Source organism: Pipra filicauda, unplaced genomic scaffold (genome assembly GCF_003945595.2).
Source record: "Pipra filicauda isolate LSUMZ 115617 unplaced genomic scaffold, ASM394559v2 scaffold418_size605597_pilon, whole genome shotgun sequence".
Taxonomy (NCBI): Eukaryota; Metazoa; Chordata; class Aves; order Passeriformes; family Pipridae; genus Pipra; species Pipra filicauda.
In genome coordinates, this window is record NW_024104552.1 from 88,588 (window position 1) to 353,280 (window position 264,693).

The following is a 264,693-nucleotide window of genomic DNA, read 5'->3' on the forward strand; positions in this document are numbered from 1 at the left end:
GATAATCTTTCGTTGTGGAGATTTCATTGTTGGTCCTGTTAAATTTTTCTGGAACGTTTTACAGTCTCCATTTCTTAATAATATCAGTTAGAACAACTGTAACCAGGTTTAATTCAGTCTCTTAGGTAGCTGCGATTTACAAGCAGCTATTTTGCACTCTTGTTGACATTATGTATGTTGTTTTGTGACAGCAAAATGTTTTGAGAATGTTTGAATGTAACAAATATGGGGATGTTTAAGATTCTATACTTATTATTTGAATAACATTATAGTGATAATTGCATGTCTGTGGATGTATTTGAGAATTTAATAACTTCTAATAACTTTTATTTTTAAAGCTATTGGGAAATGAATGAAAAATAGGGAAAATTTTTGAAGCTGTAGTGTTCTGGTTTTGTGGAGATAAACTTAAATGTTCTTGGTTAAAATGACACTAATTTACATAGTGAAAAATAATTACAAAGGCTTTCAGGCAATAAGGAGAATTTTTCTCTTTTTTTTATACTATGAAGCAGAAGGTTTCAAATCCTTTTCTGCCGCGGTCTGAAAGGGGAGGATAGGACCATGGCACAGCACAGGTCCGGGACACGAGGGAGGGATGCAGATAGAGGGTTTATTCCAGCACGCACGCAGTTTTTATCACCTCCAGAGGGAAAGAGCCAGAATATAGGGCGGAGCAGGAGACAGACAGGCAGGGGGGACAAACCAGGATAGGGGCACAGGTGAAAGAGGGAGGAATGTGGGAGGAACCGGGAAGAGAAGGGGCCAACGGAGGCTGTCTCCTCCCTGCAGCCTCTCCAGCCAATCCGCAGGAAAGAAGGGAAGCGGACAAGCCTGAACATGCCTGGGAAATACAAATTCTGGGGAAGCATACAATGTGTATATACATAATAACTGTAAAGTCTTGTGATAAACTGAGAAAATAATTCGAGCTGATTAAGAGGAAACAGTGTAAGCTCAATATGACCTGGAGAGAAAAGAAAAACAAGTCGTAAAACTTAATTGGGCCCCTATAAAGAGATAAAACAAGTTACCTCCCTTTTACCTTGTGTAGGATTTATAGTGAGACAATTTTGTTTAGTTAGATAGATAATAGGACCTTTCTTGAAATTTATAACTTTGTATAGATAGCAAGCATCTGCTGAATGTCTGATTTGACAATATATTATGGATGCTTATAGATAACATTCTTGTTAAGAAAGCATCTGTTGAATATCTGACTTAACAATGTGTAATGTTTATGCTTAGGTATAATGAATATGCATGAAGTAGCGGGAATAAATGTAGAACAACTGTACTTTTTGGGTGTGACAGGCGTTGGGAGTTGTTGAACCCCTTCCCTGATCACCCAGCGCTGAATTTGCTTTTATCATATAATAAAATTCTGATTGGAAATTGCCCGATTGGGTTTCTATTTCTCACAGTTTCCATAAGTTTCTTTCAACTTTCCGTGGGAACTAATGTCTCAGTCCATGTAACATCAGGGCTTTCATCAGTACTTCTGTTGATACAGTGAAATCAGTCCTGACCCAGTGAAATGAATCCTGACACAATGTTTATATTTTCATCTTCTACGGAGACAATAGCATGCAAATACATGAGGGAAAGGAAGAAATATGTATGCCATATCTGTAAAGCAGGAGCTCAGAACAAACCAAACGTTGGCTTCTCCAATTGTTTTTCTACTGGAAAAGGGTAGCACTTTCTCTGTGCTGTCTATACTTTGTGTGCACTGTTTACTTGAGACCCATTTGTGAAAGATTCCTGATCTACCCATTGTGATGAGCTCATGCGCTTCTGTTTTCTGCTAGACAAAGTGCAGGATCCTCAGGCAGACATCAAAATAAAAAGGTTGACAACAGCTGGGGCTGCCAGGAACCTGTTTATAGCTGGTAGAATCATAGAATGGTTTGGGTTGGAAGGGACCTTTAAAGATCACCTAATCCAACTCCTGCTGCATTCAGCAGGAACATCTTCAACGAGATCAGGTTGCTCAGTCACATCCAACCTGACCTTGAATGTTTTCAGGGATGAGGCATCTACCACATCTCTGGGCAACCTGTTTGCATGTTTTTCACCACCCTCATTGTAAAAAACTTCTTCCTTATATCTTAACTGAATCGAATTCTCTAATTTAAAATGCTTATCCTGTCACAAGAGACTCTGATAAGAAGTCTGTGCCCAGGAAGGGAACAGACTGATGTGGCCAGGGAGGAAACAAGGCAGCAGAAGAATGGGGATAGACACTGGCCAAAAGTGAATGTTGTTTCTCTCTCACTTTATATTTAGCAGTTTGATCACCCAGACACTTGCTGATTCCTGAATTGCCTTTGAAGGTTCCTCTTAAAGTTGTTTTACAAGCTATAGAAGCTTATTTTAACTTCGCATTCCAACCTCTCCTCTTTATTCACTCAATAGATCCCCAAGTAATAGCAAAACAATGGAACAACCACCCCCCCACCCCCCCTCCCGGGGTGTTTGAGAGAGAATACACTGAAAGCAGAGCTGTTTGACTGTAAAAATCTATTTTAGTGATCACAGCAAACACTGCACTCAGAAAAAAGTTGGCCATAACAGAAAACAAAAGTAAAACACAAAAGTGAAGGTTCAGAATCACGGAGGACTGAGGATGCGCAACAAAATTGTGGAATTTACTGGAATAATTTGAGTATAAATTCTGGGCTACCAGTGATGGTGAACATGATCTGCTGCAGTAGGATCAAACTTCCTGTTATCCTTGAAGAAGATGTGGTGCTTAGGGACATGGTGTAATGGTGGACCTGGCAGTGCTGGGCTAATGGTTGGACTCAATGATCTGAGAGGTCTTTTCCAACCTTAATGATTCTATGGTTCTGAGTAGGGAGAGGGTGGCTTTGAATTGTTGTTGCATTAAGGGGAAATGTTGTCGTGATTACATACTGTGGATATGGTCCTGGACCTGTGACTCACACCCATGGTCCATAAATCCCAGCTGCAGGGATTGCCTAGTGCCTTCCTTGGGACACTTGCTGAGCAGGTGTCTCTGACTGAACCTGTCCTGCTGTATTGCAGGGGAGAGCAAAAAGAATGTTTCTTCAAAATTCTGTGAAGCCAAAATTGGATTCCACCAACTCTGTCTGCTTGTAGAGGACCACTTAATGAGCAGTGACTCACCTGCTCCGCGTTGCCTCCCACCTATAGTGGCAAGCAAGAAAATAAGGAGAAAATCATGCGGCTTGGAGTTCTGTGGTCCTCCACGCCTCCACCCTGGAACCTGCGTTATTTCAGAGATAACTGTTGGTGGGTCTCAATTGTCTGGCTGTATTCCAGCACAGAGAGGAGGCTTGTCTCCCTTTCTTGCACTCCCTAGGTGATCTGAAGGGCAGAGAATCACCTACCACCAGTGGCCCCTGAAGTCTTTTGAGCTAATTTACAGGTTGATCTCATGTTGGGAAGGCTGGTTATCACCTCTTTAGAGGAACTGGACAGAAAATAAACATTGATGAAACATGGGGGGAGCAGGTTGCCAAACAATGTCTTTGGGGCGTTCTTACAAATTATGTCTCTAAATAAGAGCGAACAAATAAGATACCTGCTTATATATGCACATTATCTCTGTAGTCCTGGGCACCAGGACAAGGAAGGAAAATGTAGTTTCTGAAAGGAACATGAGTTAATATTTTTAGATGCTATGACAAAGTGATTTTAGGAAACTAAATGAGATTATTCTGTGAAACACAAAGAACCATGGCTGTGTCAATGGTCGGGTCTCCAGAGTAACGTTTAAGGCACTGCTATTATGACATATACCTTTTTCTGGGTTTACCCACTTCTATCTCTTAGTCCTTTCTTAAGGGATACTATATATAAAAATCCAGCTGTGCCTTATCTTGCTGTTTCAAGGATGTCTTCATGGGCTTTTTCTTGCTCTCTGTTGCTAAATGGCATTTTGTAGTTCTCAGAAGTTTCCTAAGAAGGGTATCAGAATATTAGAGACATACTTGAATAAGAAAATGGAAAAAGAGTGATTTCAGCCATTCAGTCCCATGCCGTCTTTTAAATACCTTTGTAATTATGTTCTCTGCACTAGTGAATTGTGAAAACTTTCTCAGGAGCAGTATGAGTCTCTTTCTACTTCTTTGCTCACTTTCTCACTTTATCAGATAAATTTTAACCTTGTGCATAAAGTGCAGGGTCTAATTCCTGTCTTAGGAAAAGGAAGAAAAAATAATGTTGCTAATAAGTATAATTCATTAAGCTAGACAGTGATTTATTGAACAAAATTATATGAACAAAAGCAATTTAGATTCTTACTGTCAGAAAGCCTGGCTGTTTGGGTGCAGGTTGAATAAAAGTTTTGCTTTTTTAGTATGTTACAGGCCCAATTCATCCCTGATACTGGAGTTGAGGAAGTTTGGCCCACTAGCTGTCTAACTTTGAGCTCGAACTGTGTGTCAAAGCTACGAATACTTCAGAGATGAGAGCTGTTTAAATGGCACTGCAAGTATCAAAAGCTATAACCTAATGGGTTTTTTTCCTAATAACATGTATCTACATAGTAAATCTGACAGAGGGGTTTACCTACCAGAAAGAACCTGAAACTGAATAATACTGAAATGAGGCAATGTGTTACATTGCCCGAAAGCAGTAACGTGTTTCAGTTGACTGATCAGAGAGGCAAACAAACCAAATAATTGATGGCATTTCCTTAATGAGAAGCAAGTCAAGGATCAAACATATCATTTTTGAATCCAAACCTTCAGTTGCTTTGCTTTCTTCTTCAAAACAAAAGAATTTGCTTCCTTTGGGATTTTTATTCTTTAAAAGTACAAATAGCTTCTCAAAGTCCACCCAGAATAATGGTGACAGAGCTCAATTTAGATAGCTATACTTCTCCTTTTAGATAAAAATATTTATACCATTCTGAAGTAAGTTAAAGAAAATGAGTTCAGAGCATAGATAAAGCAACTAGGTTGGCTTTCTTGTGCCTGTTGGTATTATTCTTTTTGGTCTAGGAAAGCATTCTGGCAGAGGATATAGAAATCAAGTGATGAAAAATTGTCCACTGTTTCTTTTTGTCATTAATTTGCTTTTAATTGTCATTTTGTAAGCAAGTGACCTCTGCAAATTAGCTATGTTCCTAATAATTTGGGTGAATAAGGGAAATATCTGTAAAACCTGAGAAAAAGATGTTCTTCCCCTTCCTCTCCAAACAGCTGATGTCAGTGGATGCACACTTACTTATGCCATAGTACACTTAAAATGCTTTGATTTCGGAGTGAAGATGAGCTAAAGTACATAAAGCTTCCATTTTGATGCTGTAGCACATACTGGAAATCCATCCAAGCATGGTTTCAAAGTTTCTGAGTGTGGTTTCCTAACAGGTTTAGAAGCCAGGATTGGAAAGCTTTGTACCCCTTGCCTTGCTTTTGTTTCTGAGAATTTGCACTTTAGGAGATACAAGCCTTACCTGTCCCGTTCTGAAATAGGGATTGTTTAGTGTGATTTGATATGATAAGTCCACTGTAATCCAAACCCAGCAGTCCACATACTGGTTGGGAAAAGACTTTCCCTAGGAGAGGCTGTTCGGTGAAATATGTGGGTGTCTTCTGTCTACCTATGACATTCAAAATGCCGATACTTACTGGGTGCCTGTCTGTAACTGGGAGTTTTTGACACTGGATGTTCTGTGGGCTTTGGGAAGGGGTTACTGCCTCTTGAACTAAGGGGATTTCAAAGGAGCAGCACCGTAAATGGCTCCACAGAGAATGAGGGAGGAATGGACAGAGTGGTTCTTATGGGATGGACAGAGCAGCTTTAATGTGCTAATGAGGGGAAGGCCAGATGCCAGCAGCGATCAGAAGGGCTCTTTGTGGCTCTGTCTCTTTGGAGATGGCTGGAGTCTCTGTCCTTATCGGGGTTGTTTCTGCAGGGAGAGGGAAACACTGGGGCTATTAGTGAGGTGTTCCCTTCCTTTAAGTCAGCAGATAGCCTTACAGATCAGCACTTGAATACTGATTAGGGCTAATTACCAAGAAAGCTTAGGAAAAAGAAGTGGTTGAAGAAGCTTGACTTTATAAACTACAAAAAATCACCCCCCAAACCCAACAACAAGAGAAATCTCATGCTCAGAGTCTTGTGAGCTGAGCTCAAACTCAGCTGAAATCACCTGTTACAAGAACAGCTACATAGGGACTCATAAATTGCTATGACTGTAAAGTGTGTAAGTATTGGTGGTTCTGAAATTCATGTTGTGAACTGTCTAATCTACCTGTCTGTGTTATTTATGTCTGTCATCTGTCTCGCTGAGTTTTTTGCTGAAAACACACCAGTTTTGAAGCTTGTCTTTCAGCTTTCTCTAACTTGGTTTTTCTCATGACTTAAGAAAACATTTCAATACATATTCTCTCTCAGCCATTTTTCTCAGAGACACCAAATGATTGAGGTAGCAGGTTTAACTCCCATGCATCGTGTTCTCCTCAGTACGGCTGGAGCTAAAGAGCCAGAGATGCAGGAGGGAGTGTCCCCACAGCCTGGCCGTGCTCGCTTAGAGTACCTGTACAGCAACACTGTGCCGTACATCTGCAAGGAGTGTGACAGCTTTTTGGATGTGCCATGGTACACGGGGATAACCAAATAATTTCCTAGATGAGGTGGATGACCCTTGATCTCACCAGAAAGGTCTGTCCACAAATGACGCTATGTAGGTGCCACAGTATAAAATAGGGACACTTATTAAGACAACCTTCTGTTTGTAGCCGATACAGTAATTTCAGTCATAGAATCATAGAATCAGCTGGGTTGGAAAGGACCTCCGAGAGCATGAAGTCCAACCTTTGATCCACTACCACCGTGGTTACTAGACCACGACACTAAGTGCCACATCCAGTCTCATCTTAAAAACCTCCAGGGATGGTGAATCCACCACCTCCCTGGGCAGCCCATTCCAATGCCTGATTACCCCCTCTTTAAAGAATTTCTTCCTAATATCCAACTTAAACCTCCCCTGGCAGAGCTTAAGACCATGCCCTCTTGTCTTACTGATATGTGCCTGGGAGAAGAGACCAACTCCCACCTGGCTACAGCCTCCTTTCAGGGAGCTGTAGGGAGTGATGAGGTCTCCCCTGAGCCTCCTCTTCTCCAGACTAAACAACCCCAGCTCTCTCAGCCTCTCCTCATAGGACTTGTGTTCAAGTCCCTTCACCAGCATTGTTTCTCTTCTCTGGACCTGCTCCAGCACCTCAATATCCTTCCTGAACTGAGGGGCCCAGAACTGGACACAGCCCTCCAGGTGTGGCCTCACCAACGCTGAGTACAGGGGAAGAATCACTTCCCTGGTCCTGCTGGCCACACTGTTCCTGATACAGGCCAGGATGCTACTGGCCTTCTTGGCCACCTGGGCACACTGCTGGGTCATGTTCAGCTTCCTGTCAATCCAAACTCCTAAGTCCCTCTCTACCTGGCTGGTCTCCAGCCACTCTGTGCCCAGCCTGTAGCGCTGCAGGGGGTTGCTGTGGCCAAAGTGCAGGACCCAGCACTTGGCCTTTTTGAACCTCATCCCGCTGGAATCAGCCCAACTCTCCAGTCTGTCCAGGTTCCTCTGCAGAGCCCTCCTGCCTTCCAGCTGATCGACACTCCTTAATTTCAGTTTCCTCTTGGTGTGGTGGTCGGTTGCTTCCTTGCAGTGCCTGTTCCCCATGTGATGTGAGAGTCTACACTCTGCCTTCAGATAGATCTGATCTGTGGCAGTGTGTAGGAACTTAAGAGCTGGATAGTGAATCTTCTCTTTTGCTATAACTTTTTTTTCTGTCAGAAAATGTAGATGAGTCAAAACCTTGTTAAGAAGGATTGAACTTTCTCAAGAATGCATGTCCAGACTGGATTTTTTTGGATGGACAACGAGTAAGACTTCATGGTAACATGGTGAAAGGAGTACTTAAGTAGGAGACCAGGTTTAACTCTGCTTTGCTGCATCCCTGAGGGCTGCTGTGAACACACAAATTTTGAGGTTCTCTTGGGATAAAGAGCTTCAACAGATTGTGGCATTGTCTTAATGCAAAATATGAGAAGTTTTGAAAATTAAAAGTTTGGAAATACAAGATGATTTTTTGCCCAACTCATCTCCCAAGACATTTCAGGCTTCAAAGTGTTAATTTACAAAAGCACATTATGCTTGAAACAGATTTCTGCATCTCTAATACAGATAAATTAAGTCCAGTAGCAAGACCATAATTATTACCTCCCAAACCCTCATGTTAATTGCAACCTGTAAGCCAGTATTAGCTGATGATGGAATGAAAACAAAATTTGAAACATTTATAGTGATGGCCATTAGTTTACTTAGTCCTCTCTGGTGTTCATTTCTCAAAGAAGCTGTTGTGCATGTGTCCAGAAGCCTGCTTCACTGCATGGAGTTGAGCTGCACTGATTTTAAAAGGGTGCTGTCTTCTGTGCCACATTCATTTTCATTACTTTTCTCATCGGGCAAGTGTTTTGATGGGACTTGGCTTTTTCTGCTTTCCATGTGGTAGAAATGGAAACTGAGTTAAGAGGAGACTAAATGTTTCCCCCTGTTTAGTGAAATAGAGAGGAAGCCGTTGGCAGCATGGGAGAGAGATAGCAGAATCTGTTCCTGCTCTGATACCTCTTCATCAACCTCTTCAAAGAGGGAGAGAGCTCCACAGCTCCACTCCCGGATCTCTCAAGGCTATGAAAATTCTGATCCTTAATGTAGCCTTGGGGTGTCTAGCTGAGAGCTTTTCACAGTAAGAGGGAGTTTGAGGGAATTGGGATGGGCTGAATGAGAATGGTGGCTACAAAGTAGAAGTGGGGGAGTTCTCTCTGCCTTCTTTTGAAAAGAGGAGGTAGATGTCTAACTCTTTAAGAGGAGGCCTGAGGTGAGTCACTGAAAGGTAGGGCCCAAATGCTCCAAGGAGGGGTAAGGCACAAGCTGTACTCTACCCTGTGCTTTCTGTTTTTTACCAAGATTTTGGTCTTTGTCTACCCAGGTGCCCCTGTGACTTTCCCAAGATGCAATATTTTTCTGCATGGATCTTTGTGGGTTTTTTGACCCTATGATGGTGAGACAAATGCTAGAAAATACTTACTAAAATTAAATAAATTACCTTGTGATTATTTTGAGGCCAGGTATTTTATGGAGTTTAAATAGCTCTGTATTTTCAGTGGCCTCTGCAGCCTGATTTGGGCCATTTGCCTCCTGAAATCTCTTCTTACGATAAGCTGAGCACCATAATGAAACTAAATGTTTCTTTCCTGTCGCTCTTTTTCCTTTTATTTCTCTGCTGCTACAGACATGAAATTCTTTTGATTATGTTTTTTTTAACTCCCTGCTGCCAGTATATTGAGGTCTGTAGGGACTGTCCTGGGTAGACTGAAAGTGAGGAAGGACAGCAAATAGCGAGTAGGCTGGGAAGAGTTGAGCAGGGAGCTGGGAAATATTTTAATGGGTATGGGATTTGATACTTGAAGAAAATAAAACTTTAATGTTGTAGATATAATTTTCTTTGGACTGGGTAGGAGGATTAAGTACTGTCAGGCAGAAAAAGTTTCCAAGCTTCGTATACTGTAGTGGGGAAAAAGCCAGCACCCTAATATATGTAGTGATCAACCACCTGATATGCACACATAACTTCCAGTCAGATTTTGGGTACTTGACCCCCACTGTTGGGTGCCTGATGTGCTGAGGGGGATGCTTTCTAGAAAAATGACTTTTTTTCCTGGGATTGAGAGATTACCATTTGCAGAAGTGCTATCCAGCTTGTCCCAGAGCAGACAACCACCTGTGGGTAGCCCTGAAGACCCTGTTCCACTGCCTCCTCTTCACATCCTACTACCAAAGATGCTTTGCTTTGATTTAGTGCTTGCAAGAATTATTTTGATGGTATACTTCAGTGGGTTTTTTTGGGTCCAGCTTGTGGGGGAATCATGTATTTGAAGACGTTCAGTAGATTCCAGGATATTTGGAGGACTTAATCCAGTAGCACAGGGGCAAGCTGGTGTGATGATTGTCATACATGTATGAAGTCACTCTTACCGGCATTGAAAAGGAAAATTTCAGGTTTTCTCTCATTTAAACAAAAAGATGACAGCAGAACTAGTGTTCAGTAGCAGAAATGCGCTTAGGGAGTGAGGCAGAGCCATGTGATGGTGGTTGAAGGGTTTGCCAGAAATGGAAGTTACATTGGATTTGTATTAACCAAGTGAAATCTCTGGCATTCAGAGTTGCTCCTGCTCTAAAGAGGTTAATTGAGTTTAAAACACCAAATAATTTCCTAGTAATTCACTTGGAAAAAAGGTCTCTGTGTCTGTGCCTCTGTATAAATATGTGAGATCTTTTAGGATGAACTACAAGTTACCCAAATTCAACATGCCATTATAAATAATGAAATTCTAGCACATTCTAACTTGTAGAAAAATGTCTGTTAAATTTGATGTCTAAAATTGTTCATACGTATTCAATTTGGTATATATTAGTGTGTTAATGGAACTTATTATTACTCAGCTAGATTAATTTATTAGATTTATCTTCACATTACAACCTATAGATGTATTGAGACATGAGCCCACAGAATCAATACCAATTTCTTTTCTCATTTATGAATGTTCTTACTAACATCCAAATACTGTTACATTCGAGAGTATTTAACTGCCATTTATTTTGAACCATACACTCTGACAATTTTAAATTTGTCTTTTTTCCTTGTCCTTTAATGATTATTTTTTTCCATGTATGTGGGCTCTGTTTGAGCAAAATGCCGTGCATCAAGCATGAAATTAGTCATGATCATACTCTGGTCGCTGCAACTAGTCAGCAATTTAGGTGCTTGCAAGATGAGGGCTCTGAGACCAGACCTAATCTTTAAGATGCTTTTTGGCTTCTGTTCTGTGTGACAGGCCCGAAGCAGGATAGGGAACAAAGGTGCTAATGTAACTTGCAACTAAGTTGCCTGCCAAATGTAGCCTGTTTTTCCTTTGAGCAGCAGCCATGTGTGCATTTATCTTTCAGAAACAGCTCTCTTTGACTGAGAAGCAGTAGCAAAGACCCGCTGAAATGGATAACTGATGTGGGATATGTGGATAACTTGTTCACTTGCTTCCAGAGCTTGGGCATTAGACAGGAGCTGTTGAAAGCTTGTGGTCAGAAGTGAGGGAGGTGGGGGCCAGAACAAGCATGGAGAGAGAAAGCTATATGATCACCTCTGCCCATGCTGCCAGTTCAAGACTGGTAGACAGCATTGATGGTAGGGAGAGACAAGTTTTCAGGCAGTTCTGGCACTGGCATTTCTGTTCCAATCACAGCACCAGTGGTGCTTGGGGATAATGTCCTTTCTTCCTCTAGATGGACCAGAAATGTTCTGTAAGTCTTGGGAAGAGAATCGCTGAGACTGGTTGATCAGCCCATCCAAAGCAGATCACCAGATGTTTATGTGGAGAAATCTCCAGCAGCTGCATACACACAGAGATAATGTTTCATCCAGTGGTCTGTAAGGTGAAACTCTATATAACTAACTCTTCTCCATACAGCCCGTCTTTTTTTCCAATAAAAGTTACTGTGTCCACTGAGTATACTGCTTATCTCACCACTTTTTGGCCTTAACTGTTGCTGCTGTAGCTGCCACATTTTCATCGCTGTAGTTACCGGGTATTAAAAGCTCAAGCCTGATAAACAAAATACAGCATGCACAAAAAGACCAGTCAGGTCACAAAGGGAAACTGAGGGAAAAAATCACCCTCAGAACCATCATATGCATATTATCAGAGTTAGAAAAATGGGGAGATGCCCTATGAATACTGGCTACCTGATCCATTCGTGGGCTTTGGGACCAAAGTCAGAGCCTGATGATTTGTGTTATCCTGACTGTGCTTGACTAAAAGTTGCAGCAGAGCTGATGGACAAAATGCAGCTCAACCAACCTGTTGCAGGGCAGGGCAGGGAGGGGTGGGCTTTTGCCTGTTTTGTTCTCAGCTGTATTGCAGCAACAGATGAGAGGAAATACTGTATTCTAAAGAACTCGGGGAGAAGTTACATACAGTAGCTCCTGATTTACAGTCCAAGATTGGACACCAATTGGTTTTTTGGCCCTCTGCAAATCTCTCAACCTCCTTGGGTCTGGTTCAGCACCTGTAAAATGAGGATAATTAAACTTAACTATCTAGAAGAGTTGTTCATTAGTTAATGCTTGTAAAATGCTATACACTGCTATAAAATACAGCATAGTACTCAGAAGCATCTGGTCTATAATTACTGTAGTGCTTCTTTGAAACTTTATGGGCAAACTTTGCCAAGAAATAAAATAAGTAATGTGTAGTACATGTAGGCTTCAGGAGATGAGGGAGAGACATCTAACTTTCACAGGCATCTAACTTTCCTGTGGTACCTCCTGTCAGAATACAAAGGGAGATTTCCCAAGAGCACCTGAAGTGACCTGGCACTGCAACTGATGTCAGATGAAGCTGGCACTGCAGAATGAGGCTCTGGCAGGTGGTAGAAGAGATCCTTGCTCTAATCCTAACTTCTCATTTCTATTCTTGACTCTATCCCCAGCTTCTCCCCCCTTTATTGTGCCAGTGGATCTGTTTGCAGAGTGGCATGGAGAAACGGGTTGATGGTTTGATTCAGATGGGAAAAAAATGGGAAAAAGTTTCTGTTGTTGGTTTGTATTTCCAGATGCATATTTTCTCTAGTGTATTTTATCGTGTGGTTATAAACATATAGACTAACGCAGTGGAGAGGCTGGTGCAGGGATGAGAACGAAAGTCTGGAGAGAAAACAAGTCTGGGGCTGCTGAAACTCTCCTGACACTGGAGATGATCCCACAAATCATGTTACCCAGACACAGAAGATGTTGCCGTCACAGAGGTTTGAAAGTGTGTTAGTGAGCTAAACTTTTTAGCTGACTCCAAAGACAAGTTTTGCTGACTTTACTGGAGATGTGTATGGCAGCATAGATAGATCATTTGGTGAAGAGCTGATCCTGGCTGAAGCTCATCATGTTGTGTGAAACTCTGCTAACAAAAAAAGGGAGGAGCTGAGGATATGCTAGAGATAAGCCTGTAATAATTTCTGAGATTTGCATCTGGACACTATTCCTTGGGCTACTTATGACGTGAATATGTGCACCATATGAACGATGCACGTGCATACACACATATTGATTTGGTTTAATAGGAGACTGTTAAAAAAAATAATTAAGCAGTGGTGGAGGGAAGAAACCATTTCCAAATCCACCACTCCTTCCTTGATGCCTAGAAATTGTTTAGGAGAGGGTCATGAGTTACCTGATGTGAAGATTCAACCTCTCAGTCATTTCACAGAGCTGGGTAAGATAGACATGAGCTAAGGCTGAGTAATGAGTTTGTTCTCAAATCAGTTTCGTGAACTGCCAAAAGGAGATCTCACTTCTGTCCCCTCCGTGCTCCTGGCCAAATTGCTCCTTCTGCTTTTGCTAAGACGAATCTGGTTTCTGTCACATCTCACAGTCAGCTCACTAAAATCACAGATAATTAACCTGGCTGAAAAGGGTTGCTGTTGTAGCTGGGTTTTTAGTTAACTTTCGATTGGACAAATGCCTGGACTGATGAAAGAAAGGAGGCTGTGAGCAGGGAACGGGGAGGAGCAAGGGCAGAGGAGGTGGGGAAAACAGGGTTTGGAGGTAAAAGAAACTGGAAAGAAGGAAGAGAAAGTAAATCTTTCTGTGGTCTCAAGCTTTTGTTTTTCATCTGTATTATAATACCATGTCTGGCTTGTTGCCAAAGTCCTTAGCTTCCTCCTGCCCATGCTGTCCTGCCTTCTCCAGTGTTACAAACCCTAGTGCTCATGTTCCTGAGAAGAGTGGTGATGAACACATGTGAGACCTGTTGAGTATTGACAGCTGTTAAACAATCAGCTGTAGCCAATTCCTCCCTCAGATGGGGTGAAGTGATATGATTATACCCAGAGAGAAAGGTGGCCAGGCATGGGTTAGCACGGGTCTGAATAAAGCTAGTGGAAGCATTTGTGCTGTTAGACCTGCGTGTACTTGCTGTGTGCTGCTGGAGGAGTAATGCAGCCCTAAATTGACAATAGTCTTCTGTGTTACACATTAAATTCACTTATTTTTAGGCAGGCCTGAGTTCAGTGAGGATGGGCATTTATGAAAAACCTTTGTATAAGCATGCTCTGTGTTTCCCTTATCCCTGATAGAGGTTTTTCATAGTAACTAGAAGAAAGATGTATGTTCAGCGGGTCTAAAATCATTCTATCTAGTGTGCAGCATTGCTCCTGTGGGATTTGTGACTCACTTCTGCCTCTCTACCAACACGTGCAGTAACTTCTTTTCTGCAGTTGATTAGAAAAATAGGCAAGTCAGTGGCCACTGAACTGGTTTGTCTCCCTTTCTGTGATGGCATGTGATGTATTATAGTATTCTCGTATTTGTTACATGGTGAATACATCCAAGGAGTCTTTCTGCTGTGCCTTTTGTAGTCGGACATGTCTATCTTGTATTGGCCTTATTAGTCACCAGCGTGCTTGTAATAAATGTGGATAGAGCCTTTCCCAAATCTTCATTTGCAAAGCCTAGCCATGATGATGAGCTGTTTTTATTTGGCTGATGTGACCTTGGAAGCTTACTGGTATTCCTTGGTCCCTTTCTTTCTAGAGCCAGCAGCCATGCACTTGCTTTCCCAAAAGCTGTGCCTTTGAGGGAGTCCTCTTATCTGCGATCCTATAGTTTCAGTTGCCAAAATAATTTCTTAAGAGCAAAATATCCACCAATTTGATCACCTCGGGAATGATCAAGAGATTGCACTGACATAGACACTTTTCTGGAAGCATTTTTCTGTTAGTCCTGCTTCCCAAATCAATTCTGTATCCTCCTAGCTGTTACATTTTCACTTGCAGTACTGCTGTGGAGAGGTGCTGCACAGTTCCGATGTATCGCTTCACAACAACATCTCTCCAGCAGCAGGTAAAGCTGTTGTATTTGGAGCACCAAAACCATAGGCAGAGGTAAGGAGGAACATAGGTGTTGTAGAAGATAATAAGCATAAAAGGGTATGGCTGTGAACTGTGCCAGGAGAGAAATAAAGGATTAATAAATCCAGACAGAGACCATCTCCCATTGTTCCATTCTTCATTGTGATTCTATTGAAAAAAGATGGAAGTGATAATAGAAATTCCAGATCAGGGCCCAAAGCTTCTATAGGTTGTGACTTTCTCTTAACAAGAAAAAAAAAATTAAAAAAAAGGGAAGGGGACAGTGTGCTTCATCCAGCTTTTAGCAAATATGAGATTATGCTTAAATTTCTTGGAAAATTAGTTTTATGAGCAGATTACCACTTTCCAATCCCTGAAACGTAGTTTTAGGACACTGTACTTTTGTGACTTGGGTCAGAGGGTTGTAATTTTGTCTGTATGAACTGAATGTGTCATTGTTTATAGGTCTGGGTGTTAACATCAGTATTTTTTTGTGAAAGCTTGTTTGGTCATGGGACATTTGTGATACTTGCTTTTTGGCTTATGCTTTAATGCAGGAATTTCTCTGGTTCAAGGTTCCCCTCTCTTCCTTGGGGTACTGTACAGTCAGATGTACAGATACTGGGACCAGTCTTGTTTTAGGAAGCTTAAACCATTAATGTTGCCACAATCCTACTCTCAGCTAAAGTTTTAAGATCTTGTAAATAAATACAATCCAGGTTGGTATCTAATTGGTTAACAAAAACCCTAAAAAAACACAGAAATAGTCCCACACATTGCATGGGCTAGTGGGGTGACCATGTTCAGACTGGGAATGGGTCTGTTAGTAGGAGTATCTGTTTATTTTAAAAGAAAACAAAATAACAATACACCTCTCCTCAACCCCCCTCCCGAACACCCCTTCCCTCTGGGGAAAAAAAAAACAAACCCACACCAAAAACTCCTACCAAAAGCAGCAACTTTACTAGAGGGCAATATACAGCAGTTTGTGTTTTGATCCCAAAATGAATGACCAGGAAGCTAGGGAAGAAGCTTTCAGGTAAATTCTGCCAGTGTTTGAATCCCAATTGTTGCGAGTGGAGAAATGCAACACAACAAAAATCTCCATCTCATTCTGCCTGTCTGTCTCAGTATGCTTCTGTGGCATAGAAATGAATTATCATGGAGGGAAGGACCTGTTTCTGTGCTGCTTTAGTGTTTACTAATGGCTCTGCTCTGATTCATGTAGGCAGAGATTGCCAATGAACTAGCTTGCGGGTGTGGTTATGGTATAACCACACTGGCTGTTTTTATAAACTCAGTGATGGTGATGTACTGAAAGAGGTGGGGAATCGGTTTTGTATGAAAGACTTATGGCGAAGAAAATATATGATCAGTGCAGGAAAAAGTGGTACATCAGCTCTTAGGATGAATTCCTACCTGGAATCAAAATACACAGTACTCACAGTTTTGTTTTCCTATCTGCCGTTTCCCCCTTCCTCCTTCTCCCCCTAAATGCAGTTTCCCTCTGCAGCCACAGCAGCACCATGGTTTCAAGACTTCCTATAAAGGAAGGGGGAGTACGGGGAGAGTCCCCCATGCCTAGTTAAGAGGGTCTATTATAGAGGATTAACTGCGTCCAAACAATGAAGCCCCTCGAGGAGCCCGTTACCCTTTTGAGATTCGTGTGTGGGTAAGAGGGCACACTGATGTCCCTGTATCCCAGCCCAAGTGCGTGTAATGTGATGCCCTGGTTGCCATGACAATTAATCGCGGCTTTTAAGGGTTGGTGTCGACTACAGATCCCTGTAAATTGCCTGGAAGACTAGTTAAAGCTGCTCCGGAGGCACCTTTATCTGATTTTACCCCAGAAGAAGAGATGGAGAGGTTTTTTTCTTCCTACTTGTAAAAAAAGGCAGAATAACTTGGTATATGCTGTTGGACTGGCTTTCACTTTCCTGGGCTTGATGAGACACAGAGAACTTTTGTGAAGAACATTTGCAAAATAGACAGGATTGTGCTGTGTCCAGCTCTGTGCATGTAGTCTTCATGTGACCAGCAGATTGTGCATACATGGGAGGTATAAGAAGTATAGTCTTCAAGAGGTGTGCATGGCTATTTTTTTTTTTTTTTGCTGGAAGGTTTGCACTGGGCAATTATTATGTATGTCTTTGGCTTTTCTTTGTGTCTTAAAAAAAGAACAACAGGGAATTACTCTCTGCTATATCAAGCAGAGCAAGACTAATTCTGCATTTGCCTGTTTGCATAGATAATGCGAGAGAAATAGGAGATGTTTCCCATGTCATTAGTCCAGAAACCTGAAGAGTAGTGAATGCAAATACTTCTTAAAAGTCTTCCTGTAGATTAGAGCCCCATTCATTGGAAAGGCAGTCTTAATTTCCTCAATACGTTATTAAAATAGTTGGAAAAACCTGTCCAGGAGTTTGAGAAGGTTTTTTTCTTCCTTGAAGGCATTAAAGTCTCTGTTACCTTTAATGTTGCTTCTCAAGGAAAAAAAAAACCAACAAAACCAAACCACTAGAACCAAACTCCATGAAGGGAAAAAAGTTTAAAGGGATAAGTTATCAAATGCACAATATTCTCTCTTAACCTTAAACAAAATGAGAACTATGATTCAGTCTCTCTTTTTTTTTTAAATCAATGTCACCTTGATACATACACATTTGTATATGCAACATATGTCTGTGGAAACTTACAATTACTTTTACTGGAGATAGTGGGTAAGATGTTGGCATTCTTTGGTATGTCAGATCAGAGTCAAATATGCTAAAATAGATTAGGTAACTTTGATTATCAAAGTGTTAATAGCTGTGTGCACTCAGTGCATGCAATATATCCTAGTTTTAGGTGTTTAGTTTAGTCGTGTTGGTCACAGAGACAGGAATATACCATTTACATGACCATAGGTGCAAAATACTGGCTTACTGTATTTTTGGAATTTCAGTACACCACGAGCATTGGGTACTACTATTGATAATTAAACCGTGGCTAAAGAAATAGTTCTGTTTCATTTTGCATATCACTGTAATCTTCCAGAATTGGGCAAACCGGGGCAGCTTCAGGACAAGTAATCGAAATGAATGGACCCAACCCACAGTGTATGTCTCTGCAGCCATTGCCTCTATCCCTTATCAAAGAGTTTTAAACTGAAAGTGTCTAGCATTGCTGTTCAAGGCCTGCAGGCTAAGGTCGTGTTTATTTAGTTTGTATCCTCCAGGATCAGCTTTCCTGTGTGAAACAAAAACCAGTTAAATAAAAAGCAGTCTCCTCCCTTCCTTCCTTTTCACAGTGCCTGTGAAAATCCCTTTCTCAGGTCGGTGTTCTTCCTGGTCAGCAGAGAATAGTGAAAAGCCCCGAGGCAGGTGGTGTCTTCGAGAGTACCTGTTCTCCTTACTTCTAGCCCTGGAAGTAGTAGTCTGAGAGGTTAACATCCTCTGGCCTTGTCTTGCCTTTGACAGTCAGAACCCCCTCTTGACATCCAGAATGAAGGCTTGCAGTGGAGGTGAGATAGAGCAGGTTTCAGTTCCTGCTGTACTTTTAGAAGTTCTGCATCCAGGATGATTCTGATGATTCAGAAAAACAAAGATTTGAACTTCAGTATGCCCACACCCGTGCTACTGCCAGAACTACCAAACTGTAGCCTCTTGCACTGTTTTTCCCATGAAACTGTGTTGAAGCCAGTATTTTTTTTTTCCAATACAATGTGTTTGGGTTCTTTTCCCCCCTTTAATGTGATGTAATACAACGATGGTATTTTTGCTTCAGGCAGCCCTGCGTATGTAAGCAGTGCTTGCCTTGAATATGTCAGTGGATTACACAGGTTCTGGTTGTTGTGCACTGCATTGTATTTAGCCATCATCCTGTATTTTACAGAAGTCCTGAAAACTTCTTTTCGTCCTTCTTCATCCACTGTAGTGCCAGGACTCCCCTCTGTGAAAATGGTGAGACAGGTTCTCCGGGCTTTTCTTAAGTGACACTCCCCCAGGTCCCAGTGGGATTGTACGGGAGGCTGATGGAGGCTGGGCGGAGATAGCCTACCGCACTTGCAGAAAGCTGAGACTGCTCTCCAGTTACAGTATCTTGAAGCCCAGCCGAATAAGATATAACAGTTTCTTTACATCTGCTGGCAATGCAAGAAACTAGCTCTTGTTTGATACTACCCTGAGTTTTCACTACTAAAACCCCTGGGTTCCTGCCACCTCAGGGCCACTAGTCATCTGTCAGGAGCCACTGCGGTGCATGGTGGAAGCTGCTGCTGCCATTTGTGTCACTGCCACCAGTCATGGCCCTGCTCTGCTCTCATGGGCTGGCTTTTGTACTGAGCCCTGCAGCATTGTGCCCGTTCCACCTGCCCTGGGAAACAATTTTATTTTATTTTTGTCCTTTTAATTCCTTGATTTTGTGAAGCACTAGTTATTGTCCCTTTTCCCCTGCTCCCTATGTGGCTGCTGTTCCCTTCACCCCCTCACCTTCAGCTTTCCCTTCTTTCTTGTCCCCGGCTTGGCTGCCTCTTCTTCTTACCCTTCCCCACAGAATAAGATATTCTTAGGCAAGGGTCAGATGCTCAGGTCTCTCGGGAAAAGTAGTTCAGTGTTCTGAGACTGAAATAGCACAGTGGCTTTTTGGTGCCTGCTGGGAGGAGTCACTAGCCTGTATCATTTCCCCTGACTTCTCTGGGCTCTCATGGAGTTATTCAGCCCTACTTAAACATGCAGGCTTGAAGGGGCTCAGAGGAGCAGAAGTGAGCTTGGTCTGTTTTCCCATGGCTTTAATTTGTATAGAATGTCTTACAAAAGCAACATGTCTAATTAAAATTAAATACAAACTTACATTAAGAGTTGGGTTTTGCGATTGAAATTGTTCAATGTGGCAACCATTGGGTTGTAAATGATGTCTTTGTGGCAGCAGCCTCGAGCAGGGCTTTGCACTGCTGCTGTTCCGGTATCGTGCGCTCAGGGCTGTGGATCTTCCAGCTGCAGAGGAAACCATGTGAGGCACAGTATCTCCTCTAGTGAAGAGCAGTTTTAACTTAGCAAGGATATACTGAAATCTGTTATTTGTAGCTGGCAAGATTAATGCTGTAGTGGGATAATTACAAGGTAGTGGTATGAACACAGAACAAAGCTTCTTCAGTTTTAACCCATGTTCTGACATGCAGTCCCTGCCTCTTGAGCAAGGCATTTCCCAGGTTTGCTTCGGATTTTCCCCCTTGGATGCAAAAAACAGCCCTATATCAGGAGACTTGGACTGTTTAATGAAAAAAACTGAAAAGATATTTATCGATGCTTCTAATTTGTATTGTAAACACAGACTGGCAAGGAGAGTTAGAGGCTAGAAAACCATGACACAGATATAGAAGAGTCTCTTCCATCTCTTGCTGAAAGCTCAAGAAAACATAAAAGGGCAGTGTAATTGGGACACTGTTGAATTATGTATAATATTGGCATCAAGTTCTCTATTAGTTTAATTTTGGTAATGCTTTCTCTCTTGCCAACAGAATAGTCTCTGTAAATAAGCTACCTCCTTGTTTGCTTGCATTCCCTGATTATATGCAATTATCCCTTGACTGTTATGACTTTTTAAATTAATACCGAGCTCAGATGGGTAGGTATTCTAGGATTGCATCTGAAATATTCATTGCTTTAACTGACCACATAAATGCACATGCTTCAACCCCAAAACTGGGAAAAGCCATTCTGCTGACAGCTACACTACCTTTCTTCAATTTTTGTACCATTGGAATCACTTGCCACAATAAGAATGGTCTCTGATATAGTTTTAAATAGACTGTACCCTTTTAAAGGAGGTAAAATTGAGAGTTAATTTTTCTATGAACATAGTATTTCTAGAGTTTTTACATTTTAAAGTTGAGCTGGTAAGGTAATAACAAACCTGGACAGAAGGTTTTTGTCCAGCTTCAGATCCAGACATGCCTGCAAGTACATTTTTTGCCTACTTTGCAGATCACATCCTTTGCAGCACATCCACATCCTCCTTAACTTGTGGAAATGTCTGTTCTATGTCTCAGTTCCATGTCTCTGGGGCACTGGTATATTTACCGCCTAAGAGATGGAACACAAATTTCTCCCTTGTCAGAGTCAAATAGCTATCTATAAATGCAGTGGTCTGGCCTTGATATGATAGACTAATATATGCATTCATAAACCCAGATAAATAAGACTGGGATTCAGATTTCAGGGTACAGAAATCTGCAGCAGACTGTTATTTGGACAAAGAGACAATAATTGACAAACTAATGTTCACTGCAGTTAATGAACCTGAAATTTCAGTCTTAAATATTTGAAAAAGATTAACTTCAGCATATAGAAAATAAAGATCAATGTGGAGCATTATGGAAAAATGTGTGTTTTGTTGTGAAACTTGTAGAGTTTGGCACTACAGAGGTAGGAAGAATCAACAATCACATCTTATGTGGTGTCTGAAGATGGTAAAAAACCAGAACGTAATTCTCAAGTGTTTTGGTATCTGTGTACAGTGACATGGCATACTCATGAAAACTAGCTTCAACATAAAACCTCTTTGTTCATCATGGGCTATAGTAATATGCTTAGCATAAGTTTTATTAACTTCCTAAATAAAATATTACTTTCCAATATTTTGAGTTGAATTTTGCTGATTTAGGATAAAAATTAGCCTCAAAATGCATTGAAAGAGATCTCTGCCCTCCAGTATGTCAAAGATAGATTTATCCCCCAAAAGCTCGCTATTTTTTATTTAGCTTTTCTTCTTCCTGCCTTTACAAGAAGCTTTTGTGATATTATCTTTTCTGCAAAGTTCCTAACTCTGTGTTGTCTTGCAATATGCTCTTAGAAAAGAGGTTATATTTATTTTGGGGTAGGAACACTGAAAGATGTGAAAGAACATGTACCAACTAACCTGTGTGTCCTACTCATTTTTATTTTTAAGGGACAAAACCTGAAAGTCTTACTTTCCTGTGCTGTAGCAGAAGGCATTTGAGATATCTCAAAAAAGACATAATTAGAACTAATAGGATAGATACAAAAGCTGGGTAAAATAAAGAACAGGGCTTGATGGTAATACCCATTTGAATGTAGACTGATCTTTCACAGAAGAAGAGATACCATCCAAACTAAATCACAGAAAGCCCTTCCAAACCCACGTAGAGGAGATTGTTCTCTGATGATGGGGAGGAAAAGGGAGGCACAGATGATCTAAAACATCCTTTGTCTCTCTAATATCTGTGATTTTTTTTTTTTTTTTTTTTTTTTTTTTTTAGCTTTTTGTCAAAACCAAAATGTCAGAGTTAATAAAGAAAGGGATGGAGGATTTCTATCTCAGGTCTAAATGTCACTATAGATTACTATTTTCTGTTTCTCTTGGTGCAGGGTATGTTTTGCACAGGCATCGTTCCTGTGCACGGGCAGGTACAAGACCCTGAGCAGTGGGGTTGAAGCAGAGTCCCCCATGCCCTTGCCCTCTGAGCAGTGATGGGGATTAGAGCATCGTCCCAGACCATGGCTGGCCTACCCCCCCAGGGGTTTCCCGTGAGCAGAGCAGCACTGTCCTTGGCGGCTGTTGCCGGGTGTGACCGCGTACAGGAGACGGGGCACTGTTGTAGCTCCCCCATCTTTGATGTGCTGCTGGGCTGCTTTGTGCAGCGTGGTCTTCTGGTTCCCTCCTTTGTGGCACCTAAACTGTGATTAAAGCCTCAGTGAGTGTCCCTCCGCTAGGCAACGGGGGAACAGCGCCTGGAATCCACTCAGTTCATTGATAAAACTCGAGCCTGAAAGAATGATGATGCTTTTGTGTAAGTGCATCCAGGCTTCTGCAACAGCCTGGCTGCCGCCAAATTCTGCCGCCCTGGCCCTCTGTTGCTTAATCTAAGCTGCTGGGAAATTGCCTCTTGGGACCCGCTCTGAGCTTTTAAATATCTTGTGTTAAAATAAGGTATTGTCACAAAATACTACGTGAACTCAGGGGTCCTGAGGACTTTTTCATAGGATTGTGAGCATTTGGAAGCAGAAATGTAGCAAAGACCTGCTGCATGAGGAAGCGAAGCAGTATTTTGTAGCTGCTTTGAAAGATAAAAGAAAACACCGGACAGAAAGTAGTGTGTTGCTTGTTTGGTTTCCCTCCCCCCCACAAATGTGAAACAATGGCAATGTCCTAATAGCCAAACAATAAATGAACTGGGTGTGAGGTATGTATTTCTTTGCCTACCAGCCTGAGAGCAGATATTGCATCTAAAACAAATGGGTGAAATTCGACTAAATTAGCAGAGTAGCACTGGCTTGAAGTCTCAGTCTCCCCACTCTAATTATTGTTTCTTATGGAAGCCCCAGTTACTCTCCAAGGCTGTGAATGAGTGGAATTTTTCATCTAAAGCAGATAATCCAACTGCTTGGCTATGAATGGAGAATGGCATGTCTTTCAAATTACCACACAAACTCTCAACACATGATGAATTTCTGAGATTTACAAGTGGAACTGTTAAATTAGTTTGCAATTTAAAATGAATTTTAAATTTTGCTTTTTGAGAATTCTCTGGTTGCTTCTTTTTCATGTGCTAAGCAGAAAAATAATGCAGAGCTTGCACCTTTTCTTTTTTCCTCCCTTTTCTTTTTTCCTTTTTTTTTTTTTTTGTGCTGTTAAATGGCCTCAATGCATGATGCTTTTGACCGTCAGCCTCCCAGTGCTGATGGAGAGAGGCTTGAGAGGTTTTCTTTGTAGCCATATTTTTATTGTTGTGTAGAACTGCAGCTTAAAGTATACATCTTCATGCTGGAAGAGAGGAAGAAAACTTCAGTTCCCCAAAGGTTAGCCAAAATAAAAAAAAGTGAAGAAGGAATAAGATGAAGGTAAAGTCCATTCTTTTTGGCTATCTCAAAATGCCAACCACGGTGCAGCAATCAGTTGATAGCCCTTTCTTCTTGATGTAAATATTGTGTTTATCATATAAGCAAGCTAAGCTATCTGAAGCAGACCTGCCACAAGCGGGAGCATGAGTTATTCCTGGAAGCTGGAAAGTGCTAAAAAGTAAAAAAAATTCATTGACAAATTGCAAGTGTGAATTTTCTGTTTTAAATTTATTTAGTCTAAGCTCTGAGTTTGGGTACATGTTTAATAAATATATGTGCCTTTCCCTTTTCTTCGTGGAAGAGTGAGAAGTGACCTGACAGGTAGTTTTTGATGGCTTAAGTTAGGTGGGATGCATTCCAGTCTTAAGTTAATAGTAATAGCCTGCTTTCTTTGTCTTTATGAGGGAATCAAAAATCCTTGACAAATGCTACCTGATGAGACTCAATCCACTTCCTCCCCAACACAAACACAAGGTAAATGTATGTTATACAAGAGAGCTCTAAAGTTAAATGAAAGCACACACATGCACACATGCACATACCCCTAGCCCTATCTGGGAATGTTTGAGTAGTACCTAGAACACGGTTTTGTTGTAATAGCTAGAATATCGTTTCTTCTGTGCTATTTGAATTGCGGAAAAACACTGTTGGCTTTAGCAGGAGTATGAAAGGGTGCAATGATGCTGGCAAGAGCATAGGAAATGAGAGAGAAGATGGATGTTTTTATAAAACCTTTTAATTGATTTTAATGTGTTGTTTTTAATGACAGCATTTAGAAGCCTTTTAGTAAAAAATCTCTTCCAATGCAGACATTTATTTGGAGAAGAGACATCTCCAAGAGAAATTTTTAAATGACAGTGCTTCATGCCATAGGTAAATCAACTAAATGGTGTTTTAAATACCCCTTGATTTCCTTCTTTGAGCCCCTATACTTCTACTATATTTCATGCTGCCTTGCTGTGTGGTAATACTGGGCTGTTTTACAGCTAATGCAACTGTTCAGAGCAGTAAGATTGCAAAAATAATCCCATGTTTTACCTCATACTTAGAGACAGATGAGGATCTTTCCAATGATGAGTAACACTAAGGCAGTTCTGCAACATTCACGTTGATGAATGAATGTTGTGGAAAGCTGTCAGACCTAATCCTTGTTGCTAACAGGTAATGTGTTCCTTCAGATTTAATTTCTATCAATTTTGGGTAAGTTCAGGTGAGTGTCTGTGTTATGGAGAAGCAGCAGTGAGTACTAGACTTATCTCATTTAATAATTCTTGTAGCTTTAATGGTAGTCTTGTAACTGCAGAGCCCTTTAGAGCTTTCAGTGAGACACCAGCACTCCGCTGGTGTGGAGGCTGAGCGACTCCATCTACTTTTATAATGAAAACTTGCTCCAATTTGGCCAAGAGTCACACATCCAAAAAAACAAATCACAGTGAGATGTCCTACAATCCAGCTGATGTCTGGCAACATGCCAGACTTAAGTGTGTATCTAGTAACACACAGATCTATTTTGTACTTAAATAATGTATCTCTACCATGGAGCCACCCAACTGAGCACGAGGGAAGTGTCATCTGCTTGCTTTTGCCTTTCACTGTTAAAGTAATTGTTGCCATTGGGAGCACTGATAGCCTATCCTAACCCACAGATACTATATCCCAAATTGTCATTGTTGTCAATATTGTATTCATATATCTTCACTTTTTGATACCATCACATGAATATCAATATGTGTTATTAGATAGATGCCTAGCATCTAACCATTGAAATACAATCATCTTCTGAGGAAATGTTTCATATTCTCAAATGCCATTTAGGTCAGGAAGAGCATGGGGCACTTTTAAGGATCAAGCCTTTAAAATAATGTGTTTTTGCAAGTATTGCCTCAAAGCCTCAGAAATATGTCTCCTACCAAGAGTTTCAGAGGTCTGTAAATATGCTTCTTTCTTCAGGAACTAGACTGAATTTGGGAAATCTAACTTGGAATTGTGATACCATAAATGACAGTATGAGAGTCCAAAAAGGAAAATACATTAAGATTTCCCACAGATAAATAAAAAGTGGGGGTTTTTAATAACAAATATGATAAAATTTCCCATAACGTGGAAGTACCATCCTCCATCGTAGTCTAGTATCTTGCAAATAAGCAACAAAGTTGCATAAAGAACATAGATGCTGTACAAAATGTCTAGATAAAATTAACTCAGCTTCTAGATAACTAAGGCACGTATCTTTACCTCAACGACTTTGCAGTAATTACCCTCAGCTACTGCCCGCTAAATCTTGGTTAAATCTTAATTGACATATGCAATTGTAAAACTATAAATCTGAGAAAGGAAAGATCTCCCTTGTCTTTAGCTGCAGTATTGTAGCTAATTCTAATAAGGGTTTGTTATCTCGCCAAATACACTTAGCAAAAGATTTTTCTAATAATTTAATGTCCCTACAAGAAAAAAAGAACATGCGCAATCTCTGAAGAATATAAAACATAAATCGATAAGTTAATCAAATTAATTCTGCCAGTCAGTAGAGAGAAGGTGGGTTCTCCTGCTCTCTGACACTGTAGTGGCTGCAAATGTTGATAGTTAAAGAAAAAACTTTTGAGACCGTCTGTGCAAAACCTGAGCTATGGGTTGGCAATGATGCTCCTTTTAGATCTTGAGAAATCTTGAGCTCTGTGGACTTTTCTTATGTCCCAGTACAAGTTTTCCAGTTTTACAAATCACAGAACATGCAGTTGGAAGGGACCCACAAGGATCAATGAGTCCAGCTCCTGGCCCTGCACATGACCATCCCCAAGAGTCACACCATGTGCCTGAGAGTATCATCCAAATGCTTCTTGAACTCTGTCAGGCTTGGTGCTGTGACCACTTCCCTGGGGAGCCTGTTCCAGTGCCCAACCACCCTCTGGGTGAAGATGCTTTTTCTAATGTCCAACCTAAACCTCCCCTGACACAACTTCAGGCCATTCCCTCAGGTCCTGTTGCTGGTCACCACAGAGAAGAGATCAGTGTCTGCTTCTCCTCTCCCCCTCCTGAGGAAATTGTAGACTGTAGTAAGGTCTCCCCTCAATCTCCCCTTCTCCAGGCTGAACAGACCAATGACCTCAGACACCTCTCATATGGTTTCCCCTCAAGGCCCTTCACCATCTTTGTTGTCCTCCTCTCTAAGAGCTTAATCTCTCTTCTATTGTGGTGACCAAAACTGCACACAATATTCATATTCAAGGTGAGGATTTTCTTTTTTTTCTTTATTTCAAAATAAAACCAAAAACCAACCAGCCACAAAAACAACAATGATAAAAAATCAAACATGAAATTTAGTGAGCAGGTTTAAAACCTCATTTAAAAATTTCCACAGTGGTCCTATAAAATTTGGTTGTTACCCACCAGAATATTTAAATCAGCAGCTTCTATCTTTATCAAAATTGAATACTATTTAGTCTTAAGAGAGCCATGCTGCTACTGACAACTTTGGAACATTCCCTTGGTTTGGCTACTTCTCTGATAGGGGGTCCTTGTTGTGTGTTTTGAGGAAAGAGGCATAACAGATCAGACAAGTTTCTGCATTGTTGAAGTATTCTAAGTAAAAAGTTGTGATTTTTTTTTCCCCTTCCCCAAGAAGGGGAACTGTAACTCAGACCACTTGTTGGTTGTTGTCAGCTGAATACAGATCATATGATGTAAAGCTTACTGAAAAGGAATTTGTCATTTCTTATAAAGACATTTCTCTGAAGGAAATAACTAGTGAACTATAGACACCTGGATGCATTCAGTGCCTGACTAAACATGTCCTGTGTACCTGCATACAAGTTTTGGGTACTGTAAAGATCACAAAGCAAGCCTAAATAATCCATTGTATCATTCTGGGGATCAGCATTTGCCAGAGGAGGTTTTACAAGACCAAACTGGTTGCTGCTTCTATCTGCGCTCCATATGCACGTCTTTTGGAGTGCCTTCTCCAGGCTCATCTGTCCAGGTGGCAGCCAGATGTGGCTTTGAACTTCCCCTCTGCTCTTTCTGTCTTTTGGTTTTGGCTCTTGTGAATCAACATCTGGGTCAAATTTTGGGAGTCATGTGCTGCCAGGCTTCAGTGCTGGTGTTGGGGGTCCAATTCCTGCAAAAAAAACCCCACCTCAAACACTGCTCAACAGAGCCCTCAGTGCCAGAGTACCTATAGTGGGAGCCAGAGGTTGATGCTGTGATATGAGCAGGCCTGCACTGGTAGTGACAGAGCAAACCAGTGGGTGAGAACGTGTGAAACTGCTGTGGCAGCATCCCTAGCAAAAGTAGTAAAATAACAGAGTGGCCAGAGCCTCTGATGTTAGACACAGATGGGCTATGGGTTATATTGGATTCTGAATCTGATTTGTGCTTGCAATTTAAAATAACTTTCCTACAGCTGCTTTTTTTGCCTTTTTTTTTTCCCGAGATCTCGAAGGGCTACATAGGAGAACAGAGATTCTTTTTACTGAAGTTGGCATCACCCTTTTTTTTCTTCTTTCTACGTGATTTTACACAACAACCATCGTGCTAGTTTCCAGCTGACTTTCACGTGAACTCAACAGAAGCAGGAAGAAATTCTGTCTCTGGCATTATTAGCTGATTTCTTGGCATGGGAAAATAAGATAGTGTGCAGACCACTAACACAGGCAGTATTTCTTGAGATGAGTTTGAACAGCAGCAGCATCTGATGAAGTGGAAAAATGAGCTTTTCTGTTCCAAAGGTTTCATATTTTCTATGGCAAGGCAGGAAGTGTTCTCTTCCAGAGGGAAAGGAAATAGGAGGGAGACTGGTGAAGTGGTATGCATGCTGAGAGAGGAATAAAAGACAAATAATACTTCTAAGAAATATTATATACCTGAAAGTATATATTTGTGGATTTTTTTGTAGTAGAAGTGATTTACTGTCTTTGATGCTATTGAAATGCAATAGATGACCATGTCAAAACTAGTTGAAATCTGAAAGAACAATTGCCTTCCCCTCATTGTTTCTTCCGATTTTTTTTTTTTTTTTGTTTTGCATAAGAGAAGATAGACTTTGAGCTTTGTAAGCAAGGATCACGTGTGCAGGAAGCATTTGCCATATTGCAATAGTTGTCAGTAATAAATACAGTATTGTTAGAAACTTTTATCAACTGGATATTTCTCTACCTATCCAGTATCATTCCACTACTTTTTTGTCCAGTGAGTTCTCCAAAGCCATGCTTTGCTGTGGCTGAAGTAATGCTAAATGCTGTTACTTAGCATTAAGGCTGCTGGGCACTGAGTTTGCTTGGTCTGTAGCTAGTGCAGGTCTTCAGGCTGCTGCAAGTCCTGGGGCATCAAGATAATCAGCCTGCACCAATGGGAAACAGTGATTTATTCTAGTTGATACTTTTCCCAAATAGTTGGCCATATTATAAAAGTATCTGTTTGTCTAGATATACAGCAGCATTGGCTCCCTGGGTTAGTAGCTAATTATAAAATGCCCTGCAGTTCCCTTTCAAAGCAAGATGAATTCAAAGTATATATGTTTTATTTTTTGTGCAAGGTAAGAGTTTAAAGTGCTCTGAGCTTCAGGAGCACCTGAAGAGACTTGCAGAGGCAGTGCAACCAGTGCTGTGGGGCAGGCAGCTGTGGAGGGGTGCAGGTCCCATCACCCGGATAGTAGCCCAAGGCCGAGTCTGAGCCAATATCTTGTTTTCCTTGTGCTTTTTGATACATACATTCACTGTAATTTGTAGCAGCAACCTTTTCCTTCGCTTCAGAGGGGTTTGAATCAGGTGAAATGTGATTTCCGCTTTCAGTGATGACTGCAGTGTAGGAAGAAGTGATTCTGTGCCCAGGGTCCAGCCAGAACAAACTGGAAATGCTGCATGTCCCATTGTCAGGGTGTTAATAAATAAGACTGGATCCATCCCTTAGGCTCTTATTTTGTCAGAGAGAAACCCACCTGCTGAGAGAAAAGATTATTTAGTGATCGGTGAGGAGAACCTTTCCTGGGGTTCCTCCCTGCTCGGCAGTAGGGTGAAGATTATATGGGTCATCATGTTCAGTCTCTGATTTTCTTTCAAATGTTGTACTTTTTGCTGTCTTGTGAACTCCTGGTGTTGACCTACTCTCTGTGTATTCTTGTTCTACCTCTGTGCCTGGCTCTCTATCTCTCTCTAGGTTCTCTGGTCCTTTCTAGCATGCTTCTTGATCACCTTGTTATCTTCATGCTTGCTTTCACTCTTCTCTCCTTTTAATTAATGAGTTTGTCATATCTTATTGCTCTCATACTTCTACAAGTGTCTCTTTGATTTCCCAAAACCAAGCTGTTTTAAGAAGATAATTTCTAAACAAAACCCAAGGAACAATCAGTCCCTCTTGCAGATTTCCCATAACTTTAGTTAAATGCCCACGGAGGTATTCTAAACTACACGTTCTGCTTCTAAAGGTTGTGGCTTCTATCGCTGCAGTTGAGAGAAATAAATATTTTTTTCATTTATCTGGATGATAAATATAATCCCTGTCCGTTTAGGATTATTCAGAGGCCACCAGCAGCAGCTACAGCTGTCTCCCAGCCTGTGTTCCTCTGTCATGTAGAGAAAGACTGATTGTATTTTTAATCACTGAGGTGAAGTGGGGTTACTCAAGATTTTATTGTTTGTAATGTATGGATTTGATGGAAAGGTTTCTGGAGGCAGGTCTCTCTATACATCTAGAACTTCACTGTAGAACTTCACTAAAGTTCTCTTAAGAGTGCTCACACATACACAACAATCACATTTTCTCTGTAAACGTAGGAAGGAAAATGAAAGCAAGTTAATATTGCTGAATGTAGCTTAAAGGTAACAGGATGCATCTCAAAATAATGACTGATGCTAGATTCTGGCCAGGACTCCAAGCCAATAAACTACCAAAATCTAAAATTATAGGTTTCTTTAACAATCGTAAGTAATCAGAGATGTTGTATTTGCATTTTATCTTGGAGGTTAGTGTTAGAAATAGGTTTAACCAACTGTTACACAATCCAGGTTAGAAGAATGCTTGCCTTTCCAGCTGCCTGGGTACCTTGATGTCTGAAGGGTTTTCCCATACGTTAAAAAAACCCAAACCAAAACCAAAACACCACCTGTCAATAGCATATGAAAAGACTTCAGCTTCTTTAATCTCAGAACTGTCTTAAATTGTGTTTTACGGAATATCTGATAGAAATAATTGGATTTCCTCCCCTAAATACACACTAAAGTGTTGCATGAATCACAATGCAAAGCTGATTTATACAGATACAAGTTGGCTTTGAACCTCTTGTGTTACTTCTAACCAGAGGTGAAAATCATATTTCAGCATGTGTTCCAATAGTGTTTCCTTTGGTTTGACTTTTCCTTTTACTGCCAAAATGTTTAATCGATACATACTTCAAATGCACATCAACTTTCTGTCAAAGGCTGTGGTGAGAAGGAGAAGCAATAGATTTTGCTGAGGTGCAGGTTTATACATCTTCTATCTTGCAATTATGGCAATTTATTGTATATCCCATATTTTATTTTTTCCTCTTGCCTTTTTAGTCTTATTTGTATGAAAAGAGCTAGAGAAATGCAGTGTGTGTAAAAATGAGAGAGACAAAAGCCATTATTCAATGGAGATACAATTTAGCTTCTTTTCTCTGCAGTAGAGTCATCTTTGTACCTTTGCATTGCCCTGGCTATAATACAGTAAGAACAGCCCTTAGGTCAAGCCTGAAGTCTTCAAATAAAGTTTTTCAAGTCATCAATATTTATTTTTTAATTTTTTTTCGTAGTAGAGGTACAGTTTATTCTTCATAAAGCAGCTAGTTCTCAGTCTAAAGAATTGGCTTGTCTTTTCTTTCATAAGGTCTTGCTGACTTGGAATGATAATGTATTTGTAATTTATTTTCATCTGCAAGGTAAAATTCTTCCATAACGTAACTGCGAATTAACTTATCTGTGACATATATTTGCCTTGTTATGTGGTTATCTCTTTACAAATTTTAGGGCTGGCTATGACTAAACTAAGTTGATACATCAAAAGCCTTGATTTGGTGGGAAATGGGATATTTCCCAGCTGCTTCTTGTAACCTGAGAAATGACATTATTAACTAATTCAAGAATAAGTACTACATATGTAGTAGTAGTATACTAGCATATATGTATTTTGGTTTTGTCTACATTTTATTGCTTGTTTTTAATAAGCTGTAGTACTAATGGTTAATTCTCTAACTGCTGATAAGAAAAATAACAAAGGGATGAATTTGCTTTTCTATAGCGAGGCAAAATCCTACATGTCTGGTTTTGACAGGTACATAGCACCCTATGGGTTTCCCTTTCCCCATCCTCGACGTGGGGGAGCCCAGCTCTAGCTCCTTCTCCGTCTGAAGAACCATTTCCGACGTCTTGTGGGACGGGGAAGGGGGACTCCAGACACAGGGTTTTTCAGGCCCCGAGCCTGGAGGGGAGAGGTGCCCTCCCCTCCCCCCAGCACCCACGTGGCTCCATGGCAGGCACAGAGACAGCACACCGGGCGTGGAGAGGAGGCAAGAGAGAGTTTATTGTTGGGAAGGGGTTTATAAGGCTTTTAGGAGGGTCAAAGGGGAACCAATCACAAGTTCAGGGTCACACAAAAGAAACCATCAGGTAAAGGGTCAACAGCCAATAGGAAGGGGTTAAACAAAGGACCAATGGGACACCTCGGGACACCTTTCCCAGGACACTCCTGCATGGGAGATAACAGTTGCTGTGGGGGGGGTGCTGGGAAGAAGAAACACGTGTTTGCAAAGGGACCACAAAGAGCCATTTTAAGACATGTTTAAACAAGTTTCTCATCAGATTCACCGCTACAGCACCCCCCTCGTAATAAGGTACTATCCATTTACTTTAAGAAATGCAGATAAATCTACTTTATGTTGTCATCAGGTATGCATAAGAATCCTCTGCATAAGAGTCCCAGACCTTCAGGCTGTCCATCAGCTCCCCACCATGCTCTTCCAGTGGATGACCATACTATTTGAACTTGTTCCATTCCTTCATCTCAAGCTCTGTTTGCTGTAAGTAGCACAGAGTATGAAAAGGAAAACATGGGAAGATATGGGTGGTTTTTAGCAGGCACCCACCAAGCTGGGTCTCTGTAATAGGGGGAGGCTGCAGGTACGCTGGACTGACTGTGAAGGTGAGTAGGTTGGGCTGACGCCTCTGTCTGTGATGGGGGCCTGGCACTCTCCCCTGTGACATGATGCTTGTTGCTGCCCTGGGTTGACATATTTCGTGCCCCCCCCCCTCCCCCCCAGCTCTGTTTTGGTTTTGTTTAAAACCAGTTTTGCCTCCAGAGTTTGAATATAAAACCTGAACTGCAAGGGTAGAAGTGCAGTACGTGTCACCTGTCGCTCTCCCACAACCAGCAATTTGGTGTAATTATGTGGCGTTGAGAAATTGCAGTTAACATGTTCTCAGCAGAGTCTTTTTGGATTATGTTTATAGTGGATGTGCTCCAGTTGCAGAATGACCAGGAATTTAGGCAGTTACAGCCCTGGCTTACATGGGCTGTATTAGGGCTAGATTTATCCATTGGAATGGAGGACCTGTCTTTCATCTATAATTTCTGTTAGGACTCAGCTGTGTACTTAGACTGGGTAGAGGCAGAGGTTTCCTAGCTTACATGTAGAGAGGATGTAGTATAGAAGACCAGAAGAAACTGGATTTCTGGAGGATGAGGGCAAGACTTGAGACAGACTATGCTGCTTAGGGGTGATAATCTCTTGGGGAGGTTGTATGAAAATGAGAAATTGGAAAACGTGTGGGCATGGGAAAGGACAGAGATCCAAAAACAGGTAGGAGGAGATGGGGATTGGGTGTTTTCCCGCTGTGGGCAGAAGTATACATTGCTATGGCAGTACTGTTGTCCAGGTCTGGAAGAGGACATGATTTTTCTGGATCTTATTACTGCTGTGCTTCCAAGTAACTTGAAATCTCATGGCAGAAAGCATTTTATCTTTCCAGTGCTGATCCACTGTGAGAATGACAACAGTTTCAGTTACTTCATTAGCCCAAATGGCAGATCAGTAAATTCCCACTGTGCCAGTGAATCTTAGCAGGATAGCAGGACAGTCAGTGAGGACATTTTGGGTGTGCAATTTGTTATTGGAAATGTAAATGATTAATTGCAGACATTCACATGGGGAGGGCACTGCTAGGGTTACAGTTGCCAGAATGCATGACCTGTAATGTAGAGTTTGCTTCCCCTTTCTACTACAGTAGAGCTTCTGGTAATACAGTCATGTGCTGCAAATTCCCTGCCCTGGAAGGACTTGCTCAGGATCATGTTCAGTACTGTACTACACCTTTGCTGTGACTGCTGCCTTTTTGACCCAGTCCCAGGATCAGAAACTGGGGAACATGCAGCAAAGGAGGGATTTGCAGGATGGCAGAGGAGCACTTCGGCAGTTTGGAGTGTCACAGGCTGCCTTGAAGGATGTGTCATGCAGGATTCAAAGTGGCAAACATTCAAGTACTTATGAATTTAGTGTTTTAGCCTGTTGTGCTAAATACAGAGTCAGGGTGGACATCTTAGGCTATTAAAACTTCCTGTGCACAGGTAAAGCTGCTGCTTAAGAATCTGACCAGAGTGAACATAAAAAAAAAAAAAGGCCTTTAAGAGATGGAATGTTAGCTTAGGCAATCAATAATGATGCATCTTTGAAGTTTCTAAAACCATGGAGATGAATTTCCTAACAGAAGAGAATTTCTGTGCTGTTTGTGACGTTAACTGGTATTGAAAGATAACGAAAACTTTTGATCCTTTGGTCATATTTTAATAATACAGTGAGTGGACACGTAAGCATATTGTACTGTCAGGTCTCCAAAACCTTTCCAGGCAACCTATTCCAGTGTTTGACCTCTCTTGCAGTAAAGAAGTTGTCTGAAGATGTTTCAGTAGGTGCCCACCGCCACTTGTCCTGCTGTTGGGCACCAGGGAGAAAAGTTGGTACCACCAGCTGGGCTGTAGCTGCTTGCCAGTGGGATTGTACCATGCACACTGCAGGTTTCAGCACACTGAATTAAACAGATGTTTTCTTTTTTAGTGGTGGTTCAAATTCAGTCTTGTCACCCTTTAACTCCCCTCCATCTCATGTATTGCCAGTGCATGCTTACACCATTTTGGAAGGTTTCCATATTGTCAAACAGGTTGCAAGATTTCAGTGGTAGGTACAGAATTTTTGGACTCTGTGAAGAATTTTTAAAAACTGGTCTGATACTAATTTAATCTTTTTGATGAAAAGTTGCATAATTCCTTTGATAAAAATTATATATATTTGGAATTATTATTTGAAAGGAGTCTTGTCTCTCACGGTGTTGTAATTTTCTATTGAAACGGTGGCTTTTTGAGTTGCTTTTTGGAGTTGAATATTGATGGCAGATGAAGGCAAAATAATTTCGTACTGACACAGGTTAACACACCCTGTGTAAGATATCCCTTGGTTTTTTTAGAGGATCTGATTAGTTTTAAGCCAACTACTACTCAAATTAATAAAAAAAATTTCCAAGCAAAATCACATATCATGCAGTCTATCAGGGTCATGACATGAAGGCAGTGGGCTCCATCCTGTGGGGTGCTGGCACTTTTGGTCTTTTCTCAGCAGAGGACTTTATTTTGTACCAGTTTGTGATTACTAAGTAGCACATACTACCATGCTTTGCTAGAGAGGGGCCACCACACTCAGCACCCTGCTGTATCAAGCCCAAAGAATGTGCTGCCTGTTAGAGGGGGAAAAAATAAATTGTACTCTGAAAGTACTACTTTTTTGCAGGACATACTTCCTCTCTCTATTCCCTTTCAGGTCTCTCTGGTACCTGATATTATTCAGCAGTGGTAGATAGAGGAGTTTGCTGGACAAGTGCAAAGCTTTCATAGAAGGAGTCATTCTATGATTTCAGATTGCTCAAAGCTTTTTCACTTCACTGCACTTATTGGGGGGAAGGGAGTCTAAATGTATGAGGGCAGAAATAATTTCCCTTTTCTTTAACAATTGCACCCGTGATGTCAGCTGCTGCTAGTAATGTAGAGTGATAAATTGACATTGAACTTGAACAGAATTCATGGCGTGCTGGAGACAATAAGAACCTCTGAGGAAATAATTATTTTGCTGCCAGGAGCTCATGCATCTCAAATTGGTTGGTGCGGGGACTTTAGAGCAGCCTGCCTGCCTATTGACTGGAGTTGAGAGCTGGCGCTGCCAGCTCTGTGTTAGTGCAAGAACTTAGGCTTTGTGGTTTGCTCATAGCATGTCAGGAAAAAGAAAAGAGAGTGACAAAGGTCTGATGTTGACCACTTTTGCTTGCTTGCTTGCAGGGAGAGGCAATGAGTGTTGAAAACCAAGTTCAGTAATGTGTTTTTTACCATGAATATAGGACTTTGGTATTCCCACAGCAGTACTTGACTGCAGACACTTGGGCGTAGCACGATTTCTAGTGAGTGGGAAGTTACTTGCATGTTGCAGCCGCTAGAATTTAATTTAGTGTTCATGTGCTCAATCAGTTTGGGGAAGACAGAGTCCCTCTGATCAGCTTACCATTGTTACTGATTGGGATCACAGTAATTAATTTTCCCATACAAGTAATTAGTTTGCATTGTACACAACATTTCTGCTATTTATTTTTCTTGGGGGGGGGAGGATGGCAATAATAACTAAAAAGCCTGACCAGGCTGTTCTCCTCCTACCCTCATTGAAGTAAGTTTGAATGTTGAGAATGCTCCATGATGACCTATAATTAAGCTCTTTCTTTAGAATAGAACATAAATGACAATCTGGCACTGAGTCCCAGTTGACTTGCGCTGAGCATGGAAATTTGACACTGTATTCAGAAGTCATGTTGTTGCAGGGAAACAATCTTTCAGCATGTATTTTAGTTTTCCTAAAAGTATTACTACCTGCAAGGGACAAGAAAATAAAACTTCCCAAAGTTTTTCTTATATCTCAAAGAGATTTTTATCTGAATTTTGACATCTTAATTCAGGATATGTTCATTTGTGTGGGTCATAAAGTTTTGGACGGTTGTAAATTAGTGTATTTAATCCCTAGCTAAATAACAAAACTAACCATGTATGAGTTTTCATTTTCATAAAATAGTTTGGGTCAGAAGGGACCTTTAAAGGGACTGTCTGGACCAGGTCCCCCTGCAATGAGCAGAAACATCTTCAACTAGGTCACTTTAATCTGAGCTGCTCTTGTAATGTGCATCACAGAGCATGGATCCTTGGAGTCACCTTTCATTCTTTTAGTAGCTGTGCCTCCTAGCTCCTGATTTGGGCTTGGCTCTCTCTAACAAACCTCCAAAACATGGGACATGCAAAGTAAAATTTTCATACATGAAAATCATCATGCTTTCAATAATAATAACTTTTAATAACAGTAGTTCTACCGTTCTGTGTTTTTCATGTGTACAGTTTTCAACAGTGAAATAGTCAGGCATCCTGTGTAGTGTGAAACAGCAGCTTGGATGATAAACTTCATGTCATCTACTGAAATAAGGTTGAAAACTATGTCTGAACCATCAAAACATTGTCTCCTCTGATATTTGTTTCTTTGATACTCATAGTTTTTCAGTGATGCATCTCTGGCTATTTATGGTTTATTTTGTCTCATCAGTTATAGTGTTATGCTCTTTAGGACTAACTTTTTGAGGGTCTTATTTAAGCATGTAACAGTATAGAATCAAGTGTTATCAATATGTTCTGTGGTGATGCTCCTGTGACAGTTGAGAGAAGTCTCTGGTGTGTTGATGACAAAACAAGCCTCCCAAGTAAGATCTGGACCAGGAGAGTACCATATATTTCATCTCTTACCTATCTGAGGAGTTCCTTGCTTTGTTAGGTGCTTTCAGAGAGGAATCCTGTGTTCAGGATTTTTTGCCTTCCTTCATGATACTGAGATCTTTAAAAACAGAGATGTTTCACATTTAACTATACCACAGTAAATGGTATCGCTAAATTAAACAGTTAAGTCTAAAAGAAAAAAAAATTAAAAAAGTTACTAGCACCTTGTGCGTAGTGAATTGGTTTGGCAATTTGACCTGGCTTGTCTTGCCTGATATAATCTCGAATCTGATGTTGAGACATGGAGGCATAAAGGAAAAGGCTAAAAATCTGAAATGCTTTCACCCAAGAGAAGTGGCTCATAATACTCTCTTCAGGAGAGTTTTGTCCAATCACTGTGGGAAGTAGGTTTTGATGCCGCTTGTGCTGCAGGGCAGCACTTCTGTTGCTAGAAAGGTTTGGTACCCTTTGTGTCCTATCCATTCTTTCAGCTGAAGCTACGCTTCATTTAAAAACTTTAATTGCTGAAAAACTAAATGTTGAGTGCAAAAACATAAATAAATAAATCTTTCCCAGGCAGGACAAGTCATTGAAGACAGCCTTTTTTCTGCAACGATCAGAAATGTACTGAAATAATTATTTCATATTCTGCTACAGTTATTTCAGAAAAACACTCTTTGTAGAGTCTTTACCCTGTAATGAAAGCACAGTTAGAGTTTCGGGTATTAATTAATTATGGGGGGGATTAATTTCAGAAAAATTACAGTATTTCAAAATAATTGTTTTGATCGGATACTCTACTAAATTGCCAAGCAAGTTGTGAAGTACTATACTAAGGCTTTTTACTGCTGTTACAAATAAAGTAATCTCTTAATATTGCTTGCAAGTCTGTACAGTATGTAGTGGCTTGATTTTTTTTTATAAAGCTCCATGCAAACACCCTGGTGGGAATTCAGAATAGGAGAGGTTTAGTCACTAGAGGATAATAAGCAGAGAGAAAATAAGAGCTTAAGTATTGTGTACATAACTTAGGTTAATGCAGTAGTTATAACCACTTCTTTTTTCCTTTTAGCAGTATCCCATGTAATGTCACAGTCATAAAATGGGCTATAAAATGGAAAGGTGAAAGAGTTCCTTGTCCTAAATAATTACCAGACCTTAGCTCCTGTTCACTTACTCCCACTGTAGGAATGCTTTGGCTCTGGTTCCCTGCACATGTTCTTTAATGAATCGCTGGCATTTATACTGGAAACAAAAAAAGGAGAACACTATCCTTTAAAACTTTTCTTCTATTTTCATTCAACTAGTGCTATTTACAGAAGTTAAAAAAAAAAAATTCCAAATCTGTTAGTTTTTTTTTCTTTTCTACCCTGGCAATAAATGTGTGAGATGCAAGGCACTAACTTCAGTGATTCTGTTAGGAAATTGTTAGTTGACTATCTCTGGTTATCTGTTCTTCAGACTGTCTGAGATTAAATTTCTCAGGAGTCTCACTGGTGACAGGATTATAAAGAGTTTTTGCACGCTCCATTGTACTGACCCATAATTGTGCCTGTGGCTGCTGGGTTTCTGAGGAAGTGGGATTGGGCTGCGTTCTTGCCTGTGTAGGGGAGAGAGAGCATGTGCTAATATTCAGTTCTTTTATTTTGGTATCAATCAACAACTGACAGTGACACAGATGAATAAATAAATTCATCTAGTTAGTCCATAGCTAGTCTACAAGATCTGGATATGAGAAGGAAAAGCCTACTGGTCCTGTGTTGCAATTAAATTCCAATTGATCAGAATTTTTTTTTTTTTTTTTAATAACAAGAAGCCAAGTGCTGTGATCATTACTCAGGCCACCTAGTTACCTGAGAGATGCCTCTTTTTGACTTCTCAAAATCTCCTTAAGCAGTACCTCCTTACCCACAGGAAGCTGACCTTATGCCTTTACTGACTGGAGCCAGCCTCATCTTTTCCCTTGCATTTGCTCTCTTTCTACTGGGATGGTTTTGATCAGCTGGAGACTGCTCATGAGCAACAGTTCTCAGTCTCTGCTTCAGGGTTTCATTTCTGTAGGCCTGAAACTTAAGTGTATTTTGGAAATGTAGCACGCATTGGATGGTGCCACCAGGCAAAACTACCCCTTCTGCTGGTACTGCTCCATACTGCATTTGAATATCAGTGTTGGTTCTGCAAAGATTTGTTTGTTTATGATGCACAAAATGTCACCACCATAAATACCATTTGAGTACTTTTTTCACTGAGGAATGCAGGTGAAATTTAACGCTAAGGTTGTTCTCTATTACCAGCTAGTGATTTTGAAGCCTCCTTCATACTTTTCTTCACTTTTGGGCAGAAATTTCAGTTTGAGTAACCAGTTGAGATTGCTATTCGTCTGGGAAAGAGAAAGATAGCCAGAGACAAACCAAGTGCTATGGAGCTAAAAGTTTCATGTTGACCCTTAATGCCACAGCCTTCAGTGTCAAGACTCCAGGAGAAACGGCAACACAAGGTAAGAGTAAGGAAAGAGGAGGCTGCCACGGAACTAACATGCAGAATTAGCTCTAGGCAGTTCAGAATGTTGAATGAGGGAAACTGAATCATTATAACAAAGCAAAAAGTCAGTGTATTGTTTTGATCACAGAAAATAAATCACCTAGCCAGCTGTGCTTTACAAACAGGTAATATGGGTTGTTTTTACTCCTGGAACTGTGGGCCTCTAATTTGTATTATGATTGGCAAACATTAATCATACTTCTTTGTACACGCAGACTTTGTTATCCCTGAACTGATTCCTGCCAATTAAATTTTGCCCCATTACCTCTTTAAGTAATGAGTGCACTACATTTATGCTTCATTAGAGGAAGAGTGCTATAATAGTTGAAGTTTTCTGTGGTTTTGGATAAGCTAGAGTGACCTGAAGGCTTCTTGGGTATTTGACTGTGATTTACAATGTGGAAATGTGGAAATAGCAAGTGGCTTGTGCTGCCAATTCAGAAGATGCTACAAGTGGATTTTGGTAGCAGTACCCTGATCATGTAATTTATGTGGGTTACAATACTATAAACTAATCTTTAGTTTTCATATATATCTAGTGGCATAGGGAGTCTTATCTTAAGTATAATGCAACTCAAATCTAAAACAGTGTTAAGCTATCAGACAGCATAGATGAATATTCTCTCTGAGTCACTGTTCAGGGATAATGACAGTTTTACCTGCATTTAAGATGGAACAGGCCAGCAGGTGGTATATCCATATCTGCTGCTTCATTGCCAGGTCAGTGGTTAACAGCTGCTCTTGGTGGCTCAGACACCATATCATCTGTAGTATATTAAGTGCTGTAGTTAATGCTGACAATCAGGGCTACAGTAGACAGATGTCTATGTCATTAAGTTGTCCACTGATTAATGTATATTGTTATAAGTGGTTTATCACATAGGGAAGTAGGGTACCTAATGCCTATTGAGATGCATGTAAATGATTGTCTGAATCCCTTATGCTGTTCTGAGTGTCCTGTGATGTGTGTTTTGGCTGACACGCAGGAAATGCATTTCGTATTTTGTATAGGAGGCTAATCAATATGCACGTAGGGTGTGTGCCACATGCAGGCAATTAATGTCTCAAACTTCACTACAACCTGTATTTCCTCTCAGGTCAGTAGATATCTTCAGACAGCATACTTTTTTTACATTTATGTGATCATTTTGTTAAGCAAAGTTTGTCTAGTGTTAATCAGTAACAATATTTTATCAGTGAGTTTTTCCTGACCTGAGGATTTATTTACTTGGAGTTTAAATAATTTTCAGTTTTCATTCTATTTCCACAACCTTAGCCTCTTCACTGCCTCTTCAGTCAAGCCTGAGTTAGTATTTTTACTTAATTTTCTCTTGTTGTATAGATACATTTTTATTTTGTAGAGACATATTTTGTAGAGACCTGTTAAATGAATTTGGGTATCACACATGGACACATATACGTATATGCTCATGCACACAGTTTCTGTTAACATATGTTCCTGTAGACAGTGACAATTACTTAATTAGTCATCACAACCTGCAAAAATCTGAGTAGATTAGGTTGTGGATATGGAAAAGTGAGTGTCTTCAGTTTTCTGTCTTTTCCGGTTATTGTAGTCTAGCTAAAAATTCATCTGAGAATATACACCTACGTAAAACCCTGGTTCCAATGAAACAGTATGATTGCATAGGTTGTGATTCGTGTCTGTTTCGATATTCAGAGGTTTTAAAAATTTAATTATATGTATGAGCATATTATCTGCAGTTTCTTATTAATATAGAGTGTTACTAGACATTAAATGCTTCAAGTATATACCAAAGTCTCAAGTTGCTACAAAGAGCCTGTTTGCTGCTTGTGGACTTAGAACTGGAATCATCTGTCAAAGTCATGCTATTAGTTGGCATCCCAGCTCCAATGTAAAGATAGGCTGTATTGCTGTAGAGCAGCCTCACATTCTCCCTAGTTCTTTTTCCTGTGGTCTTTCTTCTCAACCCCTTCCGGTTCTTGCACAGTCTGTTCGATCATGGCACTGTTGGGGCTGTGGTGCCCCAATAGTAATGTTGTGGTACAAATTCAATATCATATGGTTTGTCTGTCTTTTACTCTCAGTGGAATGACAATATTGAAGGCAAAAGCTCATCCTATTGATTATTCTTCAGTTTTTCTTCCTTATATATAGGGCAGACTTGTAAGACTTTAAATACCTCTAAACTTAGAACGAAAGTGTGTGGGCTGGCCAGAATGTACTGTCTGAGGCACAAATGGATTGGAATCTCAAAAAGATCCTGACTGCACATAAAGAGCTAAGTGCTGAGGTCTGGTTCCTGCTCACTTTACCCCATCCTTGCATAGGAAATGTCTCCATTGTTGCAGTGTTGAGTTTTTTTAATAAGAGCATTGGCTAATTAAAAACTCGGCAGATCCTCAGGATTTGAGAAATCTTGACCTGGACGTTTTCTTTCTTCTACCCTGTTTCATGTAGTCTGTAAAGGGAAATTTTGGGGGGTTTGGTTGTTATTGAAATTATCGGTTTGAGTTTAAAAGATTTTTTTTAGCAATTCAGTATGTTGTAGACTGACACTTGTCAGGGCAGACCCAAAAGGAGAGACAAAATTCTGGGATCTGAGGGCTGTAGCAGATAATAGATGGAACAGGTTGAGCTTTGCCTGCTAGCCAGTTTTATTGGCTCCCTTGATAACACAAGGGCAGCTAAAGACATAACATTTATGAAACATCACCTCCTTTGAATGGATACCTGTGTAAGCCCCACAGCACTAACTTAAAGTTCACCAACTTGTTGAGAAAAGATGGACAGAGGTCTGAAATGTATTGTAATTGAACAAGCACTTTTAAGTGCCAACCTAGTTAAATTACAGAAATTTGCGCTAATTAATGCAGCTGTAATTAATACAGCTGCACTAGTGCCATAATTAGTATCTTTTTCAGCCATGACTTGTGTTATGAAAACAAAACACTGTGTAGTAGAATCATGTTCACATTAGATGCTTTGATTTAGCAGTTGTTGGAGGTTTGGGGTTTTTTTGGCTGATGATAGGAACCTCTAATAGGAAGGAATCCAAAAGCCTTTTAATTTTAACCGATGTTACTGGTTCTACTGCATTCAGTAGAACTACTGTTTTGGTGCTTTCCTAGATTGAACATGGATTAGCTGGAGTATTTGGGTAGATAGGCAGTGTACCTGTTACATGTAACTGGGAGGTAATCATTAGAGTGAACATGTGCTGCAAATCTTGTACAACACCAGCGTGGCCAGAGAGTAGGTAGGGCTAATTCACCATGTACAGTGTGCGTGGATTTGGGCATAAATTTGCTGGCTCTTTGCCCTGTGCTGTAGTTGAAGGATGTCTCTTTAGCATCTTCCCTTACCTTGTTCTGCAGTATCATTAAACCTGCATTTTGTTACTCTATAGAGAGTCCTACAGTGAATCACATGCCAAAATAAGCAAAGAAATAGAAGAAGTTGCAAACCAAAATGCTCTATTGCAAACTCTGAGGATTTCAAGTTTGGACATCTGTAATGGAGTATTTCATCTATTTACATTCTTTGTCTTTTGCTGAGACACCTAAGCATCTAGGATGTACACACACTAACTCTGTACTGTTGGATTAACATGGCATTATACTATTACTAATGTTTAAAAAAATTACTTTGTATATGCCGTTTATTGACTGGAGTTTTTAGTTTTGCCTGGTTCAGTCTGATTGTTAGCAGAAATAGTATTTCCTACTTGCTCTCACTCAGAAATGGTGTATTTTAACAGGGTTAGTATCTTAGACTAATTGAGGAAAGTTTGAAGAGGTAGCCCACTCTTCCTGGCCGTGGTGGAGACCTGGCCCCCAGTGTGCCGTGACAGTGGGGAGAATGTGCTGCTGTGTTCCCTGAGTTATGACCCTCTAACAAAAATCTTACTGATTAATTAGCCTTTTAGACTGTGCTTTAACTTTGTCCATCAGCTACCTTGCCCTAGCACCACTTTTGCAGCGTTTGAGGTATTTTTTGCCCCAGATAATGTTCTTCTATTTAGACCATGTCTGTTGTTGAAGAAATTAAAAAATTTATGGTAGTGGTGGTAGTCTGATTCCTTGTGAGTAAATGGAGATGCCTCTGAGTTACTGTTTTTTTCTAACTTACATGGATGTCAGCAGTATCTGAAAGATGATTTTTGTACTCTGCTGCCATCAGATTTGAAAATAAGGAGCTCTTTGTCATCTAACTTGACAAAAGTATTGAGATACAATTTATAATTAGCCTTTTTCCTGTAGTTGCCAATGTAAGTACTCGCATGAGTCACATTTTAATCCAAGACATAAATGAAATTAGAAAATTGCCATGGGTGCTTAGTTTCCTTGCTTGCTGTAATGAAATAGTTTGTGCTTGGGTTTTTTCTTTGTCTTGGAGAAGATCTATTAAAGTACAGTTTAAAGAGATTTTCTGGATGTTGTAGTAAAATTGTCAAAGCAGATTAAAGGACATTAGACAGCAATGTGATGAAAAATTCAATTTCTTATTTTCTGATGAATTGTTATTCATCTCAGGAGTCATCTAGCATCTCCAGGTTTTGCTCATTTTACATGTATCTTTTAGATTCTCCTGAGGTTCTAAGTCAAAAATACAGGAAACTTTTAATTAATTTATTTATTTCCTTGATTACATTAGTCCATTCTTCATTTCTGGTCAGATAACACAATAATGATGTGAGTTTTTCTTCCATAAAAACTTGTAGAAGTACACTGAACATCTGCACATAATCAATCCATTCATGCAAAGAAAGCTAAGGGACTTATTTATCATGCTGGATTTGCAAGAATTTCTCTTTTTCTACAGGCAGCTTCAGAAGTTTGCCTCCACTGAGGTCAAAATCCCACATCCTGTTCATCTAACAAGCAAGGTACAGGATGGATACTCATCTATCTTGATTAAAGATTAGAAGGTAAATGTTTGTATAGTGAGATGAAAGAAAGGCAAGTGTTTTCTGCTATTGTTACTTGGTGAATTACTTTGACAGCCACAAAGCACTAAGCGCTGCCAGTGGCTGCCAGTGCGTCCTGGAGGATGCAGCAGGTGTGACTTGGGTTGAGGTGAAGACACCTACATTGAGCGTTATAGTGTGTACTGGGCTGGAGCTTAAGAGTCAGTATGGTCAGTAAAGCCTTGAGAACAGTGGTTCAGCTGTTTACCAGTATGGGCTCAATTCAATTATCTAAGCATATAGTGTCATTTGAGACGTGCTGTCTGGGACATCTTCGTGGGCAGGGAGGTGCCACACAGGCTGGCAGGAGACCTGTTCCATGCCCTTTTGCACAGGCAGCTAGGAGATAGGATGGGTATTCTAGGTGACACTAGACAATTATGTCTAATGACTTGTCTATGTGTGATGTTTTTGATCAGTGGGTTGTAACTTAGATATTGACCTGAACATTAATTGAATCACTGTCCACTGATTGTATTGACTAGATCTGCATCATAATGGTAGTGTACACAACTGGTGCATCCATGGACACCTATGCGTAGAGACCTAAATGGAAGTGTGTTTATCCCTGTACACCTTCAGTTCTACAGAGCAATATAGAGAGTGGGAAGGATCAAGGTGGGTATGCGTACATTGTCACAGATGTAATATTTTAATTTATTCATGGCAGAAGAGGGTCTGAATTGGTTTGAAGTTGAAGAGGGAGAGTAGTGTTCACTGAAATTAGTGGAAGAGGGACTTGATGGATAGAATTAATCTTCCAGAGAGCAAGAGGGCAATGTCTGGATACAGCCTTCATGTCATGGACCCTGGAAAGTGAGAACATGGAGAAGGTTTCCTGAATACCAACTGAGGGATGTTAGAAGTGACCAGGACACAGTTAACTCTGTTAACACAAACTTCTGAATAGGAACAGATTAAAATACATAATCTATTCTGTTCTAAGGATGTGTGTGAGGGTGGTGAGGTATTGGAACAGATTGCCAAGAGAAGCTGTGGATGCTCCATCCCTGGAAGTTTTTTAAGGCCAGATTGGATGGAGCTTTGAGACCACCTGGTTTAGTGGAAGGTGCCCCTGCCCACGGCAGGGGGATTGGAACTGGATGATCTTCAAGATCCCTTCCAACCCAAACCATCCTGTGATTCTATGATAAGAAAACAAATCCTGCTTACTCTTGCAGGCTCAGTATTTTTCATTTTGGTGACTTTCTGGTTTGAATAGCTTCCACAGGGTTCCTTGCTGTTTTAGTACGCTCACCTGCCTTCCTCCTTCCTTACCGTGTGTCTTACTTTTGCTTTCCTGTGGCCTGGAAGGTTTTTCCCCAGTTAGCACAGCCTTCCCCACTGCTTTTGGGGAAGGAAGAGTTTTCTGCTCCCACAAGTGACTTCCACCCCCTGCAGTGTGCTGCAAGTGGGAGCAGGCAGGCAGAGACCCTCCCTTCTTTCATCCCACTTGCACAGAACAGAACAGCCTTATAATGTACTCCCATGGGAAACCAAATAAATAAAACAGACACAATTAATCCCAGACTTAATGGGGATAGAGAAGGAAATGGAGGAAGCAATGGAGAAGTCATGGTGCTTTACAGAAAAGTGTTCCAAGAATCATTATACAAGACCCTGTCACTGAAGTAGCAGGAGGAGAGTAGATGGTGTGAATCAAGATGTTGTGTTGAATGGGAACTGCTGAAAGTCATAAATGGGTCAAGGGGGATGGAGACTAAGCCAAAGCCTCAAATTTGAAGGAACTGCTGGAGACTTCAATGACAGCAAAACCACTAAATGAGACAGCTCTGAAATTGCTGGGAACAGCAGATAGAATGCACGGAGTGAAACGTAGCTTTTTCACTGTTGAATTTACCTTAAAACGATGGGAAGGAGGAATCTGAGAAGCAGCTAAGAAGGTTGATTAGGAACAAATGTGGGGTTTTGAAGAAGGTAGGAGGTCCCAGCAGACTGACATTGTAAATGCAGGTCACCTGGATATATTGGATCAGTCTGCTAATGCCTTCACTTAGTTGTCAGTAAAGTTGCTAGTTTTAGGATTGTATTTCTCCACCACTTGTTAACAAAAGTCCATTCTTGATGAGTATCAATAGCTCTTATGGAAGTCAGTGTCTCGGGGGACTGGGCCCAGAAAGGGCAAGGGAAAGCCATCTCTCTGCTCTGGCAGAGATCACTTTGAGGCAGGGATGAGTAGTAACTACCTTGGCACTGTGATAGAACTATGACAGGTGGAAATTATTTTCTTGCTTTGTTGTTTGTTTTATCCTTAGTGGCACTAGGCTGTTAAATCTGGTATGGAAGAGGAGAATTTCTGTGTTATAGAGAGTTTTGCTCTTGTAGGATTTTAAACATATTATTTGTGTGTTCAGTTTATGTTTGTGTGCTGCACTGAAAGTGGCTGTAGCTTTTTCCAGACTTCATGGATGGATTTTGAGCAAACCCACAATGAGCGGTAGTGTTATGAGACCAAGTGTTTGGCCAGAGGAAGCAGCGAGAGTCACTTTTTGACTATAGTGGTCCCATTAGCTGTGCTGCATGCTATGGCACAGCATACAAATGGGAAAGGGAGTGCAATGACGCAGGAATGAAATCAAGATAACTTTTATTTTGGTACAATAAAGAGCATGTGATGTGCAAATGTGTCAATAAGATAAGCTGGCTGTGGCCTAATATTTCAGAAAAGAGCAGTGATTTCAGACACCTCAGTTTTTATGGTTCATTAAAATCTGTCCCTGTTCCCATATGTCAAGACGGACACCCAGAGGCACCAGTTCTTTGGGAACATTGAGGCATTATCCCTTTATTCTGAGTCCAGGGTCACAAAGGTTGTCTGCAGCCTGGTAATTCACAACAGAAATAGGAAAACTGGGTCAGAGAAATGCTTAAGGGATTCCCATTTCATGAGATTGAGGCATTGGCGTTGTCAAAGATTTCAAGTTATTCTTTCTTTTCCTTCTGTGTGGCAGATGATTTCTAAAAAGTACAATCAATTGCAAGTTCAGGCAGCATGGGAATAAGTATCAATAACTATAGGGAACTGTACTCTTATATGCCAGCGTACTGCAAAATCAGCCCAAACTTCTCTGTTTCAGCTACCTTTGGAAGGTTTTATTTCACTACCTTTCTGAGCTGAGAAACAATTGTTATATTAGAAAAGTCTGATGAGAGTGGTAACACATGGTTTAAGACTAGCAGAAGTATTGGGGAATCATCAGCATGGAGGTAGACATCTATACCTGAGCTCATGTCTGGACTATTCCATATAGTCAGTGTAGAAAAGGCACCTGTAGAATTAATGCATTTCATGCAAAATAGGAAGGAAAAAAATAAGATTTAATGAATTGTTCCTTTAAAGGAACTTCTTTATCACCACTGAATTTCAAGGGTGTCTTAAAATAGCTCAGGTGTAATTGTCTGTCCCTTGTTGAAATTTAGCAGGAAAACATCCCAGAATCTGGGAGCCCAAAAGGGATGTTGAATTTTGGTTACTTAAAAAGCAGGGGAGGAAGCTTGAACTGCTCAGACCCACTGACTTATTCTATGTTATAGAGCATGTATGTGCATATGCATTTTATCTTGATTGCAGAAAAAGAGCATGGAAAGGTGAAATCATGTACAACTCTGAACAGACTTATTACAAATCAGAAATCTTGAAGCCTTCCGCAATCCTTGCTGAAGACTGTCAGCTTCAGTGTGACCAGAATGGAACATGTGGAATATTATTTAACTGTTGTGTTACAATAAAACCTCCAGAAGAATCAGGGCTTCATAGCACAAACACAGACAAAACAGACCGATCTCAAAAAATTTGCAGTATACATATATTTATAGTGATGAAGATGTATATTTACTTATTTAAGCTTTCTATCCTTGAGTTAAATGTTAAACAGAAAAGCTCAAAGAAACAAATTTTGTTGCATATTTATGAAGTTCTGTGGGTTAAACCCAAAATTAATGCTTCCAATTCTCATATATTGAAAGGTCTATCTATATACCACCCCCCCGCCCCCGGCAGCAATGAAAGATTTTAAATGTAAATAGAGGTGAAGGCGAGGCAGTTAACTTAACAAAGTACTTATATATTTCACACTGGCTGCTTCATCCACCAGTGACAAACTCAATTTGGAGAATGTGTGTCAAAAAATACAACTGCATTTTGGAAGACCCTAGAGGACCATTGAAATACTATGTTGAAAGGGACCTCTGACAGTCTCTAGTCCAGTCTCCTGCTCAAAGTCAGACTAACTTCAAAGCCATTGTAACAGGTAGCTCATGGCTTGGTGCAGTTCAGATCAAAAGATCTGCAAGAATCCATACCCTCTTTCGGCAACCTGTTCTAAGGCTTACCATCTACAGATATCCACTGATTAACACAGAAGTTGCATATTCTTTGGTTTTCTTTGAAACTAGTCCATTACCATCAAGAGAAAGTTGCTAAGAACTTGCTTCCAAATTCTCCAACTTCCTAGCCAGTAAATGACTCAAGGAACATTTGGGTCAGCAGTGCAGAATAACCTGTATGTGTATTAATCCACAGGTTGGGAATTGTAGCAGACCACTTTGCAAAGAGGTTGCTGCTGCTTTTTGAGCAAGGTTTCTTTGTTTGGGATCAGAAAATATCAGCAATGGATGCAGGCTTGTGGTTGAAATGTGTACCTAGAGGGAATTGTCTCTAAACTGCTAATAGCTTTTTAAAATTGTTTTACTTGAAAAATCTGTTTGTAGAGATTTGGTGATTTAGTTTCTTGGTGAGAAAGGCCTAAGTGCAGGGGACTGGTTTTATGTTTTCACAAACTACTTTTTCTTTCAAAAGCACCGATTCAACAGAATCAGAGCATCTTGGGGAACACACCAGTTCCAGTAGTGCTTTCCCCATGACAGGCTTTTGAAGTGCCAGATTGACTTGACCAGATAGTCTATGAGATCCATGGGGAACCAGGATGTTCCTCTCCAGTGGTGGATACAGCTGTGCAAGACAAATAAGATTAATAACCCTCTGGAGGAGCCTGTCTTATCCAGGAACTATAGAGTGTGCACAGATCCAAATCTTAGGTAAGACACAACTTCTGCAGAGCTGAAGTCAGAGAGGTGAAATTCTTTTTTTGTCATATTTTAAGACAGTATCTAGTCCTTTAATTTTTTTGTGGACGTAAAGTGCTTTGGAAAGTTACATGGCAGATATAATGACCCTCTTAAAAATCATGTGTTGTGAGTGTTCCCTTCCCTATGGAGGGCATAGCTAGACTTGGTTGCACTTTTGTGATATTCACCTGGCAGATGATCATTAAGGACCCTGTTGAGCAGATCTGATCTCTGTCACATCATACGGCAATGGAACCACTTCGGTTGTTTTGAGCAAATCTTTCATGTAGCACTGTCTTTCCTATTAGCTTCTTTGTTAAGTTTAGCCCAGCCCATGGTTAGAAGCACAGAGGTCTTTGCTCCCTCAAGTTAAACTTAAAAACTTTTCAGTAATCTAAGAGTTTTTACATATGTGTGTTCTCAAGAGGGAGAGTGGCTTTTCACATAGACGACTGAAGTGGATTCCCACCTAGTATTGTTCAGATGCAACCCACAGCAATGAGATTGAGCATGATTTCTTAAGGATGAGGAACTGCATTATGTAACCATGCTTTTATGAAGAAAGCAAGTTGGATGCTTGTTTCATGTAAAACAAGGGTCTTGGAGCCTGTATGAGGTCAAGTGCTATTTTAAGTTCATTCATAGACGTCCATGATCTTGCTGACCTTTGAGTCCTGCCACCCCTGGTGCCAAAAGGCAGCTTCTTAATGAAAATGAGATTTTTGTCTATGACTTAAGCTTTCTTTAGTGAAACAGACACAGCACTGAAGACATAGTCATACGGAAAGGAAATGTTTTATGTTAATATGGACTTCTTTTGTCACTCTCTACAGCCAGGGTAGAGCTGGACATGTGGACAATATATGTGTTTTCAGATCTTCACCCTTTCATCTGCTCCAAACCTAAGATGCTGCTAGAATAGCTTCAGAGCCAAGAGGATTTAGAGCTAAAACACAGGGTCAATACAAAACTATTTGTTTGTGGATGTGTACACAAATAGCTATTTTGCTGTTCAATACAGAATTAAATCAACAAATTTTTTGGACTTATGTCTTTTGTCTAACCCACCCTTTTCTGGGGAGTGTCCATCTTTCTCCAGACTTTTGTGGTATGGTTATATCCTTTTAGAAACCATTTGTTCATTAGTGCAGCAGTAATCATGGAAATAGGTCACAGCCCCTTTGGAGTTAAGCTGTTATGTCCCCACTGAGAATGGCACTTAAATATCAATAGCGTAACCGGGAAAACTCGGCAGTTATTTCCCTGTTTTCTGCAATTCAATGAGGAGTTGTTCGATGCAGACCCCATTGCACTCCAGATGAATGGTGGTGATTGTGAGAAAATGATCTCCTATTAATGCAAGATGTCACACTGAGAACAAAGACTAGTTCTTACCATGATGGGATGAGCTCACTCAAATCCCCAATTTGGGAGACTTTGATGCTTGTCCAGGTGCCAGTTTTTCCATATATGACATACTAGAAAGAACTTAAAAAAAATGCAGAACAGGGCAGTGTTAAACTGATTCATGGCTTCTGAATCTCAAGGTCATATTGGGTGAAATGTCATGTAATTACCCTTTCACATACTATTTCCCAGAGAACCAAGTTTCCTATCAACAGTTTGAGCTTTCAAGGAGCTAAGAAAATCATTCATATTAAATTTACCACCACAAGTAAAGAAGTACAGGGCTCCTTTTGAAACCCCCTAACTGTTTTAATGTATGCTTGCATAAATGTCTAAAATGTGTCAGTTTAATTAAAACCAGCTTTGCCTCCAGGTTTTTTGAACTGTAGAACTTCACATCCCCATCATGGGATTTTGGTGTGTGGTCAGTGAAATCCTGGGAGGACTCGTGCCTTCCTGGCGCATTGTTCCTCTGCAGTGCCCACTCATCCATCAGAATGAGAAGGACCAGAACAGAATGACTGCTCTGTTTGATGAGCTATTATGAATCCAATGATAACTGGAGATTTTATATACATTTATTTAGTTATAAAATAATAATAATAATAATAGTAATAATAATTATGTCATTGTAGCTTGGAGATTTAGAAATAGTGAGATAGCTAGTAGGATTTCAAACCAGATAATCCTGTAAGATACTCTTTTCTCTCTCTGATTCAGTAGTGTTTTATGTTGGATGTTTTATGTTCCCTATTCCACTAAGACACCCATTCTCTTGGTCCGTTATCTCTTTGAGACATAACTGTCTTTTGTCCAAGATCCTTAAGAAGGTATTCAGAAAGTCAAGCAGCAAGGTCTAATTAAAAAAGGCATACCTTGCTCATTGCTCTAAACTTAAACTTTTTTTCCCTCATGATCTGATATAGATGGCAAACAGAAGAAGGTCTGGTGGGTGCTGTCCTGGTGTCCTGCTGTTCTCCCCTTTGTATGTACAGAATTCTTTCTTTGGGGAAAGCAGGGGGAGTACAGAAATATTTCTTACACTATATATCCCACCAGAGTAAAATGTGAACATTGCATAAGCAATAGATCGAAGGTTGTTAAAAACCTCAAAGAAATAGCATAATTTCTTCTAATTTTGAAGGTTATAGGGAAGACTTTTTTGGGAGGTGTGTACAAGGTCTCAAGAGAATAGAAAATAAACTCCCTGAAGAAAAAAGAAATAAAATATTCAAAATAGTGTTGGAACTACCAGACTCATTTTCCTCAGAGAATAGAAGTTTTCATTCTGTATGCTGCTTCGTAAGGACTAAACCCTCAAAATTTCTGTTTTCAGTTAGAGTTTATTTTAATGTATGCTGTGATGTAAAGTGTAAGCAGATCAGTTTATTAAAGTAAGAGAACTCGGCTGATGTGCCAGAAAGATATAACCATTAAGATAAAAAACAAAGTAACATTCCTTCAAGTAAAGGCCTGCAAAATTCCAGCCTAGATTTGGGTAAAAAAAATAAAAATCAATGGCAGAGTAATTGGCAGTTCAGAAGCACTGTATTGAAAAGATGGGGTACATTTTGAATATGACAATATAGATTCAGAAGCAGAGAAATTGCAAAAAGACATAAAAGAAATCTAGTATTTACCTCAGTTTTAATGGCAACTTAAAGTTATGATTTGTATCTGGGTTACCAAAGGTGTGTGTTTAATGAAATGCTAGAATGAGTTTGGCTGCATCACTAATTTCTGAAATATGCCTTTGCTTACCCTGGAGACTGTTCTTTGTTTTTCCTACCTTTCATTAACTCTGGATGCAGAATCTTTGTGGGTTATCATCAGGTTTTATCTCAGGAACTTTTCTCAAGATTTTGTAATTATCACCTTTAATTACTCCTATCGGAAAAATTGTCAACATCTGTGGCTATCATCACAATAAACAGAAAACCAGGAAACTGTACAGTATTTCTGTTCTTTGTATCTCTTCCGGAGATGCATGTGCGTTTTCCTCAGGTGACACAGAAGGAATTTGACAACTGCGTGGTACCTGCCCGTACTAGTAATGCCTGGCAGTGTAGCAATACCTCTTCAACAGCCTTGTGAACTAGGAACAAAAATTGTAGCACTCCTTGAGAGCACAAGTCCTCACGCCCCCTTCTCCCTTCCCAGCATGCTACAAAGCTTCAGGTCATAAACACAGCTTGCTAGCTGCCAGATCTAGCGGCAGTAAGGCCTGGTGTGTTATCAACTAATGAAATCCCTCTGATTTCATGATGCTTGTGAGCTCCTCTGGGACACTGCTGCTTTGGTTACTACCAATTCTCAAATTCAGAGCATGTCAAAAGCCCAACTGCAGGTATAGAGGACTCTTCTAAATAATAGTGATTTAAGCAGTGCTGTGAACTCCTACTAATTACATTTCTATCATTCATGAACAGTAGGCTTTTTGTATTAGTCCTAATGTGGAAGTGGTGTTATTCTAGCCCAGTAGTGTTATTTTAGCACTCTTCTGTAGAAGGTACTCATTGACTGAAGTGCTTGAAATCAACCCTTTTAATGTTGTTTTGCTGGAGCTGTTGTAGTCTAAGAAGAAATGAGATATGTGAGCCACAGCAAGGAACAAGTGGCTACTTGCACTACAAAATTGAAGGCCAAGCACAATTGAAACACACAAGTAGGCAAGTTACTGAGCTGGATTCAGAGTTGATGAATGAAGTGCCGTAAGTTATGTGCAATTAAGTGGATGTAAGTGGATCTGGCTGAGTCTGAAGGAGCAGAAATGATATCCTGAAAAAGAAGTTCTAATTACAGTAGTGTAAGTGATACTACGACAGTTTTAAGCACCAATCACAGAGAAGATTAGCTTAGACAACAACATGTAAAAGTTACCTAGAGCTGCTGGGAGAAAGCTACTTAACAGACATATTTATCTTAGTTGCTTTTATTGCTGAAATCCTCTTTCTGTTTCTTTTCAAGTTTGGAGTGCTGCATATGTGGTACATAGAAGATGCCAAGTTCTGTGCATTCTCTGAGCCTCATCAGCCTTGTCTGATGGCTAACTTTTCCTCTATGTTCATGCAGGATGCGTTTAGTGAATGGGGAGGGCTGCTGCTCTGCTTTCAGACGTTCCTGGGGCAGCAGAGGAGCTTCTCTCCTGCATTTTCCTTATATCTCATTAGCTGTCAAGTTGACTTGCTGAGCCTTGCCATTTCTGTATTATGTACTACTGTTACAGAACATCTCAGCCAAGGTAATGTGTAAGATAGTAGATAGTACCTAGGATTTTTAAAATATAAGCAAGTGTTTTCAGATACAAAATCTTAAGTACTAAAGAGCCAGTGATGGAAAAGGTAACTTAGACTGTGGTCTCATTCAGCGAGAGCCTAAAGAGCATAAAACTGCCAAGACTGCTGTCAATAATTGTACATTGATTGTGTGACCTTAGTCGAAGTTTTCAAGGCTTTGCACAAAAAAGGTCATATGAGACACTGGTATTCTCCCTAATGCTTTTGTTTTTGCTTGCTTTTCTCTACTTGCTTAATGCAATAATAATAGTGTATGGGGATCAGTAAAGTAATTCTCTTTGTTTAAATATGCCATGTCAGACATCAACATTGTTGTTTCTGCTCCAGTGCCCTTTCAGTTCTAGTTTGTTCAGGATTATGTGAAACTCATGTGTACATTAGTTGTTAATACAACTAATTTTCTCCACTTCATTGCTTGGCTAAGTTCTGCTGCCTCATGACACCAGCACTTGATTAAAATTAGATTTGTTCATACGGGGGCAAGGAGCACTGAAGAGATGGTTCTATACCAGAGAAGCATGTGCCTGTCTATGGATCACTGATGCATTTAATTTATTTGGCAATATTTGTTTTGGATGGGTTTGGGGGACAGAGAGAGTACTTCAACTGCTCTTCAGTTCTGGCAACAAAGACAACAGTAACCTTGGCAACTAAGGATGCTGAAACACCACTTAATCCTTACTCGTAAGTCAATAGGGTTTACCTATTAATAAATTATCAAACCTCTCAGCATGTGACTGAAGAAACTATGAAACAAATCAGGTGCTGTGACTCAGATAAAGTATTAGTGCAGCAGTTAACTGCGTGACTGCACAATTAAAATAAATTTGGTCAGGAATTTTCCAGCCAAAGTTTTTTCTGTTTGAAACTGCTGATTCATAGAAAGCAAAACTATGGGAGAAGATTCATTTTCAAGTCTTCCATTTCAAAACAAAACCAAGTAATTGCTTAAATATCTTTCTTTGACATTTTCTTAATAAAAATGTTAACTTCTTCACAGAAAAATATTTTATTAGGTAAAAGACTGTGAATCTAGCAGCTGCGTATCTGCGTTTCAGAGCAAGCAGCTGCCCAAGAAAAAGCCCTGCTTCCTGTCTTGGTGCATAGGGCTCAGCTTGGTGAGCTGATGGGTCTGAGTTGTTTCACAGCTGCATGAGTGCCAGGCCCAGGCAGAGGGAGGAGGGTGAGAGAAAGGAGTGGAATCACCCCTTTCAGCTGCAGCCTCCACTTGGGCTGGGTGGAAGGTGAAATCATGTCTTAAGATTTTTCTCTGAATCACCTTGGAAGATCTTTTCTCTCTCTTCTCTTTCTCATGTGGATTTTTGTGTTTGAGGTTGTCTTTTTTTTTTTTCTTTTTTCTTGTAATTTCGACTTTTTGTCTCTACAGCAGAAGCCCTTATATCCTCCTGGGCTTGGAACAGTTTCCTACCCATTCTACATTTACACCCACAGTAAATAGTAAGGATATTTCTAGCAGGGATTTTTCTTTACTATCCTGAGAGTCATTCAACATGATCGAAAGGCAGTAATTTGTAGCCCAAACCTCTCCAGAGTGTGTGGAGTATAGCTGCCTGTAATAGGACCACGAGCATGCATAGCCCTTCTTTTACTGTCAGACATCTTAGTGTGGGGAAAGTTGTTGAAGTTAAGCTGCTGTGGACATTGTTATGGTAGGGTGAAGTAAATAAACTACTCATCAATATACATCAGTTGGTTTGGGAGGGAAGGGAAGACATGGCAGTAGGGTCAGGCCAGGAGGATAAGCCAACTAGACTGAAGCTGGGGTGGGCAGAAGGTTAGCCAGAGTCTGCTGCCACCACCTTGGCTTATAGCACTGCTTGCCAAGCCAAGCCTGGGCACCGGGAGTGCGGAGATACAGGTGCAGCAACTGCTGGGGGAGCACCGTTTGCTGAGTTTTTTGATTGCCAGTTTTGTAACTGCCTTGTTAATTTTGCAGCCAGTTTTAGTAAACCAAGCCCTGTTTGGTGACTTGGCATATGTGTACGTGGGGATGATGTATTAAAACTAAATAGTTTTTGATACAAAACACGTAATTTTGAAATAAATGCAGATATGTTAGAAGGCTTGAGAAAAGCCATGTTTTTTTAAGGCTGAAAGAAGCAGGAGCAACTTTTACTTTGTTTTTCCTTGTCTTTCCCATATTGCTGATCAGTTATTCCCTAGTTTCCCATTTCTTGCTTTGTTTTTAAGCTGGTTTCCTGCACAACATTTGGAAATGTTTTCAGGTCATCTATAAAGCCTTGTTCCTCTGGCTTTTTCTGTGTTTATATATACACATATATAAAAGAGAAGTTACCATTACCGTTCCTATCGTGTCATCTTGAAAGGTATTTTCAAGGCTGGAGAACAAGGTGTTTCATCTTTGTCACTGTTGTACAGTAGTCCCACCTTGTGAAGCCAATCCATCTGCTGACTCCTGTTAGAATTGTTAGTACATGTTCTCATTTTATTCCCTTAGTTTTTCTCTTTTAAGTATCTGTCTAATAGGAATTCAGCTCAGCCATGCAGGGCATATTTAGCCTTGCAATGCCTTGCTGTATTAGTTTGGCAAGTTCAGTGGGGATATAAGCAGTCCAATATTCATATGAAAGATTTGCCTCCTGTAGGAAAATCCTTAAAAAACTTAGGCAATGTTCTCAGAACCCAGGGAAATAAAGCTGGGATCTTAAAGCAGCTAATTGGATCTTGTGCTACCCCTGTGGTTTTCCAACAACTGAAAAGCATCGGTAGTGGTTTTGTATGTTGTGGGTTTCCCTGTCGTTCCCCCTCAGATCCCTTTCTTGGCATGACTTCTTTTCTTAAGAAACAGGATCCAAATGCTTTAGGAAAGAGTAATAGCTACTACCTAAGTCTGACTTTGTCTTTTCCATTTATTGCGTATTGAAGACCTGTCAAGAAAGCATTTATCACTTTAAAAGGATATGCAAATAGACATTAAGGAATCATTTTACTTCTGTAGATAATAAGTGTTAAAAATAATTTGTGGAGTTCATAAGGCTGAAGATTCTCAAGGATGATTGTATTGTTGTGACAGATTAAAAAAAATTAAAAAAAGGCTGGAAATGGAAATATTTAGAACTTGTTAGGTGAACCTTTTTGGTTATGCTATCAATATCTTGCATGCCCTTTGCTCTCACTTCTAAGATTAGTTTAGTGGTGAAAGGAAGGATGGAAAGTGGTCCCTGATACCCTGTCCAATGTCCAGGCAGGTGTTCCTTGCTCCCAGGCTGGTTTGGCTGGTGCCCACGCTGCTGCCAGCACCTTACTGGACACCTGGAGGCTGCTGCTTATGTTTTAAGGAGAGCAGCCAAGGTCGCAGTTGTGCTCCACCACTCCCTTTAAGTTTTGGGGGGCAGGAAAGTTTAGTTTAGTTTGCTGGCCCAAACCCAGACTGGTCTGGTTGCTCTGTGTGCTGTTGCTTTGGCTTGGTACTACTGTGACTGTCAGGTTTGCAGCTGTGCAAGTCCTGCAAGTCCACCATTCAAGGGAGACATTTCTTTCTCCCTAGCCTGTGCCTGTTACACTTGTGTTTGCATGGACAGCTTCGAAACTGTGAGAGCATTTTAGATCCCTGCTGAACCGACTTCTGTTCTGTTTGATTATTACATGAGCTATAATTTTACTTTGTGCAGTCAAGACTAGTTTAAACAAGTCCCCGAATCTTTAGGGTTGCCTACAGCAGTACCTCAAGCAAGATGCTGTAGCAAAGGGCACCTAGGACTTTGTAACATCCCTCATCCAAGTGTATTACTAGATTGGATATATTTGCACTTGCAGCAGGAACCACAACTTGTAAAGAGAAATTTAAGGAAAGGCAACTAACAAAAAGGCAGAGGTGGGCAAGAAACTATTCTGGGGGTGTCTTATTTAGAGAAAAAAGTTTTGTACTTAACCTATGTCTAAAGTTGCCCTTAAGGCTGAGTCAGATTTGGTGAGCTTTCACATAAGCAACAGCACTGACCTGGAGCATGGCGGTTCGTGGTTGCTCTCCTTTGAATGTGACAGCAGCGCTGGTTGTCGTCTCCCCTTTTCTTACAGGTCTCGGTAGTGGAAAGGGACGCTGAATAACATGCTGAAACACCCTTGATAATATATCCCAGAGGAAGAAGGAAGCCCACCAGACACTGTTTAAATACGGGCCTTTGACGTTCAGCTGTATGTGCTTAAATAGCAGTACTTGTCCTCCTTTGCCTGGAGTGATACATCAGTTTGGTGCATGTGATTACTGTGGCAGTTAGGTTCACTGCAGATCTTTAATCTTATGGTGCAGATCTAAAACATTTTTCTCAACATTTGCTCCTCTTACATGGAGTTGGCTTTTTTGTTTAGGGGTTTTTATGTGTGTGTGTGTTTAGTGGTGCTTTTTGTTTTTCGTTTTTTTTTCTTGCCATTAAAATAGCCTTATTTTATTGCAATATGCTAAGGTACAGGTTTTGAAGTTTTGTAATTTTTAACAAAGATTTGGTTTGTTTTATTCAGTTACCTGCAGAAAGATGCCTGTTTTGTCACTAAATCAAAGGGCTGAAATGAAAATGGAAACCAGTGACTTCCACAAATCAAAACTACACTTAATTTCCTTGATGATTGCTTGGAATTCCAATTAGTGGAATATTTAAAATGAACATTGATGATCACGAATAACAGAATTCAACATGCTAGAATTAGGCAAAAGGAGTATTTGTAAAATTGTGGTGAATTTTGGAGCTGCTTGGGAGTGTATTAAATTTCTGTCTAATCACTTTCTTTAAATGAAAAGTGACAAGTAGGTATTGTGTCACAGCAATGTCACTCTGCTTCTAACAGTCCTCCAGTAGGCAGCAATCCTACATTAGGCAAACCTAACCATCCAGGATACAGTCTTATTTTCATGCAGCTACAAGAAAGGCTTATTGGCTTTCCTTAGTCAAGAAGGATGTGATGTGGAACAGCAGCTGCAACTGTTGCAACTGTCTCAGACTTGACCTCCTTGTAGTTAGAATTTTCCCATTCTACATAAAAGCTGAAGTGTCCTGTTTATTTATGATGAAACTGAAAAAAGAAGTGGAATTATTGAAGTTGGTACAATCTTTTCTGCCTTCTGATTGCACTTTAAAATTTTGAAGGTATTTCAGGTACCTGGATAAAACTGAATGTCAGTGAAATTCAGAAGGTCACTTTATAGCTGAACTCAAAAACTTTGGGGACATCCTTGTGTCTTTTTGCTTCCAAAACAAAATACACTAGTGGCAAATCAACCTTCTAAGATATCCTCTCTATTGTGTTTTCATTACTTAGTTCTGAATATCACCAAATCTGGGCTAAGCAAATGTAAAACCATTTTCTCCTTTCTATCAGATTTGGAAGTATTTTTGCCAGGTGGGAGCTTTGCAGTTGACACAGTGAGGTTTCTCCCACGTACCATGTAATGTGCAAGGATGGGAGGGCGACCCAATACCTTGGAAGGAGTCACTGTGTTGTCACTGGGTAGACTCACCTGTGCTCCCTAAATGCAGTTCCACCTAGCTCAGCTCTCCTCCCTTTCTTTTGTGTCCCTAAGTTTCAAAGCCATCTCTTAGTCTCTCTCTCTGGAGTAGTTCAGTAAATGCAGCTACTCAGGGTTTTTCTTCAGATTGATTTTAGTTTGTGCTTATAGACTCGTGAAGTAGTGAACGTGAGAAATCTGGAAAGTGAGAGCCAGCATATGGAGCTAGCAAATGAAGATGGGAACGATGAACTAAATGTCACTTTAGGGAGACATGATACTAAGCATTTGGCTTTTCAGTTTTACAACTTAGACTGTGTAAAGCTAATTTATACTCTTTGACCCAGTGATGTCTGTCTTCTATCTGTTTATTGGAAATATGATTGCAGTTTATGTAGATGTTTTCATACAATAACTGTGATGGCAAAAAAAGGGGATGGCACATCACTCCTCCAAAGAATCCCGTGGCTCACAATCACTTTCCATTTTCCTGAGAGTACATTAAATGATTTGTTTAATTTCTGTGTATTGGAGTACCTTACTTGTGTGCGAGATTCATGGAATCCATCATAAGGCATTATTACTCTTAATCATACAGATACCATAAAGTAGTGGGCAGAGGAAAAAGAAAATATATTTTTTTGTTGTTTTGTTCTAATGTTAAGGCCTCCTTCATACCTTTTGGTCTATCATTCCTCAGATTTTCTCAGAGTATTACTGATGTTGATGTTGTTCTCTGTCTATAATTTTTGTGGAAGGTTGTTTGATTTTTTTTTCCTACTTTCACTGAAGGAACAAATAGTCTCCCTTTTTAATAAAGGTGTTCTTACTCCAACTTTTCCATATACAGAAAGCTAGCAACATACTTTTGCATCAGTAGTTATGAGGGGAGACACCAGTGAAAGAATTAAAGCAACAGTTGATCAGATTGTGGTTTTGTCAGAAACAAAAAAGAGGACAAGTATAAACTTAAAAAAAAAAAAGTACTTTGCTTTCAAGCACTTTACTGTGCTACTGGTAAAATTGTTCAAATTAATGCTACTGAAATGTATGATACAACAGCACTTCTGAGTAGTCTTTCAAAATTATTTAGAGCTTATAGTGTCAAGTACTTTCCCAGTACTGGAAAGAATAAAAAGACAGCAGCAGATTTTGAAAATAAAATAAATCTGTTTCCAGTAATGGGACTTAAAGCAACATGCAGGTTTCCAGACTCTTTATTAACCGGTAATTTTATCAGCATAGTGAAGAAGAATACATAGTTGAAGGGTAGGCTTACGAGTAGTTACGTGCCCCTGCCTCTATGTTTAGGGGATAATTGGGTCTCACACAATGCTTAGATCTGTGGCTGTGTGCCTCCTTGGTTTTCATTAATGTTGATAATATCTTAGCAAGTATTCAGTGAGTCACATCATATATGGATCTGCAAACTGTAATTTAGAAATAGGTATCAATTTAAATCACAGGAGTTTGATTCCAGCTGCCACCCCTGCTGATAGCACCAAACAGCCATGAATGCGATGCTTCACAGGGCTGGCTGCTTATTAGGAAGCACTGTGATGTGGCTGGCTGCAAGCCTATCAGGCTGAAACATTTTGTCATGTGAAAAGAAAGAAAAGTCTTGTTTTAAACACGGTGACTTGAGCCTGGTCCCTGTTCATGGGGATGGGTTATCTGCTTGAGACCGTAGGAAACTTTCCTTGAGAAAAGAGAAGGGATTGAGTCATAGGTGAGAATGGCTGCACTTTTTATAGCTATCCACAGGTTGTGTTGAAGTTTAGAGTTGGTTTTCATTAACCTCTGCTCAATGCTGGATGATTTCTATCCAGTGAAAATATTAAATATATTTCCAAAAAAATATAATTTTCTCTAGTAAATTACCTGGAACCACTGAGGGTAAAGTTGATCGGCTTGGCACAAACTCCTCTGAGAAGGTTTGCCCATGGATATTGTGGGCAAGACGGATTTCTCCCGAGGGAGGCTCTCCTTACAAAAAGTAAACAATTTAAATCCACTGGAAGAGAGCCCAGATTGTTTATTCTTAGGCTTAAAATGATGGCCGCTCATAAAAATCTGAACACACTCAATCTGTGTATTCAATGAAGATTCACAATACGAATGAACAAATGCAAGTCCATGTTTGTTGCAAATCATCAATAACAAGAAGGCTTTTGGTTTTGTTGTTCTGCTAGCAGCAATAGCTTTCCTAGGAGTCAGACTCCTATATACAGGACTTGTTTCCACAAAGGGTTTGCTGCCCTTTTAGCAGTGGTAAGGCTCATTTTAACTGCCAGACTGCCAGTGCAAAATACTAAGCACTTTTCTTGAACTTTTATACCTTTTTGGTCTTACTGTCACTCTCCTCACTTCATTCTCAGGATACGGACTGCTGCTCTAGGGTGTCTATGGATACTGAGGACGACTTGCTCTTTTTACACTATCTAATTGGCAGCATTGCCAATTTTAAGGTTTTTTTCCGGACTCTTCAACTTTTATGATGTTTCTTTTGTTCTCTGTATTTTGGTGACTATTCCTGCTTTTCCCCCCTTCAAAATGGGATACATGTTATTTCCAAAATTGCTTGCAGGTATCAGAAAATCAAACATCTCATTATAAAGCTTGTAACTATATGCCTGGGTGTATAACTGTACCAGAGAGAATGCTAAGCCATTTTACTTGACTTCATTTTTACTTGACTTCATTTTGTCCAGATCCTTCTGCGAGAGACAGTATCAAAAGATTTGCTGAAGTCCAAAAAGGTTACATCTACTGGCTTTCCTAGATCAGCTAGGCGGGTTACCCTCTTGTAGAAGGAAATCAGGTTCAACAAGAAGGACTTTCCCCTCATGAAGCCCTGTTGGTTGTGACCCGTGACTGCGTTGTCCTCCAGGTGCTTTTCAATACCTCCCAGAATAATGCTTTCCATGAAAAGATATTCAAGCTTTGAAATAAAATAACACATCTGCAGTAGGCTGGGCACTCAGATTACAATAAAAATTGAATCCATTATCTGAAATAAGCTTTATTTTGTTCTTTGCATTAGCCACTTATATGTAGTAAATAGATTTTTCTTTCTTTTTATCTCAGAAAAATGGTTTATATCCTATATTTTCAATATAAACCATTTTCATTTCATGCTGTTGTAATACTACTGTATTCTCCTTTACTTTATCCATGCTGTTCTTCTAAATTTGATGCATCTGCTTCATATGACCCTCATTTAATGCCTGACATACTCTTTGATTGCAAACTATTGCTGTGGCATGTTCACAAAAGTTTAGTTTTTAACTGTATTCTTAAATCAATTTTATAAATATATTGGAAATAATAAGCAAATCATAGCTCACATGACTCTGTTAAGGATTTTGTGAAAACACTGCTTACTTTGTCATTCACTGGAAGAAATCTTAACCAAAATGGTTAATGCTGATGTCAGATCTTGATTTTCCTCAAAACCAAGGTTACGTTGGTCTTGATCTCGTATGTTTACCTCTCTGAGAATAGTGCCAGTGCAAGAAGATATACAGTTTAATTTAAATGCATAAATTTTCACACAGACTAGGCTGAAGCCCTCTCGTGTGGATGGCTAAGCACTCGCTCTAAAGGCTTGTGAAGGCTCAGAGTCAGTTAGTGATCAGAAATCAGGATGTTTGTACAAGAAACAGCTGCTGGAGCTGGACCTGCCCAGCCTTAAAGCACTACTGATATTAAATTGTGAATGTAACGCTGAGGCAAAAGGCAAATCACTAAACACCAGAAAGTCAGAGTCCAGCAACAATATTAATGTTGTCTCACTTCACAGTATTTTTAAATAGTGTAAATTGTAGTAGGATGTTAAGTTGTATAATTAATGAGAAAAGCCAGATTAAAAATATTAATATACATAATAAGGCTGAATTAATATCAGTAGTGGAATAATTATTTAAAAGTTTACTGAAGCTTCTGACTTCTAATTAGAGTCTTTTAAGACTTCCTTTTCTATTTAACTCCTAATCAGTAGAAGAACCCAAACCCCCAAGTGTTGTTAATACTGTATTTGATAAGTAGAATATTGGGAAAAAAATAGCATACAACCTCTGTCCTTTTAATTAACTTATATTAGAGATAAAAATGAATAGTTAGGGGAGTAATCAGATCATTTCAAGTGGTTTGACTATTTGAACTACCCTGTGCTGTTGCTGGTTTTTGATGCAGTTATTTGGTTTTTTCCCTACTGGGGCCAGAAGATGGATCCATGACCCTGTGCTGTAGAGCAGGTGCTGGCAGTGGTGTGTGGAGGCAATGCAAGCCTCATGGCATAGTGACAGGGGGGTATGTCTGGAAGCTTCCATAAGACTCTACCAAGATTAACAGCTTCGGTTTTGAGGAGAAAGCCTCAGTATGCTAAGCTTCAGAAGTCAGAAGATTGATAGTTTGAAAATATGGTTATAGTTTGTTCAGCAAGTATTAAAGGCTTAAAAAAACCCTCCACCCTCTTAATTGTACATTTTCTCTCTCCAAATTTTCAAATAAGGCATACAACTCTGAGAAGAAATAGACCATGGAAATTTTAAATCTGAAATGGATTTATTTTAGAAATTGCCAGTACATAACTCGAAGCCCCTAATGGAAATTGCTTTGTAAATGCCACGCCTACTGAAAGTAGTAGTGAAAGTCTGACTTGCATTTTTATTCCAGTCATTCTGATGAAATTGAAAAAGATGAGCAGTTGATCCATTGCAGTGCAAAACTTCCATTCTCATGCTATGCCAGAAGAGATAATTTTGAGTTCACACTTTCATTTGAGTGGACATAGATGATGGAACTGTTGCCTGTTCAGTTATAGGACACTTCCATTCCTCAAACTTTTAACTGGTACACAGTGAGAAATCACTTCACATAAAATTGTGTATAAATGAAGTCTCTGTCAGATGTCTGACAAAATCAGCCAAGCTGCTGGAATGCGCAGGAAAGCCGTGATGGAAATAGAGATTATCTGCTAAACCTGATGGATCATGATGGTGGAACTCCAATGACAACTTAGAAGTGTCCTCTTGACTACTTGCATATAAAATATTCTTTTTGCCTATGAAATAGGGAAAGTGGTGTAGTGATTTAAAAAAAAAAAAAGTAGAAATCAAGGTTCTGATCCTGCTAAGACTTTCTCAGAACACTTATAGTATATATTTCTGTTACTATCTTAAAGGATTAAAAGAAAGTCCAGTGAAAATCTTTCCTATATCAAGAAAATGTTAAATTTCCATAGTGAAATGTTTGAGAACAGTCGGCATCCACTGTTAAGGTTGCATAGGATTGGTATCTAACTCATAAAGTCTCTCCTTCCTAAGTTTTGAGGTTATTTTCATTTTAATTTATCATCTTATTAAGGGTGTTTCCTGTGGACTGAGCTAGAAGTAAATAAACATGTAAAAGACTTGAATAATGTCTTTGCAAGGTATTCTTTCTGTTAGTGAACCTGATACAAAATTGGTTTTCATGTTAAGAATAGTACAGTGCTAAAGCAAATGATGGCGCTCATCCTTGTTGTGAGATTTGTCATTCTCTCTCTAAGCAGCAGAGCATTTCTAGTTTTTGCTCCCTCCAGGCAAAAAATTTCTTGCTCTGCCTTCTCATTCTCAGGGCCCATACATCACCAAGTAATTTTCCCATATATTGCATTCTAAGGCTGTATCAATTTTTCTTTGTGTAAAAGCATTACTCTGCTGGTGGCAGATTCTGCATGGCCTTATAAGCTCCTGACTCCCACTGGCTAGGCACTTAAAATAACTTTTTTTGAGAAGGTGCATCTTCCTGAAGGCCACAAGTGCAACTTACCTGAATTTTTTTTTGCTCCTGATTACTGTATTGAGAATCCTTACCTATTAATCAACTTTTTTTGACTGATTACTTTCCGAGGAGCATCCCTAAAATGCCAAGTGTGATGGAAGTTGGCAAAGACAACTGGTGCTGTGTTGGAACCTGTGCTAAGCTGTTCAGCATGAAGTGTCACAGAAATAGATTATGCAGCTTTTAGGGGGGTGGTTCGGGCAAACAGTTGTGTGATGGATGGCTGACTCCTCAGAAATCAAATTACTGATACATGCAGAGCCTTGCTACTGTTTTTGCCACTCATGTTGTCAACTAGAGGTAAAAATACTTCAGTATGGTGCTTTGATGGAAAACCTACACAGGGATCGTGGTTCAGGTTGCTACCCAGGAAGGTAACTAAAAGTCAGGGCAAATTTTCATGAAAGTGTGATATGTGGGCATTGAAGCAAGAATTTTTATGTGATGTGAGGATACTTGAAAACATGTTCTCTGTAAGATTTAAAATGTTCATTTGTTTGTTTGCCTACCTTCCTTCTTGGGTCACCTTCCTCCCTCTCTCACTCCCCAGTCTTGCTTGAATTTAAAATTGGTGAGGCTGGGAGTTATGTTTCCATGAAAAGTAGTAGATTATACATTCATCTCTATCTCCACTGGAATCTGCCAGCAGGCTCTGCAGAGTGCCAAACTGAATTAGGTCCCAGGATCTCAATACATCTGGCTCTTTTGACTAAACGAGAATTTAGGTGCTTTTTAACTGAAATTTCAGAGACTAAAAAAAGGTTGATTAGTAAACTAATCAGGAGCGGGAGTAATACTGTCTGCACAGCACTTCTACCACAACTGTTTGTCCACATGGTGCAAGACTCAAACCAGTAAAGCCCTACTGGCTCAAGAGTTCAAAGTTGCTTGAGGGGGATAGGAAAGAATACGGAAGATGGTGTTAGTGAGCCTTGTGGGTGGGGGTACCTTTCTTGGGCATAGAATGATAGGTTTTCATTATGTTCTGTTAAAAGGATTCACAAGAGAGTCAATAAGACACTTGTTAGTTTACTGATAAACTAGATCTTTTAGTTTAGTAGATTTTCACTACTGGCATGTTTCCCATTTTTTATTGTGTCATAAATTTCTGCCTGCTATGCAAGACAATGCCTGCTCTGTGATGCTTCAGACTAGTTTCTCCAGAGCTCTTTGAGCTCTCATGTTAAAATCTCAAGTGACTAATGTTACTTCATAGTTCAGAAGCAGATTTCTGGGTCCCTCTTGCAAAGAGCAGTGATACTGGATAAGTTGAGTGCTATCACTTGAAAACTCCTGTATTCAGTGGTCCAAAAATACCAAAATTAGGTACATGTTTATGTTTATTCTACACTTGGTTTCTCTTGGTTGCAGAAGACTAATTCTGTCTGTCTTCTGTTTAGAGGCTGGGGCTGTAAAAGATTGACTAAAGTTCTTGAATGTTGCATCTTTCTTTTTTTTCCTTTGTATTATCTGTATTCAGTGTTTTCATTTTCGAATTTCGTGCTCTCTGTTTTGTCTCTATGAAGCTCAGTTCTGCAGCCAGCCTTGTACACTGCAGAAATGTAGGAGAAAGTGTGTGGTGGTCTTCTCAGGAAGCAGCCAGAAGCCCCCTCATACACCATATTTGGAGCATAGCCAGACTCTGTGTGTGTGTTGCTTTCTGCCTTCTCGTTCCCTTTTCTGTGTTTGTTAGAAGGTGCTATTAAGCAACTGCTTTGCTAAAGATTGAATTACTGGCCCTGAAGAGTTGCATTGAAGTAGGTGTGATAATGCTTGTTGATCTGCAGCAATAAACTGTTTTCTTTAATAGTTTTTCTGATGTAGGTGATTTCTTTTAAACTAGGTGTTCTTTGCTTAAATTTACCCTTTACTATTTGCACTGCTGCGTGTGCAGGACAGGTTCTGCGCTGCTTGTTCCTGACTGGAATGCAGTAATTACAGACAGCAGAGGATGAAAAGGGCTCTTTATCGGCTAACCTGGCTGCCCTAAACACTGTGAACCAGCAGCATTTTATTGGTGGATCAAATGTCAGGTACCTGGCTTTGGAACTGACTCCTGCTGTGTTTTGATGAATACTAGTACTTTCCCAGCACACAGTAAAAGAGTGCCTGGAGTACACCTGTGCTTTAAAACCTAATATTTGAAACAGTCTGCAGTATCATGAGACTTCTGTCATCTTTTCCTATATAGCCCACCTGAAAGCATTCCTGCCTTAAAGCAGACTCTTAACATGTACAAAAAATTGGCTTGAGCTCTACAAAAACAAACCATGTGTTCTCTGCACAGAAGAAGAACATTTGTAGTAAAAACAAGTTACGAGAATAAATAACTTTACCTGTCTCTTGAACACAGTGTCCTTATAGTAACTTTCATATAAGCAACAACAAAGGAAGTTTTGTTTCAAAGTACAGTCTTTTGAGATGCGCACATAAGCCACGGAGGATAAATCCAAGGTGTAGGATTGAGATTCTGATTTTTTAAAATTGTGTTCCAGATACTACTACTCAAATTGATCAGGAAATTTGTTTCTCATCTAGTAGGAGAAGGGCTCTGGTGATGGATGTGAACTTCTGCCCCAAAGACCCCTTGTTTTCCCTACTCTTGCCCCCGATGTGTGTTTCTCCAATACAGAGAAATAGCTACATGCTTGTATAGTTTCTGGTACTCAGATGAGAACATAAATCACAAGGTTCACTGTAGTTCCACGCTTGGATGTTGTAACTTTTATCAGTCTGCAGTACAGATGCTGTAATTGCAAAGACATAAAATTACATCAGCTTTCCAAGTGCCGCCTTGAGAAAAATGTGCCTCCTGAACTCTTCTTCATACCGTATTTCCATTAGATTGATTAGAAGAACCGCAGGGAGAGGGTTTAATGCCCCAGTGACCTTTTCACTCTCTTCACTAGTGCCTTTTTTGGACAATTAACATCAGTGACTGATCTTGCTCTGCTCTGTGCCTTGCTTTGTTGTGGATGTGTGGTGAGGTTTTAGGTCTCTTTCAGCCTGACAATATAGGAAGGAGGGTTTTCGAAGGTAGGCAGGCATCTAAACTGGCTTATAGGCATAACCTGTAACTCCATTACTGATACAGATACTTTACGCTTGATGTATAAATTGTAGGCTCAAATCAGCCCAGCTGAGCATCACCATGTTCTTCGCAGGTCTGTATAGCTGCTTTGGCACCACTTTACACTTGCAGCTTACTAATGGTCCGGAGTGGTGGTGAAAAATGCGCCTGAGAGACCACGCTTTTCAAAATGAGATTTTTCAGTCATCTTAGGAGGTTGGTGAGGAAGATATTTGGTAGGTTTTTCTAATGGCATGAATAGATATCACTTCATTGCTTCAATTAAATAAAACTGTGGCCAAATATATACTCCTAGGAACACAAAGATTCAGGTTTGAGGGTTTTTTTTGTTTGGAAGGTTTTAAAGGAGTTTGAGTGCATTAGTTTAAAGTGCTGTGAAGCAGCTAATTATTTTACAGCATACTATCTAATGGATTAGTATGCTTATTTTTTTCCTGTGATTGCATCATTAATGACTGCATACTATTAGCAAATTATGGAGTCCAGTTAACAAATGCATTTACATAATAGACACCTGACCATGTACATTTGCATTTGCTCATCATTTGATTTTACTGAACTATTGTGTATCTAGACGAACACATCATGTTGCTAAAATCAATCAGGCATTACACACACTCAGTTCATGGCTAGGCTTCGCGAACGAAGATTTGGGAAACCTGCTATGACACATGTCTTAGAGGTCAGCATTATCCTCTGGAGTCTTATAAAAGAACAAATGTAGGAAGAATAAATTTGACCATCTTTAAAAGCTATGAATATAAAGCAAATGAGAAGTTAACTGTATTAATTTGTTCATTCTTCTTTGCGTAGCCTTTATAATTTCCATCTGTGAATGTGCCCTGAAAGAATAATGTTTGTCTATTGATTTAGATTCTTTGGGATTTTTAGAATAAAAGAACTATTAACTTGATACCTTTAAGAAGACCTGCTTTCAGAAATATTTTTCCCATACTCTTATAATAACCTTTGGATGACTGTCTAGTATGCCAGTCTCCAATGGCTGCAGAAATACTGTTGTGACAGGTATGTCAAGTGATAGATCCCATACAATTGCTCAGTTCACTGGGGCAGATTGTGGGTTCGTGTAATTCAGTACCACTCCACTAAACCACTGCTTTCATATGAACTGGTGGGGGTTTCTTATATATCACAGGTCATGACAATTGTAATTGATATTACTTAATGTTTTCAATTTTAAGATTTATTTTACGTTGGTTTTTCTCTACTAGGCTGTAACGTTTGCCCAGGTGGGCTGAAGTGTTTCCATCTGATGGCCTCTGTCTGTGGAACCTAATTCTGGGGATAAGAGGAAGTTCTCGGGAGAGGAATACCTGTTTGCTTTACTTCTACAAAGGACATTCAGCTATATATTAGAATAGATTTAGAAAAAAAAAATTATTTTAAAGTTATTAAAATGTCTTTTAATTCTAGGGTCCGGACTAGAGACTTGAAACTTGGCAAGGATATCACCCACACAAATTTTTTAAAGTAATACTCTTTGAATAATTTCTTTTTTTGTGAGTTAGCTTGCCCAACTGGAAAAAAAATATTTTTCAGGTCAGCTACAGAATAATATTTTATTTTCTCACCAAACTAGAAAAGAAAATGGCTTTGGATAAATGTTTAGTTTAACCTACCATGCTTTATCTGTCCTCGTCCTTTTTTTTAATGTTGAAAAGAATAGTAACTTTTTTTTTGTTTGGAAGATGCCTTTAACTTTCTTGACAAGCCCTTACAAACTCTTCAAGTATTTCTTGCTCAGACACATTGGCCGAGTTGCCTTTTGCAGGCAGTGCTGACCAGATGCCATGGTGTGGTATCTGGTGGGTTTACTTGTGAGTGATAGGCAACTCTACTTTCTGTAGATCTCCAAATCAACAATACACATGGCTTATTTTTAGAAGCTTCTAAAAGGGCAAGCAGTATAGGAGTTTTCCACCTACATTTTTATAAGATGCTAAAGGTTCCATGACCTGAGTGGCAGCACCACTGCCCAAAGACTTCTGCATAGTTATGTGTGGCTCATACTCCTTGCTCTGTTTTAAAGAATAGTGCATTATGAAACATGATAGCAACAACTCCTTGAACTCTCTGGATCACAGCGAGCAGCATCCCAAAATGGTAACCCAGCTAACACTCGTGGGCTTGTGTACAGCACAGTGCAGTCAACTGCAGGCAGGTGCCAGGCAGCGCAATAGTATCGGCGGTGCTGCGCACCCAAGGCAGTTATGCTCTGTTGCCAGTGCTCTAGCCTCTGTTTTGGGTATTCTGTCAGGTCCAGCCTTGATTTCTTTGTGCTGTCTTTCTGCACTGTGGCCACAGCTATTGATGTACTGCTTACTACAGACACACAGAGCAGCAGCAGCCTCTCCTCTGCACCGAATCTGGCAAAGTACACCCTGGAGAATATTCCTGCTGACTAGTAAAATTGTGTCATTCCTGATTAAAACAACATGTATTGGAGCACTGGCAAAGAGCACACTGGTGTTTGTATTTTTTAGAGACACTGAAGGCGATACAGGGTATTATAAACCAGTATGCCCTGTCTCAGTACCTGGCAAACTGATTACACTGAAAAATAAAAAAAAAAATACTGCTGTGAAGCTGCTGGAAAATCATAATAAGATGAGGTCAGAATAGCATGGCTTCTGCAAAGACAGCTTTGATAGTTAATCTTTTTGAATTGTTTTAATGTTGCAATAGAGGAGCAAATAAAGGCAAATGGTTGGTACAGTTTATGAAAATAAGGGAAGGTCAATGAAGTGTAGAGCTATTATAGTAGAGAGCAGAACAGACAGTAGTGAAGGCAATTATATCAGCAGTATAAGACTGTAATGTCTTTGATACAAAACAGCAACTACCTTGCCTAAAACCTAGTTAAGACTGTCAGCTTCTTCCTTATCCATAGAAATTATTACAGTTATTAATAATGGCCAGAGTATAAAAAAAAAATCAAAAATTGTAAGAGGAAGGCTATGTAAAGAAAAATTTTGAACAATCTTGAAAAAAAGTGTGCAAATGTTGAGAGTGAAATTTGCGTTAGTATTTTTAAAAAGTTGCATGGAAATGTTTTCTATATTATGACTAGCTTTGATAATATATACCTATGAAAGAATAAATGAAACCTGCCTGTAATTGGGATAAATTTTCAATCTGTGAATTTGTTAAAAAATGGGATTTAGATGCTGTAGGTCTGGTTGTTATAAGGAATTTGTGTTGTGAACTGTTATCCTTTCTCTTTTAACCCTTAAAGATGATGTACCACAGCCACTGAAAAGTGAGATTTTCATTTTAAAGGCCGTTGAAAAGTTACACAGCTGCAATTTTTTGTTTGGTTTCTCTTAATCTGATTAATTCATTTAACTTGATCTTGGCTGCTCTATGTTTTTGCTGATGAGAAGTGTGAGAGCCAAGGAGGCTGCTCTGTTGCCAGTGTCAGTACCGGCTAGTGTTCAGGGAGGCTCTCCTTATAGCCCACAAGGGCTATAAGGTGTAAACTCATGACAAATTATTACATTTTGCTCGGTTTTCTCTTTGTGATTGCCTAAATTTAATTTGGAGTCAGGTGTGCCTTCCAGAAGAATGCCCAGCTTTAGCTTGAAGACAGTACAGATGGAAAATGTAGCATCTTCCTCAGCCGTTCACCTCAGCAGCTAGTATCAATTTATCTGGCTTTCCTCTGCGTTTTCTCAACTTAATTAAAGAATACTTTGCCAGACAAGACTCTATCTTTATAAAAGCATTTATAGACTGTAATCAGTTTTTTTTTTTATCATAAAGTAATTACACTTTCACAATGAGGTGTTTTCCAGGATCTGTAGCCTTTTTACTGGCTTTTTATTAGACAGCCTTTTCTGCATGTTCTGAGTCTTTGGAGAAGACAACTGTATCCTGGGCTATGTCAAGACAAACATGGCCTTTAGATCGACGGAAGTGATTCTGCCCCTCTACTTTGCTATTGTGGGAACCCGCCTGGAGCACTGCGACAATGTAAGAAGGATGTGGACCTGCTGGAGCAAGTCCAGAAAAGGCCACAAAGATGATCAGAAGACTAAAACACTTCTCCTATGAAGACAGTCTCAGAGAGTCGGGGTTGTTTAGCCTGGAATAGCGAAGGCTCCAGGGAGACCTTTTAGTAGCCTTCTAATACCTTTAGAGACCTCCAAGAGAGCTGGAGAGGGACTTTTTGCAAGGGCATTGAGTGACAGGACAAGAGGAATGGCTTTAAACTGAAAGAGGGTGGGTTTGGATGAGATAATAGGAAGAAATTCTTGACTGTGAGGGCAGTGAGAAACTGGAAGAGGTTGCCTGGAGAAGCTATAGATGCTGCATCTCTGGAAGTGTTCAAGGCCACGTTGGATGGGGCTTTGAGCAGCCTGGTCTAGTGGATGGTGTCCCTGCCCATGGCAGGGGGTTTGGAAGTAGATGATCTTTAAGGTCACTTCCAACCCAAACCATTCTGTGATTCTAGGATATGTAGCAAAAGGAGGCACAGCGTTCTAACACTGGTCACAGAAATGAAATCACCTTTTCCCTCCCGTGTTTAGCCCTGGCTCTGGCTTCTTTCTTCTTATATCCTGTTCGTTTGGGGTTTTCTTTTAAATTTATTTAGCACTTGGGTAGCTACTATTTCTACATTTATACTTGCCAACCTTTTCTTTTGTCCCAGAGGATCCACTAATTAAAAGATTACAATTACATTGTTGTAATTCTGGATTAGATTTGGAAAGGATTATTACTTTATGTAAGTATGTGCGCGAGAGTACTGTATTACAACATATCTTATTAAATAGATGATACCTTTACAAAGGTTATCAATTTAGCTTTTTTCATGCTGAATATTATTTTAACATATCAAAAATTCTTAGTCTAAAAAGACTTTGCCACAGCTCTAAAGCCGCTATCTAAGCACTGTAAGATCATATTCTTTCTACAGCTCAGCTAAATTACTAATTACAAAGCTAAACTGTAATCCAAAGTCATATTTTGGTTTGTAAAAAGAGGGGTAAAATTGTCCAGTGAAACTTTGCTTCTATGCCATGCGTATCACGTGATCTATTTCCATCTAAAGGAAGATACATTGGTCATACTGTTATTGTTGGAAATTTAGAATTTTTGTATACCCAAGGAAAATGATCTTGAAATACTCTAGGATTCCCTTTGCCCTTATCCTTGCTGTCAACCTGGGTATTTGTCTAATGCTTTGGATTTGGAACATCTCTTTACAACTTACTTGGTTAAACTTACATCCCGGTGCTGAGGTAGTTTTTCCCCCCAGTAACTTCAGCTGCAGTACCATGATGCAAATCATGTCAGAGCATTGTTGCTATGCCAAAGTAGCCTAGTGTCTTGTTTGATCCCTTCAGGATGAAGCAGATTCTGCACCCCGCTCTCTGGGACTTATGCATGGAGTTGATTCATTTTCATCTACAGCCAAGATTCCTACCCCCTTTCTCACTTGCTAGAGCTAGCAGCTATTGAAATGAAGTTTTGGCTTTTATTCAGGAATAGTTAGGTACAAATGTGACATACAGGTGTGTTATGCTGTTTTCCCTTTTGGTTTGCCTACCTGCCACCCCTTGAGAATTTTTGTGCGCTCATTAGAGGCAGAACATGATGATGGAGGAGTACTCCCTGGTGAACAAAGCCCTTCCTGGTAAGCTTTCACTCTAAAGAACATTTTAAAATGTGACAAATTCATTTCAACATCTCATCATCTGGGATTGTTACTCTTTAAGGAGCACGATCTTGCTGTAGAAGTATATAGACATATTTTGATTGCCGCTACAATCAAATGTTACAATTTAAATTTACAAATTAAACAGGTTGCCCAGAGCAGCTGTAGATGCCCCATCCCTGGAAGTGTTTAAGTCCAGGTTGGGTGGGGCTTTGAGCAACCTGGGATAGTGCAAGGTGTCCCTGCCCATGGCAGGGGAATTGGAACTAGAGTATTAAAGTAATTTCCAACTCAAATCGTTCTATTAAATTTAAAAAAAAAAACTTGCTTAAATGCTCTCAGTTAAAACCCCATTTCTGATCTAAAATTGCTGTGTTCTGATGAGGGCTGTATCTGATCACAATAATATTTGGTTCATTATCTTCTAATCTGCAGCCTGCAAACTGGCTGGTTTTTTTGTGACAGTGATGTACGGTCCATGGCATGTAACTGAAGTTAACATTTATATTGAGCTTAGTGATTTAAGTACAGTTAATCTCTTTATTAATGCTGATTAGTAGTCTGCATGATCATGTTTTCATTTCTAGTTGACAGAGAAAGAACATTTGGTTAACTCCTTGGTGAAAGCAAGAATGCATCTTTTTACCCTAATTACAACTATTTCTAACAGTTACTAGTGTATTTTTTAATTTATAACAAAAAAATAGTGGAGAAAAAAAGCTATATGCCACATTTTAAACAATTAGCATATAACTTAATATTAGCTTAATGCATGGAACTCTTGTGCAACTTAATAAGATGATATCACTGAAAAAGAAGCCAAATTGCCCTACTCTGCTCTGGCCAATATATCTGTATGCAAACAAAACAGCACCAGATCTTTAAATCTTTGCTCTGTCCTCAGCTGATCATGAGGACCTTGGAATTTCTCCCTGGCCTTTTCAGTGCAGACTGGACTTTCAAAGTCTGCCGGGCACAACTCCTTCTGTTTCAAGCAGGTTCCTCCGCTCTGCCCCCACTCTGTGTTAAGTGGTGTGGAGTGTTTTGGCAAAGCTGCTGACTCAATTAAGAAATGCTGTCGCTCTTACCTTTCTTTTTGAAGAGACAAATAGGTACTTACACATCTGGGAGCAAAACCAAGATAACATGTTACTGAATGTTAAATTTTCCATCTGAAGATTTATTAAGTGTTCAGAAGCATTTTACTTTAGTTCTGAATATTAAAAGGATAATTGTATTTCTGGAGTTGTCTGCGTTTGAGGTACAAATCACCAAGTGTTTTAATTCAGGGCATGTAATTGTGTCGCTTTGATTGATTGCATATTTAAGGCAAAAGAGCATTTTTTAAATCCAGGCTGAACATTTTAGTTGTTTGCTCTTGATTAAAAGCGCCTCGTGGTGGCATATTATCAGAAAGAGGTTTGGCTAGTAAGGTATCACAAAGTAACAACACTTCAATGTTTTTGCTACTTCTCTCTGCGGGAAATGTATTGTGAAAATTCCATACTCTTCTAAAATGGCCCAAATGGAAAGCTAGGGATGCATACACACACACACACGTGTATGTATGACGCATATGTGTATGTATGCATATATATAGATAGATAGATAGATGTGTGTGTCTGTTCCTTTTCATAGGAGTATATCTGCATACACTTTGAATAGAAATGTCAGTGCCAGCGCTTGCAGGCTATGACAAAGCCCCACTGCCATGCAGCAAATAATAATCCTATGCTATGCCAGCAGAGGCTATTGCTATCTCTGGATTCACTGAGTCTTTTTTTCAGCACAGGTTTTCCGAGTCTTGTTTTCAGCACCGGTTTTCTCTTTCTTGAATTACCTGGATGTATGCACTCCCTTTCCCAGCTTCCATGTAATGTACAGTCATAATTAGACACTGGCTTTGGATGGGGAAGTTGCATCATTAGGAGAAAGGGTAGGGTGTCTCTAAGTCCCTTTCTTAAACCTGTGGAGACAGAGCAAAACAAATCCTCCTGTTAGCATGGGAAGGCCCAGGTGCTAATCTTGTTTTCAGAGCTTGAGGCCTCAGTGTTTCACATCACGGGCAGTTGTTAAACAGACGTGAGGCCGTAATGGGTGTATGAGATTACAGTGAAGGTGAGAGATATTGTGGATACAGGACAGACCGAATGAATGAGTAAGCCCAGCTGGATCCAGGCTCAGCAGGGTGTAGACGAGAAGATTAGAGGACACCTGGGTGAAAAACCACTATGTCAAAAATACCACATTTGGGAAAAGGGAGCAGTGTGAACAAATGCTGATGTTAAAGAAAAAAGATGGAGGGGAGATAAGGTAGGCACTCCTGGGGAGATATCAATGACCCCAGCAAAGGATGGAGGGACTGAACCCCTCTGCTCTGTGAATAATATGTTGTGCTGTTGTAAGTGGTAGAGCCAATGTGCCAGGTGGCAATGGAAATGAGTTTTCTTGAGCCAGCAGTTGCCAGAAATGGAAACTGAGTCATGAATTTCAGTGGCCAGTCACCTCATGTTTTCAAATTACATTTTTTGACCAATGATCTGTGCATGACTCCTATTCCCGACTTCAACAGAGTCATCATCCAGAACCATTTTCATACCAGTATCAGTACAGGATGGTGGTGGATTTTTCAACTCCACTGTTGTAGTTCAGATGACGGGCCCACAAGCATAGAAGAGATGAAAGCAACTGACAGGCACAGCTGGCCAGTGACACAGTAGTTAGCCTTCAGGCTTTGAACATGGTGTTGACCAGCAGAAAGCAAGCAGTGTTATGTGGAAGAAAGGTGAAAGAAGAACAGGGCCCAAGATCTCATGAGAGAACTCAGGAGAAAGGATTTCATATATCTTCCTCAGCCTCTCCATACTTTGAGCGTAGATGTGAAAAATATTTCGTGCAATAAGGTAGAGTGTGAGAAAACTTCCTGCAGAAAGGAGTTCTATGCCAGTATTTGTTCTTGGCAAGGACATTTTGAAATTTTGAGGCAGTCACAGCAAATGTTCACCTGGATACTTCTCTGAGATGTGGAGATGAGTGGTAGACTTCTAATAAATATATTAAATATTAGTTTGGCCGTAAAGATGCTCCTCTTGTGCAGTAAGCCTTACCTACTAACCAAGATTTCGGTGTTTAGAGGAGATTAAATAGCAGTTCTTGCCATTATTCAAATTGGATATTTCATATCTTCCTTTTGCTGGAGTTAATTTTATTTCATACAGATGGATTTAGCAATAATGAGGTAATTGCATTTTCTGGTGATTAACATTGCCCCAGTGTAAAGTATAAGAGCCACAGCTCCAAGAGCACTGTCTTCCAAAGTCATCCTATCACACTGCCCATTGGCAGAGGCAAATGAAGTTAAGTAATTTAGTTAGCTATGATTAGCATTTAAAGCTGTCTACCCAGGTCCACAATTCATTCTGTATTATTTCACATAAGCTGTTAACAGTATTAGTTGAAGGCAGTCTAATTCAGGGAGGTAGTAATTCAGTCTGTCCTCCTCCTCTGAATTCCTGGTTTAAACCAGTAATGAGCAAAGATGGTTCTTATTAGGCACCTGTTAAGTGTCTGGTGACGAGAGAGTAGGTGACAGCAGCTTGGTTGCTCCAGGACAGCTGTAGATGTGACAAAAAGCGTCATCATGTCTGGTGCTGAGCAACCTGGGTTGGCAGAAACAGTATTTGCCCTGGCTGGCCTGATGCCTCTGGATGTCATCAAATGGTGCTGGGAGAAGGTGTGGGAAAGGCTGCTTTCCTCCCACTTCCCTTGTCCAGGCTGCAGCTAAACACAAGTCTGGTTCTCAGAATTGCAAATTTAGCTTCTTCAGAACCAATTAATTCACTTATGAAAGCCAACACCCCCCATCCCACCCCCTATCGCAACTTTAAAGGATGTGCCAGTTGGGCATGCTGCAAAAGCCGTTTACAGTTGGAATAAAGCAGGACCTGGGGTGGTGGTGCCAGGCCCAGCTTCTTTTGAAACCTCAGGAAAGGCTGTTGCAGTGTGGGTGCCTGTCTGTACTCTTTTGTATATTAACATACGTGCCAACTGGGCGAGTGTGGGCAAAGGCAGAGTCTGGCTTAATGGCACACAAAGCAAGTGTCAGCTAAATAGGTTTTCTTTATCTTAATAAGTGATGCGATGTTGGCTTCAGTACAACTGTGCTGGGTTGTGGTGCAGCAGTTTCCAGCTCTGCTCTCTGCCATCTGTCCCAGCTGGTTGCTGAGTTGTCACTGCCTGCCTGGGTGTCCTCCTCAGGGGCAGGCTGGCAGTGCCACACGTGCACACCCCATCAGAAACACTCTGGGTTCACTCAGCAAAATTGCCTCCTGAAAGCCTAGCTTCACAGTTTTCGACCAGGCCTATTGCCTGACCCAAATGGCACCCTGATTTTCAGGTTTAAATGTACCAACAACCAGAAAAAAAGACAAGGTCAAATCATACTTCGTTGGTGTTAGGATTTGTCACCTAAAGAAAATACCATGAGCAGAATTGTTAGTCAAGGTGTTAATGAACTTTTTTAGCATTAATGGAAAATCCTATATTCTTTTTAACACGTTTTTTAACTCTCACAGCCCTTCAAAAAAGCAGGGAAATAAAACAATCTGCCTCTGCTTGTTACCTTTTGCTCTGCGAGAGGTTTCTAGCCCTTTGGGCCAGCTCTGGCTTTTTTTCACCTCCCACCCAGTACGGGGGAAACTAGAGATGGTGCGTGTGTAACACAGATGGAGACTCAGCATATGGGTCATGCCAGTGAGAATTAAGAGGGGGAGTGAAGCATGAAGACGTGTTGCCCCTGACGCCTTGGTGAGAGCTGTTGTTTGGGATGGTTTCTCTCTCTACCCTGATGGATTGGCAGCAGTGCATGGTACAAAGCCTTTCTCTAATTTCCCTTGCCTAGTGGAGAAGGGCTTTCCCACTTTAACAGCCCCAGTGCCTTTTTGTAATCTCATACGCCTGCAAAAACCCACCATTTTGGTAGCTCAGTGTATTATTTTTATAATATCTGTAAGTGTCTTTAATCACCAACGTGCAAAAAGTGCCATTTGTCTTTGTAATAGTGCTTTCCTTTTTAATCATGTTCCATCTTTACTGTTTTTCTGCCAGCCCTCGACAATGTTTCATTTTAGCTCAAAGTGAAAGAACATAGACTGTATGTTAAGTTAAAATAGACTGTAATCCTCAGCTATTGTTTGATCAGTTTTAATTTAATTTTGCTGCAATGAAAATATAATGAGAGGATGAACTCCAGAACATACAATTCGAGTAAAGTTGCTGTCAACATTACTGAACCAACTTTTGCAACAGCAGTGGAGATCTAAGCCTAGCAGCTCTTTACAGTGCGGTCTGAAGCTCTATGGTTTATCTGCTCAAGTGTGAGGCATATTTTTCAAAAATTTTCCAAAGTACTCTCTAAATTTTGAGTAGATGCCTTTTGGGATGTTTATATGAAATGCCTTGGGAGTGCCTCTCTGATAGGCTCGATTGCCCTTTATGTGACAGCACCGTTCTTTGTCCTCAAGCCTCTTTATCAGCAGGCTTTGAGGACGTCATCAAAAAAGTTAGCATTTGTTTGGTGTGCTTTTGGTGCAGATATAATGCAGAAATCTCTAATTATCAAGACTCCTTTGCTATTTTCTTCTCTTTTTTAGCTCTGTGTAGGAAAGGAAAAAAAAGCCTCCTCCCCCAGACTGCAGATATTCTACCTTGTCTAGGTCCTCTGATTTTCAATAGTATTGTCGTGACTGCTCTGTCTCTGATCTACTTGTCCTCCATCCAGCTTCAGCCTGTCTGTTGCTCTTTCGGGATTCAAACACAATTTCCCACTCCTCACAGGAATTATTTTTGGAACTTTAAAAATACTCCATCCGTAACGTGGTGTTCCTATGCGAGCTGCCTGTGTTGGGAGTATGACTTGGAGGAGGAAAGCGAGGCTACAGCCTCCCCAGCAAAGCTGATACAGTGCTGCCTTTTTATCTGGTCCGTATTTATGCGTGACTGTGGCATATGAAAAGAGCAGCCCTAAACTAGTCCTGCTCTTGGGACTGGTCCAAGACCTGCTTGGAGATGAGAAGGTGTTTGCCTGGGGAAGGATTCTTCACCAGTAACCTGTGCTCTGCTTCCATTTTATCAGTGGTTAAAAGCTTTTGCTGGAAGATGCAGAAGCTAATGTTTGGAGGGGATGTTTCTTATTAGTTAAGCCTAATAGCTGCTCCTGAGTAAGATGAATGGTGGCAGGGCACATTCTTTGCTAATCTTGCTTTGTTTTCTTTGCTTTTTAAATTGCTTCAGCTAAAGAAGTAAAGATTAGGTCATATGCTCAAGAAAAGTATTTGTTCTTGTGAACCCACCAGTGGTCAGTATGCTATCCTGGGAAAGCATTCCTGTTCCTGCTGGCCTGAAAGCTGTACAGTGCTTGGGAATCCTGCTGCCTCCAATCTGAATAACAGTGGAACATATCTAGGTGGCCCCTGGGTAGACCTAGAAACATCCCTACATTCTTCTCAGCTGGCCACAGCTGCAAGCCAGGTTCAAGGACAGCATGTGTGGTTTCCTCTCTTCATATACAGAGTTTCTTTGTTAAGCAGACAGTTGCCTTGATTCCACAAATAGAAAAATTAATCATCTCTCTGTGCAAAAGGCAGATACAAAAATACTATTGATTCATTTGAGTGGCATCTTTTGTTTCTTGTTTGATTTTCTTTAGGGTTACATATATATGGGGGGGTGGATACATACATTACACACTTATACAGGTCTTGCAGGATACTGTTGTTCTGAGCAAGATCATTGAATCTGACATGTTAAGAGGGTGGGGTGAAAGAGAATGGAAATCAGCTTTCTAAAACAGAGGCCAGAAGAGATATGTGCTGTTGGTGAGGTAGCAGTGATCAAAAACTAATGTGAAAAAAGAGTAGATTGCAGGCATTCACAGGCCCTGGGAAGAAGTGCTGGTCTCAAATGAGCTGTTGCAGCTGGATCCAGTCAACATTTCCCTTGGGAGTAGGGTACCCACAGGTCTTTTGACAGCAGAATTTCCCAGTTCAGAGGGGCTGATACATGGGTCTTGGAACCCTGTTTGTAAAACTGTGATAGTTCAGGGAGTACAAGCCAAAGTGGGCTATGTGTGCAACCAACCTGCAGTAACACTTTAATTTTCATTAATTTATAGAAGAACCTGCAAGTAAAATTTACTGTGGAATGAGATTACTTTCATGAGTTATACTTGACTCCAGCCAAAGAGTGCATGCAATAGAGGTGCTTATCAGCCTGTAAGAAATGTCATAATAATGGAGGAATATAGGATCATATAGTTAAAGATTGTGGCCCCACTTGCACTCCCTTGTCCAGGAAGGCTGCATAAGTGTCTACTTAACTTTAGGCTTACACATATTCTTTTTCCTTCAGAGGGATTTAGGCATATGCTGGAATAATTTCCTGAACTAATACTCTCCAGATGCACAATGGAGCAGAATCAAAATTTTAAGAGTAGCTGTTCTTTGCTCTATGTTCACTAGTGCTGGTTCTCGACAAATATTTTTAACTTAAGCCCGTTAATACTATTTCAAAGGTAAATTTATTGTCTGTACATGAGTGTGCTTAGTCTAAAAACCCACTCTATACTAGCAAACTCAGAAAGAAGTGTTATCTCATCTACTTACCCTATCAGTTTGTGAACTGTCAACCAGCAGCTATGAAAACATCTCCAGTTGCTCCATTGGCCAAGCATTGGTGAAGGGTGTTTGCCTCTTAAAATTCAAAGAACACACAGAAATCGTATTTATTTGCCACCAGTATGGGTTGACCTGGCTTCTATGGGGTAAGGCTGATGAATCAAAAGGGAGTTTAAGTAGGTGCCTGGAATCCAGCTTTGCTCCGGCATGACTGGAGGCTCCATCATCTGTGCATCAGCTGGAACCACTAATGCATAACAATTAGATTTAATGAAGGAAAGCTGCTGATATTTGAATCGTGATATCATGTTCACTCAAAATTTGTTACGGGTTTCCTCAAGGTATTTTGTCCTGGGTTTTGTCTACGTGGGTTCACAAAAATGGATTTGTCCATCTTGTTTTAGGAAAAAGGAGTTGCTCATCCGCAGCAACTATCACACATACCCTTCCTGACAAAGCTGCTGGCTCCTCCGTCCTTCCCACTTGGTGTTTGTCCTTTACGTCGGTGGCTTATTCTGAGTGAACGTCACTTCCTTGCTTGTGTGCTTGCTGTTGGGGTGGCACCCACCACTGGGAGTCAGTGGGAGAGCCTCTCCTGAGATTATCCAGCAGCTGAGATTCACTGCCAGGGTTATGGGCTCCTCCTGGGAGAAGAGCATTTGGGGGCTGCACAAAGAATCGCTTCTTAAACGTGCGTTTTATATCTTATTTGGTATTTAAGAAACCCTTCCCCATCCTATTGTCTACTGCTCAATCGGATGCCCAGTTCTTATGGGCTACACAAATTGCTCGCATCAGCTGTTAAGTTGTGCCACTTAACCTTGTGCTTCCTCTCTAGGATAAAGGTAGTTATATTGGACATCTCCAGATGTTCTCACTTTAAAAAAAAAATGATGTCTTTGTTTTCTTCACAACTGGTGACTGAGACTGCTGTGGTCTTCCCAGACACTGGAGTAGGTTAAAGCAAACTTCTCTGCCATATGTTCTGTCGACTTTTTCTGCAGACCCAAAAAGCTTTGTTAGTGTTAATAGCTTAGGAAGTCATAGAACCCCCATGTGTGCTTTCAGGTTCCACAACTGCTACAGTAGGTGTGACTGCATGTTTGTAGAGGCACTGCTGTCATTATCATCTATGGTGCCAACAGGGAGGAAGTTAATTATGAACTCTGGGATCTTGTCAAGCTGTCAAGCAACTTGTGGGTGTTATCCTGAAAACTCCAGAAACTATCACAGCATCAGCTTCATCAAAGCCACAGCCCCAAATCGTAAAGCCTAAATCTTCCAGTATGTATTGTAGGATTAAAAAGGCCCTGTGCAGCAGGTGTTAAACACCTTAGTCTGCTTGTTTCTTCCAAGCATCCATCTCTGAGGTTCTCTCTATAGGTCTCTTAAAGGTCATAGGCAACACAGCAAGCAGTTATTTTGTCATAAGAGGTGGATATTTATCATCAACCTTGGCATTCCATTTCTCCATCTGTCTTTTGGGGTATGAAAAGCACGTTTACTCAGCGTTCTTTAGCTGCTGTGGCGGTTTTTTATGGAACTTCAAGGCATTGCTAACATTTCTATGTAAAGAAAGCCTGGATTGTCAGAAAGTGAGAAGTTTGGTTATGAGTTGTTGCAATCAAATGGACTAGCAAGAAAATATTCCAAACTCTGAATAAGTCATTCCTCTAAGACATTATTGGCTAAAATGGGCAACATGTTTATAGGCTACAAAAGAATGTAAATCTTAAACAGCCTGGAGAGCTGTATGATTTGATTGTCAAGTGACTACAGTAAATGAAATATGAGGGGAAAATGTGCAGTCTCTTGTTAGGAAGACTAATTGGGCTTGAAATGGATGTTTTACCAATAGTTTGCGTGTTTTAAATATATCCTCAGATCATTGCATATAAAAGCATATAAGTAACTGCATAAGGCTAGAATTAGTAGGAAACTTAAAAACAAAACATTTGGGAGTACAGATGCTACAGGAGTAAATTAATCCAAACAAGGTATTAAATATATCTGCATTCTGGTGAACTTCAGTGTAAACATAGAGATTTCTGTATTTTTACTTTACAAGTCACTGGAAGTAATCCTTATTTAATCAAAGTGAGCATCAGAGTCTTGAGATACAAGGAAACCATCATATGCAAAGCTGAGTAAATACCTGTTCTTTGAAAATCCTTTTCTGTTTGGTTTGTGATACATCTCATCAACTACTTTCCATGGACAGGGACATACATGTCTATATAAAGAGAAGGCACTTAAACAGCAGTCTTAAACTAGCTACTGAAGTTTTAAATTACTACATTCAGGTGTTATAAAGATAAGACAGATTCCACCCACGTAGGGAAGTCAGAGTTAACTCTAACTATTCTGACTAGTTACTGTGTTCAAGAAGGCAGTTATTCTTCTCAGCTTGAAAAAAGCTACTTTATATATTAGGTAGAGTTGAAGAGGTAGACTTTTGATTTAAAAAAGAAAACAAAAATTGGTATGAACCCTTTTAGATTACTTTCTCGACAAAAGAATCTGTTCATGTTAGGAGAGAGAAAGAATTCCTTGCCGTTCTAGTGTGTAACTTGAGAAAAGTTAATTACTGTAGTATACATGATGCCTCCCTCCAATCAAGTAAATAAGCATATATGTAGATATATAATTGCTAACTGATGAATCAAGAGATTGTGTATCTGTTCATGCTTTGACATTATTAAATTGTAGAGAGTATTGGAATGGGGGGTTCAAAATCAATTACTACAGGTTGCATATGATCAAGTAACACAAATTACAAAATACTTCTGTGGTTGTTTTATGTACATGATGTATTCTGGTTTATGGGTACTCCTAAAATTACTGCCTGTATCTTACACTACTCAGGTGCACAGTGTTTTTTATTTGAGTATTTAAGATCCTCAGAATCATCTTTGAGTAGTTACGGGATCTATAATAGTTAAATTCCAGCACTTTGTAAATGAAAAATCTATGTAGAGGAAGCTATGTAGGTGTAGACCCAGAGCTGAAACTTCAGAACTTGTTACTGGTGTTTTTACAAAAAACCCCCACAGTATAAAAAGCCAAAGGGCAAACAAACTTGATGCTTAGCTTTTCCAGAAAGTGGAAAACCTGTCTGTCAACCATGAATTAGTGCAATCTTAAAATGTACACTACAAACATTTCTAGTTTACCTTAGGGATCAGATTAAGCCAGACTACAAATATTTGTAGTCCATTACAAATATTTGCAGAGAGTTCTGGCTTGTTTTTTTTTTTAAAGATGCTAAATAGCTTCAGTCAATTAACTTGAGATTTTTTTAAAAAATCACCATGGAGTGAGCAGGCATCGTTCTACAGGAAAACAACTTCAACAGGAAGACATGCACTAATAAAATCTCAAAGATTACTTGCAGAAAAGGAAAATTTTGGAGAAACTTTCCTAGGATAGTAAGTTGTGTTTGGTACCCTATAAGTGCTCTAGCATTGCATCAGGATATATGCTTTACAAATGTAAGCATAAAGCCTGTGTTCTCGGTGGGGTCTGGCTGAGGGGCTGCAAAGAAGAGGTGCTAGGAGTGTTGATCCATGCTGTCCCCATGTGTGTGTGTGGGGATGCAGGTGCAGAGGAGGTGGCAGTCGTTCCCGGGAAGTCAGACAGTTGGCTGTGAGTGGAAATGTGTCAGAGCCCAGCAGACTTTACCCCTGAGAGGAGATTTGACTTTATTTGGCCCTTAGAAACAGGAAGCCTAAGGATGGTTTTCTTCCAGGTCACTTCTCTGAAGCTCATTTTTTCCTCGACTGTGCTGCATAGGAGACTAACCACATTCAGAAATGGTGTCAGCCCACTTCTCCCTTTCCCATCTCTCTAGGTAGGGGAGAGAAGTTACTGTACACAATAGTTTTGTTCGGAAGTATGTTTTGCAAGCTAATAATCCAGTTCTTTCCCGTACAGTTAACTGCTTTGAGAGGTTTTTGTCTGACCACATAAGTGGTTCTGGTTTAAAAAAGAAAGGTTGCAATTTATTTCTTTACATTGTGACTACAAAATTAAGTTTGTGGCAGTAATATATAGTATGGATATGATTAAAATTTTTTATTGCCTTGTGAGTTCAGCTGCACCACTACAAAAGTGGTTTATATGCTTTACCATAAAAGAAAGGGGATAACCTGTATTGGTGTAATTGTATCCACAATAGAGAAATTTTGCAAGTTGAACCCAGCACAAAGAATATATATAGACCACATTGCACTTGACCTTGAAATTCCAAGACACATTCTTATAAGAAATTAAGCTAAAGAAAAAGGTCTAAATGTCAGCAGGCAAAAGGACTTTAACAAATGAAACCATACATAAAATTTGTTACTGTGTTATTTCATGGATGGGACATTACTCTTTCTTCATGCTTTGCTGTCAACTGGCCTGATATACTTCTGTTCTGATTAATTGTGGTACCCTTTCAGATCAGACAGGCATTGCTAGTGAAGGCTTGCTAGTATGTGTGGCAAAGAAAATTTGCAGTTGCTGTCTGAACTTTTAGGAGCAGAGATCGTAAGGTATATGACGGAGAAAAAGTCATCTCACCAGGGCTCCTGATGACTGATATGGCAGAAAATATTTTGTGATCTGTCAGGGGATATAGCTGTGCTGGCTTCCTATTGCACTGCTCTGAGGACTGGATGGGAAGTGTCTACAAGGAGTGATGGGAAACATAGGAAAGTTTTGGATTGTAACCAATATCCTGAACATATATGGAACTCTTGAAAGTTGCGGTTTGGGGGGATTTTTTAAAAAATATGTATATATTTTTTTATAAATTCAGAACTGCTTCAATCTTTGTTTCATACTGTTAGTAGACACCCTTGAGTCTTCTGATTGCTTCCCACAGAAGACAGTCTTGCCATGGATGGAGTGACATGCCTGCAGAAGAGATGTCGTCTCTGGTTTTCCTTGTTTTGTTTGAATTAAGGTCCATAGCTAAGCTGTTTCCACAAGTCTGTGCAAGTTTAGGGCTGGCTTCCCACCAAGTCTAAGGAACTTGACAACAAAGGCCTGCTTCTCAGAGAGGGAAGAAAAAAACGAACAAAGCAGCCAAAGCTATATAAAAAAAATATATATTTTACATATAAGACAGATATATACAATGAGAATATTATATACTATAGCCCCAGAAACCCTAAATAGCTTCCTAAAAGGGAAGAGGGGGAGGGAGAAGGGAAAAAAGGGCAAAATAGGATGAAAAGGGACAAAACCAAAACAAGTCTACACAATCTAAAAACCCGGTAACCAGCAAACTGAAGAACTGACAAAATCTCACCACTTCCCTTGAGAGAAGCAGGATGGCTGGACACGGCCCAGCACTCTCCCCTCACACATGGCAGACAACAGCAGTCACTGCAGGCCTCAGCTCCAGGTAAGCAAGACCGAGACAAGGACCCACCGTTCTTGAACCTCGCCGGAAAGGAAGAGAGAGAGGTCCCTCCTGGTGACTTTATTTATACCTCAGGTTACGTAAAGGAATAGCATGGAATACTTCCATGTTCACCTTCCTAGTTCCTTCCTGGTTACAAACTGGTCTCCAGGAAGGCCTAGAGTGAAACCATCACATTCTGTCAGAAGTCCAGAAGCTTTTTTATTCCACTTTACCTAAGTCCTTACACCCTCAGCACTTCAGTTGCATTGCGGTAGGTTGTGTGGGAGCATCAGTCACTGTAGAGTTTGTTCTTCTGTCTCAATGGGAGAACTGTGTTGTGATCCTAAACCATTCCCAAAAACCTGACCCTTAGGTCAGAACTCAGACCAGGCTGGCAGTGTGTATATCTGATTTACAGAGGAAATCCTTATCCTTATTTCTTATAGATATTGTAGCTATCATGTTACAGTTGCTGTTTTTCCCGTGGGCACTGTAAAGTTTGCGGACAGTCTTGCACAGTTTGCCACCTTAGTTTGCGGACAGTTCTGCACAGCTTGCCACCTTTCCAAGTGCTCTGATGGGACTTAAAAGTCGTTGATTTTGTTAAAGGAATGCGTGCTTATGGTGAGTGGCAGAGGGACATTTGGAGGGTGGGTTGTAACTTGACATCTACACCAGTAACTAAGCTGCTAGATAATTATCACTTGTTTTCTGCGATGATTTATACTTCCAATGGCTCTGTCATGGAGCAAGGGCTGACTCAGGATTAAGGCAAGAAGAAGTAAAGGGGTCTGGGCTGCATACTCCCTGCTGTGAAGAAGAATCCTACACAAAGCAAGTGGTCCATTAGACAAAGGAGTAGCTCAGGGCCCCCTTTGCTTTACAGTCTGGCTGAAACATCCTGAATTGACCACAGAGATATTTTTATTTGTTTTTTATAATTTAATAATAATTAAAAAAACCCCAATGGCTAATTTCTCTAGTGCTTCAGGGATTCTCTGATATATTCTGATATAAAAATGTTAATTTTGAAAAGTGAAAAATATGAAGCAAGACTTTAATAAGCCACCTGTTGAGTGGGGCTGTACACGCAGTGTCACTGCCCATTCTCCCACTCTGCTTTCTACCTGTACATGTGAGACATCATAGACACCTTCTTTCTTCAGTCTTCTCCAGCCTCCAGGGAGCTGTACAGTCCAGCCCAGTACAGTCAAGTCAATGGAAAGAGTCCAACTTAAATGGAAGAGAAAGGATTTTTTTCACTTCTTAAGTCAGCTTTCCTAGAGCATGGTGATGGTGTGTGTCTCTTTGCCAATTTAAGGGCACTGATGTTAACTTCAGCACTTCGAAAAAATAAATCAGCTCATTTTATTCAGTTGAAAACATTCTGATTTGTTCCTAATGGTGCAAGTATATAAACCCTTCTGTGAATGGGTAGCTATTAACGGGTACAGTTCTGCTGATTTGAAAAAAAAAAAAAGAGCATTATGGGTAAAGGCTTCCTGTATTCTTGCAAGACTAGATCACCAACAATGTTAGGTTAGACCAAACCATTGAAATAGATTATTGTGACTACAGTGATGGAAAAAGTGTAAATATCATTAAAATTAATCACATAAAAGTAAATATTTAACAAAAAGAGTGGGAAGTTCAAAAACATCTCTAAGTCATCATACACAATGTAGATTTGGAGGAAATATTTGTCATGTTGTCATGAAAAAACATTTGGGCTTTTTGCAAATATAAGTGGGGTACTATAGTCTTTGTATGTGGTAAACTAGATAGTAAATCTTTGTAAATTCATGTTTAGGAATAGCTTCTTCCTGCATTTTTTCCCCTTTTACTAAGCCTTTGTAAGTGCCTGCGCAAGACAAGAAATCATTTTCCATAGGCTCTCTGTCCATTTTTTTAACTTTATGTCATGGCTGATAGATTGTCAAACATTTACTACCCTGAGTCAATATTTTAGCTTACCAAATGCAGTCTCCATATCAGGTTAGTTTTCCACATCCTTCTAAGTTTAATTTGTGAATACTTACATTTTACCAAGTTCAAATTTAGGTGTAAATGGCATTAACTAAAATATTGTCCGTAAAGAAGTGACATCCAAGCTTAGATTTGTGCTGTTCTTTGGTCGTGGCTTGCTGGGATGAATCACTGTATTCAGTTTAGAAAAGGAAAGGGACATTCTCAAATCAAAATTAGTTCAGATTTTTGGTGAGCTTTGGCAGCTATAGTTATTTGGCATGATCTGGTTTCACTTGCTTTGCTTTACAACACTGGCTTCATGGGCGAACACCAGTATTATACAGTATCAGAAATGACATGGAAAACTGAGTGGGTGACTTAGACGACAATTCCCTCTTCTGATTTTTTTTGGGATGCAACCAGTTTGAGAAGCTCCTATTCATTGGCTTTCCCTTTTCCCTGAGGACGTGTGCCTGCTGTGCCTCAACCCTGGCTGCAGGTATCTGACCCTTACCTATAGTGGTTGCATAATTTCTTACTTGTGTTCCCAGCCAGAACACTAAATCAAACCCAAACCCGGTTTGATATGCACTGTGGGTCAACCATGGAGGCAAGGAGAAGATACGGATACGGAAGCGTTAGTGCCAGAGACTATTATCCCAGTTAACGAAAGGAAACACTTTTTCTTCTGAAGGATGTGTGTGCAAGTGATAAGCTAGAACAGGATGATTGATCTGCCAGTCACCTAAGGCTTTGTGATCGCTAGGGAAGTGGAGGTTGGGCAGTTCTAGGAGAAAACAGGTACTGTCTTAAAGTAACTTGTGCAGCACCAAAGGCACTAATTGCAGAAGGGGAAACGTGCAGAACAAAGTTATAAGACAGCATCGCTCTCCCAGTGGCAGGGAGCAAAACAACCTTGGTGGAAAAAGGCGTGTTTAGAATATATATTTAATATTTTAGGGAAAGTATTTTAAAATAAAGAGTGTGATCAGTGAAGAAAGAGGACGTAATGTGAGTAAAGCAAAAGGCAAGTAAGATGTCTGTGAAGAAAATCTATTTTTATGAATAATGTAGGTAAGAAGAAAATCTATTTTTATGAATAATGTAGGTAAGATGTAGGAACTAGAAAGGCAACAAGGTCACAGAAATGACATCTGGAAAGAAGAAGAACTGAATGGGAACAGGTGCTATGTGAGTGGTGGGGTGGGAAGGAAAAGGGTAGAATTTAAACATAAAGGAATGAGCAGTAAAGATAAGATATAGGTAGGGGATGTGTGGAGCAACTGAAACTGCAGTGGCTAAGGAGGTTAGGACCTGCTTTCATGGGAAAGGATGAGGAAGTAAAAAGGGAGCATCTGCATCCCTCTGGAGCAGAAGTACCCTGGACTAATTGTGTGGGGAAGCTTGTGCACATGTTCTCCAAACTGTGCCTCCTCTTGAGAGAGGCAAGACTTGTTTCCTCAGGCTATTGGGCCAGCTCTTATGCTGTATGGAAGGAAATGGAAGGGACGAGAAAGAAAAGAAAAATATTTTCTCCCTTATATAATAAAGACTGGATTATGCATGTTAGATATGGATATATCCATAATGTGGGTACCTGAAATGCCTTCCAATTAATTAGATTAAACACAGAAGAAATGTGAAACATTTGCCATGTGCATTTCAGAAGTCATCAAAACGCTGTTTTCTTGATTAGATATTCTGGCTTTTCTGTACTGTGCTGAGAATTGACTTCTCTGTCCTTTAGTGGGAAGGAGTACTGCAGCAAAACCAGCCATGGTTCATCACAGCACATTGCTCTTGACTGCTTGTGCAGTTGCATCAGGATAAATGTGCTGGGTTTTTGATGCCAGGTGTGTTGACATTGAAGCCCAGCACCAGTTAGAAGTTTCCACTTTGTGGTGAGTTGAAGTTAACAGAGCCTGAAAATATTCCCTTTGACAAAGAAAAGTAACTGAAGTCTTATTTAATCCTTTTCTTTCAAACACCACCAGAAAAGATTTCATTACACTGTCTGGAATAGAATCAGTCAGATTAGAACTGGCACAGAGTTCAGAAGATATTTACTCTCTAAGGATATTTGTCATTAGCACCAACAGTCATTTGGATTCTCCATCGGATCACACAGTGGGCTACTGAACATTAGTTTCAGCAATATAGTAATAATAGAGAAATAACTGCTTAAACCGCAATTAAGTGGAAATGTAATACTCCCTTCATGAAAAATTTAGTCATTAATTTTATGTTGGTATCTTTTTAACATTATTAAACTGTACACCGGAGACAGTGGTCCCATAAAACACATTTTTCCTATAGGAGCTGTATGACTTAGATGACTGCAGCCCAGTATGCATTAAAAAGAGTAATGAAAATGTTAAGATGACTAATGCCATAATTAGGCGTGCAAATAGCACCGACAGGCAAACATCGACTAATAGAGCATGTGTGTTTGTGTGTGTGTATGTACATTTATAATACATATTAATTTGCATGTTTGCTGGGTTACATGAAGCCTCTGAAGTCTAATTAGGAGATTTTCTAATGTAATATTATAATCTATTCAGGTATGTACTTGAATGTTGTGGTAGACTGAGGTCTATACACAGACATGCATTTCTTCTTTACATAACAACATATTTAGCCAGAAGAAAACAGCTGCATTGCATTTCACAGGGCAGAAGCAGAAAGAACTTTGTTCTACAATGTATATAACTTTGATTGAATTGAATTAATATTTTTTTTTGTCTGACTGAATGTTCTCCTATATTAGTCTTGGTAGATTATCTGAAAAGATGATTTCTAGTTCACTCTTGGCCCATGTGAATAAAACAGGCAGAGATACATGTCTGCATTGCCCGAGTTCAAAAGAACACTGACAGATGACACCTAGGATTTTTAAAGCTCTCAGCTGGATTTGACTGATGTCATCAGGTATCAGGTCTTCTGTTTGGTTTGTTGGGGGTTTTTTTAGGTTGTCAGTCCTTCTCTTTCCTTTCTTATAAGCGAAAGTTGTGCAAAACCTCTCTTCAAGGTCAGCAGCCTAGAAGGCTTGTTCTTCAGGTGTGTTCGGTTAAATAGTGACAGGGAAAAAAAAGCAAGAGACATCTATAGGGATATTAAAAAAAGGCAGAACCCAGTACAACCAGTCCTTAGAGAAGTAACTCTAGGCTCTAAATGGATCAATCAGCGAATAAAATTACACTGAGTGATAGAATTGTCCAAAATGTTCTTACAGTACCTCTGAAGTCTTGTTGAAATTGTAGGCATTGAAGGCTGTAGCTTGGAAAATTGGTCTATTTCTAGGAAGTGTTTTTAAGTAGTAGTAGTACATTGCCCTGTGACCTGGACACCATAAATGTCTCACCTGAGAGGACTGTGCTTCTGAGTCTCACTCATAATTGAGCTGGTATTTATGTTGCAGATTTGTTGTGGTTTAGGAATGATACTCCCCAATCTAGTAGTCCCACTGAGACTCCAAACCATGCATTGTTTGCTTGCTCCCCCATTTTCCCCTCCCCTCCCCCTGTGGCAGGATGGAGTGTTGGAGGCACAAAAGGTAAAGATCATGGTTGAGATAAGAACAGTTTACTGGATGCAGCAATGAGATAAGAAAACAAACAATAACAGCAACAATAATGATGACAGAGGGTATAAGAAACAAACTGTTTACATGGAACCCCCCCTACAATAGACAATACTGGATGGGTCCCTCTGCAACACTTACTCAACTGGAAGGAACCCTTTCTCGCCTGAAGATATTCCCTTTCCCCTGGCCTGGCAATGGCATGAGGTGGAATAGAATAACCTCTGGGTCCTAGCCATTCTTCCTGGCAACTGCAAAGATTAACCCTGTCCTGGCCAGAAGCAGGACAAGAATTTAAATGCAAATATTAGAGGGTGATCCCAAACCTGCATGTCCATATGCATCATGCATGGTAATTTCCATGCCCTTGCTGGACTACAGGATGTGAAGAAACCAAAGTACAATAAACCAGAGACCTGCTGGAGGGAACTATCAAAGTCTGTGCTGGTATTTCTAATGATTGATTTGATACTGGCTTTTCTGGTCCCAATTGAACTGTTAGAAGCTGAGCCAGGTTTGAAATAGTACAAAAGTGCTTGCAGCACTTGATGGTGCTTGTTCTGTGGTTGAAATGGTGATAGAGAAGAAGGTGGAGGCTCTTTAGTTTTGCCTGGGCTCCAAATCATTTCCATGCCTAAAATGCATTACAGCCTGTAACCAAAGGTTTGTGCTAAGTCTTCCAGTTGGTCTTTGCATCATCTTTTTCAAGTGTGGCTGGTATGCTGTTGCCAGCACTTGTGGATAAGAGACATTGACTGAAAGCACTGCGGTACAGTAAAACATGGAGTAAAACTTCTGTAAGAGCTGGTTACATTAAAAAAGGCACTCTGAATCATGTTAGATACTTAGAGTAGCACTGATATACTGCCATTGGATTAAATTGGTTTTGAGCTCTGGAATATAAAATGGGAGTGGTTTTTGTTTGGACTTATAAATTTCACAAGAGGACTCAAAGCAAGGACCCACCAAATGTGTCACTGTTTTTGAGTGGTAAAAATCATAATTTGGATGCTTGGTGTTAGAAATACTGTTGAATAAGAGAAGCCATACTGTTCTAGTAACTATTCTTTCTCTCTCTCACTCTGTTTTATTTAAGAATACTTGCCTACAGGCATTTCGACTTTTCTTTGCGTTCTTTCTTCTACAGATGTGCAAAGTACTACATACATTCCTGCAGGCTGCTTTGTATTTTTTCCACAATCCCTGTTCAGCAGCAAGGCCTGTTTATGGCCTGAATGTCAGATGGGTGTGCACACATGGTTTACCTACAAGCAAAGAGCAAGAGATGGCTTTCATGGAGTGACATTTGTGTGCCATAGACTTAAAACTTGGAAGGGTTTATATAAATTTAATTTACAGAATTATTTAGCTGACAGCAAGCAGTAGGTGGTAAACCTGTGACAGAAATTCTTGACACGAGCTATGCATAATATCCTAATTCATAAAATAAACAAATAACACCCAGGTAAAAGCTTTAATTATCAGAAAAAATAATTACACGGTAGTTATTCCAGAGTGCAAATGTAAATCTTGTTGTGACAACATGGAGACCTTGGCCCCTCACTACAAGGAAGACACTGAGAGTGTCCAAAGGAGGGCAACAAAGCTGGTAAGGGGTCTGAAGCCCAGGTGTTAGGAACAGCTGAGGGAGCCAGGGTGGTTCAGCCTGGAGAAAAGGAGACTTGGGGGGACCTTATCACTCTCTACAGCTACCTGAAAGGAGATTCAAATTGCACCAGTGAAGATTTAGATTGGATATTAGGAAAGTTTTCTTCACAGAAAGAGTTGTCAAGCGTTGGAACAGGCTGCCCAGCGAAGTTACCTCCCTGAAGGTATTTTAAAAAAAAGTAGATGTGGAGCTTAGGGACATGGTTTAGTGGTGGACTTTGTAGTGCTGGGTTAAATTTGGATTCAATGATCTGAAAGGTCTTTTCCAACCTAAATGGTTCTATGATTCTATATAGCACTAATGGAAGTTGTTGTGCAACCCAGGCTGGTGAGGGCTGAAAGGGACGACATAGTGGTGCCCGCAGCTGTGCCTGTTGTTTCTCTTCTCACTGCTGGGCTGGATCGGTGTATGCTCTGACACAGCCAGCTTCGTGGCTCCGACACATGACTGCTGGCTCCAGTGGGCTCAGGAGGCAAGGGGGAAGCTCAGCAGGGCTCCATGGGTAGAAGCTATGTTCATGCTCTGTGGGGAAATGCAGTGGTGAGGGCAGTGCAGTGGGGGGAGCGACCGATTACACCAGATTGAAGAAGCACTATGGGCAGTGTGAGGAGGGGTACGTACTGGGTCCGGTTAGCAGCGAGGCTCGTTCACCCACGTGCAGCACAGTCCTGGGTCGTGTGGCTGCCCAGGTCTAGGCTAACGTGGATGGCTGCATTATGCTGTTCCATCAGCCTTTGGCAACCTCTGGGACCAGCCTTCTTTCCACTATGGAGACCTACCCAAGCGAGGGTAAACTTTAAAATTCACACAGCAAAGAAAATCAAGACTTCATCTAGCAAGAAGAAATAAAAAAGAACAAAAACAGAAATGCAAATTACCATGGCCACAAAGGTACATCTTAAAAACTCACTGTTTGGGAAAGAAAAGGCTGACACAAGTATTTATCATGGCTGAATATTTTGTAACATAACTTTAATTCTGATAGACCCTGTGGTTAATTGATTTAGACCTTGAGGAACACCTCAATATAGACTCGGTGGTTGTTTCCTATTAGACTCTGTGGTTGTTTCCTATTTCATACAGTTTAGCCTAGAGATGAAACCTGCTTCTCTCGGAGTTCTTAATTTCATTTGCTCGGCTCCTGAAAGACAGTAAAATGTGCTGTAGAAACAGAATTTGTGAATGAGCTCAGTTGGCAGAGAAAGCATAAAAACATGTGCAGGTGTGCACATGGTCACAGCTGATGCTGGAGTACTGCTGTGTTTCTTGGCACTGAGGTAACGCACAGCTGTGTTTTCTGACCTGTCCCCACACCAAGAGCTTAGATTGTGTTGGTGGGGATGGTGGTTGGGGAAAGTAGAAGGCGGGGTTTAGCATTTGCAAAGCTGTGCCTCCTTCAGCCAAGACTCACCCCTCTTGCTGCAGCAGCTGAAGGGAATGGTACCAGCTCTCAAAGTACTGGTGGCACCGTATCATCACAGCTGTAAACAGCTGTTTCCACTGGGTACATGACAGTTTATAAATTAGATGTTGCCCAAACTTTAATGAGTGGTGAACATGCTCCATCGCTGTGTCAAACATAGGACAAGGAGATGCACGAGGCTTAATATGTCTTTCCAGAGTAGGTTCACGTAAAAGTCCAATGTGGCAGATGGGAGGGAGAGTATACTAGAAGGCATCTGGGATTGCTGTATGGCATCTGTGAGAATCTGCCATGCCTGGGTCAGACAGTGTCAGGAAATCTGTGATGAGGAAGAACAACTGATGTTCCTCCATGATCTGTATGTCACTTCCCAGAATCAAAGGGAAGTAAGGCTGTAAGAGATCTTGTATTGCAGAGGTTCCCAACACCTCATCTGCCTTGTGGAGCCATTGGCGTTTGTAGTAGCTTCTCCTTATTCCATTACAGCTTTGAAATGGGCAGAGAGTGGGGAGGTGGGGTTGTGGGGTGTGTTACAGTCTGGTGACACCATCTACTTGTGCCTTTAACCCCCTCTTAGAAACCTTGAGTGATGAAGATTCTCTAGCCTTCCTAGGAAATCTCTCCTGATGCCTCTCCTTCATCACCAGAAAGTTTTGCTGTAGAAGGAACATGGAGATGTGCCCAGAGGCAAGAGAATGCCTGGCTGTGAGACCTCTAGAGGTGGTTCCTGGGAAGATGCCTACGAGTTGGAGCAGGCAATAGGAAGTTGAGAAACTGAGATTGGCTGTGGGAACCTCTATGCAGTGTCGAATTTATTTGCTGTTAGCTGGTTGCATCACTGTTGTTGCCACTACTGTGACTATTATGCTCCATCTGCTCCACTCTGACTCTGGGTTGATCTCTTATCTGCATCTGTTTTCAATAGTGGCAGAGGGAGAGAGGTAGAAATCTGCTCACTGGGACTTCAGTCTGGGGATGAATGCAGGTGACTGCTGCTGAAGTCCAGGGACTGTCAGGCTTGCATACCCAACCCATGTCAAAATCATGCTGTAGTCTCTGTACCCCAGTTTGCCATCTGTAAAAAAAAGATAACCCTGTCCTAAGTGATGAGAGTTTTGCTAGACTGAGTGTGTAGAACTTCCAAGCCGGTGGTAACGGGTGGCCTCTTAATAGGTAGAATGTGGCTGCCAGAGAAAAGGCAATGGCTGTTTGGCTGCTAAAAACAATCAGTGCAGTGGCATCTAGTGCACGGTGGACAGAATTACAGATGTGCAGTGACCCTCTGGCTGAGCTGGGTGTCACTGAGGAAGAACTGCAGGCAGCCTTTCAGGGAATCTCTGGGCCTGGGAACCTATTTATTCCTCTCCTTCTCTGCTTTCCTGAGGGGAGCAGGGGACCTCAAGTTTTAGCGCCGCTGGTGTAAGCTGCCTGTGGGCCAAAGAAGTTATAGGTGTTTTAACTGACAGGGGGTAAATGTCCAGGCACCAACAATCTCAGTCACACTAGCAGCACATGCTAATCTCTGTCCCTTCTTGAACCAAAATGCACTGGGTGCTAAACTGGCATGACCCAGATTCTGGCCTGAATCTGAATGCAAAATCCAGTGCAATGCCACACTGCTCTTTTTTTCACATACAAGAAAGAAAATCAGCCATTGGCAAAGAAGAGTAACTGAGCAATCCTGGGTCAGCACTCTTGACCTAGGGGTGACCAAAAAGAACAGTGGTGCACATAAGAAATTTGAAGAGTCACTGTTAGATACAAGTGAAAGTCTGTTTCCATGTGATGTTTTGCTTCTTGCATGGTGAAGTAATAGTGATGGATGTCACAATATGCTAATTTGTGTAGGGACCTTGTGTAGGGACATTTTGAGCAGCAAAAATGTACATGCATACATGTGCACATATGTATGCTATGTTGTGTGTAAGCTATGTTGCATTTTCATAGAAAATCAAATACAGGTAATATCTTATTAATATCAAGAACTTTTCTGTCATTGGAAGGGTTTTTTTTACTATAAAATTCATCTGTTTGTTCTAGATAAACATAGAAATCTGAAAGAAACAGTTTACCATAGAATAAATGTGTTTATATCAACAGAAGACTTAATTCTACTTTCACTGAAGTTGATGATAATCCTTCCTTTGTAGTGGTCTGAGCAGGATTGACCCTAGAAAGCTTCAGTTTCCAAATGATCTCTCATTAATGACAATGGGTCAAGAAAATCCTCTTATGGAAGTACTGGAAACTCTTGGATTTTGCCCTAAAGAAGTGGGAGTCAAAGTTCCCTCCTAGCAGCATGGATTATCAGCCACATCCTTATTCCTTTTCCTTTCCTATGTATTAGCACAAATGCACAGCTTGTAGGTGTTGGATGAAGCCTTCAAATCCCATTGATTATGGATCTGGAGATTCAAGATTCTTAAGCATGCAAATCAGAGCTGCCTAACACTGAAGAGGAAGGGAATAATAAGTTTGTCAAAAATGTGTCACAAAATGGTTCATTAATTTTACTGGAATAATCCACTAGATAGTTTTATTTTAGAAATTAAATGCATTCTTTACACTCCGTGATGAGACCAAATGTCTCTTATTTTTCAAAATACTGCTTTATCTGTCAAGCTATGAAACATTTCTGTCCCGTTCAGACTGTTCCTGCAAGCCCATTTTTCAACCACCCTGATGTCCATGGCCTTCCTTCCTTCTTTTCTGACATGAGTAAAAAAATGGAACCCAAACTGAATACTACTTTGAAAGTGTTATTTCCCTCAGCTGCAATATCTAGCTAAGAATCTATTGTCTCAACATCAAGAATTCTGTAAAGAAGATTGCCCACATCTGTTTCTCTTGTCTGTATACATCTCATTCATCTGATCACAGATGATCCATGGGACAGTTTCTTCTAGATGAAAGGGGGATATGGTCGCTGCTTTGGGGAAGTGTCTCTTCATCCAGGCTGGGTAAGATGTACTTGAAAGCATACTTTGCTTCTGGAAGCAGAGGAGATAAGACCCACTTTATTTTCTTTCTTTGTCTTTGTATTAAAGGGTTATTAAAAAAAAAAAAAGGATTTTATAGTAAATGATGGATTTCATTTGAGTTCTTTATAATCCCTTTGGCTATCATCAGATTGGGTATTGCAAAAACAATGCTTTAAGTGTTTATTTATAAAATGGAAAGATATTTGATGATACTAACTGCACAGTTGAAATGAGTATCTGATAGAAACAAATTTTAAAAGTCACAGTGGTTGTGAATTGAATTTTTTTAAAGCTCTGCTTGAGATCAAAGGTAAAATCCTTTAATGTCTTAGGTAGAAAAAATAGCCACAGTGCTGCATGAAGAACTCAGTTATCAGTAGCTATTGGACAAATTGTTTTCACTGTCTGCACTCCTCCACTTCATAGTTATCTTTACTATCTGAAGCCTGTACTTGGAGCATCTGCAGCTGCCTGTACATTGGTTTTGACTGCAGTTAGCCTAGATGAAAAAATTAAACGGTGCTGGATGCTAAATTTGTTATGTGCAAGACTTCTTCTGCTACCTCCAGCTGTAAGCACCAGTCACTTATCACATTCTGCACCTCCTTCCCAGTTCTTCTGTCTACTACAGGCATGTTCTCTGTTACTGAGTAAGATTAAGTAAGTTTTCGTCATTAAAAAAACCAAAACAAAACACTGTTCTTAATAATAACCCATTCGTCATTTCAACAAGGAAGCAGTGAAATCACGGTCATTTTTCATTCTGTTTGTCTCAGCCATTAGTGAATCTGAGAAGAGCAGATGTAAGATAGTGCTGCAGTGTGCACTGCACCAGCAGGGTAAAGGCCAGAGAAAGCACAAGTGGAAGGTGCTTGCTGAGCTGTGAAAATGGTCCCTAACAGGAGAGGCCACATGGCAGATGAGTCTGTGAGGGGTGGGAAAAGACCCCCCTCTTGAGTAGTAAAAATGCAATTGTTTTATGATTATCTTCCCAAATGTACATTGCCTGATGACTTATAGATTTGCTTTATAATGCCTTCTTACTTGGCTATTTCAATCCCTTTTCCTAGTTCTCCTCTTCCTTTTGTAAAGGCATTGTGGATATTAGGGTGGATGAAATTGCTGTTTGAATAGCCCCTGCAAAAAAAAAAAGAAAGAAAGAAAAAGTGTGAGACAGAAATGCTCAGAAAGAACATTTCTCTGACTTCTGTGAAATTAATCTTCTGTGTCTGGAAAATTAGGATTTGAACTCAAGGAGCTTTCAGATTGCTGTGCTGTCTATTTATACAATCCAATGAGAGTCCAAATCAAAGCCTACTAAAATACAGACAGGTACTTTGTTACAGTTACAAGATAATTTCATATGGAGAACCAGATTCTCTGTTAGCATAATCTGATGCTTCTCCATTATTGTTGGATGAATAATGCCATCTATGCTCTGTGTTATTTGGTGCATAACTAATATGATTATCCCCTGGCTTTTGTTTATGAAAACTTGGATGAAGTCTATCACCATCCATGAAGTTACAGGTATGTGAAAATAATATAAAGGAGTGGAGAGCCAGTGGTTTTGAACAGACTGTATTGACACTGATGGGGGCAGAGGAAGAGGTCAAGAGCCAGTATTAGCAGTACTAGGCAGAGAGATACTCTGTTCTTTAGGAGTGCTCCAACAGAGGTGTGCAGCTGAGGTGATTCCTGGTCACCATAAGAGCAACAGAAAGATCACCATGAGAGCAACAGAAAGACACTAGAAACAAAGCGAAGAGTCTAGTCACAAATTTGCTGTAGCTGTTATATGGATTGGATTGAATTAAGAACAGAGAAGGGATCACCAGCATGACCTTAGCTGACCCATGAAACGCTGTGAGAGCAAAGAGTGTGGCAGCTTGACTCAGCAGTTGTTTAAGTAGGATAGTATGGCAGGGCAGAAGCACAGTTCATGCAGTTCTCCTGTTCATTATACCAGCAATGTGTATTGTTCACAGTATGGTCTCAAAAGCAAGGTTCAGCTGGTGTACCACAGCAAGGAAATCACAGAGTCCTAACATGTGGTGGCACAACAGGAGTTCTGCTAAGGATGTGCCAGTGTCTGATAGCTGTGCTGTCACCTGTGGTTTCTTTGCCTTTGTTGTTGTTTACTTGACTGATGGTACCTGCCAAGGGCAGTACACTTACAAATATTAGGGGTGTTTGTGTGCCTGGTGACAGCCTGCTGTGATTCTAAGGACCAATGTGTCCAGACGGTTAGGACTAACCCTCCTTCAGAAGTGCAGGGCATACCCTTTCTGGGTCATCTTGACTTCATTGTTCTCGTGCTAGACATTGTATCCCTGCTGTTTTCTGTAAGTCAATGACTGCTGAATTTTTTACACTGTACATGATATCCAGTCTTCTGTTGGGTGCTATTATAGTGCAATCAGCTAACCTGTAACTTGTAGCTCCATGGCTCGTAGGTAGGGATGTGCTACTGCTCTAAGCAGAACTGTTTGCATCCTTGCTAAAATAGTGGAAGGGCATCATGACATCTTTGTAAGTTTTTTTCCGATTCTTCTTTTCCCCCAATTTTCCCTTTTTTTTTCTCTCCTGTTAACCCAGTTGAGGCTGTTGGATGACTGAAAACAACTGGGACTGCCTTTTTTCCTTTTACTTTCTTTTCACTTATTAGCTCTCTTTTATGTACTTGAAGAAGCCCAAATTGCCAAATAAAAAATATAATGCATTGCATGTATTTTGGCATGTATATTGTCAACTCATATGTAATATGGAAGGATGGGAAGTGTTTTTTTCAGGATTCATCTGAAACAAACCTTCATTTGCCTAAGCTGCTCAGGGTTTCCTTCAGTCTATGCTAGACTGTTTTTAGTCCACATGTTGCAAGTGACCAGCTTGGTGATCCATATTCAAGTATATTTGCAAACTCTGGTTGTATTTGAAAAAATGAGTTTGCTTTCTAAATTCAAATGAACAGGAAATGTTTTTCCCGTACTCTGAAAATTGTGCTTCTCATGTTAAGTGGCATTTATTGTTTGTTTTTTTTTAATTTCAAGAGAAGTAAGGACCCTCCCCTATGCCTGCCTACACACCAGCTCACCAGAGCAGGCATTTCTGCAATGTTGACTACTGTATGTTACTGTGGCTGTGAGATCCTGAAAAGCAATGTCTTTTGAGTGTTTGGGGTTTTTTTTCCATTTATTTTCTTGTGGCTTGTCTGAATGCCTGAGCAGTATCTGACTTATCATCAGGATATTTTATCTTGGTGTTGACAAATACCATCTTCTGTGCTATTGCAAGATTTTTCTTTTGGGCATGCGGTAAGAAAATTCAGCTGTCTTGGTGAATAGATGAGGCTGTCAAGTTGGAAGTGTCAAAGCTGCTGTAGATGCAGAGGAGACTACCAGGTGATTGAAAGAAAGTGCGTCCCTTTTTGTTGCGCAACTGTATAACACAACCATGGAAATAAATAGAGTGGGCTTTTTTTAAAGCTCTTTCTGAATAGTGGCAGTGTGTATTGTCCTTGAATCTCAGGACTTTGGAGAGTTTGGGCTTTATAAACACATGTATTGTTAATACATGCGTTTAAAATGCAATAAAACCTGATGTAATGCTAAACTAGAAGTAGGGAAGTATTTCTGAAAAGTAACTACTTCCAGGAGAAGCTGAAGCAAAGGAGAGGAGTCAGGGTTTTATATGAGAATAAAAGTGATAAAATTTTGGTATGAGTAGATTTAGTGTGCTTTTCTGCTGTTGCTGTTTTTCAGTTAGTCAGAAAATAAATGGCGAGGGACAAGTGTCTTCTCTCCTTGGTTACTTGTGTGGTGGTGTGTTTTAGGGTTGCTCAGTGGTTGTGCTCTGAAAATGACAATAGGTCGTGGACTGAGACTGATAATCTACTCTCCTTCAAATAAGAGAGGTCAGTCACTCCAGGGCCCTCCTGCCCACCTCTTCCCTTTTTTAAGCAACATCACTCTGAGCTTGCTATCACTGTGAGTTGGCCAAAAGGAAGTTTTCTCACCTGATTCCCTTTTCCTAGAGTTGTGTTATTGCCTGGAGACCCACCACAGGCACAAATGCTCCTGTTCCTCCACACAAAAACCTGCTTGCCTGTGGGGACCCCCTGGTGGCCCAGGGCTGCAGTTCTGCCCTCCCTCCCATGCAGCAATAGCCCACATGCCTGGCAGAAATACATGCCTGGGAGTATACAGGTGCATGTGGAGTTCCTCTTCAGCACCAACATGCCTCCCACCATCTTTAGTTCGCCTACAGTGGATCCAAGCCCAGCTACCTTTCTTGACACAGTTGAAAATAATTCAGGGATGAATAGTGCATGATCTGTGAGGCAGGACACTGCACCCACAGCCTTCGTAGCATTGTCTAGAGATGAATCTGCAGACCCACTGTTGGGGACAATGTAGGAAGACTGGAATGAAACATTAACGAAAGATTAACTGAAGTACTGTGTCCTGTGAAGCTATTTACTTCTCAGCATTAATGCTTTAGCTGAAGTAGTTGGTCAGTTTCATCATCATGGCGGGGCTTTGCGAACGAAGATTTAGGAAGTCTCTATCCACATTTGTTACAAGCACGCTGGTGGTTAATGAGGCCAATACGAGATAGACAAATCTGATTGCAAAAGGCACAGCAGAAAGACTCCTTAGGTGGTATGTTCTGCAAGACACGATTCTTTTTGTGTTGTCTTTTCTCCTCGAGAGTGATCCTGCGTGCTTTCTCAAAGGAAAGAGCAGCGTTATAGATAGTGTGTCTCCAGGCCTCCCGATTGGAGGCCAGAATAGACCAATTATGGTGATCAATATGGCCAAGGCTGAGATGTTGTTTCGGGGAGTCCTTGTATCTTTTCTTCGGGGCTCCTCTCTTGCGGCAGCCAGTGGCAAGTTCACCATAAAGCAAGATCTTAGGGAGGCGGTGGTCCTTCATCCTTGAGACGTACCCTGCCCATCGCAGCTGTGTTCTCAGCAACATGGCCTCAATACTTGTGGCTGCTGCTTGTTCTAGAACAGACGTGTTAGTCACATAATCTGACCAGTGGATGTTTAGGATTGTACGGAGACAGCGTTGACGGAAGCGTTCTAGGAGTCACAGGTGATGGCGGTAGATGACCCACGATTCGGAACCATATAAGAGAGTAGACAGCACTATGGCTCTGTAAACACTGATCTTTGTACTTTTCTTCAAGTGTTTATTACGCCATACTCTTTTATGGAGTTTTCCGAAGGCACTATATGCCTTTGCTAACCTGTTGTCTATCTCCCCATCAATCTTACCATTCGAGGAGATGAGGCTCCCTAGGTAATTAAACTGCTGGACTGATTTGAGCTCCGATTGGCCAATGGTGATATGGGGATGATGGAAGACTTCCTGAGGTGCAGATTGATAGAGAACTTCTGTCTTCTTTAAGCTGACTTCCAGCCCAAAGAGCTCGGCAGCATCTGCAAAGCAGGATGTTAAACGCTGCAGAGCTGCTTCTGTGTGGGCGACAGGGCAGCGTCATCAGCATAAAGCAGCTCCCGGACAAGAGGGTTTAAGGTCTTGGTGTGGGCCTTCAGTCACCTTAGGTTGAAAAGGCTTCCATCAGTACGGTATCGAATGTAGATACCATCCTGATCCTCGAGGTCTGCTGTGGCCCTTTGGAGCATCATGCTGAAAAAGACTGTGAATAGGGTTGGAGTGAGAACGCAGCCTTGTTTCACACCATTCTTTATTAGAAAGGGCTCAGAAAGTGCATTGCCATATCTGACTTGGCCGTGCTGATCCTCATGGAGTGAGAGGTCAGAATTTAACACTGGGTTATTCACAGTTGTGGATGCCTTCAGTCTCATCTGCTCTGTTTGAGTCTTTCTTGCGAGCTTCTCAGAGAAGGTGCAAGGAGAGAATTTCAGCAGGAATTTCTGAAAGGCTAAACTGGGTACAACTAAAAAGCAGGCTCCCCATCACCTCCTATGAAAGTGTTGACCTAGCCATCTCTACCCCTTGTGAAAGTATATGACACGACATTCAGTCTTCATAATTTTTTCGATATCTGATAGATTCCTCTTCTTAGTAATAGGACATGAAATTCAAACTATCTCTGGACAATTACAGCAGTTCTTGGATGGTTAAAATTTAATATATTATCCTGCTATTTCTGGTATGACACTGATACCCACAGGTATATTTCTTCCATGTCTTATTGCCTAATTATATCAGTTATGAATGAGTCAGAAGAAGCATGAGAATGGACAAAAAATTAATTCTCAATTTAGATAGGTGAATGGCTAGAGCAAAGAATAATATTGGTGCTCAGCTTTCTTAAGCAGGCTGACCACTCTCAGACAAAATAAAGGGCAGAGACTTCAAAATGGCAATTAAAAAGTGAGTTAAATGAGACTATTATGTACGGTAATCAAAATACTAAATTTCTAAAGTTAAATCATACTTCTTGCCTGTCAAGTATATTTCAAGCTGCAGATTTTTTTTGTGTCACTAAGTATAGTGATATGGATATACAAATAGAATTTATTTTTTAATATACCAGCTATAAAGACAACATTTTAAATCTCTTGCTACTTTGTTCTTCATTTATGTTATTCTTCCATATCATCTCTTAAGTCTTCATTTCCAAGTTTCATTAACAATAGAAAGGAGAAAGCACATTGTTTTGGAGGTCAGATAATAAAAAGGCAGTTCAATTTCCTGGAATATGTGTCAGGTTGAGACACATATTTACAAAGAGAGAGAGGGAAAAAAATGCATTTTTCCTAAGAACAGTGCAGTACATGCAAAGCCACCTGGGGAGGGGAAGGGTTATAATGAACACATTAAAAGGAATCTTAAAAATGTGGCTTAGAAATCCCACAACTATACATGTAACTGAAATTTTAATGTACCGAAAGGAATACTGTAACATACTATCACTCTAGTTTTCACTATGTGCGCTTCTAATTGCAGCATCATTCCACAGTCTCAACATTGCATAGTAGAAGCCTATGCTCAGGAAAGAAGGTGCATCAAAGCTGATGAGGGATGATACTCCAGTTTGTCACATCATAGATGCATTCTCTAACCTTTGACTTTCAAAATGCAGGTGGGCAGCTGTGGTGGATTGACTTTAGCTGGAAGCCAGGTGTGCCCACCAAGCTGCTCTATCACTCCCTTTCCCAGCTGGACGGGGGGGAGAGAATAAGATGGAAAATGATTCGTAGGTTGAGATAAGGCAGTTTACTAAAGCAAAAGTGAAAGTTTGTGCATGCATAAACAAAGAGGAAAATAACAAGGTTTATTCTCTACTTCCCATCAGCAAGTGGTGTTTGGCTACTTCCTGGGAAGCAGGGCTTCAGCTTGTGTACTGGTTGTTCCAGAAGGCAAAGATCGTAAATAACAAATGCCCCCTCCTTCCTCCTCCTTTTCTTAGCTTTTATGTCTGAGCTGATGTCATATGGTACGGAATATCCCTTTCATCAGTTTGCATCAGCTGGCCTAGTTGTGTCCCCTCCCAGGATCTTGCCGCTCCTTCCCTTCCTCTGCCCCTCAATGGGAAGAGCGGTGGGGTAGGAAAGTTGAGATGCTGATATTGTGCCAGTGCTGCTCAGCAGTAGCCAAAACGCTGGTGTGTTACCAACACCTTTCTAGCTAACAATGTGAAGCACAGCACTGTGAGGGCTGCTATGGGAAAATGAACTCCACCTCAGTCAGACCCAATACAATAGTAAATTAGGGATTACCTAAATGCAGAATTCAGGTTGCCTAAGAGAGCTTTGAAGATGAACAAGTGGGTGGGTGCCAACTTCACGTGAGCTGAGTGGGAAGTAGACTAGAACTTGAGTAGGTTGAATAAGACCATTCAGTTTTGACTCATCCTGCTTATTAAAAATACAAATATCATTCCTTACAACTGACCTGGAGGCACTGCACCATCCTCACTGCATTCACTGGCACCTTAAACTTTCTGACCCAAAAGATTTCTCCCAAGACCTTCAGCTGCCCTGATGGGGGCAATTACTCCTGCTTTGCAGAGGAACTCCAGGGCAGAACTGATATGCAGTGTCTGCCTACTGTGATAGCAGTTTAATGCAGAGTTTCAGCACTTGCTTAATAGGACAGGACACCAGGGAAGTTGTTCTTCCTTCTTACTAACAAAAAGAAATCTCTGATTTTGTTCAAGCTTTTCCATTTAAATGGGAATAGATGACACCAGAGACCCAAAGGTTGTCCTCAACAAATAATAGGGGATATGACATGGACTGCGGGAAGTGTACACTTGCTGAGGTGCACAGCCACCTGAGAGTCCTTCAGAGCACATACACATTTGCAGTGCGTGAAAGGAGTATAATTATGTTCATCTGTTCTGTGCTCAGAGTATAAATGATGCCTCTCAAGGCCAATTACTATGTCAACAAAAGTAAGAAAGTATCCTTTTCAAGTTGATTGAAATTGAGATATCTCAGTGTATCTAATGGAGTAGATCATTTTTACACATGAAGCTTAACAACCTGGCCTACAGTGTTACAATTTATAAACTGTGGAAAAAAAACCCAACTCTTTGGGAGCTGTGCTAGCCAACAACACGAGTACACCTTTGTTGTCCATTGAAATCCATCCATCCCTGAATCGCTCTGAGAGTACCCTAGACAAAAGCAATATTATTTCAATGTGTGAACTACACAGAACATATATCACAAACATTTTCTTCAGAGTATGAGATTAATAGCATTTTTTTCTATAAATAGTTCTAATTCTTAAAGCAAATTTTTCGAACCATAATATGGCCTACTGGTATATTTCAGCTAAGAGTTACTTTTTCTTCTATGTTTAATTATTGTTTTTTAGTTTCTAGTCTCAGTATGAATAGAGATTTATGTCTTTTTAATAATGAGATTTGGACTGAAAAACATGGGAAAATAAATTGTATTTATATATACATATATAAATACAGACAGATATATATTATTTTTGATATCAAGCAGAGAGACATGACCAAACAAATCCAGAGATTGTAAAAGACTGGGAAAGAAAACTACAACAATATTAGCAAGGAGATTACATTAGTGTAATGGAGAAAACTTGATAACTAATGGTCAAAAAAGCAGAATTTAATTTTATTGATAGCACATACACGTAGTTCATGTCTCCAGGGCTTTGAGTACAGAACTTCAAAGCAGGCAAGCTTACAGTAACTGACAGTGGGGAAGACAAGTAATCTGAGAGGTAGAAAGGTGAAGGCGTAGAAAGGTGGAAACAAGTAAGGAACTAGTGATGTTTTAGCTGACAAAAACCCAGGAATGTGTATGTGATCTTCTCAAAACAGTCTCCCCGTGAAACACGTGGGGATGGTTGCATCGACAGCAAAGTTTGTTAATAAAGTTTTTTGATCATTCATCAAATACATGTGGTTTTTGGAAATTATTTTAAAGCATATGGTTTGATACTGGTAAAATTATCAAAGGAGAGTTGCTGTATGCGGTATGACTCAAAAGCAAATTATCATCGTGCAGACTTCATTTCTCCTCCGGGACAGAGCGTATGACAGGAGAAGGCTTTCAGGGACTGTGTGCAGTCTTTCTCTAGTGATGGTTTAACAAGTTTCATACTAAACTGTTGAAAAAATAAAACTGTATGTAGGAAATCCACCTCCCAGCCAAAGGCAATAAACCATGAAGAGAAACCCTATTCCTTCAAATTTATTGAGGATCAAATGTAGATATCTTTATGTCAGATAATACCTTTCCATTCTGTCTGAGCAGTCATGATAGAATAATTGTTTCCAAATGGAAGTCACAGTGCCAAGCCCAGCAATGCTGTCAGTAACCTGGTTGACTAGCTACCATATATCTCAATATAACATGGTTTGGAAGCACATGCTTGATTTAAAATACAAAACGCTTCTATGAAATAAATAGTGAGGTTAAACTAAGCATCAGTGATAGAAAAGATTCATTTTTGCGTTTCTCTCCTTTTTGCATTTGACATTATTCACTGTTTTCCACATTTCCATGGTTGTGTATGTGAATATATACAATGAATTGCTGTAGAGTTTTGCTGTAGGTATATTTTAAGAACTTAAAAAGTAGATATGCTACTGTACCCTTCTGCATTTTCTGAGCTCTCTCTAACACTTCTGGGAATTCATCTTGCAATTCTGTAAAAAAAGACTTACTGTTCCCACCAGGACCTCTGAGGAAAAGAGCGATCCCATTTCAAAGCAAGTTCTTCGCATAGTGAATAAAGCCCCAAGGAACCACAGAAACAATAAAAGGATCTCCCACTTCCCCTTTGCAATGCCAGGCAGTGATTTTTTAGTTGGTATCACATCCAAAGAAAAATTATGCTGTAACACTGTATTATAATAAAATAATTGTGTATCTGATTTGTTTTGTAAGTAGAATTTCCACCCACTCCCCTCATTTGTTTTTCTCTTCTGTACATAGAAATTGAAGCACAACAATATTAGAACATAAACTCTTAATTTTTTGGTGGGTATTGAAAAAACTGACATGCAGCAGAGATTAAAATAACCTGACAGCTTTGCTTCTGCTCTCTGGTTATGCTATACATACTGGCATTAAAGATTCAATAAAGGGAGAACAACCATTAAAGATTCATTGGAACATATAAGTGGGGGTGCCTCAGTGCCAGCTTTTGGGATGCTACACCAACTCCTCCTTTGTCGCTGAAGAAGACACAGGGGCTGAGGCAGGCAGAAATGTCCCATCCTACACTGTAGCTTTGCGAGCTGAATTCCTCTTTAGTTCCTGTTGTGTGTGGCTGGAAACAATCGCCTGTCTGATTTTGTAGTGCTGCCCAGTGCTGGTCAATAGTTGCCAGTTTTCACATTATAGGTGGTACATATGAAAGGATTTTAATAAGGTGAAGTGATTTATACTTACATACGTTTTTGTCTGCTGTTCTTGAGGATTTTTTGCATTCCCGTGGATTAAAAAATGTTATAATTGCAAACTGGGAAGTTATGTGGGCCTTAGTATTAGGGAGATCTGGTGGTAAAAAGGAGACGAGGTGTGCATGCTGATTGAATGCTCTAGGGGATGGGGACGTCTGGACCTTCCTGGGGCCCATAGGGGTATTGGTAAAACAGGCCAGGCCAGGCTGTGAGTCCCCGAGCCACAGTGACCTGCTGGGAGCTGAGCCACAACTTAGCCAGGCTTTTTGGTATGGTACAGGTGACTCAGAAAAGAATCAAAAGAAAGACTGGAAAATATTAAAGGAAGAGGTTTTATGAATTTGATCCATCTCAGTGTAGGAGATATTGCTAAAATTCTATGAGAGCTTGGAACGGTATTCAAAGGGGGAAAAAACGAAGAAGATTTTTCCTAATTCATTATAGTACCTGATACTTCTGGAAGGGAGATGCCTTAGAGAGAAAAGATGATAACATACCTAGGACCTATCTGTAAGTAGAGACCTAGATGGCAGGAAATAAATGGTGGAGAAACCTTTGGTCTAGCAAGGGTGGAGAAGAACCAAGAACAAATGAATCAAGGTAAATGCAAACTAGATCTTGGACACATCTTTTGAACAGTAAAAAAAATCTGATACTGATACAGTTTATGGCAACTGCAGATTACCATTACTGGAAATTTAAGCGTAATAATTTTTTTTAATTTTTTTGCCCTTCAAAATTAAAGCCTTTATGTGTGTAATATTGTATTTTTGCACATCATTATCCACTTGATACAGATAAGTCTACTCAGTTCTTGCTGAAACCTTTGTATTTCTTTTTAGGAATCTTGTATACTTCAAAAATGAGTCACTTGCTCTAATTACTTGAAATTAATACTTCTGATAAATGAATGGCATGTCTGATTATTTTTTGTTTCTTTGCTTGCTTCTTTTTCCAGAAATGTTTAGGAGAGATGCAATGCATTCATTAGCAAGACGTTAACATTCATTTAATGTAATTACCATCCTTTTTCCTAAGTGGAAAGATTCCCTTTTCAGACCAGAAAGCTGTGCTTTGAGCTGATAACAACATTGGAAAACTGACTTTGGTGAGGCAAGAAGAGAGTGCTGAGAAAGGCCTGAGGAGGGGGACTGCCAGAGCTTACATCAACCAGGGAGAAAATGAGGGGCGGGGGTGGGAACACTATATGCAAATACTTCCTTCTCTAAGTATTAAAATGTCAGAGCCTTATTCATCCAGCAAAATCATTACCTTTCACCAAGCGCAAAAGGAAAATTCATAGTTTTGTTCACCGAAATATTGCTGCATTCTACACAAAGAGCTATTGTTGCTCCTCAATAGAAGAGATCTTTATGGCTGCATAGGATTCATATGATTTAGGGAGTGTTTCAGTTTCATTTGCTAATTATCAAATTCTCACAAGATGCCAACCTGCAATTTGGTTGTTCACTTAAAAAAGTCTATTCACTTTTTATGAGGTGGACTAGAGCATCCATTTGAAAAGCTAAACAAAGGAAGCCTAGGCACCATGCAAATCACACTTAAATAGTCCAGCCGGGTTATAGACTTTGTAGGTGCAGGTGGGTTTCACTCACTGCTGCTGATAATTCATCCAGGACATGGTTAATGACTTATGTGTTTCACTATGCCCATTCAGGCTTTACCCTTCCCTAGTGCTAGAGATTTTTCCTGAAAAGTGATGAGGCACAGATGACTGAGCTGAGTCCCCCTTTTATCACATCCATTTTTATACCCTTTCATAATGTTTGTTGCCTTCGTTTTCAACACTTTCTTAGGATAAGTAAAAGTTTTCATGGTTATTAAAGTTGCCCTGCAAGTGTATCCCTTTGTTGTGTTAGTTCAGCTCAGGACTGACCAGCTAAGCAGGCTTATTATAAATGGAGGACAAAATACAGCAGGAAGTAATGGCCGAGGAAGGCCTACCAACCCAGGCTGCTGTGGCACTTTCTTTGCGTGTATATGTAGCCTTTCAAAAAGCTGAGCATGTTAAGAGGGGAAATTTGCTTCCTGGGACTGCTGAAATCAGGAATACGAATAATTCTAATTACATTCTAAATGATAGCATTATAAGATTTGCATGGATGCCCCTTGGTTCATGTCCTTGCTATTTTCTTTTATTTTTTCCCACCCTTTGCTGCTAGCCTTGTATATCCTTGTATGAGGCACAGTTCTTTAAAAAAAAAAAAAGTGGGAATAAAGAAGCTTTTTTCTCTTCTCTTTCCATCAGCTAAACTTCCCTTAGAAGCTGAACAACATCCTCTTTATTAAGATTATTGGTTTCCACATCTTGGCATACTATTTCTTTCCTTTAGTGCATTCCAGCAAGCTGAACTAAGAATGATGAAAGTAGAGAATAAGGCTTGTGTAAAGCTATACTTATTCACTTACATCAAGTGCATTTATTTAAATGAGTAAGGCCAGTGGGATATAAGTTGCATTTGGAACTACAAACAGCACATATCTGTGTTTCAAAAGATGACACATCTGTAACATTCTGCCTTGAATGTGAAAAAATTGGTATTATTCATAGAAATATTAATGAAAGAAAACAGCTGCCAGTCTTTTGAGCCATTTAGAACAAAAATGGAGACCAGCCCTGCATCCTACCCATAGCATGGCCTTGACTTGCATTAACAGAAAATGTAGTGCTTAGACCTAGCTGTTGTGGAAATATGGACTAATGGCCTTTGCATTATTCATGCTAAATACGTACTTCTGAATCATGAGAAGGCTTTTATTGGAGAAGCTACTGAGAAACCAAACACTCTGTTGACAGCCTGAGTGCTTTTTAATTCCCATTCACTTATGCAGATGGGTATGGCAAGCAGTGTCCTGTGACATTGGGCATTATATTTGGTTCTAGTACATTGAATCGCTCCAGCTACAACATGAAAATCTGCAGTAGGAAAGATTGTGGCTTGGCAAGTATGGAGTTCACACGTTAGGGAACAATTCTTTGCTGGGGGGGTGTTATAGTACAGGAACAGGTTATCTCAAGAATTTATAGGTTATCCATCCATGTAGGTTTTTAAGTCTAGGATAAGCAAAACTAAGATTGCTCTGGTTTGCTGTGGTGATAGTTCTGTTGTGAGCAGAAAGTTGGACTAGATGAGAGCCAGACATCCCTTTGAATCAATGTATCTATTGATTCTATCAATGTATGATTGTGTGGTTTTCCCAGTAAAATTTATACAATCTATGCTCTCATTTTCACTACACTTTCTCAAAATCCAAATATAAACAATTATTTTTACAGAAAAAGTAAACCAGAATTAACACACTTTTTTGCTGGTAAAGTGCCGTCCTTTTTAATAGTGAAAATAAAGTTTGTCCCTTGGATCCCTGAAGAGAAATACAACTGTTATTTCAGTGAAACCATAGGGAGAATGATTCTAATTTGAATCCAGCTGTTGTTACAATGAAATTCAAAAGGCAATGTGGGCCATAATAAGAACCTAAAAAGCTGTGGTTCGATAGTCAGTATTGATCTCTCGAATTGATTTCAGGGAAACCAAGATTTCATTCTGTGGCATGAAGAGCCTCACAAGAACTTTCCAGCAATTAATTTTCTTTTAAATCCTTCTCTAATGGCTCAACCAGTATTTTAAATTTAATTATACTCATTCTTTGTGCAAAGATGATTCTTAAAATTTGGAATAGATTTAAAGAAATACATGTTCAGGTGCAAAACCTCTGGTTTGCCTAAAGAAAATGAGTCTTTTATTACCAGGACAGATCAGTTAGACTCATGTAACTCTAATAACCTTTCTCACACTTATAGCATTCTTTACCTGCTGTGGGGAATTATTAAAGAAAGTGTTATTCTCACCTATCTTGAAAAACTTCAAAGTCTGAGCTATAGAAGCACAGTCCCTACGGATCAGCACAGCCAGGTATTCATCCCTATGCAAATTATGTTTTGGAAAACAATATTCAATCCATACAGTGAAAGACTATGATGGAGGAAGAACAGTAAAACTAGATTTGTTTTGGACTACAGTGAAGTTTTCTCGGGTTGAAAGTTTCCTGACATTTAATGGAGCTGAAAAATGCAACCAGTCTTGACATTACTTGAATTTGAATGGATTTCTCTGATTGAGCACATTCTCTAGCTATTTCTCTGGTTGTCTTTTTAGTTTTTTTGAAAAGTGTTTCATAGCATTTCTTAAAAGAACACCCAAAATATTCTACCTTCCAGTCACTGTCCTTTCATGACTACATTAAAAAATGAACAAAAAGACTTAGAATGTATAACCAATGAAAGAAAGGGAAAGCAGATGGGAATTGATGTGCAGCAAAAGCTGAGGACTGTAGGAAGCATGTTAGGCAAGGAGAGGCAGAAAACAGGAGAAGTGATTTTGCTTTCCTTGGGGGTAGGTGATTGTGTTGTCCTTGCAGGGAAGGGGGGAAGTTGTTTGTTCATTTTGTTGCAAGAGAGAAATCAGAAAAGTAGAAAGATTCGTAGAAAAATCCAGGTGGTGTACTGTATGGCAATGACAAAGTTCTTTCTGTTCCAGCAGTAGTTAAGGAAGATATAAAACAGAAGCTGGATACTTGTAAATGAGCAACCTAATGCAATCTCCATCCAGAGGAGCACTCTGTGCTGCTAGTGCTGGTTGGCAGTGAGGAGGTTCAACAGACGAGGAAATAAGTTGCTGTCGTACAGGTTTATTAAAGACCAAAGAGATGATTCAAATATTCGTTGTCCTATCACCTCGCCATTGATCTGAAATGGCAGCAGATCTGGGATCTGATTAATCAAATATTAAGGAAAGGTTAAAATAATTAGTTTTAATCAATGTAGATTTATAGGCAAGACCTTTTGTCAGAATAGTTTTGTGCCTTTTTTGAGGTGGTTGCTAGTTGAGGGGTAGTCTTGAAATTGTGTATTTCAACTCTTTTCTGTTTTTTGAACTTCATATTACACAACCTTTTGATTAAGAAACTAGAATGAATACAAAATCAGCATTGTACACACATTAGATTATTTTAAAAGGGGCGATTTCTAAACCTCAATGTGTTTCTTGAGCAAGGAGGGTGATGAATGTATGCTATTTCACATTACTATCAGTGGGTGTGGAAGAAGTGAGAAAATCATTCCACATAAAATTTGCAGATGACACAGTTAAAGGGGGTGATAATAGTTAACAGAACAAGCTGCTATACAGTGGTCTGCTCTGATTGCTATGGACTAAATGCAAGAAAGCAGTAGGAGTTTGTATAAGGCCAAGTAAAAGGCCATTTATTCCTATATATAGGAATAAGTACTGTGGACCGTGTTGATATTATTCTGTCCTAGGAAGCAGTAACAGAAAGAGTTGAGACATTGTATGTGGGATTAGCAGGGTATGACCTTCTACTGTGAGTGTGTGGTGCAAAAGGGATAATGAGTTTTTTGATATGTGAACAAGGAAATATTGAGGACGTCTTAGTTATGGTGTGACTGGCTTTGGGACACTGTCCCAGTCCATTGTTCAGGATTGAAGAATAGTGACGTTTGAAGAGAAGAGCTGCAAGATTGCTTTATAGTGAAAGGCTGAAGAATCTTGGCCTGTTTAATTAAAGAAAAATAAGACTAGAGGGTGAGTTGGTAGAATTTTGTATATGTTAAGCAAAAATTAATAATAGAGTGTGAGGAAGCGGTGGTAAAATGAAAGTTCATGCTACACAAATTCCTCCTAGAAACAATAGAAACAGATTTTTCATAGTTAGGTAATTACTCCTGAGCAACTTGCCAAGTCTCTCCATTTCTGAAAATGGACAGTATTGGATGGCTTTATAAAATATGTACTCTGATTCAAATGGGAATTAATTCTGAGAGGTCTCATGGCCTGCTTTATGCTGGAGGTCAAAGTAAGTGGACATATGGATCCCTGCTAACATGATAGCTTATATCTACATTCTTTTGTTGGAACTTTTGCACAGGTCAACCCAGTTAAATGAAAAAAAAAAAAAAAGAAAATAGTTAGAATAAGTACCTGCAGTAATTGTATTCATTTTAGTTTTCTTTTCAATCATAGTAGCTGTCACTGTAACAGAGAACTTCAATGGAAACCCTTTGTTTGCAAAAAACCATCCTGTGGTAGCTTCCCAACAGAGGCAGCTTAGCCAGGATGCCGCATTGCACCAAGCATGACTGGTTACATGGGCAGCCAACCGCTGGTCCCTCATAAAGCTCTTCTGAGCAACTGATTTGCCTTCAATGTATTTTGAGCTTTATTTCTGATTTATCAACTAAAGTTGAAGTTTATAGCTATTTTTTTTCTTTTAACTTCTTTTCATACAACAGAGAGCTGACAAAAACCATAATGTGACTTGGTGGTAGAAAGTTGAAACTACAAAAAAATCACACTAGAAACAAGGTTGAAATAAGCTTTTCTTCAAACAACTTAATTAGGAATTTGGTTGGTTCCCATGCTCTGAAGTCAGACAAGAGTGGATGTCTTTCTGAAAGAGGCTTTTGTTCAAGAAGTTCTGATTTCAATTCTAGGATTGCTCTGTAGAGTGTTTTGGTGTGTGATATCCAGGGTAAGATTGCATGAATGGATTGTTTCCATTTTAATTATAATGTCATGGGATGAAAAATATTAAGCTGTGTATTTTTCTAGATACCCTGTACTGCTCAGGTTAGCTATTTGGTGTGAAGCTGCCTAAATGCTAGAATTGGGATCAAAAGAGTTTTGTTGGAAAAAATTAAGGAATTCAAACAGGCGAATACTAGATTTCTTAAGAAAGCAACAGATAAGAATTATGAAAAAATAAGTGGAGGTTGCCTTCTATCTTGTTTACATCTATGCTGTGATAGTTTACTTTTCTCAAAAAGGATCTTAGCATTAAATATATTGAACATTAAAAGTTCTGGGATAGTGCAGTGAGGCAAGTTGGAGAGGATTCACAAGCAGGTAGACAGTGAAATCCTTCAGAGATCTGAAAATGTTACTTCTTAGTACTAAATATGGAGTAAGCAGGTGTATGAAGTTTTTTTTCTCTGAGTGTTTCTTCTCAAATTGTGAACCTTGCATACTTTGGGTATGAAATTACACCTGATGTTTGTTTGCTTGATAATAAAACAAAAAAAGCACTTACCTTGGCAGTCTGCATTGTCGTTTTCTCCAGGGTGTTCTGAATGACAAGAAAATTGTTTGGCTGCTGAAACTTTCAATTCTGGCTCAGATTTCACTTTAAAGAATCTGTTTTTCTCTGTGTCCTATTTCAATTGATTGAAGTAAGAACTAAAGACATCACATCAGGTTCACCTCTAGTGAGACTGGACATGCCATCATCGAATGTTGTCGATGTAAAGTTACGTTTCTGACCTCAGTACCTGTAATTTGTGAGGAAAAAAATTACCTATAAAATCCCATGTGTATAGATCACAATTGCAACTGTCATAATTGTTTCACAGAATGGAATCATAGAATGGTTTGGGTTGGAAGGGGCCTTTAAAGGTCATCTAGTCCAACCCACCTGCAATGAGCAGGGCCATCTTCAACTAGAACAGGTTGATCAGAGCCGTGTTCAGCCTGACTTTGAGTGTTTCCAGGGATGAAGCATGTTCCACCTTTCTGGGCAACCTGTCCCAGTGTTTCACTACCCTCATTGTAAAAAATGTCTTCCTTATATCTATTCTGAATCTCTCCCCTTTCAGATTAAAACCACTTCCCCTTGTCCTATTGCAATAGGCCAGTTGGTTGCAGAACTATTTCATCTAGGTAGAGGTTTGCTTTCAAAACACACAGTCTGAATTGCACTCAATTTCTGTCCTGAAACACCAGGAGGAAGATGGAAGAGATGAAAAGAATGGACAAAAGAAGAGACTTGAGCTGAATAGGCATAATTTTTAAATGCCTCATGAGCTTCATCCAGTTTCATCAGAACTGTTTCTTCTGTCAGGAGCAGGGGGGAATGGGATTGTGAGACTCAGCCTAAGTTGTGTCAGTGAAACCTTAGAAGAAGGAAAGCACAAAGCTTCAGGAAACCAAAAATCAATATATCCAGGCAACAAAAGCATTTTTATTACAAAGAACCAAAAGGCATCACACAACAAAAGGTTTGCTGAAAATGGAAAAAAGGAAAGCTAAAGGCTTTGGCTTTCCCAAAAGATAGTGAAAAAGAGACAATACAATATGCTTTTATTTGCAGGATGAGAAGGTCTTGCTTACAAGGAATTAGGAGGGGTGGAACCAGCAACACTGGGAGGCACCTTCCACTGTTTGCATTGCCTCTCTGTTCCTATTCTGCTTCTTTCATAAAGAAAGGCTTTTCGGTTGGTGATCATTTAATATATAGAGGAGTTCTTTCTCTGGGATTTCATGACCTCAATCTGAACAGACACAACAGTCATTAGTGGAGAGTAAACTGAGGCAGGGAGACCTGAAGATATCCATGGTAGGTCTGCACTAGAACTGGGACTAGGCGTAGTGAAAAAAATCCTGTAGTTAAAGACCTCTACCTGCTTTTCCTCATCTCCACTGTGAGGGTAAGACCTCCGGACCAAGGACCATAATTTCTATCCCACAAGCCAGGCTGGACTACTGAAGTGCTTTGTCTGTCTGACTTTGCAAAAATAATCAGACACAGTAGAAAGCCTAACAGGTGCTTGCCAGAGGGTCAGAAGTTGCAGGGTTGCTTTTATTTTAAACTGCTTGACACTGCTACGACCCAAGCTCAAGAGGCCGCATGGACTCAGCATGGTTGCTGCTGCTGCACCTTCCCCATTCCTATTGTTGGGCATAGGCAGAGAGAGGGCAGAATAGTCTTAAGGTGACACTACTTTTGTATGAGGCTACATACATCTGCAATGAGATCTTCTCCACCCCTGTGGTGGATTGACCTTGTCTGACTGCCAGGTGCCCAGCAAGCTGCTCTCTCTCTCCCTCACTTCAGCAGGACAAGAGGAGAAAGTAAGATGAAAAATTTGTGGGTTGAGATAAAGGTAGTTGATCCCCGCCAGACCCAGTGTGAGCCCCAAGGACTCTGCAGACAGGTTGTTCTCATCTTAGCAATTTCTTCCCCTTCTGACAAGAGCGACAATTCCCGGCCATTCTCATTTCCAGACACTCCTGAAATACAGCAGTGCACCCTCACAACTGAGTAGTCCAGGAGTGCCCTAAATGTTCATTAGACTAACCCAGAGATTAAGCAAGCAATTTAGAAAAGATTAAGCAAGTGATTACTTTGTTGTTTCTCATTGATTTAATCTCTCCCTGTGCTCAGTCTGCAGCTCCTCAGCACCCCAAGATGTCCCATCTCTGTGTTTGGGCATGAAAGGTTTTGAGTAGGTTGTGCAGACCAATTTGTAGTTTTATTATTGCATAAATCTCAATCGTCTTCATTTTCTCAGAATATCATCTGTAGAGAGCTGTAAAAACATTGATCTTTGTGTAAGGTTTGTGTTGAAATTAATATTATTGTTGTTATTTCTTTCTTCTAAGAGTCTTGTTGTAGTTTGTCCTACAGTGTAAATTGGATTTTTAATTCTGATCTCTGACTATGAAAAGACATTGTTCATTCTACCACAAATACTCTTTCTTGAAATGAAATACTCTTCTTGAAGCAGGGGTTTCTGAAACCACAGGTCTTGAATCTTGAAGTGTTTTAAACTAGAAGGGGATAAATTGATGCTATAATGTGTCTTCCTAATATATGATGAATTTCAATATAGCATGTTTCATTAATATTATATAAGGAAATGATTTGCAGGGAAATTAAGTGGTTGACACAGGTACTAAATAATAAAAGCATATACATTAAATTCAAGCACACAATTAGTTACAAGATTAATCTATCTCATCTGGTGCCATGATATCTCTCAAGTATGCCTGCATATTCATAATCGTATCAGTCGAGCTTGAAATTATTTATATGTACAGCTTAATACAATACTGATGATATTTTGTACATCACATAGTTGTACAGTACACACAGCTAAAGTGTGATACTTCCCAACAGCGTAAACTGAAAACTAACAAAAAATAGTACCTGGTTCTCAGATTGCTGTCATGTTTGAAGGGCCATATACTGCCCACCTGTGCATGCAGTAAGGAAGGGATTACAGCAGTGTGCAATGACTTGGTACCAAAACTTTCTCCTTGGCAGCTACTGTTTTGTTCAGATAATTTCCCCTGACAGGCCCTCTGATGTCTGTCCAGGCACTTGGCCTAGTGATCAGACTTGGGGAAAATATGCATACACAAGGAAAAAAAAATCATTAATTTCATGTAAAGCTGAATATTTGAAGGGCCATTGTCATGCTGGATTTGGTGGGTAAAGATATTTTTGCAGCTGCAAACAGTCTTCTATGATGTCGTTTCCATCTGTCTTCCCAAGAAAATAAATCTTCTTGATAAATTACAGAATCTGAAGAGGCTGAACGACACCCTGTTTGGTAAATTGTAGTCATTGTATTTCACAAGTCTCAACAACTTTTTAGTCTTGTTCTGGATTTCCCTGCTCCTACCTGAGCGGTCCACCAGGATGTCTTGACCTTCAGAGATATTTACATGAGCGCTGAATGCAATGGCCTTAGGAAAGCACACTCCCAAGTCATGGCAAGCCCCATCATGGCCTGTTGCACCTGCTTAACTCACATATAACTGTAGATCCGTGTGTTCAAACTGGGCTTTATAAACAAAAGCATTTGACTTATACAAAGTAATTTAATTACAATTGGGTTAAATTTTAGTTTATTCCATAAGTAAATGAAGGAAATTAAAAACTAGGGGATTTTCTATATCTCTGAAGTATTTAGGTGCTTTACAACCCCACATGGACCTTGTCAGATAACCCCTTCAACACATAAGTTATATATTGCTCAAAAGCAACGTGTAAGGTACCTACAGTCATGTCACAGTACAGCCTGCCTGAACATATGCACTCAACCCAGGATGTGTACTGTAAATGAGGGACATGTCACTTGATTCACTTATGCAGCTATGAGGGAATTTCTGCCTTTTCTTCATTTATTTTATTTCTTATTAGGAAAAAAACACCATCAATGGAAAATGAAATGCATATTGTTACAGTGAAATCCTATTTAATGGCTAACTTCAATTCTGAAAGGCCAGGAAACAGGGATTTCATCCTTCAGTTATAACTACAGCCTTAGGTGCTTTTCAGAGGGGTGATTTCTGGAGAGCAAATGCTATTGAATAACAAGGAATTCTTCCAAATCTTTTTAATGCTAATTGTGGGTTTATGCATGTATTTTGGTTAAAGTAGCTGTGTAAAGCTTTAGAGCAGAGTGTCTCAAATGTCATGCTTGCACAGAAAATGATTTAATCCCTGATTTTTCCTCACACTTTTCATTTCAACTGTTAGAATGACCCGCAGATCTCTTTACTGCAAGCACAGATCTGAACTGTGCTGGGAGGGAAACTAAAATAAACTTGCCAGCTGAAGGTTGTGACCGCACTTGTATATGGTCGGGAGGCAAATGTTCCTCTGCAGAAGAAAAGCAATTGATCTGTGAGAAAGCCTTCCTGCACCCCAGTGGACTTTTTATTCTGGTTTTGAGAAGCCATCCTTTTGGAGAGCTGCCTGGTTGTCTTCAAAGATAGAGAGCAGTTTGAGATCATTCATGCAGGCTGATTGAAGGAAGTGATTGTCCTGTTTTACTCTATACTGGTGCAGCCTCACCTCAAGTACTTTGTGCAAGGTTTTAAAGCTATTAGAGAGCATCCAAAGGAGAGCCATGAAGATGGTGATTGGCCTAGAGGGGAAGCCATACAAGGAGCAGCTGAGGTCACTTGGTTTGTTCAGCCTGGAGGAGACTGGAGACCTCATAGCAGTCTACAACTTCCTCATAGGGGGAAAAGGAGGGGCAGGCACTGATCTCTTCACTCTGGTGACCAGTGACAGGACCCAAAGGAATGGCATGAGACTGTGTCGGGGAAGTTTAGGGTGGATATCCTAAGAACAAGGTTCTTCACCCAGGGCATTGCTGGGCACTGGAACAGGCTCCCCAGGGAAGTGGTCATGGCACCAAGCCTGACAGAGTTCAAGAAGCATTTGGACAATGCTCTCAGGCACATGGTGTGATTCTTGGTGTTGTCCAGTGCAGGGCCTGGAGTTGGACTCAGTAATCCATGTGAGTCTCTTTCAACTCAGGATATTCTATGAATCTCTCTGATTGGTGTGCATGAGGCACCACCAGTATGGATGCCACCAGTGACATGTTACATGCAGAACAACCAGGGGGATAATATAGGAGTGCCATTTCCCAGTGTCGTGCATGGGGAGGTTGGCACACCTGAAGGATATTGGGAAGAACAGAGCTATGTCTACTCCATATCCACCACGGTCAGGAGAGTAGCATGGTGCTGATTAACTTCCCAGCATACACTGGGAAAGCCTCATGAGGCTGATCTCATTTACTGCAACTGGAACGTCAATTTTAATCCTTGTTCTCCTGGTTCAGATGTGCATTTTGGCATGCCATGTATATGGGAAGAAGATGGCAGCTGCACACACTGAGGAGACCTTCAGTGGCCTGGTTACATCCCACTCCCTTTGCATGACTCCACAGTTCAGTGCTGGCAAGGCAAAACTGTTCTCACTAAGTGTATTAGGGAGGGTTCGGACCATACTGAATCTTGAAACCATGACACTGTTGAAAGCTCAACAAAAACCAGTATTTATTACCAAGAGGTGGCCAACAAAACGAACAAACCCAAAAGGGAGGAAGGAGGAGAGAAATAAGCCCCCAGCACGACCTCCCCAGTTACCCAGCTGTTGCCCATAAAGTTATCTTACCGACCTAGCGTGCCTGTAATTACCCATAGCAGAAGCTGCATCCTTGGAGAGTCAGTAAATTCACGAACTAGCAGGCGTCCCCGCCAAAGGCAACATTGTCCTTGAGGTAAAGCTAGCTCCCCTCCAAGAAAGCACTATCTGCTTTTATACAATTAATTGAGTGACCTCAACCTCTGCAGGTGTGGCCATCACTGCCCAGCCAGAGGCCCTCAGTCCCACTCCCTATTATGCAAGTGCATCTCTTCTGCACATGCGTGAGAATTTTGGGATTCCCCGTGCACATGCACAGTATGCTTCGGGGGTCTTCCCTAGTTGAGTCGGGGGTTGTGACTTCCTCCCCTCTTATTTGATTTCTCCTTCAAATGTCCTTGGCAGACAATGAACCAATCACAGAACACCAATTAATATCGTTTATACAAGAAGTTCTCTCTCCAAGGATGAAGCTACCGTTTTATCAGTGAACTTGACAGGGAAAGAACAAAACTTTTACAGTTGTCTGGGCCAAACACAGACCAAAAGTATCAGCATAAATTCACTGTGAAACACTAAGGAAATCCGGTTTACATGGTTGAATTTTCTTTTCTGTTTTTGCATATCTGAAATTTAGATGCTAATATTGTGAAGAAATTGCAGCAACTTGGAACGCAGGGAGTGTAGGCACATCAATGCCCTGTCAAATGTCTCTCCATTTATCTCCTCCAAGAGGACCTTACAGCTCCCCTTTTTTCACAGGTTTCATTTTACTTTAAGTGATTCATCATTCTCATTCTTTAGATCATCAGTGACTTCAGTCGTACATTTGGCACCACAGCAGGATCATGTAGGCCAGGAATTTCTGTCCTGACTCTCTAAAAATCTGCCACTGACAACTTTCCAGATCACTTACAATTTATTTTTTTATTTGTTTCAAACACCTTGCAATTCTAAGCTCCAAGAAAACAGCACAAATGAGATCAGTGCCCTTATGTTTCTTCAGCTGAGCCTGTTCCATCATTGTGTGTCAGATCTGTAGTAAATTTACAGTGTTGACAAAGGTAGTCATGCTGTTTCACCGAATTGAAAGGAAGAGAGGAAGGGAGAGATTTATCTTGGAGCCTAAGGGTAGAGCAGTAGACTAGAACAATCGCACTCAAACCTAAAAATGAAGAACTTTGTGTTGGACTTTTCATTTAGCAAGATGTGAATTCTCACCAGTTGTAATTTCTGTTCAAAATATCTTGTTTCTTTTTGAATTACAGGGAATCAAAATTTAAATGAAGATGCAGAAGTTTGGATCTCCTGTGTAGTTTTGTCTGAGTAATGGTTGTCACTGCTGTGTAGTGAGCAAACAGCAAAAGCAAGGAGAGGAAGTACCTGCACTCCACATCCCTTTGAGGCTGGCTTTGCAGTGCCCCATTTCACCAAGTACTTCCTTTCCTGCAGATCTTTCTGTATCTTAAAAGCAGAAAGGCAGAGAGGACCTGTGAAAGCAGCTCTGTGTTATCGCTGAGTCAGTTTTGGGCAGCCAGCTTGAAATGCCTTAGAGGGACCCTGTTTTCAGAAAGGACTGGTAGCAGACACAGAAAAAACTCAACAACACATTTCAAGTCCTCTAAGTAGGGCCCCCACAATTGATCCAGCTGGGACAGGAAGGGTGTAGTCTACTGAAACCCCTTATTACTGTAGCTCTGGGGTAGTTACTGACCCAAACCAGGAATTCGCTCTCCAGCTGTGCCTCCACAATTTTTCTGGAGCTGGAGCACAAACTTCTCTTCCAGAAGGTGGCACCCAGCTCTGTAAAGCAGCCAAACCCTAAATTTTTTGCCTCTAAGTGGCTTCAATAGTCTTGTTCTGAGGACTTGCACTCACATATTCTGCCTCTTGTGGTGTATTAACCACTAGATCAGTGATAGATCTCATGGGGATGTTTTCTGCTTCTCCATAAGGAAGTTCTGCCACTATGAAACTCAGAATACAGGCTTCACAAGCAAGAAGAGAATAGAGGAAGACACTCACTCAAAGGGGGAAAATTCTGGCCTCCGTGCATTAAAGAATTGTTGGGGAAAAAAAAAGCATAAAATTTTAATGTCTTTGCATTTGTGATAATATCCATGAGCGAGCACTTTGAGCATTACTCCTGCTGGAGGGGCTGCAGAATGAGGTGGCAGCAATACAACCCACACATGGGAACAGCAAAAGAAGGTCAGAGGCTTGAAGAGTTGAAGTTAGAATGAGCCACAGGCTCATCTCTCCTTTGAAGTAGCTGGAGATTTGGAAAAGTGTGCAGTGGCTTAGTGCTGTCCTCGGTGAAATGCTAATGTGGGTATCCTTTGTCTTTCTGTACCAGGAGTGCAATTAAGGGGCCAATGTGCAGGGGCCAATTTAAGGATATTTTTCTTAAGGTTTCTTCTACATGCTTTAAGCGTGTAGATGATAGAGTTGGAACTGAGTGTAAAGAAGATTCAAACTTATGGGAATTGCATATGCCTACTTGGGGAGAAAATCTGGCCCACTGAAGCAGACATTTTTCAATTCTTCTGTGTTTCAATTTTATTGAAAAATTCATTGATAATTACCAGAAAAGTTGGGTGAAAAAAAATAATTGTTGTGTTCTGAAGCTTTAAATACAGTTATTTTTATCCAAGCAAAAGATTTTGCAGAATCCAGGCAGATAAGTATGATTTTTAAACTAAACTTTTACATTAGATAGTAAATGCTCTCTAGAATGAATAATCATTGTTATTTAATATCAGCATTTTGCAGATATTAAAAAAAAAAAAGAAAAAATCTACCTCTTGTAATAATTTAATTAGTAGTTTTAGTTCTCCAAAAGTCAGCCATGATCTTCATAGATGCACTTTTGCACTTTAAATATTCCTACCTGTCATTTTTTTAACCTCTAATTTTACAAGTAAACTATAATTAGGTTAGTTGCACAATTTTGGGTGTGCAACCAGTACTCAAAAATACATACACTTAGAGTTATGTATGTTATGGTGACAGAAATTCAGGAATAATTTTTTCCACTTTCAGGAGCATCAGAAAAAAATCTGAAATCATCCATCATACTGACTCACGTACATAGTATTTTCTAGGAACTCCAAGCCCATACTTTTGTGTTTTTGACAACACTGAATTAAGTTACAGTAGCATCTATCACTTGAGGAATCTTGAGTCATTTAAACTTGTTTTCCATCAGAGCGTTCAATCAAGAGTGGCTTATCAGTGGCAGGGGTATAGCAGAAGCTGTAATGCTTTTCATCTCCTTCTTTATCAACTGTCTCTCAATAGCTGTAAGAGTCCATAAACCCCCATCAGTTTAAACTGTATTAGCACTGTACAGTAATGGCAAGAGAGCAATAAGAAGTGCTGTTGTATTTCTTTGGGCACTAGTGAGCTATTTTTCTTGATACTGGGAATCATCCAGGTCTACTAATGTAGGCTTTCAGCTCCTCTGAGAAAACTAGGAGCTAATGATGATCTTAACTGAACTGAAACTTTTAAAACTGTTTCTCATATTATCTAAAAATATTCATCACTGTATTTGTAATGTCCTGAGCCTCAGGCATAAAAACCACTGCAAGTGAGATGAGCTAATGAAATTTGACAGTGAGTTTCTTATCTCCAAGAGAGAGAGAGCGAGCCATCAGTCCTTCCACATTCTTGTTTCTTTCAACAGCCGAAAGCTCAGACTGGTGCATTTAGAACACAGTAAGGACAAATAACTATCTAAAAACACACACCATCTATTTGTGTGCTTTATTCTTAAATCATAAAATTAATGTTGATCAGCAGCATAATGACTTCCTGGATTTTATAGGCTAAAATGTAATATTTTCAGTAGCTATCATAGTAGTAGTCATACAGCATTCTAGCTTGAGAAATTACAGCTCACTCTTCATCCATAATTGAGTCTCTTATTATATTTCTAGGACTGGAAATCTCACTTTTGAATTAATTTCTGGAAAATTATGGAAGAAGTTACTTGTTTAAAAACACCATGTTCCTTCGATGAGTGTTTTTGACTAGTTTTGTAAGCTCTCGTATGGAAAGTTAATTCTGTCATTTATTATTCTGATCTAGAGCAAATATTTATATCTAGGAGTCTTAATTTCTCTAGTCATACTTTGGTAGACAGTGAAATTTATAAAGATTTGTGTGCTGCAGCTGGCTTCAGTCAGCTTATTTGGCCAAAATAACCTGAAATACAATTCTTTTATCGCATGGTCATCTATAATTATACTTCTGATTCCATCAGAAAGATTGTAATATTTTCAGTCTATCCAGCGCTCCATAGGCGAGGAAGTTGCCAAGAACTGTATATGGAGAAACCTTCATTCTTTAAAAGGAAAAACCTATGGGACTCCAAGTCCTGTGATTTTTAGCTGAAAAAGAACTAGGAGATTGCTGATTGGAAGGTGGGTAACTGTTTCAAAACTTAGGAATGTTTTTAGGATAATTTTTTTTTTTTATCTTGGTTAGCTCACTGGTTAGAGCCTGAGTCAGCCACAGCTTTGAGGCAGATGTACCTACACCCTGATTTTCAGTGATCTCCTCAAAAGGCTCTTAAAATTCAAACCCAGTTGTATTTGAATAGAAATTAGAACTGCAGCATTTTAAATAGAAAAAACCTCAAAGCAACTAGGAAAGCCAAAAAGCGAAGGATAAGAAACATAGCTAGATCTCCCCATACCCAGGGTGTCCTTCCAGGCAAGTTGGGGCTTCTCCAGCTCTTGGGAAGTGCCAACTGTGCATCCAGGTCTGGCTGTCCCCTCCCTGCCCCTCAGGGCTGTCCCTTGGATGCTGCAGTGAGCTGCTGCAGTAGGGTGCTGGGCTCCACTGAGGAAAGAAACTGTGAAGCTTGATCTGGAGCTGCAGTGCAAGAGTCGCTGGAGAGGTGGCAAGAGAGGGTGGTGGGAGCAAGAAGGCACAGAGCTCCCCTCCTACCCTCAGCTTAAGGCATAACAACTTTTAACCACAGTAAGAAGGAACTAATTTAGTACTTTTGGCCCAAAATGAAAGGCTCAGAACCCTGGTTTATTTAAATTTTAAAAAAAGTCTCTTATTTAGCTTCGTTGAGACACAGAGCAGAAAGCAGATGAGGAACTTGTGGGTGGTGTTTTACTTCTCTACTGGCTTTTCTTCAAAAATTAGGCCTTGGGCTTCAAGGCCTGGGGCTTTTCAGACCAGCCTGAAAATTGGAGGTTCACCACGTCCACAGTCATGTCCTCTCCTAAAGGGATTAAATTGTTCACACTTGGAAAATAAAGAGCTAACCCTCTAAAGATGCTGCAGAGAATCTGAATTTTTTCGAGCATCAGTTGGAGCTTGAGGTACTCTGCAATTCTGTAGAACCATGCAAGAACTTTGCAACCATGTAGAAAATCCACCCTTTGTGCTGAGGTCCAGTACAAAGCCTATACATAATTTAAATTTCAAAATCATGACTCTGTAGGAATTAAGTGATGGATAGGCTTGGTGTTGCGTGGGTTTCACGCTCTGCTTTGTAGGTTAATATTGGTGGTGTTTGTATTTTAATGTGGTGTAGGCTTTATCTGGAATTCAGGCTTTTCTATTTCACTATTCAGCAATGGCTTGATGTCTATATTCTGAAAATATTTTAGGTTGGTTTGCTTTTCCTTGCTAGAAATATTAAACAAGTCTTTTGGTTATACCTACAAATCCACTGTATTTTCTTGAGACATCATCTAGAATGATTGCAGAGAATATAGACTATGGGAGTAATTGACTAATAAAATAAATGTGTCACATGAACCAATAGTGTTATTATCAGTATATATATGGGGGGACTTGGTTGCTATTAGTGCCGTGAACATTTTGTTGTAGAATATCGGGACTGCTTCTGTAAATTGCTCTAAAGCAGTGTGTAGCAGCTTTGATGCATTAACTGAAAAGACTTGCTGGAATCCTTACCTTATTGAGACAGGCAGAGAGGAGGGAAGGGTTATGTGTGCTGAGTTGTAGAATTTCTACCCTCTGTTAACAGGCACGTAAGAATAGAGGGAAAATAAGAAAAGATAAGTTTCCATGCAAAATGCAATCAATTTCAGAGCAATGCAGTACTAATAGAAACTTCACATGCTTAAGACCTATTAGAAAACATGCAGCTTTAGCTTTCAATGAGAGCTCAGTTGATTCCAGAACAAATCTTGTTATTCTTTCGCAAACTATCTATGTTAGTGTTAAATGCAAATGGCAAAGTATGGAAGTAATGTCTGTGTCCTCATTAAGCAGCTATTCAAAGGGGGGCAGGGTTGGTGTGTGAACTTAGAACTTGGTTACAGTGAAAACAGTAACAGTCCATGGTGGTTTGTGGGTTTGACATGTGTGCTGTTCTTGCTTTTTCTGTGGTAATATGTGTCAACATTTGTATCAGGTAAATTGAATCTTAAGATTCCTCATCCACCTTTAAGCATTTAAATACATTTGACTGGATTCTTAGAGCGGTATACCTTCATCTCACTTTGAATCAATGTGAGGTTTTTAAGACCTTGTTTTATTTTTCCTCATGCTTTTATAGAAACTCTAAAATGCACTCAAGTGAAGAAGCTTGGCAAAATCACAAGGCTGTGACAGACATCATCAACTTTGCTATGGCATAGCAGTAATGAGTCTCTAAATGAAGTGTATCTGTTTTTTCTTTTTTTAGATACACGCTTGAAACATTTGGAGCGATAACTTTGTATGGCAATCATTACCATCACAGAGAAAGCATGGTCCTGCCTGCAGGCCTGTTCTGAGAGTGCTATAAAGCAGCCTTTACAGATGTGTTCCTCTAGTGAAATCTCGGCTGCTGGAGCCTATGGCATGCTGAAGGATTAACACACCTCATGCTAGAGATTAAAAGTAGTGGCAGCCTCTTTTCTTTCCCATCTGAGGTACTCTGTAACTGATGCAGTGGGGACTTACCAGTGGAAAGATACCCAAAAAAGTACAAAAGAGAGGAGGGAAAGCAATTAGATTAAACAGACATGGAAAGTGCTTTGAAACAGGATTTAGTGTCAGAATTAAACAGGCCTGAATGTTTTAATCACTTGGCCACCCTCTGCACGTCACCGAGTCTCCAGCATAGAGCAGCTGTGATTGTGTGGGTCCTTATGAATGTTGCACTGCATTGATTTTGTGTTGTGAATAGTGTTTTTATGTTCTGGGGAGGACATGGAAATGAACTAGTAATCAAAGCTAAATGTTTTAACTTCATGAAAAATAAGTGTGGGAAAACCTGCAGGTTGCTCTTTAGTACATTTTATTATGCCACTGTGTATATGCTAGGAACCAAGCACTAGCTTCAGAGTTCTTTGATATGAGAATGCCTGCCTTCAGAAGTTTGGTGTTGTCATGGCTGATAAAGAAGGAGAAATTCAAGTGACAGAAATTTCCATATGCCTGAAGGAACAAGTAAAAATGATACACAACAGCTACCAGCCCAGGCATTTAAAGAGAATTAAATGTCTCCCAATGTGAAGATGAGGCTTTATTGTCTGGCTCCCCTTCTAAAGAGACGGTAAAGAAGTATTTTTTAATTTCTGTTAGGATATAATGAAAAACCCACTTAGCAATGTGACACTTGGAGGTTTAGGAGTAATTCTGACCTGTTTCTTGCTTCAAAATCCCATCTGGTGCTAGGTTAATGGTTGATCTTTTCCAACCTAAATGATTCTGTGATTCTATGCATCCGTGAGATCAAAGTTTAGATACAAGCTGAAGATTTCCCCCTGTTTTAACTTGGTTTCAGAAGGTACTGTTGATCTCAGTGAGGGAAAATTGGATTTTTTTAAGAATTGCTTTACTTTGATTTAAATGGAGTACAAGTAGAAAAATAGAATAGGACTCAGCTAAAGAGAAATTAGATCCTGAAAGGCAGAAACCCTCACTTTTATAAAATTTTTTGTAGTGGGACTCTTTTTTGGTGTTCTCTTTGAAGGCCCTCAAACTATACATCTTTTCTTCAAGACATGAATGAATCTTGCTTCGTCAGTGAATGAATGTACTCCTGAAGCCAGCATGATAGACCAAAGCCTTAAGGGAGAAATCATCCTTTGTGCTAGTCTCTGAGTGGTGGGGGGGTATGAAAAGCAACAGAGGAAATGGTGCAGATAGGAGCCATGTTGTATATTTCAACAGAATTGTGATTTTTAAGGAGGATACTAATGAGTGCCAGAGATGACAGCTGTGAGTTAGTTTCTCTTTACTCTGTCTAAAGGAAATAGTAGGCTTTCCACAGCCATTGAAATCTTCTTTTCAATGTTTACTTGCTGCTGCTTCTTAAAAAAAGAATGGGTATGTTATTATTCTTATCCAGGTATTAAAGGCTTGGGAGCTAAGACTCTTGTATTATTAGATCATAATTTCTGGGAGAAAATGAGATGCAGATAGTGTTATCAGGCATTTTTTATACAATTCAAGCATCTTACATTGGTTATTAGCTTTATCCAAGCATTGTATCATTCTGTGTTGCTACTGACATTTCACTAATTAAAACAAGTAATTTAAGATTTGTTTCTACTTTTCTGTTCAGAGAGAGATGAATTGTTCTCTTCCATTCATCCAAGGCAAAAAGAGCATTTTATTGATCTTGTGCTTTGCTTTCTCATGTTTATTTTTCATTTCACCTGTTTTCTGTGGTAATGGTTAGTGTGTCGCAACCTACAGTGGTGAGAGAAGGGGAGCATACCAAATCTTCTGTGCCACTGCTTATCATTCATGTCTGTAATGGACATATCTCTAGGTATGGCAGGAGAGTTTAATGCGGGCATGAACAGTCTTAGGAAAAGTTACACCTTATAAATTGGATCATCTTTGCTTCAGGTGTGAGCATTTCATGGGCAGTTGAATTAGTTCTGCTAAAACATCTAACATATGCTACTCTGTGCACTGATGAAATAAGAATAAAAGAAGATTCGTACCTTTCTTTGTCACATCACCTGTGAAATGTTTAAGTTCTGACTGGAAGAGGATTGATTTCAGAATGAGTATTTTTACGTAATTAAAAATTCCAAATGTGTGCAAAAACCAGAGACAAGCAATATGTATGTACTTCATATCGTTTATGTAGTCAGTGTTTCGAAAGATGGTGCCATTGACAGTACTACTTGCACTTGGTCTCCCACAGAGTAGTTTTCTGCATTTCTTACGTTCTGTTGTTGTCCAAAAGACAATTTTTTACCGAAAGGCTCTTTCAAGTTACAGAGATTATGCTGATCTGACCTTTACTTACAAAGCAGGTAGTGGCAGGATGTAGGATCAATACTGTAGGCAGCATTTGCATCATAGTCTCAGGTGTAATCTCCATGGAGTGTGTTTGTTTCCCATGGTTTTGTTTCAGAGTAGAATGAGTAATGTGGAAGTGGAGGTAGCAGTTGTAAAGTCTTACTTGCTACTTACCCAGCAGTCTCCCATCAAAACACGGGGTTTAGCACAATAAAGTTTGTTCTCTTACTCTGTGTCAGGCTGTTTGTCAGCGAGGTATGTTAACCAAATATAACTACCCAGCCTCCTCTGCTTTCCAGTGTCTGTTTGGTTGAATCACGCCATGAATGACACCATGACACATTTGTGGGAGGATTGTTTGTGAGAAAAAGGGAAACAAATTTGACACTTGAGTTTACCAAGTTGTGGGAGCACAGATGCTTATTACTGCCAAATATGCAGAGCCGAGGTCAGGGGAATGTGTCAGAGAAAGCAAAGCAGCCTTGAAGCAATTTTTTTAAAACTGTCTGGCAGAGAACACGCATGAAATACTTTTATAGCTGAGCAGGATGCTGCTCTCCTTCCTCTATTCCCTTAGGATTGCCTAGTCCCTTTCCTCATTCCAGGCTCAAATGAGACATTGCAGAGTGTGCTCCTCTCCCATCTTCCCCTCTCCTTCATGGGTTCCCTTAGGGACCTCAGCCCCTCTTTACTGAGGACTAGTGACAGCAACAGCAGCAGTGGGAAGATGTCCCTTTTGGATGTCCTTGCATTCTTTTTGCTTGCTTCTCTACCAGGCCGACACTTTCACATTTCATGCTTCTGCATGGGAAGGTGTAGATGTGGAGCAGGTCTGATCAGCCTGAGTGTACAGACATATGGGGAACCTGGGAAAACTCTTAAGGGTAATTTCAAAAATCCTGTGTTGTATAGGGTGCGGGAGATCCTGTGACAAAAATTGGAAAAGAAGAATTGTTCGGACTCAGTTGGTCTGTGTGGTTAGATAATAAATTCTACAAAGAAGAGTAAAAGAGATCTGTGGGGAGAGAGAATGCAGAAGAGAATAGGAGAATGGAGGATACTGGAGACTGAAAATAAGAAAAACAGATTAAAGCAGGAAGCCAAACCAGAAAATACTTTTCTAAGAACCAGGGGACAGGAAGGGGAAAGTTCCCACCAAACAGAATAGTTTGAGCAGTGAGAAAGATGAAAGAAAATAAAAATACATTTGCATAGTAGATGAATAGTTTATACAATGAAATGTAAATTCATGTGGACGGTGAAACTTGATCCATTCTCTTATTTTTCTCTGTGGCAGCTAAGTCCTGGAAGATCTGTGTTTCCTGCTGTGTCTGAATGATACTCCTGGGTCTTTCTTTTAAGGAAGATGCTCAAAGGAAGCAGCGCTGTATTTTGGTTGATTTAAACAATCATTTATCCTTCGTGAAATGAGAAATGCAAAATTAATGGCAGGGATGTACCATCTGCTGTGGTTTAACATGTGAATAAAAGCTCATGTGTTGGGACAATGTGTAAGCCCATGGTAAGCACGGAAATAAAGGAAACGTTATGTTGGCTATACCCAGCAGATCCTCTCATTGACTGAAGCATCGTGTTTCTCCCCATGTCCTAGCAATGTTGAACATGATTTCTTGAGGACAATGAGTGTTTCCTCCTTGGTGAGGAGGCTGAGTGGTTTATGTCTATTTTTCTCATTCCTTTCAGGGATCTCTTGCTGTCTGTGGCACTTGGCCAGGTACTCTCCCTCCTTATCTGTGGCATTGGTCTCACGAGCAAGTATTTGTCAGAAGATTTCCATGCCAACACACCTGTTTTTCAGAGCTTCCTCAATTATATCCTTCTATTCTTGGTCTACACAACAACACTAGCCGTCAGACAAGGTAAGTGTCTCTCTGAAATTGTTTTGTAGAAAACAGCAAGGATAAAGACTTTTTCAGAACAACAACAAGCAATATGATTTAGACACAAACCCCATTAATATTTATTACATATTTACATTACCTAGTAACACGTATTGGATGAACTGAAAAAAACCCCAACAAATCATTAGCAAAGAATGACTCAGTAGATGGCAAGGATCAGGGTGCTACCTAAAAGCTAAAAGAAACATCAGTACTTTTGAATTCCTAATTGTTCTTATGGGAATGCTCCTCTTACACCACAACCATATGCTTGGGGTTCATTTTGGATTTGACAGCACGCCTTGCTGGGAAATATTGGTATGCTTTACATCTTACACACACTAAGGAGAGCTCAGATGCAATCAAAGAGCTTGCTAGTTCAAGTTGCCAATCACCGCAATTCAGTAGTTCACTATTAGAAAGAAATAGCAGCCAATTTTTAGCTATTGAGAAGTAGGAGATGAAGGGAGGGAATTCGGGATGATATCTCTCTGGGGTGCTGTGTGGGCAGAGCAGCTCTACAGTCCTGCCACTGCTTTGCCACAGAGCCTGTGTAACCAATCTGACCTCTAAAATGAGAAATGCATTATAGTGTGCTTTGGTACTGCTATCTAATGATCCTCTGTTTGAAAGTCTATATATAATATGGGGGGGTTGTGCCTTTCCTGCTCATCCCTTCGATCTTTGAGATTCAATATGTAGATGAGGTGTAGGAGGTGAATGCATTTAAGTACATTTCTCGCCCACTCTTTTTTTTCCTTTTGTAATCATTTTATTTATTCACCTTCACAGAACACATAGATTAGAAGCAAAATAAAAGAACAAAAATGTCATGTGTTCTCCTGACATAAGGAGGGAAGGGCTCTATGGAAGAAAAGAACTACAAAGTGTATTAGGCTGTGGTAGCTTTATCAGCATACTGAAAAGTTCACGTTTTCTTACAGGAACAATTATTTTTGGATCGTTCTTTGATGTTACATCTTTTGATGCTTTGGGAACAATCCTGAAACTTAAGTTCTTCACTCATAGTACAGTCTTGTGATACAATGCTATAAAGGGTTCCAAAGCAGGACAGACTTAATATCCATGCAAAAAATAAACAGTCAAAAATATACTGCTGTACTCCAGCACGAAGCATTTAAACGTGTTACAACTTAAGTTTTATAAACATTGGTCTCCATTGACATTTTTCAGAGGCAATGAAGTCCAATCTGCAGAGGAAATCTTGGCTCTTATATAAGGAGAGATTGCTCAGGCAGTGTTTCACTGTCTTGGTATTTCAGTTTGTGTAGGGGGAAACATCACCACATACTTTGCTCTGCAAAGGGTTTAAAACGTGTTATTAGTAGCATCTTTATGGAGGTCTGTGTTTAAAAATAATTCTTCTGAGTGTAGGATTGCCTAGATGTTCATAAGTTCTGTCCCAGAAATGTCCTTCCTGGGACTGATTTAGATACTGTGGAAGGCAAGTCCGTATGACTTTTAAATAGATTTTACTTTTTTTGAAAATTCTGGCTTGTGAGAGGGTTTATTCATATCCATACTGCATTCTGCTGGGCATTACAGAATAATGTTTGATACCTGGTATATATTGACATTTAAAAAATGCTATCAAGCGCTCTGCTTTACACATATAAAAATATGTATTAAAATGGTACTTCATAAATAATTTTCTGACTGTTGAAAAATATGGTGGTGGGCTAAAGAGAGTTTGTCAGAGCTATCTGTTGTGCCGATAAGACAGGTTTTGGAACTAGATGGAAAAGTGTTAGGGATATGTGGAAAATATTTTCTGGACGAGTGAGAAGGGTTGGGGAAGATGTTTGAACAGGCCTGTGGTTGAATACAGACCATATGAGCAACCAGAGTACACGCAGAGTGTACCAATAGAATAGTGTGGATACGCAACTGTCAAAAAAAACCCTCAAAACCCAAAAAAGACCGTTTGGTCCAAAAAAAATCCAGAACAAAATTGGCTACAGAAGTCATGAAAGCAGTGATGCAGGCACTCAGCATAACATTCCTGCTGGATGGTACAGTACTACACAGTCAACTTATTTACTTGGCATTTAATATTACCAAGTGATTGAGCCTGACATTGTCTTTTTGCTTGTGTATTCAAATTCATTATCTGTGTTTGTTCCACTGAGACAGTTTTTCTAGCAGCTGTAATCATTTGTCCATTAACAGATGGATATCACACTGGAATTAATTTTATATGGAATGATTCTGTTCTGAGTGCTGAGAACATCCAAAGGCTTTTTTTTTTCAAAAGGGATTCTTCTACTCCATATGCAAGATTGAAGATTCTTTTAACTGTCCTCTTTCTCCTTCAGAAACCAAACCATCATAAGTTCGTTGGTAGTAAAAAACCAACTGCATCCCTTTGTCTTTTTCTTTGCTTGCTTTCTTAATCTCTGGGGTTTTTGCTGAATGTACTGTTTAAGGAGGTGTCACTTGAGATAGGCAAAAAAACCCTTAGTTCACTGTAGGACTGAAAGCTATAATTTCCTGAGACATAAAGAATTCTTATTTCTTTAGAGACTTCTTCCAAATTTTGATTTACTGTGGATGCCCTTTGACTTAACTGTCCCTTGATGTTCATATCACCCCATATATATTCCCTGAGTGATAATGAAAAGGTAGAATTTGCACTGGTCTGTGAAAAGCATCATTAGCAGATGATTAAAGCCTCCTGATTCCTGAGCTTTTTGGACTAAAGCCTTCTGCAATGAATGCTCAACTTCTAGTAGCTAAAGTTAGCCCATGGGAACCAGCAGGTTGCTTTTCAGCATTTTGCTTTTCAGGTTGAGACTTTTTTTTCCAAAATAATTTTAGCACAGCACTTTAATGGATGCAAAGGTTAGGACTACCACCTTGCAATGCATCCACGTAGCATCAGATAGTGTAGGAGATGCTCAGCCCTGCAGGTGTCAGAATTTCTTGAGTTTTTTAAGCTTCATTCCATGTTAAGAAAAGAAAAAAAAAAGGAAGAGCTTGTGCTGTAGCTCTTGATGAGGAACCAGTTTGAAGGTAGACTCAGTAGTTTTAAGCAGTGAATTCCGTGTAAGTAGGGCTTTTCATCATTATTGCAATTTTGCTCTCATGACCAGAAATAAAAAGTGACAAAAGCGTTGAAGGAGATCTGTTCTTGTGAGATTTTCATATGAGTCTTAAAACATGGATACTACTCAGGCAGAGATCATGAAAATGTTAAAGAATTTGTCTAAACTGGAATTTTTCTGATGCAAAATCCAACTACTATTTCTATCAATTGAACTTCAAACTTCAACCATGTATCTGGAATTTCAAAATCTTTCTCTTTTATCCCAGATATTTTAATGCTTTTTAAAATTTATTTTGCTTTTTAATTTTTTTTTCTGTTATATGTAATTTTAAGTTGAACTTATGATTGCCCTAAAGAGGTTTGTGTGAAGGTTCTTCACAGTTCGGAATGCACAGAATCAGCCATGCAAAGGTACCAGCAGCCACATACCTACAAAGAGGTATCCACTAGAGCCCCCAGTCCAACGCTCATTAATGCACCAGTTCTGAGATCTGAATATTATTCTTTAGGAGTTTTCTTTGTATGAGAATGATGCTGTAAAATTAATGTCACTAATGGAACATTATAAGGCAATGGATGTTGTTATGTTTTATCTGGCTGATATGCCAAACATTTAATAGGTAATAAGGACCTCCTCAGTTCCTTCTGTTGAGGTCTCTTCTCGTGCCTATTGTTTTCACAGCCAAAACTTGTATTTGTCTGTGGTAACACCTCCCAGCTGAGAAGAAGGTTTTAACACATATTGTCTCACCTCAGTCTCCTTGTTAGCAGAGGATTCTGCTGAGCAAAATCTTATCAGGATACTTCCGTATACTCCTTTGGGCTGGGTGTTATTATTAGTCGAGGAAAAGAAAAGCCTTGGCTATCAGTCATAAAAGCCTCCTATCTATGAAATGGAGCTGTGGGACATAAAGCTGGTGGAGATTTTTTTTTTAGCACCTTAAAAAGCATTAAGTGGGAAATTTTCCATAGTAATCCAGAAGGTATTAATTGCTAACAGTCAACATAGGTGCCATCATCAGCAGCTTACCATCAAAAATAACTTACTTCTAAAAACCATGTCATATATGCTACAAATGAAAACAACACATCTACTAGACAACATTTTAAGAAGAAAAAATATGAAACAGATATTTTTTTTGATTTTCTGGAAAACAAGAAATGAGGGAGCCATGGAGATGTCTTCTGCACAGAAGGGAACCATAAAGTCTTAAGGACAGGATTCTGTGCAAGTAGGGCTCCACATTGCAAGCTGTTTCTTTAATTTTAGTGCAACAAGTTACTGAGTCTTTTCATCCCATCATTAGTGAGAGATGGCAATAATTTGCTAGTTCAGAAATGTTTTTATGAATCTCTATGTCTGGATGAACTCTGTTTCTAGGCCAAGTGATGAGGTTACAGCATATGTCAATGGAAATACGGTTTTCCCTAGAGTAACTGTAATGTCTTAGATTTGACATATGATCAAATGTGATCTGTGCCCCTGAGTCAGCTAGAGTCCTGTGAGACTATTATGATTGCAGACCTGTTACTGACATATCATATTTATGCATTTCTATCTCGGATTGGTTTATGACAGTAGTATCTCAGCCATTTGTAGATGTCGATACAGGGCTTTGCAAAAGTGGGTAAGGCCTTCAAGCCTGCGCAATGGATTTTTTAGGTGAGACACAGTCTGCTCTGAACTGAACCCACCCTTTAATCCTAAGGCTCATCTGCCAGGGCCGAGCGAGCTTGGACGGTGACAGCGAGGTCCTCAGGACGTAGGTTTAATTAGAGTGACCTTCTCTTAGATGGATGGCCTTACAGGGCTGAACAAGCTCCATCTGCCCGAGTTTGGAGTTATCCTTCTCTTCTGTTCTTCATTCGCAAAACCCAACCATGATGATGATCTCAGCCATATGTTAATTCTTGATTTATCTGCTGTTCAAGTGTGTATCTCCATTTAGATACATGGCACCCCTCCACAATATCCTTCCTAATTCACCAAAATTGACCAAAACCAACTACTTGAAGGATAGTAGAGCACTATATAGGACTTGCTTTGTTTTACTGCAGCACTTGTCAGCTATTTATTGAATGATAGAAAGGATAGATGCCTCTTTTTACTCAATTTCATTCTAGTAGCGAAGTTATATTAACCCAAAGATAGTATTGTGCACTTGACTTAGGCAGACATAACAGAATTTCTTTTGTATTAACACCTTTTTTTGTCAATTGCCCATAAGAATATGCCTGGGAAAGACAGCAAGTACATGATTTAAGCTGATCAAACTATATTAGATATCATGTACTTTGGACAATGTGTGTTGTACCATTGAGATGAAATGTCTTCTGGAAAAGCATCGATCCCATCAGAATTTTCAATGAGGAGCCTTTAGAAATAAGCCTTCAGAAGCCTTCTCTTCACTGAACATGACAGGGACTTATTTTGATTAGAGAAGATCCATTTCAACATTGTTCAGTTTCCTAAATATACTCATGCCACTGCTGTAGAACGAAGAGCTTAGTTATGCCTCCAGTGTCGAACTAAATATTCAACAAACGGCAGCCAAGTAGCTTTATGGTCCTATCTGCCTGTGATAGAAGTGGTCCTCGGTCCCTCAAGGAAACCACCCAGCCCAAACACTGGCCTGCAAACCATGGCAGACATTGCAAGAAGCTGTGCCATTGCCCTTGAAGCACAGGGAAAGGCACATCGAGCTGGCCCACCTCTCCCTTTTGACAAAGGTATGTAGAGATAGGACAAGGAAGAATGGCTTTAAACTTAGAGTAAGTTTAGGTTATATATTAGGAAGAAATTCTTTACTGTGAGTGATGAGGCACTGGAACACATTGCCCAGAGAAGCTATGGATGCCCCATCCCTGGGAATGTTCAAGGCCAGACTGGGTGGGGCTTTGAGCAACTTGATCTAGTGGAAGGTGTCCCTGCCTATGGAAGGGGAGTTGGAACTGGATGATCTTCAAGGTTCCTTCTGACCCAAACTATTCTGTGATTCTATGATTCTCATGCTTCTCCCAGTGCAAGGGGCCACACTAACCCTGGGTTGTAAAAATGAAACACAGCAGGAAGCATGGCTTGGGACCAGTGAAAAATAATGACCTTCAGGTCTTTGGTATTCTCATAGCAGTGCTGCAGAATCTCCCTGCTGTGCTACACATTGCTGTCTGCAGTGCACTTTCTCCTAATTACTCTGGGCTTCTAATTAGGGATGCCAAACTGTGTAGGATATGTTTATTATGAAAATGGTCAGCCAAACAGTCTTTTTTTCTGGGCTTTGAAGAGCCCTTTTCATATTCATAGGGAATTTTGTACTCTAGGAGGAATGAAACTAGAATGCTGGCTATTTTCAGGCACTTGAAATTGCAGGAATCTTTTTTGTAATGTGCAGTTTTCAGTTTTGGATAGCATGCTCACAGGAGCAAGAATTATGTTATGTTATGTATTTGGAATTTGCCAATCACATCATGAACACCACAGCAAGCTAGATAGAAAAAACCAGTATGACTAGAGCCAGATTCTGTTCAGTTCCATTTACATAATAATTGTGTTAGTGTTTGAATTTTCTTTCTACTTTCAATTGAATTTTAAAAATTTCCTTTTATAAAATGCTGAATGTTGCTGCTCTCTCTACTGAATGAACCTTTTACTCTGTAGGTGATAACAATTCAGCGAGGTATAAAACTTTTCAGGTATGTATAGTTTTCATACAGGACCTTGAGATCCTATTCTTTATGCTAGTTGCCCTAAACCACAGAATTTCCTTTCCCAGTTCTGTGAATTCTTCTTGCATTCTTAGCCATAATACAGAAATAGATGCGATTTCAACACAGTATGATTATTCCACATAGTTGGTAGAAAGACAGGGTAAAAAAAAAAAAATAGACCATGTTGGTGATACAAAGATAGGGTTAAAACCAGTAGAACTTGACCTCTCGGTCTTTTGTTTGGATTTGTTTTGATATTCCTAGCAGAGAGGTTGGGTGGTATTTTTTAATACTCAGGGTTTTTCACTGTCAGCTGTCCTTGTTGCACTGAGCAGGAGACAGATGCTTTCTGCTTTGGCCTGTTGCTCCTTTCTACCCACGCAAAGGACCAGGCATCTCAGAGAATCTCAGGGCTTAGTCAATTTTTATTTTCATCAAGTGTGTTTTGCTTTACCAGCTGTTTAACAAGGTACAAATAAGCACATACAGAGGGGAATCCTGGCCCCAAACACAGGAAAAATATGCTGGCAGGTAGAGGCTCGAAAAACCCCTCAGCTCTTTCTCTCTTTCTCAGTTGTTATTTCTCTCAATGAGGTGCTCCTCATTGTTAGGTTAGGCCCTTGCTGTCTGAACCCACAGTATGCATCCTGTGTTACAAAATATCTGTCCTTCTTTTAATCCTGGCCAAAGTAGCACAGTCCATCCCCTTGCATCATATCATTAGAATAAATCATGACATCCCACAGCACATACAAGCTGAAAGTTGGAAAGCACTGTTCTAAAGGAATGCAGGTGGCAGCAGTTAAGCATGAGCACTGTATGTCATAGTTTAATGATGCAAACACTAATACAATCATGATAACCCCAAAGCAATAAAGGCCAGGCCTAATCAGGCGTCCATGCTGTAGTATTCTCTGTAGTAGTATTTCTTGATCCCTGAAGCAGATCATTCAGTCCGGAGATTCTTGTTTTACTAGGTTGCTTTCAAAATAGCTTTGATGCTCAAAGAAGTATCCTTTGTGCCATCGGAGACAAATGATGCAAGAGGGCGTTGAGTGAAAGGATAGGAGCACCTCATTTTTCCTGTGCCTGCTGATGCAGACAAGAGCACAGAAACAAAAGGGCATTCTCTTACCATCCTCTTGACCTAAATGAGGAAACGGGAGGTCTCCACTCAGAGAGTAAATTTACTCTAAGGTTGCATGTGAACTAGGAGTACCTCTCTTTGTAGAAAAGTCCCTGGGAGATTCAAATTGGGCAGTTCAGGTCACTCTCACTTCAGGAAGCTCAGACTCAGTCATCTTTCTGGCTGCCAAGTTTATACCCTCAACCCATACCTTCTAGACACAGCATTCAAAATTGCACCATGGTTCAAAGATTGGTGCATATTTTATTAGAGCAAACCTTACAGGCACTAAGCGCAGTGAGCATGAAAGGGATGCTGAGCTTTAGGCTGGCCAGCGTCGTGGGTGATGAACCATGTTTGCATCAAGATGCTGTATCACTGCTGTGAGGCAATGTCTATACTGAATATACTACTTGAGAAAAAGCTGGTTTTACCCTGGAGGTAAATGTACATTCATTTTAGGAATATTTAACCAGCTGTGGTCATTCCATGCCAGTAAGTCCATAAATAGGAACCACAGATGTAATAATACGGGAAATGATATAGTTACTCAGCTCACAGCTGCAACATACAGGTAGCTAGTGGAATTTAGCAGAATCAAAAAAACCTCACAATGTGGTGTTTTATACTGTTATGCCTTTCTTGGTGATGCCAGCACCTAAATCTGAGACTTGATGCAAATCTGTAACATATATTTACAAACATTTATGTTTGGATCAGGATTTAGATTTTGTGGCTGAGCCTGGAAAGTTGTCTCCTTACTCACTTTTCCAGGAGCCCTGCCAGCCCTTCAAACACAGTGCTAATCTGAACACAAATCTGTGAGTTCCTGTTTCAGAATATAAGCCTCATCACTGGAAGGCTGAGTGGGCAGGCTCAGGGAAGCTCTGAGGAAGTGCAGTTTGAACCACTTGTGCATCTTGGCTGCTTGATTTTTGTCCCCATCTCTGCAGCTACCATTACATATATTTGTACCACAGATTCAGATAGAGGCACAAATGTTGTAAGTAAAAGAATTGAGGCTTTTGAGCATGTGGAAAGCAAGGTATTGTAGGGTATGGTCCTGGAAGTACTCAGATACCATGGTAGTGAGCACATACCGAACTTTGAAATTTAGTCCACAGTATCAGAGTATTGCATGGGGAAGAATGTTGCTCTCAGTAATTTTGTTTGAGGGTAGAGAAGCTCCCTATCTAGCCCTGATTGCCGCACAGTATGTAAAATAATAAATTGCCTCTTAAGGATGTGAGCTGAATCACAAACATTTTATTTTTTGTACAATTAAGGGATAACTGTCCTTTGTAATGTTAGTATAGGGGTCTGACACTTTTTAATACATAAACATCTCAAGTACTGTTTGCAAAACCAACCATCCCTTCCCACTTCAATGAGGAAAGTTAATGGTTCTGATAAAATACCCTTGATCCTACAGCTGTAAGCAGAATGCAGGGATTGTTTCTGCTGCTTCATGCAGTATCAGTATTTCCCTGTGATTTATTGAATATTTAAACATTCATCAGTTCAAACAGCTAACCAGGGTAGCAGGATCCACATTCAGCACACGTAGCTTCAGTGTTCATACAGGACATTTGAAGTGTGGTTACAAGATGATAACTGTATTGCCTGAAGGAGATAAGTCCCACTGCCAGAATGGTGCTTTTTATGTAATTAGTGTAAAAATTCAGAGGAATAGAGTTTATCCTTGATAAACTCTATTTAGCCTTTCTCATTAAAAACAATGATAATGAAAGAACAAAGTGGTCCCTGCAGTGAATTGGATTGACTTCCTAAGTTTTCATTAAGTCAAAGACTCAGTATCATCCTATTTTGCAGAGCCCAGTTGTAATCTGTACACAAGACTTCCAGCAAAGTCCCTATGAAGACCATCCCTTCTGAAGGTTTGAAAGTACTACCTTTTCTAAAATAAAGGACTATGAGACAACATGAATCAAGGGAATAAAAAGTTATGCTAGTAGCATAAAGCTCTATTTTCAACTTATTCTTCTGGCTGACACTTAGTCCTAACACAAGCAGTGATTTTCTCTTCTTTCATGTCCATTATTACCAGAGTAATCCATATAATTACTGTTACAACTAAACACATCTTTCAGGCAAAAATATACAAATATCCTATAAGTTTATCTACCATTTTGTAAACCTATTTTTTTCATTTATATTTGGCTGAGCTGTTAGCTATTGGCATATGGTTAGTTTGAGCTCCTGTTGCATTTCTGGATGATAGTGCTATAATAATAGCAGCTTTACTGAGAGAATGTTTATAAATGTAGCACTCACTATGCCAGTTGCAGTTGTGCTGTGTGCTCTCCCTTCTGCTCATAAGCTGCCAAGCACAGGTGGGAGCACCAGGTCACTTCTGGAAGATGCTTGGAGTGCAGCGACCTGGGGACTCACCTGTTAGCTTAGGTGTCCCTTTGGCTGCAACATTTATTCACAAACATTGAGGATGCTTTAGACCCAAGTCACTGCAGAATAGAGCAGCTCAAGGACATTAGCAACCAGCTCTGTCAGAACCTCCCCCTGCATTATTTCTCTTGATTTAGCATTAAAGAGAAAAGGTGAAGGATAATATATGCCGTCTAGCAGCCTCCTCCATTTCTTGCAAATGTTTCCCTGATGAGAGGAGGAATCTTTGAGGGGAAGGTGGGAGTTCTTTGCTGACAGCAATAGTGAGCGCTCCAAATACACAGGGGAGGGAGAGACCACGTGCATATCTCAAAGGAGCTCTTATTCTTTAGTTTTCAGTTATATGACAGTGACAGTCAATTCACAGGGATATTTTTGTAACTGTTACAGAAATATAACAAATAAGGTTTCAAAGGAAAATTATGCATCTGTGCCTCTTCTGAGTTAAATATTCATGAACTTGCTTCTGCGCAGCTACTAGAATGTTTACATAATATCATTTGTCCATGCTTCTCTGATTATCTGTCTGCGATCTAATACTTGGTTTTGTTTTGGTTGATTATAAGGGAGGTTTTAATACCCCAGAGTAGGGGTGGACTGTCACTGTTTTAATAAAGTGGATGTGCACTTATTTGCACCATTGATGATATAAGAGAAGGAGGTGCATGTTCATGATCATAAAGTATGATATATGCTGTTTGTTTTCCTTGCTATTTGAAATCTTTGGTTTGAACGTGCCTTTGAGTGTCCTATTAAGATTTCAGCTGCTTGGTGTAGAAAAAGAACAATTAGTGTGTTATTTCTTATGTTTGGAATTTAAGAGGTTTGTTTCCTTTTTAAGAGGAAAATTTAAAAGGACCTGAGGTGGTTTGCATTCGTGGAGTTTTATTGTGCACACACATCTAACTATATACATGCATACATATAAAAAACTGCCACCTATGTATTATCAGTAGAATTTATTTTTAGTATTATTTTATATTGCTTATCACCTCAAGATCCCAGTGAACTTTATCTCTTCCTGAGCTAGGCTTCATGCTCATTTGGACAGGCATATGATAAGAAACAGGCCATGGTGTAACCAGGAACATCTCATGTCCACTCACAGCTTTTACGAAAATTCAAAGAGATGAAATGCCGTAAAGGGGACAGAAACTTGCCATGCTTTCCATGGGAACTAAGTTGCCGGTGAGCTCTTTCCAAGTGTGGGGGTGAATTCCTGAATGCATGGGCACTGATGAATGGACCCTACGGAGTCTTTTGCAACAGTGTGCTGAAATCATGGGTTAAATTTTGTCTTAAGAGAAAATATGTCTCATGTTAAGACTGTATTTCAAAACTGAAGAGAACAACAAAAACACCTGAAGGACTCCAGTGAATTTCTGATGCTCTCATGACTGAGCCAAACCTGATCTTATAGAAATGCGTGCTGGGAGGGGGTTCTTGCTAAAGCTGAAGATAAGAGGTCTGAATGAACTTGGCTGTTGAACCAGGCAGCCAGCACACACTGGGTTGAGATCATTGGGTTGAGTGCTTTCTGAGAAAACCAGGTAGATGACGGAGGGTAGGGTGGCAGGAGCTGAAGTTACAGAGGCAGCTTCACAGTAGGAAGTCTGAGTGAGAAACACCTTAAGTGGAGGCTGGAAATGGTCCTACCCTGGTGGTGCAGTCCTGAACGCTGATGCGTGAGGAACCACAGCATGTCAGGTGGGCAAAGTGGAGAAATCATGTCAAGGGACAAGCATGTTGTATCAAAAAGCATATGTCCTGATATTTTAGTTCCTGTTTAGATGATAGCATGATTGGCATATATCACTGTCATGTCCCAAGTGATATGTTCCTCTTCCCAGTGGTATTTTCCTATACCTACACCAGACTTCCTCTCTGTGGGAAAGTACTCTCTTGAGGATGTATAAGGAAAGTAATAATCACTGGAAGTTATGGAACAGAAACTTTTCTCACACACAGCAGTTGTAACGCAGCAGTTGTAACGCTACAATTGCATGGATAATAATACTTGGGAATGCTTGTGGATCTACAGTGCACAATGATGTGAGATCTGCGCACTCAAACCCACCTGCTTTTTCTCTTATGAATGAAGTAGTAGAAACGTGGGAATACAGCCACTTTTAATTTAGCGAGGATTTTGAATGTGTTTGTTTCTTCTATTGTTATTTACTTAGAAAACATGAAAGAGTGTGTTTTAATCAGAAGAATATATCTCTGAAGTATGGAGCAAAATAAAATCAATAAAAAAGAAAGTAGGGTTCTTTTTTCTTTAACAGAAATGGCACACTGCAGAAAAGAAATGTGTTGCTGTTTCAAGGCAAGAGAATTCAAGTCATATCTCAGAACAACCTGCCTTTAAGAAGACAAATGACTGTGGTATTTACAATAGTATTTTTTCCCAATAATATAATGACTGCTGAATAGGATCCTTTTTCAAAATAGAGAGCACACTCACCTTTTCATTATGCAGCCCATTGAGATAAATATAAGATACAAGGCAACACGGAAGTTTAGGCATGTATACATAACTACTTCCTCTCGTATATGTTTACATTTCTATTAACAGAAGTGGATGATTGCAAGGAAGAGCTCCCAGAGTGTCTGTGAAAGAATTGCACCATAGCTATGCCTTGATGATAGAAATATTTCTAGCAGAGCTGACTCATTTCATACATAGGTTGTATTTCATTGTCTCTGTCTGTAAAGATCGTATCCATGCCTAAAACTGCCTGAAGACGTCATATTTGTGGCTGATTAATTTTTCTTTAAAATCATCTTTGTGAAAACATTTTTGATTTCAAAGCAAGATGCTTGTTTCATTTGTCAAGCAGTGAAGAGAGTCATAGCCCTCTCCATGGGAAAAGGAGAGTGTCTAAAATGTAGAGGTGCTGTGTCAATGAACTTGTGTAGACAAGTGCAAAGAGCTTTCTATCAGTAGTTATCTCTGAGCATATGTAGACAACAGGCATTTAAATAGATGTTAATAAGTATGTGCACCTGAAATTCCAAGTTAAACAGTCCAATAAACACAAGGCAATTGACACAAGAAAGAAAATCACATCTTTCAAATTTACACAGGATCTTTATACTTAAAAGTTTCACAGTTGCCTTCAATTTCTGTTACATGCCTACCTGATAGTACAGCAGCAACTCATTCCTTATTGGAAGCTGCTTACTGCAAATTGTCAGGTTCTATCAACTTTCCTTCTCAGTTTTTTCATAAAAGACTTGGGTTTTTTAGTTCAATATTTCAGATTTTGTCAGTAACCGACAAAATGTCATCTCCTTATTTCTTAATATTTTGAACAGTTTTATAAAAATGGAAATTAATTGTCAGCAGTCCCCATCATATGCATTACAGAGGCATTTCTTTGCATGCATTTGATGAAGCTTTTGTTTATTTCCATAATTTCCGTCAATCCTACTTTGGTGAGGGAACAGTCTATCTTCTGTTAATGACAATACTGAGATAAACTGCTTGTTTCTTCCAAAAAAATTTACAAATCATATTATTACTATTTTGCACTGTTGCTTTTATTTTGTACTTTCTTGAGTTCTGTTTAATGTTTTATGGATTTAATTTGTTGCATACAGAGTAGTATTTATTGGACTTGACAAATTGGTTATAGATGCAAGTAACATTTAAAAGAAGAAGAATTTTTCATGAAAACCTGGGTATTGAGAGAGAGATTATTGGCAGGTCTAAAAAGCTGTAGAATTAAGGAAGTAGCAGGTGATAGGATCAATAGCAGTGATGTTTGTCATTGCCTTTTGCAGTCTCACAGACAAAGCTTACTATTTATTAGGTTGGAATTAATTAGTTGTAGAAGCCAAAATTTATATCTCCAGTGAAGAGTTATGAACCAATTACTGATAGTGATTTTCAACTGAAAATCATATCCCATATCAATAATTTAGCTGCAAAGTGGCATTCAGGAATAAAGCATTCCCCTTCGTAGAATTTAGTAAACTAAATTTCTTCATTACAAATTAATTTTGTTACCTATTAACTTTGCTAACTTCAAAGCAAGGACAATAAGTATTCTAATAGGTACACTGATAGTAAGTATTTCAGAACTTTAAATGATAGTGAGAAAGGGGTTTTCTTTGCTTTTTTCCAAAATTATGTTAACTAGTGATATGTATATGATCATAAAAAATAAAAAGACCTCCTAAATTAAACTTGCAGAGGATACTTTGTGACACAGTTGAGCCACCATGTCAGCAATCACTAACTATTTTTAAAAACTGGTATTAGAAAAGTACATAAGGAAAATTCTAACATGAGAAACTGTGTTTGGTGCAGTTCCAGGGAAACATGGTCAGAGAAGGAGTTTTAAGGAAAGTTGTCAGACATCTGCAAGGTGAGGAAGCTCAGGAAACACATACATTCACTTTGAAAACTACCCTTGCATGACAGGAGCATCCTTAACAAAAGGATTCTTTTTGCTGTATTGGACCATTTGCTATGCCCTAGGCACCAAGCCAATAGGTGTGTGGCAGAGCTGCAGTCACAAAAGAGGCATCCCAAAGATTGTAGTCAGCATTTTCTTCTGAGTAAAGAAAACACAGAAGTGTTTCCACCAATACTACCCAGATACCTCCTCGAGACCTGCCTTAGGTCATTCTTCCTCTCTAGCTGTCAAGCGTTCCCAGCATGGGAAAGTGATACTCAATTAGCCATGTGTCACTGCAGAAAGGATTTGAAATATCACTGCTGGAACTCTGGTTTTGTTGGTTTTGTTGACAAAAGGACTCTGTAAGGGAACTACTGTGGAAAGGGACTGCAGACAGGAGCACTTAAATGAAACAGTTCCTCAAGGACTATTTCCTGAAGAATTGGTTTTCCCAACTTAGAATGGTACTGGAGTCACAAAGTGACATTGCTCAGTGATCATGTCTTGTAAATGCTCTGAACTGCCCTGTTTCCAGTGGTGAGATGACGAAAAGGAGCAAAAAGGATTTTGGTTCCAGCATGTAGAATTAGAAATCTGATTCCATGATATATCTGTGACTTGCCTCTGTCAGACCCAACAAGCAGGCACACGCTGTGATACTTTGCGCTCTGGGTGCCTGAATTTGCTGATAGCACAGTCTCCAGATTGTTACATGGTAGCTGGCTGTTTGGACAGTCAGGTTTGGTCAGACCAACCCTATCCAAACTGCAGATTTGTGGGATTTTGGCAGTAGCTTGGTTTAAGGACAAGAGTTGATGGCACTCCTTTCTAACTCCTTGACTCCCTCAGGGAAAAATTGTACAGGGAAAAATTGTCTTTTGACCTTGTCCAGTTCCAGTTGAAAAGACAAAATGAAATTAAGGCTGAAATAGACATGGCCACAAGTTTGAACTAGGACTTTAGGTTTAGGATTTGGTTGAACCTGGCAAAAAGCAAAGTGCAGCACAAACTGATTTTTTATTTTAAGTTGAGAACATAAACACAATATTATCTTCCTGTAGCCTTCTGGAAAATTATGGAAATTGCATACAAAGAAATCTGTGAAGAGTTTGCCTGAACAGACAAACAGACATGTAAATCAAGAAAACAAAGCTGTAATGAGCCATGGGAACTGAGACCAAAACACTGATGTAGGCTTGCAGAAAGCTGAGTGAGTCAGCATGCCTGGAGAACAGTAGTTCTCATCCTCTGTGTAATTTGAGAGCCTTGTGTTGCATCAGTGATCAGAGGAATTCCCTACTGATTCCATTTTTTCCTGTCATACCAAAATAATCCTTATGCTGCTCATGCTACTATTGGTGCCATCCAAAGCTTCGTTTCTCTTCTTGTTTCTGATTTCCTTTGTTTCTGATTGTCCTTTTGTTTGTGTCAGGCTCCACTCCCTGCTTACCTGTCTTATCCTATAAGCATTTTTATAATTTATTCCAAATATTACCTATATATGGAAAATGCTTCTCAACTGATTGCATCTTAGAAAGTATCCTCAAATGATGCATTTGATTCCGAGTCAGGCATTAATTTCTTTTGCACTTACTGCATCTTAACATGTTAGGAACAAATTTTATTCTAATGCAGTTTCATGTGGATAAAACTTAGTTGCTATTTTTAGGAGAAGAAATGAAATGAACATCAAAGCAGCAGTAGTGGGTGGTATAAGGCGTGCTGTTATCAAAAGAAATGATACAATAAGACCAAGTCATGAGGTCATTTCTCAGGGCCTTTGTCTGAAACAATCAAAAGTATAGAGGACAAATATGTACTATAGAGAAAGAGAAAAAGGAAAAGTACCTGCATTTTAGAACAAGATTTTTTTCTGCCAGAGAGTTGAATTTTCACTATGTCAGTAATGGGTTACATCCATGTCTAAAATACAGACAGAAGTTGAATGAAATTTCAAAAGGATTTGATTTATTTTGAAGTCAGGCATTTTATTAATCAGAGATTATCAGAGATGATTCTGATAAGCTTTTGAGCTATATGCTCTAGTAATGCAGACGAATTTGCATTTCTGTCTTTTTGAATTATAGTAGATATGATTAGTATCTTTTAGGGATTTGATGATTAAACATTTCATCACAAATACTGGTGCAGTTTATCTGAGCAGGATAACCTTTTCATAGCTGCTGCCATGGAAATAAAACCAATGAAGTTATGTTTGAAAGGTATGCCCCTTGTGGTTAGAGTTCAGTCAAGCAGAAAGTCTTAGGGAATTTGCAGATTCAGTGCTGTACAGCACAGGTTCCTGCAAGGCAGTAAATCACATCAGAAGCACACAGATTATCTATCTGTCCATCCATCCATTACTCTGGTAGCTGAGTGCCTTTAAAAGCTATTTAATTCTAGACCCCATATGTTCAAATACATTACACAACACATTTAAAGTGTCAAAATCCTATTTCTAGCTTTGATTCAGTGTTTAACACTGAACAAGTTGTTTAAAGTATAATCTTAGTCTTGTTTCTCTGCTGTGGAGAGGAAAGAAAGTCAGCAGAGGCAGTGAAGCGAACTGCTAGATATTGTGCTTTGTACAAAACGGTGCTGCCAACTTTTATAGAACACTGTTGTAAAGAGATTCATGATAACAAATACATGCCTGCATTTTAATAAAAAACCTAATTTAATTTTGTCAACTGAAAATACCTCCTCTGAGTTTTCTAAGTATGTTTCTTACATGGTGGTAAAGAAAAATGTTCAAACATGGAATCTCAATTTCTTCCTTTAATGCCAGGTTTAGTATGTTCAGCATAATGAGATTCAGTAAGCTCTCTCTCAAATTTTGAATGAGATATCTCATTCAAAGAAATCTTTGAATGTCTGTGGTTGGCTGTACTGAGAATGGTGCATGCTTGATTGATAGGTTCATTAGTTGCTACTCTAAAGAGGAGACTACACTTGCCTGTGCTCTTTTTGGCCAGAGGAAGATAAAATAATGACAAACCAGTGAAAAGACTGAACAGTACTCCTGATGTTATGCCTAATGCGTGCAGTTTGCCCACTGCAAGCTTTTAGAAGTATAATGAAGTATAGAGCCTTCACTGAGTGCAGAGGTGTCCTATGCCACCAAAAGCACACGGCCTGCCTATGTGTTGTTATGATGGCTATCTGCTCCCTCCATTTGTAAATGAAAGAAAGTCTGCTGGCAGCAGGTACAGAATATGAAGGAGGATAAGATGCTATTTGCCACTTTTCACAGTCATCTTGTAAAACAAACTCCTTGGAACATACTGAACCAGTTATGATTTCCTAAGTGACTACTATGGGTCGCACAGCACTCCAGCTGGAATCCAGTATCAGAAGACCCTATAGGTCTTGCAGCTTTAGTCTTGCAAGGGGTAACATAGGTGTGGCTATGTACTGGGTCATATGCCCTTCCAATCCAGTTTAAAAGATTCCTTTCAGACTTGGTGGCCTGATGCCCCAGCAGTGGCCCCAGTTGTTCATTCTAAAACCAGCTGTAATGATTTTACCATCTCACCCTCCCACTCCACTGCAACAGTATGTGGCAGTGTGTTCCTTCCAGTAACAGTGAATCCTCATTTCCTGATTCTGAATGATCACCATCAATATTTTTCTGTCTGGCCTTGGCAGACTGCCTTTCGTCTTCTGGCTCCAGTAAGTGAGCAGCTCCCCCTTCCTTGCTGTTCCCGGTTGCCTTGTTAAATCCATCACATTAGAAAGCTCAATTGCTGTGGTAACATGCAAGAAAAGCCACCTGATCAAGAGGCACTCCTGTGTCTCCATTTCACACTTTCTGCTTGGTTCAAATGCCCCACTGGCAACTCTGGCTAGCTTTTTAGAAGATTCCTTCCCCTACTGGTGAAACAGCAACTATCCACTTTTTCACTTTTTTTCTGTTTTGATACAGGAGGTAGAACAGTGTTGAATGAATCCAGATCCTTCTTTCTTACACGCCATAGAAATTTGGAGATTCAGTTCCGTGATATTTTCCCTTCAACTGCCTACTTCTACTCAAGGAGCTGCAATAATCTTCAGGAAGATTTCTTTATTTGCTAACACCAAATAGCATCATTCTTACATTTCTAAATTTATCTGTAATATGACCAAGAACCTGTGAAGTATTCTACAAAGCAATATCGTTAAAGCTAGTGTGTGTCCTGCCCAAGTGGATCTTCTGCCATTTCCAAGTCTAGATAAAAGTAGGGTCACGCCTCTTTATTAATAAGAGGAAATTCACGAAGTAGACGATTAGAGAACTTTTAATTTTCCAGTTGAATATCTCAGGTTGCTCTTGATGTCTGACAAGATTGGGCACAGGTGAAGGAACACTGGTGGAATTTTAAATGACCATAAAAATGAGAAAAACCCATTTGATACTTTCCATCTCTGAACAGGAATCCGGAGTAATAATGCTTTCCTACTGTAGCTACAGGATTAGACTTGACTTAAGCTGGCCCTACAGCCGAATGGGACTGGTCCTATATCCTGTTGTCTTCACTAACTGTGTATGAATTAGAGCCAAAATAGCGCACATGGAGCTTGGCTTTCTAACACCTTCCTTTAGACAATGCATGTGAGTGTCATGCCATGGTAGTAATAATGTTGGAATTTATACCACCTATAAACATTTTATAGCAGTGTAATTAGTTGACTATTAGTACTACCCAAGCTTAGCTTTATTTTATTGCCGTGAACACAACTTGTAATCATATAAATGATAATAAGTAATAATGCTTAAGGGCACTGTATAAACCCTAGCATTTTAGTCTCTTTAGTGAGTGCTATTTGTGAACAAAAGTAAGGGATCCTACAGCTTTTCCTCTCCTTGGGTACTTATTTCCACACTCTCCTTAGAGGGTTTTCTAATGTAAAATAAGATTGTAAAACTCACGTTTTTCTCTCACGTGCTGTAATCTGACTCTACTCACTTCTGTGCTAGTACAGGTGTAAACTAGGCAATAAATAGCAAGAAAGAAGTGGATTCAAAGAGTTTGGGGACCATTTCTGCAAATCAAAGGTGTATTACGGTGTTCTCAATAGTAGATTATACAAATGAGCTTCTTATTGCCCTGTGTTTTGTACCGGTTTATGGAATTAATTTTAGTCTATAAATAGGGCAACATTTTGGAGAAGAGAAGATGCATTTTGTTTTTAAAGTACCTGTTTGAGTAGAAAGGAGAAATGTCCCACATTTAAGGAAAGCATAGTCCAATTGGTTTTGCAATGTGTTGCTAGATTTGTTCTGTGCCCTATGGAGAAGGGGTCTGGATGACTACTCCTATTGTGCATCATTCCACATCTCTAAGATCATACACCACCACCTAACAATATTTCCTGCTGTTTCTGGTTCTCTGGTGCAAGTCAGCTAGTCCAACATCAATTCTGTTGTTTAACTCTGGTGAGAACAGGGTGTTCACAAGAAGAAAATGGAATATTTCCTTGTGGTGTTGATAGCCAAAAGAAGACTCACTGTGCTAGTGAGCAGGTATTTGAAAGGAGTGAAATAGGCCAGGAGCTAACTGCAAGCAAAGTGGTCAATATTCATCATCCAACAAGAATAAAATGAAATTTCATTAAGTGGCCTAGAATGACTGTGTATCGGTCTTGGGCATTCTTCCCACTTTAATAATCTAAATGCATTAGAGAGGAAAAAGAAGTCACGATTGATCACTCAATTTGAAAGGAAATTAAAAGCATGTTTTAAACAAAGTAGACGGCAAGAAGCAGAAAATTACCCAGTCTGTTACACCAACCCTGAACAGCACCCCCAGCTGCAGTTCACGTGACAGCACCGTCCCTCCACAGCAGTTGACTTTCATCTTTGACCATTTATTTAGCAGTTTCTAACACAAACCCCTCAGGACTGTCTCAGAAAAAAACCAACAGCATGATTTGTTTCTTGTATCAAAAAAACTTAGAAAGCCAAATTCAAAACATAAATATGTGTGCCCACAATGTTGCTGTTCTTCTGAGCATCATAACTAGTATTATCACAGCAGAATTTGTACTGGAAAGTTGAACTTCTGACTTCATTGTATTTCCTGGATACTTGCAGTTAGCACCATTTCTTCCTTTACAGTGATGTCTACTATTCAAGCTCTTTCAGTGCCTGAGGATTTAATGAGATTTTGTTGGACAGCTTGTTTAAAGATCAAATTTTGGCCTTCATCTCTGTTACCTAGAGTTTTGTAGCTCTTATGAAGTGTGGGTTCTGTGCTGGATAGAGGGATTAGTTCCTTGCTGTTTTCTCTTAATATAGTCCAGCTTTTTGGCTTTTACATGGGATAGTTTAATTTTAAAAAACAAGCCTATTATTAAATCATAGAGTACTCTGCTACTTGGAAAATATGTCAGAAATTTTCTCATCTTGAAGCATGCTTCAGAGGCTTAAATATTTTTAGATTATTTCTTTTTCTATAGATTTTCTACTTCATTACAACTTAAGCATCCATAAATTGGTCTCATGATAAGAGAGCTTGTAAACCCTCAGGGCCTCCCAATATAGCCAATACCCTAATTGCTTTTAAGCACATCTTGGGGAGTTTCCTGGTGTGCTCTAATACAAAAGTCAACAAATTGTGGTTGAGAGAGAGACAGTCACTTCTACCAAGATATTCTTATGGGATGCAGATACTCTAAGCTGAGAGATAAATAGTAATGTAGGAGAGGAAATTAAATGGAGAGCAAAATAGAGCAACCCATTTAAGTTTTCCAAGACAAAATGCTTATTAAAGCCAGCTATGTTTCTCAGACAGGTATTCTGTGAAAGCATTTGCTGTAGTTGAACCAGGTGTGATATAGTTACAATGAGGAAGGGACAGACTCCAAAAGACAGTTGCTATTGACTTATGGTTCATCCATATTTGCATTGCAAAGAATATTCTGAAACTTCCCTTTAGGATTATTGGGGGTTTGCAGTTTGGCAGCTTCTTTTTCGAGTTTGGTTGTAGAATAGCTGCTTAATATACTATGAATTTTTATGAGCACAGAGAAAAGGCATTTTCTGTTCATCTGTGTGGTGGCTTATTGGATGTATTTGGCTCAACATAAGGTTCTGTGGAAAGGTTCCATTCACAGCTGTCTCATCAGTTAAGGCTCTCTGAGATGAAAGCAATAAAAATTGCTATCCCCATTTAAAATTTAGATCATAGGCATCTAAGAAATATTGCCCACCAACAGATAAATACTAATTTTTTTTTAAAAGTAAGTGCATTTTTTTTGGTAATAGATGTTAAAAGTGCTTGTTTGACCAAGAAACTGGAACTACCTTATTCAAAAATAAATTATTATTTCATAATCTAACAGAGAATGCAAGTATATCTGAAATACAAAGAAGACTATTCAAATAATACTGTGAAACACTTTGACTTCTGTGTTAGTGCAGATTTATATAATGTAATGTAAGAAAATCGTGCACAATATAGTCCTTCACATCCTCAGCTATAAAACATGTAACACTACGCAGGCAAAATAGTGTTCAATAAGAGGGCTTTAAGGCAGTATGGGTTTGAATCCAGAACTTCCACATTAAAAGAGCTTCCCAGTACTTTGTTACCCGTATCTATTGCTTCCCAGCACAGGAGGAAGATGCCTTCCTTGCAATACAATCTGTCCCATGCCTAATTTAGTATTGTTCTATCTTTCCTATTGCTTGCACTTTTATTCTTGCATGAAGTCTGGAATCAGCTAAGGTGACCCTTATCAAGCAGCAGCTTCGTCTTCTATCTGATGTATATATGAGCAGGGTCCTTCAGTGTGGAAGCAGGAAAGACGACCCAAGGCTGGGACCAGGCCTGGTTTTACATATCCCTTACCAAAATACATCCTTCACCTTCTAGTGGCAGGTCCATTAATCACCTGTTTAGCAGAGAAAAGTCTCCCCTTTAGGTAAGGAGGGGAAAAAAAGAGCCTTAAATTTGTTTGGTTGGTTTGGTTGGGGTTTTTAACAGCCTTGTTAAAAGCTGTTTCTGATACCACTTTTCTGTAGTCGCTCTGTCCTCAGTGATTACTGAAGAGTTTTGGCTTAGACATCTGTTCATCATAGATGTGATCACAGTTGTCCTATAAGGATTGGGCAGTGGAACAGGCTCCCCAGGGAAGTGGTCACAGCACCATGCCTGACAGAGTTCAAGAAGCATTTGGAAAATGCTCTCAGGCACGTGGTGTGACTCTTGGGGATGGTGCTCTATGGGGCCAGGAGCTGGACTTGATGATCCTTGTGGGTCCCTTCCAACTTGGCATATTCTGTGATTCTGTTTTGTCACTGGGCAACAAATAGACTTGACCCTTGATTTAAAAATCAGCTTCAGCCAATCTTTTTTTTTTTGTCCTGTTAACACTAATTACAAGAACAATTTGCACATACTGGTTTTTGAAGGCAGAGTTACTTCTTTTCACCTGTTTTATTTACTGCTGTGTGTTTGAATAAAATTAGCTGTTGCTAGAAACAATTTAAATGAAAAATTGCACTTGAAGATGTAAGCAGGTTTTGTGCTAAATAGCAGCTCCTTCATCTTCTAATGAAAATCAAAATTTCCTTTGCAGCTGTATAGAAGAAGAAGTATTTTATAGATCTGGTTGGCTTGTATTGTTTATTAGATTACTTTTCAAATTTTTTTGCTAAAAATACAAATTGTTTTTCACTTCTCTGTATTTCACTGAGTTCTTTAATTAAAATAGGAATTGAAAAACAAACTCTAGCCTTGTCTCAGTTCAAAGGTATTTGGGTTTGAATAAAGTTTATATCACCTGAAAAAGGTCTTACTATGGAGTAAATTTACTGATATGTAAAGTAGTCATTCTCAATGATCCCAATGTTCATGATTTCTAGGAAAGCAGTGCTTATTTCTGTTTCTCTTACAAACTTCAGGGTGTAATTCATGCATGCAATAACTCTTATTTGTAACCAGAGGAAACAGGATTTGTATTTCTGTTGTGCTTATGGTACTGAATTTTTCCAATTTGTCAGGTATTTGAAGTTCTCAAATACCACACAGCTGATCTTAAAAAAGCCAAAATCAAATAAACAAATTTTAAAAATAATTCTAAGAATAAGACGTTTTGGCTGCCTTTTGGCTGATGAGAGGTTTTAACTTTTAGTACACATGTAATCCATATTTTCAAGTATTGGTGTATGAAGTTAATTACTGCTTAGGTTCAGGTTTTGATGGAGGTTCCAGAAAAAGCAAAATTTATTGATACCAAAAACTGTATGTTGAGGAAAATATAAAATACTGTAAGTAGAATTAAGGGATGGGTTTGTGCGTACAGCATTTTAGGAAGAAAATATTGGTCACCAGCAGTGAAATGTTTTAGGAACTGGTTATTTTTCTCAAATGTTTCAAACTGTGATTCTTTTAAAGTCCCTTTCAATATTTTTCAAAATTACACTGTTGTTTCTCATGTGTGAATGTGTATTATTAGGCTATTTCGAGTCTTACACTTTGCAGCTATGCATGCCCTTGGGTTACATATCTAACAATGGAAGAAAGCATGAATTATTTAATTTCTTGTCAGTTCTCAAGGATTATTTACAGAACTCCACACTAACACTTTTTCTCTTTATTTGCCACAAAGCAGAGGAAATGCTACATGACTGCTATGCCATACAGATTTCTAAGGCAGCTTAACAGTTAAAGCAGATTACATACTGAATTATCTATTGAAGTTTTCAATAACTTTTAGCCTTGGTAATGAACACTTATATCAGGGAAGATTTTGACTATTACTTTTAATTTAATTTTATTAAGGGGTTGTTTTTTTCTTTTTTTCCAAGCTCCCAAGTCTTTCAGAAGTGATGGCTAACATTTGAGGCATCTAATCTGGACCTTGCAATGCTGACTCTAGGAGCACAAATGTTTCTTGGGGTCACAGCAGAACCAGATCCTCACTTCTTTCTGCAGAACACAGCTGTGCCAGTCACTCCTCTTTCACTGTCCTGTTAGAAGACCAAGCAAACTTGGGATTTTTTCCGGCTGTTTTTCACCTTATCTAATCGTGTATAGTAGCAGATTTGCTGTAGGCTTACTAAAAAATCTATGCGTTGATCAATTCCTTACCTCTATTTCTTGACGCAAGTCCTTATAAATACTCTTTTTTGCCTCTTTTCCTCCCTTTCTCCATCTGCCTACTTTCTGCCTACATCTACTTTCTCTTACTGGGAAGCTAACTATTCATTTCTTTAGGACATGAGTAAGTTATTAGCAATAATACTGACCAGAGATGATTTCTGATCCTTCTTTGCTGCTGTGGACTGTATTTGACTCTCTTAAACTACCTTCTTAGTACAAAAGCTCCAAGACTTTGATTCAACAGTAATGACAATCAAGCTATAATGGAAACCTAAATTACTTTTTTTAACCTTTTGCAGAAGAAAATTTTGTTACTATTCTGGCTGCTTACAGGAAGATTTGTTTTCAGGACTTAAGGACAGATATGAATTATGTAGTATAAATCAAAACTTACCCTAATTCAGCAACAATTATTTGTATCAGATGAGAATTAGGTGTTTGGTAGTATTTACAGGAGACTTGTAGAAATGTTAAGTATCACAAGCCCAAGAAGATTGAAGTTGTTGCAGCTCTCTGTTGGTGGCATTGGTGGTTACAGTCTGGAAGCATTATTCCAGCTGAAACAGCCAAGGAGTCAGTGGCCAACAGATAGGGTGAGTTTACTAGCAGGAATACAAGGGCAGATGAAAGGAATATAAGAAATGTAGAAATTTCACTGATGAAAGTGGGAGGGGGACAATATAAAGATGAATTAAAAATTACTTTATCCTACGAGGAAGGCAGAGTATGAATCATGAATGTACAGTGACATTCCCAAATCCTTCTTTGACTTACCGATTTCTTAAAATTTTGTCTGTGATTAATTGAAATCTTACTTCTGTGTTACAAGGTGCTTGAAGCAAATCCCATGTAAATGCACTCATCAGACAATGGCACTATTAATTTTCTTTGTCTTCCTCCCAAAAATCACCAGCAGAAGAGCAAACAAGCCTCGGCAGACCTATCTCCATGTTCTGTAATACTGTTTCTTCTGGTATTTTAATTGGGTTTATGTTTATTTTGAATATTCTGGTCTTAAAGTCTAAATAAAATACCAGTCAATTTCTGTTAAAACTAAAAAGTGAATCTTAAACTTTTCATGGATAAAGAAAATGCTTTCAGATATGATCATATGTGCTAAAAAGCAGAAAGCAACAAAAGAGCATTGTGCTCAACAATCATGAGCAAAAGTTAATTATGTTTACCCTTACTTATCATTGCAAGGACCCCCCCATTTTGATTTTAAAGGAATGGAGATGGTGAATCCACCTTTTTCCTGTGTATAACCTACAGAAGTTTAGCAGTATTGCATCCACATAGCTCCAGTGGGAATAAAGCCTGTTCATTAATCTGCGTTCACATCCAGCATACTTCAGTCGTGCAAACTCTGACGGCCAAGCACTACAGAATTAAATTCTAAAAAATAATTTGGTAACATGAATCTTCTCATCCCTACTATCTACTCCATGCTCAGCACACTGATGTATCTCTCAACTGTTGTAAGAAAATAAAAGCAGGTGCACATTATTTAAACATCAATGTCTCATCAGTTTTAACTATGTGCTTTCTAAATTGCTTGTGAGACTAAATACGAGTCTGGATGCCAGACTTAGAAGTTAGCCATCTGCGGGCTAACAGTTGCAAACTAATGCATTCTTTCATCAACAAAATGCTGGCCAAGCTATTGCTTCAGTCAACCATGGCAGCAGGGCAAAAAACAGACAATCCTTAGCATTTATGCATATTCAGAGGAGGTCACCGTGTTCGCTCGGTGTCAGCTGCACATGTGCTCTGGATGAGGCACAGAGAGGGGGAACAGCAAGTGGGAGAAGTGAACGGTATTACCAAGGGGATACTTTTATTCTCTGCCAGTCAGTTGAAAGTGCTGTCAATAACAAGCACCCTAGGAGAGTAAGGACTGCAGAAGACCTCTCTCCCACAGTGAGATGCTGCAAAGTCTGAATGCCAGTCAGACCCCTCCTCTTCTGGCTGTGCAGCAAAAAAAAATTCCCTTTGTTTTGTGCATGTGTGGCTGATTGAAGCTATTGTTGTTTAGCCTGGCTCCCTTCTCTTTGTGCATCCTCAGGGAAAAACAAAAGTTGAATTGGGGCTTTCTCTCCTCCGAGAACAGCCACGAAGGAAATCGGTTCCGTTCCCAATTAAAGACTGCAGTCCCACAGGAGATCAATTTGGCTATCACCTTTCGTAGCATTCCAGGTTGGGAATAACAAGGAGATGTTGGAGGGAAGAACTGCACAATACTTGGTGGATTTCACCACTGATGTTTAATGCAGGACATTTATAAGGTTTCTCTAATTTCAGAAACTTACCTGATTTAGAATCCTAGAACTGATGATATGCTGTCATGGCCTGGAGAACGGATTGAATGCTTACACAGAGTATAGAGATGCTCTGCTAGGAGAATTTTGATCTGGGTAGCAGTTGTTGCAGACACCACTAAAAGAAGTCAGAAGTCTGTCAAACAATTTAATATAGGTTAAGGAAACACAGCACTGAACAGAACAAAAGAACCTGTGGAGAAATTACATTAGTCCTTAGCTGCAAAACCTGTCTCTGGTTCTGTTGTTTGTCTTGGTAGAAAACAGCAAAAATAAAGCCGATCTAGTCCAGCTTGCTCCTGTACTTCAATTACAGTGGCTTATGGTGTAAGCCACTGTAAAAGGTTGTGATTTGCTATGGAGAAAGGAGGATTTTATTATGTTGGAATAATCCTTTAGGTCTTAAAGGGCTGGCTGAAAAGTCTGTACCAGCATTTGTAGATGTATCTAAATAGTTACACCTACAGGTAGGACCAAAGCAAACTGATTAAAAAAAAATAAGTTAACAGTGGAAATAAGACTGGTGCTGAGTCCTTCTCTTCTGGTATCTGCATTGTAATTCGGTTTAATTCAGTAAAACACCTTTAAGCTGGTGCTTTCACAACACAGTACTCTGGGGCCTCACTGATGGGAAGCAAGTCTGGGCAGCAATGCTGGGGTTAGCCAAATGGGCAGTCAAACAAGTACAGATGGAACAACTGTGGGGAGGTCCACTCGCAAAACCAGAGCTGAATCCAGCTGGCTGCTAGCTGATGTCCTGATGTGAAGGTGTTTCAGCTGCTACTCACTGCTTTCTTCCTCTCTAGCTCTCTAGCCAGTACCTCTCAAAAGGAAACAGATGTCTTCTCTTTGCTTTGCTGCTGTCGTGTCTCAGAAGTGATGAGAGTCTTACCTGAGCCTGAGTGACAGCAGGGGTGGACAGCAATGTAAGCAGCCATGTTTGGGCAGCACCAGGTTATGGTGCTGTTTGCTGAAGGGTGATGTATCCTTGTGTCACAGCCTTTGCACTGGGAGTCACCCACCTATGAAGACAGTGTCACGAGTGTTTTCCCAGTTAGTGGGAATAGCAGACCCATAGCGTCAAATCAGTGTAGGTGTACTACAGCCCTTTCTCATTCCTACTCTCTTTCCCCAGGGTAAGAAATCAGTCCTGCATCTCCCACGTGTCCTTTATAGAAGCCCCCCAAAGAATGGAAGTCTGTTCTTCCTCTGAGAGAGACTAGGAATAGTCTGACCCTGTCTGATGTGGAATCATTTAATTGCTGAGACTTTCCAGCTGATGTTGAAGTTCAGATCCTGCACTCAGGCCTTTTTGTTCAACTAATTGTATTAGTGACCAGACTTTTTTTTACTGACCTGCAAGTATTCAGGCTCTTTATTTCTGAGTGCCTTAGCACCCCACATCAATAGCTGTTTCTGAAAGCTTTATTCTTACTCATCCTGGCCTGCAGATGAGATGTAGTAACATATAAAAGCTTGCCATATGTGTTTGTGAGAGTCTTGGCTTAAAGCAGTAACATAAATTCAGTGTGATGCTTATGGCAAACGTTGGAAAATAATTAGCCATTGAAACTGTCATGTTAGGAGAGAGGTAATGAAAAGTAATCTTTCTTTTATGATTTAGATCTTTTACATATGGATTTATGAAGTCTTAGTAGATACCATGCTAGCAATTATTGTATTATAGACATCAGCTTGCTTATTTCTGTTCAGCATCAAATCTATTTTTATGGGCAGGATCGCTCATAGTAAAGAAAGTAGCAGTAACCCATCAATGTCCCTTTTCTCACGTTTTCTTTCTCTACAAATTCTTAATAATTTATGGCTAAGAATGCACAATGAGATCACAAAATCCTGGAAATCATAGACACCTTTCCCAGAGAACTGTAATTATCACCATCAACAGGCATTATGGTAGAGTTACTGCTATCCAGTGCTATCTAAGCTTGATTCTGATTGGGCCATTTCCCCACCATGGTGTAAGTCAGTGTGAGCATATGACTTCCATGGAAAGCTGATTTCCCTACTGCCTCATGATCTGTGTCAATCACTAGCTTCTTGAAAAATTTATTGAACTATTACCCTAGTAAAATACAATGTAAGAAATTAACATAAACCACCAAGTAATAAGCTAGCCTTAAAAGAGGAGTGAAGATCAAATAGAAAAATAAAAATGGCAATATATCCAGAGAAATGAAGCATACTAGATAGAACAAAAACCACTTTTACTGCTTTTGAGTTTAAAGTGAAGTTGATTTTTATGTAACAATGAGAGACTTTGCTCCCTATATAGTAACTTGTCAACCATGGTTCTTCCATACACAGATTTTGTGTTTCAAAGTTGTAACAGTGCTGAAATCTGGCTTGATGTTTTATTTCAGTATAGGTTAGAGACTTCAATCAGTTGTGAAATTCAAGAGCCTTATTATTATTACTAAGTATTAGTTCTTACTTAAAGGTTGATATTTATTTGCTACACAGTAAGCTATTTAGAGATGCGCAAGAAAATCCATGTCCACCCTACAAGTACCAATGCTGTGATACTACTGAGCTGTCAGACAGCTTGGGACAGGACACCATGCTGCAATAAGGGCTGGGTACTACGTCACCTAGTGTCCATCTGCCTAGCCAGTGTCACTTCACATGGCTTGCCATCCATCCAGGAAGAGTAATCTGAATTACTGCACCCGAAAGACCGATGTGCACTGAGTGAAAGGAAACGGTCCCAGCATCTGAGTGTGGTCCTGCTTTTTATTTTTCTGTTATCACAGAGCTGTACTTAGGAAGACAGAATGAATGTGGTACAGGAATTTGTCAAGAGCATAAAGAACATGATTTTTCTATGGCTGCCTAGGCTTAAAGTTTCCATGTCCTTCAGTTATTATATTCTGAGATCACAATTCATGAGCTCATCTCAATTCAGCAAGACATTTAAGCAAGTGCTTAACTTCTAAGCGCTTAAACTAAGAAGTTTAGGCTTCAGTACTGTTCTGGAATGCTTAAAATACTGTTGGCAGAAATAGGATGTACGTGCTGAGTTGGCATTTCTGTGTTTTAATTGCACTCGTCATCTACTTTTTTCATACATACCTGTCTCCAGGTCAGAATATCACTCAAGACCCATCTAGATGCAATCCCATGCAATGTGCTCTAGGAAGACCCTGCTTGAACAGGGAGGTTAGACCAGATGTACCCACTATGGTCCCTTCCAACCTTACCCATTCTGTGATTCTGCGATTCAACCATAGGTTTAGCTACAACCTCAGTTGAGGCCTACCCTCTTTCCTGTTAATTATTCCTGTTAAATATTCCTGAGGTTTCTCCTTTACTAATTTTTTTTTGCTTGTTTTTAACATGAAATTGTTAGACCCTTCTTTGTTAGACCTTTTTAACCCCCTTTCTGTTCATACAAAGGAAATGTTTACATGTGCTTTCACTAATTTTGATCCACTGTTCTTTTGAGTTCTCTAATAAGAGACCAACCATCTGATGGAGCTCAGCAGCATTACCTGCTCTCTTCACGCAAGTGTTCGTGGTAGGTGGACCTGTCCCCCCTTCAGTTCTCAATCATTTCGTTCACTTAACTCAATGAGAATGACTGTATTCTGACAAAGGCTGGGTAATGCAATCCAAATTAAATATTTGTGAGATATACATGTATATGTTGGTGAGATTATGTATATATATTGGCGATATATAGATATAGATAGATAGATAGATAGATATACACACATATATATTCAGTCTTGTGACTGTTGATTTTCATTCTCTAATGGCCTGATCTTGCTTCAGAGTGCTCTGATTCAACTACTGCAAGTAGTTTTATTGCTCTGTGTACCTAGAGTATCTATTTGAAGGTCTGTGTTCTTCAAGCATTAATGAAGAAGCCACAAAACATGAAGTGAGTGGGGCTGGGCATACTGCACTGAGTTAGAGTTTAGCATGGGCTGTAGCCCCTTCTCCCCTGCCTTCCCTGACCCCCTCCCTGCAGCAGTGCCAAGGGCAGGTGTTGGAAGAATGGTAGCAGAGTGTAAAGATAGCAGGAACCACTGAGATCTGTAAATGTGACACCTGGTACCCCTCTCTCGCCCATAACACTCCTTTCCCTGAGACCGAAGTAAGTGTGGTCCTGCATGGTTTGTTTTTGACAACTCTATGTCATTGTCACCCATCTTTGCATTGCATTCCCTCAGCTCTGTGAATCCTCAAAGAGAGCTAATAGCATTTCACTGTCTGTCTCAACAGCTCTTTTTGGTGGTGGTGAACAGTGCTTTTCAGAGTCAGCAGATTTGAAGACAAAAAATTTACCCTAAGTACTCCAATCTATCCTTTTCCACTTTTAGCCCTAGAGCTTCAGCACAAGCTGTATGACCTTTCCATGCTATGTCTCTTAATCTGTAATGTGACAGTGGCTTCTAGAGGTGTCAGTCTCCACAAGGCTGTAGGTATGTAATATGAGAGGCGGCCAAGGAGCCTGCCCAGAGAGACAAGCTTGCATAAGTGGATGGTTGGAAATATTATTATATGTTTTACAGATGGGAATTTGAGAGGAACTGAAATGAAATGCTTTGGTGTGATTACGCAAGCTGTCTCTGGCAGGACCATAAGAACACTCCTTTGCTTATATCTTAGATTAATATTTAATAATGTAACTAGCAATATTGATTTAATATAACCACAGTCCTGGCTACCATTTACAGTGCTAGTGATTCTCAGGATAAGCGTACTTCTCCTGCAGACTGACACTCCATTCAGCTGGCCATTCTGCCTAGGCTGCTGAAAATCTGATAGCTGTTCTTGTCTTTGCTTAACTAGTCTGTTGGTGGACTTCTGGCACAGATGAGAGTAAGATCTTCCATTACCAATCTACTGGGCACTGTAGTTCCTTCAGCCTTTCAGCTTTGATTAACAGGAGTAATTAATTGTACGCTGATGAGGCTTGTGGTGACTAAGCCCACCACAGTTAGGGGAGCAGCATGTAGATGCTGGCAAGCCAATTGTGAAAAAATAAAGAGAACAGGAGAAAGAAGCCATGTGGACTTTTGTTCCTTTGAAGTGGCCTTTCTGTGCAGGTTCTTTAATTTTTCACTTCCTTTATTTTGTTCTTTTCCTTATTTGTTCTGAAAAAATTCAAGCCTTCCTTGCAAAGCAATTCATATGTAAAAAGTTTTCACATTGAGATTCATCTGATAAGGTCTGCGGAGGGAACTTATTTGCACTGACAAGTTGGCAGCCAGACAACCTCTCTGTTTTCTAAATGAAAGGAGAGTAGCAGCAGGACATCTCCTACCCTCTGCCTTTCAGTGCTGGAAGAGAACCAAAATCTGGCCAACAGCTATTGGGGAGTCAGCTATTTAGAGGCTGCAGAAGTGTATGGACACTGGGAATGTAACATACGGTTTGCCTTCTGTGAGAACCAATACAGACAAGTTATATTTGGACTGGTGATTTTCAGCAATGGAGGATGGGAAGCTTGACCTAGCAGATGCAATTAGTTTGCCTTTATTTTTTTAGCAGGACCATTCCAAATGTGAAGTATTCTAGATGTATTTTTAATTCTTGTCTGTAAAAGAGAAAATAAAGGCTAGATAATTTTCTCCCCCATTCAGTTTTATATTCTAGCATGTAACCAGTGTGGGATCACTTTCCTCTTTCCTTCAAACATACCTAGGCAAAGAGGATGAAGGTGCCTCAAAAGCCTACTTCCCCTCCCCACACATATCTCTGTGATGCAAGTGTCAGAACACCAGTGTGAGGGACTCTTGGTCTTATGTTAGATCACTCCCTCCATATTTATCCAACAACATCAGTGTGCTGTGCATTTTAATCCAGGCTACATATACAGCCATATTAGGGAAACCGAAAAAGGCAATATCTTAATTTCTGCCTTTGCCCTGAGTTAGTCTGCCAAGCACCAGTAAAACTACTTTGTAAGTGAGTAAGCTACTACCCAGCTGCAGCACAGCATCCATCAGAACACCTCAGGGAAACCAGAGTAGGATTTTTGTAACAAATAAATGTCAAATTATCACGACTTGCTGTTAATCCATATTCACACAGTCCTGCACATAGCATACTGAAAGGGAGCATGCACCTTTACTGTCATGGGCAACATTGCCTCTGCTGAATGCTTCAGCTCTGGAGAAAGGTTCACTTCTGCTTGGATGAGATTTAAGTGTGGTTTTTAGCTGCCATTAATCTTGGTATTCCTTTAATTGCTGTTAAGGGCATTGGGAAGTTATTCAGTTAAGAAATCCTTAGCTGCATTGTAAGATCTGCAAAAAGTTGTAGTATAGAGACGATAATTGTCATGGTTGCTTGTATATGTACCTAATTATACTTTGTCTTCCAACCATTCATGGGTAAAATGGTGCTGGTGGTATTTGAAAATACGTGGCTTCTTGTTAGCTGCATACTTGACTGATCATATGCTTGTTGTGATGGCCAAGCACTCTGTTGAATCCCAGTCTCATGACACAGCAGGTTTTCCTGCTCAGCATACACATCTGGCAGCTCTGCTCCACTTCTGCTTTGCAAGAGCTCATGTTCTTGAAAGATGGGGAGCAGACAGTAGTGCCGGTTCTGTGGTCTTAAAACTCAGACAAATTAATACAGTGTCCTGCAGAAGGCCAGAAGTCGCTTCTTGGTCACACACATGGCACTGCAGGCTAATAGCAGAAAAAATAATTAATACCCCTGCCCAGGCTCAGTGTTTCTGTATATATTTATTCAGTAAAAGCTAGCATTTTAATTTTGCTGATTTATCTAGATAAATGGCCTGTCTTTAATAAATACACTGGTGTGCATTTTATAGAAAGGTTTTATGATAATTACAGTGATATTAAAATAAGTTCGTTTTCCATAAAACACAAAGGGAAGCTGCTGTCTTCTGCTTAGTTACCAGGTTATTTATCTTGAGAAGAGAAGTAAAGATCAGCCATATGCCTAAACCAGAGCCTAAACAACTGCCTTTAGTACTCCCAAGTACTGGTGATGGCCACAGCATGAGCCCACCTGCCTAATGAAGGCAACTGGTAAACAACAAGCATATCACAAACTTTTCTGAGTGTTCAGATGAACGTTTTTCAGGGGGGACCCATGTGTCATGGTGAGTTCATGCTGCTAAATTGGACCGTGCTGCTAAATTGGACCATACATGGGTGCGAATCTCAATGGGAAAGCATGAGCTGGGATCTTTTCTGGTCCAACTACCAGTTTTCTGTCTTTGTTTCGTGATAATAGACAGAACACTAGAAATATGATTGATGTCTGTGATCCAGTAAATGGTGCCTATGTACAATAGCTTTCGTACCACCTCTGAAGGAAACAGAAGGCCCTTCGTTATTGGAGAGGAGGTCTTTGGTCAAGGCAACCAGAGCAGGAAGTGTAATAACTTAAAGATCAATGTTTTACATTCAAAAATCTGTGCTGCTGTAAGCTACAAGAAAAAAAGGCAATTCATGGGGAAAAAAAAAAAAAGGTAATAACTTAAGAATAAGACCTGTAGTAAATTTACCAGATCAAAAAATGAAGTATTGCTGAATAAGCCCTTATTATCCAGTGTCAAGCCCAGTAGCATGTAAATGAATGTAATAGAGATGATGAACTGCTTAAACCTTGGCTAATGCTCTTAGGACTGCTAGAGTTGATGAGAATTTAAAGTACAAAAGGTTTTTCTAGAGCACTATCACTGCTGGTTTTGAAAGATGTTATTAAGGGAAGCTAACAGACTCATCACAATCTTTTCCTAACTTAAATATGACTGTTATGGTTAGAGCTCTAATGAGCAGCTAAATGGCAGCTCATGAATAAATTACGATAGGCTGATGGTCAAGGAGGTACATAGAAGGTAAAACTATAGAGCAGGCATAGCAAGGCCTTGCTGAAGGGAAGACGCTTCTTCCCTTTCTCAGTCTCTGCCTTATGTTGGAGTGCTAGGCATGGAGGTGGATGAGAAATGAGTGCTCAGGGAATGCCAGTGTGAGTGCTCATGAGCTGCCTTGTTTGTCAAAGGAGGAGGAATTAAACCTGCGTATTAGAATAGGGCATTTCTTGAGGTGTCATAAATAAAATCAGGGAAGGGGTGGGTAGGGTAGTCAACAGGAGAGGTGTCTTGCAGGGCATGGAACCAGGCAGTGCCAGTAGACAGGCAAACACTTGTCAGACTGCGCACTAGGCTGACAACTTGGTATCAGAAGCTCTACCTGTTACAGGAGATAGAAGAAAACCTCTTCAAACCCTGGGTGAGTGAAACGCTTCAGGTTGATGGCCACTGATGAAAGTCAGGAGGGACACATTTCCACAGGGACAGCTGTTGTGCAAGGAGATGCCAAAGGGAAAATTGAAATCTTTTTTTCAAATATTTAGAAGACAGGTGAGGTGAGAAATTCACTTAGCAGGACACTTCATTACATACATTTTCACAATCAAGGTTTCTCAGACCCATATAACAAGCAATCTTAAGTTTTTGAACTAGAAGCCTGGGAATTTGGGCTCCCCCTTGCTCAATTTCCTCATGTCCAGAGTGGCCTCAAGAAAAGCACAGTTTCAAAACACAGGTACTTAGATAGGAAAGCTTGCATTCATCTCATATGATGAAGCTTTAGTGTGGTTCAGCTGAAGGTAGTAGTACGAATACGCTCTGGTGTTTAAAATGTAGTTCTGCAATTCTCTCTGTATAATTACCACTCCAGTCACCTTTCAGATCACAGATGCTATCCTTCACCTCCTTTCACTCCTATCTAAAGTTTATGTGTGAAATCTCAGGTTTCCAGGTTTTCATACTACAGCATGAAACAGCAATTAAGAGAAAAGGAAAACTCACTAACTTTTACTGAAGTAGAAATGCAAAGAATAAAAACACTGAAGGCATGCTGGGTTAGCATTTGGGTGCTCCCATGGTTATGCAGGAGTTTTCCCTCCCCCTTGATGCTCCTAAGTCCAGTCCCAACTGCAACTCCTTAGTCTTGCAGTTTCTTTCTCAGCGTATATTTTCTCTTCTACAGACAAGGGAGGGGCAGGCTTGTGATGGAAGGGATGTTGTCCAGTCTTGTATCTTGCTCTTGAAGGACCTACTGGTGTTTTGCAGTGAGATGAGTGTAAACACATGTATCAGTAGAGCAGCTCTTTAAATTACAAACCAAAATCCTAATTTTTATTGCTGGGGCTGAGAGTTATCTTTCTCTGGCTTTCAAGAGCAGCAGCACTGGTGAGCAAGATAGGGGTGACTGAGCTAGACAGACCCTTTGCGGTGTTCCAGGTGCTGAGGATATTATGAGTAGCTGAGTCATTTAGAATCAAAGAATCATAGAATAGTTTTGGTCGGAATGGACCTTTAAAGGTCATCCAGTCCAACCCCCCGCAATGAGCAGGGACATCTTCAGTTAGATCAAGGTTCCTCAGAGTCACATCCACTTGACTTCTGCTGGCTGGAAAACTTTATTTTTCTCTTTATTTTTGGTAAGGGTCCTGGATTTTTGTCAAGTGTCAGAAGAGAGAGGATCAGCTGCATGGCAACGAGGGCAGAAAAGAGAGACAGGAGGGAGCAGCAACAGGAAGAGCCCCAGAGGAGTAAGGGATACTGAGTATGGTCTGTCTCTTCTGGGCTGCACGGACATGTGCTACAGAAGTACATGAATGTTCTTGCAGGAGGCTAGAAAAGGAACAAATGTGAAGACACCCTCAGCTTTATGTGTGAAGAGCTCCCTCACCAGCAGTATGCTTGTGCTAAGCTATAGGTGCATGCAAACAGAGGTACATACACACCCATTCCTCCCTGTCTCCCGACTGCAGCTATTCAGATGAGCACTGGCCAAGAGAAGATACAGCTCTGGTACAGCCAGTCTTTGGAGGAAAAGAAAAAGGTAGAAATTAAACTATAGCTCAATAGCACCTGCTACCTCCTTTTACCATCACGTTCATGTGCAAGTTCATCACTTATGAATTGTCTTCCATAAAAAAACTTCATCTAGGCTTTTTTACAAGAAGGTTTTCTTGATGTTAGATGCCACCCAGTGTTTTATGGGAGTTATTTTAGGAACTACATTTCCTGAAAGCTTATTATTCTACTTCTCTCACAGAAGATGTTTTACTGTTACCGACAAACAAGATTTCATACTTAAACATCATGGCCTTTATGATGAAGTTTGAGTCTTCCACACTTTAACAACTTCATTCTGCCTGTGCTGATGAGTTTTCTGAGAGACAGGATTGGTAAGGTGACCACTACTTTTGGGATGGTTTCCTATTCTTGAAGCATTGTGCCAATGCATTGCTCAGCACTGGATGCATCAGTACAACAATCTCACATAGAAATTAAAAAATACTCTCTGTGTGATTTGGAGTCCTCGGTGCTCTGTTGCTTTTATCAGCAATTTGTGCTAGGAAAATACATTGACTCTCTTCTTTCATGTGCTGAACAGTTGTTGCATGACAGAACTGCCCCTGGGCTTCAACTGCAGAATGGGGAAAAGGGGGAAAAATGATAGCTCTTGCAAAATTGGGTTAATGTCAAAGGATATCAGGAGTATCTGAGTCAGATATGCATGCTTGCAAACATTGGAAGATGCCCTCCTGAATAAAATTATAGATGGCAAGATGGTAAATGTTTTGTTAGGATGTAACTAACCAGCTGGATGTGTAAGGGGAGATCCTGTATTTGTGATATGTGGTCATAATTCATGCATTAATGTTTGGCTACCTCATCAGCTGATGAATTTCTGCTTGGATGTTAATTGCACATGATGCAAGTTCCTCTTATTCTAGCCCTTCAGTTTCACATTATAGAAATCAATGTTGCAGTTATCAGCCAGGATATCTTCCTAATAAGTTAATATTTCCTCTCCTATAAATGAGTCTGGCATATTTCTAGTTAGGTTCTTTCCGGTGGTGTGGAAAGGCTACTGTGTCAATACCTGTAAAACACAGGCAAGACGGTCAGATAAATGCCTGTGAGGTATTCAGCAATTTGCTTACAAATCAGGATTCATTTGAAGGAACCACTTTTTTATAGTAACATTGTTCATTGTGAATATCACTGCTTTTTTATTTCTGGAAATATCACTGCTTTTTTATTTCTGGAAATGTTTAAAGCTTTGTGGCAATTAGCTGGAATTAAGAGAGGAGCAGTCATTACTCACAGCTGCTTTGTCAAGTTTTCATACTTCTCATCAGTGTTTTCAGGTGCACATTCTCTTCAACTCTTGGTGAGGAGAAGTGGGAGTTTCAGCGCACCCTGCTGAGCACTGTATGAGTCAGTGGCACACGTTACAGAACTGTGTGCAGAAAGTGACTGAGATTTCCAGAGATGACAGTCAACGAGTGCTGATTATTTCAGGAGTTATCTTAATACATCATTATGATCTACTTGCATTTATCTTGCTTGAAGCCAAAATGGGGGTATTGGCTGCTTCTTCCAGCAGCTGCCTCCCCCACTCCCCCTTCCCAGAATAGCTTGCTCTTCTGGGACTGGACCCCAATGGACACCAAACCACCTTTGTGGGAAGTACCAGCTCATGTGCTGGCTCCAGATTCTGCCTCTAAAACCAGCTCTTCCTAAAACTGTGTTTAGTTTTTCCAAGATGCACACTTCAGTTTCTGGATGAATTACTGGAGTTTCTCTTATTACAGTAGGATAGCAAGTAGCAAGTGTAATACTAGTCTTTCATTGATTAAGCAGCAGCACATTGGCATTAGCTCACCTGATGATCTAAACTCCACTTTATTGTATATATTTGATGAGATCCTGGATTTCTCTATCACTTCTATTAGCTATCACTTTCCTCCCTGGAAAGATAATACATGTTATCTTCAGTTAATTACTCTTTAGACACCTTAAGCATATGCCCAATCTCCAGTCATCAGTAGCGCTAGATGCATTAATTCAGGTTATAAGAGCACTGATGGAATATGTCTCCGTTTGTACATCACACTGCAGGTACTCTTTTGCCAGACTTTTAGAGGACTGCAGACCTCCATCTTGCTAGCATATCATCTAACTGCTTATCAGTCCCACTCTCAATCTCCTCATTATTTCAGTTGCACAGCTACAGTAATTAGATTCTGTATTTTTCAGACTTCAAGACTACACTAGGCGCAGGGACACAACATTTCTTTTGTCTGTAGATCTTGATTTTCGCTTTGTATTCCAGTCATTATTTTGTTCAAAAACAAGATCAGGTGAGGTCCAGTCCCTGATACAAAGCTGCTTTGACCGATTTACTGATGGTAAACTAGTACACTCTGAGCATTTAATTAACGTTTAATGTTCTATCTAGAGCAAAACAATGCCTGAACTGTATTCCATCAACTTTCACAACTCGCCACCTTTCTGGGTGTGACTGCACTTACATGCTGGTCCTGACCACAATATTTGTGAAAGATGGCAAAAAATACACAAAAATTGATGCTCTGACTATGCACCTGCTAGAGGTGCTTCATAAACCTATGAATTGTCTTTTTATAGAGTTTGAATCATGCAAATTTTGTATTTTTCTTGTCACAAATGCTACAGACTTGACCCCATTGCAAAGCTTTTTTAGCCCAGTTCTGGCAGCTCAAGAGGCAAGAAGTGCATGCCCAGTGACTACACAGAATGGAGGGCTGCTCTCCATCGTTCCTGTTGCCTCCCAGATTGCTTGCTCCTTTATGTAGATATATGGATGTATGAGGGTGATTTGTTTATCTGATCCTAATGCTGCTAAATCTGCAGACATCACATTGAGACCCTGTTGTTTTAGGAACACAGCAGGTATGCAACAAAATACCACCTGCTCCAATCAACTCATCATCTAAAAATATATCTGGCTTCATGTTTAAATCTTAGTGGTCATTCTGGGTAACTCATTCAGGATTATGTGATAATGAATAGCCAGTTTGTTCCACAGAATTGCCTATAGATGTTTAATTGACAGAGTACCTATGCAATGACTTAACTCCCAATAATTAGTATGGTTCAGTTATATTTTATGCTTTTGGTAACATACTTCAGTAGTCATGCTGCAAAGGATATAAACAGTGGGGGTTTTGAGTAGTTTTGATCATTATAGATGCAACATTAAGATTTCTGGTGTGTATGACTCCTGAAAGAATTATGAAATGGGCAAGTTACTGAATGCACCAGTTCTGGGTGTTATTTGAAGCCATTGTGTTTCACATATTTTTAAGTGCTCATGCCTGCATTTTCTCTATTCTTTACTGGAATTACTGCCATGCATAAAACAGTGTTCATGCTGTGGCCAACAATGAAGAAGCCACAATGGGTTGGTGTGTCTTGCATGCTTCTCTTGGGTCTCTTCTGTTGGTCACCTTGGAGACCTGGACTGGCCTCACAATTGCTTTAACGAGTGGCAGCTCCTACGTTTTCTGCTTCATGTGTAATTAGTGGCATTTTTTGAATCATTTTTTGAATAATCTGTGGTTGTTCTGATGTGAGGCTTTTAACCAAGATGATGATAAGTTCCCAAAGCTTCTATATTCCTCCAGGGATAATATTTAATGTTTCATTTGGAAGTTTAGCAAACTTCATTGCAGTTCACGAACAGTGGTATGAAGAAAGTTCCAGAAGGTGGATGACTCTCCTAACTTTTCCCAAAGTTCCAGAAGGTGGATGACTCTCCTAACTTTTCCCATAGCTGTACCACAAATAGATACTCCAAGAGGACTTAGTGCTTGTTTGCAGGCTTTTAAGACAGAAAAATACTGTAATACCTCTAGAGATCATGGAGCATCTGTAAAGTCATATTTATCTGAAACCAGCCAGCCCTAATGTACACTGAACTCTTTAGCTTTCCTCTTGGCCCTTGGCAATGACATGAAATAGTGCTGGGTATTAGGATTTCACATATTTTTGGTTAACACTGTTGACTCCAGGTGAAGTTTTAATTCTTCTTCTTTAGCATCAGCTTCCCATCTTTAAAATGCCCTTTTAAATGTTAATTAATTTGTTGTTAAACTAACAAGAATTGTCACAGTAGTGGAGTGTGTATGTACCACGAGGGACAACACTCCCATTTTCATTTATTCTCCAATAGCCTTTTCCTGTTACTAGCATCTTAGTCATTGCTTGTATTTCATGCCAGCCCCTGCTACTGGGTAGTAATTTGGTGAGCCCCAAGAACCAGCACTGCCTGATATCTTAGGGATTTTTGCCTTGTGTTGAATGAGCTGGTGTATAAGAAGATGCAGAGTCCAGACTCTGGTATCTAATAAGAAGTGTGTGTACCTCCAAGCTATACTTAGTGGTGTCAATGTTAGGTTTTCTCTCTTCTGCTCAGTTAACTATTCACAATAAATTTGTAGGAAGTATTATCTTTGTACTCTCTGCCAGATTAAATTTAAATTGGATCAGTGTGTTCAAACATTACTGATGGGGGGAGTAGAGAAAGATACACACTCCTTGGCTTCCTTATTCTTTTCTTACTGTCTTTTAAAGACGAACATCGACATTCAACTTCAGGTGGGTCTGCTTTATCTATGGATGGTTAATAGTAATGACAATTTGCACTATGTCCTTTTTTTTTACTATCTCAGTCAAATCTCATGCTTTGGGGAATAAAATTTATAGGAATCATGAATAACAAGTAGATAATTCATTATTCATATCTGTCTGCAGGGAAAAAAATGTCATAGAGTGGGGAGGTAGCTGGACCAACTTTTTGTAATGAGTCAATGAAAGGCAGAAAAAAAAAAAGCAAGCTCATACACCTGACTGATTCCTGTGCCTTAAACAATGAACATTATTTCTTTTAAGATTATTTGATTTTAAATAAGTCATGTGAATATGATTAACATGCCCAAGATTACTTGGAAGGATAAATTATTCATGCAAATTACACATTTATAAATGATATACAGAGATATATACAGATTTCTTTAATTTGACTAACACTCTAGTCAATTTGAAAATGAGAATTTTTTTTGTTCTGAAAACCTTTTTATTGCTGTAAGTAGCTTCATACTAGATAAAATAGGAAAAGCAATGAAAAAGAGCCTGACTGCAGAGCTTACAGACTAAAGTTTTAGAATAGAACAGGAAAGAAAGAAAAGGAGAAGAGAAGAGAAGAGAAGAGAAGAGAAGAGAAGAGAAGAGAAGAGAAGAGAAGAGAAGAGAAGAGAAGAGAAGAGAAGAGAAGAGAAGAGAAGAGAAGAGAAGAGAAGAGAAGAGAAGAGAAGAGAAGAGAAGAGAAGAGAAGAGAAGAGAAGAGAAGAGAAGAGAAGAGAAGAGAAGAGAAGAGAAGAGAAGAGATTTCAGTTGGAAAATGATAATCTGTCCAGCAGCCTGTTTTGAAGTAGTCGTTATTAGAGTGAGTCAGATTTAACTCCAAAAGCTGGCAGACTACAGTATAAGCTTGGAAGTAACTTAAATCTGAGAGTACTGTAGAACAGAAATCAATTTTGAAGATTTCATGCAGAAAGACATAATTAAATCTCATGTCTGAGGGAAGGCTGCAGCTTCTTGGTGTACTCATGTCTCTCTGCATTACAGAGGTGCAAGTGCTCCTCCCAGGACACAGTCTGCCATTTTAGGAAAGGTGCTTACCTAAGTTTAGTCTACGAGATAAACCAGCTTAAATGAAAAAATTGTGTGCTAGAAACATCACAGTGTCTTTTATCTTAACATTTTAAAGGGCTGGGAGTTTAGAGGTCTGTTTTTGGAAACAGTGTGCTGCTCCAAGCTTTCTTCAGGTCTTACACAATTCTTGGCATGGACTGTTCCTTGCAGTAACCTGTGGTAGTAACACCCAGCATTGTGTCTGCCACCAAGGGAAAAACTGTATGCAATGTAATGGGCAGGCAGGAGAGAAACTGAGGCATGAGTAAAATGGCCAACTACTTTATTTGTACAGTTTTAGTTGTAATTTACCCCTAAAACTCAATTATATTACCAGTAATCTCATGAAATAAGAAGACATATGAACATAATCAGATCTGACCACAGAGCTTAGGCTGGATAAAAGTCCAGGCACCAGAAATTAATCCTGTCATGGTTTGTGAAAATGCATGTTCAAATTCTTAGATCTGACTTCAGCTATTATGATTTACATCCAGGGTCAAACCAGACTGATCTGCAAAATCTCTAAAAGAAAATAACAAGTCTAAACACTTTAGATGAGTTTGTTAACTGGAAAGCTGTTATGCCGTGTTAATAGGCTAAGTATATTACAAAAAAGAGGAGGATTAAAATGACAGAAATAGCAGACAGAAGAGGTACAAACCTTACCTTCATTTTGTGTTACTCCTATGATAATCTAGAGATCAAAGTTTATATAAAGTACCTTTTTACGGACTGCCAGCCAAATAAATGTTAGTATAGTAGGTAAACGTTGAAGGTAAACAGAGTTGAAACAGACAATAAAAATAAATAGAACCCTTTCAAAACTGATAAATAGTGTTAAGTACTGTGACTGGTAAGTAAGTTTTACTTCTTAAGAATGTGAAAACAAATTGCCATAGTGTAGCTCGCCCCCAGGGAGGTTTTTCTGCCGGTTCCTCCTGAGTTCCTTCACAGCAGCACCACCTGTTGCAGGTTTGCTTCAGCACACACAGCAGGAAGCCCTGCAGCCTCATGGTACAATGCCGGAGAAGGATTCTGTAAGAGAACATTTTCTCTATTGTGCAAATAATTAAGCAGTGGTGGTGTTTTGCCTTTAGGCAACAGTATTACCATAAAGTAGTCATCAGTAATACAGGTGGATATGAGGAAATAAGAAACCATTTTGGGTCGGGGATTTAAAGTCTCACAGAAGAGACACAGTTCTTTTGAGCTTTTGGGGAGAGCTGAAAGCCTTCTACAGCAGGTTTTCAGTCTCCTGAACCAGCAACTTGGCCAAGCAAAGTTTTATTGTTCAGCCATGTGATACTTTTAGCTTTGTAATAGAGAGATCTGTATTCCTTCTACATGCCATTACCCCTGCCTCCTTCCCCTGGCCCTGCAGCAGGACTGGATGACTACAGAGTCTGTAGAGAAACAATGTTGGTACCAGTGAAGGTACTGGTGTATTTGCTGGAGTCACTATAATGGGTGAAAATGAAATATAAACAATTGTCCTGTAATCTTGATTCCTAATTAAGATTCTTTTTCAAATAAAAGAGATAATAAATAAATCCTGGTATAATCTTCATCCTCTGAGAGTCTTTTGCTTCTTTACCATGTAGCATTTGACTCTGGCACTCCTGTGAGATACAGGGGAGGACCAGCATGCCTGGCAGCCCTCCCTCCCCGGACTGGCTTCCCCCTTGCAAGTCTCCTGCACTCATTTAGGTCTCTCTGCTAAACTCTGTAAAGTGTAAGGAGAGCACAGCTCCTTTGATGATCTTGATCTAAATAGCAAGTTGTCATCTGAATTAAAAGAGAGAGACTGCAGCAGATGAGAGAGAAGAAATATGCTTATTTTCTGGGCTAGTAATGTGTTATTCTACCTGTGTATCGAGCCCATACACAAATAATTGGAAATTTGCTGTCTTAATGGCTGTTGGGGTTTTTTATTGTACCTCTACCACTGTGTAGGTGAATGTGAAAAGGTTTTTGCACATGTATATATGTATTTTGGTAGACACTGCACAGCTAAAGCCTCTTTTAATTTTCTCTCTAATTTATTTTTAAATTTGTAACCCCCCAGGGGTAAATCCCTATTACATGATGTAAAACCATCTCTTCTACAAAGCAGCTTATTTGTTGATTTTTAATTTGAGCCAGCAAATGCAAAGCTGTAGCTTTTTTTCCAACACTGAGAACTCCTCTGTATATAACTGTCAAGTGTGTGTCTCACTGCAAAATTAGTAAAAAATGTAAAACTTAAACCTATCATTCTAGAAAGAGCAAAGAGAGGGTCTGTGTGAACCATATGTTAGACTTCTGAATCTTGAAACATTCTTAACAGGCAATTTGCTTTCAAATCTATATTACAGTTGGATTAGACTGAATATGAAGACTCACATTTTTAAAAGCTCAAGTGCTGACAGAAGTTAGGAGTTTGTTTTTTGAAAGGGGATCTCCATCAAAAGATGACAGTGTCTGAAGATGGCATTAATCTGTGCACTTACATAAATTCATGTTCACTGACATCAGTATGTTCTTTGCCTTGCTGGAAATGTTGCCCATAAACTAACTGGCACACCTTATGGTTTAATGTCTGTTTATATGACTTGCTGGAAGTCTTAGTCACAGACCTATTGTGGTAATAACAAAAACACGTGATCTGACAGAATCTCTCTTCTCTTAACATTCAGTGGGAAAGATGTTTATTTTAAAACACAGTATCTCATTCTAAACAATTCAGGTTAAAAAACAGCTTTAAAATGCCTTACCAGCTAGTTCAAATATAAGCATCTACATTTGGTTCTTCTGGCCTACAATGCTTACAACTCAAAATTCATGAATTAGTTTGCTTTGAGTAGTCATCAAAGGAAATAAAAAAACCTCCAGATTGTCTCTTTTTTATTTGGTTTTAAGTAAGTGTGATGGTTTTGTTCCCCTCATTTTTTTAATGCAAAGGTAATGTTTATTTCTGTTCAGGATGTAGGCCCCTGCATGAAGCTCTCAATTCCCTCTGCTTCTCCTTTTAGTCTTCACGAGTTAAGTCAAGGTTTCCCACTTATCTCCTTAACTACCATTTCACTTCTCTTTGTTGTCTGATTCACTAAGGATGCCTGCCATCTGTGATTGCTGTTCAGAGGTCCTGTCCTGCTGGCAGCTCCACACCTTCTCCAGCTTGTCTTACAATGTTGCCTTCTACGGGGTCACTTTTGCAAAAGTGGGACATTTGAATATGGTGCCTTTATTTCATATGTCAAAACCAGAACTCCACCTGCCTCTTCCTTGCTTTGTCCATAGCACTGGGCTAATAGTCACTGCAGATGATAATCTTCCTTGTGCCTATCTCCCTAGAAAGTTTCCCACTTTAAAAGTGATTCATTCCCTTCTATGAATTGTGGTGACACTGCCAAACAAGTAGAGAGCAGTTAACAAATAACAGTCCCCAAATTAACAATGTTAAATATGTATTGGTTTTTTGTAGCATCATAGCATTGTTAAGGTTGGAAAAGACCTTTAAAATCATTGAGTCCAACCGTTGACCCAGCACTGCCAATTCCACCACTAAACCATGTCCCTTAGTGCCGCATCCGCACACCTTTTAAATCCCTCCACCGCTTCCCTGGGCAGCCTGTTCCAATGCTTGACAACCCTTTCCATGAAGAAGGTTTTCCAGATGACCAATCTAAGCCTCTCCTGGCACAGCTTGAGGCCATTTCCTCTTGTCCTATCTCTTGTAATTTGGGAGAAGAGACCAACCCCCACCTCACTACAACTACAACCTTCTTTAAATGTGGTCTTGTCTGTAAACTGACTGAGGGTGCACTTGATCCCCTTGTCCAGATCATTGATAAACATATTAAACAGAACTGACCCCAGTACTGAGCCCTGGTGAACACCACTTGTGATCAGCTCAGATGTACCCTCATCGGTTCACTGGTTTTGCTAAACCTTGTAGATCTGCACAACTGATATGTTAATGATGAACAATAATAATAATGTGGACAGAGGGACCTTGGTCACAAACCAGACCTTTCTTACACTCTAAGAGGCAGGAGATGCAGCAAGGGAGTGGAAGCAAAGATGAAATGTGTTCCACTGAAAAAGATGCATCTCCTGTACAAGACTTTTTTCCAGGAACTAATTTTCTGGTTTATTTCTGTCATGCTAAATGTCTATACATACTCTGCTTTCTACTGGGCAAAACAAAGACGCTTGCTGTGAAGCTAAACAATGTTCTTCAGAGCTGTACAGTGCCTGCAAAAATTCATTTTGGTGTCACTTTTTACTCTGCCCAGCCTTCTCAGCTGAAACTGATCTTTTGCAGTTTGGAATATCTTGGAGCTGTATATCAAAGATAAGTTACTAAATTTTTGTCATTGGCAAGGAAAGGACTGAGAAAGCTAAAGAAAGAACTGTGTATGTCAGTTAAAATCGTAGAAGATTTAATTTCTGTTCCTGGAAACACTAACTTTACTCATTCACCTGAAGTCATAGCCATACATTCATTTTTAAAGCTAACCTATTTGGTCACATCTGAGCAGTACAGTGATCTGTGGTTGGAAATTGAAGAAAACCCTGGCAAACCAAAGGCACCAAGAGTCCTTAAGTTGTATCCATAGTCCATGCTAGGATAACCTATTGCCACTGCAGTTCTTGAGCCTACTGCTTCTTTCTGCTTTTGTAGGTACCATCAAGGTCCTGTTGTAACAAAAACAGATTCAGGTGGGATTTTTACTGTTAAAAGAAAGACTGCAGCTTGATGTCTTTGTTTTTTTAACTTTCTCTTTACAATTAAAATGACAAATCACTCTGAAATGTTAACAACACCTTTCCATTGCATTGATCTTTTCCAGTTGATGTTTTAAAGGCACTGTCTGGGCAGCATAAAAATTTGAGATATACTTTAAATACCTGTAAAGGATATATCTGTGTGGTTTTCGTAGGAATTAGAACATCTAATCTCAAATGCTTTTTTGAAAATATCTCCCTAAATAAATTTAAGAAATAAGATCCAAAGTATTCCTCTTTCTGCATGCTTAAACTATCGTAGAAGAACATAGACGTAGTCAAAATTCACATCTGAAAGATGGGATTTTCTTTCTCATGAGTTCTTCTGTTAGTTGGTGTAACAGGGAAGTGTGGTATGATTTATATTCAGTGTCTTAAATATTAGCCTACTCACCACCTTGTTTCTGCTATTTTTCTGCTGCTTACTGACAGAAAGAGAGTAAAAGAGAAAGAAAAGAAGAGAAGGGAGAGATGCAAGGAAGGAAGAGAGGGAGAAAAGGGAAGGAAGACTTTTTAGTGTTTACAGTTTTGCACTTGATGTCATTATCACCGTAACAAATAATTAGGTTGTTGTCTAATAAAATCCCACTGGAAGTGTGTATATGTGAACATCTGTTAATGAAAAAACATGAAATGATTCAGATGCTTTGTTCAAGTAAATGCCCATTCAAGTCACTTAATGGGGCTAGGATTTAACACCTAAGATTTCTGAATTAACTTCTGAAGTAATTGTCTGTTTTTCTGTGTTTGAATCTGTAAGACCTGAGATACGTGTGCTATAGAGAGCCTGCTGTTTCTGCCGTGGTATGGCAGCCTGTATATCACCAGGTCTATTTGAACAAGAGTGTGAAGACACTTGTGATGAAGGAAAATGAAGGAGACTTGTGAAGCCTGAGCAAGTTTTGGTGGGAACTGACGATAATGTTCCTTTTCTTCTGTATTATCCATCACATCACAGGCACGTAGAAAGGATACAGCAACATGAACAGATCTCCAAATAGTAGGGTTTTCTTTAAAACTTTCAAAACAGTTCAAATACTGTTTGTGGTACTTTGACAGTGCAAGTCAACCCTACTTAGATCCCATTTTAAGCTACAGACACTGAAAGACCTCTAGTCATACTGTGTTCAGTCACAGTCCATCCCCTTTCACAGTGGTATCTCATGATGTCTGGAGTTTACTGTAATGCAAATAAGTTACAGGTTTGCCCACCCTCACTAATGAGCTGTTTTCTTTTGAATGGAGAACAATAATAATCCCTAGCCTAGCATGAGGAATGCTTTGACCTTTTGAAAGTTGTGGGTTTGATCTACAGGCTGTATTGTACTGTCAGTCTTTACGTGGTGAAGATTAAATACTGTTGATTGACAGGGTTCCCATAGAAGGCAGCAAACCTGCCTGCTTCAGAAATCGACCCTAGGAGCAGAGCAACCTGTCACAAAAAAGCTATCTCAGTGCAACCTTTCTCTAAACAAGCCTGATACTTTGAACCTCTGGGATCGGAATAAGGCCCAAATGTGATGCTCTTACTCTCCTGATCTGTTATTCCATCTTATTTACAAATACTGGCAATCTTCCTCTCTGGCAAAACCCTGTTACATCATGTATGCAACATACAACATTTACCAGTGTGTATGGAAAGTATAAATTTATGTAATAGACTGCTCTATTATTTAACATTTTGTATGTACATATATATGTCTATATATAAAAAACTAAAAGTGAGAACACATATCCAGTCTACTCAAACTGCATTTGTTTTTCTTGCTGGTATTTATGTCTTAAGTGAAGTATCAGTCTGACATATTACTTTGTCAGGCTGGCTCTTCTAATATCTGCTATACAAATAGGGTGTGTTAGCTTTCACCTCCTTGCAGTATCTCTTTATAGGTGGTGCTTTTCAACTGCCTAGTGTAAATGTGAGAGATCTAGATAACTTCTCTCAACAGGTAGGTATTCTGGCATGTAAACCTAACTCTTACATAGATCTTCTTGTTCATTACCACAGGAGAAGAGAACTTGCTGGCAATTTTGAAAAGGAGATGGTGGAAGTACATGATCCTGGGGATAATAGATATAGAAGCCAATTACCTGGTAGTCAAAGCTTATCAATACACCACTCTTACCAGTGTACAGGTAAGGACTAAAAGGATTTTCCCTTTTGAGATAAGATAAAAGGTCCAATGGAGTCAGTGATGTAGTATCCATTGGTTTGAGTGAACTAATGCTAATTGCTGTCTCTGTCTTTTGTGTGACACATTTTATTATATTGGACTGTTTTTATTACTCAGTATTTTTCCAAATTGTACAAAAACATTCTGACTGTTATGTGCGGTGAACAAAAATGTTATGTGCAGTGAACAAAAACTAGGGTAGTGATTTCTCCAAAGATCCAACCTGGATATTTTATGTAGAGGTGCAAAAGGATCGGGCTTCTTCCAGTTTAGTGGAGAAGTGAATAATAGAAACATTTTTAAGACACTTGAAGTTGTCTGTCTTGGGAAATCATTGCATACTTCATTGCTACTTGTTCTAAAACAAACCTACTGCTTCTTTACATTGTCTTTAAATATAGAGTAACACTAGGTAGTGTTCGGTGTATTTTACACCTTACTTGCCTGAAGTTTGCATTAGAGACAATGAAATAAAGGAGCAGAACCAGAGCTAGTTAAGAATATATATCTTCCATAGTTGAAAAGTGATATGGGAAGATACTGAGCTGCTTTAGCTGAACAAGAAGCAAAAATAGAAGAAAACTATGAATTCAAGAAATTTGAATATGAGGTTTATGCTAAATATTCACAAGTGCTTCTACCATCAGAATCTGAATTTGAGAATCCTTTGAAACATGCCTAGACAATGTAATATTGCTTTTAACACTTTTTCAGATCAGATTACAAAGTATAAAGCTTAAATCCACATAAACCTCACACTGTCTGATTTTATACCCACTAAAAGCCTCGAAGAGGAAAGCAAACTGAATTGCTTCTTTAGCATGATTGACTCACAGCATGTAGAAACAATGGACTGAGCAAAGCCACCAACAGGCACATATCAGAGGTTCGTCTGGCCAGACTCATGAAACACCAGTTCCAGTAGATGCAGACCCTCACACTAGCAGTGCAATGACCATGGCCTTTAGTGTAAGAGATCAAAAGCTACAGTGTGATGAGGAAGCAGACAGGAGAGTTCAAGGGCATTGCCTGTGCCTTGACAGGGAATTTGTTAGCTGAAATCATCCATATTCTTTTAGACCGAGAGAGAGAAGAATGGTGGATCAGGAGAACTCTCAGAGAGCACAGACAGTATCATGTCCAGTTTTAGACCTCTTCTACATAAAGATTACAACAGCGTTCAGGTCTCTTTCCCATGTAGCTTGAAAGAAGGAAGAGATAGAATCTTGAATGCTGTCAAGCTTTTTTCCAGGCATGGAATAAATAAGTGTCACCTTTTCCCATAGTTGTCCTTGCTTGCTCGGATACATGTGGAGTGACTGGGAATACCTGCTGCGTTTTAAATTCATTTCATGCCTTAATATGAGTGAGCTTCTAAGTGACAAGCCCCAAGATATGGTGAGAACAGGGCAAGTATGAGGTAATGCATTAAGATGTTGAATCAAATGACAAATTTTCTGAAATGCAGCCAAACACCCTATTTCGTTTAAAGATGAAACAGAAGCAGCTCAGGGGATTATTCAGCGTTGGTCAAAGTGTGTCATGGTATGGAATGAAGACTGAAGAAATGAAAATCAGAAGATGAAAAAGGGAAGCTTTTTCTAGAATCTGATTTCTGAAGAAGAAACAAACAGGACCACTCTCTCAAGAGCATCTCCTGCAGGAGCACTACCTGTGAGGCCATAAATGCTTGCTGGCACATAGCGAGAAATGTTCAAATCCTTTCAGAACTGAGACCCACTAAACTATTGCTACCTACCACAGATCAGCATGACTTTGACTGAAGGCTGTGGGAACTATGCCTGTGTATACATTGGCTGAGAATCGAGCCCTTCATGTCAATTCTGAGGGACTTTATACTCAACGAACTGTACATCAAGGCTTTTTTGATGGGGAAAATACAAGAGTTCTTGAAATTGTCACTTCAGCAAATGAGAAATCTTGAGGTATTTTTATAGTGGTGATATGGGGGTACATGAACCATTTCAGTAGAAAATCAGTTTTAGAGCATTTTTTTTTTCCACATGACATCTCTGCAAAACCAACATGCAAGTGTACTGTGCTTGTGGTGCTTTTAGGCAAAAATCATTACACTGGTCCCAGCAAAATACTAATGTTCAATGGTAAAAATATACCTATATTACAGTTGCCTTGAGTTCAGCTTCACCAAAAATCTCCAAGCATTCAACAGCCTTGTTTGCCAAGTAGCTTTAAACTCTTGAGACTGTCAGTTTTTAGTTTATACTCCATCTTTTTTTTTTATATTTGGTATTATCTCATCATGGTTCTTGGAACAGACTGAAAATGGCAGCCTACTTTTCCACACTGTTTCACACACAAGTTTTTCCTATATTTTACTTCAAGATTCTCTTTTGACTTTGATCTGGAAAACAAGGATTTTCTAATAAACCTTCCTATATGTCTTTCACTGCATGCCTTCAGAATCACAGTGAGCAAGGACACATAGGCATAAATCAGAGACGAATATGGTACCTAACCTTTACTTTTGGACATGCTTCTGATTATTTCAAAACCTCGTGTACTCTATAATTACTGTCTGAGAATGTGGCACTCAGCTTAATCATAAGATGAAAGCAAAGTACTGTGAAGCCTAGAAACACATAATTTTCCTCTTTAAGAAAAGAACCCAACAAACAACTAAAATACCTCCCTTATAAATTAGGTGACATAAAAACTAGATTGAAAATCAATGCACTATTTATGTTTCAGTTATAAGTGTTGGTCAGTTGCTAAGGATAAAATCCAAGGTACCCTTTAGGTACCAACAGTGCAATCCAGGGACAACTAGATTTAATGGAACAATCCAAGAAACCCACACCTAATTGTCTACATATCTAAAATGTCATGGACATCTAACATCCATTGATTTATGTGTACAAACCTGATGCTCAGAGTATGATCCTGGGACATGAAAACATGTGTTTGAACATATCAAGTTGCTTTTTCTTTGGTAGCTTTAGGTTCTGTTTCTCTACATACCCAGAGGGATTTTCTGTTGATGGAAATAAATGCCTAAATACCTGCCTCCATTTTAAAATTCAAAAGCTAAGTATTCTTGCACCGAAGTACCCCAATGAACTCAATTTTTTAGATATGATCTTAGCATGCCTCAAGTGCTTGCAGAAAGCCTTGAGTCCTTTCTGAATTGCAAGGGTGGACCTACATGTTTCATAAAGTCACACATTTTAAAGCAGTGGCCCACAGAAAGGGCTTGACTTAACTCCATCTCAGCTGAGGGGATTGAAACTCAAGCTTCCCACAGACATGCAAATGCTCAGGCTTGTAACTGAAGACTGTTCCTTACAGGTACATTTAAAAAACTGAATATACCAGGTAAAAGGCTCAGTAGTTTGTTGATAGATCCATTTGATATACAAAACCATGTATTTAGAGAAGTACAAGTCACACTTCATGCTATCAGACATGTGTGTCCTGATTCTCAGATGCAAAATAATCTTTAGTTTCTCTTTGATGTATTATTCTAACTTGCAGTAGATTTTGCAGCCTTTTTGCAAGTCAGCTGTAGCAGGTACAGAAAGTACACTAAACACTCACTTGTACACTAGCATCTGATCCCATGGACTTGTTTTAAAACCTATATACTTAACTTTCAGGACTGCTTCTCATATTTATCCTAATGGGTTTTAAAACAACCCTGGTGTCAGCCTGTGGAAGGTTTAATAATTATTCAAGAAAAATGTTTTAAATACTGTTAGAGACACCTTTTATACAGCAGATAAAATTAGTTCCCCCAGAGGGAATTAAAAGATTCTGAAGTTATTGCAGTTATTGCAGTCCATTTAGATCTAGATATTAAATTTCCCTGAAATTATGTTCTGACTTCAACTTCCCTGTACTTCATTTGCAGTGTACCACACACATACATCCTATAAGTCCATAATGTCTTCCACTAGGCCTGTTATGATACTAACATTTGTAACCTTTGCTGCCAGTTAAGTGCTTTCTCTTCATACCAGGCTGAGTTTTGAAGCAGACTGCCCTCTTCCTTCTCCCCATTTTCCTCACATTAATTAGCTCTCCTTGTTGCAATACAGTGTTCTATCCATCTGTATATTACACTATTGCATTGCACTCTCTAGAGGTGATGTTGTTCTTTTTCTATGTTATGATATCACAAAGAATCACAAAGATTACTTCTTCAATACCTTGTATAGTAGTACTGTAGAATATGGATACAATGTCACAAGAAATAAGGCACTGTCAAAGAGAGAGCTATGCTTCCAAATAGTGATTTATCTGGTAATTTATTCCTTGGGCAATCAAGTATTTGATTGGCATGATGAAAACAAAGGTAGTAAAAGCTGGGATTTATAGAGACCAGGAGACAGACAATAAGACAATGATACTGATGTTCTCGACTACTCTTAGATCACTATGAGGCTCAGCAGTACATCATACTTCCAATTACCTCTGGCAGTTTTCATATCTCAACAACTGCCACCAGAAAAGGAAAGGAGTCAGCAGTAAGTGCTTGTTATAGGAGCTGGATGGCAATAGACTTTACTTTGTTCTTGGTCCCTGAGGACTCAAAGTACATTGAGGCAGATGATTTTAAATAATTTTGAAGCAAAACTGGGAGGCAAGGAGCAGGGGATGTGCAATATTGAAGTTGTTGATCCACCTTGTCCAGTGGCTGCTAATGTGAAATATCTCAAAAGCAGAGATTAATTCCATTCCTTCCCTTCCTCCTCTCCTCCTATGAATGTAAAGATTGACCATACTTTCCTGATCTGCTTCAGGGCCATGAGGAAATACTGCAGTGTTACTAAATTTTGCAGATCAGCATTTTGCAGAAGTGTTGCATACTGTACATTTATACTGTGAGGGGCTGTGCTGTGCATCTTGTATCTGATTTACTGTCACACTTTGAGTTACGGTTGTCTTTTAACCTGTGCTTTGCAAAGCAGCCCTTACAGTATCCACATTCTCTGTACATGGGTTTGGAGTAAACAGAGCTCCCAGTATCCTGACTTCCTGCCTCTACTGGCAAAATTCACCGAGAGACAAACTTTTTACTAAAATAAATATGCAAAATCTCATTAAAATCGTGGAGCTGTGCCCATTACAACAGCAGAGGTTTTGGCATTCTATGCTCATTTTGCATATTCTGAGAGGTGACATGCAAAAAGAGAGGTTATTCTGCAGGAGATATCCCCGATTTTTCCTAGGCCAGGATCTAATCCCCCACATAGTTTACAGCAGCTGGTGATGTGGAGAAGTTTTTAATGAGTAACCTTGAGAAAATGGTCTCCCAAGCCATTATCCAGTCAATTTACTTAGAAGCAAAACAGAAAATAGGAGTTTTTTTAATGCAGAAAAGAGCTGGGTTAGAATGATCTTTTTCTGACAGTGGTATGTAAAATCAGAGGAAGAAGTCAATTAAAGCAAAGACTGTTTCTGTGGTCAGTCTTCCTGGTATTTGAACATATCCTGTATAAGCACAGCTGGAGTTCATGTCTTGAGACAAGATGTTGAAGAGGTGTTTTTTTTTTTTAAAAATCAAGATGTGATTACTCCTGTTGGTCGTAAAGCATGTCTTTGTGTAGAGAGTTGGGAGCAGAGGAACTGTGGGTTGCATGTGGCCACTACCTGTTATTTAACATAACTTCAAGAAGCCACTAAATTTCTTCTGTGTAGACAGAAAGCTGAAGCTGTGATAATCCTCGTCTCAGGTTCTGATACACACAAGTCAGATGAGGTGAAGGTCTCTCACTAGTCAGACTTTTGAGTGAGTTTCCTTGTCCACAGGAAGAAAAGAAAATACTGAGAACAGATGAAAGAAACTGATAGGACAGTTCTAGAAGCATCAAGAAAGAAACAGAGATCTTGTGGGCAAAATGCTGATTTAAAGAGATTTCAGATTGGGAGAAGTCTTCTGGCTTTTGTTTTTTCTACATCATGGAAATAAACATTTGTACATTTTTTTTCATACGAATGACATCACTAACAGATTCTTTCACCAATATCACTACCCAAAGTACCATACATTTTGACTGAATGAACAGTTAATGGTTTTACATTAATTTTGTGATAATAGAAAAACCATGTAAGAAAGTGGTTATGTTGTGATGAGGTAGCAAATAGAAACATGAAAGGTAAAAATGGTGTTCCTTTTTTTATTTGAATTGCTTGAAATAACCCTGTCAGAGATGCTGCCAGCATCCACACCTTTCCTGTTGGTCACAGGGCAGCATAATTGCCACACACCTCCCCTGGCAGCTGGCAGCCATCTCTGTGAGGGTTCACATCTCATCTGCTTGTGTACAGTTGAATCAAGTGTGTATGATATTGTGAAGGTGGTGTGAAAACTGGAAGAGAAAAAGCCCTTGGATGGGCAGCAAACCCTTCTTTCCTTTGAAAGAACAAAGAAAATGACAGCAGGTGTGTCTCTTACTGGATATAGCACTTGCTGTTGTGTTAAAATTTCCTGGTTACATGCTGAAATTCTGTATCCATCATGAGCGTTTTACCATACAATGTCTGATGGATACGACACTGATTTTACTGATCCCTCTGCCCTGGAGAGTAGGCTAAGTAGCGGGTGCAGCTGATTCTTCGCATGCTTTGCTGGAGGGCAGCACTAATGAGAAACTCCTAATGTGAAAAAAAGGGCTTATAACTGGAGGGGGAATCCAATGAATATTTAAAAAGGAAGATTCAGCTCAGCTGTTCCCATAGGGAGTTTGCTGACCAGCTTTTTTTCTTTTTGATATCGCTGCAGATCAGCAGTTCACCTTCTATATTACAGACCTTTCTTCTAAAGCTTTCCAGCTCTCCTTTCCAATGACTAACAGTACATTTGTGCTATAGGTGTGCAAACACATGCTGAATTTGTGAGACCAGAGACTAAATATTTACTGTTAGCGAGACAGTATTTGTCTACGATTCACAAGTGTAATAAAGTCAACATAATTTAACAAACAAGTAATCAGAGGAAATATGTTTCGATATTGTGTTTCATTGACAGTCTTATATGCAGTGTGATATCTTTTAGAGTCAAATAATAATCTTCAATCTCTACAAAAACATAACATTCTTATAATAGAAAGAAATTTCTGTAGGACTGTATATCAATAGATTATATATTTTTGTATCCTGCCTTCTAAAGCTGCCCTATTCAGAGATGTGACTGAAGAAAGCATCAAAGAACATGGTCTGCACCACCCCATGGCAACATAGGAAATATGTTTTCTTTTAGGTTAGTGAGATCTAATAACTTCTGTGATTAACAGGAATGTTGATTGAAATCAGATAGCTCATTAATTTAACTTAGTGACAGAGTATAGGCAGTACCTTTTGAATACACAATTAAAAAGAAAGAAAATATCAAAGATTATTCTTTGAGAAATATTGATAAACAACTGACCTTTATGTACTACAAATGAAATTCAAGCTACACATAATCTGTCTTTGTTACTGTAAAAGCTTTGTAATCAGAAAAATTGCAATTAGGTATTATATTTTTAAATTAGCTGAAATAACTAAGAACAAACAAAGGAAAGAAAAAATGCAAAAAAATCACTAACAAAAAAGCCTAATTGGAGGTGAGGTAATCCTCAATTTCATGTGTTTTGTCTGTAGAATACACAAGCATTTTTTCTTCTATTATACAGGTTTATCTGAGAAAAAAACAAAGGCAGAGCAAATTTAGTCCATGAGAAATGAAATGTAAAGCAATACCTGAAAAAGAGTTAAGCGATATGTACTAGGTTATCTTATTGCTTGTATTGTAGTAACCTAATTTATTTCTGTCCATCCCATTGTTTAAATGTAGGTATAAATTAAGCACAACTGAAGAATTATATAATTTCAGTGAACATTACCTATGTTTCATGTTTGTATCTGTTGATACTGCAGCATTCCAGATAGCAATTTGTGGATTAGACTTTGGACTGCCAGCCCCAAAGAGGTGTTTTCTAGCTGTTATCAGCATTGTTTATTTGTGACACGTTCTGTTCATGCATCCTTTCATGTTAGTGCTTAAAAGACACGCATTCACATACTTGAAAGCACAGCTACGTTTAAATATTTATAGAATGAGAGGAATTTCTAAAATCTGCCTCTAGAAGACTTTTAGAGGGAATTTGCATGTTAAAGTACACACGCTGCAGGTACAAGTAACTTTTAAACTCCTTAAACAATTTATACTTACAGAACTGCTCAGCTTTGAAGAGATCTCCAACATGGTCCAAATTTTGTGGGAAAGGGAGCGAGAATGAGATTATTTAGCATCCTGTCCAATCACATCTTGAAAACCTCTGGTGATGGGGACTCTACCACATCTATGGGGAGTTTGTTTCAATGATTGATTGTTCCTAGTGTAAAAAAAATTTCTTCCTCTATTGAAATGAAACCTCTCCCAGTTCAACTTGTACCAGCTGCCCCTTTTCTTCCCTCTACTCTGCTCTTGTGAGACGCCACCTGGAGTACTGCATCCAGCTCTGGGGACCTCAGCACAGGAAGCACATAGACTTGTTGAAGCAAGTCCAGAGGAGGGCCACAAAGATGATTAGAGGAATGAAACACACCTCCCATGAGGAAAGTTTGAGATAACAGGGATTGTTCAGTCTGCAGAAGAGAAGGCCCTGGAGTCACCTGGTAGCTTATGACAGATCTGGAGAGGGACTTTTTACAAGAGCATGTAGTGATAGAACAAGGGGCAATGGCTTTAAACTAAACAAACTGAAAGAGTGCAGGTTTACATCAGGCACTAGGAAGAAATTCTTCCCTTTGAGGGTGGTGAGGAACTGGAACAGGTTGCCCAGAGAACCTGTGGATGCCCCATCCCTGGAAGTGTTCAAGGCCAGGTTGGATGGGCTTTGAGCAGCCTGGTCTAGTGGAAGCTGTCTTTGCTCATGGTAGGGGATTTGGAACTGGATGAACTTCAAGATCACTTCCAACCCACACCATTCTATAATTTTGTGATTCTATGATTCTCCATGTGACTTCTGTTAAAAAAAGAGCCTCCATCTTCTTTGTAGCCACACTTTAAGTAGTAGAAAACTGTGGTGAGGTCAGAAAACAGTGAGTTAAGCTCACCTGTTCAATGCTAGATTGGGAGGGAATGAGATGGAGTCATTCAAACCATCAGGGATAGCTGTGAGCAGTGTAAGGAGTACCTGACCCTTTACTGTTTGGTACCACCTTCCCTCTGTCTTCAGCAGAGATGATAGGTACAGTGTGTGCCAGTGCAGCTGCTGAAGAGCAGACATGCAGCAAGTGCAGGCATGATGACATGAGTGTGGATTGAGAGAGTAGGTGTTGAGCTGTGTCCACATCCCATAGGTTACACTGAAGAGTGCACTTCCCTCAGATGTGTGCTAGGGCTATGCTGGCAAAGTGCAAAAATCTCCAGTGCATGAGAAATGTGCAGTGAATGTTATCCATGCAGCAGTGACCATCTGTGCTGGCTAGATGAGCCCCCTTCCTCCCTCCACTGACAGAAGGCTGTGTGCCACCCTGCCCACACCGTGTGCCAGGATTTAGTGCGTATGCCTGGTACTCCTGCCACCATCCCTCCCTACCCCAGGAGCTGGCTTCTCTCAGCTGCACGACTTCTGAAGTTGTTCTTGTGTATGTGATATGTTGCATATGCATGTCTTTGTGAAGCCTGGTTACCCAGTGTGAGCTGGGGTACACACTGTGTTGTGCTACAGTCTCTGCAGGGGCAGAGCAGGCACCCTATGCAACCAAAGGAGCTTGTCACAGTTCTTTCAGGCTTTGTTGCTTTTTGTGCTTGGTTTGTGGAGGATGGCATTTTTAGGACTGCTGGAGAAAGTTTTCACTATAAAGAGGCCTAACCATGACTTTTAGATGATTAGCTCTAACTTTAAATGCAGAACCTGCTTTTAGCATAGAGCATTCCCATTTGTAATTTCCCTCTTCTGTTCTGCAGCTCTTTGGAACTACTTGAGCCTCCCAAGAGCACATGGTCCCACTGCTGAACTGGTTATCTTCTGAAGGCTTTGCCTCTCACTGTCTGGAAAATCTTTGAAATGGATGGGTTTCCACTGTGCACACTTGTTTTTCAAATGAATTTTCAGGGAAATTATCCTTAGTCCAAAAATTGACTTTTATATTTTTGCTGATCCCACAGATTCAATATTTATTACATAGGTATCTCACATGTAAAAAATAGTTTTCTAAGCAATAAAATTCTTGAAATCATACAAAAATGGTTTTCTCTTCAAATAACACATGGATGGGCAAAGAAGTTTAAAGGGATGTGTCTTTATTTGATAACAGTGTGATTAGTGGTAAATCATACTAAGAAAGCAAGTAACATGTAATAGGCCCAAAGGAAAGAAAAATCAAATTGCATTACCTAAAATCAAGGTAACAACATCTGAAGTAGTTTTCCAGAGTTATGGAAACAGTCTAGTCCTTTGGTTGTTCCAGAAATTTTCACTAGGAAGAAGATGCAATCATATAGCTCTGATCCGTGCTATTTCAATTGGCACTGAACAGTAGTGTATCCTGCACAATTTGTTAAATCCCATTATTAGTCCACAGATTCGCAACTCTTAATTAGCTGTATCCTTTTAGGAAGTCAAGCTTCTTTGGGTGTTTCTTACCTGGGATTTTTGTTTCCAGGTGACATACTGGTAGTTTCTAAAAATATTTTAATTTGAAAATCTCAAGGTCCCCTTACAAACATTCGGTGCATTTCTTTTTTTGTCACAGGTTCTCTGGGTTTAGTGCTGGATGTCTCAGGAAAAAAAACAACTAACCACAAATTAAAGATGATGTTTCACAACATTTCTTTGAGAAAGCTCATTCCAAGGGTCTATTGGCAAGAAGATTGAGTTTCTTGTACTGCAGACAGTGGTTTTTAAGTTTTGGTTTGTTTTTTTTTCTTCAGAGGCATATGGAACTCTATTTTCACAGAATTAACAGTCCCCACAGGGGGCAGATTTTTCATAAGCGTGCTGCATGCAGAAAACCCCTGATTTACACGGTCAGATTTAATAAATCTGGTCAACCTGTGTGTTATGAACATTCCTACTATTTGGACTGAAGTGACTGAAGTAAAACATATGTCTAGACTGCAGGAAAACTGCCCTCAGTCTTTGTCTGTTAATCACCAGAGGTGAGGACCAGATGGAGTGGTGTGGCTCTTTTTTAGCCCAGGTTTTCTTCCCATGGATTTGAAATATGCATCTGAACCAAAGAGCAAGGTGGTGCTTTTGAGCCTTATCATAGAGCAACAGCTCTCCCGAGTTTCTGGAATAGTTGTGAACTGTCTTATCCTCTGTCTGATGAGTGACATAACCACTTCAATACGCTTTCTGTTTGTAGAAAGTGCTATTACAAACTAAATAACACTGCGTCCCTCACTTCCCTCTGCTGAAATCTATCCTATTATTTTAGGGCAAAGTATTTGCAGATTGATTTGTTGATTTTTTTCTCTCTTTCATGACAGCTTCTAGACTGCTTTGTCATCCCAGTGGTGATACTTCTCTCCTGGTTCTTCTTACTGGTACGATACAAGGCAGTACATTTCATTGGGATTGTGGTCTGCATTCTGGGCATGGGCTGCATGGCAGGAGCAGATGTCCTTGTTGGGAGACAGCAAGGAGCAGGTAAGTAAGGATGTATGGGTTGTGTGGCCAATTTCTGCCCAGAGAAACCATTGACCAAAATGTGTCAGACTGGGGTCAAAAAGAGAGGAAATTTGTCAAGAAACCCTGTGCCTTCACGTATCCAAAGCACTGCATCGTTCAAAGTTGCCTCTGTCAGAAGGGAAAGAGAACAAAAATGAGTCAACACTTACAAGTCAGTACTGCTGCAAACACACTTTATGGGCCCTGCAACACAGGTCACCCTCTGGGCAAACTGGGGGGACAAGCTTAATATTTGTAGTTTCATTCTTTTTTGGCTTAGTTGTTTAACTGCAGACCTCAGTTGCTTCCTTTCCAAATTGGCTACATCTCTGAGTCATAAGCATCTCTCACATCCACTGCATGCTCTTACTTCTCAACTTTACTTGCTTTTTCCTATAGAGGTGGGGTCACTGGGTAGGGACTAAAAGACACTGAACTTATATACTACCAATTGCGTTTTGCACACAGTCTCAGAGTAAAGTTTAGGATTTGCCTGAATCTTTGTTGAAAAGAACTTTCTTGTGTGTAAAATGTTCTTTTTTTATGTGTGGCATCAAATGAATAATGTGTGTGTAGCTATAAGGCAGACTAGACAGAGTTAGATTTCATCGATCAACTTCCCCTGTCACATTGATTTCTCTAGTGCCAACCCAAATGATGTGGGAAGGCTGGAAATTCTTTTCAAAGATTGTCAATTAGGCACAGTTTTCATTCTTAATTAAAAGCACTGAATTGTGAGCTGAGCATAATACACAGGGATTTAAAATTCTTGACTCAGCTTTCTGAATACAAATGCAAGTGCTGTAAGAACTGCATTTGCCAGGATGCTACTAAATAGAACAACAAAGTGTATGACAATACTCACTGCATCTCCCTGCCCCCTTTTATCCCTGCACTTTACTCTCAATGAAGACCTTTAATTCATTGGTGTCATCCAGAAGTAGTCCTGTCCCAGCTAAAAAGGCAAGAATGTACTGTTTAGTTGGCCAGCCAAAGCTGTATTGGGAATGACTGATTTCAGAGGGTTTGAGATTTCAACCCTGGATTCCAGAAGAAACATCTTTTGTCCCAGTAATCTAGAGAGTAACATGCTAGAGTGGATGAGTTGTGGATCCAGTAGGAGCATGTGGGGCAATGGACCTCAGCAGACAAGGAACAGATTGAAGAACACTGACACTTTGCCATCCAGCTGCAATAATTAGATGTTATTTGCTATAATTCATTATTAAAGCTTGGGTATAGCTGTTAGGTAAATTTGTCCAGAAAAATCTGCTAACATGCATTATTGCCTTTTCATTTGGACTACACGTGGAAGACTGTGTCCATGCTTATTGCTGCACAGAGACCCTGCAGCTTTTTTTTTTTCATGGCAAAATGATGCTATTAATGATGTTATTTTTAACAGAGTAAAATAGATTGTCTGGTTTAATTTCTCTGAAAGGGTAAAACTACACATTAAAATTATACAAATAAAAAGAAACATTGGTGGAAAAGAAGAAAATTATTGAAACTCTTCATTAATGAGTTCTATACCATTTATAGGATATTTCCTAGAACTGGGCAAACTAAAGAAAGGAAGAAACCAAAAGCAATGATGCTTTAGTAGTCCTCCGTAAACTTCTCTGTTTATATGGTAGAGAACGAGATCTATTGACACCTGTGTGCCCTTGTTGACCACACTACTTACTGTATTAGAAAAAACATAAGGCGCTGCTAGGCACTTACTGCATAAGGCAATTTAGTCTACCAACTCTTACAGTAAGGGAACAAGAATTTAAAATGCATTACTGAGAGATTAACAGGTATTTTCCAAATATATCTGCAGGAATTAGGCATAATGTGCACACATGATCTCAATTTTCAATAAATATATGGTAGTTTACCTCTTTTTATTGTATCCTGGCTGATGTTTTGCACATTACTCAATTGGAAAAGCAATTACTATCACATACTTAGTGCTCTATCACCTTACGTGCCAAGTATACAATAAATTAACACTTTTCTGAACTCGTGGGTTACCTTGGTACTTGTGCTCCTGTAGTATACAAGGGGTCTAAGCCACAGAGGTCCAAGCGTTTCCTCCAGGTTTTTCAAAGCACTTCACAGCTTTGGCTTACCACAGTCTCTGAAAAACAGTCACATCAGCCCTATTAATATGTGTATGAGTGTATGTTCAGTCTAAAATGGGACACATTAAGACTGGTTTTAGATATTATAATCATCAGTAATTACAAACAAAAGCAAAGAGAAACACCTCCTAATGACGAGGATTAAGGTAAACATGTGACAAAGAGACCTAGTGAGAGTGTGAAAAAAATTATGTCAGAACACAATTAATATTTTAATTATGTGTGTTACACTGTAGTACTATAACTAGTTCCCAAAACATTAAGTCCTCTCTTAACTATATGACTTCTTCTTCCAGAGAACATTAAATATGCTACAATGATTAATGCAAAGCTTATTTTATCAGGCTATTCCTCGTGTTTCTTCTGAAGAATGACTTACACCATTAAATTGGTCAAATACAACATATTTCCTTCATAATGAAACCAGTAGATGCACGAGGAGTTTACCTCCATGAAAATATGTCTATAATGATATTTCAGTCTTGGGGGAAATTTCCAAAGTCTTGGCCTCTCAAGGAAGCAAAGAAAAGGCATTTGACAACCAGGAGAATAGTAATTGCTAGGAAAGAAAGCAATATTATAATTTACAACATTTTTATGCCAGTATGTAAAGTTTTGATGCACTACCTCTTAAGTACTACTCTAGTCACTGCATTTCAAAAAGAAATAAAAAGAAAATAAGCCTATTTAAGCAATGGAGAAAGGTGAGAAAGCCATTCAAGGGCATAAAATGGCTTCAGGATGGAGAGACTATAGGCAGACCAGGACTTTCCATCTCTCAGAAAAAGCAAGAAAGAGACAGAATATGATAAAAGTATATGAAGTCTTCAGCAGTATGGAGAGGGTCAATACAGAGTAATTCTTAAATATTTCCTTCAGTTATAAACTTATAGGATGACTAATGTAGTTTTGAGGTATCCAGCACCACCATTAAAAACATGAAGTACTTCTTAATAGTAGGCCAAAAATATATGGACTTTACACAAATAAAAGAAGAATCCTTCGAGATCTATGAAGTTTGATGGTCTAATGCAACTGCCGTCTCAGAAAATGCCTGATCTACTGAGAACTGGCTGATAAAAGTCCCTCTGTGCTTCCCTGTTTATTTAAGCTCTCCTCAGCCCCTCTGTGCTGCTGAGTATACCAGAGGAGGTTCCAATGCCAGAGACTAGTGCTCTGAACAGATCTTGGCTCCCTCTTCTGGGAAAGCCCTGAAGGTTGAGGCTCACTCTCAGCACGAGTAAACTTTGGGGAGAGCCATCACAATGTGATGCTTGAGGCCGTCCCATCCGTATGAAAATGCTCAACCTCTTAGCTGCCTCTGGTTCACAGATGCAAAAGGATGATATTTTTGTGCCAGCAGTTCACCACAACCAAGCTCTAAGGTCGAAAGCTTTTTCAGCAATACTTCCCTGAAGTGTCAGTGGGTAGCTGTGACAAATACCAAATGAGTGAGCTCAGTGAGGAATCATTGGAGCCATGTGAAATATGAAGCGCATCAGGTATGAAGAGGTTTTATAAAGTGCTGATGCTTGTTTTAAATTGAGAACATCTTCTGTGACTAATTGCAAAAGAAGGTTAAAAAGAAAAAAGAAAAAAAAAAGCCAACCAAATCTTTAAAAGATAAATGGTCAATTCTAAGCATGCTGTCAGTCAAGAAACATGCAAAACAGAAATTAAGAGACTGAATGAGTATGTGAAAGAGAAATTTAGTAATGTTTGCTAAATACACAGAAGCCACATCTGAGCTGAAAAATGTTGGAGACTAAGAGAGTATTACTGGGAATATTTTAAACTTTACTCCATTCTTCTTTGTTCCTAAATAACTTATGCTTTTCTGGTGCTTATAGACAGTGTTGGAGATAGGATACTGGATTAATGAACCCTTGGTCTCTCCTCATACGCCCATTTTTATTGTCATAAATTTCAATAGAAATTTCAGCCCTGTAGTTTGGACTGAAAACGGGAGGCTTAAAAGAACTTCTTAAAAAAAAACACTGAAAAGATAATTTTTAACCTATCAAATTATTAGCTTCCAGTTTTATTTACTGCACTGTGTATTTTACAAATCAACAATAATAAAACTTAAAAAGGCAGGAATATAAAAAATAAATCAAGGTATTTTAAAAGAAATCAAGGTTTCTTTAAGAAAAATAGTTAGTTTAGTACTGCAGCGTTTCTGCTGAACCTTTTCAAAGAAAATTCCACTATGTCCAGGCTTTCAGAATATGGTTCAACAGCAATATCTGACAGTTTTGTGAATCTATAGCTCTTGTAGAAATCATTTAACAAGCCATATGTGCAGAGGGAATGGCATGCATCGGTTTGCAAAGCTAGGGCCTCAGTTTTCAAGCTGGAACTTGATCTTGATCAAATCTCCCTGCAGCTCTCTCCAACACCCAATAATAAAAGCTTCCAAGACTTAAAAAGATTTCAAACAGTCTTTGATAAAAAAAATATTTTAGTAGCTCTATAAACCTGGTGGTCCTGAAAATACATCTTGGTGTTTATTGCATGCATTAGGTACTGCTATGTTAATTGAACCTCTTTTAAAAATCTCTCATTTTCGTCACCCTGTCTACACCCCATCCTTCCTCCCCTCTTTCATGTCAAACAGCTTCATGTGAGAATGAGGTCAATATTGGGGTTGTAATGATTTCTTCACTCATTTCACAGGTACACAGAATTTTTCACTTGGCCTCACATCTAAGTACTGGACATGTTTTGATCTGGTTAGATTTCAAGATGAGATGCAAACTGCTCTGTAGAGCTGAGTCACATTCTATCTGAAAAAATAAAGAAATTATAATAAAGTAAAAAGGATTAGTCTCTGAAGAGTGCCACCTGGTATCTATATTTTTAGCAAATTTTTCAGGATTTTTTTGATTCTTTTTTCTACATCAACGAATATACTCTCCCTTTGCTAGATTTGCTGGTGTATTCTATGAAAACTGTTAAAATGACAGAATATTTGGATTCAGTTTATTAACCCAGATGTGGGCTACTTAGTGACTGAGGATTGAAATCTGGAGGGAAGAGCTTGCAATGGTTCTAGTCAGGATATGGTTGTTTTAAGACATTCTGATTTTTCCTGTTTATCCCTAGGTGAAAATAAACTGATAGGGGATCTCTTAGTACTGGGCGGAGCAACACTATACGGCATCTCCAACGTCTGTGAGGAGTATATTGTCCGAAATCTGAGTCGAGTGGAATTCCTGGGTATGATCGGACTCTTTGGCTCCTTCTTCAGTGGAATTCAGCTGTAAGTGAGCAGGTTTGAGCTCCAAGGTCATTCAAATAAGTGCAGCTGTGGCCTCCACTGAGATATTCTAACCACTTCTTCAAAGGTAGCCGTTTCCTGTGCGGAGTAGGTGTTCCCTAATTCTGGAATTTGCATTGGTTTTCATATTTCAAATCAATGGATTTGAATAATAACACGAATTTGCACCTAAGTACTCTAGTTAAGGGACTGGTGTCCTTTAGAAGTCACGTGGGGAGGGAGAAGACACATCCTACCATCTTGTTGCTGGAAGACAAGCAGATACTTCATGTGTCGATCTCATCAATAACAAAATAACAAAATCTACAACTTCCTCTAGTTCTGCTTTGTATTTTTTAAAAGTCACTTAGATTTCTAAACAGATTGAGACGTATCCAGTCAGAAAGTATTTTAGTTGTTGGCTCATTCTGTGTAACTACACTATGATACGGAAGAAATAACGAGAAAACCTTTAAGAAATTGGCTTCTTCACTTCAAAATATTTAGTACTCAGGTGATTGTTGCATGGATCTGCTGAGTCCTGTCTGTATCCACATGCACCTAATGAGCGTCTCACCTACAAGTTTAATATTTGGAGGTGGCTTCCAGTGTTGCAGTACTGTGACTCATGTAAAAGTAACCAAGATTGCTGCATTTTAAGCAGGTGTGTCACTGGTGCTTGTCACACAGATGACTTTTGATTATTAGTCCAAAACAAATTGCTTCCCTACACCTCTGAGCTACTCAGCTTCTAAGAACAGAGGCAGATTGAAAAAAATGACCCATCAATTCCCACCTAATTACTTCCATTTCATTAGCTAGAAAGCTTAATATATTTATGTGGGATCTGAACAAGTGTCTTAAAATTATTTATATTAACTAGCTGCCATACGACCAGTTCTCTTTTTAAAAATATAACATGTAAGAGCACATAAATGTGTTCAGCTCCTTTGGCTAAAGCATTCTTTTATGTGTTTGTGATAAGTAGATGCTAACTGATTCTGAGGGCATCAAAGCAGTGCCCTTGTCTTGCTCTGTATGTGTAAACTGTCGTGTACGTCTCATATTCCTGAATTTAATCATAGTGCCATTACTCCCTCTTGACCCAAGCGATTAGTCACAATTCAGGGTCTGTGAGCTGTTTTGCTGGGGAGAAGTTGGTGCTGGAACAAGGCGTCTTTGTATACAGAAAACACAACTGGAAAGAAAAAATAAAAAATCATTTTGTTGCTGAAAGCCCTAAGGTTTTTTTTCTATTCAATCTTTGGCCCAAGAGTTCTCACCACTGGCCTCTGCAGCTTTTTGCTGCTAGTGCTTTTGTGGCACTTTCTGGAGATGCAACCATACTTGGCTTATATGTGTACCTTTTTCTTACCTTTACCTGTAATGAATAGTGGAAATCACACAGTTATGTGTTCACACAGGTTTAATCTAACTAAATATGCCAGTTATTTCAAAGAGAAGACAGCTTCTCATGTTAAAATTGCAGATTCTTTCTGTGAAACACTACTGGCCACTTCGGTGGCCAGTAGTGCAAGACCTTTAGATCCTATAAACTGAATTAGTCTGGAAAAGGAGTATCTCAGGAATTGGGCCATTTCCCAACATGCTACATACAGCATGGTCAAAGTTTGGTTGGCATCCACAAAGTGGATTGAGGATGGGAAACATGTGCTAATACCCCTGGAGATGTAAATCTCATGTTTGTAGGTTTTACAGGGAATAGTACAATTCTGAAGAAGAGAAGGTGTCAGAAAGTATATGGGATTGTGGTGAATGTAGGAAAGACAAAACCCTACCCACAAGTGAATGTCCCTTTTATTGATACGTATTTATCTCAAGATAATATAGGAGCAAAAGCTGTGGTATCTGCCTTTTATTCTGTGTGTATTTACAAATATCTTCATAAGTGTAGGTGACTCATGCTAGTTCATGCTTCAGCTGTACTACAGGGCTATGTCGCCAAGAGGACTTTAAGGAGGTAGGCTCTTGTTTTCTAGAACAGTTTTGCAAAACTGCTTAATATTACACTGTAACATAATATAAACATATATAATGCCTGTTTTGCAACAAATGAAGGACTAAGGTATCTGGACAAAAAGTGAATTAAAGAGTTGGCTAACTACCCAGGCATGTTAGAAAGAGAAGTTCAGTATGTTGAATGTGATTAAGAAGAGAGGAACTATGTATCAAAAGAAGAGATTAGTTGACAGAATTTGGGGATATCACAACTACCCAGCAAATGGAGATAAGGCTGTCCAGTGGAATCACATAATCATAACCTAATTTATAATGGACCCCTGAAGGTCATCTGGTTCAAGCTCCTACTCGAAGCTAACTTCAAAGTTATGCCAAGTTTCTTAGAAACTTATACAGTTGATTTCTTAATGTCTCCAAGAATGGCAGTGCCAGTCATGCTGGGCAACCTGTTCCAATGTTTGACTAATTTTTTTCCTCTGATATTTATTCAGAGATTTCCACATTGCAACTTGTGTCCATTGTCATTTATCCTTCTGTTGTGCACCTCCAAGTATGACTATCTTTTTGTAGCTACCCATTAAGTAGTTAAGATGGAAAATTTATTGTCCCGTCCTCCTTTCCCCCAGCTTAGCCTTTTCTTCCTCATACTAAAGAAACCATGCTGTTTCAGCATCTACTCTTACACCATGTGCTCAAGCTGCCTACCATTGTGATGGAGTTCCACTGTACTCCCTTCAATTTGTTAACATCTGTCTTGTTCTAGACAGCCCAAAACGGGATACAGTGCTCTAGTTGCTGTCTTGAAAATCACATCCTTCAACTTGCTGGCCAGACTTCTACTAACACAGCTGAGGAGGCTGTTGGCCTACTCTGCTCCAGGGACACATTGCTGACTTACCTTCATGCTGATGGCCACAGGACTCTAAGGTTTATTTCTGAAAAGCAACTTTCCATCCAGTCAGCTCCCAGCCTGTCCTGTTGCATAGTGTCATTCCACCCCAGGTACAGGAGTTCACCTTTCTTTTCTCGAACTTCATGAGTTTTCATTTGGCCCTTTTCTTCAGACTACATTGTGGGTATTCTGCCCATCCAGTCCATACCTCTTCAGTCTCTAGGGATCTTTAGGGAAATTATGTGGAAGCTTTGCTAACTTCACAGTAGGTTACACCACATCCTCTCATCCATTCCCTCTCCTTTATTTACTGATCCAGTCATCTCATTATAGAAGGTAGTCAGTTTGGTCAGGTATGATTTGCTTTTGAGAAGTCTGTGCTGCCTGTTTTCAGTGGTGTCTTCTTCATTTTCTGTGAATGGCTTCTGGGAAGATTTGCTCCGTAGTCTTCCCAAAGGTTAACATAAGGCTGGCGAGACTATAGTTTTTGCTCTGTTTTAAACTGGATGTTGCATTTGTCTCTTTTCAGTCATCAGGGACCTCCTTCGGTCACCACAACCTTTCAAAAATCATCGTTATTCCAATTCTTCAGTGCCTCTGGCATCACTAAATGGCCACTTCTGGCAAAGTTGCTCTTACCCCTCTTTGTTTCACAGATCACAGTGACTCACAAGCCATAACGTATTGTTTTATACTTCTTTTGTATTGAATAAGCAATAATATGAAAGCAGTGTTTAAGATATATCAGTTTATTTGCCAGACCAAGAGACACTGCAGTTTGTTCTCATTGTATTCTTCAGGAATTGCTGATAAAAGGGACATATGTCTTATGCACGCAAAGACACTTATAATTTAGTTATTTTGCAGACAAAATAGTCTTATTATTCTGTACACAGTATTAGATTTGCCACACATCAGCAGCAAGCAAATTAGAATTTCCAGGATGCAACTCTCTAGACTAGATTAATCTGGAAGGTGCTGAGTTCCTGCAGTTTTACTATTAGGCTTGATCTTCCACATGCCACCTTTTGTACTAAGTACTTTGTTTGTCAATCTGTGTAATTCCATGTTTTATACTTGCTTAAAATAGTGTCCAGACCAGCAGAGTCCTGCACAGCAGGATTTATCTGGAAATCACAGATCATAGAAAATGGTTACCTGAGTGAAGACCTAGCTTGTGAGATATCTCCAAGGGTCTGTTTGCCTGGATTGGGAAGAGCTGACTTGTTGCCACATTAGAATTTTATGGATCTGGGATTTTGATTTTTATGTACAATGCGAGATTTACAAGATATTGAAAGTGGACTTTTGCAGGTTTGCCCATCCTTTGCTTTGTTTCCTGACTTTCTTTGCTGTGACTATTTGATTTCTCTCAGGGTATAACAAATTACAGTATGCTTTCCAAAGCCAGCCTGTGGTATCTATTTATTTTACACTGCAGAGCTGCTCTGAGGTGTGAATAACTCAGATAGGTACATAATTAATCATTAAAGTTCAAAAGCTTTCAGAATATTAAGTCAGAAGAGTACAAGAGGATTGAACATTTGTGGGGATGGGCATATAGAGCACGTATATATAGAGCTGCAAATAAACCAGTGGAAATTGTATGCTATCACATCTGATTACTGCCCTGAAGATCTTTCAAATACACACACACAAGAATAATGCCAGAGTGGATTAGCAAAGTCTGATTGCGTTTGGTTCCTACAGAGATTTTTTTGTTATAAGGTTATTTATGTTTTGTCCAGCATTTGAATTGAATGAGTGGAAGTAATTTAACTTTTGTTCTTCTTCCATCAAATTTTGCCTTCTCTTCTCTTCTAGTGCAATCATGGAACACAAAGAGCTGTTGAAAGTTCCCTGGGATTGGCAAATAGGTAAGAAAACACTTTATCTCATTGAAGGTAGTTACTGAAGGAGGCACGGAGCCAACCAGTGTTTGGGGAGGCGGGCATGAAGTTTCAGAGGAGCCAATGTTTGTGACTTCTCCACCAGTTACTGCCAAAGGTTGAACCACATGCCTCATGACCGTTCTTGAATGATCTGTCCTCCCATTGCTGTATTATGCCTTCCTTGCACCATTTGGTTAAACACATGAATGCTGTAAGATAATTATTCAGACAGTCATGAAGTAAAACAATAATGGGGTTCCAGTTCTAAGATTCAATGCAACACTGGGACAAATAAATGAGGTAGTCAGTAAGAGCCAAACCTTTTCAATGAATGCCAAAGAAAGAAAATGGAACCCAACAAAAAAAAACTAAAATGTACTCGCAGTGCATATTATAACCTCATAAACTCATTTCCAAGGGGAGCATTTCTGTATGGCAATGGTTAATTGCTTTCCAGATAGTCTTGGTGGAATATAGCAGATGTGTCCTTTAGACAAATTTAGAGAGTATCGTGCCCAATGAAGCTGTTATGATGTTCTGCTAAGCAGTGGATTGTGTTTTTTCATTTCCGTTTGGAGGCTGAGTTTATTATCTAAGACTCCCTTCCAATTAGTCCAATGAATTATTTGCTTTAAAAGCAAATCAATATTTAGGAGAGTCCCTGTAATCACTCTTTCACTATTTATGAACAATAGAAGAAATAAAAGAATACTAGTACTATAGGGCTGACTGATAGCAGGAGGTTCAAGCTTTGGCAATCCACTGACAATAGCTTATTACCTAGTTTCAGACTGAACTTCAAAATGACAATTCAGAAGAGTGCAAAAGAAACTGGTTATGTGTATCCCCTGAAAAGAGGGGATACAAGTTATGGAACACAGTTGTTTTCTTCAAACTTAGTTAACAATTTCCTCTCATCACCATAAGCCATAATATAAACAGTGCATCTTTCACAAAATACTGCACATAAAAGTTGTGGAAATTTGGTGGTTGAACTGTAAAACTAAGTGACAAATCAATTTAAAGTATCCATGGAGAAACACACTCAATTGTGTACTTTGAGTGTATTGGCCTTCTTTAATCTGAAATAATTAGCATAATTGCATCAGTGTTTGTTTATATTTCATGATAAGGAGCTCAGGGACATAATTAATCTGGTACTGATGGAATTAGCAGTGGTCACAGTGAATTAATCTACTATCCATGTAAATGTCATATATACTTCCAGGAGAGTTCTGTTCTAACTCAATATCAGTGAAATGTGCTCTTAAAATAAGGTCTTACTTCATCTGTGATGCCATTAAAATGTCACTGAAAGTTAGTCACTAAATCTGAAGAGTCCTTATGCTTCAAAAGGCTGAGATCATCTTAGCAAAAGCATCATACATATGTACTTGTTTTGTTACAGCAGTAATTGGAAATGCTGTGTAGTTAAACATGGATTAAATAGTGACAGTTCTGTGTAGTTCTGTGTTATTCCCTGGCTTCCCCTGCACTCAGTGTACTTTCCAGTGCATTGGCAATGATACAAGATTGTCAAGTAGTGATTGACAAAATCTGTGTCAGGGAGTTCACAGCCTTGTCCTGAGTAGTTATCCACTGCGACAGACTCAAATCTGCAGTCCAGCAGAGTTAAATCATCAGCCTTCTGAATGGTGGTGATAAAGTCACAGCAGGCAACCTAATAAATAACTCAAGGTGGCCTGTTGCCATCTGCCGTAATTGTGCTTTTAAGAATGGATGAGCTGCCTTTCAACTGATGCAAATAATTTTTGAATATAAAGATCTAAAGCAAATCTGTTATGTCTATCATGTTTAAAACAGGCTGTGGTCCTCCTGGTTTTCATTTTGGAAATTCCTCTGATGAATATCATCATCTTCACACCTAGTATGAATCAGTGAAGCTCTGTTTGAATCCTTGAAGGTTTAAGTATTAATATTTGCTGACAACCTGAGTTAAAGGAGAATGATTATACTGTTCTGACTGAGTGGTTTCATATGAGACCATGACATATTTTGTAGTGATACATGAAATACTAACAAATAAACTCACATCAGTTTTATATAAGAGAAAAGCCAGTTTGAATCTCTAAAGAAGTGCCCTTTGTTACAGGGGGTTTGAATATTTCTGAATGGCCTTTATTCCAAGACACTAGGAAAAATCATAACTGATTCCATTTCATACCAATTAAATGACTGCTTTTGGAATAAAAATGCAAAGGCAACACTCATGCATCATTGCACCATGCAATATTCAACCAGCATGCTCGGGAACTAAACCAGAAGTTCTTAAGGCATGTTACTCTTGGTAGTACTTTGGCTATTTTAGAATAGTGCCTGGGGGCAGATCCTGCCCATCTGTGTGAAGATACCTAGTCTTAAGAGAAATGGAGAAATACTGAGAGACTGGGGCTTGTTCGGCCTGTGGAAGAGAACTTACCTACAAGGAGGTTATCAAAAGAACTGAGCCAATGTCTTCACAGCAGTGCATGGCAGGAGGATGAGAGACAACAGACAGAAACTGAAATGAGAGATTCAGACTGGATAAAAAGAAAATCTTCTTCACATTGAGGACAGGCAGGCAGTAGAGCAGGTTGCCCAGAGGGGCTCTGCAGTCTTCATCCTCAGAGCCTTCAAGCCCAGGCTGGGCAAAATCCTGAGAAATACAGTCTGATCTCACAGCTGAGCCTGGTTTGATCAGGGTTTGAACCAGAGAGCTCAGAGCTCCCTTCCGTCCTGAATCAGCCCATGATCCTATCATCCCAAGTGCCTAGTTCAGACAGTTATGAGAAATTCACACCCAACCAGGCAAAACTGTTGACCTTACCCATCAGGGTGAACACAGACAGATAAGATGGGATCCCTTCCACCAACTTTAGATACCTGCGATGTAAACTTTGGATTTAGTTGTATAGACTCCCTTTACCATCCGCAACAATAAACAGGCATGATACGAGTCATACTGTTGGTGTCTAAAAGAGGCTGAACAATCTGCACTCTAAATTTTCCCAGTCTCTTCACTGACCACCAGCCCTCAGTATATGTCCAGAGTTAGGTGTAATGAATCCCACCCACAGGTGCCTTCAGTTCAGAACAATGCCAGCACACCCGAAAGAAGACAGTTCCAAATTATGAACTTCTCAGGGTTTAACACAGACTGGCTGATAAGCAGATCATTACAAAAGCACCTCCTAACTTGCCAGGTTGCTTCCTTCCAGGGCCTGCTACAGGTGATTGGTGCCAGTGACTTAGTGCCTGGTTAGACACAGTTCCAAATGCCCTGGGACTGCAATACTAGAGGCATTCCCAAGGCTCCCATTTGTACTGCATGGGTACCTAAGGAGGCTGAAGCTTCAAACCTTTGACTTAAAACATATTTTTAGTCTGAAAATTGGTCTTCTAAGAGGCAGTATCTGAAAATTATATGATCTTATTTCCAGTTTGCTCCTTGTCACCACTAAATGCCACCCAGTTGGTGGATATTACATGTATTTTTAAGCTGTAAATGAAAGGCCACTTTACCTCTGATAGAACAGCTACAGTGTAAGCAATTTTCCACTGGAACTTAAATGCCCTTTGGAAAAGCAGCCTGTGAAGTACAGGTAGTTGACTGTCAAATAATGTGAACATCAAGGCAGTACCATAAAATTATACTGTTAGTTGCATGCATAAGCCAGTAAAGCACCTGAATATGCATATTAAATCCAGACTGACTACTGGAGGCTTGGTGGACCAGCTGGTGATTTGCAGACTGTACTTTGACAATGCTGACTTCAGGTCCAGAATGGCTTTTGTTCCTGGAAGAAAAGCTGACTTAATGGTCCTGTATGCAAACAATTTCCCATTGACCAAAGCTATGCTCCATTTGATGCATTTGCCTACTACAGAAGAGTTGCAGATTTTGCATAAAGCAGCTGACTTAATTATGTTTGTTACCGCTATACAGTACACACCTTAGAAATTTGCTACCTATTTGTAATGTTGTCACTGTGATTGTCCATATTCTGAATGCAAACACAAATTCATTATCATGCCATAGCACATGTGGACACTGATAGTTCATGACTGCTGTATTTGTTTCAGTTGAATGCACACTTCCATTTAGATGCTTCTCAGGGAGTCAATTTTGTCCTTTGATAGCTTTTTTAAAGAGTTTTTAACTAAGTGGGTCCGCATTCAGATACAAATTATATGGGCTTTTTTTTCCCCTTTCAGGACTTTGGCAATCAGATTTTCACAACTTTTAGTAAAAAACAACATTTTCTGAAGAGCTGACATGAGTCTAAATTTAGGTTTGTGCACATATCAGCTGGGAATTCTGCAGCATACAGCAGTCTAAGAAGTATCATTTGCATGAGAGCAGATGAATAAAGTGTTTGCTGTTTTTTTAACTTCATATTGATTAATTTGCCTTGGGATTTATCAAGTAATAACTTAAGCAATGAATTCTTTCCCAGTAAGTCATTTAGGTTTTTTAATTAATTTAGATTTTTACTGTAATGTGTTTTTATTATATTAGTGTCTGACAATCTAATTTGTGTGAGGCACTCTAAAAATGTAGCAGGAAAGAGTCTCAGCTCTGGAAATTTTTATTAAGGAAGGCACACAAAAAACAATAGAGGAACAGAGATGCAAAACGATGAAGTGATGAGTCAGTTCTGGTGGCAAAATAGGACTAAGACCTCTGACAATAACCCTAACCCTCAGGCATTCATCCATTTGCTCATTAACTCCTCTGAAAATAATTTTGCATTCAGTTTTTGGGTTCATTCCCAAAAAATATTGGGTGCTCCATCCAACTCGGCTGAATTCAGTGTTAGGGACATTCAGCTCCTTAGGAGACTAGATTTGATATGTCTAAATGGATCATTTTGTCCAAATTTATGTTGGACTTGAGGTAGTCACTATTACTGCAAGGCATCAATTTAAAATAACACTGCTGTTACGGAGACCACAAAGGACCTCATGTCCTCTGTTGATATGATTTTCACTCTCTGTACATGTGTATCTTATTAATTTGAATGTTTCTTTGAAAAAGCATTATTCTTCCTTTTCTAAAAAACACAGCTTTCTTCCTCCAAACACGAGTCATTTCTGCAGGCTGTGAAAGATCACTTTGCTTCTTGTTTCTTTTCTGCAGGGTTGCTGTACGTTGGCTTTAGCGCCTGTATGTTTGGCCTCTACAGCTTCATGCCAGTGGTCATAAAGAAAACCAGTGCTACTGCCGTCAATCTCTCCCTACTCACGGCTGACCTGTACAGCCTCTTCTGTGGATTATTCCTCTTCCACTACAAGGTATGTGGAAATGAGATGTGTATTTGGGTAATAGCAGTATGCATGAAGAAACATCAATGCGAAACAAGGAAACAAAAGAAACCTCCAAGCTTTGCTAGATCTAAGCAGTAAAAGTGCAGTTGATTTTTCTACTTCAGTCTTCCCACACCAAAACAAATTTTATTTTATGATTATGGTTTCTAAAGAGAGCTCACTTGGTCTTTTTGTTACAAGTTTTGAGTACCTGTTCATCAGCCACTGTGTCATTAATTTCTTCTTACTTATCTTACTTATCAGTTGCTGTGAACAGACCTAAGGTAGCAGCACAAAGAGAAGGACTCTTTCTTTTTTTGCCTGGGAACAAGATTGTTTCATTCATACTGATTCTGAATTTATAACTAAATTGTTCATAAATTACCCCTTTCTTGTCACCCAAACCAACGACTTGCCTGTTATTGTAAATGCAAAATGTGCCGCAGATTTATGTTGAAGTTAAACTTTGACCTCCCAGGTCCTCTAATATTCAAAACACCCTATTGTACAGGACCCATTCGACCTTCAGTTACAAGGAAAGGCACTTCATTATTCACAAGTATCCCCCCACAGTGCTCATCACATGAAAATAACATTGGGGTGCTGGAAGGGATTGCTTTGTACCATCATTTATTCATACGAGGGAGATTACTTGATAGATAAAATTGTGGCCCAGAGAAGTGTTAGGTAAACAAAAGCCTTAAAATTCTGAGTATCTAACAAACTCAAATCACCTTCTGTGATACTAATGGTAACTCAATGAATCTGAGTGAGACAGTGAAAGTTCAGAGCTTCAGAGTCCAACACAAAATTTTTTTTCACTATTGTCTTTTATTTTGGTTTTACAGTTTCAAGAATTTTGCAGGGAAAAGAAAAGCAAAAATAGAAACAAAAAATTGACCGAAAACACAATGTAGAGGTTGTCTGCTGCTTTGCAGCTCTGTCTCATGATGATTTAGTTTCTCGTCTTTCTGCCTCACGCTTCAAACCCAAAGTGTTATGTATAAGCTGAAAATTGTTATCTCCCATGAATAGCATTATTTGATACCCATAGACAAATACATTTAGTCGTGTTAGTCCACTGTTTCTAAGAAAAATTATTATATTACACAGTAAAAGACAGACAAATTTAATTCTGAAAACAGTGGTGGTGGTGTACTAACAAAATCAAGCTTGGTTAGAGGGAGAGACTCAAAAGGCAGCAGAGATTGGACAACTTCGTGCTCAGCATTGCTTGAACCTAACAAAAAAGGCAAGTTTGCAAACAGAGACTTAAAGTTCAGGCATTTGAAAGGCAAACAGTGCATAGAAGGTTTCAGTTTTTCCCTGTACCTAATTGTTGGGTACATTTGCAGAGTCAGGAAGGCAGAATTTTCAACCTTATTGACCCTTATCTTTCTACAGTAAGTGCATGTCAGCCCTCGATCACAGTGGCACCTCAGTCTCCCTTTAAGACCTCTACTGAAAAAGTGCTAAAGAGGAGAAGGCTCAGAATGGGAAGGTTTTCTGGTTGAAAGCATCGTCTCAACATATGTCCTGATAAACTGGTTGACTTCCACATCCAAAGTAACTGGTGATGCCCTCTGCCCCTTACTCATCTGATTAGAAAACTGAAAATCTCATTCTCCTATGGTGAATGTATGTATGTCATCTTCCTAAACTCTTATCAGACTCGTAATTAAACCTGTTTAGATTTCTTTTTATCTCCACTGCTGTCTTTGGGAGACTGTTTTAGAACATCATTTCTCCAACAGTTACAAACCTTATTTCCAGCATAAATTTACTTGTGACCGGTTTGGGGCCATTCTTTCTGCTGAGAGTATCCATTAACATGAAGAATGCCCGTCTCCCTAGCATTTTAGTTCACTGGTGCATCAACAGAGAGCAATCATATTGTCTCTCAGCCCCTAGTTCACTAATCAGAGCAAGCCCTTGTCTGCACCTCATCTCGTTGGGTTTCATCCTCCGTGAATCAGTCCCTGCAGCTCAAGGTCCTGGTCCCTCCAGCACCTGGTGCAATGCTTTTGTCTCTGTTTCTCTAGGAAGCCAGTTACTTCATAGAAAATAAGCCTGTATTTGCATTTTTCATCACTGCATTTCTTTTGTGATTTGTACTCATTCTGTAGGCCATACAACTCACATGTGTCCCTCCTTTGTTCTTCCCAGATGAAGTGTTGATAAGGATAAGACCTTTGTCAGGACTTTGTGGAAAGGCCTGTACCTGAAACCTGAGCTGTCAGTATCTCCTTTCATACCCTTCCAACTTACATTGCAGAAGAAATTGGGAGAGGCTATATTCACAGATTATCTAGATTTAAAACTCCATCTAATTATTTGGTTTCTTCTTTAGTTATCATGTTTTTATCCTTATTTAGATGACCTCCTCCTTTTCTTTCTGGTTTACTATCAGGTAGCCTTTTATCTGAGGAAGCAGAACTATGAAATGAGCAACTTCCACTCAATAATGAAGTCTAATATGTTAACATTAAATGACCTAAATTAATTCCTCTCCTAGGACTGTGTACACTTGCTTGTTTTCTAGCTTTTAAAAAGCTGTTTCATTCCTAGCCCAGCTGTACATCTCTTCCAGATATGCAGCTTCTTCTGCTTATTACTGCACTGGCCAATGAGCACAGCCCCACTTCACTGGGAAGCAAATGGTTTTATGCTGAACTAGGATCAACTGAGTGGTTTAGTGCCCCTTGCAGAATATAATTTTATGAGGCTTTCAAGAAACAGTTATGATTTTTCCTTGTGCTGCTACTTTTATCACCAGACAAGTTTATTGCACCTATAGCAGTAAATCTATGAAAATCCATGGAAAATGCAGGAAATGAGTTTAACTGGGCTTTAGAGCCTCTGAAACCAAACTGAGAAGAAGATTGCCTTTGAAGTGTTTTGATTCATTAGTATTCATTTTTATATAATACAGAGACCTGCAATATCATTACATGCAGGACAGTGAGTTTATAAACAGCTGCATCTCTAGTCTTATCCCACAGGCAGACAACTTCATAGCACGTTGAACAGTTCCTGGGCCCATGGAAGTTAGAAATACAGCATGTTAACTGGACACAACTCTGGTGATATACTTGTAATTCAAGATGCTAATTGTTCAAGGTGTTATTGTTTTAAAATGTAATGACATATCAATTTGAGACAGATGACTAGATTGTAATGCATCATTCTTAAAATAATCTGCAGTGCCCAAATAAAAGCTGTCTTTTTAGTTCTTCTGTAATCAATAATTGATTCCAAATATTCCAGTGGATAGGGAAATGTTTGGCCTCTTTGATGGCTGAATGTCAACCGCTGCCATAGCATATAAGTATACAACTCCATATCTTCAATACTTTTTTTTAAAATTCTCACCATATTGATATGTTTTATACAATTTTTATGTTGTAAACTTTCCTAGCTATCTGTTCTCATTTCTCCTTCTTCTTAAGCACAAGTAACAAGACTGTCCTTCCCCTGTCAGAGACTGCAATAGTTGTTCTTTGTCATGGATACATGGACACCAGTGCTGGGAAATTCAGGGCCAGCTCTCCGGGTGTACAGAGTTGGAACTTTTGTAAAAATACAGGGGGTATTTTTGCTTAGGAGTATTCTTTTTTACATTTTAGTCTCAACCTCAGCTTTATTGTTATGTGAACTTTTAGAATTCACACTTCTCCTTTGCAAGCTATATGGTGTCTTTCGTTGTTCTGAGCACATTGGGTTCTCACTGAATAATCTAAGCAGTTTATTTTCCACCAGCTAGAGCATGCATACTGATTGTGTTCTGGACCAGTAGGTCAAGTCACCCTGCGTTATATCATTACCTAGCAAGGCAAGCACAATCAATTATATTATGCGTTGGCAAATTCATTCATTGTTTTATCCAAGATATAGCTATAAAAATTCAGAATTTCTGGATATATCAGCAATTCCCAAATGAAGAAAATGCATGTATTTCATAAATAAATTAGGGAATATATCTTGATTTAGAATCTTGGAGAGTATCTATGTCAAAGGACTTGGATACACAGATAAACATGATACTCAAAACCTTTCAGGACCAGAAATCTGAAATTATGCTAGTTGAAACCTCATTTGCTGATACTCAGTGATGCTTCTAAAAATTACATTTCAATGCCAATTCTAACAGCATACCTTCAATGGAAGGGAGCAGATGACAGCCTTCCCATCACATCAAGAAACAAGCCATGAAGGAGACTGGGTTTTAATGTAGTAGAGAAGAGAGGGTACAGAGTTTGGCGGAAATAGGTTCCAGGTTCTTCTTTTACCAGCAATGCCTATGAATTGGGGATTTACATAATCGTCACTGTGGTGAAAATTTGGTCCTTGCTGGAAACAAAGGAGAAGAATTAGGAGCCTCCATTAAAAGCATGTGCTTTGCCATCCTGATCCAAACCACGGAAGCCAGTGTGAGCTTTTCTGAGGTCTTTGGTCTTCGGTGGGCTTCAGCTCATTTCCCTAAATTAGGAAAGCCTGCCACTCAAGAAAAAAACTTTTAAAAATTCACAGTTTCATGACTATGCAGATTAAACTCTTGCCTTATTGTGACTCTATATGCTGCAGACAGCCCTGGGTTCTGTTAGAGAAGGATGGATTCAATGTCTGTGCTTAGGGAGCAGAAGTTAAATAAAATTGGTTTGGTGTGGAGGAGGATTGTTTGTTTATTAGTTTGATTTTTCTTTGGCAGACGTCCATAAGCATCTGAGAGACTTTTCCCAAAGATCTGACCAAACTGAGAAAATACTTCCAATTATGTTCTCACTTTTTTTAAAAACTTCCCTTCAAGTCTAAGCTGAAGTCAGTAAGATCTTTTTCTTCGCTTGCACTTGGTCGGGTACTGACACCTACCTATTTTAAACTTCGACGGTGAAGTTGTCAGTGGTGCATCTTTATTTCTAGTAGAGCAGGCTAAGCAACTATTTTTTACACTCTTACTTCCTCAGTCATATACTTTAGGATATTTTCCTGATGAACTTGGGTATGCAAGCTGCTTGATCCACAAGCTTTCTGTTTGAATGGAATTTAATCTCATGGGGTTTTTATCCTTGTCAGTGCTTCTAAGCCTTTGATAATAATGAGGATAACTTATATTACTTGTCAATTCTTTATGCCATTGGTAATGTGCAAAAACCTATGTTCATGTTTTGTTTTCCAAAGTACTAAATTTCTTACAGTGGGACTCCCTCTCAACAATTCTGTTCCCATAAAGCTGTACTGTCTGCATGCCTTTCATCGAAGCAGCATTTTAAAAGCTTTTTCACATTTTTTTATTTATTTCATTAGTTAGTTATTTGAATTTCCTCTTCCAAATTATAGTTAATTAGAAAATAGTTAGGTGTATATATTTAAGGAGCTGTCTTGAGGTGGAAAGGAGTTAGGTGTGTTTGGTCTCTCTTGAATTCCTGTGACAAAAAGGGTCCCATCCACTCACCCTTTGTGTGATGGTGCAGGATACTATACAATAAAAAAGCTGTGAAGTAAAATGACAGAAGAGAGTAGAAACTGGAAAATTAAATGTCTCCCACCAAGATGTTGCACAGCCTGACAGATTTTTAACAACACAGCACAGATATGGCAGCTTTTTGAAAATACTGCATTGTTGAAAGGATGTCTTTTCCTTTCACAGTGCTATCTTGCAATAGATTCATTAGTTGCAAAGCATGAACAGTGAAACAGGGACACTTACTGTTTGGAAGTCATCAAAAAGAGTGTAAATGATGTGGCATTCGTATTGCAGAAGTTATGATAAAAGCTTCAATTTCAAATATATTTTTTCAGACACTAGCTCATCATAAATGTCAAGGTTTTTAGGTTCTTTTCAATGCTTTTAGCTTGGTATTTTTTTCCTTTGGTCTCACATTAAAAGACTGCACACAACAGAACTGATTCAAAGTTTTCTAGCAAATTGCATTTTTGTTGGAAATGCCTAATTATCAAAACAGGATACTCCAAAGGAAAAGGAAACACATACACACCCATTTTTATTGTGTGTAAATTTTGAAACAAAACTTTTTATGTCTCAGTATCACATCTTCCTGCATAGCTGAAGTGTTAAAATACTAAATGTATGTAACTAGTGAGAAATTATTATGGAATTGGGGTAAAGGTAGTGAGTGTGTTAGTAATTCAGGATGCTGTTTCATTTTGTATGTAATTTGAAGTCACAGCTGTCTGCAGTCAGATGAGTGGATCCCACTAGTTTCTTCTGTCCCCACTTCTGCTCCCAGGCTCAACAACACTTCAGACACATTAGCAGTAGGGCAGCCAAAGGGAGGCAACAGCGTTGTACTGGAATATGCAATGGTATCCTTATATTTAGCATATGGCTTCCATCTGTCAATCATTTTCATTTGGGGTTAATGATTTGATATTATGAACTTAAAGATATTCAGAAAGCTGAGTGTCATAACAATCGGCTTTAAGCACTTGGAAATGAGTAACAGCCATCTCACATTACCTTGTTTGAATTAGGTTTGTGTTCCAGTATAAGGAAAAAGTTGTTCAGAGATCTCTTAAATATACCACACAGTACATCATGAAGTTTAATTCTTACACTCTGAAGGAAATAAATGGTGTTTTGGAAAAAGAAATGGACAGTCATGGAAGGTAAAGGTGAGGTGCTTATAATTCCTACCTAGTATTAGAGTGCAGACATATTAGGGGAAATCTTCTGTTATTGGAAGTAATTAACTCTTGAATGATAAATCTTCAACAAAAACATGTCAGTTTTAAAGATACTGATGAGCATTGGCTGAAAAAGGAAATTTGGGGGAGCAGAGCAATAAAAATTTATAACATCAAAGAACAAGAAAGTGGATTCAATTAACTGCAGAAAGCAAAATATATTGTAAAAAGTAACTGCCTTTTTCTTTATTACAAGAAAAAGTGCAGACAGAAAGACATCCTATTAAAAGAGCTTGTGACAACATACTTTTTCTAAATGATGCTCAATGAATATGAACACAAAGACCAAGAGGCTAAGTTTCATAAATACTTGTGGAGAAAAAAAAAATTAAATGAGAACCTCAGCATTTCCCAAGAAAACAATCATACTTTTGAAGACAAGGGAGTACAATGAATGTGTTGACTTACATACTTCAGCAATAATTTGCAAGCCAAAGGAAACAGACAAAAGAAAAAAAGTCATGAATTAGCAAAGCAGCAGCTGCATTCAAAAGCTTAAACAAGGTTAAGTAACTGAAACACTGTGAAGATTTTCAAATTGTGATTCTTCAAATTGGATTCTATTTCCACCTTAGCATATGGACACAAAGGCTAGAAGTTCCTCAGAGATGTAGGTAGAATCATCTTTGAAAGAAAATGGTAAGGGTTAAATGCAATAGCTCCATTATAAATTTGGAGATTTCTTATGGAATTGAGTGTGTCTTTACTTCCAGAAGTGACCAGAAAAGAAGGTAAAATATTTAGGAAGTGTGCTAAGAACTATATCTGCTGTCCACCTGGTTTATAAAATCTGTTTTGGTTAACTGACTGGATTGAAGTCCTTACTGCAGTTGTGCCTCTTACGAGCCAAATCAATGGATGCTACAGACATACAGGGTTAAAGCATCCACATGAGCTTCTATTTCCTACCAAAATGGAGGAATGGATTAACAGGCAGACAAAACATCAGTCAGATGTTGCTTTTACATGCTTTCAATCTAAGCAGTAGGGTTCAAACCCATGATAAGGGATGGATGCTTGTCATCAGCACTGCTGACAAGCAACTTCATTAGCTGGAGTAAACTTCTGGAATTATTCCCACCGACCTACATGTGTTAAGTTTAGCAAGCAAGAGTGTTTAAAAGGCTCATAATGGGTCTGAAGAAGATTTGTAATAGCTTTTACTGAAAGTAGTCTGAATTTTATATCTTAAGTACAATAGGACAACTTGTAGGGTAGAGCTCCACCTGCAACTGGACAAACCATTTAAAAGGTTGTTAGAAATAGAGAGAAAACAAGGAATAAAAATAATCACCAAAAAAAAGGTAATACTGTGCAGGTGAAAAAGAAATGGTGTAAAGTTGAATTACTGTAAAAGATTAACCAAGCTTGGCAATGAAGAATAAAGTGAAACAAACAGCAAAAAGTTCTTGTATATGAAGAGAAGAAATAGTTTCAACATGCAAAGACAGTGGAAGCCAAAATTAAACAACCTCTAGCTTGGTACCAAAACAAGAGTGGGACCTTCTGTCATTTTCAGTAAGGATGAGAGTTAAATATGAAGACAATACACAATGTTTAATAGAAATGGAAGTTACTAGATCAGAGGTAGAAAGAGAACACAATAGTCTGAATACTTCAAAGCTTATGAATATAGACAGTTGGAATAATTTTATGTGAAGTAGGCGATAAGCTAAAAGCAGAAGTAGACACCAGGAAGAATAATTAGGGACATGGAGGTAAATGGAAAATTGGATAAAATGCAACTTGGTTCACAAAAGAAAAATAATCCAGTCTAAATGTGATGTCTGTCTAATTTAACAGAATTCTAATTTAACAGAATTTTGTAGACAAAAGTCAAATGGTAGATCTAATCTGTAAGGCTTTTGAACAGTGCAGCATAGAAAATTATCAGTTAAGCTAAAGGACAGGACTAGTGCTGTAAAGATTGGAAACTATGTGAGAAACTAGCTAATGAGGATAAAAGGCAAGGCAGAGTGCTGAGAGAGAAATAACTGATGGAGGTCCCAAAGAGTTGATCTGAAGACCAGTCTTGTACAGTGACTGTAGTAATAGATTTGGCACCCTCAGTGCTTCAGTAGGAAGAAGAATTAAAACAATCAGTTGACAAGAACCGGCTGACATTGAGAAATGCTGCGAAGCACAGAGTGCAAGGTAGTGTCTGTGGCAACAGATGGGAAGAATTTGAACATGGTTGTGACAAAGCTGTTTCAAAATGAGTCTGTCTAGGTATTTCTGGTATTGATGGAGAAGTGCTACTGCCATAGGACAGGACAACTTACCACCTCAGGACAGCACTTTGCTAGCGGTAGCAACAGAATTTTTTGGTCAGCTCAAGAAGGCCAAACAGAGCTTTTTCTCTTATCAGCTCCATAGCCTTGACAGAGTAACCTTGGTTTTGAACACACTGAACACAATTAGCCTTATATACAGTAATACAGAATCAAGTACAGCAGACAGCTGCTACTATATTAAATACTTAACACAAAAGCAAAAAGACACATGGCAACTGGCAGCTGATAGAGCAAACCAACAAAGAATTTGGAAAGGTAAAAGGGGGGAGGCGAAATTGATTTTATAAACTTTTCTGTTGTGCTTTTCTTTTTTATATTAAGGACATTTAAAGGACAAGTGCTTTACCACTGTCTTGCCAAGTGATTGATATAAAGTAACTAGAAATGAAGCCCTCTTATCCGACAGTAAGGATGCTCACAGAAAATTAGAGTAATGTAATATAAATGTTTTAACGTCACATAAAAATCTCTTTCCTACACAGATAAGATTAAAACAGATTGCAGGACTCATTCTACCTTGGATTTTTTAATTAGACAGACTGCTGGTACTGCAGGGGTACTGAACAGAGGCTCGTTTTTTTCTCCTCGTCTGATATCAGAGGTGACAAAGGGAAACAGAAGAGAAAGCAGCATTCCCATCTCTCTGGCACTCAGGAAAGGAAGAGAAGCCCTTTCACACAAACATTTTGCCCTAACAGGCATGTATTAAGAAAGGACAGCCTATTATTATTTTTTTAATAATGATACCATTTGAGAAGCATGAAATCATGCAGATTTGTGCAAAAACAATATTTACCTTAGAGCTGCATATGTCAGCCTCCGAGATTTCTCTCAAAATGCTATCAGTTTTCTCCGTAAGTTTGTTTTATTCCACCAATGAATTCCAGGAAATCCATTAAGTTTCCAAAATTTTAACAGAATTTGTAGTGACAGTTTTCCAGTAACCCCTCCTCATTTTTCTCCCATGTAGGTAACCTCAGTATCTAAGAGGTAAGGAAACTTAGGACTTTCCCACTCACCACTGTCTTACCAGTTAAACTGTGCCCACCAGCAAATACCATGCAAGAACTGGAAAAGAGAGTGATGCTGTATGACTGAAAGCATTGATCATTAGGTTTTTCCTACAGTAAAACATTCAAGCAGTAGAACAGGATCTTTGAGAATCAACTGGAAAATACAGAAAATGTGTCACATAATTCCTTCACATCGTGGTTTCCATGCAACATTTGCAATTCAGTATAAGCAATAGTAATGGGTAGTATTTCATCTGAGTTATTTCATACTGAGGGTGCAATCAGGCATCAGGAAATGAGGAGTATGGCCTTTCTGCCATGCATGAAATGACAGGAAATGCTTCCTTTGGCTTCTCTGTTTTCACCAAATGGCAGTGAGACCAGTGTCAGGTTTTCACTGGTGTTCAGGCAAGACACTTCTTGCTTTGGGTTCTGGCTGGCATGAGCGACAGTGATGTGTTGAGACATGCCTATAAGTCAAGCCTCCTTCATCTAGTGATGATCAAAGATGTGGAAGAACTAGCTACACATTTCACTTTGCATCCCAGCTGATTTCAGAGGGCAAGATAGGATTGTAAGTCACCACTTTAGACTGTATCCTCATGGTTTGCCTAAGAAATAGCTGGAGGTAATTAAAGTGTGAAGATAATGCAATCCTGCTGGTAGTGGACTGACTTGCTGCCCAGAAGTTATCATCATTACTGAAGCTGTCCAGCACCCCTTGGTACCCTTCTCAGAAAGAGAACCAACACTTCTGGTCAGGCATTCCAGCTTTAGCAGTTGATGAGCTGAGAAGGAATGCTAAACTGTATGTCAGTGGTTTGGGTCCCTTTGGAGATCTCCAGATTAAAAATCTCAGAGATCTGGCAGGACATATATAGGTTCAGGTGGATTAGTTTTATCTGTTCAAATACAGTCTGGAAAACTCACAGCAGCCCTTCTAGTGTGGGGGGCCTTTTGAGGTTACAAAATATGGTGTTTCACTGTTGGTGGTTGCTCCATTTTCTGTTGATGACAAAGATGTATCATCAGCTGCCTAGAGCTTAGTTCTATAGTATGTTTGAAAAGATGTCTATGTACTTCTGAGAAATACTCTACCCATAACTTCCACCTCGTATCAGTGATCAGTCAACAGTCAGGTCTTTATCTCTCACACCTGAAGGAAGACAGCAGCAGTTGAGACTGAACCAGCAGCTCATTCTCTTCACAAAGAGCAGGTCAAACCCTGATTCCCAAATGGACATCTTACTCATAGACTGGAACAAAAATAGTCAGCAATAGTTTGAGTCACAGTCCCAATGTAAGACAGACTAGGTCAGATCCTCACGGGTCTGATTGGAGGGAGTCATCAGAGAGCACTATGAGCTATGACTAGGATGCTGGGTCCCATTCCTATTAATAAAGTAACAGGGCTGTAATATCCAGCTATGCAAGTGAAAGCGCTGTGTGAATTCATAGCTCTCAGAGCTCTCACCCATTCTGGTACTGCTGGTGGCTGGAGAGTGTGTGCATCCCACAGCACAACTTCTGCAGTTGGTTACAGTGAACTTCATCTGCTATATTGGGAGTAAAAATAGAAAACTATGGAAAGAAGCTCAGCCTCTTGATCAGTTTATCAAACCAAGTGGAAACGTCTGTTTGCTATATAAAAGGTAATGAGAGAAATTTGATATTAAGTCCCTTCACTCAGCCTGCTCAGGTATTCATGTGTGAAATTACCCAGGGGAAAAAGACGTAAGTCAGCGAAGGAACCCCTATTGGCCTTAACTTTGATGGGCTGTGCAGCATATGCTACAAACTGAATTAATCTGGAAAACAAAGAAGCTCATTGCACTGCACAGACCTACCGAGGGGAATAAGATGGTGGAGGGAACTGCCTGTCTGGAGAGCATGGAGGGTGTCAACAGAAATAGGGGACTTCGTGAATTCCACCTCATGTGTACATTTTTCCCTTTCTTCATCAATGGGATTCTAAGGAGATCACTTTTCTCTGAGATTTAAAACTTGAGTTAATAGACCTGATTTCTTTATGCATTTTTGTCAAAATGTGGAGAATTCCCAGATAAGGTAGAGAAAAAGGTGGTTATTCCATTTCATGCTTTATCACTGAACATATGAAACATGACAATTATAAATTTTCAGTTAATACTATAAAAAAAATCCTTTTAAAGTCATAAAAAGCACAGTTGGGTTGCCATAGGCTAGGAACTGGGGTTCATATTATCTACCAAGAGATTCAGTCTGTGGCTGCTGTTTTGAAATACAAATGGAACTGGAGTGCGGCAGCTCCAATAGTCTGCTCCTGCAACTATTTCCAGTTCAATGGACTGAGTTAAAGAGAATTTGGATTTTCATAACCATTGTAATAATGGTCATGATCACTATCATGATGGCTGAGCAAAAAACCAAAATTATCAAATCATTGAGTTTCTTTGTCTGTGTAGGCTTTTTTTGCAGACTCGCATCTGTCTTGTTTTGTCACTTTGGATATTGTTTTGCCCCAGTGTCGGCAGTAACATGGACGTGGACATCTGTGACAGTCATAAATACTTGTCTGCACCTTCCCTTGTCAGGAGTCAGTCAGTCAGTCAGTCAGTCAGCATAGTATTTTCTGGGTGTGATACAGTGATTCTTCCATGCCCTTTCTTCAGGCTTTCCCTTCTAAATTCATGATCTGTGTACTGAAGAATGACTCGCTCTCTCCAGACCCAGGCAGAAATTTACTGCCTTTTAAACCATTTTTCTTTCTATTTTTTCTTCTACTGTTACTGTCTAATCACTATTCAAGATAATGAAATCAGATGCACTCTTTGTTCCCCATCAACAAGTTTCTTTTGCACCCACCTTTCTAAGTGGGTTACTTTAAAGCATAAGAGTCTTAGAGAGGAAAAAGTGTTTTACCCCTAATGATTTAAGGATGTATGACAGACAGATTTCACATGGAGAGATAAGAAGAAGAAAAAGATAGAAACCAGTAGGGAGTAAATTTTGAAAGTTTTAACAGTTTGTTATGGATTTTTAAGGATCCTAAGTTTTCAGCTGCCTTTATATTCATCTGCTTTATTTTAGGAATCTTGTGATGCTTGACTTACTCCCAAAATGTGTAATTTTGATTCACTTACAACAAAAATACTGTATATAAGCTACATTTTGTTTTGTAAACTTCATCCACACTTGTATGTAGCACTGCAGGTATGTCTGGGTTCTTTTCTAATGTCGAAGAATTTGCACATGGATAACAGAAAGTTAGAGTGATTCCACCATATGTTTTCTGTGGTCAGCTGAACAGTACTGGTTTTCTGGTGGGGTTTTGCAGTAGCGCATTCTGGAGTGAGGAGCAAGACCTCTATTCCTGCAACTAAGCCATCAGGTGCCGTTAGCTCTTCTACTAAACCTGACTTGGCAAATGCATTCAGCTACTGGGTCCCTAAGGAACATCTCTTAGATAAACACCAAAAACATCCACTCACCCAGAATCAGTGCTTGTTTTGATAGACTGAGCAAATCTTGTTAGACATGTTATCATGATGCGTTTGTCTAGGTTTTGCTTTGTATGTTTGTCTGCAAATTGACAGGCACCTAAAATGTGCCTCTTACATGCTGATAGTTAATGGTGGTTTAGTGTAAGAAATTTTCACCACAGGTGCTAATAATGTCTAGAAAAGGCATTTTTTTTGCATTTTCCTTAATTTTTAATGTTTGTAAATATCATTATGTGCTCCATATTGAATACTAGTGGTTGTGAAAGCAGTTATAGACACCCAGATGTCAGAGCAGAGCAGACATTGTGAGAGCTGTAGGGCTGATTTAACTGTTTCATTTGACTACTCAGTAAGTTTTGGCAGATGCTTTTCACATTAGTGATGAAATCTGAAATGTTGTAAGTAAGGCACTTTGCAAATGAGATCTTTGCCTTCTCGGCAGAGGATGATATCCCGATTTCCCATTTTTATTCTGTAAATTCATCTTTATTCGATAACCAAGTGTTATTATCTCTTTTAAATAGGTAAGAAACTGAGAGTCCTCTAAAGTCATTGTGATTCACAAAAGAAATTCACTGGTTAAAAGTCATACCCAGGACTCAAGAGTGTTAGATCATTGAACTAATGACAAAGTCATCTGGTCTCTCAATAAGCTTCATGATAAGCAAGCTTATGTACATATGTACCTATATGTGTAGATGCAAAATCTGTAGTGAAACTATTTAATGATATAGAAACATGAGTTGGTTTTTATGTTGTTTAGTGTGTGTGACGCTCATTAGCTAATCTGAGCTAAACAGTTTCTGATCATGTTACTCTTTAAATAGCTTACAGTTATCCTGTTTAGCATGGAAGAAAGAAGGACTTGGAGAGACATACCAATCTGGATATTTTAAAAATATTTTTTCTTAGCGGATATGCATTTCTGTAGAAAGCAAGAGATAAGTCAGAAAAATGAAGGACAATATTCTCAAGTAGCATTTTAGCCGGAGAGAAGAATTATACACTTCCTGAGAGCCTGCAGTTGTGTAGAGAGTAGCAATGAGAAGTGATCTTCCCTCACTTCATTTTTTAGGAATAGCTCTTTTGCTGGTTTTGAATGTGTTTCTTTTTTCTGTCTCTTAATAGTGAATCTCAGTGGATGAGGTTTGCAGGTCAAGATAAAAAAAACCTCCAAAGCCTACATGTAGACAGCAGTACAGTGTGCCTGGAAATCCTATCTTCAATAAAATACAAGTATTTCAGCTAGAGTCTGAGGAACACAGTACAGTGCGTTCCTTACAACAGATTTTGAATTTGGAAAACTCTGTCTGCATCTTTCCATCACACTAGTGGAGTCACTGCTGTTTTAATAGGAGGAAAATGCCCATTGATTTCAAAGGATTTTGAATCAGTCTGACAGGGTATTGACAAAAAACAGAGATTTCTCATATACCTGCAGCATATGTTCCTATATTAACCTTACTAACTACCCTTCTACTTCAATGTGGCAGAGAGCTGCTGCAGAAAGCAATTCAACCTGAACCTTGTTTCTAAGGAAGATAAAGATGTCATAGTGCTGTCAGGATCCAGGTCTTTTTTGGACTAGCTGTGCACAGATACCAAAGACAAATGATTCACAGACCTTTGTTCAGATTTCCCCAAGCTATGTCCAAACCCTTTCTCCCAGGCTGGAGATCTGCCATGAGGGAGGACACTGGGATGGCAAAAGACCCCATGGCACGAAGCCCCTGAGAGAGGAATGAGAGGGATGGTCAGGAGGAGGGGGATATGGTAGAGCTGGAGTGACGAACCAAAGTGAAAGTGAATTGATTTTGTCTGGGCAGCTCCTAGAGCAAGAAAAAGAGTACATTTAGCTGCTGGAAGCCCCACAGATTCCTCACAACAGGACACAAGGCAATCACAAATCTGGCTGGCATTCTGGCTATGCAGTAGAGCAAGCCAACTGGCTGTCTGGGGTGAGAAATTCAAGCATAAGGTGGGAATGAGGGATAGTGGGAAACTAGGGATGGGAAATTGAATGTATTTGGCTCCTGAGTTTTGCTTGAGCTTAGCCAACCTCACTGTTGCCAAGTGATACTCAAGTTTAAATGCAAGGTGAAAGGGGGGAAGAAAGTGCAGACAGCAAAACTGAACTGTAAATGGAGGGGAGAAATGAACTGGAAGTTGCTTTGAAATTATGGACTTGGGTTTGATTGCCACCTGGGGGAGATCTAAGCCTAAACAGTTCTATCAGACCTGTGTCAGATGGAAGGAATCCTTCAGCAGATGCAGGGTGAGGCTCAACGCTGTCTTTGTGACTGGTGGGACAGCTGGATGGCTTCATCAAATTGTACTGCCAGAGAATACATGAGGACCTGGTGACATACCTGCAAAAAAACAATTAATAGCTGATGAGAAGGAGAACTGTTTCTACCCTCTAATCCTTCTTACATGTTTTAAGCTTTCCCCATTTTGTTGCTTTCCCTCTGAAACATGCATACTGGATGTGGGAAACGTGGGTTACATGTCCAAAGCTTTCAAAGATACTGAGGATTCTGTAAAAAGACCAAATGCTTCCTCAGACAGGAAGTTGGATGGAGGTTTTGTAGGTTTATGAAATAGTAACAAATTAACATCACTACAAAGCCAGCTTAAGTAAAATTTGTTTTCTCCACAATGATGATTTCTTTAAGTATAAAAAATGGAATTGCTCAAAAACTTCCAAGATAATATAGTTCAGTCTGTTCATTTTGTGCCATGGTAAAGGGATCCAGAGGAAACAAATGGAGCATCCATCAAGACAGAGTCAGTCATGACTGAAAAACAGATTTGCAGACACCTTCCTGTAAACTAGTCAAGTACCTCATGAAGAAGCTAGTAACAGGTTGCAGCTAGTTCATAGTGCTCAAGTACAGATTCCTAAAAGTTGCAGAATACAGGCACTTCTGAAAGTCTCACTGAATACAAATCAGTTATATCCCCAACAAGCTGTCTATGCAATTTGTCGTTCATGGTTTCTCCCACACAGCATGCATGAAGAAATAACTTGTAGTCTAGAATCAGGAGACAAGTCATATGGGCTTAAGGCCATTTTTGTGCCCCTTGTAGCAAGAACACAGTATCTGAAGCTAATATCCAAGGGTCTTTGATTTTGAAACCCTGCTTTTGCCTTTAGTTTTATCTGAAAGGACTAACAGATTGCCAAAAAGGTTCTTTGTGTTGTATTTTTAGTCCAGACACGAGTCTGCATATGTCTGAAAATTCAGTCTGACCTCTGATCTAGTGAAGCTGTGCCAGAATACGTGTACTTGAGCTTTCAGTTAACTGCCCTCCATATGTGCTTTCAAACCTCATGGTGTCAACCCAGAGCATGTTTCACAGCAGAAGTTCATCCTGTCCAAACTCACATTACATTTTCTATGTACTATGTACTATGTACTATGTACTATGTACATGTACTTTCTATTCACAAGCAAGAGAAGCTGCAGGCAGGCTTTTAAAGTGCCTTTACTAAAATATATTTTAAGTGTATATATGTTGTAAATGCTTATTGAAATGTTTATTTGATGATATTTTTATATTACCAACAGCATGTTATACTTCATAGACATATGGTTTAGCTGTAATTAACATCAGATTTGTCCACTACCTGTCAGACATTTTTAGATGACGGTACCTCAACACTGGAGCTACAGAAACTTGGACTAAGAGAAGTAATTAGCTTGTTTAAAACCACGACAAAATCAGTTTTGGATCTGTGACCACAACCCAGCTTTCCCAAGTCCCACCTGGGACTTAATATGTCTGGCTCACGGGAAGGCACCGATTAGCTCTTGGTTATGGAGGACAGGGGAATTGATGGGAGTAAATCAACTTTCAAAGAGTCATTCCCATAAAAAGTCAACATCAAAGTGATAGGGAGTTTGTTGTGTGCAGTGCATGCCAAAACAAGGATCTGTACCTACCCCTATCTGTGCGTCTTGATGAACACAGGGTGACTGGTGCTGTGTCTAATGACTGTACTCTTATTTCTGCTTAGTTTTCAGGACTTTACTTGTTGTCATTCTTCACTATCCTTGTTGGGCTGATGCTCTACTCCTCCACGTCCACCTACGTAGCCCAGGATCCTCGGGTGTACAAGCAGTTTCGAAACCCTTCAGGACCTGTTGTAGACCTGCCAGCCACTGGCCAGCTGGAGCCTTCGGTGACATACACTAGCCTGGGGCAGGAGACAGAAGAGGAGCCTCACGTTAGAGTTGCTTAAACCCAGGGCTGTTGATCACCTACTGACAGTGGAGCTCGTATATCCATTATCTCTGTATTGTACATAGAGAAAGGTATTTACCAGGTGCAGTTACACTGGTGAGCTGCAAGGTAGCAAATAATGAAAGCTCATAAAAACACAAATTAATTGTTACAGGGTGTTCATTGCAAGGAGATGCCATCCCTCGTTTATGATATGAGCAGCATGTTTGCAATACAAACTGCTGTGTATGAATCAGTTAATGTCAACCTACCTGTGAAAGATATTCAATATATAAGATTAAATTACAAAAAGAAATTCATAGAAGGGTGTTTCTGCACCCACTGAGTGATATTATGCCTAAGCCACACCGGTTGTGGAAAAAAACGCCTTTTTACAGCAAATACACTTTGTGCGGTCACTGTTAATTTCTCTCTAAGATTTGTTTGTTTGCACAAAACAGATGGCTTAGTCATGATAGCAGCAGCCTGACACATTTTTGCTAGCACCTTGGATTTGGTGAGGAAAATACAATGAGTTCATCTGTGCTATCTGTCTAGTTGCCCTTTCTAGGTAATCTGTTCCATGAATCCGGAGAAGGGACAACTTAAAATATCCGTCTCTATTCTAGGAATAGGTATAAGGCGAGCATTTTAGCCTTTCTATATTTGCAGAAGTGAAGTACTCAAGCATTGACCTCTCTATGATCCATGGCAGATTTCCTAGTGGTTGAGGTTCTGCATCAGGTTAGTTAGAAACTAACAGGGAGTTAGTTTCTCTGCAGTCGTGACTTAACAAAGATTTCTTACTTTTTAAATTTTAATCTGTAAAAAGAAAAACACATTTTCTAGTTTCCTATGTATTGTACCTCTCCATGGTAAGATGACATATCGTGTGGATCAGGGCACTTATTTTAGATACTCAGTGCATTGAGGGCGCCTTCTGCTGTTCCAGTTTGCTTAGTCTCCTGTGGTTCATTATTCTAATGACAGCTATTTAGAAATGTGTCAGTTTTTTACCAAAACCCATAAATTGTAAAAATCAGGAAGATTAAGCGAGAAATTCATGAGCAGAAAAACTGGACCATCTGCTGGTGTTGCTGCAGTAGTGCCAAGGCATTAATACCAGCAGGGTGCAGCCACCTATTTTTATTAACTATGAGATGAGCAGAAGAATTCAGCAGTTTTCTTACATTCCTGGGGACATATGAAAACAGTAAGGGTGTGCTCCATGCTTCTGTACACAACTGTACTTCTGCCTCAGGAGCCTTATCAGAACTGGGGAAATCTTAATCATCACCATCAAAAATCCATCTTTGCCTGTATGTTTGCTATTCTGAGAGCCAAATAAAAGGGAATCATTATTTCAATATCCTTAATCTATTTTTAATTTAAAATTAAGGAAGAAGAGATGATCTTATGTCTAACAGATAGGTGAGGCATCTAGGAGATCTTGGGTTTATTCACAGATCTGCCACATCTTTACATGATCCTTGGGCATGACTTACCTTCTGTGTGGCTGAGTTTCCCAATCTGTATATACGGGAATAATGATATTTTACCTACCTCACAGGGGTGCTATGGGACCAAGTTATTTTAAAATGCTTCAGGATCTTCAGGAGGAAGGAGTTTAAGAAGAACATAATAGTGCTGTAAACGCATGTATACATTCATTGTATTTGAGAATGGAGTTTACAGCACAGTTGATGAATATTTTGCTTGTGGGCATAGAAGGTGAATTTGATTTGAATGTTATTCTGCTGGAAAAGACTGTCTCAAGTGAAAATGTAGGCCTTCATATTTGAAAAATGCAGCTTACCTATTTCTATTTAAAAAAAGAAGAAAAAAATCAATCTGTACTCTGGAGATTAGAAAGGTCACACAGTTCAACCAAGCAGGATGAATTTCTGCTGAGGTAACATTCATCTTTTATAGACCTGTTCTGCTTTAATATAGAAGGAACTTCCCTGAAGCAGACTGGGAGAAGTGTATATATGCATAATATACATGAAGTGGCAAATGGCAAAATGCTGTTGAACAGCAGAAGTATGTTGTATCTTACTCTTGCTGTGGAGAAGAAGAAGTGATTTCTTTCCCGCTGTGTTTAGGCTGTCTGCCATGATCCTGATGCACCTGAGGGAAGGTTCTGCAGTATTGCCAAATCACGCCCAAAGCCATCTCAAAAGCTTTGGTTAAGATGGCTTGGTACTAAACTAACAAATGTATGATTTTTTTTTTCCCTGCCTTCTGTTTATTTAATCTTTTTAGCGCTCATGTTTCCAAACTTTTTTTCTTAAACCATTGAGGATTAGAACAAAAAAATACCCAAACAACAAAACAGAACCAGATCCCCACAGGAAAACAGAGTCCATATCCTGGGGATATTGAGGAAAGTCTAAATTTAAAAAAAAAAAAAAATCACACAGGAGAGATTACATGATACTTCAGGGTAAGATCTTTGGGTCAAGCCCTGTGAGAGCTTCGACTTGAGGTGGATTTCATACATTGCCCAGGAGCAGGGGCTCTGATTACAACCACCACAGCTCCCTCAGGTACCTGGTGGGCACCTGTCATCTCAGTCTTTTTTGCTACCTTTTGTACCAATTAAATACCTTTCTCTGAACGTTAGTCCCTGTGTTGGTCTGAGAACCTTGAGGATTGTGTGTATGTGTGTTTCATGTTTACAGTTCCTTCCTTTTGCATAACTATTTTGATTAATTTTGGTATTAGTATTTATTTTTAAGCCAAATGTTTGTAGTCCTTCAGCTTCCCCCTCCTCATTTTTTTTACACTAACTTGTAGATGTTTGTTAGAGTCTTTTCTGAAACAGCTGGGCAGGAGGCATCTCCCAGCCGAGTCACTGGGCTGGGAGTTTTTCTTTACAAGGGTTTGCAATCCCCGGGTGGCTGAGACGTGTCACCTGAAGCGATTTTAGTAGGCTCTTTTAAAAGGCTCTGTTGTACTGGAATAAGTCAAGAATGTCTCAGTGTGACTCTGTGACCAGCCACCATCCCCTGTGCTACTTGCTCAGGAGTTTGATGTGCAAAGCGGAGCTGCCTGTGTTTCCTGATAAACAAGGTGGATACTCAGATTAGCACTGGTATGTTAGTGCTGGATGGACCTCAAAGGAAAACAGTAGTATAGCTTTACAAGTAACTATGTTGACTGAAAAACTGGGGTCTTGTGAAGGAAAACGTTACTTCTACCTGCTTGTTCTCTGCAGTGGGAGACCTCAGTACACACCAGCAAAGGCTCAGCTATCTAACCGGCAGCTACTCTCCGTGTTGCGTAGGACGTCTCTAGCTCTGTGTAGCTCCTTGCCTGAACAAACTGAACCTCTGTTATAGTGCTGGCTCTGGGCAGCCCTTAGTAAGACTGATGTAATTTTCTGCTACTGGATGAAAACCTTCACTGGGAAACAGACCTTGTCTTTGTTCCAGCTATAAAGTTTCAAAACACACAACAATAGACCAAGCAATTGAAAATTTTGCACCACTGTGTCATAAGAAGAAGTTTCAATGTATAGTGTAGAGATTGCTAACTTGTGCTATTAACATTTTGACAAACGTGTAGTATCATTTTCTTTCCTTTTTTTTAAACCATTTAGTATTCCTGAGCTAGCTACAAATAAAAATTTTACCCCATGGGTAGGATTTTATTGTTAAATGCCATAATAAAGCACACTAATCTTGACACTGCAGATGGAAGTATGAACCAAAACCAAAACCAGGCAAACAAAATCCCAACCCCAAATCCTGCATTGAAAAGCTGAACAAACCTTTCTCCATTTTGATATTTGCATGCACCTATATGGACTGGCTGTGGCAATGTAATGCCTGTAATAATGTTTTCAAATAAAAAAATAAATGCTTTATGAAAGCGCGGTCATTGGTTTCTTGCCTGTTTCTGTTCTGCTGTCTTTGCCTAAAATGATTTTTCAGAAGAGTATGTCTTGGTTACAGGACATCATTTTTTCACTGTACTGAGGACTTCTTTCCCTTGTGAGGTAGTTATCTGCAACTCCTTCCTAGGTGTCTAAGAACAGATGCCACCGGGTGTCCTTAGGTATCTTGCCTGGCCCAGTAGTGCTGCTCCAGAAGGGTAAGGGGACTCCTGCACATGGTCTGTCTTAACTTGCTATTCACCTGTGGCTAGCTCAGGTATTCTGATAGTCATTGCCCTCATTTGAGCACAAAAGCACTTTCTCCACTGCCTTCCAGAAATTATTAATCAGTCTAGAATTAATCTGGGGATATTAATCAGTCTGGAATTAATCTGGCACATGTTGAAGGACTTCTCTGGCAGAGGTTACTGAGTGCCTGCAGCTGCCTTTCCCAGATCTCCCTCCCGACTACTCTGCCCTGCCCTGCAGTACTGTTCCCAGTGGAGTCCTGAAAAGGAAAAAGAAAAGATGGATACAAATATTAGGCATTGGGGAAAAGGAGTGTCGGGAGGAGCAGAATTAGGAAAAGAAAGAAAATGAGGCTTTGCCTCCTTTAAAGTCCACAAGGAAAGGAAAGGAAGATCCTAGGTGTGTGAGAGCAAGGGATTTTGTGAACATATATTCATTCACCTCTAAGAATATTTGCCAGCATATGCATCTCTCCATCCCTCTGTGCCTTATGTCTCCTTGGGAAACTTGGCATCAGTATTTCTCACATACTTCTTTGCTGGGAGTAAAAAAGGGAATGGAGAGCGGTGAGCTCATTTCCAACCTCTCCCGGCAGAGTAACTGCATAGAGCCCCAAACATTACAAAGCCAGCAGTGCTGCACCCATATGCTGGTTGATATCTGATTTTCCAGTGTGAATGTCTCCTAAGTTATGGAGAGCTCCAGAAACTGAGTTAGTGTGCATGGCTTTATCATGCTAACAGTTGATTTGCATTTTCTTCCAAATCTGCTCAAGACTCTCTCTGGCATTACAAAATTATCCTTTTATTGCCTGGCTAGAATTCAGCCTGGGTGCTTGAGTCATATGCATAGTAATTGCTTGGAATTACCCTAAAAATAGATCATAAATAGGCATTAATTAATCTTTCTGTTCATCAACCAAACATGTTTTAACCCTGAAGGACACTCAATCAGCTTAAAGCTGCCAGTCTCCCTTTGTTTTTGTTTATTTAGAACTAATTCTTCAAAACATTACAAACCCAAAGCTGAGTGCTTAACAGCATTATGGTGTGGCATATAAATAAGAAAGCAGTGCTTTTTACAGTTAGAAAAGTTGTTTTATTACATCTGCTCTGTAATTATAAGCAAAGAAAAAATAAATAAGCCAAACCTTTGCAAAAGGGAACACCTCTGCTTGCACAGTCATAGACTCGTTCCCACAGCAATTGCAAAGTGGGTGCCACATGCCAGCAATGCAGCAGTGATGATAATAATGGAGTAGAGCATTGTCCATGTCATCCATCTCAAATCTGAAGTGAAAAGTCAGTGCTCTGTGCAATCTGTTTTGTTGTAAAACTACACATTTGCTATTATTTGGGGGCAATTTTTTTTCTTATCCTAGAAGTTCCATTTTTAATTGAAAACAATGCCAAGTTCCTCTGGTATTCATGAGGTCAGAATTTACTCCTTTATGAATAGTCTAATGTTGTGGAATCTCCTTAAGAATATGGATATTGTCAATCCTAAATACTATACAAATATTTGTAAGTTGACACTAGGTGAAGCTGATTTTATTTGGATTTATAAATTTTATTCTACTTAGATTCTGATTTATAACCTTGAGATATAGTTGCCTTTTTTATAAAACTATATGCCCTCAGGCAATTGCTAATGCTATGCTGATCTTAATAATGCATTATTAATTCCTTACTGCTAAATACATTATTTATACTAACTACAGCTTTTTATTCCCCAAGTCTTGATAGCAGCAAACTCCTCAGATTTTAACATAACTGCAAAGTTGTCAGTTTGAAATTTTCCCCTCCTCCCCATGTGCAATATGTACACACTTGTCAAAAGCAAAACATTGGATTTACCATGGTTAAATAACGACTTTTTTTATTCTAGATCTTACCAAAGCATAGAAAGATAAAGAACATGTGCTGAGTTTAGATGATCACTGAGCACTGGAACACTAAGCGATTCCTCAACAATGCTGGAGATGCTTTGCATACAGAATAGCTTGGATTTTTACAGGTGCAGAATGCCTGCAAGCCCATGGATAACGTTATACGAGGTCATGCATATTTAACTTCACACTGCCTATAGTAGTTGGCATCATAGAAGCCTGGCTTCTAGCCAGATCCATAGACACTAGCAATCAGCATTTGCATGTTCTTAAAATGACTGCTTGCCTAAATGAACTTCCTAAGTGAGAAGGAGAAAGGGAATGGACTAATCACAACAATAATCTGAAGAGCCTCATTACATGACTCCCTGTGAGCTGTGGCTTGAATTATCTAATGTAGTTCTTAGCATTAAACAGATTTCCACATGCTAAATAGGTCACACATGAATGCAACCATTGGAGTGAATTTCATAAATCTTTATGTACCCATACTTCATCTGTGAGCCTACACTGTAACTAAACAGAAAGAGGAGTACCCACAAAACAGTACCCACAACTTTGTTCATTTAAAAGTGTTGTGGCAGGACTTATTTAATTACTAAGTTGATGAGGAACACTGGTGCTGCAGGATCTGCTTCAACTTTGCATCCTCTGAGGACATCACCTCCTTCGGCCACACCGGCCAGCAGAGCATTTGAAAAATCCAAAATTTGAGTCTTTATTTTAGTATTGAGATTTAATACAACATAAAACAAAAGGGAACGGGGATTGAAAGTGAAACAGGTATGTATTGAAAGAAGAGTATAGCACCTGGCTTCCTAGTACCTGTCCTCCGTTACACAACGTGTCTGACAATCTTTTTCCCCTTCGCCCTCTACCCATCTCCCTGTGGCCAAAACAACTGCTAAGCTCATCTTCACCCTTTAGATCTAAATTAGTCACACTCCCTTCTGAATCTCTGACCTAAATGAATCCACTCACAACTTCAAGACCCGTAGCTGTCCTGCCTCTCCCTCCTAGTCTGGCCCATAGCATGTGTCCTCTACCTGCTCGCTGACCTTGCATACAAATATCTTGCTCCTTTATTGCTGGTGTAGTCCAACCAAATGGGGTCCTGGCCTCAACATGGAGGCTACTGCTCACCGAATATTTGAACAGGAGCTTCTTTCAGTATCTGTATGAATGTCAGATTCCAGACCCGCTCCATTGCAACTGAAGATTTAAAAAAAAAAATAAATTAAAATACCTCCCCTTCTACTGTATGATATTCAACCAATGGCATATCAATGCTATGAAACCAATCATAAGAGATTGAAAAAACTAGGTGCATTTGTCTGCTGTTTAACTTATGGTGAAGGTGAAAAAAGGGTGGATGATGGAGGATGAGCTACAGGTACCCTTCAGGTCTTTGGCTCTAACAAGTCAGTAACATAATTAGTCGTATTATATCAGGCTGTGAAGTGGCATTTGTACTGAACAAGTGAGGGTAATCCACATCATCCTGTCCTATTGGAAAAGATGAACACAAAAAGCAAAATGCTTCTCCTGCTTGTAATTATTTGAATTATTAACCAAGATGGCACTCACTATCCATTCACATACACTGAGATTGGCTTCCTCTCCTGCAGCTCTTGTTTTCCACTCCAGCCTCTCCATGGCTGATCTCACTAAGGAAAGAGTTAATTCCATTTAAAAAAAGTAAGAAAAGAGAGAAAAATAAAGGGCAATATTTATCAAAGTATAACTGCTTCTCTTTCTCCTTGTACAAATGCTTCCTTTGAGCTACGTTTGATGCAGACATGAACTGTGGCTGAGATGGCATTTGTCATCACAGGCTGGGAGCAGGACTCTCAGTACTCAGCCCCTAAACCTCAATCTTCACTTCTACTGCAGACCTCAGTTCACGACAGACGGAGAGACAGACCCAGCTGAGCTCTTTTTATTACCTCTGAGTGTAGGAGGAAGGATATATGCTCAAGACAGCATGAGAAAGCTTGTGCTGCTACAGCTACTTGAGTTCAGATTTTGTGGTGATGCCTTAAGCCCCTAATGGTTTTTTATTTTTCTAATACTTGTAAGTTTTATGAGTAGTGGAAGTAGACTCTAAAAGCAGCATCCCTCACTCCCTCCCTTGTCCCTTTCCCTGTAGCACCCTTGTTTACACATTCCTTAACCCTCTTATCCCATTCTATGCTCCCTATATCACTCCTACCCCTGAATACAGCAGAAATGTTTAGTCTTTTGTCAAGGCAAGGCCTAGATTGTTGGCAGAACAGCATATCAGGGCCTAAACCACAGAATATGGTCAAGAATTGGGTGACTATGTACCCTTTGTGCTCTGATGAAGATGAAGATGGGATGAACAGAGGGTCCCGAAACACACCCCAGACCCATTTTCAGGGGGTGGACCTGGGGCGGACCAGAGTAAAGGCCACAGGGTGGACACATTTGGGATTGGATGGATGGTATTATAAAATGTAACATCTCAGGCACGGCCGGCGGGTGCATCTTGTAACATCTTTGCCTTGGCATAATAAACCCTTTCCTTATCTCACCCCTAATTAACTGCTCAGGGAGATGTTTTCAGCACCTAAATCCCACAGCAACAGTGGCTAGATATAGGGCCATGCTCAGCAGAGCTGGCAGCCTGGCACCTTCCATAGGTTTACTTTAATTGGAATTATTGTTGTAAGATGCTGAGCTAAAGAAAGTAATTGGAGCAGCCGCACTACCAATGGCTTGTCTCCACTGCTTTGGGAGGATAAACATCACTGCCAGCTACAGCCCAGGTATTTTATTATGACAAGGAAATACTGATGGACTTTGCTCTGACTGTGTATCACGAAATATCAGGGAGAAGTTACATGTTCATTAAAAAAGTACCATAGCACTCCCATTTTAGCTTGTGCATTTTCCTTGTGAGTTTACCATCCTTTTTGCCCACACATGGCACCGAGTTGTTTTCCACATCAGCATTTAAGACTCAGAGCCAAATGCAGATACAAAAATGCCAAAAAAAAAGGCTTTGAGAACCCAAGAGACTGTCATGTGAAATTCATGCATTCATGTCATGTGAAAGTCTTACATTTTGCTCACATGGTAAGCGTTCCACGCAAGAAGGTCTGCAAGGCCAGGTCCAGACTCCTGCAACCCCCTGTGATGCTCAAGGAGAAGGTTCACAGTTGTGAAAGGTAAAGACATGGAAGTGGGGAAGAGAGGAAAGTGATAATTATGGACAGAAGGAGAGAAAGAGGGGGAGTTTCTTGGGATAGAGAAAAGTTGGAGAAGGAACACGAGTTGCAAAGGAAAGAAAGGGGCCATGGCCTGGGGGCGAATATTTAGGAGGTTGGAGAGGGATGGGAGACGGGTTCATCTCCTCACTTGCTGCCCAAACACATGCACCACTTTCCCTGGAGGCTCCCATTTCCATACCTCCCATATCTTCCACAGTGAAAATAGAATAGGTTGCTCCTCCTTAGGAGCTGTACCTTACAGTTCTTGTGTTGCATGTGTGCACACTTAAAGCATAATACCGCCGAAACCGATGAACAGCCATACCCAGGTATTCAAGATAGAAGAAAAATTCCTCAGACAGGAATGATAGTTTGGAAAGGGACTTTATTTTTGTTGTCAGACAAGATATTCCTGGGGGTTTTGGGGTTATTTTTCCTCCAAATGGTCCTCACCTCAAGCATGTTTAAAAACATCTATCAGTGTATGAGAGAACACTATTGCTGCATCGGATGTTTGTAGTCTGTGAACACGAAAGATGGTCAGTTTGTCTGAGACCCATCCTCCTTTGTTTTTTCTGTATTTCAGTGTTGACAATGCCTGCCTTCTGATTGTTCTTTGCACAAGCTGAATGGCAATTGGTAAGTGTATTTGAGGCACTGTAAGAGCAGCGCCTGGAGTTTGCCACTGACACTTTAATCTAATGAGAAATGTCAGGAATCTTCTGCTGGTTATTTCAAAATATATTGTTTGGAAGAATATTAAGACTTACAAAGTAAATCAATCTTACTATATCAACATTTCTGGACAAAACAACTCCCAGATCTTATGCTCAACATTTTCTCTTCTGCTTGCCTCATACTTGGCTTGCAGCAGAGCTAAGAAATAAACATGTCACTTCTTTCACTGCTCATTTTGCAGGAAGGAGAAAAGAAGAGGGGAGAGAAATAAAGGAAGAAATACTGTTGGGGCTCTGTGGGCCTCATGTGCAATGACTTAGCCTCTGTAACTGTGGGTTCATCAAGCAATAAAGCTGCAAGTGCTGTGGTCTCTTCCTCTCCATTTGCCTAGTGATGCATTGGAATCTTTAACACCAGAATCTAAGGATACGCATATTTCATAAAGGAAATAAAGAAAAAAAGAGCGAAGCAGAACATATGACAGCATACTAAACAAAAGCTTTTAACCACTAACCAAGAACTACTCCAACCAGCAAATGTCACTAAAGTGTTTTGAAAAAGTAACACAGCAAAAATACTTGGGCATTCTGATTTCCATTAAAATGAAAGGTGTGGTGAGCAGATAATGACCCAGACAGTCTCACTATCCATTGAAGAGGGCAGAAGGTGTACTCCTCAAAGGGAAGATGTTTGTGCAGAACTGTTTTCACGTTGCAATACCACCTGCTGGGAACGACGCTGTATCTTCCATAGGAGCTGCTGTACCTCTGAGGCAGTGACATTTGTCCACAGTCCCACAGAACAAATCTTTCTGTAGGAGTCTTGCACTTACAGCTGGTGACGTGAACTTGGATTTTCTATATGCAAAGGTGATTTTCACTTTAGTAATTTAACATACAACTATTTGTATTTATATTACCTACATACAAACAAATTTTTTTTCAGCCTATTGAGGCTGTAGCAAGTGATGCTTATTTGCATACTGCAGATATTTGGGCTATCCAGGAATGCTTCAAGAGAAAGTATATTTTCTTTGTTTCTTATAAAGACTGAAACTTTGAAATGTCACATGGAGAAACATATAACTAGATCTGAATGCTTCTATTATGCTTGCAGAGCTATATATAAGAGCTTATGTACAGCAGAGCTGTATATACAGCGCTGCTCCGTGTATCTTGTGGGTGACATTTGTACCGTGACCATTTGGCCTTCATACATCTTTTTACTGAGGGAAGTGATCAGTTCTAATTCTGAGTGATGGCAGAGCCAAGCCTTGTTTCTGGGTCTTGCCACTGTGATGATTTAATAATTTAACCTGCCATGATTTAATATCCATTTTTTTAACGTATATTTTCATTTCTTCTTGCAATATACTTGGGATATAAATGTCCTACACTTTTAAAGCCCTTAAAGGACTCAATTGAAAATGTCAAAAGGAGTAAGTATCTGAAATATGTTTGTTCTTTTCTCTATTGTATATATCATGGGTTTTAAAATTTTAATATGCTGTTGTGCTAAAAAATAATACTAAGTGCTTAATTGGTCTTACTGACGTTTCCTCATTTATATCTATTTCTCCAATGAATGTATGATGTTCTATGTGTTGTATTTAAAAATAGAAGCACCCTAATAGATTCTGCATTTAAGCAGAAAGGAGAACTGTGACAAATATGCACAGACAAAATATTCTTGAAATACATTCCTCTCTTGAGCTGTCAACTGATGTTTCCCTTTAAATGAGCTTTCTCATTTTGGATGTCTCCCTCCTGTCTCAATCCCCTGATGAACAATGCCTTCAGGCATCTGTACACAAGGAGTAACTCCTACAGAAAGCTATTTGAGAGCAGACAGCTTCAAATTTTGACCTTTTCTGGAGGCACGTTTTGCAAATGCTGGTTGGACAGTAGCTAAGCCCCTTGCCTTCTGCTCAACTGCCAGATGTTGCTGAAGCTTCAGGATGGCTCCTGCCTAGCCCTTGGGAAGATCTTCATAAACACACATCTGATCCTGCACTTTCCCTCTTCATTTAACTAGCGATCCCCTTGACATCATCTGTCAAGTTTGGCCATTGCATGCTGCCCTAGATCTAGAAATTTGTTTTTCTCGTTTGCTCCTTTGCAGTTTTGCAACTTATCGTCTGAATGGTCTTAACTATGCCCCCTCCAGCTCTCTTCTAAGTCTTGGAGAACTTAATTCCTTGGTTGCTTTCTCTCTTCCTTCTGTGTCTTATCTATGGGTAAAGTTGTTCATGTACCATTTGCCAGGCAAATACTCCTAAGTCTTTCTCTCAAGTTCTGCTCTGCCTTCTCTGTCCAGAGTAAGATGCTGTCTCTGTGGACAGCATTTTGTGGGTGACAGAGTGGCTTAAGCCTTGCTCAGTCTCTTCCACCAGAGCTGTTCATCCACATACTTCATTACTGTGAACAGCAGTCCTGAAATCACTGTTTAATGGGTTTGCAGTTTTGTTCTGAAGAAATGCTGCTGCTCATCTTGTTTTCATTAAAGTAGTTTCTTCTTAAAATTGTTCTTTGGGCACAGCATTTAAGAGATCGATTCCTCTCCTTTTTCAGTTCTGCTGTAGATAAGAAGGGGGAAAGTACTTAGCACAAATGTCTCCAGCAGTAGAGGCTCCTTGCTGTTTATCGCTGAAGTGTTGTGTATTCAACTGACATCAGACAAATGGATGTTATTTTTGGGTTCTTAACATAAGGAAGCTAGTCACTTATTTCCTTTCAAATAGACCAATCCTCTAGAACCTAAAATCTTGGAGTAAATTAATGGAAGAGAAGTCTGTGTTAGACTGTACAGAAAGAGAAGGAGATATGTAACAACTGCCACCAGTCCCACTCACTGTCTCATGAGTTGCACTCATTCACACCCAGGTGTTCTCAAGCTGTCCGAGATCAGTGCTGAAAAACACCAAGAACTAGAATTTCAGCTTCCAAGCCTGCAACTCGTCTCTTGGGAGAGAAAACTCATTTCTGGATAGACTTGATGTGCCTCTGAGGACTCAACAATTACTATGGGATGAGCTTTTCCCTCTGAACTTTGTTTATCTTGTCTTCCATTAATCTCAGGCACAGTTGCTGCCTGTTGACTTTATTTCCTCATTTTGGTTATCTTTCTGGCTGTAACTTTGTTTCTGGTTGTGTGACAGGAGTGGGAATGGCACATGTGATGTAGCCTTGTTGCCATCATCTTGTTTACATCTAGATGAGAAGACCTGCATTCCAAGAGCAACACATTTCTCTGTGTTTACAAGTCTGATTGCTCTGTGTGTGTCTGTGTACTTATCTAGTTATCTAGTGATATGTGTTATTGTTTTAACCCTTCATTTTCTTCTGGTGCCCTCACACAGGCAGACACATTCAGACAAGTCTTGGTATTTCTGCTACAAAAATTTCTGTACCTAAAGTCTGAATGGCAAAGTAGAGCTAAATTTTGCAGTTATGGTGATTTACTTTGGTCATTTGGTCTTTTGCTGGTATATGAATATTTAATACCACCAGATGTAAACCAGATGTACAGGATTTCAGTTTTGTTTGGGTTTTTACCTGGCTGGCTTATACTTCCCCTGTTGTGAGGACCTGTAAAAAAAATTAAAGATGGCAACATGAACATGAAACAAGTCACCACAACCAAGAAATTTAAAATGCTGGAAGTTATTTCTTGAGCAGAAATAATTCTAGCATTTTTTTCATAATTTTCCACTGCAGTTATTTTTTTTTTTTTTTTTGCTTTCCTGAAGTATTAAAGCAGAGAGACATTTACATTTTTATGCAGATAGCTAATTTGGAAATGAAGTGATTAGTATGCCTTGACAGCAGATCAGCTGCAATTATCTGCATGCAGTAGTTGCTCAACACTGAGAGGGGTCCCCAGGAGTCTGCCTGGGGAAGAGGACCAGAGTGTTAATACTGAGCAGAGGGTGGGTTCCAAAAAAGGAAATGCCTTTTTTCAGCTGTTTCAAAGCTGATATTGTTTCAAATAGGTGAAGTAAGTGCCATCAAAAACATATGTATGTACCACAGGCATTACTGTATGGCAAAGAAGAAGATGTTCCTTATCCAGTGTCCTGTCCTGTGTAGCATTAGTTTTCCATTCCCTCCAATGAAAAAAGTCTGATTCTGACATTATTTTCCACAATAAACAATTAATTTGAACACTGCTTTTGGTAGAAAATATGGATACTGGGTTTCTCTCCAACCCAGCTTTCTTAAGCTGTCTTTTTGCAAGTTCACAGTAAAGTCTTCTCCTCAGCCCCAATACTTTTAATATTGTTCTTCAGATATGAAGAGCAGTGATTGAAAGACCATTTAAAGCCCTCATTCCTATGTCTCTTAGTTCTAAATATTCCAAGATTTACAGGAATTTTGTTTGCATGAGTCTTAAGAACTTTTTTTTTCTCCCTATCTTGTACCATGTTGCAAACCTGAAGTTCCAGCTATTAACAAAAGCCAAAAAAAAAATCAATGAAACATTAAAAGCATAAGCAGGTAATGTTTCTTTCATCACAAGTCTCATGGGATAAGACAAGGAGTATATTCTCTGTGCAAGAGCATGTGTGTATATGGATCTCCCCTCTTTCACTTCAGTCATGCAAAGTTATGCAGTAGCCCACATGCTCAACATGTGCACTTTAAACACGACATAACTATTATTGAAGGGGCAGAAACGGCAAGAGAAGGAGAGAAGTAATGCACCCTGTGAAAAAAAGAGATGGAAGGGAAGAAGTGGTGTAATGTGAATAGAGGCTGCATCTGACCTGGGAGTCGGAAGTGCTTTGGTTGTATTTATGACGTATTGTTGTATTCCCACACGTCAGCTCCACAGATGTAAGGTCTAGGGTGCACCAGTTCTCTCTGGCTGCAGTATCCACACATCATACTCCAACAAGTCCCCAACCACCAGGAATGGGGTATGCAAAACACAGCACAGTGATGACCTGCAAACAAGAGAAGGAACTGGACATACTATAGAATGCAGGAGTTGTAGCTACACATATACCATTGTTAACAAGAGGGCTCTGATGTGTGCTCTGGGAACCGTGGCTGTAGCTAAAACATCACATATGCTACTGAGCTGTATAATGTAGTCCTTCCTAAATGGCCATGTTGCTCTTTCTCTTTTAATTAACAATGCTTGTGGCTTGCTGCAAAGGTCAATGACTGATGCATACGAATAAGGTGTTAGTGGAGCTGTCTGCTTGACTTTGTTAAATAAAGATTACTTTATCCTAGGTGTACAGATTACATTGCAGAGTTGTGTAGGGCTTTGGTCCTGAGTCAGTGTTTTTGACAGTCTGCTTAGACAACAATTTACCATAGCCAATTTGTGTCACATATTCAGGACAATTGATGAGCTATCTTTTGCTGATGCTCTCACAGGACTTCTGAAGTTGAGGGTTGAACTTCTAGCTGCAATCTTGCCTACATGTATAATGAAGCATATGAGACCACTGGAAAACTCTGGATGTTCCTCATGTTTGTCTTTTATCTCCTTTTCCAGTACACACTCTTCAGTTAATTTCACTCCACAATAGCAACTGCATCTTTCAGAGAGTAAAATTTGCTATTCATTTTCAGATTATGAGAAAAACTTGGAAAGGGAAAAATGTTATTCTCTGTGAGAAGAGTTCACTTTAATTAAAAAAAAATTACAAATCTCAGAAGGAGATTTAGATGTATGCTGCTTTTTGTGATCAAGTAGAGTGTAGACAGGACTGGTTTATGTATAGCTGCACTAAGAGAGGGCTCTGATCTCTGACTTACAAAGAACTGGCTCTGGCAAATTTGTGTAATTGCAGGAAGGGTAAGAAGACTTGAGTGACTGTCAGGAATGCCTGAAATGTGGGAAGATTGGTTTTGGGGAAAAAAGTCTTTATACAGGTAGGTAAAATAACACCATCTGTCCATAGTTGTGTCAGAAAGGCTTGATCCTCAAAGAGGGGAGATATTCTGAAATCACTGGCAATAAACTAATCGGAAAAAAATTTAGCCTGCAAGTAAATTTGTAATTATTACACATCAAATTAGAATTGTTTTCTAAAGCATGATGAAGAAACCAGATTACCTAAGTGGGTTATTTGAAGCGACGTAAGAAAAAATGTCAAAAATAAAAACTGAAAGAAAAGAAAGCATAAGAAAATCTCTTTCATTAGACCATGCTGTCAATAACCTACCAGTTGCTTGCTGTCTCTGATTTTCAAGAGTTCTATCTGGCAACAATAGCATATTTGTTACTCAGGAGTCAGTTCTTCCTATGCTAACTAATGCAGTATAAACAAATATCACTATTCTGCTAACAAACACAGTCTTTGTAATTTACTGTTAAATATATATTAGATCTTTATATTGACTTTGTTGGAAGTGATATTTCTTGAGGTTCAACTGATTTAGTCTCAAAAGCCCTGGAGATGGGTTCTATCTTTAACTTTATTTGCAGGGCTGTCTGGCTGGCAAAAGATTTCATAGTTACTCATTTTCTAGTTTAGATTTGAATTAGGGTTATTACATTTGCATCAAATGGAAATTATAGCTGCTAATCACATTATGTTCAGTGTTGTTTATCCCAAGATTATGACTGTCAAAACAGATACTGCAATATTAGATTCTGAAGAAGCTGTGTCTAACAGTTGTACCATGTATTAGTAAATGAAAAACAACTTGGATTTTTACTCCCTTGTTGGGGAAGCCTTTTCTGGCCCAATTGCAAAATCTCATTAGAAGTCAGCACTGAGCTGTGATTTTCAGATTATGTACATGATGTTCACTGTATTTCATACCCTAATACGATGTTCACCTTCCCATATTAGTGATGCCGCCTCACTAATTCTGAGTTTTACCACTTTGGAAAACTCTTGCAGTTTATTGAGGTTAATTATTGCTAAAAAGAAAACAATACTTAGGCCCTAGCGAGCATCTGTTAAATGTGTGGAGCTGTTTCTGGAACTACACACCTCAGTCTCTTCATTCTGGACTCTTCCAACTATCTCTCTTTAGAAATAAGCCAGTGTCTGATCTAATGGGACTAAAAGAGTAAGTATCCTACTGCTACTGGCAAGACGTCTTTTAGGGTAAAATATTTTTCAGTGCAAGCAAATAAAATCAATCTTTAATACATATAGTACTTCCTTTGCCTTCTCAACTGTACAGTCAGTTCAAACGAGAGTGTACAATTTGTGATCTTAATCAATATGTACCTCAGTTTCTTGGAAACAAATTTGAGATGAAAGAGCTCACTACATTTGTTTATACTCTGTAATTGTTACCAGTTGGCACCGTTCTATCACAACTGTTTCAAAGGCTGCATAAGAAAGATTTGGGAGGGGGAAGGTAAAATAAAAAAGCTGTAGACAACCCCATTTTAGTCAGTATAGTTTATCTTCCTTGTCGCTGTCAAGCTTTACCTCCCTTTCAACAGTTGTAGACTCAGTCTTTCACCCAGTATGTATTATTTTGAAATAGTTCCATAAAATCCGTCTAGCCAAAATATCAAAAGAACCAATGGTCAACACTCGCCTGCTGCAGGACTCAGCAAAAAGCGGCACTGATTGTGCTCAGCTTCCCATGTTGTGTGACTGTCAGGAGAGAGAATGATCAAACCAGTTAGGGAGAAATTACTGTTCTTCATTCTAGAGCTGGGAGACGTTTGCTTGTTTGCTATTTAATCTATAAATAGAGATTTTTTTTTTTTATTTTTTTTTTTTTTGGTGACATTGTTAAATTGCTTAGATTTTAAGAAAGATGTTGGATTTATTTAAGATTATTGGGAATTTAGAAATTAAAGAAAGTTTTATATTGGGAGAATGGTGTCATCGAGAAATATTTTTAGAGAGTTTTGCTATTTTCAAGAACTTCTGATATATTTCCAGTATTTGGTAATTACTAGAGAATTTTTAAGTAGAAAAGTAGTATCAAGTGCACTACAGATGTTCTGCTGTCTTCGATAATAAACCCTTGACTGTTTGCATGATCAGCGCTGGCATTTGGGATTCTGAAAGCTGTGCCCACACTGTTTAATCTTTCATAATCACATACTGGGCATCTGCACACAATTTACCATTGATAAACAATGGTCAGTAAGCATTAAGTAAGCGGGTTTTCTGCAAAGAAACCAAAGTACAACGTTCAGTATTTGTAACTGAAAGGACAAGTGAAGATGGTAGATGATTTCAGGTTCACATACAGTAAAAGGTGGAAAGTTGTAATCAGAACAGTGAGTAATATAAACATTTCAACACTGAGAAATGTTCATCCTCGTCCTGGGGAGCCAGTGCAAAGTGCTTTCTGTCTCCAGAAATGTAACTTCAAAAGGCTGGCAAATATGTACTGAACTCCTTTCCTCAAGGAGGTGAGAGTTCCTCTAGATGCTGTGATCTCTTGCCAGCCTTCACCCTACCTTGTAGATGGACCTGGAGAGAAATGCACTGCTGAAAACAAGAAACTTCTGATAACCTCACAGTCATCATAGTGTTGTCACATACTGTTGGCCTGAGGGATTTCCCCTTGCGTGACACAAGCAGGAATGCCACAGATAAAACTTGGCAACTTGTCCTAGTGGCACACCTTCTCTTACTGCCAAGGCAAACATTGGTTTAGTGCTCCTAGTCTCTAATCTGACTTCTCAGAAACATGTCACTGTGTCCTCTTCTTCTTTCAGTCATTTGTTTGCAAACAGAACAAACCCTGGCACTGGCCAAGTCTCAACATACAGGACTTTTTTAACATAAGAGTTATCTGCAAAGATCCCCCATCCTGGGTTTTAGATAGGGGATTTTTTGTGGTTTTTTGTTTGTTTGTTTTTTTTTGTTTTGTTTTTTTGTTTTGTTTTGTTTTTTTTTCCTGGGGATTTTTTGGTTTACCATAGGGGACTTTTTAATTATTATATATAAACCCTGTCATTGTATCTCTTGGGTTAAATACAAATGCAAACTACCTGCTGTTCAGCAACCTGAAGTGTGAAGATTGCTTTGGCTTTCATTGCCCAGTGTTCAAACTAGAGAGAGGGTGTCGCTGTGACTTCTGAAGGACTCACAGCCAGACGTGGTGACAGTGGCACCCTTCGTGTCATTCCTCTGTTTGAAACAAGTTGTGTTGCAGCTTATTTTGGAAAGATGTGGAGTTGTTTGTCCTCAGACAGTGTGATTCAGGCCTATCAGAAAAGTTCTTTTCCATGTATAAATTTATCTAATATTGAGTGTCCTCTGCTTGTCATCTCTTTTTCTTAGAACATAACTTTTAGAGGTAGCAGTCCGTCAGCTGAGTGTCTGCTAACAAGCAGCATAGGTTCAGATCTTTTTTTTTTTTTCCTGAGGTTGAGTACATTGAGTAATGGATTTCTAATTGGTGGCTACTGGTTGAAATACAGACTCTGATTCCTTGCTGATAAAAGTCAGGTGCAATTTTATCTGGAGCTCTTCTTTATTACCAGCTCTCACATGAGAGAATCGCTACTGAGCTGAAGAGATCTAAAGAGCTTCCTTTTCTGCATGGTCACATATGGGCTGATGCCCACATTTTAGAGCTGGCTACCCAGTGGACAGCAGAGCTGTAGTGTAAAAATCACAGGTCTGCAGATGATGGCATGGAAAGGCAGCTTATCTCTCAAACTATGCATGTCAAAGCAGTTGTTATTTGGTGAGAAAAGTCATGTTTTGCTCTTATCTATTAGTCTCTCAAGAAAGCTATCTGATAACAGAGCTAAATTCAAAGAGTCCATAGTGTGCTGCTCTTAACTTTCCCCTTTTACAGATCACCAGTAGAAAATAAAGAAGAAAAAAGCTAAAAAGGCAGAAGAGATTTCACAAGCAAACACTCTTCCCAGAGCCTGTGAATTAATCAGTAAAAGGATGATCATGTTCCAAGCATTGATAAGTTGTCATTATCATTCTAAGAGCATTTCAACAGCCTTTCACCAGTTATATCTCTGAAAGTCTTGTGACTTGTTCATTGGAAAAACTGTACCACGTGTGCAGCTGTTCTGCTTTTACAAGATAACAAGGCATCAAAAGATGCCAGGCATCGTGCCAGATAACGAAGCCATTAAAGCCGGACAACCACAGCACTTCTGCCTAAATGCCTCTGCTTGTTTCTAAAAGCATCAAATGGCCACAGCAGCGAATGGATCTGCCTCCTGTGAGGGATACCTCTGCTGAAAGCGTGATCTGGAAATGTGCTGGGATGTGTGACCCTGGGCTTAGGGGGAGTCATTAACTAACTCTTGTGGTGAATTAAAGAATTTCTAATACAGGTGAAAAGATAGGTATTTGGATCGTTAATGATATGACTGCAAACAGAAGGCTACAAGAGGGCATTTTCTACTACTTTAGTGGTGTGTTAGATTTTGCATATCCCCATTTTGCTAGTTTTTAGAATAAATGCATATACCTCAGCCTGCTGCCAGCAGAGTATTAACTGCTGGCTTTTGCAGCCAGTTCTGAAAATATTTTTAATTTCTTATTTGCTTCTTCTTCCAAGTAAATATTTAGTGAGTGAATTTATATGCCACAGTTCAATATTAGAAATAATCAATTACATCTATTAACTCAGAGGAGGATAATGTAGTTTTCCCTGGTTTTGGAAGCTGCAAAGAGTATTCCAAGTCAAACTTATTTTGGTGCACTTTAAAGACCAGGTAAACCTAAATGTTTGAGACATGGGAGAAGAAGAATTGTGGATGCAAATAATGGTTTGCTTGCATAGGAGACAGAAGAATGAGAAATGAAGCCTGTAGTCACCCTCCTTGAGACAGCAATGGTTAAAACCCTCAAAGCAACTAACTCCTCAGTGAGAGAATAAAGCTCACACCAAAGAAATGGGATTCCCTTTCCAGAGAAACAAACTATAACATCTTAAAGATCTACTTTACTTTCTTCCCGCTTTACGTTACTTTGCTACAGTCCTGCTCTGTGTTACACAGCTGCACAGAAGTACTATAGACCAAAATGAATTTATTAAGTCAGTGGTTTCATCTTACTTATATCTGTAAAATGTGTGTACAGCTGTCCCTGTATGCAGTGATATATTCATAGAATGCAAGAATAAAGTTATACTTGAGAGAAAAAATTTATTTCAAGTTCAGTTGTTGGTGCTGGCACCTGGCCTCCTGCCTGGGAGAGTTTGTTGCTGTGCTTGCAGGGTGTTAGTGTAGGTGATATTACAGACACAGAGTTAGGCTACTCGGATTATCTCAGTGTGAAAATTTTAAATTGGTATAACTGAGAAACATAATGTAGTAGATGATGACTTTTGCATTTATTTTAAGGCTTTAATTTTAGGTTTATGAGCTCTTCTCAGAGCTGAGCGGTTTTTTAAGATCAATTTTCTGGGTCTGCAGTTTTAAACTCTGCTTTAAATTCCACTTCTGAGTGAAATGAATTGCACAGTCCCTGCTTAGCACAAGTAGATCAAACCTGTTGGGCCACTTAATGAATGGGTAGTTGTTGCCTTGAGTGCAGATGATGGGAGCTAGCATCCCAGTGAAGGCATCATCACTTCTATTTAAAGAGAGAATGTGCCGTGGCCACAGCCATTCTTAAGTTCCATGAGATGTGGTTTATATGACACATAAGCCTTCATGCATCACTTCGAGTGGAAGGGAGGAAAAATGGCCTTGTGCAGACCTGCTGGCCACCCTTAGGGAGTGTGGGGCAAGAAGTCCTTCCTGCACCACGGGAAGCCTTGCCATCCCAGGCATTCACCTTACAGCCTCAGCATCAGGTGGATTCATCTGCTTCCTACCTCAGCCAGCCAATGCTGCGCTATTCCCCCATCCTGGTGGTGTGAGGGGCTATTAAGACCTTGCTACATGCCCTGGCATTCCCTGAAGGAATAAAAAAAAGGTTGTGTGCTGCAGTTGCTCATTCACAAAACGTGTGTTTGCCTGTCTCTCGATTATGCAGGCAAATAATACAGATCAAAGAAATCAGAATTGCAACTTGCGATACTCTCCTCCGACAACTCTGATGCTAATGGCACTGGTATGCACACTGAAAGGGAATGCTATAAACTTTTCAGCTTCTGTCTCCCTAGAAAGTAATGTTGCCTTCACTCAAAAGCCTGCTAGTTGCCTTCCTCTAGGAGCCAATGTGCTCCAGAGAGGACCACAAGGATGTCATTGGAAAGCTGACAAGGATTGTAGTAGGTCCATTGTTTTTAGGTGGGTATCCTGGCTTAGAAATGTGAGGTAGCTGAAGACTCAAGCTGATTGCATATGCTAATGCTGGTTTATGTGTTAAGCTTTCCATTTGCAAAAGTGCTCAGGCTTTGGGCCTTCTGGGAAGCCTGTGCCCTCCTTGGGGTGCTTCAGAAGCAGGTCAGCAGCTCACACTCCTGGGCAATGCACCTCACACCCTTGCTGGTTCGGAGGGGTGCAGCTGGACTAGCAATGAGATCACCATAACTTGCTAAATTTCATCTCTATTGAAAATTTAAGGCAAACCCTCCTCTCCTCCCCCCAACATCCCAACAAATGGAGAATATTGGATGTGTGCTAAAGAGGGAATGGCAATAAAAAGGGTAAACATTAAAGACTTGGTATTCTTTTAAAGGATAATTATACATCTCAACCAGCCTGAAAGCTGAGTTTGTGTGTATATATGCATTTCAAGATCATAGAATCATAGAATCACCCCAATCAGCTGGGTTGGAAGGGACCTCCGAGATCATCAAGTCCAACCCTTGATCCACTACCACTGCAGTTGCTAGACCATGGTGCTAAGTGCTACATCCAGTCTCATCTTAAAAACCTCCAGGGACAGAGAATCCACCACTTCCCTGGGCAGCCCATTCCAATGGCTGATCACCCTCTCTGTAAAGAATTTCTTTCTAATATCCAACCTAAACATCCCCTGGCACAACTTGAGACCATGCCCTCTAGTCTTGCTGATAGGTGCCTGGGAAAAGAGACCAACTCTCACCTGGCTACAACCTCCTTTCAGGTAGTTGTAGAGAGTGATGAGGTCTCCCCTGAGCCTCTTCTTCTCCAGGCTGAACAGCCCCAGCTCCCTCAGCCTCTCCTCATAGGACTTGTGCTCGAGTCCCTTCACCAGCTTCGTTGCTTTCCTCTGGACCTGCTCCAGGACCTCAGTGTCCTTCCTGAACTGAGGGGCCCAGAACTGGACACAGTACTGCAGGTGTGGCCTCACCAGCGCTAAGTACAGGGGAAGAATCACTTCCCTGCTCCTGCTGGCCACACTGTTCCTGATCCAGGCCAGGATGCCATTGGCCTTCTTGGCCACCTGGGCACACTGCTGGCTCATGTCCAGCTTCCTGTCAATCCACACTCCCAGGTCCCTCTCTGCCTGGCTGCTCTCCAGCCGCTCTGTGCCCAGCCTGTAGCACTGCAGGGGGTTGTTGTGGCCAAAGTGCAGGACCCGGCACTTGGCCTTGTTGAACCTCATCCTGTTGGAATCAGCCCAACTCTCCAGCCTGTCCAGGTCCCTCTGCAGAGCCCTCCTGCCTTCCAGGTGATTGATACTCCCCCCCAGCTTAGTGTCATCTGCAAATTTGCTGATGGTGGACTCAATCCCCTCATCTAAATCATCAATAAAGATATTAAACAGAACTGGACCCAACACTGATCCCTGGGGGACACCACAAATGACTGGCTGCCAACTGGATGCAGCACTGTTCCCCACCACTCTCTGGGCCCAGCTCTCCAGCCAGTTCCTGACCCAGCACAGGGTGCCCCTGTCCAAGTCGTGGGCTGTCAGCTTTTTCAGGAGTATGCTGTGGGAGACAGTGTCAAAGGCTTTGCTGAAGTCCAGGTAGACACATCCACAGCCTTCCTCTCATCCACCAGGAGGGTCACCTGATCATAAAAGGAGATCGGGTTGGTCAGACAGGACCTGCCCTTCCTAAAGCTGTGCTGGCTGGGTCTGATCCCTTGTCCATCCTGTAGGTGCTGAGTGATTGCACTGAGGATGATCTGCTCCATAACCTTGCCAGGCACTGAGGTCAGGCTGATGGGGTTGTAGTTTCCCGGGTCCTCCTTCCGGCCCTTTTTGTGGATTGGCGTGACATTCGCCAACTTCCAATTATCTGGGACCTCCCCAGTGAGCCAGGACTGTTGGTAGATGATGGAGAGAGGCTTGTATCTTTCAAGATATAGCTATGTATCTTGAAATTATGTAAAGGAATGCAAACACCACACAAATTTTAAATAAGAGCCAGAGCCAGAATCAGATCAGCAGAATGAGAAACCACTACTGCCTATTTCACAGTGGCTCTTCACCAGAATACAAAACCAACCCAAGCTTGTTTTCATGCAACTGCCTTGTATATGAAAAAGGATGAAATAGTAACTGTATCTTTTGGTGTTGAGCAAATCTTATAACAGTTTTATCTTATTTAATTTGTTTTTTCTTGGAAGCACAGGATATGTAGGCAGTGAACTTTGGCTGAGGCAGGGATATGGTGCAGCAATAGCTGTAGCTGTTGCCAAGGCATGTCAGGATCCAATTCAGTTTAAATTCAGGTGTGGGAGGACCAAGTTGTGCACAGGAGCTTGGGGCCAACCTTTTGCATTGGAAGATGCAAATGCTGGGCTTGGAGCATAACTACATAACTACATAATCAGAGGCAGGATAGCAGAGCAGGTCCGTGAATAGCTGCTGCTGGGGAGAGGGGGAGTTTAACTGCATTGCTTATGTATATAAAGGAAGAGGTGATTTCTAATTGTGAAATTCCCATGAAAATCATATTCTTGTATTTCTGAACAGCATTTCATAATATTGTGTGTGCATAGAGAAACTAATGTACAAGGGATGGATACATATTCACTATCACAGCTTGACTCTTTTTATAATATTACTTAAATGCTGGTACTTGCTGTGTTTTCTAAATGTTGATCCAATTTATGAGAGCTTTAAATGAAGTGTGTGGGTGGCTGATCAGCATGATTCTTTTTTTGTTCCATATGAAATGATCCTGTCATTTACTAAATAAGAAGGAATGATCACATGTACTTCTACTTTGTTGTTTGGGTTTTAAGAAAACAAACAAGCAAGACAGATGTGTAAGTTGAAGCGGTTAAGTGTACAGGTTGTCTAGTATGTTCCTGCTTACTCTGATTTAGTTCAAACCATCCTGCATCCATGCAGGAAATCTAAGTTTCTTCATTGACTTGCTAATAAATTTAGAGTTCAGACTAGTTTTTAATAGACAGGATTCTGTATCACGAAACGTTGTAAATACTAGGATACTCCATTGTCTCGGTGGCTGACAACACAGGCTTCTGTGCAGTCATGTACTTAACTATATACTTCAGGTTAAGCCCATGAGTTATCTAGCCTCTTAATTAGCTAGTCCTTAAGCATCTGAATGGTCACAGGAACTCAATTAACCTTCTTTTCCATTTTTCTTAATAGTAGTCTCTAATTAATTACAGTGCTGTTCAGAATTCTTTTTCCTCTCTGCGCTTTGAGAGAAAATACCTACCTGTCCCTGAGAAACTCCTGATTTAAGGACAAAAGTTTGGAATAGGAAGTAGTGCTGCTGGGGTGGCAATTGTCAGAGCCACATCTCATTCAAGATGCAGCCAATATTCTCACCAGTGAGAGACAGGTTCTTCTCATATTAACATTTCTGCTATTTCTAGTCACTAATATAGCATCTCAGTTAAGGAAGCAAATTGTACAGCCAGGACCAGGAGTGAAAGCTCACCCAGCCTCATACCCACAATATTTTGGGTAGGCACCATTTCCGTATCCTCAAAGAGCTCCAACAGAGCAACACAGATAAAGGAGGTGCATTTGAAAAATGGACATTGAGAACTCAGGTTGACAGAGAAAAATGCCACAGCCTTTACTGTGGCTGCCAGGCAGCTGTACTTGTGTTACAGGAAAGTAATGACAAACCTTTTTGATATTTGATGCCAAATTTAAAAGACATTACAACTTTAAAAGACATTTAAAAGACATTACAATTTAGTGTCAACTCAAGTCTCTGTCCCTGACACTAGTGACAAATCTGGCAGTGGATCACATCACTACAATAGTGTAATTTCTGAATTAATGCTTCTCCTTTGTTGCCTGCAGTGAAAACCTCCTGAAGAAGAAGGGCTCTGAGTTAAATTGAAGGTACACTTATTTAGTTACTTTTTCCATCCCATTTTTAAGTAATTGGTACTGTGGGTACACCAGCTACAGAAACTCCAAGACTGTGACTCCTTTGAGTGTAAGAAATCTGAACTAGCAGCTATGTATGATAAAATATGATAAAAGAGCAGTATGTAATGTCATATTCTTTACTAATATATATTGCACAGAACATAATATAAAAGTAGGTGTAAAGAACTAATAATTTTCTCTTAACTGTGTCTTCTTTTTAATTGCAATGTATATGACAACCTGTGAATACTGCTAAGCTCAGGTTGAGAACACAGAAGAACAACTGATCAGAATGTGAAGTAAAATAGGACTTTTCAACTGCACAGAGTTTATAGAGGCTCAGGTTACTCACGGTTACATTTGGAAGCATTTTTTCCCCAAAAAATGCGTGTTAAGATGGTAAATGCTTTTCTTGGGATCTACAAGCAAGGTCAACTGTGATGTCTACACAGAACAGGATCTGGATCTACTTGAAAAATACCAAAAAAGGGAAAAGTGGATTTTAGCATCACCTGACTTGTTTTCATTTCCCTGTAAGTATCTTTGCTCATAAAAGTATAGACTGAAAGCTTATTGAATTTGAAAACTGCAAATATCTCATCAGTTACCTAGATGATAACCATGCTGGTTCTGCTTGGTAACAGCATCCTGCTTCCTAATCAGTATGGTTAGGAATAGACTGTCCAGACCAGGAAGGTTTTGCACAAACAGCAATAAATTAATGAGAATTTTTACTGTTTATTATCAAGCATCCTCTTTTAGGTTATGACAAAGAGAGCAAGAAATGTGTTTATGTAGTGGAGGGAGATTTTTGTCATAAAAAAGCCTGTGTATTTCCCATGATTTATTGCCTCATAGACCTGCAAACAGAGATTCCCAGAGCCTAAAGTTCTGATTTTGTTCCACACAGAAAGGCTGAATGCCTATTTACATTGCCTAGTCTCCCACATTATGCCTTATCAGGCATTAGCTTTTGATGTCAACTTCCCCTTAAGTGAAGCTGTATAGCCTTAATGTGTGAAAAAGAGAAGTTTGTTTGTCATAGTTCAACCTGACGTCCAGTTCTAGCTTATGCTAAAACACCAACCTGTTCCTCTCCTTCCACCTCCACTTATTCTCACTCAGGAAAATAGAAAGCAAATCCCCTTTTTACAGAGAAGAAGAGCTTTCTGGAAAGGATTCTCTGAACCAGGCAGGTCCTCACCATAAGCAGTGAAGAATTACATTTACCACACAGCTGACTTCTCCCAGGAATGATTTTAACTTCCTGACTCTCTTACCTTGTTGAGTTTCTACCCTGTAGGGAATCTCAAGACTATGCAGTGTCTAAGATGCTGTTAGTCACAACTTGGGATCCTACATGCTAGAAAAGTAAAACTGCATTTTTATTGCTGCTTTAAGCATGTGTGTGCAGTTAAGCCTTATTTTCTGCTGCTGTGTTTTTAGCTTTCTGAGATTGCTAAGGAAACTGCTTCTCTTTATTTGAAACAAAGCAGTGGCTTGATTGTTCAGACACTAGCAACAAGGCTAGGTGTCATAAATTGATTTTTTTAAGGACCATGTCTGCAATTTGAACATCTTCAGCCAAGAAGCATGCTATTCATTTTTTGAAACACAAATAAATTCCACTTTTAAAGGAATTCTCTTTTCACCTCATTACTGGCTAAATTGTTTCTTATAAATTTTTAGAAATTGAAAAACTTCTTTGTTTAGCAGGTGCTAGATGCCCAGATTTTAAAGTAATGCTATTTTTTATGGAAGACTTGCTTATTGCATTGGGTAGATTAAAAATCTGATTATGGAAATGGCCTATTCCTAATAGTATATAAGTATATGTAATATAGATGCATACAACAAAATTTATTTAGACTGCAGCTAGCTTCAGAACACTGGAAGTTCATGCTGATATACCTTCAGATTTCTTTTTAGTGTAGAACTGACCTCATTCTATTGTTTTGATTAATACAGAATCAAACGGTTTCCATCAACCTAAGGGTCCTAGAGATTAGGCTAAACCTGTCAATTGACATTAAAAGAATGTGATTTATCATATTATGTAACTATAATGCATAATCTCCTCGGAGCACCTCTTACAAAGTCTTTTTGCATAATAGTGCAAAGGCACTGCAGCAAACTATTTTTAACCTTCTGCTCAAAATGGTGTAAATTGTTTGGGCAGTCACAAACAAGATCTGAATAAAGGTCTGCATAGTTTAAAAGCTCCCTAATTCATACTCTAATTGCTCCTAGAACACGTTTATCAGGAAGATCTGTGGAAAGTGGTACTCAGATGGTGATACACTCTAACACATTGTCAGTCCTAAAGCATCTGTGAATTTTACCACTACCTTTATTCTGGTTTCTTCTTAGAGAAGGATAAACATGATGGAATGGGGCTTATCTTCTGGTGCCAGAGAGGGTCAAGGAAACCATTAAACACAAAGCTCAAGACTCAGAACAATTCCTGCTGGCTGGTGTCCTGGTCTGTGTTCCTTATGTTGAACTTTTTCCTGCAATAGTATCTTTTCTGAACCACTGTGCATTAATCAGGGTGAGCCATGGTGGCTCATACTTCCACTCAGCTGTCACAAAGAAGTGAAATGATATTAACCTCTCAGATGTCATCGGTTAATTGCTGATCTGCTTGAGGTTGCAGCAGTGTCAACATTTCTGCCTTGCTAGACCAAACTCTCTGAAGCACTGAGAGCCTTTGCTCTGGGCACTGGTTTGACCTTAACTAACTACCTAAGTTTTGGTGTGGCTTGAGTTCAGGCTATCACACGGCAGGTTTTGAGGTGTTCTCTCAACATCCTTCTTGATTTTTCAGTACTTTTTATACAAGTCTGAAGTCCTTCCATTTATGTTCCTTTTTTCTAGGAACTCTGAGCACTACTTGTGCTTTGGTGACATCTTCTGGATAAGGTTGCCACTGGAAGGGCTACTTAATACACCTCAACTTCTAGCCTTCTTCGTGCTTGTTTCTGATCTTTTCTGGGAAAAGAGTTCATGTGAGCCTGGTTCCAGCGATTAGCATCCTATTTGAAATTTAGTAATGGGTTTGAGACTCCAAAGTGAAAGATGAAAATGGATCTGATTAAAAGCAAACAGAAACTGCTTATGTGGTATTTCATACAGAGATGCAATAGAACCTTTCGTCTTGCCCTGTTGGCTAGAGGAATCAGAGAAAAAAGAGGGTTTTTTTGGCCAGAGCAAAGACACCCATAGCCACGTTTCCTGCCTTTGGCAGCATATTCCTAGAGGAGACAATAAGGTCAAGGTAAGCCAGGAGCAATAATTTCCAAAACACTTATTTAACCATAGGCAGAAATGCCACAGAAGTTCAAGCCGGAGTAGTGACTTGTATGTAATAGGTTGTGATGGATTTTTCTTCAGTTAAATATTTCAAGTGCTCTTTTGAGCCCAAATAAGGTTTTTTTAGCCTTCATAGTGTCATTCAACAAAGAGTTTATCATCTTCTCTCTTTGCTGTGTGGGGATCAACCTCTTCACTTTATTTTGGTTTTGAACTTGACACTCACTACTATCACTTGATGCCCCATTCACTTGTATTGGAAAGGATAAGAAATATCTCTACTTGTTTCTTTTATGACACAATTCTATAGACAATGAAATAGACATGAAAAGACTCAGCTGTTTGACCATGATTTTCTCTAGGAAATTCTATCACATGCGGATCATCTGTATGTCCTCTAGATTTTAACCTTAACAAGTTCAGAAAAGTGTTGAGTTGGTTGTTGGCATTTTTTGCATAAAAAATGAAAAAATATACTTCACAAGTTGTTTCTTGCATATCTGTGGTCTGTGTGCTGCAGAGTTTTCAATCCTCATTAGAAGAACACCATACTTTGCTTGTAAGGATATTCCCTTTCCTTTAGTAACACCTTTTACCTTGGCACATAGCCCTGCCAATTTCCTTTCCACGTTTCTGATTTTCTTCTATTATTTTGTGAATTTTTTATTTGCTCTACACTCCTAAAGAGGCAAATCAAAATTGTCTCAACGCCCCTCCAAAGATTTAACTCTTGCAGTTACCCTTTCCACCTTATTTTCTTAACAAGATTGACTCTTTGGGTGTCTGTATTCTAATTCTTTAAATTAAGTGACATAAGATAGAATTGTATTGCCACTTCTCTGTGGTTTTGATTTTAACTCTTCCATTGATCTCGTTGCCACCTTGGAAAATTGCATATGTCTCCAGATACAAATTTATCTTTGCTTTTATGTATTTCATAACTCATTTGAGAGAGTGCAGTAATACTACATCAGTGTATCAGACATTGGTGCTGGACTGTTTCAAGAACAATGACCTCAAAATTTTCTCATATTATGGATCATGGGAAAGGTTTCATTTTTATGAGGGCCAAACTGGACCAACTTTGAAGTACTTTTTATAAACCTCTAGTCCAAATATTGATCCTATCATTTGTCAGTCCCTAGATATGTTTTGAAAACTTATTCACCCAAACTTTATTGAAACAGTGTTTCCCCTTTTACTGCCATTCCCTCATCATTCCTCATCATTCCCACCTGCCCATTGTGCACTCTTTCCCAGACAACCCATTTTGCACTGGGAGCCTTCTGGGACAGTTGTGCCTCCAAAACATTTCATTTCTAACCACCCAGCACTTGGAGAAGAAGCACCCCATCAAACAGTATCCTGCAAGATTAAAGCAGCATTCAGGCAAGCAAAACATCTCTGTTGTTGCTCGCAAGCTTAGATCTGAATCCACAGTACATTTACCTGCTCTGCAACACACACTGCACCTTCGTGAAAAGGGAAGGTGGAGCACAGGTAAGCACTTGTGTATTTTGCACTGCAGGTGAGACTGGGAACTTGCAATGAAATATGGAGCATAGCACAAATGCACGACATCACCTGGGGGAAACATGTCCACACCGAAGCACCTCTAATCTTCAGTGGGAGGGAAACATAAAAGTCTGCTGTCACAAGAAAGGCAATTCATTTTGATTTCTGTAAAAAAAGTTTCTGAAACCAAGTTTCCAATACTGCCTGTCAGAAAAGCTTAAGGTGGGCAGTGGTTTAATAGGGCTGTAAAGGTAGAAGTTTTATCGAATTTTTAAAGATTTATCATTGCTTTCCTTTGTTGTTGAAATAGAACATGTTTGCAGACAAGGTTGAGGGGTACAGGGAGATGGTCATTAGGTCTTAATATTTTCCTTCTCCCATAATGATTCATTTACAATGCAAAGAAGGATGTTCCAATCTGGATCATGCTCAACAACTCTCTAAATAAAGTCAAAACTGTATTTCCTTCCCACCTGTGACACTGATGAGCGCTGCTGAAGTGGTGAGAGCTGCCTGGCTGAGACTGGACAAAGGCTGAGGGCAGAAGATATTCAAGCCACAAGAACCCTTGCACATTTTATACCGACTGGAGTGCTGCTGAACAGTTGTCTGCCAACATCTGGAATGGCATCATAAATTTATCAGCCAGTTGCAGCACTGAAGAAAGAAATTACTGCTCTCCTTTGAGCAGCAGCTGTTACAGGTGTTGTACAGATGCTACAGCTCTTTGGACACAAGGCCCAAGCATCTTATGCTGGCCATAATGAAATTTGGCAACTTCTTGCACTCTGAGGGAGAGAAAGTATGACACCTAAAAGGTCAGAAGTCCTTCCGTTAGAAGTCCTCTACCTTCATAAGCTTCTGGTTGAAGAATTTAATGATTTTCTTTCAGGAAGATGGATGGCTGCCCTCCAGGTGGCTCAGCTATGCCTCCTTTCTACTCACTTTTCTGAAGCCTGATAGTGACATTTCAAATCTAATCATCATTTAAAATCCTAGTAGGAACCAATTTCATATCTAATCTAAATCGAGCAAAATAAATAGGTTTACACTACAGGTGAATTTGCCCTGATCTACTTTCTGCTTTTCAAAAGTCAAAAAAATGTCCCAGTAGTTTTGAAGTGAAACTTGAAGAATGCATGGTGTTTCTGATGTGAGATCTCATTAATCAGAGATTGACAGTTGTCGTATCTCTCTGTGAACATAGGTGGTGCTAACTGGGAACTCCACAGCAACATTTCACTGGTCTTGTTCAGTATTTCTTTAGCACTGTCACAGCTGCACAGAGAAGCTCTCTTTTGCTGTGGCAGGTTGTTTCCGGGAGGTTGGAATTACTGTTGTCTGTTTGCTCTGTTCCTGTCTTCACAAAAAGTGACTGTGGAGCATTAGGTTAAGTAGAGAACCTACTGGTAGGACACATTTGCAGTGTTTTCTAACCCTTTATTAGCTTATTGAAAATTGATAGCCCATTATTGCAAAATGTAGTTCCCAGCAATTTTCATTTGAAGATTTCTGCATAATTTAACAGTTGTTTTTTCCCCCCTTCTTCTGATTCCATCATCAGTTTCAAAGTCCTTTCCATGGACATCAGGCGACATTTTAAATCTCAGCACAGGTCATGCCTTTTCACCTATATCTCTAATGCTGTGTGACAGCAAACTGTTTCCCATTTGGGCAGCGCTCTTCATGAAATGCCCCAAATGACAGTCAGCGCAACTACTCTTTTCATCTAGGCAGGGGAGATGGTTTCACAGTGGTCAATGCACCAGGTGTGCACTGAGCAACAGCCAAGGAACTCAGGAATTGAGAATTCAAGCATTCTGTCTTTCCTCTATATGGTGAATACTCATCACCCTGTTGGTTTACAACCTTATCCCTTTGGATTTAGCCCTTCACTTTAGGGCCTGTCTTGGCTAGGACTGTATGGTTACTTCCAAGGGAGCTGGAGTCTTATCTGGGGACTCCAAGGCCCGCAGTGATATGAACCACACTGGATTAGGGACTTTGTTGTCAGTTTTTCTATCCATATGGTTCAGTCCTTTATAAGACAAGGTACAAAGAACTTTCATTGAAGAAACTTCAGAGCATTTTAAGTCCTGGCGTTAAAACAGGAAAAGGACTATTGGATATAACCGTATAGATAACAAAACCAGAATGATCTAAAGTCCAAACAGGATATGGTTTTTGTATAGGTACTCGAGCATCTTTATGTTTGTTGTGAAGGGTCTCTGAATCATGTCCCAAGTGGTTGGTTAGGGTTTTTTTAAATTAAACATTATTGTGCATACATAATTACTGCTATTCACATGTAGATATACATGCATTTACATTCCATATTTATACACATTATATTACACTTGTAAATGTATTACATATGCCAGATTTTTTTTATTCTTGTTTGCAGTGAACTTTTTAAAGTACTGATAATTATGGATTCAGACACTTCCATTTTTTGGTGTCATGCATTAAAAAAAAATAAATATGCTCTTTGTGGTTCCGTTTGGATGGGAAAGTTCACTTAAAATTACTTCATTTCACCAACTGTCTGCTGTCCCAAACATTATTGCAGCACTGGTGTGTTTTTTCTGAAGTTCTTGCAAATGTTTGCGGTCTTAAAGGTGCCACTACAATTGTACCCCATGTAAAAGTTCATTAAATGATCAATTAATGATATTCACAAAGATGTACAATTTAAATTGAGTGCATCCTGCTGTTAGAGGCAATTAATTTCTCATGTTTTGATGTGACAATTTTAACATTCATAATCATAAGGGATTTTGAAGTCTGCAGGGCCTGGGCGCTTTGTGTCAAGCAAATTGTTCTCTGAATGGCATCATTGTGTGATTGAAAGGGGAAATCATTAGTTTAGCCATGAATTTTTGCTGAGATCTGGATTTCAGTTACACTGAGGCAAGCAAGCAGATTTAAAATTAATGGATTTTTGATAGCTTTTTGGACCGTGGGTATGGGGTCTAGAGGGACTAAACTTAGACCTGTCAGGAGACTTACCAGTTCAAAGTTCCTCTCTCCAGTGCTTTAAAAATGTGGATGCTGCCCAGGTAATGTGTGTAATATATGGAAAAATTTAAGAGTTCCTGAAAACCATGTGGAGTGACAGAGATCCTCATGTTAGGGGCATAATTCTCTCCAGGGCCTGTAGGTGGAGTGTGTGCTATAAACTGACTTCATCTGAAACCAGGATTTCTCAGATGGCTTCTGCTACCCTTGTCCTAGGCATGGAAGTAGATCCAACCTGTTGCCTGATTGAAGACCTCACAACAGGCAACTCTATTTAATCTTAAGCTGTCAGCAAAGTAGCTCCATAGCAAAGAGGCAAGGGCTTGGCTTTATGTATTTTGTTCTCTTTCCTCCTCCCTCCTACCTGCAAGCACATACCAGGGCATTTGCCTGGGACATGGGTTCTGGCTTCCCTGGAGTCAAAGACCCATTACACTGGCTCCCTAGGTGAGTTTGCAAGCCAGTGAGTAGATGAGCTCAGGAAGGGCTGTGAGCGTGGTCTGGGAAATCAAGGTTTGCCAGGTCCAGAAGGGGAGCTGTCACCAGGGTAGCTGCCTCTCTGCACTCAGCTGCTGCAGGCAGGCTACTGCACACCCCATCCCTACCTCTAGGACTATTCAAGCCATGGCTGAAAATAGAAATGTCCGTCATGAATCTGAAGAACAAACAGATTGTATTTTGTCACTTACTTACAGGGTCAAGGCTTAAGCGCTTTATGTGAACTTGTTTGTACTCCCATTTGATAATAATTTTTTTTTCTCTTAGCATCTTCTGCCCTAATATTAAAAAAAAATATTGTCAAATAATATATAAATGTCAATATTATCCTAATGCCTTCTACAGTTATGTAGAAACTGCTCTTTGTAGTGTCAGCCTTCCTTAGCATGTGAAATGTTTTATGAATACCTCGAATGAAATGGGCTGAGTGTCTGGCAGGATATAGACACCTTCATTGCTCTGAATTTAAATGATATGTCAGGTGAAAGAAAAAACTTAAAGCTTCATGCATATTTTAAAAGAGAAATTTGGGTCATCCTGCAAAATATTTAATTTTTTTTTTTTGAGAGAAAGAGAGAAGGAAAGAGAATAGAACAATGTGCTTTGAAAGAATGGGCTTATAAATAGCCTGCTGCAATTAAATGAGGATTTTTTTCAGAACTGCTAAAAAATAGTGGTCCCTTAACATCCTTACAAAAAAGATTGTGGGATGGGGGGTGGGATGGATGGTGGTTGGTGCCAAACACCTGTAGAAGCTACTGCGCTTCCTCATGGCGAACTGAGATGTGACCATTCTCTTATATATTATAACCCACATTTTAGTAAAATGTGTTACCTTCTACTGTTGCCCATCTCCAGCCAAGGAAATTTTCAGAAGGAACAGGGCAGTTTTCCTGAAGCGCTGATTTGCTGTCATCGTGAAAAAGCTTCAGTAGTGTATTCCCTCTCTCCACCAGACACCAGCAGGAGCCTGGGAGCTGCACAGGGCACACCAGCCTGAACAGCTGTACCCCTCTCTGCTGTCAGGACAAACAAGCTTGCAGCTGTTGTTATGGAGACAAATTAGGACCAAAGGCTGGTTTTAAAGCTATTTTCCTTGCCTTTGCAAGAGAAACAGAACAGCTGATGGAGGAACTGAATTCCTTCCCACATTAATAATGTAGCTGATGTGCCCATTGCTAGGGTAAATGATGTTGGTGATTAAATAGTGATTGGTGATTAATCAATAATAAAGAAAAATGTTCACCCAAGACAAATGGTGATCCAAGCCCTTTTTCTCTTACTATAGAGTCCAGGCATCCGAACAGTTTTGCAGAGTACTCAGAGAAATTTGGAGGGCAGAAATGAAGCTTGAAGGTTGCTGAAAGAATCCTTTCTATTACTATTATACCCAAAGATGCCTCTACAGCCATGTCT

General features: G+C 39.6%; 1 protein-coding gene across 1 annotated transcript; it reads left to right on the forward strand.

Moving 5' to 3' along the window:
- The first annotated feature begins 14,912 nt into the window (after positions 1–14,912).
- Positions 14,913–232,777, forward strand: SLC35F1 (solute carrier family 35 member F1). The gene is made up of 8 exons (XM_039385518.1): positions 14,913–14,989; positions 134,240–134,415; positions 183,905–184,032; positions 195,535–195,694; positions 200,950–201,106; positions 205,800–205,852; positions 211,008–211,162; positions 228,690–232,777. The coding sequence occupies exons 1-8, from the start codon at positions 14,913–14,915 to the stop codon at positions 228,912–228,914; spliced, it is 1,131 nt and encodes a 376-aa protein (XP_039241452.1). The 3' UTR covers positions 228,915–232,777.
- Positions 232,778–264,693: the final 31,916 nt, after the last annotated feature.

Excerpts from the sequence above, each read along its gene's own strand:
- SLC35F1 (XM_039385518.1), top strand. The coding sequence starts at position 14,913 with ATGTATCGCTTCACAACAACATCTCTCCAGCAGCAGGTAAAGCTGTTG. Across the intron at positions 14,990-134,239 it reads CACCAAAACCATAGGCAGAG|GGATCTCTTGCTGTCTGTGG; the intron begins GTAAGGAGGAAC and ends CATTCCTTTCAG. Across the intron at positions 195,695-200,949 it reads TGGGAGACAGCAAGGAGCAG|GTGAAAATAAACTGATAGGG; the intron begins GTAAGTAAGGAT and ends GTTTATCCCTAG.